The sequence below is a fragment of the Pongo abelii genome, chromosome 14, assembly GCF_028885655.2.
Source record: "Pongo abelii isolate AG06213 chromosome 14, NHGRI_mPonAbe1-v2.0_pri, whole genome shotgun sequence".
NCBI classification, from domain to species: Eukaryota; Metazoa; Chordata; class Mammalia; order Primates; family Hominidae; genus Pongo; species Pongo abelii.
In genome coordinates this window covers 25695761-25951811 of record NC_071999.2, presented here as the reverse complement: position 1 = coordinate 25951811, position 256051 = coordinate 25695761, and the positions used below count along the sequence as shown (strand labels likewise).

General features: G+C 40.6%; 2 protein-coding genes and 1 pseudogene across 4 annotated transcripts; 2 read left to right on the top strand and 1 right to left on the bottom strand.

Moving 5' to 3' along the window:
- The first annotated feature begins 38192 nt into the window (after positions 1–38192).
- Positions 38193–43987, top strand: LOC100461411 (complement C1q and tumor necrosis factor-related protein 9A-like; annotated as a pseudogene).
- Positions 43988–45725: 1738 nt separating this feature from the next.
- Positions 45726–205231, top strand: MIPEP (mitochondrial intermediate peptidase). 3 transcript variants are annotated; one of them, NM_001131265.1, is given in 19 exon segments: positions 45728–46032; positions 48630–48803; positions 53275–53363; positions 55753–55839; positions 60098–60161; positions 64780–64962; positions 65525–65681; positions 71084–71132; positions 72903–72963; positions 76343–76395; positions 93887–94040; positions 95634–95711; positions 97611–97815; positions 99022–99131; positions 125582–125656; positions 129388–129507; positions 175257–175378; positions 178855–178928; positions 204975–205229. In NM_001131265.1, coding segments are annotated over 19 exon segments (2142 nt in total). In that variant the 5' UTR covers positions 45728–45843; the 3' UTR covers positions 205073–205229.
- Positions 199451–232236, bottom strand: LOC129049706 (uncharacterized). Its single transcript, XM_054529582.2, has 6 exons — positions 232057–232236; positions 229958–230086; positions 223611–223763; positions 219479–221131; positions 218250–218410; positions 199451–200879 (listed from the first exon to the last, which is right to left on the bottom strand). Exons 1-4 carry the CDS (start codon positions 232234–232236, stop codon positions 219998–220000), a joined length of 1596 nt encoding a protein of 531 aa, XP_054385557.2. The 3' UTR covers positions 199451–200879; positions 218250–218410; positions 219479–219997.
- Between the last annotated feature and the right edge of the window lie 23815 nt (positions 232237–256051).

Sequence of the window (256051 nt, the reverse complement as noted above, 5' to 3'; positions counted from 1 at the left end):
CATTTATTGATTTGCGTATATTGAACCAGCCTTGCATCCCAGGGATGAAGCCCACTTGATCATGGTGGATAAGCTTTTTGATGTGCTGCTGGATTCTGTTTGCCAGTATTTTATTGAGGATTTTTGCATCAATGTTCATCAAGGATATTGGTCTAAAATTCTCTTTTTTTGTTGTGTCTCTGCCAGGCTTTGGTATCAGGATGATGCTGGCCTCATAAAATGAGTTAGGGAGGATTCCCTCTTTTTCTATTCATTGGAATAGTTTCAGAAGGAATGGTACCAGCTCATCCTTGTACCTCTGGTAGAATTCGGCTGTGAACCCATCTGGTCCTGGACTTTTTTTGGTTGGTAAGCTATTGATTATTGCCACAATTTCAGCTCCTGTTATTGGTCTATTCAGAGAATCAACTTCTTCCTGGTTTAGTCTTGGGAGGGTGTATGTGTTGAGGAATTTATCCATTTCTTCTAGATTTTCTAGTTTATTTGCATAGAGGTGTTTGTAATATTCTCTGATGGTAGTTTGTATTTCTGTGGGATCGGTGGTGATATCCCCTTTATCATTTTTTATTGCATCTATTTGATTCTTCTCTCTTTTTTTCTTTATTAATCTTGCTAGCGGTCTATCAATTTTGTTGATCCTTTCAAAAAAGCAGCTCCTGGATTCATTGATTTTTTGAAGGGTTTTTTGTGTCTCTATTTCCTTCAGTTCTGCTCTGATTTTAGTTATTTCTTGCCTTCTGCTAGCTTTTGAATGTGTTTGCTCTTGCTTTTCTAGTTCTTTTAATTGTGATGTTAGGGTGTCAATTTTGGATCTTTCCTGCTTTCTCTTGTGGGCATTTAGTGCTATAAATTTCCCTCTACACACTGCTTTGAATGCATCCCAGAGATTCTGGTATGTTGTGTCTTGGTTCTCGTTGGTTTCAAAGAACATCTTTATTTCTGCCTTCATTTCGTTATGTACCCAGTAGTCATTCAGGAGCAGGTTGTTCAGTTTCCACGTAGTTGAGCGGTTTTGAGTGAGATTCTTAATCCTGAGTTCTAGCTTGATTGCACTGTGATCTGAGAGACAGTTTGTTACAATTTCTGTTCTTTTACATTTATTGAGGAGAGCTTTACTTCCAAGTATGTGGTCAATTTTGGAATAGGTGTGGTGTGGTGCTGAAAAAAATGTATATTCTGTTGATTTGGGGTGGAGAGTTCTGTAGATGTCTATTAGGTCCGCTTGGTGCAGAGCTGAGGTCAATTCCTGGGTATCCTTGTTGACTTTCTGTCTCGTTGATCTGTCTAATGTTGACAGTGGGGTGTTAAAGTCTCCCATTATTAATGTGTGGGAGTCTAAGTCTCTTTGTAGGTCACTCAGGACTTGCTTTATGAATCTGGGTGCTCCTGTATTGGGTGCATATATATTTAGGATAGTTAGCTCTTCTTGTTGAATTAATCCCTTTACCATTATGTAATGGCCTTCTTTGTCTCTTTTGATCTTTGTTGGTTTAAAGTCTGTTTTATCAGAGACTAGGATTGCAACCCCTGCCTTTTTTTGTTTTCCATTTGCTTGGTAGATCTTCCTCCATCCTTTTATTTTGAGCCTATGTGTGTCTCTGCACGTGAGATGGGTTTCCTGAATACAGCACACTGATGGGTCTTGAGTCTTTATCCAATTTGCCAGTCTGTGTCTTTTAATTGGAGCATTTAGTCCATTTACATTTAAAGTTAATATTGTTATGTGTGAATTTGATCCTGTCATTATGATGTTAGCTGGATATTTTGCTCGTTAGTTGATGCAGTCTCTTCCTAGTCTCAATGGTCTTTACATTTCGGTATGATTTTGCAGTGGCTGGTACCGGTTGTGCCTTTCCATGTTTAGCGCTTCCTTCAGGAGCTCTTTTAGGGCAGGCCTGGTGGTGACAAAATCTCTCAGCATTTGCTTGTCTGTAAAGGATTTTATTTCTCCTTCACTTATGAAGCTTAGTTTGGCAGGATATGAAATTCTGGGTTGAAAATTCTTTTCTTTAAGAATGTTGAATATTGGCCCCCACTCTCTTCTGGCTTGTAGGGTTTCTGCCGAGACATCCGCTGTTAGTCTGATGGGCTTCCCTTTGATGGTAACCCGACCTTTCTCTCTGGCTGCCCTTAACATTTTTTCCTTCATTTCAACTTTGGTGAATCTGACAATTATGTGTCTTGGAGTTGCTCTTCTCGAGGAGTATCTTTGTGGTGTTCTCTGTATTTCCTGAATCTGAATGTTGGCCTGCCTTGCTAGATTGGGGAAGTTCTCCTGGATAATATCCTGCAGAGTGTTTTCCAACTTGTTTCCATTCTCCCCGTCACTTTCAGGTACACCAATCAGACGTAGATTTGGTCTTTTCACATAGTCCCACATTTCTTGGAGGCTTTGCTCGTTTCTTTTTATTCTTTTTTCTCTAAACTTCCCTTCTCGCTTCATTTCATTCATTTCATCTTCCATGGCTGATACCCTTTCTTCCGTTTGATCGCATCGGCTCCTGAGGCTTCTGCATTCTTCACGTAGTTCTCGAGCCTTGGTTTTCAGCTCCATCAGCTCCTTTAAGCACTTCTCTGTATTGGTTATTCTAGTTATACATTCTTCTAAATTTTTTTCAAAGTTTTCAACTTCTTTGCCTTTGGTTTGAATATCCTCCCGTAGCTCAGAGTAATTTGATCGTCTGAAGCCTTCTTCTCTCAGCTCGTCAAAGTCATTCTCCGTCCAGCTTTGTTCCGTTGCTGGTGAGGAACTGCGTTCCTTTGGAGGAGGAGAGGTACTCTGGTTTTTAGAGTTTCCAGTTTTTCTGCTCTGTTTTTTCCCCACCTTTGTGGTTTTATCTACTTTTGGTCTTTGATGATGGTGATGTACAGGTGGGTTTTTGGTGTGGATGTCCTTTCTGTTAGTTTTCCTTCTAACAGACAGAACCCTCAGCTGCAGGTCTGTTGGAGTACCTGGCCGGCCGTGTGAGGTGTCAGTCTGCCCCTGCTGGGGGGTGCCTCCCAGTTAGGCTGCTCGGGGGTCAGGGGTCAGGGACCCACTTGAGGAGGCAGTCTGCCCGTTCTCAGATCTCCAGCTGCGTGCTGGGAGAACCACTGCTTTCCTCACAGCTGTCAGACAGGGACATTTAAGTCTGCAGAGGTTACTGCTGTCTTTTTGTTTGTCTGTGCCCTGCCCCCAGAGGTGGAGCCTACAGAGGCAGGCAGGCCTCCTTGAGCTGTGGTGGGCTCCACCCAGTTCAAGCTTCCAGGCTGCTTTGTTTACCTAAGCGAGCCTGGGCAATGGCGGGCGCCCCTCCCCCAGCCTCGCTGCCGACTTGCTGTTTGATCTCAGACTGCTGTGCTAGCAATCAGCGAGACTCCGTGGGCGTAGGACCCTCTGAGCCAGGTGCGGGTTATACTCTCCTGGGGCACCGTTTCCTAAGCCCGTCGGAAAAGCACAGTATTCGGGTGGGAGTGGCCCGATTTTCCAGGTGCCGTCTGTCACCCCTGGAAAGGGAACTCCCTGACACCTTGCGCTTCCCGAGTGAGGCAATGCCTCGCCCCTGCTTCGGCTGGCGCACGGTGCACTCACCCACTGACCTGCGCCCACTGTCTGGCACTCCCTAGTGAGATGAACACGGTACCTCAGATGGAAATGCAGAAATCACCCGTCTTCTGCGTCGCTCGCGCTGGGAGCTGTAGACTGGAGCTGTTCCTATTCGGCCATCTTGGCTCCTCCCCCAGTTTTTTTTTCTATTTCTGTGAAGAATGGCTTTTGTAATTTAACATGGGTTGCATTGATCCTGTAGATCACACTGGGTGATATAGATATTTTAACAATATTCTTCTAGTGCATGAACATGGGATATCTTTCCATTTACTTGTGTCTGCTTTACTACCTTTCATCTACGTTTTATGGTTTTCATTGTGAGATCTTTCACCTTTCTGGTTGTTTGTCCTTAGGTATCATTTTTTTGTAATGAAATAGCTTTCTTGATTTCTTTCATAGGTGTTTCACTATTGGTGCATGGGTGTGCTACTCTTTTTTGTATGTTGATATTGTATCTTACAACTTTACTAAATTTATCTAGGAGGCTTTTTCGTGGAATTTTTAGAGTTCTTTATATATGATCATATCAGCTGCAAACAGACAATTTGACTTCCTTTTTTTCCAATTTGGATGTCTTTTATTGCATTTTCCTGTCTAATTGCTGTAGCTAGGACTTCCAGCACTATGATGAATGAAAGTGGTAAAAGTAACCACACTTGTTCCAGATCTTAGAGGAAGAGCTTTTAACTTTTCCACATTGATCATGATGTTAGCTGTGGGTTTATCATATATGGCCTTTATTATGCTGAGATATGTTCCTTGCACATTTTGTTGAGTTTTTATCATAAAGGTACGTTGAATTTTATTGTTTTCATCATCTACTGAAATGATTCTATGGTTTTTTTTTAAATGGAGTCTCACTTTGTTGCCCAGGCTGGAGTGCAGTGGTGCTATCTCAGCTCATTGCAACCTCCACCTCCAACCCCAACCCCCTCAGGTTCAAGCAGTTCTCCTGCCTCAGCCTCCCGAATAGCTGGGATTACACCGCCATCATGGTGGCCCTGCTTCTTTTTGTGCTTTTAGTGGAGGCAGGGTTTCACCATGTTGACTGGGCGGGTTTCAAACTCCTGATGTCTGGTGATCCACCTGTCTTCACCTCCCAAAGTGCTGGGATTACAGGCATGAGCCGCCGTGCCTGGCTTTTTTTTTTTTTTTTTTTGACAGCATCTGGCTCTGTAACACTGGAAGGAAATGGTGAAATCATAGCTCACTGAAGCCTCGAGTTCCTTGGCTCAAGTGATCCTCGTATCTCAGCCTTCTGAGTAGATAGAAAAGGTATCAGATATTTAGGAATCTAAAAAATATATGTACAACCTCTATGAGAAATTTCTTAAACTTTGAGAGTTAATAAGATAGACTGTTAAAATGTTAATAGTTTGGGGAAACAATATTACGCCTTCTCTTTCTAAATTATACATTCAGTGCAATTCCAGTCAAAACCCTTGCTTTGTAAACTCAGCGTTTTGACTATAAAATGTATGTGAAGTTCTTTCCTCCTTTATCTTCCTGAACATTTCAGCTCACAAGTATGGGGACAAAACAGGGAATTGTGTTGACCCAGAGTTAGGGATTGTGGCATGAATGAAATGCGAAGGGCCTAAGTGTCAGAGTGTCACCCTGCACAGTGCTGGAAGACAGTTGAGAGCATTCTTGCAAGGTGGACAAAAGAAATTGAGGTATCAAAGACTGAACAATATCAGGAGCCACCCACAGATGGATGGAAAATGGGTCTTCAGCATCTTAGGGGGGTAAGGATAAGTCATCTGCCTAAGAGGGCAGCCTGGCACAGGGTGTTTGATGAAGGATGGGGTGAAGATGGCATCCATTTGGAAGGAAAATTGGTGGAGGCGCAACCAATGAAAGGTGCAAGAGTCCCAAGGGGGAGTGAAGAGTATACCTACGTAGGGGCAAGGACACAGGAGATTGGTTACACACAGGAGATGAAATGAATAAATACAGCAAGTCCTGGAATAATGTCATTTCGCTATAACATTGATGACAAAAATATATATACTGGCCAAAGCCACTGTGTGTATGGAGTTTACACGTTTTCCCCATGTCTGCCTGGGTTTTCTCCAGGTACTCTGGTTTCCTCCCACGTCCCAAAGCTGGGCACATTAGGTTAACTGACATGTCTAAATGGTCCCAGTCTGAGTGAGTGTGGGTGTGTGTGAGAGCACCGTACAATAGCATGTCGAGTTGGTTCCCACCTGGGGCCCTGAATCACTAGATAGGTTCCAGTCATCTGCCACCCTGAACTGGAATAAGCATGTTGGACAAGGAACAAATAAATGAATGCAAATTACTGTAAATTAAAAATTTGTAAAGTCCATGATAATCATACAGATGTTGCAGTACACAACGATTTGGTACAAAATTGTACATGGTACAAAAGTGCTTCATGAACCTGCCGTATTTGTGGTTGGTTCTAACTGCATGGAGGTAGGAGGTGATTCTTACAAATTGCACCTTGCCAGCATTCATTTCTTGATTTAACCCACCACCACTACAATTGCCATCACTCACTGATTCACCAAAAATTGGATAAATGATATCTATTACTCTTCCTTAAATGTATGCAGAGCTAGCATTCATTTTAATGTTTAATATTACAAGTGTTTTTGGTCTGTATTGACATGTTTGGTGATGTTTTTTGGCTAGAAATACGTCATAGGAACAGATCTCTTGTTTATATCAGTTAGCCTACAGTAAAATTGGTTTCATTTCACATCTTTCACTTAGTTTCCAAGAAGACCTATTAATCATGTTAAGTGAGGACTATATACTAAGGATGAAGGGAGCCAGGTTGTGTCAGAAAAGGGAATTACAAATATAGTTGACCCTTGAACAACATGGTTTGAATTGCATGAGTCTACTTATAAGCAGCTTTTTATTTCAATAAATAGACTGAAATGTTTTTTTGGAGATTTGTGACCATTTGAAACAGCTTATAGACGAACTGCATAGCCTAGAAATAAACAAGTTAAGAAAAAGTTATGTCATGAATGCATAATATGTATGTAGATACTCATCTATTTCATCATTACTACCATAAAATGTATATAATCTATTATAAAAAATACGATTTATTAAAATTTACACATGGTATGTGGCACCATTCACAGCCAAGAGAAAGGTAAACAAACATAAAGTGCAGCATTAAATCATAACTGCGTAAAATTAACTATAGGGTACACTGTACTACTGGAATGATTTCATAGCCACCTGTTGCTACTGCAGTGAGCAGAACTGTTCCAAGTATTTCCTTAAAATGCTTTGTGATGCTAATCATCTCCACTTGAGCAGTTCATCCATCCAAGAAATTGTGTCTCACGGGAAAAAGTGATGATTTACGGTTCTTACATATTTTTCATTGTTTTTAATGCAATACTATGAAAGTCAAATAACACCACTGGACCCATACAGAGTGCCACCATTGATGCTGGAAGTGCTCCCAAGAAGCAGAGAAGTCATGACATTGTATTAAAAAGTCTGAAATTGTCAAAATAAACCATTTCTTAAAAAGAAAAATAAGTTTTTTAAAAATTAACAAATTATAAACCATTGGAGAAAATAACCCATGAATCCATATTGATACAAGTCAATGAATAAATTGAAGGTTTTATGAGGAGGAGAGATATTTACATAGTCTCAAATTACCTCCCCACAAGATATTAATCAACAGGACAAATCAAAATTGTAGGGCACATGGTAAGATGCAATGAGATGATTACAGGATCACTGCTGTAACACACTTTACCAAAAATGTAAAATCTCTTTGTACCCCAGACCTCAGCATGATGCAATATACTCATGTAACAAAGCTGCACATGTACTCCTTGGAACTAAAAGTTGAATTTTTTTAAAAGTATATTCTAAATCTAATCACAATGAACATCAGATAAACCCAATTGTCGGCCATCCTACATTACTGGACTTTACTCTTTGAAAGATTCAAGGTCATAAGGTCAAGGGAAAACTGAGGAACTGCTCCAGAGGAAGTCTAAGAGACACAAGAACTAAATGCAATCCATGGGTCTGAATGCATTATGTAATTTTTCTTATAATTGTTGCATATTTTCGGCCGGGCGCGGTGGCTCACGCCTGTAATCCCAGCAGTTTGGGAGACCGAGGCGGGAGGATCACCTGAGGTCAGGAGTTTGAGACTAGCCTGACCAACATGGTGAAACTCTGTCTCTACTAAAAATACAAAATTAGCTGGGCATGGTGGCGTGCGCCTATAATCCCAGCTACTTGGGAGGTTGAGGCAGGAGAATCACTTGAGCCCAGGAGGCAGAGGTTTCAGTGAGCTGAGATCGGGCCATTGCACTCCAGCCTGGTCAAAAGGAGTGAAACTCCATCTCAAAAAAAAAAAAAAAAAATTGTTGCGTATTCTCATGATGCTTTTCAAACTTGATTTAGATGTAACTCATCAGTAGATCCTGCAGAAGAGGATAGATTCCATATAGAGGACTCAGATTCAAATTCAGCAGCACCTGGAAGGAAAATGAAAGAATGATGTTCTTTACCTAAAGTATTTCACAGTTGGCTAAGTGTAAGTCAGTAAAAAAAAAAGTTGAGAAATTTATCTGTGTTAATAGGAAGGAAAAATATGTATGTATGACCACAATACAAAATTACTATTTAATATTAAATATAATCTGCCCATAGGGGTGCTTTGAATTGACTATCACTGTGGTTAAGTACCAGAGCTTCTAGTTTTCTCACCCTTCATTCCTGTATTTAGCAACCATGTGACAATAAGCAGTGGAATTACAGGATGATCAGTTCACTCCTCAAAAATCATATGCTACAACTTGAAAAAACAAACAGGCAATTTCCTTACAGACTCATAGATAACATGACAGGTATACAACACGACACTATTGGAACACACAGAAGGGACACCTATCCCAGTTTTGTGTCAATATTGCAATATTGCAGGCTTTTTGGTGGAGGCACTATGTAGGTTGATATTTGAAAAACAAGGAAAAAGTATGACAGAGGGCAGAAGCAAATGCAAAGAGATGAGCAAGAGCACTGAAAATCTATAGTCTAGTTTGGCTGGATGCTAGAGCACAAGGGTAGAGTAGGGTATGTGGCAAGAGACAAGGCTGAATAACTTGATAAGAACCAAATTGATGTAGGCATTTTCACTGCGTGCCAAGCAACTTAGAGCATTTCCTGAGTACAAAAGTAAACCAATGACAAAGTAAATAATTGGAGATTTAGAATGTCATCTGTCAGATAACTGTTTTTGAACTGTAATTGCTTGGCTAAGTATTACCAGATGACTCTGGTCTTTTGGCCTTAAATTACTACTATGACTTTAAGAAGTTGATGACGACTTTGTTTCCTGAATTCAGTTTCAGCGTGCTGGCTGACAGTTCCATAGGGATGGCAGAAATGAAGACTGTAGAGCCAGAACAAAAGAGATACCTAGACTTTTTGAGACCTTTTTAAAGCTATGGAACATGATAAATTAATGAGGCAAAAGTATGCTATTCCTTATGAGTGTGTGTTTCTATCTTTCATTAAATGTGCATAAGAAAAAATACTTACGGTAGCATTTATGAACCAGACAATGGAGAGGAAAGCCATTTGCTATTTGTAGTTTATTTCAGGAATCAAGCTACATTTAGTTAATAAATTTTGGCAACATACCTTCTTCTACTTCTCTAGTTTTATTTTCTGTCAACCCTTGCTGCATCTGAAATAAGCCAAATATTTATAATGTTTAAGTTAAACAAGAGAAATTACCATGGAAATGATATATCACTTACAAAATGTGATCTCTCCTACTTGTAGAGACGAGACCTAACTTAAGGATTGCCTAAATAGAAAAATTAACTACATAAATAAAATAAAATTCCTACTTAAGTTTAGATAAAAGAATATATATGTGTAATGCTGTTGACATTAGTCTGATAAAAGGTACAATTAATCTTGGTCTACTGAATATACATCTTTCAGAAGGGTGAGGTTTTCTTTTACTAGTTACAAAGGTTAAGCAATTCGAGTCATAGTTTGCAACAAATGCATTATTTTCTAATTCTTAGCAAAACTCTGCCCTTTATAAGAATTCAATCTGGTTTTTTTTTTCATTTTAGTAGATTTCTCCTTAAAATAAATTTTCCATTCTCCATTTAATTTTAGAAAATTAAAATTTTAGATACATTCCATTTTATTAACTTTTCCATGTTATTAACTTTTCAGGACAGAATCTTAAATATGTACCTGAAGAAAGTGGTACGGTCATAATATGTGAAAATTCTACTGGTAAAATATTAAGTAATCATATTATTCTATCTGTATTACAGCTAACATTTTTATTCATATGGAAAAAAAGATTTTGGAAATTTCACTTGAAAAAAGAATATATATTAGAACCAGTTTACAAACTTGGTTTGTTTCATGACCTGTTAGAATTAGAAACAAAGAAACACTATATAGCTCTATATTTGTGTATAGCTCTTTTATGCTTTTCAGAAATTAGAACCAATTTTTGAAACATCTAGCTAACTATAGTTATCTACTTAATTATGAAATTGTGGGAATACTTCAAATTATATTGCAAGTGTCTCCCATCTAGTGTTTTATTTAAATCTTTGGTGCAAAAGGTATTCCCTCACTTAATGCCCAGAAAAGAATCTGAAATTGTTTACTAAACATAATACTTTTTGGTGATAATGACAATGTGATATACAATGTCTTTACAAATTTTTGACTAATAGCTTTCCCAATATTTTGACAGACAGTTTTCCATAATCTTTCTGTGATTATAACATTATAGACAGCCCTTATAAAATTAATGACATGACAATGCCATTACAAGAAAGGTTTTATGAAAGTAATAACTCGACCAGGCGTGGTGGCTCATGCCTGTAATCCCAGCACTTTGGGAGGCCAAGGCAGGTGGATCACGAGGTCAGGAGATCGAGACCATCCTGGCTAACACGGTGAAACCCCATCTCTACTAAAAATACAAAAAATTAGGGCGTGGGGGCGGGCGCCTGTAGTCCCAGCTACTCGGGAGGCTGAGGCAGGAGAATGGCGTGAACCCGGGAGGCGGAGCTTGCAGTGAGTGGAGATCGCGCCACTGCACTCCAGCCTGGGCGACAGAGCGAGACTCCATCTCAAAAAAAAAAGTAATAACTTAATACCAGATAAAGGGAGAAGCCTTTATTGAAAGAATGTTATATTATCATTAATGAACACTATGTAAAATGTACATTTTTACATGACTTGTATGTAATATACATATATATGTATTTCATATGTATACATGAAATACGTCATATGTATACATATGAAATATGATTCCTTCATGTAGCTTTTTACAAATAAAAGTTGTATTCTTCTAAAAACATTTTCAGTTATGAAAGTCATTGAGTCAAACTTTCTAATTTTACGTACAAGTTAACACAGTCTCAGAGAGATTACAGCTTGCCTATGGTCATTAAGCCCATTAGCTCCAACCCAAGAAAGGGCTTTAAGTCTTCTTATTGAACCTGAAGTTTATGCCAGCTACTTCCTGCATATTCAGGAAAAGTGTATAGATTTTTAAATATAACTCAGGGAAAATGCATATGTAAAACTGTCATGTAAATCACGTTTGGGTAAGAGACATAAAAGGTAGTTTTCTAGCTAAGTTACGATTTCTAAAGTTATGAATAAAAATAAACAACTGTTAATACATCTTTTGTTAGTAGCAGTCACTATACTCAATTTATTTTGTAAAGAACAAAAATATTTTACAGAAAAGGGAACTTGAAGGAGGAAAACTTCAGTTGAACCAGGCAAGCTGAATTTGAGAAAGTGTTTCTTTAACAGAACTATATATTTATCCAAATAAGAGTTGGTTTACTAAAATCAATCAACAAAAGAATTATCCACATTGTGGGTTATTCACAGCAAAATTGAAAACATGAGACACATTTCTCTTTACCATCTAGTATACTTCTATCCAACCTGTTATCGATAGTTGGTACATACAAAGACATTGGCTTAATTTCTATCATAATTTAAATCCACACAGAAATGATATGAGAACCTTCATTTCCCTGGCCTCAAGTTTCCAAGTGAGAACTTACACTCTACCTTTCTGTGGAGGGGAGGGAAGATTTACCTAATGGGTGAATTTGTGTGAAGTACATTGTGTGTGCTTGCTTGGCTCTGTGTCACTTTGAAAATATGTGTCTGCCGGCCAGGCGCAGTGGCTCACGCCTGTAATCCCAACACTTTGGGAGGCCAAGGCGGGCGGATCACGAGGTCAGGAGATCGAGACCATCCTGGCTAACATGGTGAAACCCTGCCTCTACTAAAAATACAAAAAAAAAAAATTAGCCGAGCGTGGTGGCGGGAGCTTGTAGTCCCAGCTACTCGGGAGGCTGAGGCAGGAGAATGGCGTGAACCCACCCAGGAGGCTGTTTGCAGTGAGCCGAGATCGCGCCACTGCACTCCATCCAGCCTGGGTGACAGAGCGAGACTCTGTCTCAAAAAAAAAAGAAAATATATGTCTGCCCACAGTGTGATATGAATTCAGGTCTGCTGCTCTGCAGTAAGCTGCCTGCTTCTGAGATAGGTGTTAAGCATCTGTTTTCTCCACTTACCACTGTGTGGGTAAGTGCCTAATCTGGGAATTAAACTAATCTGAAGTATTCAGAAGCCCACTCTGGCTGCTCCTCTGAGCCATATCCTCCTATTAGTCATTACATGTGAGTAATAAAGCAGCTATGTTGATGTCTGTATGTCTGACTCCTATGTTCTGAACTCAAAAGGGAAAGAGGAGCATTATTTATTGCCTCCCCCCGCCATAGCCCCAACAAGAAAGGTGACTACACAACACTTATTAAAATGTTTTCTTCTTCCTTGACTTTGTAATCTTACTGTACATTCTTCAACACAACCCTCACTTTAAACAGGTGAAGAGTTGGAAGTTTTTAGACAAAAGTTATATAGTGAAATCAATAAAAATAGCAAAGCCAAACAAATACAAAGTTCACTCATTCAATAAGAACTTAATGATAGGCTGATGTTAAATTAGCCTTGTGATTAGAGGTTGGAAAATATTGCTGCATTCACTTTTTCAGACCATTTCAATAAATACACAGCACACACACACAGTTCCATAATTAATATGCCTTCAGTAGGTATTGATGTTTCAAAATTAAAATTTGATATCATTCTCTATTTTAAGGAGCACTCAAATGTTACAAAAAATAAGTATGTTCTCAAATGCAGTAAAATCAAATATGTGCCCATTTAAACCACTGCAATTCAATGACAAATTGTAAATAGGTTCATGTATGAAGGAAAGTACACTTGTTAGTTTCTAAGGGTGAAACACATGTATTTTGTCACTAAGAAAATAACTGGGGAATCATCCGTTGATGGAGGAGCGGAAGGACTAAGTATAGAGTCCTTATATATTTGAAGACCTAGTTAAAAAAAAAAAAAAAACTAAGAGAAAAATAATTAGAAGAATTCGAGAGGGCACCTGAAACCTTCCAAGTATAAAATGACTACTGGGCATTTGGCTAAATGGATAAAGGGAAAACAGGAAGAATTATATAGAGCCTAAAAATGAAATAATAAAGAAGTTTATCAAACTGTCTTTGCTCTCTCAGTAATTAGCATAAGTATTATGATTGTTTGATTAGAGTTAAAATTCAGAGTAGACAAGCATTGCCTTAGTGATGCAAAAAGGACTATTTTATTTGGGAAAATAATGCAACTCAACATTCTGAGGAGACACAAGGTTCTATCATGTAAAAACAAAATCTTAGAAATATTGTTTTAACTTTGATGTGTCTGTAAAATTACATTTAGAAAAAGAGTTGCTAAACTAAATGAACATTTGAGAAATAGAAAAATTACTTAAATTAATAGTTAGAAATCTTTTGAAACTGTCAGTAATCACCAAAAGTTTAAAACCAATCAATGTAAAAATGAGTCTCCCTGTATCAAGCATTTTTAAAAAGCATTTACCAAGTGACTACTGTGTACCATGCACTGTGTTAAGCACATAAATACTGAACAGCTTTTGAACATTAAAAAAGTTGAACCGTCCACAGGCAGCAAGTGGTCAGAAAAATTAAAGTTAAAATAAACTTTAGATAAATTTTTTATTTTATAAAATTGGAATAATTTTTTAATATTTAAGTTATTAGAAAATATTTTGATATGCAGAAGAATCCAAGTGATGGATCTGTTCAGGCTAATGTTGATTTTTGTATTTTATAATAATACTGAGTAAAGAACCAATAAAACTCTAACATTACTTCTGATATGTACAACAAAGCATCTCAGAATTAAACTAGAATAAAAATTGAAAGCAAAAATTAGCAAAACACATGTAATAAGCTATTATTAATACAATAATGTTAAGTGCAAGGCTAAACTTCATGTAATGGGGAGAGATGCAAGAAATGCTAAGTTACAAACATATAAAAACTTGCTTCAACAACCAGTACAACTGAAATCACATACTAGAAAAATATTATAATCATTTTCCTTAAAGTTAAAAAATGCTGCATAAGGTAGAGTTTCACGGTAGGAATGGTCCAAAATTTTAAAACCTTGCAAATAAATGAGATGGATAAACAAATTCAGTATTAATGCTATTTTTAACATTTTTTGTAGAATTTGATTTTTAAATTTTAACAGTTTGCTTTCTAGAATCATCGCAAAAAGGTCTAAACATCGTCTTGTTTTGTAATGACTCTCTAAAAACCCACCCTTTTCTATTATGTTAGATAGTATGTTATCACCTCTCACAGTCTTATTTGATGTTTTCCTAGTGAAAATAATTAAATTCCTAGCAACCCCAAAAGTCACCTACCTTCTGTAACTCTAAGAATTTTGTTAGCAACAACTATATAAGAAATCTTCGAAGACATTCTGCAGGGATTATAGAGAGATATCCTTGTATCTTGATAGAATTGTGCATTTTAATGTCTTTTATTAAGTCTAACATGATTTGGAAAACTAATGCCCCACAAGGAAACCATTGTGGTTTACATTACCACACTGGTAATTTGAACTAATACATTAAGTTTTAAATAAACTATTTTTGAACTTACCTATAAATGCTAAAAATAAACACCCCTTTCTCTCAAAAAACTTAAAAGAAAATATTTCCTCAAAAATCTTCGTTTGCATGGCACCTGCATTTGCATATTTTTTTCTTTTTTTTGCGATGAAGTCTCGCTTTGTCACCAAGGCTGGAGTGCAGTGGCATGATCTCAGCTCACTGCAACCTCCGCCTCCCGGGTTCAAGTAATTTTCCTGCCTCAGCCTCCTGAATAGCTGGGATTACAGGCACGTGCCACCACATCCAGCTAATTTTTGTATTTTAGTAGAGACGGGGTTTCAGCATGTTGGCCCGGCTGGTCTCGAACTCCTGACCTCAGGTGACCCACCTGCCTCGGCCTCCCCAAGTGCTGGGAAGGCATGCACTACCGCACCCCGCCTTGCATTTACACATTTTTCATCATTATCTTGTAAAACGATACATTTTCTGATTTTTCTGGTAAGAACTAATGAGAACATTTTATATTTGCAACATGCTTAACAATTTACAGAAGTATTTTACGTTTATTTTCTTTTTGTATCCAGTAGTACAATTTTATGACTCTGAAGCACTTAGACCCAAATGAGATCATCTCACTTTTTTCAGAAAAATAAAACTAAGCTAACAAAATAAAATATCAGCTAGCTAGGATCTTATAATTTTGGTATTAAAGCAATCATTTAATGTGTATTCTTTTAAGCTATTTAGTTAGGGACGTTCTTTAGGAAACCTTAGATTTTCTCTTCTTTGATTTGTTAGCACATGAAGCCAGACAAGGAAACCAGGTTGAGGTCTCACTTAACACAGGCATGCACTACTTTTCCCTGTATTAAGGAGATTATGAAATCACCATCAAAACTATAAGCCAATGTGCATTGATTGAAATGGACATTTTAATAACAGTGATACATGAAGAAAACTACTTGCTATTTATTTTTGTTCAAAGAAATGTTTTATGGATTTTGTAAATTTTTTTAGACAGGGTCTCTCTGTGTTGCTCAGGCTGGAGTGCAGTAGCTATTCGCAGGTGAGGTTATGTCACACTACAGCCTTGAACTCTTGGGCTCAAGTGATCTTGCCTCCCCAGCCTCCCAAGTAGCTGGGCTACAGATGCACACCACTGCACCCAGTTTTTAGAATTGTCCTGCTGGGTGTAGTGGCCCACACCTGTAATCTGAGCACTTTGGGAGACTGAGGCACTGGATAACTTGAGCCCAGGAGTTCAGGACCAGCCTGGGCAAGATAGTGAAACCCAAAATACAAAAATACAAAAAATGAGCTAGGCATGGTGGCACATACCTGTAGTCCCAGCTACTTCGCAGGCTGAGGTGGGAGAATCACCTGAGCCCAGGAAGTCCAGGTTGTAGTGAGCTGTGATTACGCCACTGCACTCCAGGCTGGGTGACAGAGTAAGACCCTGTATCCAGAAATAAATAAATAAATTTCCCCCTAGTCAAAAAATGACCAAACATTAGACAAATATCTTAAACTGGGTCAAGCATAGTTGAACTATATTTCTTTTACTTACCAACTACAATTAATATAGTCTGTTGTTGTTAGATTCATCTTGAGATCCCCAGAAACTGATTCTTAATGATTGAAATCACATGACTGGATTGGAAGGTTCCTGTTACATCTCTGGGGGAGATGGGGACCCTGTGTGGCTTTATGGAATTCTGGGTAGAAATAATGTAATTGATTCTGTTTGGTTGTAATTGCTATTTAAAGACTCTTGATAACTTTGCTGTCTTAGTCATCAATCATTCAAGTGATGGCAATATATAAAGACATAACGGAACTTATTTTTAAAATTCAAATCATTATTTGATTTAACTATTTAAAAACTGTTGTGTAATTGGCTAGCAATAGATATATTTTACAAAAATTGAAACTAAAATGCTGTAGGTGACAATCACAATTAAGGATGTACTTTTAGGTAAGGAAATGACAAAATTTTAACTTAAAAAATCTATTTAGTGCTATATGTTTAGTTAATTCATAAAGGTATTTATTTTGGATTCCTTTAAATAATAGACATCCGTATGTGGTTAAATGTTTGGATGTCAATCATTCACTTATGATTAAGGGTGGAAAACTGAAGCTGTCACTGGAAAACAAAAATATTATGAACCAAAGTAAAATCAATTAGAAAGTAAGCCAAAGCATCTCAAAGTCTATCTTTAGTTATTAAGGAATAATATTCCATTTCTAAAAGTTAACTTTAATGCAACTTTTAAGGAAATTAAAAGTGTGTCAGTTACAATAAATGTTACATTTACTGAATAAAGTTAACAAATATGTATCTCTTGAAAATGAGAGCTCCAGGGACTGAAAAAAACTATAAAACTTCTATTTCCTTTCTTTATCAATACAAATTATTATAACCTTTACTTACCATGCCTAAGTCAATGAAACAACTCAGTATTTCACCAAATTAAAAACAAGAATTATATCATAAATATGAAATGCAAAGGAAAAAGGTAATATAACTAACCTTGAATCAGTAGTTCTTCACGCCGTTTTTTGAAGTCGGTAGTCTTGAGGTAGGGATGACTAAGTTTTCCCTTGGAGTAATTTTTCTCTTAAGACCTAACCTATTATTAAGATTTCTAGGTCTGGCATGGTAGCTCACACCTGTAATCCCAGCACTTTTGGGAAGCTGAGGTGGGTGGATTGCTTGAGCTCAGGAGTTCAAGACCAGTCTGGGCATCATGGTGAAACCCTGTCCCTACCAAACATACAAAAACTAGCCGAGCATGGTGGCACACACCTGTGGTTCCCACTACTCAGGAGGCTGAAGTAGGAGAATCGCTGGAGCCTGGAAAGTCAAGGCTGCAGTGAGCTGAGTTTGAGCCACTGCACTCCAGCCTGGGTGACACAGCGAGACCCTTTCTAAAACAAAAACAAAAACAAAAATCCTTGAGCTTCCAACACAAGATGATTGTAGGACTAACCCAGTAGGATGAGTCTGAATAAAGCTCTGTTCCACTCTTTCTCTACCTTCTCTACCAGATGTCTGGTACTGGCCTCTGCTCTCCTCTCATGAGTTCTGTGAAGATTGCAAAAGATAAGTGTAAATAAAATTTTTTATTAAATAGTGTTTTAACACCAAAAATATGTCAGAGCTTGTCTACTGTATGCAATTGTAGTTTTAAAATTGTTCTAAAGAAGTGCACAACGTGCAGGTTTGTTACATATGTATACATGTGCCATGTTGGTGTGCTGCCCCCATTAACTCATCATTTACAATAGGTATTTCTCTTAATGCCATCCTTCCCCCCTCCCTGCACCCCACGACAGGCCCCGGTGTGTGAGGTTCCCCGCCCTGTGTCCAAGTGTTCTCATTGTTCAGTTCCCATCTATGAGTGAGAACATGCGGTGTTTGGTTTTCTGTACTTGCGATAGTTTGCTCAGAATGATGGTTTCCAGCTTCATCCATGTCCGTACAGAGGACATGAATTCATCCTTTTTTATGGCTGCATAGTATTCCATGGTGTTAAAGTATTATAATAATAATAAAAAAAAGAAGTACATCTATTTCTAGGAGGATTTCTAAGAAACAAGTACTTCCAACAAATTAGGGAAAAAGAAAAATGGCTGTTTTTGATTACTTGCTGAAATCACAATATTTTGGCTATACTGTGTTACAAAATTGGTGTTATCTATTTATTTTTAATTTTTATAATGTGGCTCCTAGAACATTAAAAGTCATATATGTGGCTTCTGCTGTTCAAATTATTTTTTTACTGGTCTAGACCTTTTTTTGTTTTAACCACATATCCACCTAGGTGTTCCACTTGCATCTCCATCTCAGAAAATCTCAAGCCAGTTTCTCTTTTTCTCCAAATACACTTTTTCCATATCTTATTTTCTCAAGACAGAAGCCAAAACCATTGCTCCCACCCCCAAATGCCTACTGAGTACTATTGATTTTGTCTCCACAATCTCTTGATTCCAGTAGTTTCCCTCCAGACCTACTGTCCTGTCCTAGCTGAGGCGTTCACTCTTTCTTCCTGGATTATTGCACCATCCTCCTATATGAAATCCTTGAATTCAGTCTCACTCTCTCAAACCAGAGTAGCTGTTTTCTAAAGGAAATCTTATTTCCTCATCTTCCTGCTTGAAATGTCTCAGTTCCTTCCCGTCTAGCTTAGTGTGACACAATTGTGCCCCAATCTGGCTCTGGTCTACTTGCCCAGTTTTACTTACTATCTCTCCATATCAGGTGCCCTAAATTCTAGCCATACCAATGGCTTTCAGTGCTCTGAAAGCGTCCCTCCATGCCTGGGTACTTTAGCCATGCTTTACCCCAGTCAGACATTGTAGGCTGGGCACCTTCCAAGGCAAATCTTAGGCCCCACTTCAAACACTTCAATGGCCATGACTCGGGCTCCTCCAGAAGCCATGCCGATTACTCTCAGATTCCCCATACTCCATGCATGTCATACATCTCTATTCAATGCAACACCATGCTGAATTAGAATTGCCGATTTTAAGACGGTCACTGTTTCAGATGCATTTTGACACTCTTAAAAGTGACTGATACTCAGCAGGTCTTGACTGGATAAATCCCTCAATCTCTTCTCCCGGCCCTATCACCTTGCCTACATTTTTCTCTTTCCTGAGCCTTAACAGGTAACACTTGCTGCTTTCTGGAATGGCTCTCTGCTGATAAGATTCTTAGGGATGCCATTTAGAAATATTTGTATTTAAAGAGTATGTGGGATGATGAATATGTTAATTTACTTGACTACAATAACCATTTCACTATGTATAAATACGTCAATATATCATGTTTTACTTCTTAAATATATATAATTAATAAACCAAGACTTTTTTAAAAGCCAGAAATGATTGTGTTTAGGAAACCAATTTAGATATTTTAAAAATTAGCCCTTAAAGACGTTTTCAAGTATTTTCTTTCAGCACCCTTGTACAAGTCACTCATTACCTGGGAAAAATTAAGCATTTGACGTTGAGGAATAATTCAGAGCAACAATTCTAGGGAAGAATGAGAGAGCTGAGCTGGTGGTAAAAAAGAACTAAAGCCAACTTCAAAGGCAGTTAGCTCCTAGCATTGTAACCACAGCACCAGAGGCGGGGCCTGCCCTCTGTCTTGCGCACATCCCCCTCAAGCTGAGCAAGGTGTTATTTTTAACTACTTTGTGAATTACAATTCCCCTCATGCCTATGTTAATCATTCCCCATTTCACAAGGATGCCCTTCTGTAATGACAAAACTGTACAGGATCGTTTGTCTCGAGGCGCCCTCTAGTGATAATACCAGAGATCACAATCAAAGAAAGTTAATTTACCCAGTGCCAGAATATGCCAAGAGTAATAGTACTTGACTTTTTAAAAAATAAAACTGTCTTTATTCACAAATTACATTACTGAATAACTAGGAAATCCAATCGACAACAAGAACAATACAAACTTCTGGAACTAATAAGTGAGTTTAGCAAGGTCTCAAAATACAAGATTAATATACAAAAGTCCATTTCTTTCCTATATGTCAATAAAGAGCAATTAGAATTTGAAATTTTAAAAAATACAATTTACAATAGCATCAAAAAATAATGAGGTATTTACAATTATACATGTAACAAAATACATACAGGATATATATGTGAAAAACTACAAAACACTGATGAAAGGAATCAAAGAATATTTAAATACATGGAGAGAGATTTCATGTTCGTATATTGGAAGACAATCTTTTTTTAATAATTTCAACTTGTGTTTTAGATTCAGGAAGTCCACGTGCAGGTTTGTTACATGGCTGTATTGCATGATGCTGAGGTTTGCATTGTGATTGATTCCATCACCCAGGTACTAAGCATAGCACCCAAGAGTTAGTTTTTCACACATTGCCCCCTTCTTGCCCTCTGCCATTTAGTAGTCCCCAGTGTTTATTGTTGCCACCTTTATGTCTATGAGTACCCAATGTTTAGCTGCCACTTACAAGTAAGAACACGCAGTATTTAGTTTTCTGTTAATTTTATGTTAATTTGCTTAGGATAATGGCATCCAGCTGCATCCATGTTGCTGCAAAAAAAACATGATTTCATTCTTTTTTATGGCCATAGTGTATATGTACCACATTTTATTTATCCAGTTCACCATTGATGGGCACCTAGGTTTATTCCATGTTTTTGCTATTGTGAAATGTGCTGCCATGAACATAGGAGGGCATATGTCTTTTTGGAAGAATGGTTTATTTTCTTTTGTATATATACCCAGTAATGGAATTGCTGGGTTGAATGCTAATTCTAAGTTTTTTGAGAAATCTTCAAACAGCTTTCTATAGTGGCTGAACTAAATTACACTCCCACCAGCAGTATATAAGCATTCCCTTTTCTCTACAGCCTTGCCAGCATCTGTCATTTTTTGACTTTTTAATAATAGCCATCCTGATGATATCTCACCATGGTTTCGATTTGCATTTCTCTGATGATTAATGAGGTTATTTTTTTTCATATGTTTGTTGGCCACCCTATGTCTTTTTTGAGAACTGTCTGTTTACATCTTTTGCCCACTTTTTAATGGGGTCATTTGTTTTTTGCTTGTTGAATTGTTTAGACTTCTTATAGATTCTGAATATTAGACCTTTTTCAGATGCATAGTTTGCAAATATTTTATCCCATTTTGTAGGTTGTCTGTTTACAGTATTGATAGTTTATTTTGCTGCGCAGAAGCTCTTTAGTTTAATTAGGTTCCACTTGTCAATTTTTGTTTCTGTTTCAAATGCTTTTGAGGACTCCAAATTCTTTCTTAAGGCAAATGTATAGAATGGTATTTTCTAGGTTTTCTCCTAGGACTCTTATAGTTTGAAATCTTACATTTAAATCTTTAATCCATCTTCGGTTAATGTTTGTATATGGTATAAGGTAAGGGGGTCCAGTTTCATTCTTCTGCACACGGCTAGCCAGTTATGCCCGCACCTTTTATTGAATAGGAAGTCTTTTCCCCGTTATTTTTGTCTAATTTGTTGTAGATCACATGGGTAGAGGTGTGCAGCTTTATTTCTTGGGTCTCTATTCTGTTCCAGTGGTCTGTGTGTCTATTTTTGTGCCAATATCATGTTCTGGTTACTGTAGCCTGATAGGATATAGTACAAAGTCAGGTCATGTGATGCCTTAAGCTTTGTTCTTTTTGCTTAGGACTTCTTTGGCTATATGGGCTCTTTCTCGGTTCCATATGAGGATTAGAACAGTTTTTTTCTAATTCTGTGAAAAATGGCATTGGTAGTTTGATAGAAATAGCATTGAACTTATAGATTGTTTTGGGCAATAGTGATTCTTCCAATCCATGAGCATGAATGTTTTCCCATTTATTTGTGTCATCTCTGATTTCTTTCAGCAGTGTTTTGTAGTTCTCTTAGTAGAGATATTAACTTCCTTAGTTAGATGTATTCCTAAGTATTTTTTAATGGACATCGTAAATGGGATTGCATTCTTGATTTGGCTCTGAGTTTGAATGTTACTGGTATATATAAATGCTACTAATTTTTGTACATTGATTTTGTATCCTGAAACTTTGCTGAAATTGAAATCATTGAACAGTTCCAAGAGCCTTTTAGTAGAGTCTTCAGGGTTCTCTAGGTATAGAATTATATCATCAGTGAAGAGAGTTTGACTCCCTCTTTTCCTATCTGGATGCCTTTAATTTCTTTCTCTTGCCTGATTGCTCTGGCTAGGACTTACAGTACTATGTTTAATAGGAGTGGTGAGAGATGATATCCTTGTCTTACTCTCAAGGGGAATGCTTCCAGCTTTTGCCCATTCAGCATGATGATGGCTATAAATCTGTCATAGATAGCTCTTATTATTTTGAGGTTTGTTCCTTTGATGTCTAGATTGTTGAGGGGTTTTATCATGAAAGGATGTTGGATTGTATCAAAAGCTTTGTCCACATCTATGGAGATAAACATGTGGTTTATTGTTTTAATCCTGTTTATGTGGTGAATCACATTTATTGATTAACATTTGTTGAACCAACCTTGCATCTCAGGAATAAAGCCTACTTGATCATGGAGAATTAACTTCTTGATTTGCTACTGCATTCATTAGTATTTGTTTGAGGATTTTTGCATCTATGTTCATCAGGGATATTGACCTGTAGTTTTCTTTTATAGCTATGTCTTTGCAAGATTTTGGTAACAGGATGACACTGTCTTTGTAGATTGACTTAGGGAGGAGTCCCACCTCCTTGATTTTTTTGGGATTAGGTTCAGCAGAATTGGCAGCAGCTCTTCTTTGTACGTCTGGTAGAATTCAGCTGTGAATCCGTCAAGTTTGTGGCTTTTTTTGGTTGGAGTTTTTAAGTTTTTTAAATTACTGATTCAATTATGGAACTCAATATTGGTTTGTTCAGGGTTTCAATTTCCTCCTGATTCAATCTTAGGAGGTTGTGGGTTCCCAGGAATTTACCCATTTCCTCTAGATTTTTTAGTTTGTTTGCATAGAGGTATTCATAATAGTTGCTGAGAATCTTTTGCATTTCTGTGGGATTGGTTGTAATGTCATCTTTGTCATTCCTGATTGTGCTGGTTTGGATCTTCTTTTTCTGTTCGTTCAGCTAGCTGGTTGTCTATTGATTTTCTATCCTTTCAAAGACCCAACTTGTGGTTTCATTAATTATTTGTATGGATTTTTGGGTCTCCATTTGCATTCAGTTCTGCTCTTCTTTCTTTTCTTCTGCTAGCTTTGGGGCTAGTTTGTTCTTATTTTCCTAGTTCCTCTAGGTGTGATGTTCAATTGTTAATTTGAAATCTTTCTAACTTTTTGATGTAGGTATTCAGTGCTACAAACTTTCCTTTTAATACTGCTTTTGCTGTATCCCAGTGATTTTGATATATTGTGTCTTTGTTATAATTTATTGCATGGATTTTTTAAATTTCTGCCTTAGTTTTGTTGTTTACCCAAAAGTCATTCAGGAGCAGGTTTTTTCATTTTCATATAATCATGTAGTTTTGAGAGATTATCTTGGTTCTAATTTCTATTTTTATTCCATTGTGGTCAGAAAGTGTCATTGGGATGATTTGGATTTTTCTAATTTATTGAGACTTGCTTTATGACCAAACATGTGGTTGATCTTGGAGAATGTTCTGTGCACAGAAAAGAAAAATGTATTCTGGGGTTGATGAACTGAGTACTCTGTAGATGTCTATTAGGTTCAGTTGATCAGGTGTACAATTTTGGTCTAGAATTTGTTAGTTTCCTGCCTTGATGATCTAATGCTGTCAGTGGGGTGTTGAAGTCCTCCATTATTGATTATGTGGCTGTACAAGTCTTTTTGTAGGTCTAGAACTTCTCATTTTATGAATGTGGGTGCTCCAGTGTTGGGTGCATATACATTTAGAACAGTTAAGTCTCCTTGTTGAATTAAACCTTTTATCATTATGTAATGCCTTTTTTTGTCCTTTCTTACTGCTGTTGTTTTAAAGTCTGTTTTATCTAAGAATCATCACCCCTGCTGTTTTTGGTGTTCTGTTTGCATAATAGCTCTTTCACCAACCCTTTACTTCAAGCCTATGGGTGTCATTATGTATGAGACAGATCTCTTGAAGACAACAAACAGATGGGTGTTGATTTTTTTTTATCCAATTTGCTACACTGTGCCTTTTAAATGGAGGCATTTGGACTGTCGATATTAAAGGTTAATATTGATATGTGAAGTTTTGATCCTGTAGTAGAGTTGATAGCTGGTTGCTATGTAGTTTTTATTGCATGGTTACTTTATAAGGTCTGTGAGCTATGTAACTTAAATGTGTTTTTGTGGTAGCTGGTATCATTCTTTTTTCCATGTTTAGAGTCCTTTAGGGATCTCTTGTAAGTCTTGTCTAATGGTAACAAATTCCCTTAACACTTGCTTGTCTGGAAAAGATTTTATTTCTCTTTCAGTTATGAAGCTTAGTTTGGTAGGATATTTAATTCTTGGTTGGAATTTCTTTTATTTAAGAATGCTGAAAACAGGCCCCCATCCCTCGTGGCTTGCAAGGTTTCAGCTGAGAAGTCCACTATTAGCCTGACAGGTTTACCTTTGCATGTGATCTAACCATTTTATCTAACAGCCTTTAAAATGTTTTTCTTTAGCATTGACCATGGACAGTCCAATGACTATATGCCTTGATGATATTTGTTTTGCATAGTATCTCACAGGTGTTCTCTGGATTTCTTATATTTGGATGACCACCTCTATCAAAATTAGGAATGTTTTCTTGGATTATTTCCTCAAATATGTGTTCCAAGTTTTTTACTTTTCTCCTTTTCCCTCAGGAACACTAATAATTCATAGGTGTGGTTATGTTACATAATCCCAAATTTCTCAAGGACCCCATTCACTTTTAATATTATTTTTTCTCTATTTTTTATCTGACTAGTTTAGTTCAAAAGACTGGTCTTCAAGCTCTGAAATTCTTTCTTCTGCTTGGTCCAGTCTATTGATAAAGCTTTCCGTTGTATTTTGAAATTCTTTCATGAGTTTTTCAATTCCAGAAGCTCTGACTGATTTATTTTTAAGTTGATTGTCTCCTTTGATTTCCTGGATTGCTTTAGAAGTTTCTTTGTCTTGATTTTAATCCTTGTCTTGGATCTCCTTGTAATCCATGCTTTGAATTCTTTATCTGTCATTTCTGAGTTTCCATTTTGGTTTGAGACCACTGGAAAACTGGTGTGATCCTTTGGTAGTATTACACTACATTCAGATTTTTCATGCCAGAATTCTTTTTTTTTTTTTTTTTTTTTGAGGCAGAGTTTTGCTCTTGTTGCCCAGGCTGGAGTGCAATGGTACGATCTCAGCTCACCACAACCTCTGCCTCCCAGATTCAAGCAATTGTACTGCCTCAGCCTCCCAAGGAGCTGGGATTACAGGCATGCACCACCACACCCAGCTAATTTTTGTATTTTTAGTAGAGACAGAGTTTCTCCGTTTTGGTCAGGCTGGTCTCGAATTCCCAACCTCAAGTGATCTGCTTGAGGCCACAGCCTCCCAAAGTGCTGGGATTACAGGCATGAGCCACTGCACCCGGCCTCATGCCAGAATTCTTATGCTAGTCCCATCTCATCTGGAAATGCTGATACTTCTAACTTTTTAAATTATTTTTGTAAGGGTAGGATTTTTTTTTCTTTCCCTATAAAATTATTGCTTTTTTTTCTTTCCCATCTCCCACCCTAGAGAGTGTGACTGTAGAGAATGTTAGGTAGAGTCTTTCGGCTTTGCTTCTTAGCACTGTGTACTCTGTCAGCAGGTTTTATATTGAACTGTACAGTTCCACTATAAGCCAATAGATGACACTTACGAGTAAGAGCCAGCTGCAGCCAATGCAGTCAGTTGTATACTTGATCCTTGTTTACTGGCAGAAGCCACTGTTGCCTCAGGCAATGCGTTGATCTGTGGAGTGCACAGTGATCTGAGCTACCTGCTTAGCACTGGAGGGTTGTCTCTTCTTCCCAATCTGGATTCTTCACCTCTAAACTGTATCTATAAAATTTCTTAATCAAGGTAGTCTCTGGCTTAGCAATTCATGAAATGAGAACTTTCTGCAGAAAATAGAGGCTATTGATTGAGTTTGTTGAAAGCTGTCTCTTATTAGATTTTTAATTCATAGGGTAGATTTTAAAGTCACTAATAATTCTATGCAATATTCCTAATTTATTTCTATGAAAATGTACAGAAAAACCTTCATTATTTTTGCATAGGCTTAATAGGTTGTGAGTGTTCTTACAAAAGTTCTAGTTTCCCTGATAGGTTTAATCTGAATAATAAAATTGCATAAATCTTCCTATTGTGACTTAAGGAAACTCGTTAGTAGGAGCATCCACCTCATTGCTCCAATTTAGTATTCATGACACAATTTTCTGATCTTCATTCCTACGAAGGAAAGCATGAATGTCAGGAGAATTCTGTTTCGCTTTGTTGTCATTTATATAGTTTTCACTCTACATCAATAAATTGATATCCTAGAGTATGTATCCATCTTTTCTGCGATTGGACTGTTAAGGCTTTGAAAGGCTGATGAACACAGGTGAATGGAAAAAAATTACTTTCTGAACATTATACTAGGAGGACTATGTTACTCCCTAAGGCCCTCCTGGAGCACCCATTTCTACTTTTTCACTGGCATCTCTTTTCTTTTTTTAACTTCCAATAAGAAAAACACATTCCGTAGGGAAAAAAATACTTGTATAATGAAGTAGTATCCATTAGCAGCATTATTTCTAATGGCCAAAAGATGGAAATAACCCAACTTTCCCTCAATGCATGAATAAATTTTTTTTAAATATATATATAGGCGGGGCACAGTGGCTCACGCCTGTAATCCCAACACTTTGGGAGGCTGAGGCGGGCGGATCACGAGGTCAGGAGATCGAGACTGTCCTGGCTAACATGGTGAAACCCCGTCTCTACTAAAAATACAAAAAATTAGCTGGGTGCAGTGGCGGGCACCTGTAGTCCCAGGTACTCGGGAGGCTGAGGCAGGAGAATGGCGTGAACCTGGGAGGCAGAGCTCGCAGTGAGCCGAGATGGCGCCACTGCATTCCAGCCTGGGCGACAGAGCGAGACCCTGTCTCAAAAAAAAAAAAAAAGTAGATATAAAATATTGGTTTTAGACTATCATAATCTCTTTTATTAAAATGTGACTTTTATCAAAATCATTAATTTTATGAATTCAGTCAACTTATTCTATGAAGTCAAGAAGATTGCACTACTAGTGGCAAGTAGTATCAATATGAATAAAATATTTTTTTATCAATGAGACTTTTCACATTGTCTAAAATATTCTTATATACTGATAGACCTCCAACTTACGATGGTTCAACTTGTAATTTTTTGACTTCACCATGGTGTGAAACCATTGCAATTTCAACACACTCTGAATTTTGAATTTTGAATCTTGATCTTTTCCCAGGTTGGCAATATGCAGTACATGAGATATATAATACTTTATTATAAGACTTTGTGTTAGACGATTTTTCCCACCAGTAGGCTAATGTAAGTGATCTGATAATGTTTAAGGTAGGCTAGGCTATGATGTTTGGTAGGTTGGGTGTATTAAATACATTTTCATCTTACAATGCTTTCAACTTACAATGGGTTTATTGGGATGTAACCTCATCATAAGTTGAGGAGCTTCTGTACTATGGGTTCAAAATCTCTACTCTAAAAACCTGAAGCTCCAAAATCTGACACTGTTTGAATGCAGAGATAATGCCCCAAGTGGAAAATTCCACACCTGACCTCATGTGACAGAACAATAGCAAAACACAGTCAAAACTTTGTTTCATGCACAAAATTATTTTATAAAATCCTGTATAAAATTCAGGCTATGTGTATAAGGTATATATGCCATGTAAGTAAATTTTGTGTTTAGACTTGGGTCTTATTCCTAAGATCTTTCGTTAAGTATACACAAATATTCTAAAATCAAAAGAATACAAGATTTGAAACATTTCTGGTCTCAAGCATTTTGGATAAGGGATATTCAATCTGTCTTACTAGAAAAATAAAATTTCTATTCAGTATGACAGAAATTTAAAAATTGACTTACCAAACTTGGACTTAACAGGTTTTTCTCAAACTGTTCATTTTTTTCCACTTGATTTTTGACTGGAATTTTTACTTGGAAATTTTTTATATCAAGCCTAAAAGGTAGATTTTAAAATAATTATTCTCACAGATACATTTCTAAAATATCACATAATTTCTAAACATCTATGATTATGTAAATTCTTAAAGATTTGAAAAGTAGATGATTGGGAGACTATATCATTTTTCTACCTATATTTTGTGGATAATGTGCAAAATTTAGGAAAAACGTACAAAAATTATGCATTTCAAAATAGCTTAAAGGTGAACTTTATCCTTGGCTTCACACAGATGTGCTTATTATCCTAATGCATACAATTCTCATACTACGTTATTTGCTTTATAAATACTCAAGTTACTTTAACTTATGCTTTTACATGTAGTCTTGAGTCTTCTCAGCACCTCCTGTAATATCTGTGATTTGATCTTTTGCTTCTTCCAGCTAAAACAAATAATCATAATTATAAACTTTACTCATAATCTAGTACAAATCTACCCATCACCTGCTTTTGTAACTAAATTTTATCGAAACACAGCCACACCTCTTCAATCTGCATATTGTTTATGGTTACTTTTGTACTGTAACTACAGAGTTGAGTTGTTGCAACAGAGATCCTGTTGCTCACAAAGCCTCACATAATACTGTCTGATCCTTTACAGAAAAGTTTACCAATCCTGCTCTAGGACCAGAACACAACATTATTCTGTTTTTCTGTGTTTAAATTATATTTGATTAGATAAATACTCAACTTACAAAATTTGTAAAATGGGAAAAGATAGGAAATTAACATAAGATAAACCTTTATATTTTTGAATTACAAGCACCATTACATCAACTTATTTAATTTTATTTCTTTGTGTGAACACATCTAGTTTTATTGTAATAAAGTAATTTGTATACTTTTAACATTTAAAACTAGCATCTTTCCAGTAAAACAAAAAGAAAATTTAAAAATAAACAAAAACAAAACTACAATAGACAATGTCAATTCCAAATGAGATCCTGATTCTCCTATTTAGCAACAGAGTTCAAGCCATCATTAGGAGACAATGTATTTTAAAAGTGTCATCTTAAACTGCAAGGATATTCATTAAACATCACAAACAAGGCATAGGAGAAGCCATGTTATAAAACTGCCCGTTTAGCCCACCAAAACATCTGAAACCCACCCTGTGCTGACCTTCTATAACTCCATTTTTTAGAGGGTTTTTTTTCTGTTTTTAAACAAGAGAAATTAGATAGACACATGTTGGTGAATGCTCACTGTTCTTATTCACATACAGACAGGATATACTCTCACCCCAATACACAGAGAGAGGTGGGGAGAAAAATGTATTGTTATGCACTACTTCTTGGGATCCTAGGCACCCTCTAGCTTTTAGCAGAGTGAAGAGTGAAAAAAAAAGGTTATTTCATTTTGTTTTGTTTTCCTCCCCACAGCTTCATGCTGTTGATTCCATACAGTGTTTGTTGAGGTACAGGGAGGAACAAAAGTAAATATGAAACAGAAAGGAGTGGAGATTATTTTTCCATAGTATTCTGCTCAAGCTATTTCCTCCCAAAATAAGTTGAGGACCATGGTGCAGGTATGAAAGACCTCAACAAAAAATAGGCCAACTGAGCACAAGAGGGGGGAAAAAAAAAGACTACAACTTTCTCCTAGAGACTGGGCATAATTTTTTAAGTTGGAATCCATCAGTGTTCTGTGAGTCATCTTGTCCTTCTTCTTCCTCTCCTTGCTCACCATCATCATCATCTTCACCTTCATCTTCACTTTCTTTTGATCAGTATCTTTCAAACGTTCTTTCTTTCTCTTTCTTTCTTTCTCGCTTTCCTCCTCCTCCTCCTGCTCCTCCTCTTCTTCCTCCTCTTCTTCTTCTTCTTCTTCTTCCTCTTCTTCTTCTCCTTCTTCCTCTTCTTCTTCTTCTTCTTTTCTTCTTCTTTCTCCTCCTCCTTTTTCTCCTTCTTCCTGTTGGCCTTCTTCTTTCACATTATTATTATTTATATCAGGAGCCAAGTAGCATTGCACCCTCACACCATGCTCCAGCTCACTGATTGATCCCCCCACAAACTGTTTTCTCCTCCACCTTCACCTCACATCAAGAGGCCTCAACTACAGTTTTAAATATTTACAGATGTAAATGACCCCGGCTATGCCAGTAATTATAGAAATTAACATGATGCTTCAGGTGGCAACCAGATGTTTCATGGAATAGTTTGAGAGGAAGTATCTTCACAAAAGCCAGAATGCCTCGGTCTGAATCTCAGCTCCAGCAGTTAATAGCTGTATGGCCGTGAGCAAATAAACTTTCTGTGTCTTTTAGAAAATACATATGTAAATATAAAATTATATATAAAAATTCATATAAAAATCTATAAAATGAAGAAAATAGTATCTACTACACAGGGATGCTGGAAAGATTAAATTGTGGGATATATGTAAAGTACTCAGAAGAATATGTGTCATATACTGAGCTATCTATACATATGTGTGTGTATATGCTATTGGCATCATTATTTTTATTATATTTTATGTTCTGGTGACATGGCCAATGAAAGTGGTCTATACCTGCACTGAATCATTCTTCACGCCACTAAAAATTACAGCAAATGGGATGAGGCCCAGTACATCTTCAGTACTTCATAGAACCTTCACCAGTTCTATTAGCCAACAGTGCTTTTTTCTACTTATAATAATTTACAGATTACTTTTCTCTCTGTACTACTTAGTGGGCAATGACCATGTATTACAATGCAAATAGCACCTCCTGGATTGAGTAGTACATAACTTACATGACAATCAGAGGCAGGCTAAAGCCACTGACCTGAAAATATCAGACTCTATTGCTAAATCAAAGTTTTGCAGATCAGTTCATTCACAGCAACTGTCTATGTTGGGCTGCTTTAACAAGCACACTGATGAGCACATGAAGGTTATGTTATATGGCATCTCAGAAAAGCTGAAGCCAGAGCTTTTCAGATTGTAAAGTGGTATCAATCTATAAATCTCAGTTCTGGCTGCACAATGAAAGAAGGCAAATTTAGATTTGTTTTCACAGTGAAAAAACATGAGCATTTGATTGAACAATTTTCCTCTGTAAGACTTAAGTGGTCTTAATTTTGTGTTTAATTGCTTAAAATACACAAAATAAAAGGTTTACTATATCAATGTCTCAAAAAAAGAAAATATTGGTGTGGTATAAATATTTAATTGTATTGTGACAACTGTTAAGCAAACTATTTTTGATTTATACAAAAATAAGTGACATGCATTTCACATATTATTCTCTTAAGCAAATTTACAGTAAGATAAAATTATCTCTCACAAAAAAACTAAAAGCAATGCAGAATTAAGGGTGCAATTGTTTTGCACAGACTAAAAAATAAGTGTGAAACATAAGGTCAGACTCAGAACAGTCAGAGCGAGAAATATTGTGCGGCAGGTCTGAATGAATGAGGCTAAATGAACAGAAACTGAAAAAGCAGGAAAGACAGCATGAGTAGGGAAGAGAGACGGTGAAATCAGCCCAATTAACCCTGAGGACAAAGTCCAATGGTAGGGAGATAAAAACATATGTCCATACAATAACTTGTAAATGAATGTTCATAGCAGCATTGAAAATAATAGCCAAAAAGTGAAAACAACCTAAACATCCATCAAGTGATGAACGAATAACTGGTATAGCCATACAGTAGAATATTATTCAAGAATAAAAAAAAATGAAGTACTGATATGTGCCACAATACAAATGAACTCTGAAAACATTATGCTAAGAGAAAGAAGCCAGTCGTCAAGGAATGACTCTATATGAAATGTCCAGAACAGGCAAATCTATGGAGACAAAAAGTAAGGATGCAGGGTTTCTTTTCAGGGTGATGAAAACGCACTAGAATTGATTGTGATGAAGTTTACACAACTCTGTGTGTATACTAAGATACACTTAGTTGTATACTTTAAATGGGTGAACAGTATATGTGATTTATATCTCACTAAAGTTGTTTTTAAAAATCTAATGGCAAGATTAACAGAATTTTCTTTATTTCTTTATTCTTTTCATTTTTTTTTTTTTTTTTTTTGAGACACGATCTCACTCTGTCACTCAGGCTGGAATAAAGTGGCACAATTGTGGCTCACTGCAGCCTCAACCCCCTGGGCTCAGGTCATCCTCCCACCTCAGCCTCTTGAGTTGCTGGGACTATAGGCTCCCACCTCCACCTCCACTGCTAGCCTCAGGTAAGCTTCTTAATTCTCTATTTTGAATGTATACACAATACATAATCTAAATATCAATATGCTCTTACAATATGTTTTAAATCTTTTTAAATAAAGGAAATGCCGAACTTTTCAAACAGTTTGTAAATTAACCTAAAACATTTGCATTTTGAAGAACAATATCATGGCCTTTCTGTAATGGTTAACCTGAAATCCATGAAATAAATAGGCACAGATTCTATATCTATTCACAAAAGTGAAGATAAAAATAAGATAATTTTTGGGTCACGAGGTCAGGAGATCGAGACCATCCTGGCTAACACGGTGAAACCCCGTCTCTACTAAAAAACAAAAAATTAGCCGGGCGTGGTGGTGGGCGCCTGTAGTCCCAGCTACTGGGGAGGCTGAGGCAAGAGAATGGCGTGAACCCAGGAGGCGGAGCTTGCAGTGAGCGGAGATCACACCACTGCACTCCAGCCTGGGCGACAGAGCGAGACTCCGTCTCAAAAAAAAAAAAAAAGGTATGTTGAAGAAGAAATGTATAAAGTGTATAATATAGAGAGTGCATGGAAGACAGTATATTCGATGAAGGCACCCTAGAGCTATTGGACTCTTAGATGGTCAGATCCGGGAGGGCATTCGTCCTTTCCAGTGCATGCAGGAGGAAGCTGAGGCTCTGAGGTTTGGAAGCCCAGGAGATATCACTGAGCTGATTTCTAGCAGGTTTATATTAAATCTTAGTTTTGGAGAGTTAAGAATCTTGAGGAGTGATATCCTTGGCTGTTGAATTAAGGACATGATGTTCTTGGAGAAAATTAATCAGGAAGGGCACTGGGTGAACATTTATCAAGAGATTCCTTAGCAAAGGACAGATATAGGTAAAGCATAGGAGAATAAGCCAGAAATAAATGAACTAAATAAGAACCTATTTGAGGGAGACTAAAAAACATTAACTTCAAAGTTATTTGCAGTCTGTGTCCCTTTGCCCCGACCAAGCCAGTATGTCTGGCTCATGAGGTCACAGCATTCTGCAGAATGATGACCTCTAGTCTCTATACATTCGTATAATATGAATGTATAGAGATCTTGTCTTGATCTGTCTAAGGCAGTGACTGTTTTTGCTTTTTACATATATTACTGGGAGGGTTGTATGCCCAGTGAGTCCCCAGCAGCTGTCACTCTGGCTGACTGCAGATGTCTGCAAGCCTCCTCACTTCTGATGAGTGGCTACACCTTGAGCAGTGCACACGTTTTATTAGTCAGAAAGTGGGCTCAGCTATGTGTCGCAGAGACCCCAAATAACAGTGGCTTATGCAAGGTAGAAGTCTATTTTCTGTTTCATGTGCTCATGTCAAAGATGTGCTGGCAGGACAGGTCTGGCCTGTGGAGTCATCTGAAGCCAGGGGTTTTCTGTCCCCAAACTCTGTTGCCCTCCTTCAAGGAGTCCCATATGGTTAACCACGCCATGCACACCCCCCCACAGGAAGCGGGAAAGGGCACCCCCTTACCCTTTAAGGCCGGTCATTGTACACAATTACACACCTCACTTTTGCTCATCCCCATGGCCCGTAATCCAGTTTCATGGTCGTACCCAGGCTGCAAGGGAGGCTAGGGAGTGCAGTCTATCGTGGGCGGCTAGGAGCCCAGCTAAAATTTCTGTTACTCTGGATGAAGGTAAGAAGGGGTGTTGGAGATTACTAGCAACTCCATGAAAGCACTGACAAGGATCAGAGCTGATACCCAGTCACCTTCCCAAGGGATGGTCCACACACAGTTGGAACCAGGATAGTATTTCTTGCATGCCTGCCTTGATTCATTCAACAAATACTTGACTGAAAATAAGGCACTGAAAATAAGGAAGTGGAAAAATGCCACTATCTTTATAAAGCTCTAACCCAGGTTGGTGCCTACTAAGTGATCACTAGACTAGGTGTGGTGTACAGAGTAAGTGGGGACTGGGGAAGATTGTAATTCAGGTAAGAAGAGAGAGAGAGAGGAGGTAATTGCAGGGAAAGATGGGAGACAGAAGAGGCTCCTAGCTCTTTCCAGAAGGCACTCCTGGAAAAAGACCAGACCAGAAATTAAAAGTTGAGAATGTAACTGTAGTTGAACAATGAAACTGAGAGTCCAACCCATAGCTTTGTGAGAGGCACAAATGTAATTTTTTTATTTTTCAAAATAACATTAATATAATTTCTTCTATATTCCTTGTGCAAATCCTCAATATTCTACATTGAAGAAGAGGCTAAATAGGAGGTATAAACTTTCTAAATTTTCTTATCAAAAAATAGTGCCGAGCTGGGTGGTGGCCATGTCTCTAATCCCAGCTATTCAGAAGGCTGAGGCAGGAGGACCACTTAAGCCTAGGAGTTCAAGTCTGGCCTGGGCAACATCATGAGACTGTATCTCTATAAACAAACAAATAAATAAAAAAGAAATAGTGCCACAACTTACTTTGTTGCATATTTGGGAGAACGCATATTAGTTAATCAAAATCATTTGCTGAAGGTTGTCTACATGCTGTATAAACAAGCTACATAGAATCTACCTACATCAAGTATGCAAAACTAGTGAAAGAATTACAGAAGAATAACCATTTGCTTTCAGGCTGGCTTCTTCTTCCCTGGAGAGCAAATTGGAGTTTATCCTAACCTGACACCTTTACGATCTTCTGATCATTTTATTCCTGGAATAGTTGTACTCCACGTTTTGAAAAGCTAAAATGAAAATTATAGAACTCTCAACAAAGTTTGGTTGAAGGAATTTCGATTTGACTGTTTCTGGCCACTTCTGAGTTTAACAAAGGAGGCTCGTGTATATTCTTCATGGAATTTGGCTCCAAGAAAACTCAACTCAATTTCCTGGAATGGAGTGGATTTGTGACTTCAAAGAGAAACATCTGCATTTCCTTTTCCAAAAATACTCCATTTACATTAGACTGCACCCTGTGACATTTCCACCAGATGGCAATACAGTCTTTGGATGACAGAGAATCTTGCTGGTTTTCAAAATCTCTAGAAATATTTGTGTAGGCACTATAAAAAAGCATTTTTTATAAATGAAAAGCTCCTATAACCGCCCCCCATTCTAAAGCAACCATCTTTATTTGCATATATTCACTTCGAGTTTTTGTCAATATTCATACAGTTGTAAGTACATTTATAATGTGCATGGCATTTTAGTCTAGTATTAAAATTCAGCACAACATATATCATTTACATATTTCTACATGACCTTCATAATTATTGTAGCAGTTACATACTATTACACATAGTAAACCTTTCCCCTATTGTTACATAGTATGTAGTATGCACTTTTTCACCTGTTATAGATAATGCTGCAGGTAATGGCACACAATTGGCACACAGTTTTGGAACATTAGGAAGAATTTTAGGGATAGGAATACAGGGTGAAAGACATATATGTCTTTTGCTCTTTAACTTTTCCAGAAAGATGTGCAGATTTCCATGGCTATCAGCACTGTGAGAGGATCTGGGTTCTGACCAGTTGCACTAGGCCCACGTTTTTGTTTTGTTTTGTTCTGTTTTTTTAAATCCTAAAAGTCAGGTGCAGGGGCTTTAGCGTGTAATACTAGCACTTTGGGAGACTGAGGTGGGAGCTCAGGATTTCAAGACCAGCCTGGGCAACACAGTGAGACCCAGTCTCAAAAAAAAAAAAAAAAAAAAGAAAGAAAGAAAATGGAAAGAAGGAAGGAAGAAAAGAAGAAAAGAAAAGAAGAGAAGAGAAATTAGGGCCGGTGGCAGTGGCTTATGCCTGTAATCCCAGCACTTTCGGAGGCCGAGATGGGCGGATCACCTGAGGTCGGGAGTTTGAGACCAGCCTGGCCAACATGGTGAAACCCTGTCTTTACTAAAAATATAAAAATTAACCGTGCGTGGTGGCGGTGCCTGTAATCCCAGCTACTCAGGAAGCTGAATTATTTGAACCTGGGAGGCGGAGGTTGCAGTGAGCAGAGATCGGCCATTGCACTCCAGCCTGGGCCACAAGAGTGAAACTACGTCTCAAAAAAAAAAAAAAAAAAATTAGCCGGATGTGGTGGTGCATGCCTGTAGTCCCAGCTGCTTGGGAGGTTGAGGCAGGAGGATCACTTGAGCTGGGAGGTCGAGACTACAGTGAGCTGTGATTGCATGACTGTACTTCAGCCTTGGTGATGGAGCAAAACCTTGTCTCCAAAAATTATATATATATCCCAAGACATCTCCCATGATGATACATTAATTTCATTCAACAAGTATTGGTTCAATCTGCTGTTCCAAGTTTAATATTGAGTACTGGGAAGGCAATAATGAGGAAATACAGTCAGGCGGGGAGTCAGATTCTTTATCCTACAATTATATAAACAAGTGTCAAGCCCCTGCCATGACAGGCGCCATGTGGGAGAGTAACATGGTGCTCCGCAGCCCTGAGTGGGAGCGTTGCTGAGTCAGGAGGCCCGGCCATTCACGTTTCATCTTCCTTCCAGGCCTTGCGTTTGCTGCTCCCTCTGTTTGGAGCACTGCCCAAGCATTGTCTTACCTCCTGCTGCGGGGGAAACTGCATGGATAACCTGGGGTGGGGGCAGTGTCTACAGAGGAAAGGACTTGAAAATGCACTTCTCCTGAACTAGGTGATGTTTTCTGTGTGTGTGGCCCTTCTTCACAGTGGCCTCCTAGAAAAACAAGACCCTGACTCAAAGAACACCTCTCATTACAGTAAGACTGCTTGGAATGCTTTACTTTTTAAAAAATTTAATTTAATTGTTTAATGTGGTAAAAAATATATAACATATAACATAAAACTTACCAGCTTAATCATTTTAAGGGCACAGTTCAGTGGCATTAAGTACATTCTCTTTGTTGTGCAACCATCACCACCACCCATCTTCAGAACTCTTAAACTCTTCCCAAACTCTGTACCCATCAAACAACTGCCATTTCCTTCTCTCTTCACCCCTGGCAACCACCATCCTACTTTTTCTTTATACAAGTTTGACGGCTCTAGGAACCTTTTATAACTAAAGTTATCCAGGTCTGTCTTTTTGTGACTAGCTAGTTTCACTTAGCGTAATGTTCTCGAGGTCTATTCATGTAACACGTGTCAGAATTTCTTTTCTTTCTAAGGCTGAAGAATTTTCCATTGTATGGACCTACCACATTGCATGTATCTGTTTATTCACTGATGGACCCTGGGGTTGCTATGGAAAATAATGCAACTATGAACATGGACATCTGTTCCAGTCCTTGCTTTCAATTATTTTGTGTAGATGCACAGCAGTGGAATTGCTGGATCAGATGGTAATGCTATGTTTGCTTCACTATTTGGAATGTGCCTTTATGCATATTGTGATAAAATTTGATCTTTACAGCAGTCCTGTGAGATAAGTAAGCATTGGTCTCTGGTTCAGAAAAGTGATTTCTTCAAAGTGAAATGATGAATGGAAGAGTATCCTGACCTTAAACTTGACTTTTTAAATTGCCCGTGCACCTTGAAGAGTGGTTCCAATCACAAGTGTTACTTTCCAAGGACAATGTCATCCTGGTTATAACCAGCTTGCTCCCCTGCCCTGAGTCTTCTGCCAAGTCTGTCCAGGTGTGGGTCTGGGGCAGGGGACAGCTCATCCATTTCCCACTGCATGGAACACAGGCTGTGTCCAGGGCCCCAGCAACAAAGGTTTCTCCTTTGGGTTTCTGTTTCCCTCTTTCAGTTCAGAGTCTGTCATCTGAACCATGAGGATCTGGTGGCTTCTGCTTGCCATTGAAATCTGCACAGGGAACATAAGCTCACAGGACATGTGCAGGCAAGGGCACCCTGGCATCCCTGGGAACCCCGGTCACAATGGTCCGCCTGGAAGAGATGGACAAGATGGAGCGAAGGGTGACAGGGGATGCAGGTATTCATCTGGCGGCTTCGGCTGCCTTTCAATTTCTCTCTTCATTCCTTTCATCTCATTCACTCATCATCTGTGCGATTTTCCACCTACCCACTCACACCCCATCCATCCATCCACCCAGCAACACTCACTGGGGCCTGACCCCAGTCATCCATCCACCCATCTGCCCAGAAACACTCACGGGGTCTGATCCATGCCAGACTCTGTGCCAGGTGCTGGTGGAGAGCACAGGGCGAGATCGCCATGACCCCTGCCCTCCTGGGTTCTCTCATCTCTGACACCGCAGAACATTTTCAGTAGTATACGATGTCATGGATCCTCCCACCTCAGGTGACAGGTATGTTGGATTTTTGGCAACACGAGGCCAATAGAGAGATCTGATCATGAATTATTTGGCAGCAAGCACCCAGCTGCAGTGCAGGTGAGAGCTAATACCGCATCATGCCATGAAGCAGGAGATGCGGAGTGACAGACGACACACACTGCTGCTGCTTATAAATCTATGACCTAGGTTGGGACCCTGTCCCAGGGTCTGGGTATCTGGGGACAGGATCCATCCTCTGGGAGGGAGATTTGCCAAAGCTGGGAAGTCTGAGTGGTTTCCATAACAACAACCAATAGACTTGGTTTCTGAATGGGGTACCATTCTTGAGCCCTGGTCTTGACCATAGGGTCACATATCTAAGACTTATGCAGAATGATCCATCTGGGTTAAGAGCACAGTTCAGTGGCATTAGAAAGAAAATATCAAAACTTCTATGGACCTTTTTACAGATAAGTTTGTGTTTCTAACATGTCTCAGTTTATGGCATTTGGTGGCCTGATAGTTTTTTGAATGGGCTGGATGAAGCCAAGGGTCACCAGGAAGCAACTGGCCCATCTGCTCTGTGAGGTGTCTTCTTCTGGCTCACATCTCCAGCTCATTGAGACTGTTCCGGTCCCCCAGTAGCAAACAGCCCAGTCCAAATGAATAGCAAAACCTTACCCTTAATGCAATCAGGTCTTCTGCCTTCACACTGTGACCACAGTGGTGTGTGTGTGTGTGTGTGTGTGTGTGTGTGTGTGTCTGTGTGCATTTTATTTCTGAATATTTAGGATTTTCATTTTTTAAATTTTTGTTATAAAATATTACACACAAAAGGAGATAAATAGGTGATAAAAAATACAGAGAACTAAGACAAACACTTCTATATTCAATACCAAATTTCTCTACCTCTTCCTGTTGAATTTCTCTCCTCTTTGCTCACCAATGTCCATTCTTTCAAGTTTTACATACTTCTTAGAAGCAAATGTTATATCTGTTTTTTCTATGTAATTCATAGGTATTATGTGTAATATATATTCTTTCTTAGAAGGATATTCAATCACATTGCTCGCACTAAAAATTTACTTCATTTTTATCTTATCATCTTAAAGTGTATTTTTGTATATGTTTTATACCAAACATATTTTTCATATACTACCTGTGCATAATGTAGAAACATATAAATGTCTACTGATTGGGGTCTGTGTTCATGCTTTGTGAGTTGTGGTTGCATGATCATGAAAGCTCGGAGGCCACTGTCCTAGAGAATGGGAGAAACGAGAGCCAAGCAGGGGAACAAAAAGAGGGAAGGAGAGGAAGACACAGGGGAGCAGCCAGTGGAGGGGAGGGGAGGGGAGTGCAGGGAGGGGCAAATGTAGGGATGAGTCCCTTCCATTCAGAGGCCCCACGCTGACCAAGGCCCCACTCAGGAGCGCTGGTGTCCCAGGAGAACAGACATCATGACAGAAACAAGTCTGCCTGTGTCAGTCCTGTCTCAGGACCTGCAAGCCGGCCCCGCCTGCTCCTGTCGCCCCACAGCCACTTCAGTGGGTCTGAAGTACGGGGATGTCTGCTGCTTTGTGAGAAGCCAGAGTCTGGGGTGAGCTGTGGCCCAGTGAGCACTCTACTGCCATGGCTGGAGCCATCTTCAACCTGCTGACGGATAGCACGCCGACCTCGGGCTCAGGGGGGCCTGTTCTGAGCACAAGGACTTGAGTGTAGTCGGCAGAGCCCCACTCACCTGATGTTCTCTGCCAGCTTGATTGGTGGCATTTCCCCCAGTCTAAGGCACTAGAGGGATCCTTCCAGAACTCTCTCTTCTATCTTGGGATAGTGTCACATAACCATAGTCATCTGTGTTTTCATAGGAGGCTAGTAAATCCTCCGTTCCACTCTCCTCAAGAGTAATGGAAGAGAAACAGAGTGAGGAAAGCTCCTCGCACCTCCAACATTCAGACCACGTCCCAAGTCCTTGTCACGGGAGAGGAACACAATCAATTGTGACAGTCAGTCCCCATTGCACACACTCCCTCCTCATCCTGTCTTGCTGTGCGCTCTAGGCACATCCTAGAGATTGGCGCTTGGGAAGTCACTCAGTTCATTTCTTAGATCACTTATCCCACCCCAGATAAGTGCTCATGCCTGCCTCTCTCCACCTGCACTCGTGTGGAGGACAGAGCACCCCTCAGGTCAGGGGTCACCCCCAGACTCTCCAACACACATGGCTGATGGAGACCAATGGCCAGAAAATCAGAAACGGAATTTCAACTCATGCCTGTTTTCTTCTTTTCCACCTAGGAGAACCAGGACGTCCTGGCAGCCCGGGGAAGGATGGGATGAGTGGAGAGAAGGGAGAATGAGTTTAGAAGTTCCTATTTATGGTGCTCTAATTCTGAGCTGTCGACTATTTAACAATATTACCATGGACAAGTCCTCCATGCTGATTATAATCTTCCAATAAAGGCAACACAGTTCTTACTCTCTAGATGGGAGGATTCTGCAGGGATTGGCAGGCTTTGCAGAGGGCTGGGTAGTAAATATTCTTGACTCTGCAGGCCATACAGATCTGTCACCACTACTTAACTTCCCCTTGTAGTGAAAAGAAGCTATAGATGCTCCATAAATAAGCATGGCTGTGTTCCAGTAACACCATATGTGTGAAGACTGAAATGGGAATTTCCCATGGTTTCCATGTATTGTGGAATATTATTTGTGACCATTTAAACATGCAAACCATGGCTGAGCACCATGGCCCCCACCTGTAATCCCAACACTTTGGGAGGCCCAGGTAGGAGAATTGCTTGAACCTAGGAGTTCCAGACCACCCTGGGCAACATATTGAGACTTTGTCTATACAAATAAAAAAATTAGCCAGGCATGGTGGCACATGCCTGTAGTCCCAGCTATTCAGAAGGCTGAGATGGGAGGATCGCTTGAGCCTGGGAGGTTGAGGCTGCCATGAGCCATGATCTCATCACTGCACTCCAGCCTGGCTAACAGAGTGGGTAACCCTGTCACAAACAAAAACCAGAAAAACAAAAAAAAAGTCAACCGTGTTTGTTTTGCTTGTGGGAGGGAGGCTGAATTTGGCCTGCGGCTGTAGTTTGCTGAACCTTGAACCTTGCAGTGGACGAGCACTGAGGAGTGAGACTGAGTTTTTGACTTGGTGCATCTGGCAGCACTGCATGGAGGAGGTGGCACTAGAACTGGTCCCTGATGGGTCGGGATGTAGTCGTAGCGGCAAACTTGTGTAATCTTCACTTTGTGCTTTTCATGTACTGACTCACCAAATGCAACATCCCCAGACACTAGGAAGTTTTATCACCCTAGTTCCATAGGTGAGGGAACAGAGGCACGAGGCTCACTAGCTCATCTGACGTCCTGTGTGCATATGTGGTGGGGACAGAATGGAAACCCGGCATTTAGCCTCAGAGTCCACACTTGCAACCACGGCTCTTTGGTATGGGTGGGGGTGCAAGGAAGCAGCAAGGTTTCTGTAGATGATGAATTGCTGGTGGGATAGATGGGTTGGGGCTGGGGTTGGGCGGGAGAGGGCAATGCCTCGATGCAGGCTTTATTTTATGTTCACTCCAGGGAGGAGGTTTTTAGAGGATGTCACGACGAGGGTTGAGTGCCAGTTAATCTGCCTGTCTCTACTCTGCAGAGTGCTTTCTGTCATGGATTGACATATTTAATAGCCAGCATGGTAGACTTAGATGGTAGGGTTGTAATTTCTAACATGAGCCCTGACACTAATTTAGTAGACAGTAGTCAAAAGGTGTGTTGGGATGTGTGTGTGTGTGTGTCCATGTGCACACACGTGTGTAACTGGAGTAATTGACTTTTATTTATTTTTTTGAGACAGGGTCTCACTCTGTTGCCCAGGCTGGAGTGCAGTGGTTTGATCATGGCTCACTGCAGCCTCAGCCTCCTGGGCTCAAGCGATCCTCCCACCTCAGCTTCCTGAGTATCTGGAACTACAGTTGTGTGCCACTGCACCTGGCTAATTTTTGTACTTTTTGCAGAGATGACGTTTTGCCATGTTGCCTAGCCTGATCTTGAATCCCTGGACTCAAGTAGTCTGCCTTTCTTGGCCTCCCAAAGTGCTAAGATTACAGGCATGAGCCACTGAGCTGGGCTGGAGTAATTGAATTTTATTTTCTTATTTATTTATTTATTTTTAGAGTCAGGGTATTGCTATGTTGGCCGGGTTGGTCTTGAACTCTTGGCCTTAGGCAGTTCTCCTGCCGCGGTCTCCCAAGGTGCTAGGATTACAGGTGTGAGCCACTGCACCCAGATGGAGTAATTGAATTTTAAACTCTGGGCATATACTGAACCTGTGCACTACTTTGTTTCATTTGTGAGCTCAATTATAGAAAAACCAAAGTTGTTCACAAGGGAATCTTTCACAAACTATCTCTTTATTTGCTCTTTCTCTATTTAGGAGCAGATGGAAAAGTTGAAGCAAAAGGCATCAAAGGTGATCCAGGCTCAAGAGGATCTCCAGGAAAACATGGCCCCAAGGGGCTTGCAGGGCCCATGGGAGAGAAAGGCCTCCGAGGAGAGACTGGGCCTCAGGGGCAGAAGGGGAATAAGGGTGACGTGGGTCCCACTGGTCCTGAGGGGCCAAGGGGCAACATTGGGCCTTTGGGCCCAACTGGTTTACCGGGCCCCATGGGCCCTATTGGAAAGCCTGGTCCCAAGGGAGAAGCTAGACCCATGGGGCTCCAGGGTGAGCCAGGAGTCCGGGGAATAAGAGGCTGGAAAGGAGATCGAGGAGAGAAAGGGAAAATCGGTGAGACTCTAGTCTTGCCAAAAAGTGCTTTCACTGTGGGGCTCACGGTGCTGAGCAAGTTTCCTTCTTCAGATGTGCCCATTAAATTTGATAAGATCCTGTATAATGAATTCAACCATTATGATATAGCAACGGGGAAATTCACGTGCCACATTGCTGGGGTCTATTACTCTACCTACCACATCACTGTTTTCTCCAGGAATGTTCAGGTGTCTTTGGTCAAAAATGGAGTAAAAATACTGCACACCAAAGACGCTTACATGAGCTCTGAGGACCAGGCCTCTGGCGGCATTGTCCTGCAGCTGAAGCTCGGGGATGAGGTGTGGCTGCACGTGACAGGAGGAGAGAGGTTCAATGGCTTGTTTGCTGATGAGGACGATGACACAAGTGTCACAGGGTTCCTTCTGTTCAGCAGCCCGTGACAGAGGAGAGTTTATAAATCTGCCACACCATCCATCAGAATCAGCTTGGGATGAACTTATTCAGATGGTTTTACTTTATTAATTCCTCCAATTATTACAATAATCATAAAAAGGTGAAAACGGAAAAGTTATTCCCAAAACTGATTCTGTGTAACTTACTATCTTTCCAGGAGTAAATATTTAAAATAGTTGCATGGTTTATTCTAATTTATTTCACATTTCTTATCATTCCTATTATCTGAAGAATCCTTTGTCTGTGCGTGTCTTGTGGGAAGAGTGTTTTGATATCCATTTTAGTGCTCTAAGGAGTCACATGAAGATGTATCCCTCATCTGTGTTACTGAGGACATTAAGGGGAAAGTAAAGGGAAACGTTTATTCTATTTAGTACTAGTAACAGCTTTAAGCTGGTGATGCTGTCACACTCCAGAAAGCTGTAGACACTGCTCATTTTGTCTTTTTTTTAAAAAATGTATTTTTAAGTTCTGGGATACATATGCAGAACGTGCAGGTTTGTTACATAAACATGTGCTGCGGTGGTTTGCTGCATCTATAAACCCATCACCTAGGTATTAAACCCTGCATGCATTAGCTATTTGTCCTGGTGCTCTCCCTCCCACTTTGCTCATTTTCTAACCTAGGTTTTAATCACCATTCTATCCAACAAATCATTGTTTGATCATTATTTGCCAGACATGAATCTCTATTTGTTTTCTAGGACTGCCCTAATAAAGTACACAAACTGGGAGTCTTTAAACAACAGAAATGGACTTTGTCACAGTTCTGTAGGCTGGAAGTTTGAGATCACTGTAGCAGCAGGGCCATTCTCCCTCCAAAGGGGATACAGGAGGATGCGGCCTTGCTGCTTCCAGCTTCTGGCAGCTGGTGGCAGCATCACTCCAGTCCCCGCCTCCATCTTCAGGTGGCTGTCCTCCTCCTGTATCAGCCAAATTTTCTTCTTCTTACACGAACAGCTTCCCTAATCTAGTATGACCCATCTTAATCATAATTGCAAACTCCATATTTTCAAATAAGGTCACATGTACAGGTACCGAGGGTTAGGACTTCAGCATCTATTTTGGGAGACACAGTTCAACCTAATCTGCCCTCTGGTTCCCAAAATTGATTTCCTTCTCATGTGCAAAATACATTTTCGTACCATCTCAACATTTCCAAAAGTCTTAACACTTTCCACATCAACTCTTCTCACCACGTACATCATTTAAATAAGCTACAGAGGAGACTTACTGTGTGATTCATCGTGTGGCAAAATGTCTCTCCATCTGGAGATCCTTTGAAACCAGACAAGTTAATCCACTTCTAAAAGACTGGGGGGTTGGCGGGGGCAGACAGGCATAGGGTAGACAATCCATTCCAAAAGAGAGAAAGGGGAAGGAAAAAAGGGTTCACGGGTCCCAGGCAATTCTGAAACCCTGGAGGGAAAATCCCATTAGACTTCTTTCACTATTTCCCATCTAAAATTTTTAACTGAGCTATGCAAGAGTAAAAAGTTACCAGACAGAGACACCAAACAGACAGTGCAGGATAAATTTACCAAGAGAGTAGGTTAAAAGGGAAACTTCTCCTTCAGGCCTATGGTGGGCATTTCTTGTTTACTTAAGTACCTGCCGTCTCTCAAAGAATGTCCACTGGAATTCGAATATATGTCATGATTTTGCCCGCGCCCACCACTAGTCAACTTGGGAGGGAAGCGCAACTCTAGCCTTTCCTTACTCTGGACACAGGGGGCGGTAAGGCCGGAGGGCGGCCGAGAAGGCGAGGGGGAGCGACGCTCTTGCTCTCTGGACGACAACGTGCCCACGTCCTGAGGCCGCGCCCAGACCCGGAAGCGGGGCCGTCACGTGGGGCGGCGTGGGTTGCTGTCTTGGAAACGCGGAGCCCGCGCTCCTAGCGAAAGCACCAGGGCGGGGGTCTGCGTTGGAGGAAGGGACTGCTCCGGTGATAGAATGCTGTGCGTCGGAAGGCTGGGCGGCTTGGGAGCCAGAGCAGCAGCTCTGCCGCCCCGGCGGGCGGGCCGGGGAATCCTCGAAGCCGGGATCCGGGCCCGAAGGGTCAGCACCAGCTGGTCTCCCGTGGGCGCCGCCTTCAATGTCAAGCCCCAGGGCAGCCGCTTGGACCTGTTCGGCGAGCGCCGGGTGAGCGGCGCAGGAGGAGCTCCCCTCAGTCCCCGAGCTAAGCCGACCCCTGTTCCGCGCGGCCAGCGACACTCAGGGCGAGATTGTTTGGGCCTGGGAGGAGGCGGGCAGCGAACCCACCTTTTACAGTGGCGTCTTGTGTGCGCTCTCGATGAGGGCAAGGTCACTTCTGCTTTGAGGGGCCGGGTTTAGTGGTCTCCTCCCCAAAGTGTCGGGTTCAGGAACTGCTTCTGCAGGAGCCCCTTGCTCCACGTGAATCTGAATAGTTCGTCCTGGCAGTGGCGGTGAATTCGGCCTGCCAGGACCCGCTCTCTGCATACACTCAGGCGCACCCCTGCTAAAGCCCTTTAGCTTCAGCGCTACAGTCCTGCCTTAAGAGGCCTATCCCTGTGCGTTCACAGGCGGTATCACATGGTCTTTTTGCAAGGACACGGCTGCCTGCAGTCGAGTAATGGTAATTTCATTAATACCTGAAATTCCATCACCTATTAATTTATTTCAAAGCTTTGGGCTTCCTTGTTTTAAAACACAAAACTCTGTTGAGACGAGTCTCACTTCCCATAGTGCCATGGAATTGGCCACTTTGATTTCTTACCCCAGGAAGTCACTAGACTGCGTTGTCTAGTGAAAGGTGAGAGAAAGGCAAGGTTGGAAAGGACTTACCTGATGCCTGTTCTACTTGGAGTTTGTACATTTTGTCCGTTTTAGGTTAGGAATTACTTTTATTTTTGCCTTTTAAAATTTCGTTATACTGTATTGCCTTTTAAAGAGAACTCTAGGGTATTGTTGCACTGAGCTAAAGTGTGTGATTCTTGTTTTATCTCCATTATCAGCTTTGTCGATTTTAAAATTATTTTGTGTGAAATTTGCTACACCACCTTCCTTAAGGGTATGTAGTGTTGATATGAACATAGTTGGTGTGAGAACTACTTGTAGGCGCTGAGCAGAAAGACGTGAGGGGAAGCCTGATTTTGGGTGGATGAGATATAACTAATTTTAGCTTTATTTTTCTCTTTTGTATATGATATTGGGCACTGATTTTCAAATTTTAGAGTTGGTTTTTGCCTTGGAAAGAAAGGTTTATTCAGTTTTTTAGCATTATGGTCACTGGTAATCCGAGAGTTAGAATTCCCGAGAGCAATATGGGCAGCTTGTACTGGGAAGTGGAAGTAGTCTGTGCTTGAATCAGATTAAATCAGTATAAAGATGACGTTTGTGTTTGGTCCTGATTCTGCTTTGTCCCCCACTGACTTCCTTTTATTTTTTTAACTTGTAATATATTTTGAAGAGCGATTACTAGCTTAACTTCATCCATCCCTTCTTGTAGCAACAGTAGGGCTTGTCAGGCCTGAAGGTTTACCTGTTGGTATTTCTGAAAATCTATGTGTTAAGCACCTACAAAGTGAATTAACAAAGCCTAGCATCTGCTCCGGTCATTTGTTTCTTCCGTTGAGTTCCCCCGTGTGTTAGACGGTCTATTGGATAGCTAGTTAAAGAAATGAAGGGCAGGGCTCTTGGGTCTGGAAGCTCACCTTTTCAGGAGAGACTTTCAAACAGATAAGTTGTAATAGAAAAGTATGGAAAAGTGTGGGCTTTACAGATGTACAGAGCCGGTTCGAGTTCTGTCTTTCCCAATATTAATTTGTGACCTCAAACAAGTTTTTTCTAACCTCTTAAAGCATGTGTCCTGATCTGTAAAAGAATGATACTCTGTTGTGTAGGATTGTGTGATTTAAATGAGAACATATATAAAGTAGCAGGCACACTTCATGGTATGCGGTAGGTGCATATTAAATGCTTTCTTTCCCTGCCTTCCTGAGTGTGCTAACAAGCGTGATTGAATAGGTAACAAGAGAATGGTCATTCCCATTAGATCAGTGATTTTTGTTTTTATCAAGATATTGAAATGTCTTTCGAATGTATAAAATTTGCTCCCAGTTTCAGCCTATGATTTTAATATGTTCATTAAATTTTTCTAAAGTATCTATTGCTTCATAGTGAAGTCATCCTCCCTATTTGATAGTTGTAGAATGATTGGTACTATGTACTGAGATCTCACTCTGTCAGATGCTGCTGTTAGTACTTTACGTATACTTAGTACCTGTGTCCATGCTATAAGGTATGTATTGTCATTCTCATTGTACATGATGAAAAAAATATGAGGCCTAGGAGGAGAAATAACATGACCAGGGTTATAAGCTAATAATAATTATGGCTAACATTTGTAAATGCTATGTGCCAAACACTGCTTTTTGTATATATATATATATTTACATATATGATCTCATTTAATCTTTGCGGCCACTCTTAGGTTCTGTAGAAGTGACAGCTGGATTTTGAACCCATACCATTGTTGTTGTTTTTTTTTTCCAGAAAATAATTAAAAATTGAAGAAAAGTAATGTTCTGAAAACATTTTTAGTGTAATTTATGTGGAGTGATATGGGGAGTATGATAGTGGTATCCGTGATCACAGGTATAACATGATACACCAATGAAAGCCAAGATCTCCTTTATGATAAAAGTAATTTTAGTAAATATAAAAAAAGCACAATTTTGAATTTTGGTTATAAATGAGACGTCTTCTTTGGTTCGAAGGGTCTTTTTGGAGTTCCTGAGCTGAGTGCCCCGGAAGGATTTCATGCTGCACAAGAAAAAGCCTTGAGAAAGGCAGAATTGCTTGTGGGCCGTGCGTGTTCCACCCCACCTGGGCCCCAGACCGTGCTGATCTTCGATGAGCTCTCGGATTCCTTGTGCAGAGTGGCCGACTTGGTAAGATGCTTTGCCTCAGACTTGAAGCTGCCTCTCTTTCAACCTGTTAAAATTTAAGTGAAATTTATCCTTTGTTGTGTACTATTAATATTAGATTATAAAGTTAAAAATGTCTGAAACTATTTGAGATCCATTGGGTATAATTTTTTATGATGAAATATGTCATTAGGAATGGGAAAATATTATAGGAAAAGGTGATATTTAGAACTTGTACTTTAATATGTATGTTTAATAAAATATACATGTAATATATAATGAATGAATACTAATATAGCAAATATTTGCTATATTTGGGTAATATATATTTACATATATATTCATTTGACAGAGATTCTTCATTTATGAGAGCTTCTCCCAAAATTCTAAGAACACTTTATGTGTACATTTACGACAAAATTCCCCTTTTTCTTTTTTTAATAGAGACAGGGTCTCCCTGTGTTGCCCGGGCTGGTCTTGAACTCCTAGCCCCAAGTGAACCTCCTGCCTCGGCCTCCCAAAGTGCTGGGATTATAAGTGTGAGCCACTTCTTTTTCATAAGAGGTGTGAAAACCAGTTTTAATAAACCTTTTTAGGAATGCCTTTTTTTTTTAATTAAAAACCAAGTTTTGACATTAAAATGATTGTAAAGACTTTTTTTTTTTTAACATTTTAAATTTGAAATAGAAGTATATACCTAGACTCTTCACCAGCTAGGAAATCCATTGCTGAGATAGCAAAATTTTCTTTTTTTTTTAATTTTTAATTTTTGTGTGTACATGTATATATTCATGAGGTACATGAGATGTTTTGATAGAGGCATGCAATGCATAGTAATTACATCAGGGAAAATGGGGTATCCATCCCCTCAAGCATTTATCCTTTGTGTTACAAACAATCCAATTATACTCTTCTAGTTATTTTAAAATCTACAATTAAATTATTATTGACTGTAGTCACCCTGTTGTGCTATGAAATAGTAGGTCTTATTCTTCCTGTTTTTTTGTACCCATTAACCATCCCCACCTCCCCCATACCACCCTGCTACCCTACCCAGCCTCTGGTAACCATCCTTCTCTTTATTTCCATGATTCAATTGTATCTATTTTTAGGTCCCACAAGTGAGTGAGAACATGTGATGGTTGTCTTTCTGTGCCTGACTTATTTCACTTAACATAATGACCATCCATGTTGTTGCAAATGACATAATCTCATTCTTTTTTATGGCTGAATAGCATTCCATTGTGTGTAAGTACCACATTTTCTTTGTCCATTCATCTGTTCATGGACACGTGGGTTGCTTCCTCATCTTGGATGTTGTGAACAGAGCTGCAACAAACATGGAAGTGCAGATATCTCTTCGATATACTCATTTGCAAGAAGCAGGATTTTCTATCAGCCTGAAGGAGCTGACTCTTGGTTACCGTTGTTAAGGAAAGCAGCACACAATTTAAATAGTGATCATTTATGATCCTGTTTGTATGGTATAGAACTACATAGGTTTTTCCCTCACATTCAGTCAATGTTGAGCACCTACTGTGTGCCAGACACTGTCTAGGCGTGAGGGATACATGCAGGAATGAAACAGACACAATCTCTTACTTCATGGAGTTTATATTCTGGCATTAACTTGTTTTTGGAAATTTAACTAGGCTGTAGGTCCTTTCTACAGCCTAATTAGCTGAAGAAGGTTTCCCTGGATGAGCTGAGGTAACCTTCTCAGCATATCTCCATTTTCACAAGAGGGAAGAAAGGCACTGGGTGATGAAGGGATGCGCCCGCTGTCAGCTGGCCAGCATGTGGTGCAGCTGGGCTGCCAGCCCAGGCAGGGTACCTGTCGAGCTCTTCTTCTTTCTCCTGTTCCAACCATTTCAGGGCTGGCTGGCTGCTCAGGTCTCATGAATCCTTACCTGGAAAGGTTGTAAAGTTTGTTAGCCTCTCCATCTTTAAAAAAAACATGTACTTGTTTTTAAAATTATTATACAGTAAAGTTGACTTCTGTTGGAGGATGGTACAGTTCTATGAATTTTAACTCGTGTAAGTTTGTGCAGCCCTCACCACAATCAGGATACAAAGCTATTCCATCAACCCCCAAAAATCTCCCTGTATAGTCACACCCACCCCTCCCCACTAACCTCTGGCAACCACTAATCTGTTCTCTGTCCCTGTAGTTTTGCCTTTTCTAGAATGTCACATAAGTGGAATCCTGTATACCTTTGACTGACTTCTTTCACCCAGCATAACTCATCCCCATCTTTATTTTTTTTCCTTTTTTGGAAAATTTCCTTCCACCCATACACCTGACTTGAGCATTAACACCTTTCAGATGATTATATTTTCACCACAAGCTTCCCGCTCTTAAGAAAACTGATGAAGTATCTTACTGTAAAGGGTTTTTCCCTGGAGTGAAGTTGCAGGTTCTGGGTAGTTCTGTTGTACTGGGTTTTTGTTCTGTGCCTCCAGTATGTGCATAGGAAATGCGTCTTTGAATGATGGGGGAGCTGTGGAAACGCACTGCCTAAAGGAGGTTTCATACCCTGTTCACCTAATTGTGTCACAGAAATCAGAAAAGGAAAATCTGTGTTAGTGAATTTCACTGTATCGTCAGCCCTCCAGATTGGGGGATCTGTGGAGTCAACCAACCTTGGATCAAAAATATTTGGAAAAAAAATTTGCATTCATACTGAACATGTACAGACTTTTTTTTCTTGTCACTGTTCCATAAAACAATACGGTGTAACAGCTATTTACATATTGTTTACATTCATTAGGTATTACAAGTAATCTAGAGATCATTTGATGTCTGGGGTGTGCTGTGTGTCGGTTATATGCAAGTACTACACCATTTTATATCAGAGACTTGAGCATCTGTGGATTCGGGTATCTGTGGGAGTATCAAATCATTGTCCATTGATACTGACGGGTGACTTGGCATGGCTGTCACAAATCCCAGAATTCACTGTGTATTTGTTGTCTCAGTCTTCATCTTAATCAGTATTCTAGGACTTTTTTCTACATTTTTGCTTTTGGTCTGCACTAAAAGATTTTAACTTCTCCGCCCTATATCTTATTTTGACATTTTTAGTATTTATCATGTATAATAATATCTCATTTTGAAAACTTAAAAAAAAAAAGATGTGATTTATATATGTAGTTCTCTGGGTATAAAAGAACCTTTCTCTGTTTTGAATTTTTAAGATATTACCTGTCAGTAAGATTAGTACTGTTATAAGGCAATTGTTTTATAAACTGTTTTTCACCAAATAGTCATTTTATTTTGGTTTTTTTTTAATACAGTTTTTATGTAACAGAACTGTTTTCCTCATCACTATTACAAATCAGTTTTTAATATGTATGCTAGTGTTTTGAATTTTAATATTGATTATAAATTCACAACCTGTAGATAGTAATTTGTAAAAAAAAATGTTGTAAATTTATGTAACTCATTTTTCAGGTACTTTGGTACTAATGTTATTTTATCGTTACCAATTGTTACAGCAAATATACCAAACTATGGATTTAAATGTTTTGGCATTAAAAACTATTTGATAGTAAAATTAAGAAATTTTATCTTGTGGTGATTTTATTTCATGTTATACTCACACATTTTCTTGGCAAATAAAGAAAATATGTAGTGTTTTGTAGTTTCTCTGCTTTTTGTTACAATTGACATGAAAACAAAAATTTAGTTTTACATCATTTTATCTTTTTAAAAAAGAATTGTCACTCATTTTAATTTCTAATGACTTAAGTAGCAGCAGCAGTAGTAGTTGTATACAGTATTACATGGAGACTATGAACTCATATTTTATTAAAAGGACTATGAAGAGACTGTGCCTTTGTTTTCTGCACAAAGACTACAATGTAGTTAAATCAAAGACTAGAATGTAGTTAAATGGGTTTTGAAACTATACTGTGTGTCAGTTAAGCCTCTAAGAGTTGTTTTCTGGAGATAAGTTAACATGTGAAAACCATGGCAAAGAATTTTAGCCAGAAAGTTGTAGAATATTTGAAACCAGTGTCTGCTCTTTTGAAATAAAGAATTAGAGGGCGTGGTGGCGGGCAGCTGTAGTCACAGGTACATGGGAGGCTGAGGCAGGAGAATGGCGTGAACCCGAGAGGCGGAGCTTGCAGTGACCTGAGATTGCGCCAATGCACTCCAGCCTGGGCGACGGAGCAAGACTCCATCTCAAAAAAAAAAAAAAAAAAAAAAGAATTTGCTTGGTGTTTATATTTGAAAGAGAAAAACTTCTCTGAAATAAAGTTAACGAAAGTCTTTTTTTGGACTGAAACAAACTTGGTTTCAAGGAATAACAGAATTAAATGTTCAGAAAGAAGCTGCTTTGCTTTACTCGCTTAGGAAAAAGTCAGTAATGGAAATGCATAGGCCAAGCCAATGGCACCTCTTAAAACCCAGTTTTCATTTTCGCCCCCAGATCCTGGAAGAAAGCTTCTCATCAAATTCCCTTTTGGTTTCGTCTTTCCCTTTTATTAGGCTGATTTTGTGAAAATCGCTCACCCTGAGCCAGCATTCAGAGAAGCTGCGGAAGAAGCTTGTAGAAGTATTGGCACCATGGTGGAGAAGTACGTGCTGTTCCCCTCCCCACCTCCATGCCAAGTCCTGGGTGATCCGGTTGTATGGACTTGAGCCGTAGGCAGTTTTGTCCATAGCGCTTGTCCCCCGCCCAGCAGGGTGGGAGGTGTGTGTGACCAGGGGTGGCCGGAGGGAGGGCTCAGGACAGGCCATTGGCTCACCTCGCAGGCGGGCACTGGGCCTCAGGGCTGGTCGTCTGTTCTCTCAGTCATTTCCTTGTCTGTAAATGGGGTCATAAAGTTAACCCTGCCTCAGGGTCCTTGTGACGGTTAAATGAGATCAATGTAAAGGTGTCACTTGATAATCTGAGATGACAGACACCCAGGATTCTTGTCATCACCATTATCACTTACCTTAAATAAGGGCTTTTTAGTGTTCTAGTGGCAAATTGGACTTACTAGATTATCGCTTGATGAAATTGCTGTTGCATCGATGGCTGTGGGCCACAGGGCGAGAAGCCAAAATGCTCTATAAACAGTGTCCTTGTGGTCCCTGTTGAGTTGGAATTAGGGGAGTCTAGGGAGGCTGTAAAAGTCTATGGGAGGGCTGGAGCAGGCTCTGGCTGAGGCTGTGATGGAGTGAATTATTTTAAAGTGATTTTGGGGTAAAAGTAAATGTTTTTAAGCCACTTATGAGAGCTCCATAGTGCTTGTTAAAATAACTGAATGGTGGACAGCGCTGTATTCCAACACACTTAGCTGCGTGGCACCATGCCAGGCACTGTATAGAACTAGGGAGAGTCCTGGGCTCGCCAGCATGGATTTACAACAGGGAAAAGGGGGTAACACGATAAGACGATTTCATATGCCAGAAATTGTTGGAGGAGGAGAGTGATGGCTTATCTGGTTAGACGAGGCTTCCTTGGAAGACCCAACACTTCAGGATGTGCAGCTGCTGCTTTTCCCCAGGTCGCCAACATTTGTTCACCTTGGCACAATCGTGTGTGACTTTCCCATAGCCGCTGAAAACCAACTTACGTAGTGGGATAGAACTGGGCCCTGCAGAGTGCAGGCACTGGGCATGCTGACAGGGCTGAAAGTGGGGACTCCCTGGGAGAAAGCTTTGCCTCTCAGGCAAAGGCCCCTAGAAAGGAGTCAGCAGTGGGCTGCCTGCTCGAGGCGCTCTGCACGCTGTGTCCTGCCAAATTAGACATGGGCTGGTCTCATGGACAAGCACTCTTCATTTTGTGGGAGGACAAATACAGACTGAAATATGGGCTTTATCTCAGGGTCTTCCAACATAAAACATACCGGGAGATTTCCTTAAACCTCTGCAGTGGGGGCAGTGCGGGCAGCGTCTGAGCTACTGTTCCTTTGCCATGGAATGGCTCCGTAGGTGAGCAGGTTAGGAGGAGGTAGGCCTCCACACTCACTCTCTCCCTGACTTCTGGGATCCATGTGTGGGAGTCTGGCCCTTCTTGGTGAGTGTTTTTGATGGGTAATGACTATCTACGTTTCACTAGTATTTGGGAAGGCCCATGAGAATGGTAACAGAAACCCTTTGATTCATATAAATCTTCAGTGTTTTTTTGTGAACCAACTGAGGAACAGGAGTATCCTTGAATCTCTGAGTAGGGACTGGTGAGTGGTTCTTATAACCTTATCCCTCCTTGAAGACCTACCTAGCAGGGTACAGATTGTATCTAGACCCAGCTCAGTGTTTAGCTCTGAGGGGGTCATGGCATTTGCATTTAGGGAAGAGGACTGGTTTCCTGCTAGTGGTACTATGGGGTGGGTTGGGACCACTGCCCAGCGTTGGGCCCTTTGCTCTCTGGATGGCACAACTGCTCAACAGTGGCCATGGTTCATTCACATAGGAAATGTGTGCTGCACACATAATCTCATTTAATCCTCACGACAGCCTAAGGTCTAAATAATGTGTCCAAGGTCCCAGAGCAGTAACAGGGCCAGTCTTGCATCCCAGTTGCATGGCTCTGGAGCCTGTGTCCTGAGCGCTCCCTTACAGTGTTTTTAAATTTAAAAATTAGCTGGGCGTGGTGGTGTATGCCTGTAGTCCCAAGTGCTTGGGAGGCTGAGGTGGAAGGATCACTTGAGCCCAGAAGATTGAGGCTGAGGTGGAAGGATCACTTGAGCCCAGAAGATTGAGGCTGCAGTGAGCTGTGATTGTGCCACTGCATTCCAGCCTCGGTGCTGGGTGACAGAGTGAGACCCTGTCTCCAAAATAAGGGAAAGAAAGGAAGAAGGGAAGGAGATAAGGGAAGGAAAGGAGGAAGGATGGATGGTTACACTGTTCCTGGTAGGTTATGCTGTTCAGCTTCTGGGCATGTGTGTGGTACAATCTGACACCATTCTTTTCATGTAAAGTTAAAAATAAGGTATTAGAAAATCATCTAATTTTTTAAATTTCTAATTTTTCTAGGTTGAACACAAATGTGGATTTATATCAAAGTTTGCGAAAATTACTAGCTGATAAAAAACTTGTGGATTCCCTTGATCCAGAAACAAGGTACTCACTCATTTCTTTGCCGTGGTTGTGACTGTGACTCTAGAGGTGAGGTTGGGAGACTGTCCCTCAGGGCCTTTGTACTTGCATCCTCTGCTGTCTGGAATGTTCCTTCCCAGGTATCTGTATGACTCCTGCACTTTCTCTAGGACTCCACTCAAATGGTGTCTCCTCCAAAATCTTTACACAGGGTCAGACTCTACCCTCTGATCCTGATTTATTTTTCTTCATAGCCCTCATTCCTTCTAACATATCCTGTTTGTTTATTTGTCAATCATCTATCTCACCAGACTGCAAGCTCCTTGAGGGTAGGGCTTGGTCTGTTTTGTTCCCAGCTGCATCCTCAGAACCTACACATTCATGGCATGTGGTCAGTGCTCAACTAATGAGTGGACTCCTGTAGACAGTTAGTAATTACACTTAGCTTTATGCTCAAAGTTCCATAATTGATACTATCAGAAAATATAAGCAAATCAATTTTATCTACTGGGAGGATGTCAAGATCCTTGTAATGATTTGCTTTGGTTCATTAGGCTACATTTATAAATCTGCATCAAAAAGGCCTTACTTTTAAATCAACACATTAGAATATTTGATATAGGAACCTGGATATCTTATTTCTTTGCTCAAGTGCAATTGTGAATGGAGTAGGGTTTGTCCTTAGGCTGCTTATAATATGTATGTTATAACACAGATTAATTTTTTTTTCTCACTTGTTTGTTCCTGTTTATCTACATTTTATTGGTGGGACACTTCCTCTGACAACTTGATTCTTTCTGATCCTGTTTCCTTCTCCTATTTTGTCTCCGTATGTGGCTTATTGACCCCAAATGAAGCAATTTTCTATAGGGACCAATTGATCATCCAGTTTGCTGTTAATCTAATACATGAGCAGCATGGTATGTGAGTAACTCAGTCTTTGAGGGGTTATTTTCACCTGCCTGGCAGGTATGCAGGTACCTAGTGGTGTTTCACTTTATCAGTCCTGATGCTCAGGACACTAGTAAAGCTAGCTGTGTCATCACAGTAGTTAAAGCTTTATCATTATATTGCTTTCATTAGCAAAGCGAGGAAAAGTTGAATGCCTATTAATTGTGCCAGATTTATACCAAACTGGTACTGACTTTAAATAACAACAATGTTAAAAATAGAAGATTATTCATAATCTCTATTTACTGAAGATTGACATGCCCCTGTTTGTGTATAAAGAATTGTAGTGGACTAGCAGACCATTTTAGATAGAAAGGACTTGTAGTGATAGGATACACACCACATTTCTAGAGATTATTAAAAATGCCAATAGGAATTTTTAAATAATAAAATGATAAATATATTGGGGAAAATAAACTGGATAGAATATCAGCAGTCTAGAAAAGAAAAGCAACTTGGAGAGAAGAAGAATTTGAAGTAATAATTATTGCAGTATCATGGCACTTAGATATCATTGAGTGTTGGCTAGCACCCAGAAAGAACTATATTTTAGAACCATGCATATGGCAAAATATAAGACAGTGGCGAAAACAAAGAGTTATAGGTTTAATAAAGTCTTGTAAGTTAATGTACAGAGGAAATGATTTAAATTGAGTACTCGTCATGTTATTCTTAGATTCAATCCTTGAAATACTAGTTCTCTGAGATGTTCAGAACTTTTCTCAGAATGGTTCCTTCAGTCAGTAAGTTTGGAAATCTGATGTATCAATGTATTTCCCTGCTTGAAGAATTTTAGTAGTTTAGAGTCTCTGAGAAGCCAGGCCATAAAGAAACCTGTTTAACTTGGGGGTTTTTCCAAAGCCATTAAGAGCTTTCATGTATGCAAAGACTATAATAAGCACATTCTCCAGAAAATATAATGGAGGGAAAATTCTAGTTGCAAGAACAGCCAAAGCTGTAACACACTTTGGAATGAACTTGGGAAGGTAGAGTGCAGAACCGCAACACACACAATACCTAGGAAGCATGCAAGTGACCGAAGTGGAGAAGCATGCTGTATTCTTAAGGAAGAAGAAAGTTCAGTAATGTTTGTTACTGTAAGTTGAATGCTGTCCAATTTATAAAGAATTTTTTTATTGTTACTTAAAATGATTTTGAAGTCATAGAGAATAAATATGCCAGAACAGGCAGGAAAACTCTCGTAAGGAAAAAATACTGAAAAGGGACTTATACCAGATAGTAGAACATATAAAAATGCTGTATTTAAAGAGCATTATACTTAAAAATGCCAGAATAGTCAATTAGATCAATGGAAGAATAGAGAATTTTAGACACAGACGCAGATATATATACAGTAAGACTATTTGGTATGTGATAAAAGTGTCATTTCACATCAGTAGGGAAAGACTTGGTTTTCAGGAAATGATGTTAGACCAATGGATAACCATTTGGGGTAAAAAAGTAGATTGATTAAAGATTTAAATATTTTTAAAAGAAATTATAAAACTAGTGGTAATCTTGGGATGTGGAAGGTCTTTCTTGGCATGATACAAACTCATACCACAGAAAGATTCATTGATTTTTATTATATAAACATTGCAAACTTTGGTATGGCAAAACGCTTCCACATTCAAAGTCAGAACACACAAATGTTGACAAATGGTTCTTACGTGACAAAGTGTTAATATATTAACTATGTTAAGAGACCTTTCAAATTACCTTAAAAAAGAAGAAAGAGAACCCCCCTTATAGAAAAATGGGCAAAAGATTCTCTTTGTGAAACTCTCATTTCACAAAATAAGGAATAGCAACAGATGGCCCTTAAACTGATAGCAGTGTACCACAGCTGTAAGAGTGGCGCCAAGTGTGAAGGGGGTGGAAGTGTGTCTCTAGAATGGAACTGCGGGGTTGGACTTTGGCTTCAGAGCTCGCTAAGCCCTAGTTTTCTCCTTTGTAAAAGGGAAATAAAAAGTACTTCATAAGAATCATATGAGATGTAAGGGAAATAATTTGTGTAAAGTGCTTTGCTCTGTACCTGGCACGAGACACACCACCATTAAGGAAAGATAGAATGAAGCAAAACTTTGTCCGCCAGTAGCTGACAAAGTTGAAACAGAATAAGAATAGTACTTCTGGATCCTCTCTAGTTGCGGGTAAATTGATAAGTCTTTACGGAGGAGCATTTGGTAATATATATCAATGTGCATACTTTTTGATTAATTTCTTGGAATTTATCGTAAGGAAACAAACGAGGATTAAAAAATGTAACAAGGATTTTTATTATACTGTGGTTCATGGGTGTGGGAGAATAAAAACATTTGCAGTCTATATGACAACACAAAACAAGCATCAAAAGCCAACTTTTTGAAGAACGTTTAAAGACATGGAGAACTGTTCAATGTTTGTGATATAATTTTACAAGAAAAAGCAAGATACAAAAGTATATACGGTTGGGCCTTAATTATTCTAAATATATAATATAACATTAAAAGTAGATTGAAAGGAAATACAAGAATTTTAATAGTCATTATCTTTGATAGGATTAGTGATTTTAAATGTTTCATATGTTTCTGCTATACAGTTTTGTTACATAATAGACCTATATTGTGTAATACGATAAACGTACACTATAAATTTCCATTCAAGGTATATTTGACGTAATAATCAGGAAGGTAAATATATCTGTTTTGAAAACTCAAGGAAAGCCAAAAGAGTAGATCAAATATTTGATTATTTCCATTCAATGTTGTTGGTTTTTTAAAAAAAAAATACCATTGACGAAAAAAAAAAAAGTGCTACACTTGAAATTGGTTCCAAGCATGAAGCAGGAGTAAAAAGAAAGAAAACAATTCTCATTAGCCAAGAAACTCAGCTTCCAGCACAGCATCAAAGAATTTAATATTCTAAATAGCTGCTACTGGCTGGAAGAAAAACTGAAAATCTCATGCAGAGGGCCTTTGAAAAATTGTCCAAATATAAAACTTTTATGTTTTTAATTATTGTGATTTGGATTGAGTTGAAATAAATAATTATTATGGTGGCTTTCACAGGTTTGTACTCTCTGAATAAAGGAATAAGCTCTTACATGAAGACCCAATCATAATTGCCAGTCAGATAGATGTTTTGCCTGATGTTTGCCTTAATATCTGAGGATATTAAGCTCCTTGTTTAAAATAAAGTGTGTGTGTGTGTGTGTGTGTTTGTGTGTGTGTGTTTTGAAGAAACTTTTGGCAGTGAGGCTCAAAAAGACTGATTTATTTAACAAAAAACCACAGTGTTTTTGTTAGCAATTTTTATTACCTATTATAACCTGGGCTCATTTCATTTATAGGCGAGTGGCTGAACTGTTTATGTTTGATTTTGAAATTAGTGGAATCCATCTAGACAAAGAAAAGGTACATCGTTCTTCTGTTTTTTTGACTCTTCCAGTTTTACTAACATTTAGTTGATACCATTATTGTTACAGTCCTTGTATATATTGCTTGAATTTGCATATTGCAAAAACGTGCAGGTCTTTTATCTGTTATGAAATTCTTCTATAGATTGTATTTGAATGTAGCCCCCTCTCTGGAAGCTGACCTATCACACCATGATAATTCAGAATTAAGACAGACTTGAGCCAAGTGGAGTGTTTAAGATAATCATGGAATTAGGATGAGAGAGGCAATATCAGGAAAGACTGGCAAGTGAATGGGAAAGCTGATGTCATTGAACATTGGTAGTACAGGGAATATCACTAGGACCTTACCTAAGTGTATTTATTTATATTATGCGTGTGTTTGACAGGTGCAGCAAGCATAGATTACACAGTGTTTACACTGGGCTGGGATGGAGGGCCTTCTACCTAGTTCATCCCCTTCATTTTACAGATGTGGAAACAAGACAAAGTGATTTGTTTAAGTTGCCATCCTAACTAACAAATGGCCAGTGTTAGTTCTTAAAATTTCTAACACTGGCCATTGTTCTTTCTAGCGCATAACATCCTGAGAAACCAAGTGCCTCATTTCAGTTGTAAATTCAGAGTTGGAAGAACAGGAGGGACTTGACACCATTGGAAGTTCATCCTGCCCCATAGTCTCCCCCACTCACCTGCAGTCTGGACTGTTATGGCTTTTTGTTTGTTTATTTGTTTTAAACAGTAATACATTTTTCCTAGTAAATATAGTAGAATTAAACCACTTACTATGAAGAGATTAAGTTATCAAGATATCTGGAAAAGTAGAAGGCAGGGCCTTGGAAATATGTATCACATACAATAGATGTTACCATTTTGATAGGTGCTGAGTTTGAGTAATGCTGTAACACCTCACACATCTGATGTGTTTGTGTGGCGTTAAAGGCTCAGCATGTGATTCCTGGTCTGACCCTGAGCCAGGACGTGCCTTCCCAGCAGCCCATGAGGCTTATGTGCTGTACTGTAAACTCACATTGCCTAAAGTGACCACATTTGCCCCTTTCCAAATCAATTCTTCATTAATACTTCTCTGTAAAATGAAATTTGGGAGTTAGTTGTATTCTTTCCCTTCCTAATATTCTCATATCTTCTAACCAGGTCCTTGCATTGTTCCTACAGTCCTGCATCTGTCTGCATCCCAAAAGCAAATCACCTTGATTCTTGTCACCAAACACCTGGGCTGTTCTAAAGGCCTCTGTCTTCCTAACAGTGATTTAACATCAACTCAGTATTTGCTATTTTAAATCATATGTTTCTCATCAAATCCTCACAACAACTTTGAGCTTGGTGCTACTATTATTCCTTGCTTTTTTTAGACCAATGCTGTAGAGGTTGTGGGACGTTATTTTGTAAGCACAGACAGACTCCAGAGCCTGCATGACCAGCATGTCGCCATCCTGCTAGTCAGTCTTCCCCGTCTGTGAACATTGGATTAGTTTTCATAAAGTATTGATTTGTTACTCTCCTGCCCAGAATCCTCCTGTGGACTTCCCATTATCTAGTGAAGTTAACATGTAACAAAGAGCTCACACTCGTGGCTGTGCTCCGGCTGTCAGCCCCTCATACACAGTGCCCTCTCCCATGTGTTGTGTGCTGTCCTTCTCCTAGGCCTGCTCACCAGGTTTCCCTGGCTGAAGTCCCCATGAAGGCTTCATCCTCACGCCACGTTGCGAAGCTTTTATCAGTCCCCCAGGTGGAATTTTGTATTCGTCTGAATGTATTTTACTTATTTCACTCATGTGGCATTCTTCTTTACCTTTTGTTGATGATGATGCTGTTATTGTTGTGTTGCTTATCTAAATTCTAGACTTACAAAGGATCAAGAACATGGATCATGTTTTTTAATGCATATTAGTTTTGGACTCAATAAAAGTATTGAGTGAATGTATGACAAATCATAACAATGCTAGCTATCATCAAGTTTGATATCTTCAGAAGGAAGGTTGCTAGTAGAGAATCCATGTGAATAGTTTTAGTTTTTATGTATCCTCATGAAGGATGCTTTTGAAATTTTGCTGACAAATAATATATGTTCAGTTTCACCAGTATAGACATGGCCGCTTTTATCTAACATTTTATTACAGTGTAGCTCCTCTTTCCCAGGGAGCAGCTCGCAGGGAACCCCTCAATATTGAATATGCAACTAAAGTAAACCTGCTCAGTTTTTCCCTTGTAACTTCCGTGTTTGTTCTCAAAGGTGCTCCACTAGGACAGGATGTAAAGTAGACATGCTCCATTTTTCAAAAGAGAGACCATGATGTAAACCCACCAACAAAATCTATAAATCATCAAAGCCTGTGTTCTTTCCAGTTGGTTTCTTATTTAATTTTTTTTTTTGAGACAGAATTTCACTCTTGTTTCCCATGCTGGAGTGCAATTGGGCAATCTTGGCTCACCGCAGCCTCCGCCTCCCGGGTTCAAGAAATTCTTCTGCCTCAGCCTCCTGAGTAGCTGGGACTACAGGCATGCACCACCACGCCCAGCTAATTTTGTATTTTTAGTAGAGACGGGGTTTCTCCTTGTTGGTCAGGCTGGTCTCGAACTCCCGACCTCAGATGATCCACCCGCCTCAGCCTCCCAAAGTGCTGGGATTATAGGCGTGAGCCACTGCACCCGGCCTTAATTTTTAAGGTCTCATACAAATATAACTTATAAGTTTAAATGTAATAGAAATGTTTATTTTTAACATTATTTAATAACACAGAAATTTCATAGAATTTTTGAAGAGTTCAGATTATTGTACATTTCATTGTTACCACAGAATGGTGAAGTGATGTGCCTGGCAGATCATTGAAGTCGGCATGAACTCAGTTTTGATTTTTCCAGAGATTTTATCAGTTGATAAAATCTTCAAGGTAGTTAATTTTATCACATTTTTTTTCCAAAGTAAAAGTTTTGAAGAAAATTTTGGAACTGTAATGTCATTTCAAAATCTTGTTTATCTTTTTTGTTATTCCACTTGTTACCATTAGGTGGTGATAAATGGCCATATCAGAAACAAAATAAGCAAAGAGAAATCTGGTCTGTAAAGAAATGGGAGTCTCCTAAAACTTTTTTCCATGAAATTTGAATTTTCTATATTGAAATTCTGGGAATATGGGATATAAACTCAATTTTTTCAGCGTCTTATCAAGCATGCCTCTACATCATCTATGTTTATCTTTAAAAAGTATATTAGTATTGTGGCTTAATCATTTTTTAGGAGCATAGAACAGTTTAGAACCTGTTAATTGCTATCTCCTCTCCCAGAAAGATTTGTGTACACATTCACCTGAAGCCCAACATGAGCCCAGTGCGGAGCCTGTCTAGTTTTTTAGTAACCAGTAACTGAAAATTCATATGCAGAGCCTGTCTAGTTTTTTAGTAGCCAGTAACTGAAAATTCAGCCCTTCTCCTCCAGTCAGCCTGACTAATTATGTGGTTTCTACTTTATATTTCATCTTAAAGCATTTATGGCAACACCTTTGCTAATACACATTTTCTCAGGTGATTGTGTGTTACAAAGGTATGACTGCAAGATTAAACCTAAGCAGATGTGTCCGCACCATCCACATCCTCATCACTGACCATTTGAAGGCCTGGCGGGAGCAAGGACCATGTGCCACATGGCAGGGACACAGAGTAGAAGAAAGGACCATGCCCTGGGGCTCCAGTCTACTTCTTAGACTTCCCTGTATCATTCTGTAGCAGCTCAAGCACATGCAAAATCAGAACTTTTTTCCCCGCTGAGACAGGGTCTTGCTTTGTTGCCCAGGTTGCAGTGGTGTGATCATAGCTCACTGAAGCCTTACCTCCTGGGCTCAAGTGATCCTGCTGCCTCAGCCCCACAAAGGGCTGGGACTGCAAGTGTGTGCTACCACACCCGGCCAAAATCAGAACTTTTAAAATGTGCTTCCCCCTTCTGGAGGCTCACTACACTTTTGCAAAGAACTGTATTTTTTTTTTTTTGAGACAGAGTCTCCCTCTGTCTCACAGGCTGGAGTACAGTGGTGCAATCTCGGCTCATTGCAACCTCCGCCTCCTGGGTTCAAGCGATTCTCGTGCCTCAGCCTCTCGAGTAGCTGAGATTACAGGCACGCGCCACCACGCCCAGCTAATTTTTGTATTTTTAGTAGAGATGGGATTGCACCATGTTGGCCAGACTGGTCTCCAACCCCTGACCTCAAGTGATCTGCCCTCCTTGGCCTCCCAAAGTGCTAGGATTACAGACGTGAGTCACTGCACCTGGCATGTGTTTTTCAATGTTGTTAATTTCAACAATTAGTTATATAACCTAGACGCAAAATAGAACTAGAAGTTATGTAAACCTTAAAGCATAGAAACATCAGAAAACCATAAGTATGATCTTTTTGTTAGAATATTAAATATCTGTTAAAAGTAAAATTAATATATTATTTATAATATAGTAACAATATATTCATTTTACTAAACTTTAATATTTTGTTAAATGATAATTCAACAATGTATATGTTGATTTGACATCTTTATATTTTGTTTATTAAATTGTGAAATATTAATTCAAAATGCCTTTAAATAACTTTTACTCCTCCTGCATACAGCGTAAAAGAGCAGTGGACCTCAATGTTAAAATCTTGGATTTGAGTAGTACATTTCTTATGGGAACCAATTTTCCCAACAAGATTGAGAAGCATCTCTTACCAGAACACATTCGTCGTAACTTTACATCTGCTGGGGATCATATCATAATTGATGGTCTCCACGCAGAATCGCCAGATGACTTGGTATGTGTTTCATTCTCTTTGTTGTTTAGGTCCCATCTGTGCGTTGCTACTGTTTTAACCCAAAATTCAGTGATAATATAATAGTATCCTTAAAAACTTTTTAGCATTACTAAGCCCTAAAAATTTAACTTGTGGAATTATTAATGCCATAAACACTTCAAAGAATGAAAATGATTTAATTACTTATATTTCCTACAAGACTCCTTATTTTTAAATTATGATTAATAACAGCATTGACTGACATTCTAGACTACAGAGACTTTTAAATTCATGCAGCCTTACTTCTCCTGGTTAAGACGCTTTATAGCATAGAGATGCACTCACTGGGTAGAGGTTTGCCCCGCCGCACCTCAGCACAGTACCCTAGAGCTGCAGGCAAGTATGCTGTTGCATCCCATGCTATTTTATGACTCTGCAAGCTTTATCGCCTCGTGTAGACCATTGCTTTATTTTGAAAGCGGTCATCATCTGCAGATCAAGTGGCGAGCATGAGCCTGTGTTATTGTTGCATAGGACTGTGTCATGGTATTTATAGCCTTCACCATTTACTTTTTAAACACAGGTGCGAGAAGCTGCTTATAAAATTTTTCTTTACCCCAATGCTGGTCAATTGAAATGTTTAGAAGAATTGCTCAGCAGCAGAGATCTTCTGGCAAAGTTGGTGGGGTATTCCACGTTTTCTCACAGGGCTCTCCAAGGAACGATAGCTAAAAATCCAGGTAAGCCTGTTTATCCATCATTTAAGGGCAAAATAGGATTTTTATGAAACTGAGCTTTTGATTTTAAATAGCTGTAAATTAGTGTTCTATTTTTAATACATGCAGAGAACCATTTATTGAGATTTTCTATGTATTTTTATAGGAACCATTTTTAAATAGAGCTAATAATTTGGCATAATTCTGTCTAACCAAAGAATTTTATTTTGTGTGAATGTTGAGAATAAAATCATAACCTAAATTTTCATTTTGATGTTAGTCTAAATTGTTTTCATTTTAACCCAGTTTCTGTGCTGAATTTGACTAATTGGTTAGAATTAGGGTAAGAGAATGAAAGATCAGTATGTTTACTGAGGTCGAGGTTAAATGTAAGTTAGATCATATAAAAAACACACAGTCAGATAAACCTCCTTTTCAGAGAGAAGAGTACTTCTTAGGAAGGTTTGTGCTAGGTGAGGTGTTATGGAAGTGTGTCGTTGGGTTTGTCATAAACTTGCCTTGTGCTATGTTGAGTTCCTTATGATTCATAATGTCTAAGAGAAAATGTTACACAATAATAATATAAATATACATAAGACGTTTTTTCGAAAGCATTTATTAAAACTTACAGTTGTAATTTAGGTGGTGAGTCAGGAGTAGGGTGGCCATGATGGTAGAGCTGTGTGAGACTCAAGGTCTTGGCAGTGAAGTTGCAAGACTTAGTGAGGGTGAGAGGGAGGAGGAGGCATTGTGGTGGGCCCCCTGGGTTTCTGGTTGTACATCTGGTTAGACATTCTACTCACGGACAGAGGGGACACTGGGGGCAGATCACAACCTGAATCCTCGCTTGTCTTTATTCCTTCTGTGCTTATCCCTTCTCACCCTAGCATGTTCCTGTCTTCTCCAAAGTTCTCTAAATGCACTCAATCTTTCTTCTTACTCTTTCATAAACAACTGTTTCCCTTGACCTGTCAAGGCTCTCAGTTAAGTTACAGGCGTGTCACGCTCATTGCGGCCTGGGTTCCCTTGCTCATGTCACTCTCCTATGGAGAGCAGCTTTTCTTCCTGGTCTGCCTGTTAAAATCTTACCCCGTTTTTTTAGTGCTCAGCTCAAAACCCACCTCTTTCATGAAGCTGGTTAAACTTTTTCACTTTCCTTGGACTCCCTTGTCCCCGAACCCTTAAAACACTTATAATTTGTTTCATATAATCGAAGCTCCTAAACAGATATAATATGTATGTTATGTATTAAATGTGTGTTTTTAGTGTATGTTTTTTCTTTTTTTTGTAAGTATCAGTTTGGTGAAAAGTATGTTTTTCTGTAGTCGCTGTTGTCAACAGTTTGATTATAATAGTACCATATTTTTATTTTATATTTATATAAAATAATAATATTTATATTTATAAAAAATAATAAATAAAATAATAATATATAATAATATATAAAATAATACCATATTTTATTTTATATTTGTATAAAATAATAATATTTATATTTATAAAAAAATATATAATATATAATATATATTTAATATATAAAATAATATATAATAATATATAAAAGATATAAAATAATACCATATTTTTATTTTATATTTATATAAAATAATATTATATAAAATAATAATAGTACCATATTTTTATTTTATATTTATATAAAATAATAAAAAATAATAATATTAGAATATCATTCAGTGCTTATCCTGTTGTTATCTCATTTCCTTCCTCTGCAGCTCTGTGAAGTAGGTATTTGTATTCATGTCACAGATGAGGAATCTAAAGTTAGGTTATATTGCTAAAATGTGGCAGAACTGAAACCTAAACACATATTCTACATTTATGGTTTTCCATAGGCTGCTTGAGACCTAATGCCCTGTGTTTTATATCATCTACATCCCATTTTTGTTTATTAATTCAGCAAATATTTACTGATTGCCCACTATATGTCAGATATTATTCTCGGTCATGGAAATAAGTCAGTGTATAAAGCAGAAGAAAATTCCTATCCTTATGCAGTTTACATTCTTGTAAGCAAGGGAAGACAGTTAAGAACGAAATAAGTAGATAAAGTATGTGGTATGTTATTAGTTAATACAAGCCGTGGAGAAAACTGAACAGGGAAGGGGATAAGGAATGTGGGCATGTAGGCTGGTGTTGGAGTTTTAGAGAGCATTGTCGGAGGGCACACTTAGAATGTGGAATGTGAGCATGCTCTTGACAGACACAAGCGTGAGGCTGTGGCTCTTAGGGGGAGAAAGGTTTCAAGCAGATTCACTATCAAGTGCTAAGGTCTTGAGGCAGAAAAATGCCTGCCACGTTTGAGGAGGGCAGAGTGGTTGAAGCGCAGTGTGTGTAAGGAGAGTGGCGAGAGGTGGGAACAGACTAACAAGGGGCGGCATTAAGTAGAGACTTGATGCAAGTGCAGCAGGTCACTGTGGGGGTTGGGGCAGAGGAGTGAGATGATCTGACTCCAGTGCTAATGGTGAGTGAGTGCTGCTGTTCCTGAGAGAAGACTGCAGCAGGGCCAGGGTAGAAGAGGGCCTCTTTAGATGCTGTTTTGCAGTAACCATGATGAGAAATGTTGGCATCTTGACCAGGTGGTAGCAGGGAAGGTGGTAAGATGTGATCAGATTCTGGGTACAGGGTATTTGGAAGAGGGAGCCAACATTTTCGACCTAAGCAACTAGAAAGAGAATGAGTTACTACTGTTAACTAAGATTGGGAGGACCGGGAACTTGGTTTGGTTCAAGTTAAGTTTGAGATACCAGATAAGGTTCAAGTGGTGAAGTTGGGTAGGCAGTTAGATAGAGTGTGGAGTTCTGAGCTTCATATGTAAGTCTGAACCTCTAAAATGAGATTCTGATACCGCTAAGAGAGTGAACTTAAAGAACAAGTCCAAGGACTGTGCTCTGGGGCCTTCAAGTTTAAGAGGCCAGGCATGTGAGGAACTGCTAGTTAACGCTGCCAGATGTAAGGGCCACTGAGGGAGGTGGAAAGTGATTACAGGGTGTGGTCCTGGAGGCCGTGCAGAAGGTCTGTCTGCAGGAGAAGGGAGAGATCAGCTGACTCATGCTGTGGCCAGGTCACATGTGAGGAGGGCTGGGCATGACCACTGGCTGTAGCAGCGTGGAGCTCACTGGACCTGCAGCACCCAGCTCTAGATTCTGTGACTGGCAGGTCACCCTTGTGCACTAAGTGCTTGGTGTGCTGATGTATTGGCAGGGGGCTGTTGTGCACATCATCACATAAGATGTGCTCTGGGTCCTTGAGGATTTAAAGCTTAGTTGAGGAGCCGGATATATGCATATAAAAAGATAAATAATAATACAGGTTGGCACATTTTCAGTGCCGACGGAGTAGTACAGACAAAACAATGCCATGGGATTTAGGAGCTCGGGGTGTTTGTCAGATGCGTCTGTGGCTGTTGAAGGCGCCCTGAGAGAAATGAAACCGTCATGCACAGTGATGGAGTGAGCCCTCAGCAGAGCAGAAGGAAGACAGGAGAGGCTGACTGAGGCTAAGGTGGGCATTCATGTGGCCAGTGAGGCCACAGGAGGAGGTAACTGCGGTGAGGCACTTAGTGGGAGGTTTCAAACTGAATCTTAATATGACAATTCTCTGGGGACATTGATTGAGGCAGGCCAGGTGCGGTGTCTCATGCCTGTAATCTCAGCACTTTGGGAGACTGAGGCAGGCAGATCACCTGAGGTCAGGAGTTTGAGACCAGCCTGGCCAACATGGTGAAACCCCATCTCTACTAAGAATACAAAAATTAACTGGGTGCGGTGGTGGGTGCCTGTAATCCCAGCTACTCAGGAAGCTGAGACAGGAGAATCCATTGAACCCTGGGAGGCAGAGGTTGCAGTGAGCCGAGATGGCACTTCTGCACTCCAGCCTGGGTGACAGAGCAAGGCTCCGTCTCAAAAAAACAAAAAAAAAAGATTAATTGAGGCAGATTCTTCACATGTAAAGTGACTGGAAGAATAAGATGGGTGAATGTTAAAACATGGTTATTAAGAAATAAAACGTATACAAGCATACGTGGGGATTCATTTGAAAACAGTTTGGTATGGTACCTGGAATGTAATCCTAAAATGAGATTTCATTGTTGGCTAAATAATGTCTTTGTTCCCCAAAAATTCCTATTGTTGTTTCATATGGCACATGAACCAGTGTTTTCAGAATTTGTATACACAGGACTTGTTAAGTATTGACAGTGGCAAGAAACCTCATGGTTTGGGTTTAGGTTAACCACCATTATTTATTTCCTTAGTCTTTTATTTCACTCAAAAGGAGATAACTTAAATTGAAGAGAGGGCAAGAAACTTAAAACTGTATAAAAGATTATCTGGAAAATATAAACATAGTGTTTGTGGTGAACTAAAATGCATATGAAAGCTCTGTACACATAAGTCAGTGATAAAAAGTGCTACATTCAGAAATACTTACAAAACATTTCCTCTTGTGAGAAACGGTGGTAATTCTATTACACTGCCTTTATGGGTTTGTAAATTATGACAACTATGGCAGAAGTATTTTAATAAAAATACTTTAAAAATTCTATCAGAAGTTAACATTTATTTTTCTCATTTTGCTATTTTTTCATATTTATCCTGAATAGATTATTCTACAGTTGTATGTAACAATAAAATTGTTATCAAGAAAAACATTGATTTTAAAAAATTTATTTCAGGGAATTATACTTCTACACTGCACCTATTTTTATGAAGAAAGCAGAGTCTAGATATCTCTTTAAAACTTTGAAAACATCAGACATGTCTAAGAACTTTTTTTTCTTACACATATGAATAGATAGAAACACCTTGAAATTTTGGACTTTTTTCTTTAGCCTCCTATTAACTCTTTTTTTTTTTTTTTTTGAGATGGAGTCTCACCTTCTTGCCCAGGCTGGAGTACAGTAGCACAGTCTGGGCTCACTACAGTCTCTACGTCCTGGGTTCAAGCTATTCTCCTGCCTTAGCCTCCCAAGTAGCTGGGACTACCAGCATGCACCACCACGCCCGGCTAATTTTTGTATTTTTGGTAGAGACGGGGTTTCACCATGTTGGCCACACTGGTCTTGAACTCCTGACCTCAGGTGATCCACCACCCGCCCCCCAGCCTCCCAAAGTACTAGGATTACAGGCATGAGCCACCTGATCCCATTAACTCTTTTAATTTTGGGATATAATCTGAGCTGTGGATTATTAGTATGCCAATTTAATTTTTTTCTGATTAAAAGATCATCATCACCTAGAAGTATTTACTATATGTTTGGTATATGTTGGTAGCTCTACTTCCTTTTGAAAATCATCACTTTAAGGGAATTGTGGTATATAGATTATGATCATCACATAATAATTTTAACAGATATGTTCATTTTATTTCACATAATTGAAGATATTTTCTTTTGGATTTCATTTTAGAGACTGTCATGCAGTTCCTTGAAAAACTATCTGACAAACTTTCTGAAAGGTTAGTTTTTATTCTACTATTTAGTTTTTTGGTTATATGTTATTTAGTCTTTTTAAAGAAGACTAGATTTATTAAAAATTAGGAAGTGACCTAGAATATAAGTTTTGGCATATTGGACCAGACCTGTCTCACTATGAGACATACTTTGAAAGGCCATAGTTGTCTTCCTTATATGCCATTCTTGAAAACATAAGCTGTCCCCTTTCATTAAACAATTGTTTTTAGAAATTCACCTTTCATTTGCACTTTAAAAATCTTTACCAAAATGTTTTTGAAACTTTATTTTAACTTGTACCATGAATTTTATGACAAGTTCATAAAGTAGTGTTTCTCTTCTTTTGGCCTAAATACAGGAGGCTCATGGATGTGGTGTCTTTTTGATTTTGTGTAGTATTTTAAGAATGTTCTATCTCAACATTTGTAATTTCAAGCTGAAGTGTTTTACTGCCTTTGGTGTGTCCATTTGTTATATACAAGTTGAGTGTCCCTTATCTGAAATGCTTGGGACCACACATGTTTTGGATTTCATTTTTTGGGGTGAATTTGGAATATTTGCATATACATAATGAGATATTTTGGGGATGGGACCCAAGTCTAAACACGAAATTCATTTATGTTTCCTATACACCTTATACACATAGCCTGAAGATAATTTTATACGGTGTTTTTAATAATTTTGTGCCTGAAACAAAGTTTTGGCTGCAACCTATCACATGACATCACATGTGGAATTTTCCACTTGTACCATCATGTCAGTGCTGAGAAAGTTTCAGATTTTCAGATTAGGGAGGCTCAACCTGTATTCCTGCCTCTCTGCCCCTCCCCTGCTCAGTGCCTTCGATCATACACTTGCCCTTCACTGGCCCTCTTCTGGGACTTAGTTGAGAGGCAGCACACCTTTAGGTACTAAGGATTTTAGGAAGAAGCAGTCATGGTTTGTAAAAAAGGATGATGTTTTCTCTTTTTCTCTTGTGATGCTAAAATTTTGTTTGCCTGTTTTGGCTACACCAACACATCGGATCTTGGCTCACATTTCTGTTTTGGACTATAAACTCATGCCTTAGAACTCATTCTTCTCTAGTTTGGATTATGTTTATAAATTCTAAAATTTTCTTTTAATCCTGGTGAACCACTGTGTCTTTGATACAATAAAGAAAGAGGGTTAATTATGCACTTATTGAGGATTTATCCTGCTTTACTTAGTTAAGTGTTAGTAGTCTTTCTCTACATAGCTATAGATTTTTGAGCAAGCATAGCTTCATCATTTTACAGGTATATATAGGAATTAATTCCAATATTCATGTCATATTCTACAAATATTAAATACCCATTTAATTATTGACCAGCTAGAGTTTTTCTATAGGGGAAAAATGACTAGAAATCTTAAATGTAGCCAATGATAAAATTCCTTTCTAGGAGTTAATTTGTTAAGTCTCTTTTAAAGGTATAGCAAAAAGTAGTGATTTAAAGTTTGCTGATGAATGCTTTGCATATTTGTAATGACATTGCTAATTTTTCCAAGCTTTAGTACTCTTGAGACGTTTATCCACCATGATGCTTTTTAAGGTAGAAATTGCATTAATATGCTGCTTTATATATTGTTATTTCTCATGACACTTAGGTAAAATTTGGATTAATAGTGATTTATGTGTGCACTACTAATTATATCTAATCTTATGAATATTGGAATGTAACATAAGCAAACTAGTCCTTTCATAATGTAATTGTTAAAATTTTGTCCTAACAAGTAATGATAAACCTGTTTTATAGAACTCTAAAAGATTTTGAGATGATACGAGGGATGAAAATGAAACTGAATCCTCAAAATTCCGTAAGTATGTTGGAATATTTTTATTATAATATAGACAGTCTGTCAACTGAAATCAATACCTTTTGATTCAGGAACTTTCTTGTGATAGGCTACAGGTCCATTTAGTCTTGTTTCTGATCCTCAGTTTTGGTGAATAAAGATGTTGAAATATTTGATTCTTATGTCCCAAACTGATGTTGCCAGTACATACAGCATTTTTGTTGAGGAGTCGACATATTTTATGTATATACACTAACACAATGTGTATATATTCATGCAAAGACTGCTTTCATTCTGTGGATTGTTGGCTTCTCAGTTTGAAGCAGACTTTAAGGAGACTCAGTGGAGGCTTCATCTGGCAGGTGGCAATTTTAACCATCAGTGTTAACGTTGCAGTTCATTTGCTTATTTGTTAGCTAATTTATGGTGCCCGATTGAGTAGGTCAGTATTTGACTAACAAAGTACACCACATTCTAAAAACACTTAAGTGTTGTTTTCAATCATATGATTATATGATCTTCCTTATGTGATCCAAGAGTATAGACAAGTATTGTTATGGCCAGAATGCTGCCCAGGTGATTGGGGGAGTGCCCTGAAAAGTGTCGAGATTCCGGATATTAGGACGCATTCCCATTTGGTTCTAGGGCACTACAGGATTGCCGGGGTTGTCTACACCATTCTTTTCCAAATGCTGTTATTCATTCTTGACTTAGTTGCTGCTGCCAGAGCCATAGTCATAAGGAAGATTTAGGGAAATGGGACTTGCAGATTTACAAACTGTTTACTAGCTTCCCAGATACAGCCACTAGGAAACAGATTAATCCCATTAAACTCAGCGATGTGTAGAGTAGCATGTCAGTCTGTTCATTTATGGAAGGAGCTGTGTCTAGCAAAGTAACTACTGTTAGTCATCTGCACACCTTGGCCTGGTAGGTAGGCTCATTTGGGAAACCAGATAATAGGTAAGAATTTAGTTTGGTGACTATAGAAACAGAAAAATAAAAAACAAAATGTGTTGCCAAAAGCTAATTCAGTAAAAGTGAATATGACTTTAAACTGTTATCTGTAGATATTTGTATATAGCTTATGGATACAATTATTCTGCAGATATTTGTGAAATGTCCAATCTCCTCATGAAGTCCCTGCTTTGGTGAATGGTGCCACCATTCACCGTGCTGCTCTAGTCAGGACCTATACTTAATCCAGACCAGTGGTTCTCAAAGTGTGGTTCCTGGACCAGAAGCAGTAGCATCACATGGGAACCTGTTAGAAATGCAAATTCTTGAGCCCCACCTCAGACCCACTGAATCAAAAACTGGGGTGAGCTCCACAATCTGTGTTTCAACAAGCACCCCAGGCACTGCACACTCCCCTCCCCTGTAATCATTTGTTAGGTCCTGCAGATTCTCCCTCCCTGTGAACTCTTGTGTCTTCTCCTGTGCCCATTGCCATAGCCTGGGTTGGGATCATTATTCTCACCCAGATGGTAACTGGGATTGCCTAACTGGTTTCTAGCCTTTTGTTTTTGCTCCACTCGAAGCTGTCTTGGATTCAGACAGTTTAGCCATGTATTTAGCCCAGTGTTAGGCATACAGTTGGTTGTCAACACTTATTTGAACTATGAATGAATAATGAATGAATGAATTGCCACCAGAGGGATTTGTCTAAAAAGCAGATCTGATCTTGTCACTCTATTGTTTAAAATTCTTCAGTAGCTCCTGGTTATTCTCCAGTTTCCCTTCCTACTGCCCTGTTGCTCCCGCCAAGCCCTCATGATTTGGCCCTTGCCTCCTTCTCTAGCTTCATCTTCTGCTGCCCCTCCAAGCCGAGGCTGTGTTCTTTGCTCTCTCCTGATACCTGTGCGATGCTCGTGTGATCTCTATTCACTTAGTTTTGCTTTCTTTTCTTGCTTTGCTTTCTTTGATTCTTTAATTTGAATTAATATTTGCGTGCCGGCCACATAAATACGGCATGGTAGGCAGCTTCCAGTCATTTACAAACACCACCTACAGGAATGCCTTTCCCCCTTTCTCATCTGGATTAACTGCTTCTATCATAAAACTCAATTCAGGCTTTGCCTTCTTGAGAACATTTCCGAACCTTCCGCTGTGATTTAAATACTTTTCTTGTGGGCTGTGTTTTACATGGCACAATGTAGACATGACATACTATCCTCTGATTGTTGAGTCACTTGCCCTTCTACTGCCTAGGCTATCATCCTCTTGTTTTTGTCTCATTACAGCCTGCACTCTGTCTGCATCTAGCAGGTAGCAAATAATCATCTGTTAGAGAAAATGTGTGCCAGGACCTGAATACTGTGGGGCTAGGGTTCCGTGGACACAGTCCCTGCCCTTCAGGCACTCATGGGGAGAAAGAAAATAAGCCTACAAGTCTCTTAGGTTGTCATACATCCCATGATATAAGTATTACCATGGAATATGGGAAATAACACCTTGTTATTGGAGGAGATTATGCCTAAACTGAAATGTTAAAGGATAATGGTAATAAGGAGAGCAGCCAACATTTGTTGAGCCCTTACTCAATGCCAGATAGTCTACTTAATAGTTAAGTACATTCAGCAATCTTATTTGGGAGGTACTGTTGATTCTTTCAGCAAATATTTATTGAGTGACTACCCCGGGCCAGGTACTGTTCAGGGGACAGGACTGTAATAGGGAAGGATGCAAACAAAGTCCCTGTCATCATGTAGTTTATAGTCTGGTATGGATTGGAAACTTGAGCCCAGGCAGTCTGTCTTCACAGCCTGGTCTCTTAACCACTCTTTTGTCCACCTGGACACCTAGAAGGAAGGACAATTCATTCAAGTATTCAAACTTTCCCTTCTTTCAGTATTATGTGCCAGTCATCAAAAGCAACTAGTACTGTAGTACTTCCTTATGACATATTTTCTTTGCCAAGATTAGAGTTAATTCTGCCTTGGTTACATTTTAAATTGCTGCTTTCATTTTTGATATCTACCCAAAGCTTCTTGCTTAGATTTAGAAAGAACCTTAATCTTACCTTTAGTACACTCATCTTACCTGAAGTGTGTTTTATGGATTAATACATGGGTTACATTTTGGGAAAAATTTCATTATGGCTAATATAATTCATTAATGTTTACTTCTGTTAGATTCCACTTTAGAATGACATTTGTTTGTCTTTTCCCCAGATTCTGGGGTAGGTCTTAGTTATACTTCACTGTCCCTTGGTTACAGGGAAGTCAAAATAAGGAGCCAGGTATTTTCTGCCAAGCTATCAATTTTTTAAGGGATTCTATAAAATTGTTCTGATTTACATGAACAGTAGCTGGTTTGCATTCTATAAGCTGGCCACGTTGCTGATAAAAACTACGAAAGAGTCAGTAGCTTTCCTTAACAGTGAATTATTCCATTGTAGGAAGTAATGCCTTGGGACCCCCCCTACTACAGTGGTGTGATTCGTGCAGAAAGGTAAGTTTTTCAAGAAATACCCATACAGGAAAAGGAAAAAGGAAACTAATGTTTATTCAACAGCTATTGTCATCCACTGAGTCGCCCACAGTACAAACCCTTCCCCTGACACCATTCTTTCTGCTGGCGTGGTCTGCTCCACTCATGTATTCTTCAGCTGCTTGCATCATTTCCTTGTTTAAAACTCTACAATCTGGTCCCTCTCCAGCCCTGCCCTTGCGTAACTTTCTGGTTCTCTTCCTAGGCTGCGAGCATTGCTGGAATCCTTGTTGTATCCCATTGCTGACCCAGAGTAGGGGCTCAGCATGTGTTTACTGAACCAGTAAAGGAATAAAGCGGTACATGGCATGGTGCTACGTTATTTTCCTTTTTTTTTGAGGCAGAGTCTCGCTCTCTTCCAGGCTGGAGTGCAGTGGCGTTCTTATGTTTTCTCATTTTTATTTTGACACATATATTGTCAACACATTATTGGTCCATCTGGAAGGATATAAATGAAATAAAGATTTAAGAAACTTAAGTTGACAGAAGTACTCCTCTGGCTTCTGTATCCTCCTGTGTTTATTATATTGGAGAAAAGTAGATATGTCCTTCTCTCCCTACGGACACACTATTTCTGTAATTTTTATATTATAAACCCAAGAAATAGAGCTCTTTTCACAGTGAACACACTTTAAAATGTTTATAGCTGAAGCAACTTTATATACCCAATAGGAATTTTTTTTAAAAAAATCTCAGAATCCTACTCTTTAACAACTTATTAACATTTTTCTCTTGTTAATTTTTGAGATATGCTGTTTAGGAGAGTTAAAGTTGATTTAGGTAATAGAAGAAAATGTAAGTTTTTTGGTTTTTTTTCCTCATTAAAGCATACCAGCATGTACTGTGATAATATGTATATTTATTTGGTATTAAGCTTTAAAATATTTTTATTACTATGCATTATTGAAGCATCAAGTAAAGCATAGTAGGTACTTCTCCAAAATAAGACGTATTTGCTTAATTATTTATTTCGGCATTTGTCATAAAAACAGAAAACAATAACTTTCTATGTTCTTTTCTATACCGGCAGGATGAAGTAGCCTAAGATCAATTAGTGTGTTGAAGCACTTACTCGCTTAATTTTCATTTATTTTCCTCTCTTTGGGCTCCATCTATCACTGTTGCCAAAACCATTTTTACTTACAAGGCATAATTGTGTCCTAACCTTTAGTTAAGAATATTTGGTCAGATTCTATTTTTTATTTTTATTTTTCATTAAACAACTCTTTTTAGAGACAGGGTCTCACTTTGTCACCCAGGCCAAAGTACAGTGGCGCAATCATGGCTCAGTGTAGCCTTAACCTCCTAGGTTCCAGCAGCCCTCCTGCCTCAGCCTCCCAAGTAGCTGGCACTACAGATGCGTACCACAACACCCAGCTGATTTTTAAATTTTTTTGTAGAGATATAGGTTCTTGCTGTGTTGCCCAGGTTGGTTAGGTACCATTTTTTTCAAAATGTGTCTCAAATTCAGCATCAGTCTTCTTTTTAGTGAAAACACATAAACGGTTATTCAAAATCTTTAATAATTTGGTTATGGTAAACAACGAGGGTTTAGAATATATTTGTTTTACAAAATTGTTTTCTGGTTGCAGAACTTGAAACCCTGCTCCCTATAGTTGCATTAAAAAATAAAATGTCTCTTTTAAAATTCTGTCAAAGAAAGATTTGGCTTGGTTGTTTCACCTGTTAAAGATGTAGCATAAATCAGTAATAAAATTTATTTGTACTTTCCATGTTTATGTAAAGCATTTGATTTTTGACATTGGAGAGTAATGTAAATTAAATATACTTAATATTAAATATTCTAATTTTTAGAATTCTAATTTTAATTCTAAATATTTAGAATATTAAATATTCTAATTTAATAAATATTCTAATTTTTGCTACTCTCATTTTTATCAGGTATTCCTTTCATATCATGTCCCCGATACCTGATTATTTTCATTAATGCCTTGGCGTTAAATATAAGTGATAGTTTTTTCACTTAACTATACTCTGTAAATATAGCATGCCCAAATGGTGGTTCCGAGGTAGGAGATCAGCAGGACTTGTTTTCTGGTCACAACCTCCTGACCAAAACAGGATCTGGTCCAGACAGGATGAAGTAAAGAAACCAGCCCAGACCAGCAGATGGCAAGGAAAGGGATTTCTGGCTGCCCTCACTACTCGTTAGCATAAGACACTCCCACCAGCTCCTTGACAGTTTACAAGTGCCAAGGCCAATGACCCGGAAGTTAGCACCCCCTTCCTAGAAAGTTCTGAATAATCTACCCCCAATTTGCATTAACCCACCCCTTAATTTGCATTTAAATAACAGTGGGTATAAATATAGCTGCCAACAGCCCACAAGCCTGGCTCTGGGCGCACTGTAGGATCTGATCACAACCTACTTTTGTTTTACAGAAAGAAACATCTCTACTCACATTTATTTGTTCTGATTTTTCTTCCACCCCTGCTCTTCCTCCACAGTTTATCCCAGCCAAACCCCTTTCTGTCTCAAAGGCAGAACCTCTGTCAGGGGAGCAGTGGGTTCCCATTGCATCCCTGCTTTGTCTTACACATCTGTGACATCTTGCCAGGTGTCCATGAAGCCGCTGAGTCTGCACTAGCCTTGTGTAGCTCCTGGCCCCGCTGTGCTAACAGCCTGTGTGCTACACAGTAGACCTGCTAATATGTTCTGGACGTTAAATGTGTCTTGTCAACCATATTTTAAAGCTCTACAAGGACAAACATTCTGGACCCTCAGTAAATACATATTAATTCATAGCCCCTATTCAAGCTTGTATCTAGACCAGTAACCATGAAAAGCAATCAAGTGATGAGGTTTTTTTTTAGAAAGAGAATGCCATGTTTTTGCATGACATGTTTGCAGTGCTCACTGGTTGATGGAGTCTTCCACCTGCTTGCTAAGTCCTTGAAATCACCAGGTATGCTGGGAATGCAATGTAGTCTGCCAGATATCCATGTGGGGCTTTAGCTTATTTTAAAGTTTTAATACTAATTTATTTATTTGGCTATTAACTCAGTAAAAGAACCAGGAAAAGATGCAGAAATGCATCAGAAGGGGCTATAAGAATCGGGTTTTAAAAATCTATTTTAAGTAGCTTAACAGGCTACTGAGTTTTGGTTTGAGGCCTCAGTAATCTTGATTGACAAGAGGAGGCTGCTGCACAGGTAATGGATGAGAAAAGAAAGGAAAAATATCATAGGTTGGGTTTGGGGTTAGAAGAGTGGAACAAAGTGAAGATTTCTAAATGCTTGTTAAATTCATCACCTTTCAAGTAAAGACTTAAATGTGTGGCTTGACACAAAATGAAATATAGAAGGGGCTTTCCTTGATTTGAGCTTTTTTTTTCAAGTTAACCTCAGGGAGTCTTTTGCTTTTATGTTAAATACCTCAGATTTATTTCGAGTTTTTAATGTTCGTCTAAAGAAAAGTAAGAACCTGTTTAGAAGCAGGAGGAGAAATTAATGTGTTTTAAAAGTGCCAAAGGTTGATCCTGAAAAATACTGTAGTAGTGTAAGTGACTGTCAGCAAGTCTTAAAGAGCCGCTCATTTTTCTTTTTAAAAGCTTTAGTGTAAGATTCTTCATGGAAGAGTAACATTGCTTCTTTCAGATACGAAAATAAATTATTTTATTTGAAATTAAATTTTATTTTTGATTAGGCAATTCATTCACATGGCTCAAAAAATCAACAATGTTAAGAAGTATTAATTGAGAATACTCATCTCTACCTCTGTCCCAGAAGTCATCACTTTTAAGTTGTTTGATGTATCCTTCCAGTGTTTGGGTTTTGTTTTTGATGCTTTGGAAACACTATTTCTTTTCTGTAAGTAATGAGTTTCAGTATTTCATTTATTTTGGTGCTATTTTTGTTTGTTTGTTTATTTATTTTCTTTTTTTCTTTTTTTTGAGACAGAATCTTCCTCTGTTGCCCAGGCTGGAGTGCAGTGACGTGATCTCAGCTCACTGCAACCTCTGCCTCCTGGGTTCAAGTGATTCTCCTGCCTCAGCCTCCCGAGTAGCAGGGATTACAGGCATGCACCACCACACCCAGCTAATTTTTGTATTTTTAGTAGAGACAGAGTTTCACCATTTTGGCCAGGCTGATCTCAAATTCCTAGCCTCAAGTGATCCGCCTGCCTCAGCCTCCCAAAGTGCTGGGATTACAGGCATGAGCCACCACATCCTGCCAATTTTGGTGCTATTTTTAAATTAAGATATCATTGGGAAAGGGCATTCAGTATTGTCTATTCCTTGCTAAGATATATTTTTAAAATCTCAAGAGCATTCACATAATGAAATACAGATGTTTTGTGTTTTAAACTATTCAAAAAATGGGCTCTCACAAAAGGACTTTTTTTTTTTTGATGTGAGAAATCGCATGCTTTGTTAGTATAGGATTAGTGATCTTGGTGGTTTTAAATTTTTAAAAATTAACCTTTATTATGAAAACTTTCAAAATAAACAGAAATAGATAGGAAATGGATGGCTCAGTCAAAAGAAAAGAACAAAGAAAAAATTGTTTAAGAAAAAAATGAATTAAAAAAACAGAAGTAGAGCAATATGAGTAACCTCTGTATATTGATCTCCCAGATTCTACCAAAAAAAAAAAAAATTAGCCCGGCTAATTTTTTGTATTTTTAGTAGAGACAGGGTTTCACCGTGTTAGCCAGGATGATCTTGATCTGCTGAACTCATGATCCGCCCACCTCGGCCTCCCAAAGTGCTGGGATTACAGGCATGAGCCACCATGCCCGGCCAATTACCAAGATTTTTCTATGTTTGCTTCATTTGGCTCTTTTTTAAGTTTTCTTCTTTCTTTGCTCTTCTTTTCCTTCTTCCTTCCCTCCCTGCTTTTCTTCTTTCTCTTTTCTCACTACTAATGTACAGTCATGTGTCACTTAATGACAGGGATACATTCTGAGCAATGCATCATGGGCTGGGCACAGTGGCTCATGCCTGTAATCCCAGCAGTTTGGGAGGCTGAGGCAGGTGGATCACAAGGTCAGGAGTTCAAGACCAGCCTGGCCAACATAGTGAAACCCTGTCTCTACTAAAAATACAACAACAAAAAATTAGCTGGGCATGGCGGCATGTGCCTGTAGTCCCAACTACTTGGGAGGCTGAGGCAGGAGAATTGCTTGAACCTGGGAGGTGGAGGTTGCAGTAAGTCGAGATCATGGCACTGCACTCCAGTTTGGGCAAGAGAGTGAGACTTTGTCTCAGAAAAAAAAAAAAAGCATTGTTAGGCAATTTTGTCATTGTATGATCTTAGAGTGCACTTACACAGACCTAAGGGTATAGCCTACACACATGCCTATGCTCTCTGGTATAGCCTGTCGCTCCTAGGCTACAAGCCTGCACAGAATGTTACTATACTGAATACTGTAGGCAGCTGCAACACAATGATAAGTATATATGCATCTAAACATGGAAAAGGTATGGCGAAAATAGGTATAAAAGATAAAAAATGGTACACCTGTATAGGGCTCTTACCACAAATGGAGCTTGCAGGACTGGAAGTTGCTCTGGGTGAGTCTGTGAGTGAGTGGTGGTGAATGTGAAGGCCTAGGACGTTACCATACACCATTATTGACTTTATAGACACTGTACACGTAGGCTACACTAAATTTATAGAAAGATATGGTTCTTTCTTCAATAATAAATTAACTTTTGCTTCCTTAACTTTTTTTACCTTATAAACTTTTTAGTTTTTAAAAACTTTGATACTTTTGTAATAATATGTAGCTTGAAACACAAGCACATTGTATAGGTGAACAACAATATTTTCTCTTTTTTTAATCCTTATTCTATAAACTTTTTTCTATTAAAAACTTTTTTTGTACTTTTTAAATTTTTTTGTTATAAACCAAGACACAAACATACACATTAGCCAAGGCTTACACAGGGTCAGAATCGTCAGCATCACTGTCTTCCACCTCCACATCTTGTCCTACTAGAAGGTCTGCAAGGGAAATAACAGGCATGGAGCTGCCATCCCCTGTGATAACAATGCCTTCTTCTGGAATCCCTCCTGAAGGACCGGCCTGAGGCTGTTTCACAGTTAACTTAGAATGAGCACACCAAAATAGTGATAGAAAGTACAGTATAGTAAATACATGAATCAGTAATACAGTCATTTATTAGGTGTTGTGTACTGTACCTAATTGTATGTGTTAGGCTTTCATATGACTGAGGGCACAGTAGTTTTATTAGGTGTTGTGTACTGTACCTAATTGTATGTGTCAGGCTTTCATATGACTGAGGGCACAGTAGTTTTATTAGGTGTTGTGTACTGTACCTAATTGTATGTGTCAGGCTTTCATATGACTGAGGGCACAGTAGTTTTGTTTACACCAGCATAACCACAGACGTGTGAGTAATGCCTTGTACTCTGACATTATGACAGCTACAATGTTACTAGGTGATAGAAATTTTTCAGCTCCATTATCATCTCAAGGGACCACCCACCGTAGCATATGTGGTTCATTGCTGACAGAAGTGTTGTTACCTGGCTTGTGACTACTTTAAAATCCTAGCCCTCATGTCATCTCAGTCTTACACGTTTATTATGTACTTCTGAAAAACATGAACATCTTCTTACATAACTCTTGTATCATTATTACCTAATAAAAATTTAATAGCAATTTGTTGGCATCATTTAATATCTAGTCTATATTCGTATTTCCTTGGTAGTATCAAATCAGCTTTCTTCCCCGTTAGCTTGTTAGAATTAGGACTCCAACAAAGCCTCCACATTCTCTTGGCTTTTCTGTCTCCTGTCTCTTACTTTAGAGCAATTCCCCATGCCTCATGCTCTTCTTACTCTCTTTTTTGTCATATTATCAGCAACAGTTGTTGAAGAGACCAGGCCATTTGTCCTACAGGATTTCTAACTTTGTGGATTTACCTGTGTGCTTCCTTGTGGCATCATTTCACTAGTTCCTCTCTTCCTATCATTCCTGGAAGCTGGATGTTACATATAACAACTCACTGTTAAACATTTCCCATTTTTGGCATGGACACCCATAGGTGATGTTGTATACTTTGTGTCACATCACATCAAAAGACGTGAAATAGCTGAGCATGGTGACACATGTCTGTAATCCCAGTGACTTGGACGCTAAGGTGGGAGGATCACTCGAATCCCGGAGTTCAAGGCTGCAGCAAGTTATGATCACGCCACTGTACTCCAGCCTGGGCGACAGAGTGAGACTCCATCTCTTAAAAAAAAAAAAGAAAAAAAAAAAGACATGAAATATCAGTTGCCCACTGAGGGTGATGTGAAGATGGACCCCTAGGTAGATTGATGCTGACAGGATCTCTGCAGTCTGTGGTGAGGGTTTCCCTCTCAGCTAGAAAGGGATCTGTGTGGTGTTCCTGGCAACATGGAAACATCCAATTTTCCCTCAGTCATTTACCCAGTGGCTTTAACACCCATTGATAGTCTTCATCTGAGTCAGTCATTCTTTTTAATTACCAATTCTCAAAATAAGGATTTATTGTAATAGTTTTCTGAACTAGTGACAGATGAGTATTATCTGGCTTTCTCTTTGTAAAGCGTCATTATAAACTAATGGAATTCCATTGATTCATTGTGTTTCAGTCCATTACAGTCATTTTGGGAGGGATGCCAAATCTGTCATAACTTGGCCAATTGCACTGAAAAGTCAGTCTTTTAGGAGCTTGTTGAGTGAGACTCAAAATACCTGTGTTTATTATTCCCAGTTGAGTTTGAACCACTTGCTGCATCCCTGCAGGACAGAAAAGGGGTGGTGATTTCTCCAGTTGTGAGCCAGGAGCATCTGCAACCTGGAGAGAGGTCTGAGAATAGGGTCTGTTGCTGGACTCAATCATTCAAAGAGGGTTGGAAAAGCTCCTTAGGCAAAGCAAATGGCTGTCCGGCCACTTTCCTTTCATCGTTTTCCACAAGGCTCTGGGGGAGAAAATCTCTGCCTATTCCCCTTTCGCTGCTGCCACTTGTTCCTTCTCACTAGGTTTTCATTCCTCCCTGTCCCAGGGCTAACCTGGATCCTCTCTCACGACATTTCCACATCTCCCATTCTGTTCTTCCTAAAGCAAGATGCAGCACATAGGTGTTATTTTTGGTTATTCTTTCCTACCGTTCAATTTTAGACATGGCTGTTTGATTTCACATTTTGATACAGCTTAGGCTGAATGAGAGCCCATTGCAATAGAGGTCTCCTTGCTGTAGTGAGATTTGGCCCCAGCCTCTACGGCGAGAATTCTGTCATCTAGCAGCACATCGGTGTGGTGTCATCTTCTCTCCCTAAAGTCAGGCCTACTGGTTTACTTTCCTACTCCCTAGGATAATGATGGAATTGTACTGTCTTTCTTTAGCTTTGATTTCTTAGTTTTCAGTGAACTGTGTTGCTGATCTGCACCATTAATGAAAATTATTTCCTGGTTGCCAGGAAGTTTGACTGGAGCAATTTTCTTGCCACTAGCTTCAGAAGTCAAGATAGAGCCAAATTAGCAATGGTGGATTCTTTATAGAAGAGGGGGAAAGGTCTTTTCAGTTCTATATAGTTACCTGAAGGGCAAACAGGTTTCCAGTATCATTCAGTTCCTTTACTGCTACCTTCTCTATGTAACCAAATAAAACAGTAGCTCTCCCTGTGGTTTTCAAGGCAGCATTTCAAAATGTCACCCAGCTATAACATGAGAATTATACTTAGTCATTCCTGATGCCAAAAATACAGTTTCATTTGCTTTCGATAAAGTTAAAAATCGTTTCTCTGACAGTACTGTCACATGCCGTGTTCTTTACAAGTGACCATTTTTTCCTTGCCCACACGTGCCCTCTGGCACGCCATCTTGTTCATTCTGTAACGAGCCTCTGTGGACATTTGCCATTTGGTGCACATGTTCTCTGTCACATTTGCTGTCACTCACTGAATAGAATAAGGTAAGACTGAAGCTATGTTTACCTGCAGTTTCAACCTGGATTCTCTGACTGTATTTGATTGTGTTTTATATTTTCACTAAGTTTGAGGCCATGGTGTTTGGACGTAATATCCAAGTTCTTTCTTTACCTTAATTCCAGGTGTGTCAGAGGTTGAAATATAGGTCTGACTCATAGAGTGTGCTTCATAAATACAGTGATCCACTGACTTTTTTAAAATTCAATTTACAATGATGAATTCTTCAGTTGAAAGTCTCTTCTTGACTGGTATTTCTATGCTCATTTCAATCATAATTAGTGTTGGATGAAGATTAGATGAAGATTTTGATACATTACTAAATTATATTGTTCTTAATTTAAAAGACCTAATTATATTTATACCATTGTATCATGTTGATAGTGGTATGTTCTGGTTCTTTGCTGAAAATTTGTAAACTCACATGTAACGTATTATAAACCAGAATAGCAGAGCGTTTATTGGACTTATTCGGTCACCTGTAGTGGATAACATAATTTTCTTCCTCTTTCTTTCTTCAGAGGAATCAAAGGGTTCTAGAGATCCCTTACTTCTGGGTCCAGATCCATGGAATTCTTTACAAAAAATAGTCATAAAATTCTTGTAAAACTGTAGAAGAGTCTGAGGTGGTGACAGGGATGGCACTGAAGCCAAGTCCTCAAAATGCACCTAAGCTCTGTCTCTGCTGGTTGTGGCTCTGCTGTGCTGTGAGGTCTATGTGCTGCCCGTGGTGCTTTCCCACTGTCTTGGGTCTCTAGATGAGAGAGGAAAATGTTCTTATTTGTAGCATCTATGCAGATAAGGAAGCTGTGGATGGAGATGGTGCAGTCAGTTGTTCACAGGCCGGCCTCAGCCTCGGAGTGCTCTGCGGAGGCAGGCGGAGCCACATGATGAGCCTGGCATGGAGGGCTGTACTGGGGCCTGTGACCACCCAAACACCCTCTGTGCATGTTTTTTCACTCCGTGTTGAAGACGTGAGCTGAGAGCACAGCAGTCACACCCTCCTGACTGGCTGGTCATGTGGGACTGCTCCTTGGGGCCCCTCAGATGTGGGTTGGAGCTGCGGAAAACACCCTGTAGTTTTTTGAATCTCTTCCACCCTCTCTGGACCTCTCTCCTTCTGGCTCTTCTTCAGGAGGGAAGTAGCCTGCATTTGTTGAGAGTCACTGAGCGTGTGGAGGGGCATGTAGTCTCGCTCTGGATGGCTGAGGCAGCTGAGTAAGGACTAAGGCACTAGTGCTTGCTTGAGCTTGTCTGCCCCATTTGCTTGAATCCCCTTGGGCCTTTGCTGCCCTCTTTCTTCCCCTTTGAGTGCCCTCCCTCTCTTCCAGGAGCCTCATCTTTCCAGGTGTGCTCCAGATGCTGCCTCTTCTTTGTAGTTCTCTCTGTTCCTCCCATTCCCAGCTTCTCCCCTCTGTCAGGTGAAACTGACCACAGCCTCATCTTTGAGCCAATGCCTTGTTTACACTGCTCCTCTGCCCCTGATCATTTGGATTTGTTGTCATTATTGTTACAGTGTGTTCATCTTTCCACACTGAGGAGTTGTCATGCAGGCACATGGCAGGTGATTAATGAAAGTTTACTGCATCTACACAGCTTCTTGACACAGTGTTGCATTTCTTTTTAGAGGTAAGGTCAGCTTTGGGGAATAGAAGGGAACTGGAATAGGAGTAGAAGAAGGGAACTGGAATAGGAGTAGAAACCACTGGGTTTAGTCTTGTCCCTGTCCCTGTCTCTGTCTAACAGCAATAATAGTGGCTATAATTTACTGTGGGCCTGCTTTTCTCCAGGAACCATCCCAGGTTCATTGCATGCGTTTCTGTAATTGTTAATGGAGCGTGGAAAGTATTTCCACTTTCCTGGTGAGGAAACTGAGGCTTCAGAAACCTAAGTAACTTGCTCAAAGCATGGAACCAATGAGAAATAGTGTTTTCAAACCCAGGGCTCTCGTGTATTCCAGATTGCCTTAGACTGTCACAAGCCTCTGAGTCTGAGTTTCCTCAGGTAAAACGAACAATAATTCTGATAATAATTCTTGCTCCACCTGTCTCACAGAATCATGTAAGGAATAAGGAGATTCTTGATTCTTGATGTGAAAGTACTTTGCAAATTGTGAAGCACCAAGACAATATAAGATAATATTATCTCAAACCACTATAGATCTTGCTTCACCAATTATTCTAACTTTATCATAATCACCATCTCTTCCTTTGTATTAGTTTCAAACCCTTTGCCTGCAGACCTGCTAAGATATCTCTTATCTTACAACACACATAATTATCCTTCTGTGACTGTTGGAGAGACTGTGGTACTATCTCATTTTTTTCCTGCCGAACTTCCCCCAGTCCTACTCTCTGCTGCTGCGTCCTCTTTCTAATAGCTACAGTCTGGTTTATAGGCCTGTCAGTCGACCCAGCTAGTGTTTCCAGGTTATCAGCCACCTGCCAGCATGAAATTCAGTAATTTGTTTTACTGCTCAACATCCCTGATGTCTGCAGTTTTCTGTTTGGGTGTTTTTTTTTTTTGGCTTGGATTTGAGATCCTAATGTCTGCAATTTTTGACAGTGCTGACCATGTCCAGTTTCTTAAAATTCTTTCTTCAACACACACCCTCAGACTTCCTGTTATCTCCTTTTTTATCACCACACTCATTTCTCTTTTTACTTCTCTAAATTGGTCGTTCTCAATCTTTGTTCACTGTTAGGCTGCCGTAGGAGTCAATGCAGGGATGTAGTGTTCTCACTGTGACCAGTAGCTCCTCACTCTTGAAAGCATTTTGGGAAATGTATGTAAGAATGAATGATACAATTACTGTGCTTCCTTTAGTACTTGCTTTAACTTGTAACAGATATTTGTGAAAAACTTCAGTACCTCAGCCTAAACAAAGATGTGCCCTCCTGATGATTTTTTTTCAACTTCCATGCTGTTATCATGCAGTTATAAAGGATGGTCTCAGGCCTTCTACTTGGTTGTTGTCGTAGCCTTGGGAAGGTTACTTACTGTCTTGTAAACCTGTTTTCTCCATTGTAACATAGGGGTGATGGTATTACCTTAAAGGATCGTTTTTGCTGCTTAATGAGATATGTATAAAGGGCTTAGCCCACTGTCATAGTGAGTACTCACCAAATGTCAGTTACCATCATCATCATCATCATCATTTGGTAGTGATAGTTTTCTGTTTGTAGATTAAATTTAGGGAAAAATGGACAACATATTTGCAATATAGGTCAAGCATTTCTAATCTGAAATGCTTCAAAATCCAAAACTTTTTGAGTGCCAACATGACACCACAAGTGGATCTCATGTGACAGATTGTGGTGAAAATACAGTTAAAATTTTGTTTCATGCACAAAATTATTTAATATATTTTGTAAAATTACCTTCAAGCTATGTATATAAGGTGTATATGAAACAAATAAATTTTGTGTTTAGACATAGGTCACATCCCCAAAATATCTCATTATGTATATGCAAATTTTCCAAAATACAAAAAAAATCCAAAATCCAAAACATATCCCAAGCATTTTGGATAAGGGATACACAAACTGTATTGAACTTTCTCTTGCTATAATAATCATGAATCTTTGCATTTTAAACTGACCTACATGTCACTGCCAGAATAATCTTTCTAAAGCACAGGATTTTGTCATTTCTCTCCTCTTCTTCCTTACTACTAATAGCAGCTATTCCCCCATTGTATGCATTCTGGGGAGACGCAGAATAAAGACGCAAAATAAAGGGCATATCTCTATTCTTCTCCTCTCTGGTGCCTAGCAAAATTAAGAAAAAGAGCATCAATATATCTATATCTATATATAACAACAAGACAGATCAGGAGGGCAAGGCAGGAGGAGGGGAATCAGTAAATACTATCTAAAATTGCTAAACCAGTAAATAAATGTTTATTTTAAAACCAATAGAGGCCCGTATCTACCAAAAGTATCAAAATTAAGAGGCAGGAGAACCGCTTGAACCCAGTAGGTGGAGCTTACAGTGAGCTGAGATCATGCCACTGCACTCTTGCCTGGGTGATAGAGCGAGACTCTGTCTCAAAAAAAAAAAAAAATTAAAACCAATAGAGAAACCACCAGAGAAGCTAAAATATAGACTGTAAATATCACTAATATATCAAATTATTAGAAAGAAAAAGGAAATGTAGTACACATAGCCAAAGAAGGAAAATAAATGAAGCATTAAAAGAAACATAACAGAATTACATTGGCGAGAGTGAGGGCACTAGGTATTTTCATACACTGCAGGTAGGAATGTAAGTTAGAACAGCTTTTTTTTGGAGGATAATTTGGAAATACCTATCAAAAAATTTAAGGTCTTGTACTCTTTGCAGCAGTGTCATTTCTTCAGTTTATCTTATGGATAGGCTTGTGTGGGTGTGACAAGGACATTTCACTATGGCATCATTTTAACAGATAAACTAACAGCAGCTTACTGTCAGTTAAAAGGAACAGAGGCAGACCAAGGCAGGGAAGTGAGCTCTGGGTGTGACCTAACCGGTTGCATTTTCTGTAAAGAAGTTAAAATCAATAATAAAACTGATGAAAAGTCTGGGATCCTTTAATATCCCCATGTGTGGGAAATTCCAAACTATGTCAGTGGTCGGATACTTCCCCCATTGATGCTTCAGGCTCTCATTGGCCTTGCCTCCTCTGCTCATGTACAACACAACAGGAGATGCATGAAATAAGCTTTGTCATGTGTTTGCTGTGGGTGACTACACCCATGAAAGAAAACAGCCTAGGGCTTTATATACTAAACTGGAAAGTATTCCAAGTTATATTTTTATGAAAACATATGTGTAAAAATACATATCATTGATATATTTTTATGTTAAATGAAATTGCAAGATAGTGTGAATGGTATGATTCTATTTGTGCCAAAGTAGGTTTATATATACATGAAGTTTACATGCATAAACTTCTAAGAGTGTGCATAGAAAATGCCTGGAAGGATACAGAAGATATTTACTTCTGGGGGTGGGCATAGTGAGCCAGGAGACAAGACAGTATACTTTTTGCCCATTGTTACTATTTTTGAGGTGTTTTTATTTTAAAACAGGCAGTTTAGAAATTCATTTGTTCCCAGTCATTTTAGGGTAATATCGTGATATTATATAAACTTACATTCTATACTTAAATTTTTTTTCCAAGATAAATTGTTTCCTTGAATTTTGCCTAACACATATGATTGTCATGGTCATTGGATAAGTCAGTAAATATTTTTAGGTTATAGTTTAGTAAAATAAGCTGTGTTATTAGCTTTACTGTGTTTCTTTTCCATAAAAGTAAATGTCATATGTTCATTATAATCTTAAGAAGGGTACAATTTTAATATGTAAAGTTTCTTTTCTCCTTTATTTTTGTGTTTTTATTATCTGGCAACAAAAAAATGAATTGCTTTTTATAACCAATTATAGTTTAAACTTTCTTGCCTTGGTAGTAGGTTCTGTGGGAGGTTTCTGCTCTGGTAAGTTGTGATTATGGCTGCCTGCCTGTCTTTCCAGTTTTGGGGGCAGCACTTTGCTCTGTGGCCTTGATTCTCTGCTAAATCTAAGAAGATTCTTGATTTTCAGCTTGTTCAGCTTCCTGCTTGTTAGGATGGAGTGGTGACTTTCAACCTCCTCATGTGCAGGAGTGGAAACCTCAAGCCTGGACCACTTCCTTTTATAATTTATTTTCTCCCCTCTTTCCATGTACTCCTTTCTCTCAGTTCTTCAGTACCTCTGAACTGTTCTGTGTCTTCCTTCCCAACCCTCCCTCTGGTAGTTCAGGGGTCTGCCCTTTACCCTCTTCTCTGGCTGCATCGCCCTTCCCTAATGGCCGTGTCTCCCTCTCTGGCTCTAATATCCAGACAGTGAAGTCTCCTTGTTCTCCTTAGCTTTGCGTCCTGAGTGTCTGGCATCTCATGGGCATTTCACAGTTGGTGTCTCCAAAATGGAGTTTATTTTCTGTGAGCCCTCCATCCTCCTCCCATCATTGCACCTCACCCTCCTCTCTTCTCCCACAAACACACCCAGATTCCCCTTCCTTTTTTTGTGTTCATTGTGCTGGCTGATTCAGTGACTCTACCATCCACTTATTTGTCCAAGCCAGAAACCTGAGTGTTATTCTAGATTGTTCTGTCTTTCTCATCACTCTCCAAATCCAATCACTCACACAGTCCTGAGACGTTTGCATCTCAAAGGAAAAACACATTCATCCCTGACCCCACTGCCCTCTGTCAGAGTTCACCCTCTGAAGCCTGGAAGTCTGTCCTCCTCTCAGCCCTCCCTGCCTCCTGCATTCCACCCTCCATGCTGTCCACTGTGCAGCATTCCAGAAAACATCAGATGCTCCCCTATGGCCTGCAGAAGCTGTCTCCCAAATGGCATCTGTAAGCAATTCATTGAGAGTATAGTCATAAAATATTAGAAATTGTATGTATATTTATTTTTCTTTATCTCAACTTATAAAAATGTCTGCTTTTCTTTTTGCAATGTGATAAAACAATACCACATGCATATACTTTATGAATGTACTTACAGAAGGTTGAATACTCAAAAGTTATTTTAGTGTGCATTGGTGAGGAAGCTTAGAGGCCATGGCCTATGATGCATGGTCCCAGTTCCTCAGCTTAGTGGACCAGGCGCTCTGTTTTCTGGCCCCTGCCTGCCTTTTCCAGACTCCACTCCCATTCTTTCTGCATTTATCCCTGCATTGGTAACTGCTTCATCTTTAACCACATCCTTTCTAGAAGTTACCAGGCTATTTTATGCCATCATACTTTAGTTACACCGTCGCTTCTGCCCAGAATTCCTATTGTGATTCCCATTTTCCATTCCTCATCCCAGCCCTGCCTTGCAAAGTCTGATTCCGTGTTTTTTGTTTTTTTTGTTTTTTTTGAAATGGAGAGTCTTGCTCTGTCGCCCAGGCTGGAGTGCAGTGGCACAATCGCGGCTCACTCAACCTCTGCCTCCTGGGTTCAAGCAATTCTCTGCCTCAGCCTCCCGAGTAGCTGGGATTACAGGCACCCGCCACCACACCCGGCTAATTTTTGTACTTTTAGTAGAGACGGGGTTTCACCACGTTGGCCAGACTGGTCTTGAACTCCTGACCTCGTGATCCACCCACCTCAGCCTCCCAAAGTGCTGGGATTATAGGTGTGAGCCACAGCACCCGGCCGATTCTTTCTTGATTCCTATCCGAGAAGCTTTCCCTAGTGCTACTCTGCACTCCACAAGTAAAGTCATCATGCTGTCCTTTGCCCTCCCATTGTGCAGTGCTCATTCATTCATACTTCAGCACTGTCTATTGAGCGCCAGCTGTGTGCCCACTGCTCCAGGCCCAGGACACAGTGTAGTTGGTTCACTTCTCTGCCTCTTTCAGTGCCAGCTGCTTAGACACAAAGGCTCTTCATTCTTCTCCTCCAGCACCCTGCAGGTTTGCTGACAGCATGCTTGAGTGAACGAACCAGGGAGCGAGGGCACTGGATCACAAACGTCTCTTTCAACACTAGGATTCTGTTTAATGAAAAATCAGTCAGAAATTAAGGTGTAAATTTGTGGATGTCCATAGCCAAAGTCTCATTTGTTGTGCAATTTATGTTCACTTACTAAACTCATTCATTTATTAGTAACTATGTTTGTATTTTTTATATATAATTTTGTTGTGGGGACTCTTATTTTATGGAACGAAGTGTTGTGCAGTTCTAGAATCACAAAGCCAATTGAAAAAAAAATGTGTATTTTGGTAATCCCAAAAAGTAGACATATAATGAGAACCTACGATATTCTAGAGCCATTATTTTTGGCTATGGCTATATATTTTGGCTTGACTTAATGATTCAAATGTAAACATTCAGATCACGTATTTTGGATTTGCTTTGGTTTATGTTGGAATATATAGAACAGAAAAAGTTATTTTTGGGTGAAGAATAATTCGCCTTACTAGTTATGTTGTCCTTAACTTAAGATATCTAACTATAAAACAGATAAATTAAGATCTGATTATTTATATTGCAGGCACGTTTTTTCATAAATGAATATTTTACTGGATGAAAACTTTAAATTCACTTAATGTGCCTCAGGATTTTTATTCATTTAATATTTATGTATATAAGTCACAAGTTTCTAGAATATAACTCATAAGGTAAGAGTTACCATTATAACTGAAACTGATCATATTTTGCAAGTATGTATAAGGAATGTATACAGTGAGCAATTGAGACAGTGCTTAATTGGGTTAGTGAAAGAGTAAATAACATGGAAGGGACAAAGGTTAGGGAATGATATATCTACCTTAATTACTGACTTATGACTAACACTAGTAATAATCAGACTGTCATTCTGAAGCAAACTGTCTGAAAACCCCTCAAATGATATAAATACACTTTTATGTTTTGAATCCTTCTTTAGCTCCAGTGATCTTAAGTATTAAATGAAAAGTTAATTGAATTTACCTTCAGAAATTGAAACAAACAAAGGTGCTGTTGAACCTCTCTTCCTTCTCTTAGGTATAATATTGAGCCCAGCCTATATTGCCCGTTTTTCTCTCTTGGAGCGTGCATGGAAGGCCTGAATATTTTGCTTAACAGACTGTTGGGGATTTCATTATATGCAGAGCAGCCTGCAAAAGGAGAGGTGTGGAGCGAAGATGTCCGAAAACTGGTGAGCTCCTGCTCAGCCTGCAGTTGCATGCATTTGCCTTTCGGTTGGGCAGTTGAGTCAACAGCAGTTTCAGGTTTACATTAACTTTGCCCTGATTGAGTGTGTCCCCTGCCTTATTTCTGCTTCACAAAAAAACTCCAAATTGCACTTCTGATTTAAGACACTGTATAAAGGATCCAAACATAAAACAGCAGAGTTTTCTAAAAAAGTTTTTTGGAACTTGATAGAAGGTTGAATATATATGCACCTTCATATATCCACAAATTGTATTTATAGGAAAATTGTCCTTTACTTTGTATATACCTTCAGTGCTGTGTGTCCGTTTTGGTTAATTCCCAGATTCATTGGATACGTGACCTTTTTTCTTTCCAACCCCCATCCCATGTTGTAGGGGCTTATATTTGCATCAGATATTAATTTACGTCCTGTGTTCTGATTTATTTAACTTCTTTGATAATAACTTCAAGCCTGGAAATCATCTTTCTCCTGTGAAGACCCACTTTATATGAGGCATGAATATTTTATATTTTTTCTCATAGGATTTGAGGCTTTGTTGACCTGTGTGTGTCGCTAAGGCTTTGTATTGTTTTGTTGTTTGATTTTTGCTAGCATGCTTACCACACTGCTTTCTTCACTATATTTTAGGAAATGTAAACAGTCTCATTGCCTCGGCCACGTCTTGTAAGTGGAGAGTAGGTGTGGTGGTGGGATTGAAAGGAGAGTCAGGATGGGAGGACGTTCATCACTGCATTGATTTACTTCACTATCTGTATTACAAACTTCCAAAAAAGATAGAGATTGATAAAATGCTGAGATATAATAAAAAGGAAAATTTATAAGAGGAGACTGAGAGGACAAAATGCGGGTGATGAAGAGTTTCCCCAGAACTGCACTCCACTGGGGTCCAGCCCTGTCAGTTGCGTTCACTTCTGTATCCCCAATGTCTGGAAGAGTTCCTGGCACCAAGTAGGTGCTTAATAGATGTTTGATGAACAATAAATATATACTTGCAGGTAATTTTAAAGCACAAAATCGGGGTTCTCTTTGATGGAATCATTAAATTCTGAAAGAACAAAGAAGGCAAGATGGAGAGTAGTGGTTGAGTCTCTCCTATAAGCTATGTCTCTTGGAGGGGGGATAGATAGTAATATTGCTGATTTTTAACTCAAGCTGGGAGCTGCATTGTGGTGTTTTCAAATTCAAGGGTTATAATTTGCTTGGGCATATATCACGACATTCCAGGATTTGAAGGAAAAATAATTTTGCTCCTAAAATTGTCCAGCCAGCACTTCTTCCCAGCTCTTGTGGGTGGTTAGTAAAGGTATTGTAGAGGATAGGCAGTCAGGACAAAAGGTCCTCATGAGGAGGATTTCCTCTCCTGGACACAGAATTCCAAAACTGAAATCATTCAAGAGGTGGAGCAGAAGAGGATGCGGGGAAAAGAGAATCTATCTCGAGATAATGTGGGGTGTAGAATGTAATTAAAATGTCTATATGTGTGGCTGTGGATGTTTAATATACAGATTTTTGTGTTAGGGATTTTAGAGAATCAGATGGCCTCGTTTACCACCAAATTAAAATTTTTTTTTCTAGGCTGTCGTTCATGAATCTGAAGGATTGTTGGGGTACATTTACTGTGATTTTTTTCAGCGAGCAGACAAACCACATCAGGTGATCCTTTCTTTATGAACTGGTCTCTCTAGAACTGATCAGCATTTCATTTGTATCGATGTGAACTTTGTATCATTTTTTAAATTCCATGATATTTAAAAGTTATTAATGATGGTTACCAAATATATACATTTGAAATTAAGATAGAATTTTAAAATTAAAAAGTTTATGGAAATAATTACATCAGTCTATATTTGTCACTTTTATCTGGGCCATGGTATTAATTATAGTAATAATGACAACTGACACTTTATGAATCCTTATTTGTGCCAACCAGTGCACTGAGTCCATTATACACATCAACCTTTTAATGTTCACGTCACCCTTTTGACTAGTTACTCACATTATGAGGAAACTGAAGCCATAGAGGTTAAGCTACTTGGCCAGAAGTGCTAGGACTTAAAGGCATACATACTGAGCAGATCCCCAACTTTTAACTCTTTTCCCTACTTGACAATGAACCTGTTCTAAAACTGCAGAAGGTATTCCATGTGGAAACCTTACCAACCACCAAGTAGCTCCTTATGTGGAAGACTTGAGGCAGCTCATCTCCTTTTCTTTAGCGTTGGCCGACTTTGACAGCCAGTCGGCTTTAGCAGTTTCATGTAGCTTGATGGGAAATGTCAAGAGTTTAGGTTATAAGTTATAACAGAAATAATCTACCTTATGTTTGAATAGTGATTCACAATTTCCAAAGCACGGATTTTAACAGATGTGAGCTTATGAATTCTGGACAGCTACTGTGGGATTTGACAAGGAAGCATTTAGAGATGAGGCTTTCAGAAGCAAATTATTTTCCAAGATGATTTGGCTAGTAGGTGTGAAAGGTAGGAACAGGGTGCAGGTCACCAAGACTCTGAGGCCAGTGTTCTTCCTCTTTGCTTAAATGGGTGGGTGGTGGAGACTCAACTTTAGTGATTAGGAGCCCTGGCTCCTAATAGTCAGCCTGGGTTCAGATCCAAGGTGTGGCAATTCTAGCTAGGTGTCCTTGGACATGTTATTTAATAATCCTAAGACTAGTTTTAGTTTTATCATCTGGAAAGTGAGATACCTGCTACATAGGGTTGTTGTGGAGAATAAGTGATACAGTGTATGTGAGTCTCAGTGTAGTGCCTGTTTCAGAGTAAGTTATTCTGGATCTGGATCCCTTGCTTTACACTAGTTTAGATCCTATCTCGTTCAAGTGATAAAAGTCAAGAGAGGCTGGGCGCGGTGGCTCATGCCTGTAATCCCAGAACTTTAGGAGGCCGAGGCTGGCAGATCGCTTCAGCCCAGGAGTTCAAGACCAGCCCTGGCAACATAGTAAGTAAGACTCCATCTGTACAAAAAAAAAAATCTAAAAATTTAGCTGGGTGTGGTGGAGCACACCTGTAGTCCCAGCCAATCAGTAGGCCGAAGCAGGAGGATGGCTTCAGCCCAGGAGGTCCAGGCTGCGGTGAACCGTGATCACAACACTGCAGTCCAGCCTAGGCAACAGAGCAAGACCCTATCTTAAAAAAAGAAAAAAAAAAAGCAGCCAAGAGACATGGAAAGTACCTACTAGTTCATTATCTGACACATAGTAGGGACTCAGAATAAATGTTAGTGTCCCTTCCTAAGCTCTTTGCTGACTTTGTTTCCAGCATCTGGCACAGCATCATTTCAATGCATGTTTTGGGACCAAAGTAATGAATTAATCCATAGAAACTGAATGTGTTATTGATGTTTTAAAAAATTAAAATTTTAGCAGAATAAAAAATGGCAAGAAAAGGTGTATATATGTAAATAGATAGAATAAGAATATAATTAAGTTAAAGTTTGCACTCACACATTTTTGGTGAAATTTTATATTCATTAAGACTGTTTTACTCTTCACATTACCGAATACTCTTTTCCTTTTATGTTTTCTGATTCTTAAAGGATTGCCATTTCACTATCCGTGGAGGCAGACTAAAGGAAGATGGAGACTATCAACTCCCAGTTGTAGTTCTTATGCTGAATCTTCCCCGTTCCTCAAGGAGTTCTCCAACTTTGCTAACTCCTGGCATGATGGAAAATCTTTTCCATGAAATGGGACATGCCATGCATTCAATGCTAGGACGTACTCGTTACCAACACGTCACTGGTGAGCCATGAGGAGGGCTTTTATTTACTACAATCCTTTACAAACATACATTTTCTTTTAAATTGGGAAAGGGGCTTTTTATTTGGAAAATGTGATCATTTTACCGTGTCCTGTGGTCTTTATCTCAGATTGCCTCATCCTGCCTTCCCCATGGTTGTGCAGCCTGATCTTCCATGCTTTTTTCCATGCTTGCTAACAGCTTTCACCAGGGAATAATCTCAGTTGTCTTTCAAGTTTGTCCCTTTTTACATTTTACAGTGTTTTATATTGAATTTAAGTTTGTGGCTATGTGTGTGTGAATAAAAAGGTATCTCCTTAATACCTACCACAGAGTTAATAAGTAAGTGAATGAATGGTCTCTGTTTGTATTCAAAATCAGAAAACAAAATAAAGCATGCTTAAGAAGTATGATGAAGTCCTTTTAATTTTTCATATACTTTGCCCTGTATAAAATCATAGTTCTGCTTTGTAGTTTTTATGCTGCTATGTGGCTATATTTTGTGATATTACAGATTTCCCTCTTCATTGTCTTATCCTTAAGTCTTAAGCTCACTATCACATATGGTCAGCATTAGACCACTAATGAATTGTTGGCATCCAGCATTTGTTAACTAACTTTACACACAGTATTTTGGACAAGGAGAAGGTATTGAAAAGACTGTAGGTGGGCTGAACAGAATCATTAAATGTCATCTAAATTTCTTACAGGATTTGTTACTTTAAGTAATTTTCGGTTTAAAATATTTCTTTTTCTCACTGAGAATTGACTTTGTTACAAAAAGCAATAAATGGATAAAATAAAGTACTTGTAAAAGAAAGGAAGGATAAAAGTATTAGGTAATGGAATTTAGTGAATTAAATACAAATGCTATATTAATATTAGAAATGTTTTAATTTGTTTGATGTATAGCCAGCATAGCTGAAGACAGGTTTGTTTGTAAAAGGTGTGAGCCATTGCTTTATAAGGTGTTTTAGCAGCTGTGCAAATATTTTGTTTTAATTTTGATATAAAGGAAAATATGTAGGATTATAATAAACTTTTTTGCAAATATGTACAATAAATTTATAGAAGAAAAATATTGATTTAATGAATTAAAACTTACAGTTCATCAGAAGTACAAATAAAAGTTTTAAAGGGTACATAAAAAGTAAGATAAATATATTGATTTGATTCATGCCAACTTTTTTTTTTTTTTCTTGTTTTAGGGACCAGGTGCCCTACTGATTTTGCTGAGGTTCCTTCTATTCTGATGGAGTACTTTGCAAATGATTATCGAGTAGTTAACCAATTTGCCAGACATTATCAGACTGGACAGGTAGGAACAGTAATATTGTCATCTTGTCCTTTGGGTTGTGATAGTTGGCGTTTATGACATCCTGGATAAGTTGAACTCTTCCTGCTTTTCAGAACTCACCCTCTGTTAGTAACAAACCTTTTATTGCTTCTTTTTTTCCTGATTCCCTCTTTTCTTTTGCCAGCCTATTAAACCATAGTCCTAGCATATAGTCATGTGTTGAAAAATAGCTACCCTTTATTATATGCCTGGTAATCTGCCATTTAGTCCTCATAACCACCCCATAAGGAAAGCACTTTATCCCCATTTTCCAGATGAAGAAACAAGCTCTGTAGTAGAATAGGCATTCAAGCCTGTCTCACTTCTAAAAAGCCTTTGCTTCTGAATATTTATTCTCTTGGTCTGAATTTTTATGTTGTCTCATTAAACTGAACCCAATGCCATATTTTGCCAGTATGCTTAGCATCTCTGTGATGTTTAGTCTGCAAAGTCCTTAATTTTAAGGCTTAAATTTCAATGATGCATTCTAATATTAAAGATTTTTAAATTAAAATGTGAGGTACCTTACACTAAGTTAGCTGTAAGTTGTCAACATTGTGCTGTTTACTGTCCATGTGTACATTGGAAGATACGTTCTTTCCCTTCCCTCTAATTCTGATTATACTAGAACTGTATTACGTGAGGTGATGTTTTTCCCCCTCAGACCGTATATACCCCCGGTACAAATGTAAATTGTATTCATCTGTGAATCCTTAGCACCTAGAATAAAAAAAAAGCACTGAAAGAAATTAAATGACGGGACGAATAGAGTTAGAAACAGAAGGACCTTAACCACCTTTATTTGTGACTCTTCTTCTGATTATGTCTCCAGATGTGTAATATTATTTGGTCATTTCTTTTTTTTTTTGGACTTGATTTTATCTGTAGAATAATCAGTGATCTTCTGGCTGGCACAGTGGCTCATGCCTGTAATCCCAGCACATTGGGAGGCTGAGGCAGGTGGATCACTTGAGCTTGGGAGTTCGAGACCAGCCTGGACTACATTGTGAAACCCTGTCTCTACTAAAAATACAAAAGTTAGCCAGGCGCGGTGGCACATGCCTGTAGTCACAGCTGCTCAGGAGGCTGAGGCAGGAGAATCACTTGAACCTGGGAGGCAGAGGTTGCAGTGAGCCGAGATGGTGCCACTGCACTCCAGTCTGGGCAACAGAGTGAGACTGTTAAAAAAAAAAAAAAAAAGAATAATGAATGATATTCTGGATAAGTAATCTGAGTGACTCTTCAGCATAATATATTTCAGTTATTAAGGTGGCAAATTTGTGATCCAATTAACTACCCATCCATTAATCTACAAAGAATTGTTCTGGGAATTATGTAGACTTGGCCAATAACATAGAGGGGCATACCCTACCACGTGATAGCATAATCCATCTATGGCCATGTATTTTGGGGACTGGGAATGATTAGGAGTTCAGTGATTGCTCCCTGCCTGAGGTGCCTTAGAGCAGAGCCCTGCGCACAGGCAGGGCCAGGAGGGCTCTGCCTGGGGGAACTGGGGAGGCTGGGGAGGAGAAGTGCAGGAGGAAGGAGGTCTGGGAAAAAGAGAAGCAGCATTCGCCAGTCAGCTCTCAGCAGTACTCATCTGTTCCACTGAAAAACATTTATTGAGGACATAGGACAGAGAGGCCCTTCAGTCAGAAAAGACTTACTGAGTTTTAATATTTACCAGTCTGCATTCTCAGCATCCGAGAAACAGCCAAGAATAAGTCAGGCAACATCCCATTGCCCGCGGTCTTTAATTCCTAGAGGAACTGAGACAGAGCCCGACTAGGGTGTTGCCGCCCGAAGGCAAAGCCCACGAAAGGCGAGGAGCAACCTCTAGACTGCTGGGGAGGCCTGGCCAGGAGCTGGGAGCTAAAGGCTGAGGAGGAGTTAGACAGGGAAAAACACGGCATATGGGTTGGGTCTTCTGCTGCTGGAGCAGCAGCCAGTAAAGGCTTTCAGGCGGGAATCAAATTTTCACTTCAAGAAAATCACCCTGGTGTCAGGGAGGAAGCGGATTGCAGGGGGTGCGGGTAGAGCCTGAGAGGCTTCCTGGAGAGGCAGGCTCCGGCTCCGGGGGCTCGGCCCCTCTCCCCTCATCCCAGGCGCGCGGCCTCTCTCCACCCACCCTTGCTGGGTGGCCTCAGCCCTGGCGCCCCAGCAACCCGCAGACAAGTACACGGCTGGTGAAGGGGTCAGGGCGGGAGGCAGGGGACGGCGAAGGGGCATCCTGCTTCCGAGGGTTCCGCAGGGTCAGGCCAAGGGAGGCGCCACTTAGTGTGGGATACGTGGGGAGCATCAGTGCCGCCAGGAGGGGTTTCTGCAAGTTTGAGGAGTCTGAGGTTTCGGAGGTCGCCGCTGCCAAAGTGAGAGCGCGTGGTGCAGGGGTGGGGAAGGAGGGTCTGGCGGGGGGACGTGAACACAGGGCGTGGGAGGACACACACGCGGGGGTGACTGCACGAGAGGACCGGGAGCCTTGCACAGTAGTCATTTGTTTAAAAGTAAAATCTGGAGTGGAAATTTACCACAAATACAAATGTCAATTTTTTTTTTAATTGCCATCTACTTATAGAACAACCGGGAGCAAAGAAAGGCTGGGGTCACTGCTCCAAGTGTGATGTAAGGTGCAAAAGGAGAGAGCTTCTCAATGCCTGTATTCTTACTAAATTATTCTGTAAGAAGATGCATTGTTGAACTAGATGCAAGAAAACAAGAGTAAACCCAAAATCTAATCCAAGATAGATGAGATAGGAAGAAAGCACTAAGCTGCTTTGAATTAATTCAAGTTTCAGACACAGAAGACGGATCCAGTGCCCTTAAGGGACTTACAGACATAGTCTCTAAAGAATCTAAAATTTTGTGATTCTCATGGAGAATGGAAAGCGTGCCCAAAGGCAAGAGACGTGTAAATGCTTTGAGCTTCACAAGGGCTTGCCTCTTCTTGTCACTAATGAAGGCACCAAGGAGGTTTATTTTATTTTATTTTATTTTATTTTTTAATTTTAAGGGCAGTCCTAGCCTTAAGGATAAGAAGTTAATTCTCTAAAATCCAAGTCTTTGTAAATAAATGGCATTTAATCTCACAAGGAAAAAATAACAGGGTTGCATGTTTATGCCTAATTTTCTATCCTGCTGCATTTCAGGAAAGGATTTTTTTAACATTATGAAATATATTCCAGAGAGGTCTCAGGTAGAGGATAATCAGTGACTTATTAACACCTACAAGTATTTTATCAGAACTATATCATAGCATAGCCAATGAATTCCTTGTGGTGGAAGAATTAGATGTATGCTTATCAGATTTGCAGGTGCCATGCAGCTGTCGGAGATAGCAAATACCAGAGGTGCTCATTCAAGATTCAGAACGTCTTGACAAGCTACAACATCAAAGCCAAAGTAGAATTTATTGTAAATTAATCTTAAAATCAATACCACAGGTATAGAAGGCGTACAAACTTGGTTGCAGTTCAGGTGTTTAGACATAATAAACTTAACATGGATCAACAGTCTGATGGGTTTTCCTATAAATCTCCTTCAATTTTAGGCTACCTTAGTGGAGCTGTGGTGCCTAAGGACCCAGAGGTCATTGTTTCTCTTCTCAGTGCTTGTAGATTTTGACCTTCGGCGTAACTTCTTCTCCATTGCTCCAAATTAGCACAGAATTATATCTAGGTGGCCTCATTCTCCTGGAAGCATGATTCTTGTCCTTCCTAAACCTTTCTAAGATGCAACTTTCTTTTTTTTAATGTTTTGATCATTCTCTGAAAGTGGGATCCCCTTGTTATTTACCTATTTATATTTAATAGCTATATTAGTCTGTTCTCTGTTCCTTAGAAGAGAATACCTGAAAATGGATAATTTCTAAAGAAAAGGAATCTATTTTTTACAGTTACGGAGGCTGAGAAGTCCAAGGTCAAGGGGCCATATCTGATGAGCGCCTTCCTACTGGTGGGGACTCTGCAGAGTCCCACAGTGGCGCAGGGCCTCACATGGCGAGAGGGCTGAGTGTGCTCACATGCTAGCTCCGGTCTCTCTTCCTCTTCTTATAAAGCCACCAGTCCCACTCCCATGATAATCTCTTAATCCATTATAATCAATGGATGAATTAATCCATTTATGAGGGCAGAGCCCTCATGACCCAGTGATCTCTCAATACTGCCCCATTGGGGCTTAAATTTCAACATGAGTTTTGGAGGGGACAGATACTCAAGCTATAGCAGTGGCATAGTGTGCTCTCTCCCCAAATCTGTCATAAAATCACAGTGGCTCTTTACAAATATTGGGTTCTTAGATTCAAGGAAAGAAGACAGTCTAAGCCCCTATACCTAGCATTGAAAATGCTAAGCACCTTCACCGTGCAGTCTAATAGCCTGCCCCTTGACCTCTGCTGTGGTTAGAATATGGTTTGCTCCACCAAAACTTATGTTAAGATTTGGTCCCCAACGTGGTGGTATTGGTAGGTGGTGCATTTGAGATGTGATTAGGTCCTTTAGATGGAGTAATATCTCTCTCTGGAGGCTGGGTTCTCTCTGGAATGGATTAGTTCTCATGGGAACAGATCAGTTCCCACGAGAGCAGGTTGTTATGAAGCGAGGTTGCCTCTTGTATTTTGCCTTTTACATATGCACCAGGTTCCCCTTCCGTTTCTCTGCCATGCTTTCCTTTTACATATGCACCAGGTTCCCCTTCCGTTTCTCTGCCATGCTTTGATGCAGCACAAGGCTCTTACCAGAAGCTGCCAGATGTGTTGCCCAGTCTTGAAGTTCCTAGCCTACAGAATTGTAAGCTACGTAAGCTTCTGTTTTTTATAATTTACCCAGTCTCAGATATTCTGTTATAGCAACACAAAATACAGTAAGGCAATTCCCATCCCCATCCACCACCCCACCCCCGTGGGGAAGCTAGGCTGTCCCCGATGCCCAGATCATTTGGGTACTCGGAGTTTTCCTCTTGTCTCACTGTCCCCAGATCCTGATTCCTAATGGAGGCAAGATCTATTTGTCTGTGCCCTAGATTTGCAATTTCTTCACGTCAGGTTTTAGGTAAATTTCTGAAAACGAGCAAAAGTCCAATACTTTTACCTTTCCTTTGCATTTCTAAGGTTCTGTTCCCATCCCACTTTCTCAGACTGAATTTTCCCCAGGTGTGTGACTATATGTGTCCTAATTGACTTAGCCCAGCCCCTGAGTAGTCCAGATGCTTGGTTGCCAACCCTTTCCCCTGCTCCACAGTAGCTGCCTCTGTTCCCTTTTGTCCTCAATTCCTCAGTTTCCAACTAACTCCGCCACCCCTACAGAAACTGCCACTATCCTCATCTTTACCTACAATATCCCTTTGTCCTCAGCATATTGCCTGGAGCTGGGCTGCCAGTCCCAGTGTGTTTGATCAATTTCGGAGGGCCTGTTTTACAGTGATGCTGATGAACTAGAAACCATCCTGAGGGGTGGCTGCTGCTTATTTGTAAAATTAGTAGCCACTTCACATTAGGAGGGGTTTAAGAAAAGACATTTTTAGACTAGAAAAATGAAACTCAAGTCTTTCATGTACTATTTGAAGGATACCATGTAAAGGAAGAAAGTCATTCCAGGAAAAAGCAATATTACTAGGAATAGTGGAAGGGAATTATAAGGAGGCTCATTTCAGTTCAGGAGATTCTTCTCATAAATGATTAGAGCAGAAAGAGATGCCTCTCCAAGTAATGAACTTCTCTTTTATTTAATATTTAATGTTATAACACAGTATTTGTGGAAAGAACAGCTATGAAGCCATTCTCCAACCTGAGAAGTAAAACATTACCACATGCTCTTCTCTGAACCCATCTCTGCCCCGCTTGCCTCCCAGAGGGGGAAGCACAGTGCTCAGTTCTTATCTTTTTTTTTTGCCACATTATTTATTCCTAAGAAGTGTGGTGTTTAGTTTTGTTTTTGAACTTTACAAAAATGGTATTTTACTGTTTATAATCTTCTGTTGTTTAAAAAATATATATTTTATGCCTAAGATTAATCTATGTTGCATGTAGCTGCAGTATATTTATTTCAATTCCAGATAATATTCCATCATTTATATACTCATTCTTCTGTCATGGAGCACACGTGGAGCACACGGGTTCTTCCAGGTTTTTGCTAATTCATGTGCTACTGCTGTGAACATTTTTATACTTTCTTCTGTATATCCATGTACAAGATTGGAACTGCTGGATTTGTAAGGTGTGCATGTCTTTAAGTTTATGAGATAATGCCAAATTGTTTTTCAAAATGTTTCTACTAATTTATACTCCTCTCAGCAATGGTTTCTATTGTGCAACATCTTCATTGACTTTTAATTTTGTCAAAAGTTTTAATTTTGCCCATTTTGTCATTATAAAATGAAATGCTATTGTGGTCTTAATTAGCAGCAGTGTTCTCTGATTACCTTTAAGGTTTTTTATTGTTTTTGTTTTTGTTTTTTTCTGTTTTGTTTTGTCTTGTTTAGAAATAAGGTCTTGCTAGGTTGCCCAGGCTGGCCCCTCAAACTCCTGGGTTCAAGCAGTCCTCCTGCCTCAGCCACCCAAGTAGCTGGGACTACAGTCATGTGCCACTACACCTGGCTTATTTTTCATTTTTGTTTTCTGTCAGATGTCTTTTTGTCTCATGCTCATTTTCCTACTTGGAAATTTGTCTTTTTCTTACTGATTTTCGAAATTCTTGGTAGTTGAAATAATAATCCTTTTTTAGGCATATGTCTTGTCTCAGTTTATGGCTTGTGTTTTCACTTTCCTTTTAATATTGTTGGATTTATCAATCTTGTCTTTATAGTTAATAGTTGTTATATTTTTTCTTTTTTTGAGACAGAGTCTTGCTCTTTCGCCCAGGCTTACAGGCATGCCACCATGCCCAGCCAATTTTTATATTTTTTATAGAGACAGGATCTCACTGTGTTGCCCAGGCTGGTCTCAAACTCCTGGCCTCAAGCAATCTTCCCACCTCAGCCTCCCAAAGTTTTGGGATTACAGGCGTGAGCCACCATGCCCAGCCTCTTCAGTTTTCTTCTAAACATTTTAATGCTTTCTTTTCTCTTTCAATTTTTAATCAAGTTGGAGATTCTTTCTGGGTTTGGCATAAGACAGGAATCCATTTTACTTTCCTCCCTGTGAATAACACACTGTCCCGCACCAGTTAGTGAGTAATTTACCCTTTCTTCAGTGCCGTTACTCACGTACATGCAATCGTCAGTGTGTGCAATTCTCTTTCATCCCATTGTTTAAGCTGTCTGTCCTAATATCAAGCCCATGCTGTCTGTATTACTAGAGCTTTGGAATAAGTTATAGTAATAAGCTTACTATTATTAATAAGTAATAATAAGCCTTGATATCTGGAAGGATAGGCCTTCCTTGATTTGTTCTTCAAAATTTCTTGTCTACTCTTGGACCTTTGTATTCTTTCATATACATTTTAGAATCAGGTTATCTAATTTTTGAAAAATTCTGGTAAGAGTTTGATTGGGTTTACATTAAATTTCTAGGCCAATTTGGAGAGAACTGATATCTCTGAATATTGAATCTTTGAATCCATGAATATGGCATATCTCTCATTTCTTGGGTCTTTTCAAAAGTCTTTGAATACAGTTTTAAAGTTTTCTTCCAGGGCCTTGGTCAGCTTTTGTTGGGCTTCCTCCTGGATGCCCTACCTTTTTGATACTATAAGCAGTACATATATTCAGATTGTTTGTTACTGGTGTTTAAAAATGCTGTTTGTCTGTTTTTGTATAGTGCTCTTGTTTACAGCAGCTTTGCTAAACTTTCTTATTAATTCGGAGAATTTGTCTATAGACTTTTAAAAGCTTTTTTAACCAGATAATTCCTTCTGCTAAAAATAATGACAGCTTTATTTTTCCTTTCCAAGCATGTATCTTTTCTGTTTACCTTGTTCTACTCCACTTATGAGCGCCTCCTTAATGTTGAGTAAAAGCCATGGTATGAGCATTACTGCCTTGATCCTGGTGTTTAAAGGAAACGTTTTTAATATGTCACCGTAAAGAAAGATGTTTGTTATAGGTTTGTTGGAGATGTCAGGAAAAGGAAATTCCTTTCTATCTCCAGTTTGCTACTATTTTTTTAATCATTAATGGGTGTTGCATTTTATCATATTTTTTTCCTGCATCTTTTGAGCTGTCAGATTGTTCTTCACCTTTAATCTGTTAATGTAGTGAATGTTAATGTTAAACATTAGGCCACCTTTGCATTTCAGGATTAAGCCACCTTGGTCCTAAATAATAGTTATTTTTTAATGCAGAGCTGGCTTTAGTTTGCCAATTATTTTATTTATTTATTTTTTTGAGACAGAGTCTCCCTCCATCGCCCAGGCTGGAGTGCAGTGGCGCAATCTCTACTCACTGCAACTTCCACCTCCTGGGTTCAAGTGATTCTTCCGCCTCAGCCTCCTGAGTAGCTGGGATTACAGCGTGTGCCACTACACACGGCTAATTTTTGTAATTTTAGTAGAGGTGAGGTTTTACCGTGTTGGCCAGGGTGGCCTTGAGCTCCTGACCCCAGTTGATCCACCCACCTCATAGTTTGCTAGTTTACTAATATTTTTATATTCTTGATTTTTGCATTTATGTTGATGAGAGAGGGATTGCTTATGATTTTTCTTTGTCATTCTTTGCTGGTGTTCACTTAAATATATACTATTTCATAAAATGAGTTGGTGAGTGTTTCTTTTTCCTTTCTTTACAAGCATTTATTTATAACATTGTGATCATTTGTTCTTTAAAACTGTAAGAATTCATCTATGAAACCATTCGGGGTCTGTTGTTTTCTCTGTGGGAAGATTTTTTAAATGACTGAATCCTTAATAGTCATAGCCCTCTTTGGGCTTTCTTTTCTTCTCAGATAAATTTTGCTAAGTTGTAATTTTCTAGAAATTTATCAATTTGAGCCAAGTTCTTCAGCTTATTCACATAAAGTTACTCATAGCATTCTTTTATCCTTCAAATTTTGCTATAATTGTATCCTTTTTAATTTCTAATTCTGTTTTCACATTTTTTTCTCTCTGTTAATCTTGGGAGAATTTTGTCTACTTTATCAGTGTAGTCTTCTCTCAGTGTCTAAGCAGGATTGGTTCCTGGGCCACTACTCCCCGCCACCGTGGCTACCAAAATCCTTGGATGCTCAAGTCCCTTTTATAAAAGTGTGTAGTATTTGCATATAACCTATGTACATCCTGCTGTATACTTTCAATCATCTCTAGATTACTTATAATACCTAATACAATGTAAATGCTATATAAATAGATGCTGTATTGTTTAGGGAATAATGACAAGAAAAAAGTCTGTACATGTTCAATACAGATGCAGTTTTTTTTCCAAATATTTTTGACTCATGGTTGATTGAATCCATGAATGTGCAACCGTCAGATATGGAAGGCTGACTGTATTTTCAAAGAACCAATGCAAACTTTGTTTATCCTGTTTTGTTTGTTTCAGTTCATTACTTCCTAGTTTTATTATTACTCTCTCCTTCCTCCATCTTTGTTTTTTTCTTCTGATTTCATAGGCATTTATCTAATTAGGTTTCTGTTTTATTTAACATAAGCATTTAAATTTTAATGCTTTAAATATTAAATGATGTGATGAAATGTTTTAGCTGAATTCTGTGATTTTAATACAAAATATTTTTAAAGTTGCTAATTTCCATTGTAATTTCCTCCTTAACCAAAGACTTGTTTAGAGCTATAGTTTAAAAGTTTTAAACCTTTGCAGGGGAGTTATTTATCTTTTTGTTTCTGATATCTAATTAATTGATCTATCTGGTATTGATTCTTTGCAGTTTGTTAATATTTATTTTGTGGCTTCATGTGTCATCAGTTTTTTAGAAATGTTCCATCTGTGCTTGAGTAGATTGTATATTTATAATTGTTGGGTCTGCGGTTTCATACTAGTCTGGTAAGTCAACCTTTTAATTGTATTGTTTAGATCTTTGATATAACTAATTTTTTTGATATAGCAAAAATTTAGAGGTATAAGTCTTCTACTATGAGAATGATAGCTATATCATTTCCCCTTAGTTCTATCCATTTTTGCTCTCTATATTTTGAGACTATTTTATTAGATGCATAAAAGCATAGTTTCCCCGATGAACAATTCCTTTCTTCCTTATGTGTTATCCTCTTAATCTTTATATGTTTCTTGTTTTAAAATCTTTTTTTTTTCCTGGTAATTTTGCAACCCCAGCTACATTACTAATCACCAAATATAGCCAATTGATTTTTGAGAGAACCTGATATTTTTTGTATAGTTTTGTCCATTAGCCACTACACTAAAATGTTTGCTGCTCTAGTTGTCTTTCTCACTGAATATTTTTAAAACAATGTTATAGAAGTTAATACTCACTCTCATAATTTTTTCTTACTTAGTCCTTTCTGGCAGTCTGTGAAGTTGATGGTTGGTACCTAGTTGTCCACACTGTATGGACTAACTGTAGTTACTGTGATTCCTTACCCTGGCTACCTTAGACTCAGCCAGGGTAGGCAATTTTCCAAAGATCACACAATAATAATGAGGGGGGCAATAGATCTATTAGTTTCACCTTAGAATTTCCTTAAAGTTCATTTAGAGTTGATCAAGTCAGTATTATAACATTGTGAGTATTTTCTTTTTCCAGGTATTTTCTAGTTAAAACTTCCTCAATATGTATCACCTAAACTTCTGACAATGTGTCTCACAAAATGGAAGCCCCATATCTACTGTGTTATTTTTAGAACAGTAACATTCTAGTGCTTTCATTTTAGAATTTTTCTGTCCTGCATCATTATAAGATTTAGTTTCTCGCCTTAGTTTGTGAAAGTCAGCCCAAGGCTAAAACTGCTTAAGTTCTATCTTCAAGGAAACATACATACTTGTAATAAATCTTCTCCTGTCATCCTCTTTCAAGAGATGTGAAAAAGAATCGAAGGTAAACATTACAGTGCAACTAGCATTAGATTAACTTTGGCAGGTTTAGGTTGTTTTGGAACTTTTCTTGCTTTCAGTGTTAATGCTTCTCAATTAGGTCTAGACAAGAGCATTGAACAGGGAGGTAGAGATGGATCTGAGCCCGGCCCCACCACCATACACAGCTGACTTTAGACCAGTCATTGAACTTGTCTGAGACTTTTCTGCTCCTTAATATAAAATAAATGGAATAAATATGTCAAAATTAAAATTTAACAAGCCTCCATACCTGCCTCAAAATTTTTGGACAAATTTAATAATGGATGCAAACTGTAAAACACAGTGTTATTGGAATATTTTCAGAAAAAATGGAAGTTGGAGCCCTATCACACATTAAAATGTTTAGTGTTGAACCCTGCAAAACTCAAAGCCATCTGACCTATGTTTCTTTAAACCATCGGTGGGTCTGTGATAAAATGTAAGCATTTTTAAAGGGTTTTTTAATCTTAGGTCATCTTATTTAGTTTGTTAGAAAACACTACTTAAAAGTAAATGAAAAGTAGTATTTCCGGTGGATTTAGGCTTGAGATTTTGTCTCCTTGGACCTAGCCAACATTTTTATTTTATTGATTATGTGCCATCTGGATTACTGGTTATATTAAAACAAGCTAGTTGAGACATGTAATCCAGTTGTTTTCCCATTATAGACACGTGAGGAAATGCAGTGCCGTGACACACAGCTTGGGGTGGGATGGGATCAGCTGGGAAATCAGAGCTGCTGCTTGGCAGCCTGATGCCTGGCTTTATGCCGCTGAAGTATTTTCTTGTTTTGGATGACTATGTTTCAACAAGTTTTCTGTCATTAGATCTATCACGTGCCCAGGGACATCAGCGGTAGGAGTTCTCTGCTTCAGGATGAGTTGAATTACTACCATAACAAGGACTTGTACCAGAGATTGTCTTACCTGTTAATATATATGCAGCTTCTCACCACAGTACATTTTCTCAATGGTCATAAGTAAAAAAAGTATTTTATCACAGTGACTTAGCTCTGTAATAATTTGATACCAAACTTTTAATGTAATGTTATTTAAATTAGACTAGTGAGATTGTGAAATGTTAGAGAATACTTAGCAAGTTTATGAGATTACATGCTTACAACTTAAGCTTATGACAAAATATTTAGAGAACTCAGGTGATAATTGTGTTTACCAAACATTTGTATTTTTTGGTGTTATTTCTAGAATCATTCCAAAATGCTGTGCTAGCTTCATAGAATGGGAAAGCTATTTGTTTTAATGTTTTTGTTCCTATGCGTGGTCAACAAACACTACCACTTTTGTTTACCCCAAGAATACAGTTGACACCTTCCTCTCTTTGGTAAGGCAGTATAGCGTAGGCTGTGGACAACTGATGCAGTGTTTGGCTCATATGAAGCACTCAGTAAGTTAGTTATTAATAGGGTGACAATATGATCTATTGTCCAAGCCAAACCCGTTTTTTTGGTGAGAGAGGGACAGGGTCTCACACTGTCGCCCAGGCTAGAGTGCAGTGGTGCAATCACAGCTCCCTGAAACCTCAAATTCTTGGGCTGAAGCAGTCCTCCTGCCTCAGCCTCCCAAGTAAGTAGAAGTACAGCTACTTGCCCAGCTAATTTTAAACTTTTTTGTAGAGATGGTGCCTCGCTCTGTTACCCAGCCTGTTCTTGAACATTCAGCCTCAAGCAGTCCTCCAGTTTTGGCCTTCCAAAATGCAGGGATAATAGGCGTGAACCACCGTGCCCAGCTCCAAAATGCTGTTAAGAAAGAAGGGAGTGCTATTATTGATCACACCAAGATGGCAGTCATAACCTAGGACTGTCATGCCCACCTCCATGTGTGGTCACCCAAGCTGTGACAGCATTGAGAAAGTCAGATGTTTCAGATGCAGGGACCTGAATTTCTTCCATTTAGTTAATACATTTCAGAAGTTCATTGACTAATTGTCACCTTATTGAATCTTCATCCTAATTTTGTGGCAGAGGTATTTTTATCCTCATTTTACAAATGAGAAAATAGGATACTCTGAGATTTCTTTAGGCTAAGAGGCAAAAGAGTAGCAATAGAAAACACAGGATGCCTAACTCAGACCCAAGCCTTTGTCTTTCACACAGTTCTCCTCCTTATGGACCATTTTTCTGCTTGTAAAATTAGAGATTTAAGTTTGCTCATCTTTGTTTTTCAAGTCATTGTGATGACTGTTTTTTTTCTAAGTCAGGTATCTAAAACTTTGAAACACACAATCACCTGGGGATCTGGATAAATGCAGATTCTGATTTAATGGATGTGAAGTGGGTTCAGGATTCTGTATTTCCGGGAAACACCCAGCGGAGGTTGCAGTGAGCCGAGATCGTGCCACTGCACTCCAGCCTGTGTGACAGAGCAAGACTCCGTCTCAAAAAAAAAAAAGAAGTGCCCAGATGCTGCTGGTCTCTACTTGCTTTGGGCTTCACATAGTTGGGTAATTACTGTTATTACAATCCATATTTAGAAAAAAAGAAAAAAGAAATGTTGCAATTCTGAGCAAGACACAGATTTTTGCCTTCTTAATATAAGAAGGAGGTCGGTTTTATAGTCTTTCATTTTCCCTTTCTGGCCGTAAATGTGTTCTGGCATTAAACAATAGAATAAATGAGCACTGGGAGTCCCCTCTTGCACAGCTGTGTGTTTGGGTACACAAAGAGGGTGGGGCCCCCACTCCCTAGTGTCCTTTAAGGGGACCTTTCACACAGCAATGGCTGATTGTGTCTCACAGAGTCTAGTTGGGGCTCTAGAAATCTAAGTTTAAACCATTGAATGCATCATGGGGATAGGATGAATCAATTAGCTAAATGCTGGAAATAGGAGCATTTAGTTACCCAACTGTAGTACAGCCTTGCAGGGTGGGGCAATGTGAGGCAACCACTCCAGGGCTTAAGTCAGTTCTTTTTAGTTTATAGGCAACTTTGGCATATTAGACAGGCTGCATTCTCTTGTTGTAGTCATATAGTCAAATCTTGAGTTTTTAGAAATAAACACAGGAATTAACTGTTTTAAATACAGTGGTAATTGTGGAAAAATTCAGGTTGGATTATTACAGTAAGCATATTAGGTCACCATAGTTAATTATTGGCATATTACATTCCAATTGTAGAAACAACATTTCTACCATTTTCCTGTTTTAAAAAACCACCCACGATGTTTGATCTCTGCATTTGAAATACCACTGTTATGGCAGTACAAACGGCACCATTTATTGTTAGGGTAATTGCCTTTCCGACACTGTAAATGATTACTGTCTTCTAAATTCCTTTATTGCTTTATCTGCACCTCTTTTGTGGCTCTTGGTGCGTTTTCCCATGCTTTATTAATTCTGAAATACATTTGGCCCTTCTGTGTCCACACAGTCAACTAACCATGGGTCAAAAATACTTGGAAAAAAGTAGTAATAATAACAACACAATTATTAAAATGCAAATAAAAAAGCAGTACAGTGTAACAACTATTTACATAGCTACTTTGTATTAGGTATTACAAGTATATAAGAGGATGTGCATCATAGGTTATATGCAAATACTATACTATTTTATACCGGGGACTTGAACATGTATGGATTTTGTTCTTGGAGGAAGGTCCTGGAACCAACCCGCCTCAGATACTGCAGGTTGTACATTCCTTTTCTGGTTCCAGGTAGCAGGATCAGGTGAGATTCATTGTATATTACACAGCTGCTTAGTAGGATGCCTTGCACAGGGTGGGATGCTCGGTGAAGATGAGCCCAGAGAGTCTTGTGACAGGTCTCACCTGCTTTTCTTGCTCTGTCTTCTCTTACAGCCCATTTCGTAAGCACAGGAGGCAGCCAGCTTCAAACCAGGGCTCATTTGGACTCGGTGGGATTCTATAGTGACAAAAAAAAAATCTGCAGATATTTTTATGTGAGAAACTAGGAAGGGGCATAAATTATCTGAAGTATAAAGTTCACTCAGTAAAAATTGCTTTGAAATAAATTCACATTAACATAAATTCTCAAGCCATGTTTAAAATAGTCTGCCCTTGTTAAGGGATACAGATTTTATAGAAAACTGTTTCTGAACAACTCTATAGTAAGATAGTTTGTAAAGGTTGCAGATTGCAAAGCTTTACTGAGGGTGTAACTAGATTTACTATTGTATTTCAATAAAATGCCTCCATAAAAGTAATAGTTGATAGGTGATATCTGAAAAAATAACAGAGTGGGAATCTCCCTCTTTACTGTGGAAAAAGAAACTGTTGCAGGAGGGAAATGTGGAGCTTGCAGTTGGTATTATTTGGCGTTTTTCAGTATGGAGGCAGTGTTGGATGCTGGCTATTTTTCTTCTGTTTTGGAGCAGAGAAATCAGAAGGAGTTTTGTGGATCTGCTAATGCATTGAGGAGACCAATGCATTGAGGAGACCAGTACATACGGCACCTTCTGTGCTGTGTCCATTTGTTCCCTGGCCATAAGGAAAGGCAAATTAGTGTGCTTTCATGAGCTCCATCAACTTGCATTCCTTAGAAATGCACACTCTGATGGGGCATTGGAACTGGCTCAGGCGCCAGAGTGGCAGGACACCCTGCAGGCAAGTTCCCGGAAGGCCTGGGGGCTGTGCTCGCCTGGGAGAGGCAGAGACAGGTGCGATGGAGAAGAGCTGAAGAGAAGCTTTCTAATAAAGTGGGTGTAAATATAAGACTGGAAAGAAGCTGTAAGATAGCCAGAATAACAGCTGTATTTATTCGTTTATTTCTTTACGATGTTTTATTTATAAGAATTTTTTCTTTTATTAGTGAAAGTTTACGTTTAATTGCTTTACCAAGTCATTTTCCAACCAGTGTTCTACATATTAAATCACCTGATTATAAAAGATGTATGGGGTGGAGAGGACAGGTGTTCTATGCTCAAATAATTTTGGAAAATGGGTGTAGCATTAAATGGGTTTCTGTAAAGGGAGGACTACATATAATTTAATATGCTAATAACTGGAATCCCCAAGAAAGGTGTTTACTTGAGTGAATTTCCTAGACAATCTGACCTGCTTTTGTTGTTGGGTCTTCTACCACAGGCAGGGCCTCTGTTGAGTCAACACAAGCACGAGAGTTGGGCAACATCAAGTGAAGGCCAAGTAACTTCACTCAACTGGATTCTATAGATACAAAATTAAGAGCCTCGAAGAGTTTCTCACACTTAACCCATTTTTTAAATGACACGTCTGTAAACCTCATTGGGAAGACATGTACAATATACTGTGTGTAGAACACTTGGAATGAAAAGAGGTTTTTTTCTTTTTTTTTTTTTTTTTTTGAGATGGAGTCTCCCTCTTGTCACCCAGGCTGGAGTGCAAGGATGCAATCTCAGCGCACTGCAACCTCTGCCTCCCAGGTTCAAGCAATTCTCCTCCCTCAGCCTCCCAAGTAGCTGGGATTACAGGTACATGCCACCACACCCGGCTAATTTTTGTATTTCTAGTAGAGATGGGGTTTCATCTCTACTGTTGGCCAGGCTGGTCTCGAACTCCTGACTTCAGGTGACCCACTGACCTTGGCCTCCCAAAGTGCTGGGATCACAGGCGTGAGCCACCGTGTCTGGCTTTTTTTCTATTTTTTTTTTTTTAGTAAAAAGTGGAGAATTTATGCTGTATTTCAGACCAAATATATAACACATAGAGATTTATAGTTCTCTATCTAAAACTTTGGGATTAGATGGTTTGGAATTCAGAATTTTCTGGATTTTTAGAAAATTAATATGGTTTATCAGAAGAAAAAATTGCAACAAATTTGGTTATAGATCTGTTTGACTTTTATATGTGATTCATGAATTGGGCAGCCTCTATTCTACAAAACAGAATGAAAGCTACCCCTGGGCAATAGCAGAAGAGTGGGTTTTACAAGGTGGGAACAAGGAAACAGAACACTAGAAAAAAAAGCCGGTTGATTAGCATCAGGTTCCTCTTTTGTAAGGGTTAAAGCAAAGGGAGCTTCCATATTACACTGACTCAGGTAGACTGCAATCTCCTATTTTCAGGCAACACTGGACTGTATGGGATCTACCTGCTTCTCTAAAACTTCGGTTTGATTGTGTGGCATTTAGCATGAGTGACTCCATTTGGTTTGGTTTTGTCTATTGGGGCCTAATGTAGGAGCTCAGTATAAAACAATGGCCTCCCATAATTTTTGTTTAACCTTATACTGTGGATGTTGAATTAAAAGAAATGAATAAACCTAGCTAGTTCTGGTAGAGTACCCAGTAGTGAAACACATCATAGTTCTGCATATTCACGAAGTGTAAGGGTAAATATTTTTAAAAGATAAATACTTTACAAACTTCACATTTGTCCAGGTCAGGTCTTAACATCTAATGGTTTTTTGGTCAAATTTATGAAAACTTTCCAGTCTTCAGACCTTAATGGATTATGGAATTTCAGGTAAGGGATCTAGACCACTACTCACAGAAATTAGAATGAGGCACATCATTGAATTTCCCTCTCTGCTGTTACATTTAGCCTAAAGCTGCCTTACATATTTTAAATTAGACTTAAAGATTTCTCCATACATAATGAACTCTAACCTAACTAGAGGTATAAACAGCCTGTAACCTACCCTTGTACCAATCACAGAGTTTCAGCCAATCACAGGCTGTTCAAACCTTGTTCAAATAAGGCAAATGTGAACTGTAACCAACCCAACTGTTTCTGTACCTCACATCTGTTTTCTGTAGGTCATTTTCCTTTTTCTGTCCATAAATATTATCAGACTATTTGGCAGCTCCTGAGTCCTCTGAACCTATTCTGGTTCCAAGGACTGCCCAATTTTTAAGGTGTCCTTTGCTCTGTTTAACTCTGTTAAGTTTATTTATTTATTCATTTATTCATTTATTTATTTTTATTTATTTTTGAGACAGAGTCTCGCTCTGTCACCCAGGCTGGAGTGCAGTGGTGCTATCTTGGCACACTGCATCCTCTACCTCCCGCGTTCGCGTTCCAGCGATTCTCATGCCTCAGCCTCCTGAGTAGCTGGGATTACAGGCACCCGCCACCACGCCCAGCTAATTTTTTTTTTAAGTGGATACAGGGTTTCACCATGTTGGCCACACTGGCCTCGAGCTCCTGACCTCAAGTGATCAGCCTGCCTCAGCCTTCCAAAGTGCTGAGATTACAGGAGTAAGCCACTGCGCCTAGCCAAACTCTGTTAAATTTAATTTGTCCAAAGTTTTTCTTTTAACGCTGCTTAGCCCACTGCAAAACCCAGAATTAAATGTATGGCCCAACTGTGAAAATGATATGGAATTATAGGAAACATGTTTTAATGTGCCTAACCTCAATTCTGACCTCATTTTATTTTTCTGCTTTCATTTTTCCTTATCTAATTTCCTCATCTATCAATTGTATACTAATTGTGTATTAAATATATAAATTATATTCACTGAATGTTTTATTGAGTGTTTTATTAAGTGTTCATTCGGTAAACACTGAATGTTTACTGATCCTTTTGTGGGGGAACTTGTTGAAGTATCAGTAAAACAAATTTTGGATGGAAGTGCCTTTGCCATCAAGGGGCAGCATACCTATACAGGATCGAATTTTGAGGGGTACACAAACAAATCGAAAGTGAATCAACAAGCCCGAAGTTACACACCTACAGCATGCATCACAGACTCCACCTTCTTGTGGTGCAGGTATCAGAATTTTAATGCTTTTGAGGGCAAAGGATGATGTTTTATTGTTGTTCTTGTTACAGGAAAAATTATTCATGACAGTTATTAAAGAACAGTAAGGCAGACTTTATCAGGGGGGCTACTGCAGTGAGGTTTGGTAGTTGGGGAGAGATTCTGCTCAACTCCAAATTCTACAAGGAAAAGTGGAGATTTATAGCCAAGGAATGAGGGAGTGGAGGGAGTTGGAGGATAAAAAATTGCTAAGGTGGGGAAAGGGGGATTCTCACTCGACTGACCGAACTGCTTGAGACAGTGTTCAGCTATGCTGTCTGTCATACGTGGCAAAGCTTTACAAGTTTCTTCATGATAGTCTCTGATGATGTCTAATTCCTGACTTAAAAGCATAGTTCACCCTTTGTAAAGCTTTTCTGCCTTTGTGTTTGGTTTGGTTTGGTTTGGTTTTTCTCCTTTGGAGGCTAAGCCCAAATGATATTACTTAATGAAGTCTGAACTGTTTGGGATTTGCCCATCCACCTAGGATGCAGAAAGCTCGAAAGAGCAGTGCTGGCAACCAACCTTCCTACAGGAAAAGGCAGGTAGAATGCTAACTTTTCTCGAGCTCATAGAGAAGCTGAGGTCTCAGGGCCCTCGAGGTGTCTGAATCCAAAGAGATACAGATGGCTCACCTGTGGCAGATCATGGGTGGAAAGGCTGACTGCCATACAAGGGGGTAAGAAGAGATCAGTAACACTTTAGCAAATTGTTAGAGACCCAGTGTGGACTGGAATATCAATCTGGAATACCTGAGGGCCCTGATACTGGAGGAGTTTACATTCACTTGTAGGCCATTTTCTGCCGGCCTCCTGTGGGTGCTCATGAGAGCAGGGTGTGAAAGCAGACAGGCCTCCTCCGTGTTGTAGGAAGTGATTGGCTGCTGCTGCAGGAATAGCAGAAAACCCTGACTCCCTGCTCCAAGATAAAGCAATCAATAAAAGCAAACTGAGTGACTTGAAAATAACTAACAACTAGAATAACTTCAGAGTCACTGTCTGTCAGGGACTTAACCGTTAAAGGATAAGACGGAAAACATGGATAACATGTATGAACAGATAGAGAGAAGTGGAAACTCCAAAAAAAAACTACAGTCAAATGCAAGTGCAGATAATAAAGCCACGATATCACATATGAAGAATTCCTTTGAGAAGCTCATCCATACACTCGATGAAGCTGGGGAAGGAATCAGTGAATTTAAAGATAGATTAGGTCAGTAGAAATTATTTAAACTGAAATACAGAGAGGGGAAAGGAGTACGGGATGGGAAACAAAAACAAAACCAAGCATCCAAGAACTCTGGGACAATACCAGCCAGCGTAACATACATGCAATTCAAGTTCTAGAAAGGAAAAGAGAGCAATAACAAGGCCGGAGAAATATTTGATGGCATAATAACTGAGAATTTGCCAAAAATAATGAAAAGCACACCAGAGATCCAAGAAGCTTCAAGAATCTTAAGCAGGACAAATAATTTAAAATAATATACCTGGATACATTGTTGTCAAATAATATACCTGGATACATTGTTGTCAAACTGCTGGAAACCAAAGATAAAGAGAAAACCTTAAAGGCAACCAGGGCAGAAAAGACACATTACAAACAGAAGTAATAATTACAGTAGACTTTTCATTCAAAACTATGCAATTCTGAACTATCTAGACTTATAGCATGAGATACATTTGATCATCAGAAGAGAGAGATTTTCTGATTAGTACCAGTATTTTATAAATATGAGCTGGAACCTGCAGATGAAAAACTGACTCATTGTTTGATAACTAGTTCTACTTAAGGTGGAGAAAATATTTTCAAAAAGTGAGTTAATGACCAAGTTTTGTGGCAGATATTGAAATATTGAAGATATTAATAGATTAATAGCACATTACTTTATTTCATTGTGGGTTTTTTTTGTAAACCTTAAATTAATTACCAGGTTAGAGAAGGCATCCTCTTCTAAAACCAGGTAATTTGAGGAGGCATACATTTTGGGTTAAAGATAATTGGCTATTTTATAAATGAAAAAAAATAAAACATAGGCCTGGCACAGTGGCTCACGCCTGTAATCCCAGCAGTTTGGGAAGCCCAGGCAGGTGGATCTCCTGAGGTCAGGAGTTCGAGACCAGCCCAGCCAACATGGCAAAACCCCATCTCCACTATACAAAAATTAGTCAGGCATGGTGGTGCCTGTTTGTAATCCCAGCTACTTGGGAAGCCGAGGTGGGAGGAGTCCCTTGAACCTGGGAGGCAGAAGTTGCAGTGAGCCAAGATTGCACCACTACACTCCAGCCTGGGCTACAGAGCAAGACTCTGTCTCAAAAAAAAAAAAAAAAAAAAAAAAAAAATCAGGAAACTATGAAAGTACATTCCTTATTTAGAACTTGATTGTTAGGTGCTACAGAGAGAAAATTGTTTGGCTATAATTCGTATCTTCTAAGAACTTATAAATCTGAAACAGACCACATTTGCAGAGTATGTAGATAACACAGTAAAATGTAAATAAAGTTTGTCAAAGTCAGTGATTATTGTATTATATAGTGCAGCAGTAGTAGTAAAGAATACCAGCTACCATTTATTCAGTATCTGTGTTAAACCTGACGTGTTAACATTTTAAAACACATTATCTTGCTTGATTCTCATCCTATGAAAAGATAATATCAACATTTTGCAGATGAGGAAAACGTGGCTTCACAAATTTCAGTAAGTTGCCCAACATCCATGCCACTCAGCTGGTAAGTAGCACAGTTGGGATTCAAACTCAGTTTTATCTGATGCTCTTTCCTGTGCTACAGTAATGCGCAATCATGGGAGTTTGAAATGCAGGCAGATTTTGGTGTTAAGGCAGGCCATGCTCTCAGTTCTACTGTAATGGGTTAAGTTCATGGAACGAATGGTATTTCTTGATTAATTGGATATTGTGAAGCAGCCATTTCGGTGTTCAGGAGTTAGGATGCTAGAAACAGCCTGAAAGGCCCAAAAGAGCTCTCCAGTCCCAACGTTTCTTGCACAGTTTTTCTTTACCATAATTAGCTAATATAAACATTCTTGATTTATAGCATTCTTAATATGCTGGTAGGATTCTTTTTCATTTTTGATAAGTATGGGGCCGGGCGCGGTGCCTCACGCCTGTAATCCCAGCACTTTGGGAGGCCGAGGTGGACGGATCACAAGGTCAGGAGATCGAGACCATCCTGGCTAACACAGTGAAACCCTGTCTCTACTAAAAATACAAAAAATTAGCCGGGCGTGGTGGCGGTTGCCTGTAGTCCCAGCTACTCAGGAAGCTGAGGCAGGAGAATGGTGTGAACCCAGGAGGTGGAGCTTGCAGTGAGCCGAGATCGCGCCACTGCACTCCAGCCTGAGCGACAGAGCGAGACGCTGTCTCAAAAAAAAAAAAAAAAAGTTTTTTTTTTTTACTAAGTATGGTAGTGTCCATATCCTCAGAAGAATTGAGAAATTATATGTCAGTGTGAGATAGGAGATTTACAGATCAGTGGAAGGGAGTATTTTCTGCCTTGGAAATTATGGAAATTGAAATAGTATCTGCTAAAACATGCAGCTGATAATATAGTGAAAGTTATTTCTAATGCCTCAGACTTTGGTAAATTTTCAAATTCAATATAATGAACATAATTATAATATTATTCAAGGCTTAGGTGTTTTAAATGCGTTTTCATTTATACATAGCTGCTCATTACCTATCAGCTTAGATATGTTAATTCTGTTTCTTTAATGTAGCAAATGTGAGAGTCTTGTGTTTAGGAGACAATAATATTAAACACCTATGCTGCTGTGTAGACTTAATTGCTTTTGGAATTACAGCAAAATTGAATTACAATCAACCTTCTGTATCTGTGGGTTCCACATCTGTCGATTCAACCAACAGCAGATTGAAATTATTTGGGGGCTGGACACGGTGGCTCATGCCTGTAGTCTTAGCTCCTCAAGATCTTGGCTGAGGTGGGAGGATCTTTGAGCCCAGGAGTTCGAGGATGCAGTGAATTATGATTGTGCCACTGCACTCCAGCCTGGGCAATACAGTGAGACCCTATTTATGAGAGAGATAGGTATATTTTATATATATATTTTTTATAGATATACATAAATATATATTTATATGTGTATCTATTTGGGGAAGAAAAATGGATGGTTGTGTCGGTACTGAACATGTACAGACTTTTTTTCTTGTCATTATTTTCTAAAACGTACACTATAACAACTATTCACACGCTAGAGGTAATTTCAAATATATAGGAGGATGTGCATAGGTTATATGCAAATACCGTATCATTTCACAGCAGGGACTTGCGCATCTACAGATCTTGGTATCCTTAGGAGGTCCTGGAACCAGTTCCCCCATGTATACCAGGGAACACTGTAATTCAGTATTGGTTATCATGGCCGTGATTGGCAAAGCAATATTTACAGAAGAAAATCTTGACCAGGAAACATTTTTAAATTTCAGTTTTAATTTTGAAACGTTGTTTATTTTTTAAAAATAACTTTACATATAACTTTAAAAGCAAATCAGTTTGTATGGTATTTATTTTTTCAAATTTGTTGTTATTTTTTAAAAAGCAAGTATTTTCTAAGAGAATAAGCATATAACTTCATCTCAATTAATACATTTGTTAATTCCAGTTGACTAACAATCAAACTAGTTTTTTTAAAAAGAACATTTACTTTTCTATGTACAGCACATACAATATGTGTATCTTTTATTTGTGATTTGATGAGTTAATGATTCTGTCCTCTGAACTATTCTACTAGGATTAGGATTATACTTATTCTCTACTTACGTGTTTCTTTACAAGTGAATGTTTTTTGTATTACAATATATAGTACACATTGAATATATAATTGGAGTACTTAACTTTTTATTTTGAAATAGTTATAAATTCACAGAAAGTTGCAAAAACAAAAATGCAGACAGGTCCTATGTCCCCATCACTCAGTTTTCTCCAGTGGTAGCATTTTTTGTTTTTTTCTAAATACGTATTTTCTTTTTTTAGAGGCAGTGTCTGGTTTGCTGGTAGGGAAGAAAGCCTAATGGCAGTGAGCGAGGGAGGGGGAGAGTGAGGCACGACCAACTGCCCATCCTGTCATGGTCTGGAACTCAGTTTCCAAGGTTTCTCTGGGGTCCCTTTGGCCAACAGGGGGTCTGTTCAGTCGGTTAGGAGCTCAGAATTTTTTTTTTATTTCTCAGGGTGGAGATGGGACCCGGCGTGGCTCAGCTTCCTGGCTTCTCCGATGGGGACCTCCTTTCCTGTCTTCTGCTGGCTTCCACCTTCTGCCAACAGCCCTGTTCTTTCCTGCCCTTTGCATGTGCTGTGTCTTCTGCCTGAAATGCTTCTTTCCCCTTCCCATCCATCCTTCTCTTGTCTAGTTAACACCTGTTCATTTTGCAAATCTCACTCCTACATCCATCAAGCCTTTCAAGGTCACAGCTCACATCCCGTCCCCTACAGGCCTTTTCTTCCCTGCACGCATTACAGTTAGTAACCGTGGAATTGGTGCTTACGTGGAGAATGCTAGCTGAGAAGTTTTGGGGGCAGACACCGGCTGTTGCCCACTGTTTGTGCCCCTTGTGCCTAATGCAGTGCTTGCTTACATGGTCTTCATATGTGTTAGTTAAATGAGAAAATATTGTCACAGCTCAATGGGTTCTTCTTGCCCACTGCCCAGAAAAGCTAATGTGCCGAGAACAGCAAATGTTGCAACAAACAGTTTAATCATAGCAGGGCCAGCTAAGTGGAAAACAGAAGGCGTTTCTCAAATCCACCTCCCTGAGAACTTGGAGGCTAGAGTTTTTAAAGATACGTTGTCAGGCAGGGGCCTAGGGAACTGAAACAGTTGGTAAGCTGTGGATGAAATCATAGGAGTGTCTAAACTGCACAGCTGAGTCTGTTCCTGGTTGGGGGGTGGGTCTCAGGACCAGGTAGCATCTCTTCGTTTGTCGAAATGCTAAATCTGAAAAATATCTCAAAGACCAGTTCTTTAGGTTCCACAATAGTGATGTTATTTACAGGAGTAGCTGGGGAAGTTACAAGTCTTATAGCCTCTGGCTATGTGACTCTGGTAGTGAGCAACTTATAGAAAAGCAAACTTAGCAGTGGCAGGTGATTGTTTAAGTGTATCTATTGTTTAGCAAAGTCCAGGCCCCTACCATAATTCCAATCCAGCCTTAGGAATGTGGCTTCAGTCCCCAAACAAGCAGGAAGGTCAGGTTTTCTAGCCTCAAAGTTTAACTATAAACCAAATTTTTCTTATAGTTATCTTGGCCTCTGCACTAGAATAAGCTAAAGACAAATGTAGCCTGAGAGGTTAGAAGCAGGATGGAGTCAGTCATGTTAGACTTCTCTTCTTATTACTTACAATTCTGCAAAGATGGTTTCAGTGTCATTCTTCCACATACACTTTCTTTGTAAAAATTATTAAAACTTGGTGAAGCATGAAAAATCTTTTAAATGTAGCATGAATCCTGTCAACAACATAAAATAGGATATAAAGTAAGGTTTAAAGAAACGTGAACATTTTGACGCAATCTATTGGCAGATATGACTTAAATAAATCTTGACTGTTAAAAATCCTGTTTGAGGAAATATTTCTTTCATACAAGACGAGTGCCCCCGGTATCAGAAAGCCCCAGGCCTGCGACCTGTACCAGAATTCACACTATGTAGCTTCCTCCCATCTGTGTCTTAGCTCTTTAAAAATATTGTCTTTTCTGCCTAGTTTACTTCTCTTGCTGCCAAATGGAAAGAGAAAAGGCTGTAGGTTTGCCATCTGAGCAGTCAGCAGATTCTATGTCTTTCACTTAAGAAGCCATTTCCTAGCAGTTCTTCTATTAGTTCATTCCTTCACAAATCTTTCCTGAGTGTCTGCCGGCTCCAGGCACTGTTCTAGGCCCTGGGAGTAGACTCCTACAAAGCAGTGGCTAGTTTCCGCTTGCAGCAGACAGCCCACATTCTCATTCACAGGTGGTTAATTTATACGACCATACCACTGAGTAACTTGCTATTGGTCTTTATATAATGTGTTTCTCTTTAGAGGGGCTTTTAGCTTCATTAGGTTGTAAATCGGTATCTTTCTTTAATAAACATCGGTATTAATGATTTTAAACTAGAGTAAGATTGAGGAAAGTTCTTGTTCAACTACATTATTAATTTATTTCTAAGAGGATCTGTATGTTATAGGGTTAGGCCTAATTCATCTCAAAAAGAAAGCCTTAAATCACATAGGGACATTAAACTAAGTGTCCAAGCTCTACAGTTCTTTCAGATTGGAAAAGAAAATAATCTGCAATTCATTATTATGACTATTTGTTAGGATGTCAGTTTAGCTTTAACACTGGCTGACACCATGAGTTACCATTTATTTCTTGACATTTTCATCTTTTAGTCCTATTGTCAGTGATTATATGCACTTAAAAGTCAAGAGAGTATTTGAAAAGGTGCTCACTGATAGCAAAGGAACAGAAAAAGTATTCCCTTTGAGGTTTTAAATAGATTTTTAAAGATCGGCGCCAGTGTCTTAGTTCCACATAATCCTGTATTTTCATGTACAAACCCTTATTTGACAATTACCACTTTTTGAAATTAAACAGAATGTATTTATTCATGTTGTCTTGCCAACTAAAATATTTAAAGTTATTATGTTTAAACTATAATGAAATTCTATTACTCATTTTACATTTGATGTTATTTTTAAATTTCCTGACTTATAATATACATAGTGCAGTGACTTATTACGCAGTTTACTCACATATATATTCTTTTGTTTTATCAAGCCACTGCCAAAAAATATGGTGTCTCGTCTTTGTGAATCTAAAAAGGTTTGTGCTGCAGCTGATATGCAACTTCAGGTATGTATGTCCCTTTGTTCTGAAGCTTTCTGGAGTCATTATCCCAAATAAATATATAACTTTAAATTCTTGCCAATGATACCTATTTATTATAATAATTATGCTTCTAAAACATCTTTCATCTGAGTTCAAAGAACTTGACCAAAATTGACTCATTTAGTCCTCACACTGCCCTTATGAAGTAGGCGTTGAATAAAATTATTTCCTGGCCAGGCACAGTGGCTCACACCTGTAATCCCAGCACTTTGGGAGGCTGAGGTGGGCGGATCACGAGGTCAGGAGTTCGAGACCAGCCTAACCAACACGGTGAAACCCCGTCTCTACTAAAAATACAAAAATTAGCCGGGCGTGGTGGTGCGTGCTTATAATCCCAGGTACTCAGGAGGCTGAGGCAGGAGAATCGCTTGAACCCGGGAGGTGGAGGTTGAAGTGAGCCGAGATCTTGCCACTGACTCCAGCCTGGGCAACAGAGCGAGACTCTGTCTCAAAAAAAAAAAATACTATTTCCCATTTTCAGTTGGGAAAAAATGAAAGCTTAGAAAATTTACATGACTTCTTCTAAATCACACATTTTACCAGCTAAATTAAGGCTCAAACTTAATTATATATATATATGTTTATTCATTTTGTATCTTTTTAAAATTTTTGTGTTTTTAGGTTTGAAGTTTAGATAGTAATTGCTGTTAGTTTTAGATAATATTCAAAACCAACTTCCCAGGTTTTGAGATGAAGACCAGAAAACTTTCATGAACCATCTGGATGCCAGTTCTGCATGACACCAGATGCGTAGATGTTTGTAATGACTGAGATTGTTTATGGAATTCTCACTCCTCTTCAGATCTTGAGAGTTATGTAAACACCTTAAACACCCATCTTTCATCTTAAGCAGTATTCACTTTATGATGATTCAGTTACCTGTTTAACAAAGTAATCACTATTTAATTGCTTTATAGTTTTGTAAAATTCAGTCCTTAGAAGGTAATAAATGTGCTCTGTTTTTCTGTACCTTGAAATATGAAATACATGTTTCAGTGAAGGAAATCTATTATATAGACAAAACCATGAATCTATATTTGCTTTACCTTACTCAGTATCTATTCATATCAATATAATTTTTAAAGGATTTCTGAGTTATTTTTAAAAATTAACATTACTTGGCGAAAGTCTTGATTTGCTGGTGTCTTTAGTAGAAGGCCTGGCTTTTAAAAGTCTGTTTTGTGGCTTTCTTCTTGAAAAATTGTTCTGATAATTTTCTTCTAAAATGGAAAACCAACCTTTCCCTCCTCCACCCTCCAAAAACAATAGCCCCCTAGAGACAGAGAGAGACAAAGTCCTGGTAGAGGAGCTGCCTGGGTTCAGCTTTTATATTACACTTGGACAGTGGAGACAAACACGGGTGGAAAGGAAGTGAATTGTTTCAACTTTCTATGGGGACATAAACAGTGTTTTTAAGGCCGGGCGCGGTGGCTCACACCTATAATCCCAGCACGTTGGGAGGCCGAGGCGGGCGGATCACGAGGTCAGGAGTCCAGACCATCCTGGCTAACACGGTGAAACCCCATCTCTACTAAAAATACAAAAAAATTAGCCAGGCGTGGTGGCGGGCGCCTGTGGTCCCAGCTACTCGGGAGGCTGAGGCAGGAGAATGGCGTGAACCCGGGAGGCGGAGCTTGCAGTGAGCCGAGATCGCGCCACTGCACTCCAGCCTGGGCTACAGGGCGAGACTCCGTCTCAAAAACAAAAACAAAAAAACAGTGTTTTTAAAACTGTACATTTTTTAAAATTATTGTTTTAAAAATAGGCTCTTTATTTTTCTGTGACTTAGTAAGTTTCTTGGCCCCAGGAATGCATGACTCCTTGGATAGGCAGATAGGCTCATGTCTTTGAAATTGTTTAGTTTATCAGCAAATAAGCATAAAAAGAATGCACATTTAATTTATTTTGCTCTGTTTTCATATTTAATTTATTTTGCTCTGTTATAATTCAAAAAAGTTACCCCATGTTTATATCATTTTGTAAAAGGCATAATTGAAGAAACGAAACTCTTGAATTCTGATTTATTTATATATTGGGGCAAAATAACACCTCAGTTGAGGTTAGAATGTAAGAGTTTCAGTTCCTGATAATTTACTCTGTTAGAATATAGGTAAGACATTGAGTAATTTTGGCCTCTCTGATTATCTTTATGCATTGTTACTCATTATAAAATGTAGAATTGAAAGAGCTATATTTAGCTATATGTTTAGATTACCAGTTAGAAGAAAGCAATATTTATATTTAGGAAATGTCTGTATTTTTCTAGGGAAGGTTTAAACTTAACTTTATAATTTAGAACCATGATTCTATATCTAGATGCAGCCAGAAGCTAGAGGTCATTTAAATTTTTTCTTTTAACCAAACTAATCCTCACTTCTTTCAAGTCAACAGCTGCACATTCTCTACAAATCCCATTTCTGAATCACAAAGATACGTATCAGAAGCATAGTTGCATGTCAAAATTTGTCCTTTAAAATAAAGCATTTTCTACTTGCCTGCATGAAGTCAAATGTTCAAGTCAGTGTTCAAAAACAATATTTGAGTCAGATGTTGCAGTGAAAAAATGCTTTATGTTTATTTTAGATTTCTTTGCAAAATTTAGTTTTCAGTACTTCGTAAACAGCAGATTTCATGTCCAAACTTTCTTTAATGCTTTCTTCTCCCACTGTGTTTCAGTGGCCTATATCCTCTACTCAGAGGAGAGTGCTCTTTTTCCCTTGGTCATCTAGTTGAGCCCTCCCTATATAGCAGCTGCTTCCTTTGTACTTCCTGACACCAGGTGTGGGAGTCTAGTTCCAACCTCTCCAACAGCTGCACCAGAATTCTTCGATACATCTGTACTCACGAGACGCTGCATTGCTATTTCTTTCTCTACCCCCACTACACCTATTTAATTTTCTTTCTACCTTTCATCACAAAACTAGAATTCTTACCGTTTCATTTCTCTCATTTAAGATATATCAGGATTCCAGGAGGAAACCAAACAAAATTTGTTAGATCCAGCAGGTCTAAAGTTGTAACTGGTTTTGTATATTTCTGTCTATATATATATATATATATATATATATATATTTTTTTTTTTTTTTCGAGATGGAGTCTCTCTCTGTCTCCCAGGCTGGAGTGCAGTGGAGCGATCTCGGCTCACTGCGAGCTCCGCCTCCCGGGTTCACGCCATTCTCCTGCCTCAGCCTCACGAGTAGCTGGGACTAGAGGTGCCCACCACCACGCCTGGCTAATTTTTTTGTATTTTTAATAGAAACGGGATTTCACTGTGTTAGCCAGGATGGTCTTGATCTCCTGACCTCGTGATCCTCCCGCCTCAGCCTCCCAAAGTGCTGGGATTACAGGTGTGAGCCACTGCGCCCGGCCTTCTGTCTACATATATTTTGGCAAAATTCCAGTTTTGTGTCACATATTTAGTTTGCCACCATTGTACATAAAGAGTATCTTGTGGGTATGATTCAAAGTTCTTTAATATTCTTATTTATGAAAAGGTTGAGAGCATTCCTTTTCATCTTTAGCATGGTCTTAAATGTGGTATGAAATACATTTCAAACCATATAAGTTTATTTTTGTGACTGTTTTCAACTGTGATTGGTAACTGTTCTTCTGGTGCACTTATAGCATCTTTGGTCTACCACATCTTGATGTGAGGATGGATGACCAAAACTAAGTAGATGTTTTTATCTATCCAGGTCTTTTATGCCACTCTGGATCAAATCTACCATGGGAAGCATCCCCTGAGGAATTCAACCACAGACATTCTCAAGGAAACACAAGAGAAATTCTATGGCCTACCATACGTTCCAGATACTGTGAGTCCAGCATTTGGCTTCTGTTTTGTGTATTGAGTGGTTCTGCTATTACTTCTGTAGCTTGTGATTATCTTCCCCTTTGGAGAACTTGAAATCCCTACATTTATGTTGAGGCTTCACATGGCTCAAATGCTGGAAATTGCCTGGTTTGTTTAATATTTCCAACTACCCATTTATATGTTCTTATTTTCCTCCCTCTAGCAGTGTTTTTGTACCTTTCTGGAAATGTGGGGGTTAGAAAGGCCATTGGAGTTGGTCTATATTCTTCTTTTTAGTTATTTTTCTACAATGTGAAAAATAGTGATGTAAGATGAATGTGATTACCAATCCTGAATCATTTTTATTGCAAAGAGAATTAACATGTATTGAGTATCTTACATTGTACCAGGAATTATAATAGATGCTTTACATATCTTATCTTATTGAGTACCATGTCAGGAGAGAGAGCAGGAGCAATGTTACCATTTATTGGATTCTAGGCGCCAGACTCTATCTAATTCCTTTGGGAAAAGATCTCTAATTTAGCTCTCAAAATAACCTTATAAGTTAAATTATATCCTTGTATTTGGGGCTCATTTGGAGGCACATGCACATTATATGTCCTGTCTGAGATCATCTAGGTAGTTAAGTGATTGTATTGGGGTTCAAAACAAACAGGCTTTTTTCATCACTCAAAGGCTCCTGTAAGGAGCAGTTGAGCACCGTGACTCCTAGTGCAATTAACAGTGTGATTCTTGGTGCAGTTAGCAATGTGACTGACTTAACGTTACCCAGGCCTTTCTCAGGTGCAGGTGATAGAAACGCGGTTCACATGGTCTTAAACAGAAAAGGGAATTTATTGAGTCTTATAACTGAAAAGTGCAGGGGTATAGGGGTGTTTCAAGTAAGTTGGATTTAGGTCTCCCACAATATCGTTAGAAATGTTTCTCTCTCCGCTTCTCAGCTCTGTGTTTTTCTGGGTTCCTTTCATTCTCTGGCAATCTCCCCAGACCGAATGGTTTGGTAACTACCGGTAGGTTGAGGTTTGTGTCCTTCTAGCCTAGTTGGTCTAACAGAAGGAGAGGTAACTTGAAAGTGTTTTGTAAACTATAAAAAGCAGAATAAATGTCAAGTGGTTTTATTTGCTCTAAGATTGAATAGCAGAATATGTTGTGCTAAGAGATTAAGTTAATCAATAAACTACAATTGTCCACTAAATCTTCAGGTCCTAATGCTCAGATATGCATGGGAAAAGATCATATTTACCAGACAAATGAAGCAACAGGATATTTTATCTTCATAATACCTCTTGTCATTAGTTTTCAATTGGCTTAGAACCTTAATTATCTGCTACAGGTATATGTCAGTCATACTAACTAACTCTTTTTAATCTTACACGTAATTTACTGTTCTAATACTTTCTACTGCCAGGCTCTTGATTATCTGTGTTAGTGAAAATTTACAGTGATAAGAATAATCTAACTATTTATTCATGGAATAAATAATAACAATTGTCTAGATTTTACTAGCATTTTCCAGTTCACAGAGCATTGCCTGATTCACCTGCTTTTGGGCTTGTATGTTTTTGTTCTCATCTTATATTCTTCTTTCTGGATATGAGTTAAACTTCATGACCAGTAAGTAGTAAAGTCCTAGGAAGACTAACATTAGGAGAACTGGGATGCTTGCCAAAGCTGCAAAACTTCAGTTTGACTGAGTTGCTTGCCTTCTGCCCTTTTTTGTCGTAGGTCTTGTAACAAAGTAATTATGTCTCTTTTTGAAAGAAAACTCAACTTTCTTACCATCCAGATTTCTTCTCTGTAATCATTTAACATACAAAGATGAAGTATTAGTGGCAACCAAATTCTGAATCAACAATCCATAAATCACTTTTAATTTGAAAGGAAGAGTGATGCTAAGTCCATATGCCTTGTCCTAATTCCTTTTGAGAAAATAGAAAGATGTCTCTCTTTACTGGGATTAGCTCCACAATTCACGTTCAGTAGCCATCGCTCACTCTTTGTATAAATTGTTTTAAGAGGTCTTTAAAAGAAGCATAGCTATGTTTAGAGAAAAAAAGACATTATTTTAAGTCTTGCCTTTAAAAAAAAGTGTCTGAGAGTTTGTTTAGATTTGTACAAATAGCCTACTCTTCCTACTTAGAAACTTCTGCATTTCTTCATTTGTTTGTCAATTCATTCATCAAGCCTATAACATTCCCGAAATCAAGTTGGTGGACTTGACCACTCAGGATTCAAATAAACCTGTAGGAATTAAGACAGTCTAACACTGGTGTAGGGATGCGCAGATAGCAGTGGAACAGGAGCAAGAGCCCAACGGCAGACTCAGCAAATTAATAGACTCTCGAATATAGGTTGAGTGACACTGTGTAGATTATTGGGTGAAGAAGGAACAATTTTTTAAAATGGTGTTGTAGTGATTGATCATCTATATGGAAAAAAAATGCACCTCTGTATCACACTGCACACAAAAAATAGAGTTAAAGACTGGATGTGAAAAGTAACGCTTTAAATTTTAGAAGATGATACAAAAGAATTTTTTTTTTGATAGTGTTTTTGTTGTTGTTGTTGTTGTTGTTGTTGTTTTGAGATGGAGTCTTGCTTTGACTCCTAGTCTGGAGTGCAGTGGCACAATATTGGCTCATTGCAACCTCTGCCTCCTGGGTTCAAGCAATTCTCCTTCCTCAGCCTCCTGAGTAGCTGGGATTACAGGTGTGCGCCACCATACCTGGTTAATTTTTGTATTTTTAGTAGAGACTGGGTTTCACCATGTTGGCCAGGCTGGTCTCGAACTCCCGACCTCAGATAATCCACCTGCCTCGGCCTCCCAAGGCTTAGGATTACAGGCATGAACCACCACGCCTGGCCATGATAGTGTTTTTTATACCCACTCTGAGTATCTTATATTTTATACAGATGCTTCTCAACTTACGATGCGGTCAAGTCCCAATAACCCATTGCAAGTTGAAACTATCGTAAGTCAAAAATACATTTAATACCCCTACACTGCTGAATGTCATAGCTTAGCCTAGCCTACCTTAAATGTGCTCAGAATGCTTATGTTAGCCTACAGTTGGGCAAACTCATCTAACACAAAGTCTATTTCATAATAAAGTGTTGAATATCTCATGTAATTTATTGAATACTGCACTGAAAGTGAAAAACAAAATGGCTGTCAGGCACCTGAAGTACAGTTTCTACTGAATGCATATTGTTTTCACACCACTGTGGAGTTGAAAAATCTTAAAGTTAAAAATGTTAAGTAAGTTGGGGATCTTCTAGATACAATGGAAAAGCCATTAAATATAAAGCAAACGACTGACAAATTCAATGATATTTAAAGTTAAATACCACATAGCATAAAACTTACTTCCCCCCACCCCCGCTTTAGATGGAGTCTCGCTCTATTGCCCAGGCTGGAGTGCAGTGGTGCAGTCTCGGCTCACTGCAACCTTTGCCTCATGGGTTCAAGCAATTCTCTCACCTCAGCCTCCTGAGTAGCTGGTATTACAGGCACCTGCCACCATGCCTGGCTAATTTTTTAGCAGAGACAGGGTTTCACCATGTTGGCCAGGCTGGTCTTGAACTCCTGACCTCAAGTGATCTGCCCGCTTCCGCCTCCCAAAGTGCTAGGATTACAGGTGTGAGCCACCATGCCTAGCCATTGGAAAAGGATATATTTTTAAATTACTTTGAATGAGCAAAAGACATGGATATGCAAAAAATGACATAAAATAACAAATATTAATCAGGGAATGCACATTATAAAACCACATTACAATACTCCTAAAATATTTTACTATCACTGGTTTGGCAAAAAATAAAACAATTGACAGTATCAGATGTTGGCAAGGATGTGGAGTCACAGGAACTCTTATACACTGCAGGTAGGAGAGCAAATTGGTATAACCACTTTGCAGAACAGATCTGTGAAATCTGAATATGGACTACCCTATGACCCAGCAATTCAATTCCTAATATAACCTAGAAAAAAAAATGTTGTACTTTCTCTACCAGGTATACTTTTCTGTACCAGGCATGAAAAAATAGGAGGGTTTATAACAGCACTTGTTGTAAGTAGTTAAAAAAAAGGTGAGGGGGAGGATTCTGGGAAGAACTCAAGTGATTGTCATCAGAGAAATGGGTAAACAATTTGTTCATACAGCTGGAATACTGTTCAGCTATGGAAATTGAGGGCCCCAGTTGATGAGCCTAACAAGCATAAGGTAAAGTGAAATAAATGAATACCAGATGAATCAAACTAGTACATTTATATAAAGTTCAGAGTGATGCAAAACTAAGCAGTACATTGTCAGATAAATACATATGTGATTAGACTATAAAGAAAAGTGAGGGAATTATAAGCACAGAATTCATAGGAGTGGATTCACAGGAGTCTTAGAAATATTTTCTTAAACTGATTAGTGGGTACATGGTTGATGACTTTCTCATTCTTTCTACTAATAGTAGACATATAGTCTTGGTAGATAGAAGACACTTCCAAGGATTAAAAGGTGATCTGGGCTACAAGGTATGGAGTATGCCAAGAATGGACCTTGGCAAAGCTGCTGGTGGCTCAAACTAGGACAGTGACTGTGGGGAGTGGAAGATTGAAACAGACCTGAGAACAGTGCAGAAGGCACAATCAGTGCAGCGGGGGTGACTGGATATATGGATTGGGATGATGAGCAAGATCCACGGGAATGGGACGACTGCAAGGCTTTCAACTTCCATATCGGATAGAAGATGACTTTGTAGCGCCTTCCCATGCGGGCCAAAGAGTGACAGTGTTCCCCCTGTAAACTTGTCTCCAAAAATTGTTTTTCTGAAATGAATCCTTTTATTCCCCCAAATTAAACAATGAGAAAAGGAAAATATAAGCAATGAAGAGTATTTATAATGCTATGGAGTTGATACAAATGTAGGTACATAATCTGGTACAAACTTTTAGACAGTGATTTTGCATGTGTCTATATTAGCAATTCTTTAAGTGCATTAATAACTCATCTTGGGAATAAAGTGTCGCATTAGTTATCTTTGAGCAATACTGGTTTAAACAACATTAAGCTGGCTTCTCTACTGAGGAACCACTTGGAGTCTGTGATATGCTAACAAACATTTTGAGTCTCTATCCTCAAATGTATTAACCCTGGAAGTCTTCATGGATAATTTCTAGGCACTAGCTTTATGTAAGTCATACTTTGGAAAATTGCATTTACATGACTGTAACTATTTAATAGGGGCAGCTCCACAGATATTCCATATTAAATAATGATGCTTTCTTTACAAGTCAGTAAATAGCCTTCTAGTGTCGGCAATTTATTGATATTTGTGTGCATGCTGAGTCACTCTGTATAAAATATAGGCTAATTTGTACTTACTTTCTATTCCATCTAACAGTAGCTTGATGCTGGAAATCCAAAAGTTTCTACTCATTTGTGAATAAAGGGCAATAGTACAACATATACCAACAGGCTCACCTTCTGCTGTTACCACTTCTCTTCCATTTAGAGAACAGTGTTGTGTTGTTGTGTTTTTTATATTCATGACTGTCTCTTCTCAGAATATTTTTCCTAAGTGATTGTGTATCTCTCCTATTTTTAATTCAGGAAATAGAAAATGTGATATTTGTATTTTTGTAGCATCCTAGGTTTATAATTTTACATTTTCACCCTCGTCTCTGACACAGTTGAGATACAGTCGTGTCCAGAAAGCTCTGGGATGAAACTTCTAGCCTTTGATCCTCTGACTCTGTTCTAATGTGTATTTTTCAAGTACAAAACATGAACAGCTGACTCTAGGTTTTGAAGATCTGTTAAGCAGTTGTATTTTAGTGTTTTGACCTAATTTGGTAGGCTTGTGGGTTTGGGTGGTGAAGCTGTGTCTCCAGCACAGCTGTTCTCAGAGTGACAGTGTTCTCTGAATAAATCTTGCCACCAGTGAGACTCCTTTTTGCCCTTTAGCGACCTCAAATTGAAAACAGAATAAGAAAGTTCTGAGCACTCTAAGTATTTACATGAAAATATAATAATACGTCTAAGAAAATTGTCTTTCTTTACAACTCACAATTTAAAATTCACTATCTTGATGGCATAAAAGTTGTTCAAAGCTAGAATGAAAAAGTTATTTTAGGAAAGCAGTTACTGGGACTGAAGATATGTTGATATTTGGTCCTTCTTGTTAGAACAAACACCAACAAAGAATATGAAAAGAAGACATGTTTCTTGTGAATAGGATTCACTCCAAGTTTAGGGTTTTATTTTTGCATCCAGCAACAAACTGGCATATTATAGTGACACTGTGTTAGCATTAGTTAAAAATTATCCTAGGCCGGGCGCAGTGGCTTATGCCTGTAATCCCAGCACTTTGGGAGGCCAAGGCGGGCAGATCACGAGGTCAGGAGATTGAGACCATCCTGGCTAACACGGTGAAATCCTGTCTCTACTAAAAATACAAAAAATTAGCTGGGCGTGGTGGCGGGCGCGTGTAGTCCCAGCTACTTGGGAGGCTAAGGCAGAAGAATGGCGTGAACCTGGGAGGCGGAGCTTGCAGTGAGCCCACATTGCACCACTGCACTCCAGCCTGGGCGACAGAGCGAGACTCTGTCCCAAAAAAAAAAAAAAATTACTCTAATTTGCCTGGGTGTGGTGGCTCATGCCTGTAATCCTAGCACTTTGGGAGGCCGAGGTGGGCAGATTGCCTGAGCTTAGGAGTTCGAAACCAGCCCAGGTAACATGGTGAAACCCTGTCTCTACTAAAATACAAAAAAAAAAAATTAGCTGGGCGTGGTGGCACATGCCTGTAGTCTCAGCTACTGGGGAGGCTGAGGCAGGAGAATCATTTGAACCTGGGAGGTGGCAGTTGCAGTGAGCCGAAATCACACCACTGCACTCCAGCTTGGGCGACAGAGCAAGACTCTGTCTCAAAAAAAAAAAAAAAAAAAACACCGAAAAATATTATTCTAATTTACCCGAGAGAGGGGATGAGGGATGTATTATATGTATTAATCCATTCTCACATTGCTACAAATAAATACCTGAGACTGGGTAATTTATAAGGAAAAGAGGTTTAATTGGCTCATGGTTTTTGCAGGCTGTACAGGAAGCATAGCACTGGCATCTGCTCAGCTTCTGGGAAGGCCTCAGGAAGTTTACAATCATGGCAGAAGGCAAAGGGGGAGAGTGGTGTCTCACATGATGGCAGCAGGAGCAAGAGAGAGAGAGGGTAGGTGCCACATACTTTTAAACAACCAGATCTTACAACAGCACCAACGGGGTCACTGCACCAACTATTGTGTCAACAGCACCAACGGGGATAGTGTTAAACCATGAGAATCCACCCCAGTGATCCAATCCCCTCCTACCAGGCCCTACCTCCAATGTTGCGGATTACAATTTGACATGAGATTTGGGGCAAGACACATATCTAGAGTATGTCAGGGGATTTATATAATCTATACACATTGGTTACCTATCCATCTTTTTGAGTAGGTGTGTGCTGCAGACTTATTGGGGACATAATCAGATATACCTGATTTGCTGCAGTATACTCAAGGTGTATTAGTTGAGAAAGGTTGCTGCTACTGGAGACTGGTTTCTATTCAGACTAATTTCTATTAAGTCTAATTATGTAGAAGTGATATATATTTCATATTAAGTATAATTTTCTATCTGTAGCAAACTGTTTTTAGAAAAAAACTGCCAAAAATTGTGCTGAATTTATTCAGACACTCCAAAGAGCAAACACACTTTTGTTTTTTAGCATAAAGAAAACTATTTCAATCCCAATTAAAATAGTTGTACAATAATTTGCTTTTTGTATTTATATTGTGATAACTACAAATTTTTAATAATTGATATAATGTATATTTATGTGTTATCTTTTTATTAAGTGCCTACTACGTGCTACCACATGGTCTAAGCAATGGATATAACAGTAAATAAAGTAGACCAGAATCCTTGCTCTCATGGAGCCTGTATTCGAAATAGCCTTTTAGATGTGTATTTGCTAACCAATTCATCATTATATCTGGCTGTCCTGTCAAACATCTCATTATTAAGCAAAATAGTTCTCAAGCCTATCAAATTGCTTTGAGTTGTGAGCAGAGAGACTGAGCATAAAAGATGAAAAGATTGAGACATTCTGATGCATATACAACTAATACTGAGGCTATACTGGGATCCTCATTTCTAATTTCCAGAGGGAGGCTCCTTCCCTGAAACATTCATGAGAAAAAGGTGCCTTTTGTGTTTTTGTAGGGCTCTTGCATTCTTCCTCACCTTTGATGATGTGGCAACCTACACCTATTTGTTGTGCATCAGCAAGCTTTCCTGGAGGCTAAAGAAACAAGATGACCAGGCAGAATAGAGGAGTGCTTTAGGGGTTCATGGCAGCCAGCAGACAGACCTGGGTGTTTGGTGCTTGCTAGTTTGGGAGGTGGTGATAAAAGAGAAGGAGTGGGAATGACACCCACTGCTTTAATAAAATGAGCCATCTGTCGGGGTGGGGATGACATTCAGAAACAGAGTACAGGAGGGGTGGTAGCTGCTTCATGCAGTGAGGAGTGCATGGGTGATGAGTTTCATTTGATGTGACTGTAGAATATCCAAGTGGAGATGAACAGTGTTGGGCCAGTGGGTCCACAGCCCAGGAGACAGAGCAAGGTGGAAGCTCTGTAGATTTGGGAGTCATTAGTCTAGTGAAGGTACTAACTGTGGGAATGGGCAGCAGGGAACAGGGAGAGTTTGCTGTGTAGGATGAGGGGAAATAGAGGAGATTACCCAGAGGTGTGTCCGTCAAAGGGCACAGACTGGGCCAGCCAGTGTGGTTGGCATGATGTTCTCATTGGAACAAACTTTTCTCAAGTACCAGCAAAACCCAAAATTTTAAACATCATTTTCTTTTCAGTTTCTACGGCTACAATCACAACAGTATAATGCTCTGCTCTTTTCTATTATTTTAGGGTTACATTGGCTGTATAGTGGCTTGAAACATCACTTATAGAACATTTGTTTTGGATGTGTGTTCTGAGTTCCAAGTAACGGAATAATGAATGAACTTTTAGCATATAACTTATGTGTAATTTGAGGGCTTCCCATGTTAAAATTGCTTGATTTCTAGAGTAGATTCTTAAGCTGACACTGCTGTTACCATGATTATGTATGCAAAGGAAAGTAACCACTGTACCAGCTTGGAGATGGAGTGCAGCTAGTGGCGAACCCTGTTGTTTACATAGTGTGCTCATCCGGATTAACTTTCAAACACGCCTCTTAACCATGTGGAAAGATGAGAATAGGGAGATGAAATCAATATAATGGAAGAGTGCAGAGAGATTTTGAGAGTGCTGTTACATTTACTATATGGAGTTTTTTTTTTTAATAGTCTCAAAAAGAAGAAAAATTTAAAACCTACCATGAGAAAATGGCATTGTTATGCACAATTTTGGTGTTAATGCTTTAATATATTATTACTACTAGAGTTTCTTTTCTTTTCTGTTCTCTGATTCCCTTGATAGTCAATTTTTGTTTGGTTGGTTTTTTTTGAGACAGAGTCTCGCTCTGTTGCCCAAGCTGGAGTGCAGTGGAGTGATCCCAGCTTACTGCAACCTCCACCTCCCGGGTTCAAGCAATTCTCATGCCTCAGCCTCCCCAGTAGCTGGGATTACAGGCATGCACCACCATCCTGATAATTTTTGTGTTTTTGGTAGAGATGTGGTTTCGCCATATTGTCCAGGCTGGTCTTGAACTCCTGGCCTCAAGTTATCCGCCCACCTTGGCCTCCCGAAGTGCTGGAATTACAGGCGTGACCCACTGCATCCTGCCGATAGTCAATTTTTAAGAGCTTCTTTGTTCGATATATAGAGCATACACATATATACATATACACACACACACATATAATATATGAAGATAGGTGACATTTAAATACTCAAGCATATTAACAATTGTGTGTGTATATATATGACAGGGTCTTGCTCCATCACTTAGGCTGGAGTGCATTGGCACGATTATGGCTCATTGCAGCCTTAACCTCAAGGCTCAAGTGACCCTCCTGTCTCGGCTTCCCGGGTAGCTAAGACTACAGGCACTCATCACCACACCCCACTCCCAGCTTTTTTTTTTTTTTTTGGTAGAGATGAGGTTTCACTATGTTTCGCAGGCTAGATTTAAACTCCTGGCCTCAAGTTGTCCTCCTACCTCAGTTTCTCAAATGTTTTTATGTTTTTAATTTTAACTGTATATCTTAAAGCTGTTCATGGGTGACTTTACAATTTTATTTCAGTTGTTAATATAAAAGTGTAGCACCACGTATTGACCTCATGTAGCATCAAGTATATAATGATTTTACTTTAAAAGCTTTAATTTTAGAATAGTTGATAAGACATGAAGATAAGAAAATAATTATCCATTAAGTAATTTCTGTCATCTAGATTAAAATGTCAATCAGATTGTTCCCATTAGTTATTTTTAAACTAAGGTAAGTAACCGTGATCATATGGGGAGTCCTTATAAAGAAATCTTAGGGTTGCTTTGGACCTTGGCTATTTTTATCCCACACTTGTTCAGATGTTGGTTGAAAGAATGGCATAAGTGTCTGTTTTTAAATGTATAAACAAATATATTGTCTATTAAACAATAGGACTGGAGCCCCAGGCGGGTTAAATATTTACTGCTGTCTCTCCAGAGTATTCAATTTAAACTATTTGGTAAACATGCTTATTCCTCCTATTCTTTGTTTTTTTCTTCACCCTGGGGAAGAAGTTTCCTCCTATTCTTGTGCCCCAGCTCTCCCGCAAATGGAAAGTCTCTTCCATGAGGTGAAGTTAGTGCCTGGGCTGAGCTAGCTTGGAATATTTGATGTTGCTAAGCAAACATTAGGTTAAAGAAAACAATATTTATTTTTGTTTTTATCTTAAATACGAAGAAAGACCATATGGTGCATATCTAGAAACACCTAAGTGGTTAATTGCATGTTAAATTTCTTTCCTCTTTGCCTGCATAAACAACTGAAAAAATATTTACTTTCTGTGTCATGCTAGATTTATTTATGACTTCGTAACTAAAACACAGAAGTGTTATAAATTGAAACTTTAATCTCATGATTGACTCATTTTCTAAAAATTTATATGGTTTCAGTTTGTGGGACAGCTGCAACTCTAGATTTCAGTGATTTAAAACATGAGGAAATTATGACTACCCAGTTGTTTTTTTAATATAGTCCTTTGAGCCAAATCACCAACTTTCATTTTTGTCTTGGTTTTCATGAATAATGCTGCCCTTTTTTTCTTCTCGGCCTGCAATTTGACAAGCTGGATATAAGGAACTAAAAATCCAGGCTATTAGTAGAAGTTATTCCTTTACCAGGTAAACTTTTGTATCTTAAATGATGCACATGTGTCTTTTAGATTTAGGCTGTTTCTATTTCAGGAAGCCTTTTCTCTGGTGATTTTCTGAGGTAAATCCCGTTCTTATTCACAAGGAATGAGAGCTGGACACAGGGACCATTGTGATGCCTCTTTACCTTTATGCCTTATCACCAACAGGGAGTCAAGGCAGCGTTAGCAATATGAGGAAGGCTCCAGTTGAGTGTTGTTAATTTTTAATTTTAATTGTATGTTGAGTAAGTAATACATATGCATGATTAAAAATTCACAGAGTATCAAAAGCTTTACAATACAGTCTCCCTCCTCCTCAGGTCCCTTTCTCTGGAGGCAGCCTGGGGTACTGTATCTCACACTGATTTGAAGACGAATTACCTCAGTTCAACGTAAATTTAAAGACATAAAATCTGCAGTTCTCAGTCACTTCCTTCTCTTAATATTCTTCTTGCCTTTTCTCATGGATAGAGCAGCTCTAGACTGGACTCACAGTCTTCCCCTAATGAGTGTCCTAGGAAGTATCTGCTATACAACTCTCAAATCCACACAGCATTAGTGAGGTCTTTTCTAAATACAGATTTGAGTATGACGTCTCTTCCCTTAAAACCCTCAATGGCTTCCATTGCTCTTAAGCTAAAGGTCAGAGTCCTTTGCCCACTTGCAAGTTCCTGCGTGGTCTGGTCACCCAAGCTTCCTCCAGCAGGACACACCCTGCTTCCTTTGGCACTGGAGTCTTGGCACTTGTTTCTGCTGCCTGGAGTACTCTCTTTCTGCTCCCTTTGCCTTCTGCTTGAACCATCATTTCTCCAGACCTGGCCAGCCTCTGTTACACAGTCTCCCAGGGCTGGGGTCCTTCCCTTAAGATGGGTCATCCCAGTTTATAATGTATTGATGCCATTTGATTCATTTCTATCTTCCCAACTGGAGTGAACCTCAAAGAAGAGCATGGCTCATTTCTGATTTGTTTATTGTTTTCCCAGGGCCCTGAACAGTTAGTTACTTATCATAGTATGTACCCAATAAATATTTATTGAGAAATGTTTTTACATTTTTATTGAGATATAATGTACATAAAGTGCACAAATCTTAATTTATAGCTCCATGAACTTCTGGAAATATGTTTGCCTGTGGAACCACCACGCAGATCAAAATATATACATCTGCAGTTATCCAGAAGGCTCTTGCGACCCCCTTTCAAGTTAACCACTAGTTTTGCCTGTTTTGAACTTCATGTAGGTGGCATCATGCAGAAATCCTCTTTTGTGTCTAATGACTTTTATACAACATGTTTGTGAGATCCACTGTCTTGTTGCATGTTTTAGTAATCTGTTCCTTTTCATTGCTTTGTGGTATTTTCTTTTCCAGTATGCCACAACTTATTTATCTATTCCACTATTGATGGACATTTGAGTTATTTCCAGTTTGGGGCTTTTATGAATAAAGTTCCTATGAATACTCCTGTATGTGGTTTTTGGTGGACATAAACATTCATTTTTGCTGAGTGAAATGGGGAACACTTTTGTTTTATTTTGCTATTGCCAGTTTTTCAAAGTGATCATCATGAGTTACATTCCAACCAGCAATATTTAGATATTTGCTTCATCCTCTCCAGTTATAATTAAAAGGATGTTATCAATCCTTTTTACTTCAGCCATTCTGGAGCATGGAGAATGATCTCACTGTGGTTTTAATTTGCACTTGTCTCATGACACCCACTCATACTGGGTGCTTCTTCATATGTTTAGAGGCCACTTGAATGTCCTCTTTGTGTAAGTTTTCTCTAATCTGGATGAAATAGGAGGGTTTCAAACAGAGGACTGACAGATGGAATGTGGGATGTAAGAGAAAGAAGTGAGTTGAAAATTACTGCAAGGGTTTTGATCTGAGCGCCCAAAGGATGGCATTGCCATTAAGATGGAGAAGATGGCCAGACATCCTGGCTCACACCTGTAATCCTAGCACTTTGGGAGGCCAAGATGAGAGGATTGCTTGAGCCCAGGCATTCAAGACCAGCCTGGGCAACGTAGACTAAAAAATTATCTGGGCATGGTGGCATGCACCTGTAGTCCCAGCTACTTGGGAAGCTGAGGTGGGAGGATCACTTGAGTCCAGGAAGTCAAGGCTTCAAGGCAATGAGCTGTGATTGCACCAGTGCATTCTAGCCTGGGCAAGACCCTGCCTCAAAAAATAAAGATGGGGAAGACTATGAAGACTATGGGAAATGTAGGTCTTAAGGGAGAGCAGAAGATCAGGAAATACTAAGTTTAAGACGTCTACTAAACAAACCAGAAAAGATGTCACATAGGCAGTTGGTACAAGTTCAGAGGGCTGGTCTGTGCTGGTGATACCCATTTGGAGTCATCCCCACACAGATTGTATCAAAAAGCCAAGGAACTGGGTGAGATCAACCCCAAGAGTAAGTATAAATGGGAACAATCTGTCTAAAAGATGAGCCTTGGGGCATTCCAACATTTAGAGGGCTGGACAGTGAGGAGGAACCAAAAAAAAAAAAAGGTGAATTGAGAGGGAGACACCAATGAGGCAGGAGGAAAAAGAGGGTAATGTCTTGGAACCAACTGAAGAAAATGTTTCAAGGCAGAGTGAGTGAGTGATTGTATCAAATGGTACCTTTAGGGTAGAAGAGCTGAGAACTGAGCAACAATTATTGGATTTAGCAAGGTGAAGGTCGTTATTGACCTGGATAAGAACATTATCAGTTGAGTGGTTGGTGGGACAAAGGCTAAATGGAGTGGGTATCAAGAAAAGTGAGAGAGAGGAATTGGAGGCAGTGAGTAGAGGCACTTCTGGTGTTTTCCTGCAAGAGGAGAAAAATTGGACTTGGAGGAGATGTACGGATAAAGGGAGGTTGTTTTTGTTTTTTTGCTGGACTGATTGATCTCATTTGGATTTTTAATGAGGTGAATAATAGGTGTAAGTGAATGGGAAAGATCTATTAAGACTGAAAATCCAGTGATGAGGGGAGAATAGACAAGGGGAAGGGATTTTTGCACGGGTGGAAGGGTTAGCCCGAAGAGCCCGAGAGCACAGCCTAACCGTCTTTAGGGTGTGTGAACAAAGATGCAAGCAGTGGGTAGATGGAGTTGTGGAAGTCCTCTTCCGGGGCTTTGCTCAGTCAATCGGAAGCAGGGCACCAGCTGAGCATGCAAATGGGGCAGTGCTGCTGGCATTTGAGGAGAGAGGAGCAGGTATAGAGGAGAGTGGGAGAGATGGCAGAGTGGAGATGTGAGTTATGATTGCAGGCCAAGTTAAGGGCCCAAGTGGGGTTAGCGCCACTGGTTTGAAAAGAGAGCTGTGGGGATGGTTGTGTGCTTTTCCTGGCCATACTCGGTGCCTAGCTTTCACCAGGGCTGTGGTTTTGCCAAGTGAATGTAGAGTATAGCCCAAGAGCAGGCCATGGACCTGAGGGTTATTCAGAGCAACTATGACAACTGACTGTGGGATTTAACAAGGCAGAGGACAGTGAGCATATGAGGGAGCTCTGGCCTGGTGAACATTTGGAAGTGGATTGTGAGGTCCCAGTGGGATTGGAGATAGGGTACTAGAGAGTTAGCTGAAAAGACAGGGTGTGATGGTTGAGCAAAGAAATGCTTGGAATGGATATTATGAAGGGGTTCCAGTTACAGTAATGGCAAGGCCTAGATTGTAACCATGGAGTGAGAGGCTGAGTTAGGGCCAAGAACATCATCACAAAAGAAGAGAAGGTCAAAGAGTCAAGAGGCCAGAGCATTAGTTACCTATTGTTGCTGTAACAAATTACCACAAACTTGGTGGCTTAATATAGCAAAAATGTATTTTCTGAGAATTCTGGAGAAGACCACAGTGAGTGTTAAGGGGCTGAATGAAGATGTGAACAGGGCTGACTTCTTCCAGAGGCCCCTAAGAGCATCCAGTCCCTGCCTCTTCCCACTCCATGAGGCAGATGGTGTGCCCTGGCTCTGGGCCACAGGCTGCATTCTCTGCTTCCCTCATCACATTGCCTTCCCCCTCCTTCTACTTCTTGCTTTTCTTTTATAAGGACCCTTGTGGTTCTTACTAGGGCCTACTCAGATAATTCAGGATAACCTTCTCACCTCAGGATCTTTAACTTAATCACATCTGCAAAGTCCATTTTTTTTTCCAAATAAGGTGACATTCACAGGTTCTAGGGATAGGATGTGGACATCTTTGGAGGAGAGGGCATTATTCTTTCTGCCACACAGAACATTTGAAAGATTCGCTGTGGGGGCATTGCTGTCATCAGAATTCTAACAGGAGTAGGATTGGTGAGAGTGAAGTAAAACAGAAGTAAGAAATCTTCAAGGAGTGAGTGAGAAGGACGGACTCTCCTGCTAGTGACTGCAGTAGTGAAGGGTAAAGAGGATTGTGGTCCACTGTCAGCAAAATCAGAGTTGGAGTGTTCTGAAGGAGAAGGAACTGGCAGTGAAAACCAGAGCCAACACCTACTTGCCTTCAGACCCAGTCTTATGCAGGATTTGGGGAGAAACCAGCCGTGTCATGAAAAAGTTGCAAGGGAAGTATGATTCTTAGCAGAGACCTGGGTCTCTTTTAGAATAAAAAGGTGAAAGGAACCTTCAAAGAAGGCAGAGGAAAATACAGGTGGTTTTGCTGATGACTGGATTTTAGAAAGCTCAGCAGAAGAAAAGGGAGGAAAAAGAAGAGGACAGAAAGTGGATACAGAAAGACAGCCAGGAGAGCAGTGCTGCCATAGTCATGGGTATCCACAGGGTTAAAGGTCTCAAGACTGATCGCAGTGGAACTGCTAGTGCGGGTAGAGGGGAGGGTGGGAATTCCCAGCAGAGCACGAGGGAGTAGGATAAGGAAAGCCCCAAACCCGGCAGGCGGGAGAAACTGAGGGTCAATGAGAAGGGCATGGAAAGTGAGATCTGTTTTTATGTTAGCTTGCAAAATAGAAGTACAGTATTTCTTTCTCTTTATTTGTTCCTGATACTCTGAGTAATGCAGAGGCCAGGATGGCCGTTCAGTTTTGTGCTGAAGCTAAGAAGCTTTGTGTAGCTTTCCAAACTTTGGAGTAATGCTATGGGGCCAGAATAGAGTGAGGATTAAGGCATTTACCTAAGGTGTTCCAGGCGGAATTAGTACACACATGGCCTGACATTTGGACTGGAGCTCTTTCTGTTACTCTGTTTTACTGTCATGAAGTAAATTCCAGATAGAGTAAACATTTAAATGGAAAAACATAAGCCATTAAAAAAGGCTTCTATAGACAGATAGCTCTTTTTCATTTAGAGAAGGATGGTAAATTTAAAAGAAATGGAAGAAATCACAAATGCAAAGAGTAGTAGATTTGAACTTCTTTCATAAAACATGATGAATAAAATCTACTGGCAAACAAACTGGTTTTTTTAAATTATAACATCTATGACATATGGTTCACATTTTGCTGCATAAAGAGCTCATACAAATAAAACAATGACAACAGAAGAACAATTTTTTAAAAATCCCAACATTGGCCAGGTGCAGTGGCTCACGCCTGTAATCCCAGCACTTTGGGAAGGCAAGGTGGGCAGATTGCTTGAGCCCAGGAGTTCAAGACCAGCCTGGGCAACATGGCGAGACCGTGTCTCTACAAAAAATAAACTTAGCTGGGCATGTTGTTGCATGCCTATAGTCCCAGATACTTGGGAGGCTGAGGTAGGAGGATTGCTTCACTGAGACAGATAATTTTATATTTGTTCATAAAAGGATAAATTTGTTTGAAAGGAGGGACCAAGAACCTGAAGAGTTTACATATCCCTTAAGCCAATAATGTAACATTTAAGAATTTGTTCTAAAGGAATAAATAGAAATCCAATAAAGCCTGGTGACCTGATGATCATAACAAGTACAAAAACATTGGAAAGAATCCAACATTCAAGGAATGGCTAGATAAACTAGTGCACGTCATGTGGTTGTCACTGGGCCTGCTCACTAGTAATCCAGCTCTCCTATCTCTGTCCCATGGTAGAACTGCACTTCCATGCCGTTTGCAGTTATTTGTGGCCTTGTGACTTAATATGACCAGAGAAATGTGAGCAGAAGTGATGTGTATCATTCCTAGGCTGTGGCCTTCGAGAGCTACTATACAGTTGTCCACATCTCCTGCCCTTGGTTCAGCAGTCAGTGACATTCCAGTTGGTGGAGGTCCTGAGAACATGGATTCCTAAATACTGATAGTGCGAGATGGGCCCACTGACCTGTGATGACATGTTGTATGCTCAAGGAGCAAACACAGAGATTTTAGGGTTCATGTGATCACGTCGTAACATAGCATAGCCTAATATGGCCCATATGAAATAATATGCAGTCATTAATGTTTAGAAAGAATTCATAAATAAGTTTAGTGAAAAACTGACAGGAAAGTGTACATAGTGTGATTTTGTCTTTTGAAAATAGACTGAAGAAAACTTTGAAACATTAGCAAATATTGATCACACACGTGGATTAAGGGTGGGAGTTTCCTTCTTTTTTATATTTTTCACAGTATTCCATTTTTTCTCTAATGAGCATGTATTCCTTCTAAAATCAGAAGAGGAAACACACAAACATATGCACACCCACCCTCCTCCAGCTGACTCCCAGTGGTATGGCCATTCAGTTCTCTGTGAACCATTAAAGAGGCCACGCTCATGGAAATGATAGTAATCATAGGGACCCTTTTTTACCTGGAGAGTGCAGCTGAGGTGGAGGATCAGGACTAAACTTAACTTGGGCTCAGAGTAGAAATTTCCCGTCATCATGGCTTTAGTTCTAGATACAAAATCCATTTCCCTAGAGCCTAAATTCTTTCCCTCTCCTTTAAATGATCTTGGAGGTAGAGAATGCAAACTCACTTGCCTCAAAAAAGCTACATCCTAAAAGAGATATTCTTGGAGGTAGTAACTAGACTTTTCACAGTGCTGAGCAATCGTTCACTGCAGGGCACTCCCTGGAAGTGCTATGGTAGAGGACACGAGAGAAAGACAAAGTGTGTTCTTTGCCTGGATAAAACATACATAAATCAATAAATGAAAATGAATGAAATTCTAACCCCCAATAGGATGGTGTGAGGAGGTGGGACCTTTGGGAGATCATTAGGGTGTGAAGATAGAGCCCTCATGAAGGGATTAGTGCCTTAGAAGAAGAGAGAGGAGAAGCATGTGCACTCCTGCTGTGCTCTCTCTCTCTCTCTGTCTTCTCTCTCTCTCTCCCTCTCTCTGTCTCTCGCTCTTGCTCTCTCTCCCCCCACCCTACCATGTGAGGATGCAGCAAGCAGACTGCCATCTCCACACCAGAAGCAGGCCCTCATCAGACACTGGATCTGCTGGGGCCTGGATCCTTGCACTTCCCAGCCTCCAGAACTATGAGAAATAACTTCTATTGTCTAAGCCACCCAGTCTATGGTATTTTGTTATAGCAGCCCGAACTAAGATGTGTAGTTTAAACTTTGTACATTTTTGTTCATCAGACATTTTCCTAAGACCTTTACCACTGTGTGTCAGACACAACGTGTGGATACTTTGCACTGAGCAATCTGCTTGCCACTTACCTGGACGTCAAGCTGTGGCCTTCCCATCACCCCTGGTTTGTCTCCCATGTGTGACTTCTGCTCCTAGTTGAAGTTAGTATTCACATTCACTCTGCTTGCTCTGAAATCTTGCCCCAGACCGTCCTCGTGTTCAAGATTGTGTACTCCTTTTTCGTTACTATAGAAGGTCTGCATAACTCTATGCACTTGACTACTTTCGCCTTAAAATAAGTCCATGACAGTGTACTGCTGGGCCAAAAGGTAAGCAAAGTTTATGTTCCCAGACACATTGCAAAGTTGTGCAATAGATTAGGTAGTTTTCTCTTGACAACCCTCACTGCTGATTTTAATTTTTGCCAATCTGATGCTCCACAAATGCTAACTTATTTGTGCTTGCTATTCTTGTATTACTAGTAAAATCACTCTTTCCTTATTTTTTTTTTTTTACCAACTATATGGGAAGTGAAATGCCTATTTTTGTTATTTTCCCATGTTTATGTTGATCTTTCTTTTGCTATTGATTTTTATGAAAATGTTAATCATTCATCCTTCTTGATATACATATTTCCCCTATTTTGTTATTTGTCTTTCATCTTTTATGATTTTTTAACATTGAAAAGATTTTATTTTTGTTGTTTTGCTTGTATGTTGTTGATAGCTTTAATTAAATCTATTAGACTTTTTCCATTTCCTCTTATGCTTAAGGAGAACTTCTTATCTAAGATTATTTAAATTTTTGCCCATATTTTCTTCTAGTATTTATGATTTTATTTTTCACATTAAATCTTTAATTATGTAAATTTGTTTTGATGTAAAATATGAAATTTGGAACCAGCTTTAGTTTTTCTTGTCTTTTTTAAGACACGGTCCTCACTCTGTTGCCCAGGCTGGAATGCAGGGGCTCAATCATGGCTCAATGCAGCCTCGACATCCCGGGCTCAAGCAGTCCTCCTGCCTCAGCCTCCTGTGTAGCTGGGTCTACAGGCATGTGCCACCATGCCTGGTTAATTTTTTTTTATTACTGTTTTTTGTAGAGACAGGGTCTCATGATGTTGCTCGGTCTGGTTTTCAAACTCCTGGGCTTAAATGATCCTTTCGCCTTAGCCTCCCAAAGTGCTAGGATTACAGACGTGAGTCACTGGCAGATTTAGTGTCTCTACATGGTTATAATTCGTCTTTTCCCCACTGATTTGAAAAGGTATTTTTTTGTCAGATACTAGGTTTTCATAAGCATCAAGATTTGTTTCTCAGCCTTCCGTCTCAGGTGTTCTTGCCGAGGCTGGATAATCATTTGTGGAGTTTTTCATTGATTGTTGATGGATTTTTAATATGAAATCTTTACTGTTCAATTTACCTGCCTATTGCTAGCATACTATCATATATGTTCTTCTTAGAAGTCCCTCATACACCTTTTTATTTTTTTAGAGGACTTCTTTCTTTTTTTCTTTTTTTTTTTTAATTATACTTTTAAGTTCTAGGGTACATGTGCACAACGTGCAGGTTCTTTACATATGTATACATGTGCCATGTTGGTGTGCTGCACCCATCAACTCGTCATTTACATTGGGTATATCTCCTAATGCTTTCCCTCCTCCGTCCCCCCACCGAACGACAGGCCCTGGTGTATGATGTTCCCCTTCCTGTGTCCAAGTGTTCAGTTCCCACCTGTGAGTGAGAACATGCAGTGTTTGGTTTTTTGTTCTTGTGATAGTTTGCTGAGAATGATGGTTTCCAGCTTCATCCATGTCCCTACAAAGGACAAGAACTCATCATTTTTTATGGCTGCATAGTATTCCATGATGTATATGTGCCACATTTTCTTAATCCAGTCTATCATTGTTGGACATTTGGCCTGGTTCCAAGTCTTTGCCATTGTGAATAGTGCCGCAATAAACATATGTGTTCATGTGCCTTTATAGCAGCATGATTTATAATCCTTTGGGTATATACCCAGTAATGGGATGGATGGGTCAAATGGTATTTCTAGTTCTAGATCCTTGAGGAATCGCCACACTGTCTTCCACAATGCTTGAACTAGTTTGCAGTCCCACCAACAGTGTAAAAGTGTTCCTATTTCTCCACATCCTCTCCAGCATCTGTTATTTCCTGACTTTTTAATGATCGCCATTCTAACTGGTGAGAGATGGTATCTCACTGTGGTTTTGATTTGCATTTCTCTGATGGCCAGTGATGATGAGCATTTTTTCATGTGTCTGTTGGCTGCATAAATGTCTTCTTTTGAGAAGTGTCTGTTCATGTCCTTCGCCCACTTTTTGATGGGGTTGTTTGTTTTATTCTTGTAAATTTGTTTGAGTTCTTTGTAGATTCTGGATATTAGCCCTTTGTCAGATGAGTAGATTGCAAAAATATTCTCCCATTCTGTAGGTTGCCTGTTCACTCTGATGGTAGTTTCTTTTGCTGTGCAGAAGCTCTTTAGTTTAATTAGATCCCATTTGTCAATTTTGGCTTTTGATGCCATTGCTTTTGGTGTTTTAGACATGAAGTCCTTGCCCATGCCTATGTCCTGAATGGTATTGCCTAGGTTTTCTTCTAGGGTTTTTATGGTTTTAGGTCTAACATTTAAGTGTTTAATCCATCTTGAATTAATTTTTGTATAAGGTGTAAGGAAGGGATCCAGTTTCAGCTTTCTACATATGGCTAGCCAGTTTTCCCAGCACCATTTATTAAAGAGGGAATCCTTTCCCATTTCTTGTTTTTGTCAGGTTTGTCAAAGATCAGATGGTTGTAGATGTGTTATTTCTGAGGGCTCTGTTCTGTTCCATTGGTCTATATCTCTGTTTTGGTACCAGTACCATGCTGTTTTGGTTATTGTAGCCTTGTAGTATAGTTTGAAGTCATGTAGCATGATGCTTCCAGCTTTGTTCTTTTGGCTTAGGATTGTCTTGGCAATGCGGGCTCTTTTTTGGTTCCATATGAACTTTAAAGTAGTTTTTTCCAATTCTGTGAAGAAAGTCATTGGTAGCTGGATGGGATGGCATTGAATGTATAAATTACCTTGGACAGTATGGCCATTTTCACGATATTGATTCTTCCTATCCATGAGCATGGAATATTCTTCCATTTGTTTGTATCCTCTTTTATTTCATTGAGCAGTGGTTTGTAGTTCTTCTTGAAGAGGTCCTTCACATCCTTTGTAAGTTGGATTCCTAGTTATTTTATTCTCTTGAAGGCAATTGTGAATGGGAGTTCACTCATGATTTGGCTCTCTGTGTGTTATTGGTGTATAAGAATGCTTGTGATTTTTGTACATTGATTTTGTATCCCAAGACTTTGCTGAAGTTGCTTATCAGCTTAAGGAGATTTTGCACTGAGACAATGGGGTTTTCTAAATATACAATCATGTCATCTGCAAACAGGGACGATTTGACTTCCTCTTTTCCTAATTGAATACCCTTTATTTCCTTCTCTTGCCTGATTGCCCTGGCCAGAACTTCCAACACTATGTCGAATAGGAGTGGTGAGAGAGGGCATCCCTATCTTGTGCCAGTTTTCAAAGGGAATGCTTCCAGTTTTTGCCCATTCAGTGTGATATTGCTTGTGGGTTTGTCATGAATAACTCATTATTTTGAGATACGTCCCATCAATACCTAATTTACTGAGAGTTTTTAACATGAAGGGCTGTTGAATTTTGTCAAAGGCCTTTTCTGCATCTATTGAGATAATCATGTGGTTTTTGTCTTTGGTTCTGTTTATATGCTGGATTACGTTTATTGATTTGCGTATATTGAACCAGCCTTGCATCCCAGGGATGAAGCCCACTTGATCATGGTGGATAAGCTTTTTGATGTGCTGCTGGATTTGGTTTGCCAGTATTTTATTGAGGATTTTTGCATTGATGTTCATCAGGGATATTGGTCTAAAATTCTCTTTTTTTGTTGTGTCTTTGCCAGGCTTTGGTATCAGGATGATGCTGGCCTGATAAAATGAGCTAGGGAGGATTCCCTCTTTTTCTATTGAATGGAATAGTTTCAGAAGGAATGGTACCAGCTGCTCCTTGTACTCTGGTAGAATTTGGCTGTGAATCTGTCTGGTCCTGGACTTTTTTTGATTGGTAGGCTACTAATTATTGCCTCAATTTCAGAGCCTGTTATTGGTCTGTTCAGGGATTCAACTTCTTCCTGGTTTAGTCTTGGGAGAGTGTATGTGTCCAGGAATTTATCCATTTCTTCTAGATTTTCTAGTTTATTTGCATAGAGGTGTTTATAGCATTCTCTGATGGTAGTTTGTATTTCTGTGGGATTGGTGGAAATATCCCCTTCATCATTTTTTATTGCATCTATTTGATTCTTTTCTCTTTTCTTCTTTATTAGTCTTGCTAGCGGTCTATCAATTTTGCTGATCTTTTCAAAAAAGCAGCTCCTGGATTCATTGATTTTTTTGAAGACTTTTTTGTGTCTCTATCTCCTTCAGTTCTTTTCTGATCTTGGTTATTTCTTGCCTTCTGCTAGCTTTTGAATGTGTTTGCTCTTGCTTCTCTAGTTCTTTTAATTGTGATGTTAGGGTATCAATTTTAGATCTTTCCTGCTTTCTCTTGTGGGCATTTAGTGCTATAAATTTCCCTCTACACGCTGCTTTAAATGTGTCCCAGAGATTCTGGTATGTTGTGTCTTGGTTCTCATTGGTTTCAAAGAACATCTTTATTTCTGCCTTCATTTCCTTATGTACCCAGTGGTCATTCAGGAGCAGGTTGTTCAGTTTCCATGTAGTTGAGCGGTTTTGAGTGAGTTTCTTAATCCTGAGTTCTAGTTTGATTGCACTGTGGTCTGAGAGACAGTTTGTTATAATTTCTGTTCTTTTACATTTGCTGAGGAGTGCTTTACTTCCAACTGTGTGGTCAATTTTGGAATAAGTGTGATGTGGTGCTGAGAAGAATGTATATTCTGTTGATTTGGGGTGGAGAGTTCTGTAGCTGTCTGTTAGGTCTGCTTGGTGCAGAGCTGTGTTCAATTCCTGGATATCCTTGTTAACTTTCTGTCTCGTTGATCTGTCTAATGTTGACAGTGGGGTGTTAAAGTCTCCCATTATTATTGTGTAGGAGTCTAAGTCTCTTTGTAGATCTCTAAGGACTTGCTTTATGAATCTGGGTGCTCCTGTATTGGGTGCATATATATTTAAAATAGTTAGCTCTTCTTGTTGAATGGATCCTTTTACCATTATGTAGTGGCCTTCTTTGTCTTTTTTGATCTTTGTTGGTTTAAAATCTATTTTATCAGAGACTAGGATTGCAACCCCTGCCTTTTTTTGTTTTCCATTTGCTTGATAGATCTTCCACCGTACCTTTATTTTGAGTCTATGTGTGTCTCTGCACATGAGATGGGTCTCATGAATACAGCACACTGATCGGTCTTGACTCTTTATCCAATTTGCCAGTCTGTGTCTTTTAATTGGAGCATTTAGCCTGTTTACACTTAAGGTTAATATTATTATTTGTGAATTTGATCCTGTCATTATGATGTTAGCTGGTTATTTTGCTTGCTAGTTGATGCAGTTTCTTCCTAGCATCGATGGTCTTTACAATTTGGCATGTTTTTGCAGTGGCTGGTACCAGTTGTTCCTTTCCATGTTTAGTGCTTCCTTCAGGAGCTCTTGTAGGGCAAGCCTGGTGGTGACAAAATCTCTTCAGCATTTGCTTGTCTGTAAAGTATTTTATTTCTCCTTCACTTATGAAGCCTAGTTTGGCTGGATATGAAATTCTGGGTTGAAAATTCTTTTCTTTAAGAATGTTGAATATTGGCCCCCACTCTCTTCTGGCTTGTAGAGTTTCTGCCAAGAGATCTGCTGTTAGTCAGATGGGTTTCCCTTTGTGGGTAACCCAACCTTTCTCTCTGGCTGCCCTTAACATTTTTTCCTTCATTTCAACTTTGGTGAATCTGACAATTATGTGTCTTGGAGTTGCTCTTCTCGAGGAGTATCTTTATGGTGTTCTCTGTATTTCCTGAATTTGAATGTTGGCCTGCCTTGCTAGGTTCGGGAAGTTCTCCTGGATAATATCCTGCAGAGTGTTTTCCAACTTGGTTCCATTCTCCCCGTCACTTTCAGGTACACCAATCAGACGTAGATTTGGTCTTTTTGCATAGTCCCTTATTTCTTGGAGGCTTTGTTCCTTACTTTTTACCCTTTTTTCTCTAAACTTCTCTTCTCGCTTCATTTCATTCATTTGATCTTTAATCACTGATATACCCTTTCTTCCAGTTGATCAAATGGGCTACTGAAGCTTGTGCATTCATCAAGTAGTTCTTGTGCCATGGTTTTCAGCTCCATCAGGTCATTTAAGGACTTCTCTCCACTGGTTATTCTAGTTAGCCACTCGTCTAATCTTTTTTCAAGGTTTTTAGCTTCTTTGCGTTGGGTTCGAACTTCCTCCTTTAGCTTGGAGAAGTTTGATTGTCTGGAGCCTTCTTCTCTCAACTCGTCAAAGTCATTCTCTGTCCAGCTTTGTTCCATTGCTGGCGAGGAGCTGCGTTCCTTTGGACGGGGAGAGGCGCTCTGATTTTTAGAATTTTCAGCTTTTCTGCTCCGTTTTTTCTCCATCTTTGTGGTTTTATCTACCTTTGGTCTTTGATGATGGTGACGTACAGATGGGGTTTTGGTGTGGATATCCTTTCTGTTTGTTAGTTTTCCTTCTAACAGTCAGGACCCTCAGATGCAGGTCTGTTGGAGTTTGCTGGAGGTCCACTCCAGACCCTGTTTGCCTGGATATCAGCCGCGGAGGCTGCAGAACAGCGAATATTGCTGAACAGCAAATGTTCCTGCCTGATCATTCCTCTGGAAGCTTCGTCTCAGAGGGGTACCCGGCCATGTAAGGTGTCAGTCTGCCCCTACTGGGGGTGGGGGGTGCCTCCCAGTTAGGCTACTTGGGGGTCAGGGACCCACTTGAGGAGACAGTCTGTCCGTTCTCAGATCTCAAACTCCGTGCTGGGAGAACCACTACTGTCTTCAAAGCTGTCAGACAGGGACATTTAAGTCTGCAGAGGTTTCTGCTGCCTTTTGTTCAGCTATGCCCTACCCCCAGAGGTGGAGTCTACTGAGGCAGGCCTCCTTGAGCTGAGGTGGGCTCCACCCAGTTCCAGCTTCCTGGATGCTTTGTTTACCTACTCAAGCCTCAGCAATGGCGGGCGCCCCTCCCCCAGCCTCGCTGCTGCCTTGCAGATGGATCTCAGACTGCTGTGCTAGCAATGAGCGAGGCTCTGTGAGCGTGGGACCCTCTGAGCCAGGCGCGGGATATAATCTTCTCGTGTGCAGTTTGCTAAGACTGTTGGAAAAGTGCAGTATTAGGGTGGGAGTGATCCGATTTTCCAGGTGCCATCTGCCACCCCTTACCTTTGCTAGGAAAGAGAATTCCCTGACCCCTTGCGCTTCCCAGGTGAGGCGATGCCTTACTCTGCTTTGGCTCATACTCGGTGGGCTGCACCCACTGTCCTGCCCCTACTGTCCGACAAGCCCCAGTGAGACGAACCCAGTACCTCAGTTGGAAATGCAGAAATCACCCATCTTCTGTGTCACTCACGCTGGGAGCTGTAGACTGGAGCTGTTCCTATTCGGCCATCTTGGAACCGCCCCGCCTCATACACCTTTTTAAATGAATTTGTTTTATGGTTTTTTGTTGTTGTGAATGGGATGTTTATCCTCCCACCTTTTTCTAGCTGATTATCATTGATACATAAGGAAGTTACTTGTTTTCGTTTGTTGATTTTTGTGGCTGGAAATTCTAATGAACACATACTATCTTTGATACCTGCCACAATTTTGGGGTTTTCTACATACACATCGCTCACATTTGTAAATAATATTTTTGCTGCCCCTTTCCAATAGCTGTACGTTTCTGTTTGTCCTCAGCTGAGTCAATGGCTTGAACTTTCAAACTGTTGCTAAATAATAATAGAAAAGGCAAACATCCTTATTTGGCATGTTTCTGATTTGACCTATGGTTTGAAAGAGTGCTAGTGTGTGTGCTTGAGAGAAGAGAACATTCCACGATAAACAGTGGGCATATTCAAATTAACAAGAAAGGAGTGAGAAAGTTATGTGTGGAAACAGGTTGTACAAAGCTGAAGCTCTGTGTGGAGGAGTTACAACATGAATAGAGGTGGCTCCTCTGAGGAGGGTGAGATTAATCAGACATGATGGATAATTCAGGCATACTGTAGAGTGTGGTGCTGTAGAATCAGGTGAGCTAGGCGTGAGATCTTCATCAGTATGATGGTGATATCTAAATCACAGGACTATGACTGAAATAATGTATGATCAAAGCACTTAGCCCAATGCCTGGCACCCAGTAAACACTAAACAGATGTCATGTATTATTATTATCATTATTATTATTATTATTATTATTATTGTCAGTATAATAAAATAATGTAGAGCTTGAAAGGGGAATTGAAGAAAAGGGGTAATTGACATGATAAAAATGGTATGTGTAAATAAAATCAGTTGCACGTAGGATGTGTCAAAGCAAGAAAAACAAATAGACTAAAATTGATGGGAATCTGTGTGTTCAGCATTCTTTCATTAGTGAGTTTTGAGGGAGTCTCTGCTCCCCAAGGCTAGCCATTGGCCAGGCCACCAGGGGTCCCCATGATAATGCACAGCTGGTTGCTTGAGCACAGTTATGGTGATTCATGCCCCCAACAGCCTTCCATGACCATATGTGATTATTAATGTGCTAGAATAGTTTATCTTGGTGTCTTGCACACATCATGATTTGTAACGTATATATTTAATAATTATAAAAGAAAGCAGTTATTTGCTTTCTTTAACATACATTACCTTCAAATTCCTAACTTAGTGATGATGCAATCATTCTTTTCACATGTGTATGTTTTTTTGTGTCTTGGGGAAGCTTTGAAATACTTGCTGATTTATGGAGAGTGAAAAGTGAACCAGACTTTCTCAGAACATTTAGAAAAACTCAGACACTTAAAAGCTAAAATCAAACAGTATTTGAAATGATTTATACAATTGCAGCCATAACTTTTTTCCACTTAAGCCAAAGTACGTCTAAACAATCCTTTCATACTGCTAAGTCCTTTAAATGGAAGCAATAGATGTCTATAAATCAAATGATAGTTTACATTTAGTTCATAACCACTTTTTCTAACCCATTTTCCCTCTAAAACTTAGTATGTCCTCTAAAAAGTTGAACACTCTGTCCTGATTGAATTTAAAGAACATGAATAAAGAAATACATTAAAATATTTTAGAGAATAATATGCTGCCACAGTTAGTTTAGAGAAGCACAGTACTGAAGGCAAGTAGAGTAACACTAGGTGCAGTGGAGTTTGCTTATTTGAAATAAGGTAATTCAGCTCTAAGCTCATCAGTAGTGAGTAATAAACATGATCACTGCAGTGGAGTCAATCTCAAACTAGTCTATTGGACTAATCCTTGGAATTCACAAAACACTCTAATCTTATTTTTTAATAACTTCTTATCTCAAAATAGTTTATGTTCATAAGTTGCAAAGTACCTTTCACCCAGCTTCCCCAGTGATAACATTCTATGTAACCATGTGCACCGTCAAACCCAGGAAATTAACTGTGGTACAATACTGTAACACAGTATTCTGAATTACTTTCACATCCTCTATTTGTTCATTATGATTACTTCAGAAATGCACTGTCTTTTATTTTCTAGGATGGTGCATCTCAGAATGGTTAGCAAAACATAGTTTATAAGTTTAACCCACAACCTGTGACTCCTTTTGTTCTGTTTAGATGATCAGATTTTAAGTGCAGCATGAAGACGGGAACAACAGAAGCAAGATCAGTAGAGACTTGCACATCACTGGGACTTGCCCTGCATTCTGACGCTACCATGTTAGAGAAACACAAATACTTTGAAGTGCTCAGAGTTGAGAGCCACAGCAGCCATTGCTGTGTTTATGGTCCACTTGCCCCATGGGTAAAGTCAGACTAAGCCACGAGATCCCGCATCTTAAGCATTTTCACCTGCTGTTATATCCTTGACTTCTCTTTTTACTTTAGTAGCACTGATTTTTTAATCTGTCCTTGAACTGTTTACTCACTGGCGTTTAAGCATTTTGAGCAAACCTGCAGTAAGAAATGCATTTTACATTATGATCTGTTGTACAGATACATGTATGTACATTTACGTGTGTATGTGTATATATATGTGGGAGTGAAACTGAAACAAAAGTACCACAAATCTAAAGTTACCCTCTGCGCGGTGCACTACATATTTTCTGTCCCATTTTCTTTTTTTTCTTTTTAATGCAGGTCACAAGCTACTGTACAGATTTTACAAACCACCAGTAGATAATGGTGCACAGTTTGAAAAATCTCCATGTTAACTTATCCTGCCCAGTGATTTTGCTTGTTCTACTTTCTTTCCCAAGTCAACCATAAAACCTTTTTCCGATAGAGCTGTTTTAGAACTAAATTATTTTGAACACTAAAACCACAACTTTTATTTAATCCCACCACCACTTCTCCTCATGTGTGTTAATTCATTTGAATGACATCTTTCAGGATGGATGATATATACATGTACCAGACGGTGTGAAAAATGATACAATGCAGTGCTGTGAGAACACTATTATAAATAGAGAAGTGTTGAATTTTGCCTTGTGGAGTCAGAAATGACCATTAATCTGGGCTTAGTTGCTTCTGATTCAGATTTTACCCTAGCTTAAGCCACAGTAGGGAGGAGGGAGTGAGGAACAAGTAAGGTATGATAGAAAGTGGTTAGAGAATATTAGTCCTGGTTGCTTGATGATAGGGAACTTGGAACAGAAGGGAGGGGCTGTTGTTTGGGGGTTGAAAATCAGACTGGGATCAAGTGGTGAAGAGTTCTTTATGTCTGCTCAGAGGCTTATATATGACTGGGGAGGGAATAGGGAGGCCTTAGAGGTTTGAAGTTTGTAGGCAGAGAAGTGACATAAGCAGATATAAGCTGCAGGCAAAAAGTTAAGGTTTCAGTATGGGTGATAGATGGGGGGTACAGAGATTGAAGTTAGGGAGAAAACAATCTATCCAAGAAATAGATGAAAACAAATAGAAAAATACAGTGAATATGACCAGATACTTAAAAACATCTATTTTTTAATCTACTGGAATGATCTACATCATTTTGATAACATTTTATTCTTCTCTCAGCAACACATTTACCAAAAAAAATTCTTTTAAATATTTTATCCAGCATTTAGTTGTTTCATTCAGGAGGATTGTTGGAAATAGCAGACCCATTATGCTGCTGAAACAGAAGTTCCTCCATTTGATTTATCTCTTCTTCCTATGTTTTTGCTTTATTCTTGGAGATTGCCTTGATTTTATCCTCCTGCTCTTCCCACTGTTTTTGGTTTGGTTTTTGTTTTTGTTTTGGCAAGGATATTTTTATTTCTGGTAGCTGCTGCCTGTTCTTGTCTTCATTTTCCACAGCATCTTGGTTTTGTTTAATGAATGTAACTTTTTTTGGTAAGTAAAACATATATGCACATAGACCCTACGTACCCCAAAGACCTTACAGTTTAGGCAAGAGGTGATGAGGATCTAAACCTGGGCATTGAGGATGAGTATGGAAGGGAAAAGCTACAAGGAATATATTGAGATAAAATTATCAAGACTTGAGGATTGATTGGCAGTAACTGAGGATAAGGAATCAAGAGTCAATGCTGATCCTCAGCCTAAAAAGAGCACCTAGAAAAAGCCCACAGCTGACATTATACTCAGGGTGAAAGACTGAAAGCTTTCCTCTAAGATGGGAATAAGACAGCAATGTCTGCCATTGCCCCTTCTATTCAATATTGTACTGGTGGTTTTCACCATAGGAATTTGTCAAGAAAAAAAAGCATTCATATTACAAGGAAGAAATAAAATTATCTCTCTGCAGATGACATGCATGATCTTGTATATAGAAAATCCTAAGGAATATACACACACACACACACACACACACACACACACACATATACAGAACTGATAGGCTGGGTGCAGTGACTCATGCTTGTAATCCCAGCATTTTGGGAGACCGAGGCAGGTGGATCATTTGGGGCCAGGAATTCAAGACCAGCCTGGTCAACATGGCAAAACCCCCGTCTCTACTAAAAATACAAAAAATTAGCCGGGCGTGGTGGTGTGCACCTGTAATCCCAGCTACCAGGGAGGCTGAGGCAGGAGAATTGCTTGAACCTGGGAGGCAGAGGCCGCAGTGAGCCGAGCTCATCCCATTGCACTTCAGCCTGGGCAACAAGAGCAAAATTCCATCTCAAAAAAAAAAAAAAAAAAAAAAAAAAAAGATCGGATAAACCAGTTCAGCAGGGTTGCATGGTATGAGATCAATATGCAAAAATTGTTTTTCTCTATTCTATCAATAAACAATCTAAAAATTAAATTAAGAAGACCATTCTATTTACGATAGCATCTGGAAGAGTAAAATACTTAGGAATAAATTTAGCAAAAGAAATTCAAGACTTGTACAAACTGTAAAATATTATTGAAAGAAAGAAGACCTAAATAAATGGAAAGATGTCTCATGTTCATGGATTATAAGACTTACTATTGTTAAAGATGGCAATACACCCCAAATTGACCTACAAATTTAGCACAATCTCTATCAAAACCTCAGCTGCTTTTTTTGCAGAAAATGACAAATCTAATCATAAAATTTCTCACAGAAATGTGGGAGACCCAGAATAGCCAAAACAATCTTGAACAAAGCTAGAGGGCTCACACTTCCTAATTGAAGCAGTTACTACAGAGCTACAGTAATCAAGACTGTGTGGTGCTGACATAAGGATAAACATACAGGTCAATGGAATACAACTGAGATTCCAGAAAAAAAAAAGCCATACATTTATGTTCGGTTGACAACTAATTGGGGAAAGATTGTCCTTTCAAAGAATGGTACTGGGAAAACTGGATTTCCACATGCAAAAGAATGAAATTGGACTCCTACCTTGTACTATATACAAAAATTAACTCAAAATAGATCAAAGACCTAAATTTAAGAGTTAAAACTGGAATATTCCTAGAAGAAAACATAGGTTTACATACACATTTATGACCTTGGATTAGGCAATAGCTTCTTAGATACATCACCTAAAGCATAAACAACCAAAGAAACAAGATTTTTTTTATTTTAATGGGGACAAATTTTTTAATTTTAATGAGTTCAAATTTATATCCAAAGAACACTACCATGAAAGTGAAATAACCCACAGAATGGGAGAATATGTATCTGATCAGAGTTTAATCTTTAGAAAAACAACCCATTTTAAAGTGAGCAAAGGGTTTGAAGAGATATTTCTCCAAGAAAGATATAAAAATGACAAATTAGCACATGAAAAGATGTTCAGCATCATTAGTCAGGGATATGCAAATGAAAACCACAGTGCGAGACTACTTCATTTCCACTGGGATGGATATAATAAAAAGATGGGCAGTAGCAAGTGTTGGTGTGAATGTGGAGAAATTGGAACCCTCATACGTTGCTGGTGAGAATGTAAAAGGGTACAGCAGCTCTGGGAAACAGTCTCATAGCTCCTCAAAAACTTAAACAAAGTTACCAGATGGCCCAGCAGTTCCACTCCCAGGTGATAGGGAACTCTCACCCAATAGAACTGAAAACATATGCCCACCCAAAAATGTATGCACAAATGTACATAACAGCATTATTCATGATAGTCAAAAAGTGGAAACCACCCAATAGATGGCTGGATGCACAAAAGTGTTATATGCACACAATGGAAAATTAGTCATAAAGAGAAATGAAGTATTGCTGCAACATGGATAGACTTTGAAAACATTATGCTCGGTGCGACAAACTAGACACGAAAAACCTCTATTGTGTGATTCCATTTATATGAAATATCCAGAACAGGTAAATCCATAGAGACAGAAAATAGATTAGTGGTTGCCAGGAGCTGAAGGAAAGAGAAATGGAGAGGGACAGCGAATGGACCCGGGGTTTCTCTTGGGAGTGAGGAGAATGTGCTGGAGTTAGGAGGATAGTTGCACAATTTTGTGAATATACTGAAAACCATTGAAGCGTACACTTGAAAAGAGTGAATTATATGGTGTGTGATGTTTATCTCAATTTTTTTAAAGTTGCACAATTTTGTGAATATACTGAAAACCATTTAAGTGTACACTTGAAAAGAGTGAATTATATGGTATGTGACGTTTATCTCAATTTTTTAAAGAAGAGTCACTGTCTTAGAGCAGGGAAGGGCTGTGATGGGCCACACTCAATGCCTCCATTCCTTCCCAGGAAGAGGGAGACTGAATTGCCATAGAAGTTAGAGACCAGCTTTCCTGGGAAGGGTGTTCTGGCTGGTGTTCTGAGGGATTAGGTTTAATGTTGTAACCTATAGATCTAGAAGGAAATATGAGGCCATCACCTCACCTCAGCCTTCAACAAGTTGTCACTCACCACAGATCCTTTTAACGTTACACCTCAAACCTTCAAACTTAGGAGATGTGAGAAGAAAGCTCTTATAGAGCTTCTATATATAAAATACCTATAATATTATTATAGCATTTTAAGGTAATGCTAGTTGATTCTCTTTTTATACTAATAATTGTAAGAATACTTCAGCGTAGCAGCATTATTTATAGTGAATACTGCTTTTAACTAATGGTGTTGAATATTTTTATCTAATACGTTTTTTAAATTTCCATAATATGTGCTGTTTGGCATTACCCAAGTTTTCCATATATTTCAGCCACAACTGTAGCAGTTTCTTTTTTGTTAAAAAAAAAATTGCTAAAAAACTCTTGCATCAGGAATTTGGGAAATTCTTCAGATGAAACAATCAGGGAGGATTGATCACATGTTCATAGAATGTAGGCAGCCTTAGTCATTTCGGTGGCTCAGTCACATTCTTTATTTCTGTCAGTTATTCTGAACAAAATACAGGTAGTAACATGACCTGCAAATGACATACTGTCACAAGCCCTGGGCTATCCTTTAGAATGTGCAGTTCATAAGCTCTGGAATGCCTTTACATGGGAAGGGGGGGCAGTTGTTATGGATTCCTGGAGGTGAAATTGTTTTTATTGTCTTTATTAATTTAGTTTCATCTTACCAGGAGCATAATCCTTCGTAAGACACACCTCCTAATTGTACATGTCTGGCTTTTTACCTCTCAGGCAATGTAAAGGAAAGTTAATAGGATGTACTTTTTAATAGGATCTTAGGGGGATCTTTCACCATTAAAATGAGAAAATAAATTTGGGGAGCAGCAGTTATTCAAACCAAGGAAGCTGAGTGAATCATTTAGAGTTATTAGGTAAGGGTTAATAGGTAAGAGACACTGAAATGAGGATGTGGCTGTGCAAACACATTTCACGGGTTTCAGGTGAAACATGACTGTTAGGGAAGAGTCTGTGTAGGAGTCATGCATTCTTCAGTATTTCACATACACCTTGGCCTAAGCTTATGAGAAGCTAATAGCAGTATTATTTTAATTTTGTTTTGTCACTTCAGAAATGCAGATGTGTGTGTGTGTGTGTGTGTGTGTGTGTGTGTGTGTGTAGTCAGCAAATTAGTTACATGTGACCTATTTATTGATGACTTTGTAATTTTACTGATTTTTGAAACTAGTTAATTATAGAAAAAGAATTTGAACTTACAGATGTAAATTGTTTCCAAATTACAGTCATTTATGTCTAATATTCTTACTCCTTTTATCACTGTTTGTGTAAATATTTATTGAAGACACCCTGATAGTCACTGATACAAAGAGGTGTCTGGTGTCCACCCTGCTTATAAAGGATTCTGTTAGCAGCTGACAAACTGGACCATCCCAAGGACCAGCACAGTGCACACTTTTCCCTTCCCTTCTCTCCTTTAGCCCATGCCATAGCCCTAGGAGGTGGGTGTGGCCACGGTCAGGGTGGTTTTGGGATCTGGTGTTGGCTGTGCAGCCGGTAAGTGCAGAGCCTGCATTCCCATAGCACTTGCTGCAGTGTGACTGTCCGGTGATCCCGGATTTACTGTCTGCACCCCCAAGTGACTGTGCAGCCATGAGGGCAGGGTCCTCTCTAGTGCTGGCCAGTTGTGAATTCGGTGAGGTTTGGAAAGATGGATGATTTTCAAGTCTCTGTGCCTAGTGTTTATGTGCCACGCAGAGGTACAGAGGAAAGGGTGGTGAGCACGCACAAGACACAGAGCAGGCCCTCACTGCCAGGGCCAATGCTGAGGTGAAGTTAGGACAGCCTCTCTAGTTTTCTCTATGAAGACTTTAAAAGCACAATACAAACTCATTAGAAAATAATAAACTCGTGTGTTCTACCCCCTCTTCAATAAATCTTCCCACTAAAATAATCCCAGGTGCTGGCTGATTAGATTAATGGGGAGGGGGCAGTGGTGGTCTCTGGTTGGGGGTGAGTGGCTCTGAAGGTGAGGACTCCAGCCCGATTGCAGGAGATCAGCCACACCAGAGAGCACCTGGGGGAGGCCAAGTCCCCAGGCAGGGGAGTTAGGCCCTGATTGAGCAAGAGGGTATGGAGTGGGAGTTCATCTGCACAGACTTCGATGCTGGGATCCCAGCTGCCTGGGGGCAGGGGGACGGCAGTGAAACCAGTTGTTCCAATTGTGCCTGGAATTGGCACTGAGACAGCATCCTGACCCCCTTCCCTTTTTTTAATCATCAGAGAAGGTCTTGTTGAAGAAGCATAATTTGAAAAGACATTGAGGAAAGTGAGAGTGAGCCATATGGATCAACCTGGGAGAAGAGTATCTGAGGCAGAGAGGACAGCTAGGATCAGGAGCTTACCTGGAGGCTACTGGACCAGCAAGTCAGCGGCATGTCTGGAGCACAGTGAACAACGGGAGTGACAGGAAGTGAAGTCTGAGCAGGACAGGGTCTGAGGAAGCCATTCCAGGGTTCTGCTTGCCTGTTTAATGAAAGAAGTCAGTAGGCCCTTGTCCTAGCCCATTTTCTGTTGCTTATAACAGAATACCTGAAACCGGGTAATTTACAAAGAGGAGTTTATTTTTTATAGTAATGGAGGCATGGAAATCCAAGGTTGAGGAGCTGCATCTGGTGAGAGCCCTCCTGCTGTTGGGGACTCCGCAGAGTCCCAAGATGGGACAGGGTCTCACATGGCAAGGGTGCTGAGTGTGCTCACGGGCTAGCTCAGGTCTCTCTTCCTCTTCTTATAAGGCCACCAGTCCCACTCCCATGATAATCTGTTTATGAAGGCAGGGCCCTCATGATCTAGTCACCTCTTAAAGGCCCCACCTCTCAATACTGCCACTTTGGGGATTGTTTCAACATGAGTTTTGGAACGGACCATAGCAGCCCTATGTGACATCAAATTGTCCCATTTGTCCCTCTCCTTTTTGTATTGCAACTTTATCTAACAGGGTAGAGGTGCTGGCTGCCCGATTCCCCATGGCAGGCAGAGACCTGGGTTCTAAAGTACGAGCCCCTACAGGAATGGAGCCTCTGCCCACAAAGCCCAGTTATAGCCCTCCCCCCACACACCTGCTTCCTTGCACACCTGTGTGCAGTCTGTGGGTGATACACCTGCCCTTGGACTCCTTCCCATTGAGAAGTTACTGTCCCTTCTGCATCACTTTTTGTTGTACTCTATGCCTGGAGAGAAAATCTCATGGTCTACAAAGGGCACTCATGTCCTTTTCCATTTTTCCTTTCATGGATTTTCTCTGATCCTATGCAGACACACTTCCTTTACTGAAGGACTTATGATTATCATGAAAACAAAAACAGAACCCTTCTCGTCGTGTGCCTCAGGGGTTTCATTGACTCCCAGAGCTGCCTGATCAGGGTTCAGACACAGTACCTGTTCCTGCAGAGGCCCCGTTGCTGTCCTGGGCTGACTCTCCTGACCATGGACGTCCTTATTTTCTGTGTTACTTCTCTGACACTTTCCCAGTGTTAGCATGGGTTCCTTTAGAATGACGGGGAATTTACCATTTTCTCAGCAGATGTTGGAGGAGAGAGAAAAAGCAATGTTAAAAGAGTTTTGACTGGGAAGAAAAAGAGCAAGTGTTTGTTGGTTCTGGTTCTGTGGTTGTTGTTTTTCATTTGTCTTAATTAGATCCATGTTACCTTTCTATGTCTCATCTAATCAACTGACTCCATTTGAGTCAGTTACATCCCTGCTCTGCTAATAGATTTGCTTTTGATAGACACAATCCTGTATTTCCAGGGGTTTTTTAATATTACATATAAATTACATTAACAGTCGAGGTTAGCATACTGAAAAGACGTGCTCCTAGTTAATATTTTGTGTGTCATTAACATTACGTCTGCCATACTACTTTGTGTGGGTTTTTGTTTTGTTTTGTTTTGTTTTTGAGACAAAGTCTCACTCTGTCACCCAGGCTGGAGTACAGTGGTGTGATCTCAGCTCACTGCAACCTCTGCACCCAGGCTCAGGTGATCCTTCTTACCTCAGCCTCCTGAGTAGCTGGGACTATAGGTGGGCTACCACGCCTAGCTAATTTTTGGGTTGTTTTTGTTTTGTTTTGTTTTGTTTTTTTGGTAGAGATGGGTTATCACCATGTTACCCATGCTGGTTTCAAATTCCTGGGCTCAAGCAATCTGTCCTCCTTGGCCTCCCAAAGTTCTGGGATTACAGACATGAGCCACTGCACCTGGTCAACATTTTAAACTATAGTATTTACTTATCATAGCTTGTGTAAGAACTTTCTTTTCAGCTGTAAAAATAGCTCTGTGGTGTGTTTTGATATGTATTTTAGCAGACATGGTAGAAACAAAGTTAAAAGTTACAGGTGTCATACATACACAACATGAATATGGCATAGACATCAGTTTTGGTGTTAGTGATGTGAAATCAAGCCGGGTATAAACTTGGCCTCTCCTTGCCTATCAGACTAGCAGATAGAACCAGTGAGCTGGTAGCTTCATCAACATATGGTGTTCACCTTTGAGTCCAAGGTGGTGATTCCAGGCTTCACCTTTTCAAAGCTAGCAGGAAAGGAGAAAGGACAAGGAGGGCGAGTAGCTTCCTTTTGCAGAACCCAGCTGCACACGTCGCCTTTACTCACAGCCATTTTCAAGAATATAGTCGCACAGCCACACGCCTCGGGGCATCCGGGAAATGCAGTCACTGCCACAGCAATCAAGAGCCCTGTTCACACTTAGCAGGAAAAGGGTATGATTCTGTTTCTAAAAGGAAAAAGGGGAAAATGAAGGAAGGGACACTTACTAATCTCTGCCAGTAGCCTTGGGCAAATCACTCTTTTCAAGTCTATTTATAAAATATAAGCTGATAAAATATTTACAAAAAAAATTTAAAAATATTTACAAAGGGCCGGGCGTGGTGGCTCGCGCCTATAATCCCAGCACTTTGGGAAGCTGAGGCAGGTAGATCACGAGGTCAGGATTCAAAACCAGCCTGGCCAACATAGTGAAACCCCGTCTCTACTAAAAATACAAAAAAATTAGCTGGGCATGGTGGCACGTGCCTGTAGTCCCAGCTACTTGGGAAGCTGAGGCAGGAGAATCGCTTGAACCTGGGAGGTGGAGGTTGCAGTGAGCCGAGATCATGCCACTGCACTCCAGCTTGGGCAACAGAGTGAGACTTCGTCTCAAAAAAAAAAAAAAATTTACAAAGATACTGCCCTTCAAACATTTTCACAAAGACACAAGGTGTATCTTTATACACCTTCCATATTTGCAGGCGTTTATTCTCAAAATAGTATTTTTAACATAACTCTCATTTTAAAAAATAGATATTGGTGTTAGTTTTCGATTGCTATATAACAAATTTCTACAAATGTAGTGGCTTAAAACAGTGCCTATCTCACAGTTGCTTTGGATCAGGAGCCAACACAGTGTAGCTGCTTCCTATGCCTGGGGGTCACACAAGGCTGCAGGCAAGTTGCTGGCAGGGCTGCAGTCTCATCTAGGAGCTTGGCTGCATCACCCAGGTTATTGGCATAATTCATGTCCTACAGTTATAGCACTGAGGACAGGCTTCTTACCGGTTGGCTATAGGCTACCCACAGGTCCTAGAGGGCCCCCCAGGTTCCAGGGTCCTCCCCCAGACCTCTGACAGTGGGCTTTCCCAACATGGTCACCTTCTTCCTCTAGCTACCAAGGAGCGTTCTAGAGTGAGCTTGCTAGTAGATGGAGACGTCATGGATAACATGATGTATTCACGGGAGTGACATCCGGAACCACTGCCATATTCGGTTGGTTAGGAGAAAGGAGCAGCTTCTGTCTATATTTAAGGGAGGGGATTCCACAAAGGTGTGACCATCAGGAGGATAGGTCATGGGGCCTCCTGAGAGTGTGTCCACCGCAATAACTGTTTCACTTAACAACACTTTATATTCCAAATGGAGAATTCCTGTCTGTTGGGCATTGTTATTTCATGGGTTTTGGTAAACTGTCAGTAGGGACTTTTTATCAGTTAGAAGCACTAGTCTCCAGTGATGCATGGAACATGCACACACATTGAGAGAAAGTGAGTGAGAAAGAGACAGCATGGACGTGCGAGGCAAATAGAAGGATATGTCCTCTGCTCTACATTGTGGTTAAATCGTTAAACACTTCTGGAGTGTTTAATGTATCTTTTTTAGCAGACCAGTGATATTGTACACAGAGAATGTGAGAACTCAAAATGGTCTTTCTATGAAGACAAGCTCAGGAACTTGCTTCTTCCTGCCTTGTTATCCTGATTACAACAGGTGCAAGTGTGAACAAGAAGATTATATGAGCTCATACAGTATTACTAGCCCATTGTTTGTTTAGAGTCTCTAATGCTTGAAGGAGATAACATACTCAAGGAAGCCCTACTCAGATTCTCTGCATGATCCAGACCTGGAGATGTGGTACCAAAATTAGCCTGAGAAGTCTTACATCATCTATCAAATAATGTAGTCAAAGAACTATTTTTAAAAACCATTTATAGCCTAAGATCCAAATTTGTTTTTAACACTGTAGTATCTTCTTATCTGCAAAACAGATATGGTAGAAAGCTCAAAAGAATCCAGCGAAGAAAAATACTTCTGAAATAATGAATAGGATTATTCCATATCAGAAGCGTTTTTGGACAGTTGTTGTGTGGTGGCCTTGAAATGTACTCTCTCGGACAGTGTCACATCATCATTGGTATATAGTCAGCGTATTTAATATATTTCACTACCATTCTTACCCTAATACCACTCACTTCCCTAGTCAAAAATAAATTACTTAAATGAAACAGCCCTTATAGTACAACCCAATACACCGGTCTTGTAAACCAGAAATATTATTCCTGGGCTCTGCATCTCAGCCAGATGTCCAGTTGTCAGTAACATTGAGTGTCATTGTGAAAGAATCCCATGGTGTCCATCTGTCCATCCATTCATTCAGCAGATTGCTATTGAGTTCCCGTTGTGCTTCCAGTACTGCAGTAAGTCCTGACTTGGGCACAGTATGTAGGCCATGCCCTTAGGAAGTTTATAACACACATCAGAGGAATAGGTTGCATTTCTATACTCATGGTTTATAGGGGTCCCCTGCTTATTCTCAAGGGATATGTTTCAAGGCTCCAGGTGGATGCCTGAAGCTACAGATAGTACTGAACTCTATATATACTATACATACATACCTATGATAAAGTGACATTTATAAATTAGGCACAGTAAGAGATTAACAGCAATAAGGTAGGACAACTTATATACTGTAATAAAAGTTTTATGAATGTGGTGTCTTCCTCTCTCAAAATATGTAATTATAGTACACCTGCCTATTTTTGGACCAAAGTTGACCATAGGTAACTGAAACTGTGGATAGGAAAACTGCTATTACCTTTTCACTTGAGTTGGGAGGACTACTGTTTAGTCTCCCTCAGTATCTGTGGGGAATTGGTTCTAGGACCCACCCCCCCACCATGGATACCAAAATCTGAGCATGTTCAAGTCCTGTGATTGGCCATGTGGAACCTGCAGATAGGAAAATTCGGCCCTCCATAGATGCAGGTTTCACATCCCTGAAATACTGTATTTCCCACCTGTGTTTGGTTGTGGATGCAGAACCTGCCAATATGTATTTGACTGTATTCATTGAAAGAAATCCACGTATAAGTGGATCCACTTGTGTTGTTCAAGAGTCAACTGTATAATGTTCCAGTGATAAAATCATTTTAAAATAAATTTTAGCTAAAGTATTTCTACATTTATAGCTGGACATGAAGAAATTGTATACTATTTAAGAGTATAGTTGGCTGAGCACAGTGGCTAACACCTGTAATCCCAGCACTTGACAAGGTAAGCAGATCACTTGAGGCCAGGAATTCAAAACTAGCCTGGGAAACATAGAGAGATCCTCATTTCTACAAAAATTTTTTTAAAAAATTAGCCAATTATGGTGGTGCACACCTGTGGTCCCAGCTACTCAGGAGGCTGAGGTCTGAGACTACTTGAGCCCAGGAGCTCCAGGTTACAGTGAGACATGCTCATGCCTCTGCACTCCAGCCTGAGTCACAGAGTGAGACCATGTCTCTAAAAAAATTTAAAAAGAGTGTAATTGGGAGAAATGGTTAGTTCCATTATTTCCATATCTAGCACACAGTTAATGAGTGCTTGCTCTGCACTAGCCCCTGTTCTATGTTTGAAACTGAAAATAGATAGTAAGTAAATGGCTCATTGCTACCTTTCCATTTCTGGCCCTGGAAAATCGTGGCATTAGAGTAGGGCTATAGGCAAGTAAAAATGATCAAAGAGCCTTCCATTCTCTGGAGTTCTAAAGCAAATGACCATATCCATGGGTTTCCAGACAGGCTGCTTTGCTGGCTCCAAGTTTTGTCTTTCGTGTGGGATCACTGAGATTATCTAACTCAAGGAAGGTTTAAATAGGCATGCCTTGGGACAGCAATAGGATTTGAAAATCTATGTCTCTCACCGTAATAAAAGGAAAACTACAAAGATGTTTGCATGGTTTGCCTTTGAAATCAGATCCACACGTTAAATATCCTGAAGGAAGTGTGAAAGCTTTTATCCATCTGACAAATATCCCTTAGGAAGAAGAAAACTTCAATTTAAAAGGAAGAGGATATCATAATTCCAGAGCTTAAGATGAAGTGCTATATTTTATTTTTCCAGATGAATGAGTGAAATGGTAATAAGGACTTAATATTAGGTTGAATTAGCAGGAATTCAGCAATTGTGTTCAAACAACGGTGGAATTGTAGGTCTTAGTCAGCCACAGACTTGCAAACCCATGATGAAAGGTGTAAGGTGGAGATAATTTATTTAGCATGTCTTGAGGTGTAGTCCTGAACCCAAACCTGTCATTAAAGAGCAAGACACAATGGGGCATGTGTGTGCCAGAAGACCTGGTTTCAGGCAGGGGGGTCAGGATAAGGCAGACCCCTGGCTGTCCAGGAAATGATGCATGCACAAATCCTGATGTCTCTTTCTACCATTCTGAAAGGTCTTATTTTTATAACTCTGTTTATGGGGGATGTGGGAACTCAGTTACGAGCTGATGAAACCAGGGAACTTAAGACATTTCTTAGCTCAGATCAAATGCCACTATTGAAGTGGGCCTGCTTTCAAGATAAAACAAAGCTGTATTCAGCCTGAATCTAAACAGAATTAAACTCTGCTCTATACTGCAAAGGCTGCCAAACTAGTTCTGGCAAATCACCATGAAGAAAATGTTTCAAAGACAAAGCCCCTTAACTGTATGCTACAAATTCCGGGGCTCGGGGCTTCCACCCTGAGAGACGCTTATCATCAGTAGTACAAGTGCTCGTATCTTGGTGGAGTATCAGATTAAAACAGCAGGCTGTATTCCATTACAGAAGATACCCTCACATCCAAACTGCTTTCCAGACTGCTTCATACGAGAAAGGCTACCAGTGGTCCATGAGTTCTTATCATTGAGTAGATTAGGATTCCAGCATAACAGAAAAACTGACAAATACCCCTTTTAAATAAGACAGAGTACATTGGACTGTGTATATGTTGTAAATGAATTCTAAAAGCCTTTTGACTAAAAATGTAGTTATTCAAAGTTTGTTATACTAGAATTTAATTCATAGATGGTCCTAGGCTCTTTGCTTTTGTTTTAAATACCACTTGCATCTTAATAGGATGAAAAGTACATGTCTACCTTTCTCTGCCCTTCACTATGCTGGAGGGACCTTGCTAGCAAAAGACTATGCAGGCCACGTTTTGAGTGTCCAGCTCCTCCCACCTAGGGCACAGCTCTACCAAGGGCATGGCATCTGTTGCACCTCCAGCAGTCTCTGCCCCACTGTTGGTTGTGTTTTCATGGTACTGTTTGGGGATGGCACTTGGGCCTGAAGTTGGGGTATCTTGTGAGGTAGGATACAGGTCTAGTTGCTGTGAGAGAGACCCAAAACAATAGCTGTGCAAGTGCCCCTGCCCAGCACAGGAGGCAGCTGCCCCCATTACAGGCCCACACTTCTGACTGGCTGCATCCCCAAGGAGGAAGGGGCATGGATCATTCCTTCAGGACACCACTCACAAGGCGCCTGCCTGACTTCCAATCATATCTTCTTACAGAAAGAGGAGAGCGGATGTGGAGGTGCACTGTGTCTCTGCGGTGCTGGCCCCATGTCCTAAATTGATTGCAGTGCTCCTGCACACCTTGCTTATGACAGAGCCCTTGCCGAGCCCAAGCAAATTAGTTGTCTTGGAGAATCAGACATAACCAGAGTCACTAGCATTACCATGCGTCTTTTAAGCCACTGTGTAGTGAATATAGGGAATATGCTGCCATGTTCCTGTGATGAAGTAACCATATATTAAAAAATGTTTCTTCCTTGATATGTTAACTAGAATTCATTTATCTAGTTTATAGAGTTGTAGCAAGGATTATACTTTGTTCATTCTTTATTTTCTGGGGAGTTAACAGATTCATGAGAATGTTGTTATCATGGTTAAAAAAAAGTTAAGCTTTTTTAAAAAGTTGTTTATTTATTTTTTAATTATTATTATTTTTTTGAGACAGATTCTTGCTCTGTCGCCTAGGCTGGAGCGCAGTGGCGCGATCTTGGCTCACTACAACCTCCACCTCCCAGGTTCAAGCAGTTCTCCTGCTTCAGCCTCCCAAGTAGCTGAGATTGCAGACATGTGCTGCCACACCTGGCTAATTTTTGTATGTTTAGTAGAGACAGGGTTTCACCATGTTGGCCAGGCTGGTCTCGAATTCCTGGCCTCAAGTGACCCAGCTGCCTCAGCCTCCTGATGTGCTGGGATTACAGGCGTGAGCCACTGTGCCCGGCCCAAGCTTCTATTTTTTAAAAGAAATGTTTATGTCAGATAAAGACAGAAGAAAGTGGATGATTGTCGTGTCAGATTTGTTTCAGAAAAGTAAAAATGTTAAAGTCCTAAGTGTAGCCTTTGAGGACAGTTTTCATAGTCCCAGCTTTGGCTGGGGTGACGTTACAGCAGATATACCATCGCAAGCTCGTGTGCTGTGCTTGCATAGCCCTGCACCTGCTGATGAGTCAGAATGGAGATGTTTTCCACTTTAGCAACAGAAAAAGAGCAGTATTCATAGGAAAAGAAGTTTCCAGTGGAACAGTGTCCTTCCATGAAAATCCATGTGGCTTTTCCTATCATAACTACATCATTGTCCTGAGATACAATGGATGCTCTCTCTCTGTGCCGGACTCCAAATTCTCTCCTCCAATGTTGTTGACCAGGCGTTCCAAGTGGGTCAGAACAGATGTGCACGTCCACCCGGCTCCACCATTGGCACTCCTGCCACCGCCTCTAGGCTGTCTTCTCTACGTTTCTGTGACAGAAGTGAATCCCAGAGTGATGAACTTGTACAAAACAATTAGGTGTCTGCTTCTTCCTTCTTATCATTAGAAAATAAGTGGAAGGAGCTTAGAGAAGGAGGGACAACAGTTTGTTCACCCTTCTTCCACTGAGAGGCAAGTTGCTGGTGATTATCTTTGGTTCTTAGTGTTTGTCTCTTCTAAAAAAAAAAAAAAAAAAAATGCATTCCCAGATTACCCCTCTTTATATAGTTATGATTTTTAAATTCTGTCTCATTTTTCTTCTGCTCTGTGACTTTTTGTTTTGTCATAAAATGTGATTATGGTAAAAACATGGAAGGTTTTTGTGTTACAAAAACTAGCTCATGAAAAGCAGTTCATGCAACAGAGAATCATTGCAGAGTACAACTCTCTGAACTAACTAAATTATTAAAAATAAATAAACTCCTGACTTCACTGTTTTTGTAGATAGTCATGTGAAATAAAATGTGTTATAATCAGTGTAATTAAACTCACTTAATGAAGAAGAATAACCATATATTTGGAGCAAAACATATACATCTATATGTGATTATATTTATGTGATACAAAATTTTCTTTGTGTATGTCTTGGTGTGCTAGGGCTGCCTTCACAAAATACCAGAGACTATGTGGCTTAAACAACAGAAATTTACTTCCCACTGTTTTGGGGGCTGGAAGTCCAGACCAAGGTGTCAGCAGATCTGGCCTTTCCCGAGGCCTCTTTGGCTTGCAGACAGCCTTTCCTGTGTGCCCACACCCTGGCATCCACCTTTCCTCCTCTTCCAAGACACCAGTGAGATTGGGCGAGGGCCCAGTCTAAGAGCTTCACTTTTACTTAATCACTTCTTTGGAGGCCGTGTCTCCTAATAAGTCACATTCTGAGGTATGGCTTTGGGTTTCAACATGTGAATTTTGAGGAGACACAGTTCAGCCCCTAACAGTGTATAAAATGTGAAAATATTGATATCATAGGTGACATAGCCTTCTAGGGTAAAATGCAAATGAAAACATTTACGGGTCTCTCTGTGTCTCCATTGTGTTCTCACATGTGATATTCTCCAAGCAGAAACTGACTTGTGTCCCGTGCTGTGTCTCTCTGTTCTTGGCAGGCCTGGCAGCTGCGATTCAGCCACCTCGTGGGGTATGGTGCTAAATATTACTCTTACCTCATGTCCAGAGCGGTCGCCTCCATGGTTTGGAAGGAGTGTTTTCTACAGGATCCTTTCAACAGGTAAGGGGGTAAGTTCTAAAATGTCCCCGCCTTGGACCACAGTAATTCCCCACTCTGTTACATCTGGAAGTCGGGCTCAGAGAACCGCAGCCCACGTAACACAGCCAAACCTGGCAGAAAATGGCAGTCTCCCCACACAGCCTCACCCCTCTTGGCTATTCCCACCCAAGCTTGCTCCTGCTTCCTGCAGCTGACCGGTGGCCCTGGACATCCCCCTACCCTGCAGCCACTGTGTAGAGGTGGCTGTGTGGTACCTGAGGGAACCCTTGTATGAGGGCTCTTGTGCTACATGAAGCAGCCCCTGCTGCTCCTGTGGGTTTTCTTGGCTTTTTTGACCTCACCACATGCTACGGGATGCCCACCCCTTTCCACAGAATGGAGGCAGAACAAGGCACTGGAGAGGCTGGGGGCATTGTCAGGAGGAAGTAGGGGTGCCTAGGATCAGTAGTCCTGCTTTCCCAATCTCTTTCTAAAGGCCAGGTAGTGGTTAAACTTCCATTGGGTGGAGAGGTACAGGAGATCCCTTGCTTCCTGGAGGGTGTGAGGGATTCTGTGCTGTGGCTGGGGGATGCAGGGGATCCCCTGCTGTCTGGGGGGGTGTGGGGGATCCCGTGCTATCTTGGGGGGTGTGGGGGATCCCGTGCTGTCTGGGGAGGTATGGGGATCTTGTGCTGGCTGAGGGGTTTCGGGGGATCCTGTGCTGTCTGGTGGGGGTGGGGTATCCCGTGCTGTCTGGGGAGGTGCATGGGGTCCTGTGCTGGGTGAAGGGTGCGAGGGATCCCGTGCTGTCTGGGGAGGTGCAGAGGATCCCATGCTGGCTGGAGAGATGTAGGAGATCTTCTCTTTGCTCCCTGATTTGGCCTCCTGATCCTCCTAACAGGACTCCCTATAACAATAGGAACCAAGAGGTTGTCAAGTTTGGGTCCTATGATTCCTTAGAAGGCTCTTTCTTTGAAAGAAAACCAGTAATTATAATCTGGTGTCAGAGTTGTTTATAGCATTTATCTTCTCACCACACAAATAACTACATCTCCAAATTCTTTTCAGGGAACTTTGGCTGATGAGTGCTATTTTTACTGCTTTATCTTGGTTTTTAGAGTGTCCTAGAGTTTTCACATAGTATTCACAGCAGTCTTGGCAGAAACCAGCACTTTTTATAAGAGAAAACTGAGGCTCAGAGAAAACAATTTGTTCAGACGTCACCATCAAAAACTGGACTAAGACTATAATCTAGGTCTTCTCATTCCTGGTTTCTTCTCCCTCCCACCTCCACCTCACCCTCTCAGTCTGTCATACAATTTGACATAGACTTGGATTTTTCTCAGCAGTAATCACATTTGTTTCAAATTATTTGAGTCTGAATGTGATGTCATAGAATTTTTAAATATTTTGCAGCTTGGTACTCACATGTATTTTGTCTTCTGCCCTTTGCAGACTGTATGGACATTTGGTCTGCTCTTCAGATTTTATTTTTAAAGGATCTTTAGCCAAACTTGACATCAGTAAATCAGTTTCAGGGATTATAACTTTTTACTGTAGATTTCTATACAATAGGCAAAATATCATCTTGTTTGAAGTATACTTTACTAGAAAAGCACATACTGTAAAATATATACGTTTCTAAATATTTATATCTTGTTTATGTGTACATTCTTGCCTAGACATGTAGTTGCCATACTTTTACGGGCATGTTAAAGTAAGCTAGTAAAAATGCTCACTGGACTAGAAAATTTCTAACCTCTGTCAAAGTCTCCTTTTTGATCTCACTCCTGAAAAATAACCAGGCTGGAGCCTACATCAGAAAGCCAGGCATTGCAGAGCTGAGGCAAGCCAGGAGCTAGAGGCCTGTGGGGAGGGATTTGATTTAGGGTCAGGGCACTACATCCGATGGCTGAGAAGGGCCTTGGAGCACCCCAGGCCAGGATTCAGGCAGGGCCCCTCAGCACCCCCTGCCCCTGAGGGGAGGCTCCACCTCAGTCCAGGCTTCCTGCTTTGCTTAGCACTCACTTCAGGATGTGACCAGGGCTAGTGTTTGATGTCAGCATGTTTTTGTTACTGTAATGCTCTCAAAAAGTTTGATTAAAGACCATGTTCACAAAATGACCCACATGTAAAGAGGCTCCAGAGCTTCTCAAATGGAAACAATATCAAAATTTATTTAACCTGTCTCATCATAGTGTGTAGTCATGTATGTTAAAGGATTTTGCATTTTTCATAAAATACAAAAGAGTAGTACTAAATAACTTGTTTCCAGGTCCCATTAGTTTGGAGGATTTATGTCTACAAAAATTATTCCAAACCTACCTTCACGTATTGTCATAAACAGTGTTCCTTGTGGAACTCTGTCAGGTAGGCATATCCAGGTGACACAGAGTACCAGAAGACGGGAACAAGGCAGCCTCCACTGTGCCTTTACCACCAGCACACTCCAGTGGAGTTTGCTGATCTGTTAACTGTTATCCTGAACCAAGGTTTTCTGGTGTAATTAACCTTTTCCTGCCAGCTTCTCTTCCTTCACTCTTGTTTTAGAGTGTTCTTTTTCTCTTCTTTATTAGGTGCCATCACAAATTATTTCTTAATGGTATAATTTCAAGCCTCATTTAAAATAATCCTAAAACTATTTTTATAGAGAATAAAATATAATATTTTACTTATTCTATAACAGGAGTCCCCAACCCCCAGGCCACAGACTGGTACTGGGAACTGGGCCACACAGCAGGAGGTGTGGTGGGTGGGTGAGCGAGTGAAGCTTCATCTGTATTTGCAGCCGCTCCCCATCCATCTCCTGTTGGATCAGTGGCAGCGGTAGATTCTCATAGGAGCAGGAACCCTATTGTGAACTGCGCATGCGATCCTTATGATCCTCTCACAAGCATCTAGGATGGGCGCTCCTTATAAGAATCTGAGGCCTGATGATCTGTCACTGTCTCCCATCACCCCTGGATGGTACCATCTAGTTGTAGAAAAACAAGCTCAGGGCTCCCACTGATTGATTCTACATTATGGTGAGTTGTATAATTATTTCACTATATATTATAATGTATAATGTAATAATAAAGTGCACCATAAATGTAATGTTCTTGAATCATCCTGAAACCATCCCTCCCCCATCAACCCTCGTCTGTGGAAAAATTGTCTTTCACAAAACCAGTCCCTGGTGCCAAAAAGATTGGGGACAGCTATTGTATAATACATAAATTAATTATTTTTATAAAGTGAGGTCTCTTGTTAACAAAACAGATAGCCAAAAGTATAGTTATCCTCTTACAGGGAATATGTCACACCTGATTTAATTTATTTTAGAACAATTTAAAAGCCAGAATTTGATTTTTAGAAGCAAGAAAATAGGGGCCAAATTGTCACATGGTGGCAGCTTTTATGAATATGGCGTCAGTGTGGCTTTCTTTGAGAATTCAAGACAAGTGTGAATGGAGGCTGTGCAAGCAGGAGTCTGTAACAGATTCTCTCTTCCCCAGGGCTGCCGGGGAGCGCTATCGCAGGGAGATGCTGGCCCACGGTGGAGGCAGGGAGCCCATGCTCATGGTTGAAGGTAAAACAAAACCAAAATGGCACCATCTATAATGAAAGCTGATTTATGTTTTCTCCATATTTTTTTCATTTAAAGAAAATGTTTTAGGCCAGGTGTGGTGGTTCATGCCTGTAATCCCAGCACTTTGGGAGGCCCCAAGGAGGGTGGATCACCTGAGGTCAGGAGTTCGAGACCAGCCTGGCCAACATGGTGAAACCCTGTCTCTACTAAAAATACAAAAAATAGCTGGGCGTGGTGGCAGACGCCTGTAATCCCAGCTACTTGGGAGGCTGAGACAGGAGAATCACTTGAACCCAGGAGGCAGAGGTTGCAGTGAGCTGAAATCGTGCCATTGCACTCCAGCCTGGGCAACACGAGCAAAACTCCTTCTCAAAACAATAAATAAATAAACAAATAAAAAAGAAATGTCTTAGCTGTACATTGTGTTCTAAGCATCTGTCTCACTGTGTCCTAAGTAAATTAATTTTTAGTTGCCATGATTTATTCAAGTACCAGGATAAAGATTCAGGTTTTAGCTTTCAAAATGTTACTTATACTCTAATAGAAAAATTTTTTATTTGTCATAAACTCTTAGAAAATTTTCCTTTAGATTTTAACAGGTCACAGTGGTTTTTTTTAGCCTAAAGAACTCATTTATTTTTTATTCCTTTATTTCTTTTTCTGAAAGTTTAAAACTACATATTTTCAAGAAATTCCAAGGCATTGGGTTAGTTTTTTTTTTTTACCTGTTGAAAAATTAGAACTTAATATCTTTAAGGTATCACAATTCTTTTTTTCTATGTAATTTTCTCAGTAATTTTTTGAGTATTTTTACTGAAAATTTAATTGTAAATGGAAGTGGTCATCATGATTTTTCATGTATGAATATAAGAACATTGAAACATTCTTACAAATATTTATAGGAAGATATGAATGTTACTGGATAATCGCAATATATTGATGGTTATATTTGCAGCTGAGCTTGACTATCTGAAAAGTTTTCTGGCTATCTGAAAAAGTGCATATAGGAAATAACTTTCAATATTGGAGAAGTGTTTTCATTGTAGTAATTGAGCGGGTCTGGGTAGTCATGAGTGTGACTTAAATGTCTCCTTGCCTAAGACTGTTGAATCTAATGCCTGTACTCCTTTTTAGCAGAATTCCAGATTCTTGCCTTCAGCCATTCATTTATTCAGCAAATATTTGTGAAGTGCCTTCAGCCATTCATTTATTCAGCAAATATTTGTGAAGTGCTAATTATGTGCCAGACATGATTCCATGTGCCAGAGGTGAAGTAGTGAAAGACGCTTAGACAAACATTCTGCTCTTTTGGAGATTGAATTCATTCCATCAGCTTTGTGAAGAGTGAGGAAGTGTGCATGCTGACACAGCCATCATTTACAGCTAGTCCTTACTGGCCCTTATTGAACTTTCCACCTCTGGGGACGGTTTTAGGGATTACCATGTATCTGTTGATTGACTCTTCTTAGTAACCCTATGAGGTAGGAGTTATGATCCCCATTTTATAGACAATAAACAGGTCAGGTCTTCTGCTTATGTAACAAGGCAGTATGTGGAAGAGCCAGGGATTGAACCAGGACCTCAGGCAGCAGACCAAGCTCTTCAGCTGCCTGTACTGTCAGACAGGACATCTAGTTCAGGATCTATTCCAGGCCCAGGCAAAAGTGAAACAATAGGCACATCATAATAAGCTACTGATTGTGGGTACATTGTGTACTTTTGGCTGGTGGTTGGTAGCACCAGCCCACCCCGAGCTAAGGCGGAAGTAAGCGGTGAGTTTCTGTGAGGTGTGTGTTCCTGGCAGCCATGCTTGGCTCATCCTTTCCCAGACCTTGCTGCTGCACCTCAACATTTGCTGATAGGAGATGCCATCAAAAGAAAAAAATGTAAATCTTTTTCAGTGTTTATCTTTTGGCTGGTGTGCTTTTCTAGTCGGCTTCCCAGAATGTTGCAACTCTCAAAAATTCTGTTCTTTATCCAAAAAATTTTGTGTTAAGAAACTTAATATTTTCTGCACTAAAATTCACACATGAGAGAAAAAGAAGTCCCTCATTCAAACCAGAGATGATTAAGTATTCAGATTTTAGTTAACACAAACAATAGAACAATTCTGCTTTTACATTTTAATATTTTTCTTAATGCTGTTCTGTCAGATCTCATTAATTCACATGATTTGTTTCATGTCAGAGATGAATGGGGGACATGCAAAGAGGATTATGCCAGTTGTCACTTCATAGGGCTGGATTTGTAAGCTAAGACCCATAGTAGTGGCTTCTCATTTTCTTGGAGGCAGTCAGCCTGTGCCCCAAAACAGCAGGTCTTAGGTGTTGGCTCACAGCCTTAACACTGGGGTATCACCAGGAGTGATGGGTGAAATTACTGAGATTTGTAACGTAAAAGCTTACAGGATCTCGTTGTCCTGTAACTTTTTATAGGTACCTTATATATTTTTGTTTAACTGCTTCCTGGATAAATGTAAAGAGTTATATTACATAGCAAAATGGAAAGAAATAGAATACCTGCCTTCAAACTATGTACCTCCCTAACCAAATCACAACTTTTTTTTACCTTCTTAGTTATAAGACTGTGTTTCTTAGGGTCAGAATACCTTTGTATTCATACTTGTGCTCTTTGAATGATACAAATTCAGAGAAGTCAAATAGGGAATGCTTTTGATCTTTGAATAATAAGTTCTACATAGGCAAACTTTTAGATTATTTGTTTTTCTCAGAATGAGTCATCCCTTGGGAACAGGGCTCTGCTCAGAGCTCTGAGTCCCTTGGCCATTTCTAGTCCTCACCAGCTAGAGGCCAACACCCTATTCAAGGAAGTCCCTGAGCACACAAGATTCCTCTACTTTCTTTTTTCCCTGGTGTTTGCTTTACATTCATCAGTTAAAGGCCACTGCTAGGAACCATGTATCTGTGCTGTCTAACTCTGGGCTGCAAGGTATTTATTCAGCAGTTTTCCATTACTTAACTTTACATAGAGTGATCCTCACAGGAAAAAAGACAAGTTGCAGCAGCAGGGGCTTTTCTTAAAAAGCCTAACACACCAAATACCATTTGAAGGCAACATAATAGTGGTTAAAACAGTATTTTCTTCCCCAGAGAAAGAAAGCAATCACATGGTGAAATAGAATTGGATTTGCAGTCAGTGACTCTGCTACTTACTATCTATAAATTACTTAGGAAAGTCACTTAATTTCCTTGCGGGGGGTAAAATATGATTTAACTTCAAAACACTTCTTTTTTTGTCTTATTATTATTTATTTTTTATTTTTTTTGAGATGGAGTCTCTACTGCCCAGGCTGGAGTGCAGTGGCACCATCTCCCCTCACTGCAACCTCCACCTCCTGGGTTTATGCACTTCTCCTGCCTCAGCCTCCTGAGTAGCTGGGACCACAGGCATGTGCCACCATGCCCAGCTAATTTTTGTATTTTTAGTAGAGACGGGATTTTGCCATGTTGGCCAGGCTGGTCTCGAACTCCTGACCTCAGGTGATCCGCCCTCCTCGGTCTCCCAAAGTGCTGGGGTTACAGGCCTGAGCCACCTTGCCTGGCCCAAAACACTTCTTTTTAATCTGCTTCTCCTTTTTTTAATCTCTGAAGGGGGTGGGGTGTGTGTACAGACGTGTGTGTAGCATTGCAGATTGACAGTATGGCCTTGTCTATTCTTAAACACATTCATAGCTTACATAAAGATATATATTACAGGCACGACATTCAGTCACTTAATCCTCCACTAAACACATGTGGCAATACCTGACTGAAACCAGCTTTCTTAATTGCTGAGACATCTGGGGTGAGGTTTAACTCTCATTGTCAATGTTAAGGTTTTCTGCTGTTCATCTCATACCCCCACAATGGTTTTTGGCTTATGTTAAATCACATTTCTGAGTAGTAAGATAACTTAAGGTTTTTGCTTAAAATAAACCATGATGATATGGCATTCCCATTCATTTCACCATTTTATAAAATATATACTAGAATATTTGTTAAGTGTGCTATGGTGAGCATGATCTAAGGTTCAGTTTCCATTACAGTCACTTCAGAAAATGTGCAGTTTTATAAAAAGACAGATATGCTGAGGTTTGTGAGTAGCAAGGAAGTAATACTTTGCCCCCGCTAGGAAGCAGAATTGTTTCTTACTACAGCAAATAGACAGGTAGAATTATATATATATTAGGAATGGAAACTATATTAGTTCAGCAGTTTGTGAATGGCAATTGTATTACTCATGCAAGTTTTCATATTGCCCTCTGTAAACTATTTGGTCTTTTTGTGTTTTATGTTATGTAAAATTTTTAGGTAAGTGCCTCTTATTGAGTTTTTAGGTTCAGATTTTACTTATCCTCTGATAAGTTTAATCCCCTATAACACAGGTCATATTGTCCCTATTTTTATAAATAATGAAACTTAGTCAGTGTTCATACCCTCTGTGCTGCCTTGCCCACATTTTTCTCCGTTGATCCTTAAATTCTGACATGAAAGTGACCTGGCCTTTGGAAGGCAAGAGATGTAAGCAATGTAGGTCTTGGGCCCTGATGGTTCTCTTAACGATCTCCAAGTCTTTTTTTTTTTAATGTCACAACCTATCTATTCTCATTGACATAGGAGAGACCTGCCTGACATCCACTGATCAACAATAAAATCTTCCTCTTCCTGCGAGCTCCTTTAGACTTTTGTGGCAAAGCTGTCAATTTAGTTTATAACCATTTTTAGCCATGGTGGTCCTGATGGAAAGATTCTCCCCACAGCCACGTAAGCAGGACGTGGCCCAGTTAGTTTTGGGTTCTGCCTCTGGTTACAGAATTCCTTATGCTGTCTTTCTTCAACTCTTCCACAAAGAATCTGAGGGGAGGGGGAAGGGAAAGGATAAAGTCCAAGATTTTAGCATTCCAGGAGGTTATTTGTAAATATTAAACAACTTTATTTCTATGCTCCTTTCTAATCAGAATCTCTCTGGCCAAAAGCAGTATGCAAGTAGAGATACTAAATAATAACTTTATGGAGTTTTTCAAATGGACCAAACATCAGATCAGATGGAAAGAAATAGTAGTAGCTAAATGAGTCAATTCTCAACAAACTGAAACTCGATTTTGTTTGTTTTTTCGCATCAGACTGACTCACCAAACCAAGTCTAGAAGCCCACAGGGCCTTACCTTAAGCTGATTAAAATATAATACCTTACGTTTCTGTAGAGCTTTATTTATAGTCTGCCAAACACACTCGCTTTTGCCATATTATCCTATATCATCTCTTCTAGCTTATTAAATTTTTTTTGTTCAAGAAACAAACCAGAGAATTATGGTTTATACTCCAAAGAACCACCTCCACACTCCAAGAAGATTAATACAAACAATAAAGATATCTGTCTACTAGTTTCTTTAAAAACCGTTCTCAGTTCCAGCAGCACGGAGCACATCAGCACCCAGAAATTGGGTTTACGCCATTCTCCAGTAAGAGGAACCAAGGCTCCTTGGAGAAATGGCTGATTCCAGGGCTGAAACAAGGAAGACAGAAGATGAGCATGAAGCGTCTTACAGTGCCAGAAAGGAAGGAAGTGCCCAGAAACACACACAGTGATGGGCGCATGTGTCATCGCAGCAAGAGCCCACTGAAAGAGCTCCCAGTACCCCAACCTGGGCCAACTCCAACAACCAAATAAATCACAGTCTTGGGATGTGATACAAAGTATTAAATACATATCCATGAGTCCATACTGATGTAAATGATTAAATGAATAAATGAATAGAATAGAATAATCTCCCATAGAGAAGAGTTCCAAGTAATTTATGTACATACTCCCCTCCTTAGGAAAGTGGAACATAACTCCCCACTCATTATGTGGGCAGTGCAGAGTGACTTCCGTCCAGAGCACTCTAGAGACAGCGGGGGAAATGACAAATACGACCTCAGTCAGATGATCAAGTTCAGCATCAGTGATGCGTCATGTGGACAGTATGCATCCTTGATATAATATGATGGGAAGTTTTCCTCCCAGAAACCCATAACCCGAGTTTCATAATGAGAAAAACGTCAGACACACCAAATTCAGGACATTCTGCAAACTGCCTAAGCAGTACTCCTCAAAACTGTCAGGGTCATTGAAAACGAAGTCTGAGAAGCTGACACAGTCTAGAGGAGCCTAAGGAGACATGGCAGCTACATGTAGTGTGGTCCCCTGGTGGGTCCTGGAACAGAAAAAAGACAGCTAGTTTTGATCGTACCAGGGCAATCTGACTAAAGTGTACCTGGAGCTAACAATATTCTGTCAATACTGGTGCGTGAGTTGTGACAAATGTCACACCATGAAAGATATTAATGATAGGGGAAACTGGCTGAGCGTGGAGTGTGGAGGAACTCTCTTGACTCCATCACAGTTTTTCAGTAAATATAAAACTATCCTAAAATTTAAAATGTAATTAAAAACAACCTCCTTGGGAAGGTTTTTAGCAATGACGCTGCTGCTCATGGTTTGGTCCACACCTTGACTCCACCATGTTTCCCTTCTTCCCAGCAGCCTTTTCAGTGCCACTTGGGGGAGGGAGGAGCACAGAGGTGAGACTGAAAGACGAGTATTGGGCACAAAATGAGGCTGGAAGGTAAGTGGGCGTCAGGTCGGGCAGGGCATTGTGGATGCTGTGAAAGAGAGTTGGTGTTTATTCTGAGGACTACGAGAAACCATTTACAGTATTTTTAAGGCAGGTAGTGACAAGATCAGATTTATGTTGGCATGGAGGAGAGTGAGTGTGATATCAAGGATGACTCCCAAGCTCCATGCTTCAGTTGTTACAGAGATGGTTGCATGGTTATGACTGCCACGGGGGACAGAAATCAAGAAGCCCTTATGCAATTCGGCCACTGTGAGAATTCAGCTCGGGAAGCTCCCAAGGCCTTCAGATTCAGTTTCTGAGTGACTGCGAAGGACTCTGTACAGAATGGGCTGGAGGAAGCTCTTTGCCCATACAGTTCTGATGATGGGAAACGCACTTTTTCACGAGGAAACTCACTTCAGTTTGACAGCTCTGATTGACAGGATGACACGTTTATTCAAATTGACCCAAAATATTTAGTCCACTTGAAAGTTTGATGTCTTGTTGACACAGCAGCTTAAGTAATAAGCGTTGATGCCTTTTTTTTTTTAAATAACCTGATTACTAACCTAGTAGGCAAAACGTGCTTAGTGCAAGGCTTTACCGTTGGTGTTATTTGCACAATACAAACATCACGACAGTCGAGGAGCAATAAGTCCTGTCTGTCAGCAGAAGTACAGCTGACATTTAAAATAAGAAAGCTAAATAAACAGTCATTGTTCAACAATAGCTTAATTTCCCTGTTGTCAAAAGGTATACACAGATACTGAAACAGAAAAGGCATTTTACATTGTCTTATAGCACTGAAAATTAGTAGTAGTTAATACTTCCAGTTTTAAAGCATGCAGTTAGCATTTATGCAATCTGATTAATCTCTAAATATTGGCATTGTGTGGCAAGGCTGGTGTGCCCAGCACTGTAGGAGAACAGTAAATGCACACTACCTCTGGATGGTTATTTCTAAATTTATGTTTTAGAAGGTGTCTTTGCTTTTTATTTTTTTAATCAAGGGATTTCAAGGGAAAGATAAGCCTTAATGCCTGACAGGTTCTGCCTGACTGAGCCAGCAGCATCTGTGCCCCCCAGGTATGTGGAGGCTGAGCATACATAAATGCCAGAACGTGCTCAAAAGCACCAGCCTTGGCTTGGGATAAGTGCCCACCCCAGGGTGTGTTTTACATTTGTGAGGGACTTAGGAGGAAACCCCTTCACACAGATACATTAAATATTAAAAGATAAGATGATTTAAAACTACTAGCATGCCAAGTAAAACTTTGCTGTTGGAAGTAAATCATTCTGATGAATTTTGATGGGTTGTTTAAACATTTATGAATAGAGTCTCTTTGTTTCCCCTGTAGTCAGACATTCTCTACCCCCTTACCCTGCTTTGTTTTTGCTTCATGGCACATATTAACATTTACTTCCTAATTTCAACATGTATTATTTCATTTATTGGTTTATGGTCTCTGCCCCTCAATAAAGTCTAAGCTCTGTGATAGGAGGGCAACTGACTGTCATGTTCACAGCTGTATCTGCAGCCCCTGTTACAGGGCTCAGCCCATCAGCATTGAATAAATATTTGTGAAATGAGTGAATACACGAATACCAAAATAGACTTAAAAGAGCAATTGTTTCCTGTGCTGTAGAAAAGTTGTGATTTAGCTGGGTGTGGTGGCATGCTCCTGTAGTCACAGCTACTTGGGAGGCTGAGGCCATTGCTTGAACCTGGGAGTCGGAGGTTGCAGTGAGCCAAGATCACACCACTGCACTCACTCCAGCCTGGGGAACAGAAGGAGACTCCAGCTCAAAACAAAACAAAACAGGCCAGGCACGGTGGCTCATGCCTGTAATATCAGCACTTTGGGAAGCTGAGGCGGGCTGATCACAAGGTCAGGAGTTCGAGACCAGCCTGGCCAACATAGTGAAACTCCTCTACTAAAAATACAAAAATTAGCTGGGCATGGTGGCACACGCCTGTAGTCCCAGCTAGTCAGGAGGCTGAGGCAGGAGAATCACTTGAACCCGGGAGGCAGAGGTTGTGGAGAGCTGAGATCACACCACTGCACTCCAGTGTGGGCAACAGAGTGAGACCCCATCTCAACAACAACAACAACAACAAAAAGTTGTGATGATTACAGTGGGAACAGGCTTTTAATTTGCCTGGTTCAGGAATTTTTTTTATCACATGAATATTTTTGGATATTTCACAGGCTAAATATTTTCATGAAGTTCTTCAATCATGTAAAAGAAAAAATATATATAGTTGTTGTGCTGTCTCCACACTTGTTCAGTCTCTCACCTGTTCTCTTACTCCCATCCTGCGCTTCCTCCTTCCTGTCGCGGTGTTTTAGACACTTTTTGTTCTAGTACAGTGCTTGGTTCTGCCCACTGGACGAGTACCGACTGTTAAGCAGCTGGATAGCAGGCATAATAAGTAGGGGACACCACTAGAAGAAAGGGGGGGTCCGCTATCCATTCCCAAATAGGTCCTTACTGGCCAGAGTCAAGTACCTCTTCATAAGCCCTGGGCATCAAGAGTTCCTGCCTAAATGATTTCAGATAGTACTCTGTTTAAGCAGCATGCAGGAAGGAGATTCTCCATGCAGGAAAGGCGAAGGGACAATGACAGAGTGCAAATGTGCCAGGTAGGTCATGGGCAGCATCTTTAATCCACCAAACACTGCTCTGGTGGGTCGTGTCATCTCCACTTCCCACGTATGGAAGCAAAGGTCTTGTTTCAGAGCCATTCTCTGGCATAGTCAGGAGTCAGTCACACTCTTTTGCCTCCAGAGCCCCTGCTGCCCCACAGCACTCCCCGACACCTCTTAGCCATAGACTCTTGATTACTGTCTTCTTCTTCAGCTTCTGTTTTGTCACTGTTACTTTCAATGGGTAGTGCTTGTTTTGACAGTTTTCTCTAATAGTAAGCTATCATCTACTTTCTGTATAAATTTGATGGGTCCCTCTTCCATTTTGAGATACGTCCAGAGGTTGACTTTGAGGTCTGAGAGGTTTTTCTTCCTTAAGTAAATATCTTGTAGTAGATTCATTCCAAAAAATATACTCATGATTCCATTTTTAGATGATGTCAATGTATACTACCTTCTAAAAGGGATGTAGGTAACATTCTCTCAGTGCTTTGAGTGCTTAATGGAAACATCATAAGATGTTTTTGAAGATGGTCATTTGTTATAGATGGTGTTCCTTTTTTTAATTTTTTTTTTTTTTTTTTTTTTTTTTTGAGAGGGAATGTCTGTCTGTCACCCAGGGTGGAGTGCAGTGAGGTGCTCTCAGCTCACTACAACCTCTGCCTCCTTGGTTCAAGTGATTCTCATGCCTCAGCCTCCTGAGTAGCTGGGATTACAGGCATGTGCCACCATGCCTGGCTAATTTTTGTATTTTTAGCAGAGACGGGGTTTTGCCATGTTGGCCAGGCTGGTCTCCAACTCCTGACCTCAAGTGATTCACCTGCCCCAGCCTCCCAAAGTGCTGAGATTACAGGTGTGAGCCACTGCACCCTGCCTATAGATGGTGTTCTTAACTTATGGTTAAAACTGTGTTCTGGCCTGGTGCGATGGCTCATGCCTATAATCCCAGCACTTTGGGAGGCTGAGGTGGGTGGATCACCTGAGGTCCGGAGTTCAAGACCAGCCTGGCCAACATGGTGAAACTCCATCTGTACTAAAAATACAGAAATTTGCTGGCTGTGGTCCATGTACCTATAGCCCCAGCTACTTGGGAGGCTGAGGCAGGAGAATCACTTGAACCTGGGAGGCAGATGTTGCAGTGAGCCAAGATTGTGCTGTTACACTCCAGCCTGGGTGACAAGAGTGAAACGCTGTCTCAAAAAAAAAAAAAAAAGTGTGCTGAGTGGGCTAAACACAGGTTACAAAAGCAGATGTTGTATCCCCAAAGGTCTGGTTCTAGGTTTTGTTTTGTTTTGTTTTGTTTTGAGACATAGTCTCGCTCTGTCATCCAGGCTGGAGTGGAGCTCAGTGGCGCAATCTCGGCTCACTGCAAACTGCCGCCCATGTTCAAGCGATTCTCCTGCCTCAGCCTCTCGACTATAGCTGGGATTACAGGCACCCACCACCACACTTCGCTAATTTTTTTATTTTTCGCAGAGATGGGGTTTCACCATGTTGGCCAGGCTGGTCTCAAACTCCTGACCTCAAGTGATCCGCCCGCCTTGGCCTCCCAAAGTGCCAGTATTAACAGACATGAGCCACTGCACCTGGCCTGGATCTAGATTCTTAACTTTGCTGCTTGACACCCTCAGGCATCAAGCTTCAAGGGCTAAGGAAATCACAAGTTGGCAATACACTGATGAATTTACATTTGGAAGGTGTACCAGTAAAAAGTTAAATTATAGTAATAATTATAGAGATTTAGAGCAATTTTAGTTGAAGAATTGAAATTGACATTTGCTAGCCAACTCTTTTATGAAATGTTGCTAGAGGATGTAGAAACAAGATTTCTCTTGGTTTAACTGGATTGCTTCCTGAAAGAGCATTTACAAGACATCTTCTGGTGTTTCTTTATGTCTTTTTCAACTAAATGTAAAAGAAACTTTTTCTTTATGACTGTGATGTAACATTATTAATAATGAAATTAGATTAAGAAATTATACCTATACCTGATTTTCTTTTATATTTAATAGTTTATCTTTACATTAAAGTTTCTCTTATTGAATAGTCCCTGGTTAGTTGTAGAGTTTGCACATCTCAAATATCTGAATAGCATTATCAAGTTCTTTTTGTGACCCATCACATAAGTTAGAGTATGTCAGGTAACACATAGTTTCTTTACTCTCTTTCCATTCGGTACTAAATGTATGTTTTGTTTAAGCTTTAGGGTCAGGAGGAAGGCCAACCTGTACTTATATTTCCCTTTCTAGCAGTTTAAATAAAACTGAGCTTTAACAAAATTCTTAAAATCTTAAGTCACACACTCAAAATAGTGGAATTTCAACACTAGATTTATTTTTGTCTTCCTTTTGATGCATGTGCATTCCACATTAGGATAGACATTTTATTTAAATGCTGCAATAGCCTGTGTATTGATTTTCTAAAGATAAGTAATCCTTTATGTCAAATACTTTCAATAAAACTAATTCCTGCTACTTGTATATTGCCAGCATTGAATGGATAGGAGGGAGTCATAAATGTTTAGTCAAACCAAGCATACATTTGTTATTTTATTGTTCATTGTTGTTACAATAGTGAGAGCAATAACACTAAGTACAGCTAAAAGCATTTGTTGAGTGTATTTGATGTGCCAAGTACTATGCATGTTGCTGTATGATCTCATTTAATTCTCTAAACAGTCCAAGGGATGCATAAGTAACTTATTTGCCTGAGATCACCTAGTAGCAGACGTTAGAACTAGGATTCAGAGTCAGGTACTCTGACTCACCTGTGTGGGCTGGTAATTTCTTCAACTTCTTTCTCATTATACCAGGAAGTTTTTGCTTTGAAATATGTGCATGCATATTCCACTGTATTTTTTTTCCCTTGCTCTTTCATAATTTTTGGCAACTGAGTTGCCTTGTTGGGAATACAGTGATGCTCAAAGAAGATATTATTGGGTTATCAGAGTAGGATATCATGGGGACAAATCTGAAAAGTGGCATGTGCCAACCAGTATGCCAACTAGTAGCTAATATATATACTAATATGTAATTGCCTTATCTACAGTAAAATGATTTTGTAGGAAAATAAGATTTGTTGAATGTAAAGGCATGAATGCACGGCATACAAAGCAAGTTTGGAACTTTACAGGATGCTTATTGGCAGAAAGCTGCTTTTCTTGCATAGCGTAGCAGGAATAAATGAGGAGAGCATGTTATGGAATCAGAGCTACAATTTAGTAGCTCTAGGATTATGACACAATTTCAATAATAGAGGCAGAGCCCAGAATAATAGCCGAGTAAATAGAATCCCTAATCCTTGGCTTGTTCATGTATTTACCCAACGTAGCCTCTGAAATCGCTGAAAGCTTTTTGGAAGAAAGAAATGGAAAGGAGCACCTGCGTTCTCAAGGCTAAGACCTCCGTTTTGTAAATGCACTAATATTTTAAGAGGGTGTGTGCATGTTTAGTGTGTGGGTGTGTTTGTTTAAGGAAGACACTGAGCTTCAAAAGGCAAGATGTTTTGTAACCCAGAAATGTAATTGTAAATGGAATTATTAAATCTGACAATGAAATTAAAATAAACTAATGTGTAAACAGAGCACATATGTGGGGCTGTACTTGCTGGCTCAACTTCTGTCTAACACAGGTTCAGAGGCTTCACTTCAGTTAATACTTCTAGAGAGATAGAGAGAGCCTCATCTGTGAATGCCGACAGATACCAATCCAGCACAGGGAGCAGCAGAGTCTTTTTAGTTCAAAGGAAGAGAAGAATTTCACTTCCTGGCTGATAGTCTGATTTTCTCAAGAACTGATTGTAGATAGAGGGAATCCACCTTTAGCAAAGGGTGTGGGTAACCACAGTCTTGTAGCAGAGAAAAACTTCAAAGTCAAGATGGTGAGCCATACAGTTGCCCTAGGCTTGGGAGAGACAGATCTGGAATGAGGATTCTGATCTCATAAAATTCACTTAAGATTTTTCAAATTGCCAGGGTAGCCTTTGTAGCTACAATTCTTAATCAGTCTAGGCTGAGTTTGGCACATATAATTATTTCAGCAGAAAAAATAGCCATTAAACTATTATGATGAATTATTAGAATTGGTAATGGTGCTGAGAATACTCAAACCTCCTTTTCACTCACTCCCAAATCTGTTTAGATAATCTGCTTTTTGGTACATCCAAGTTATTGTTATGTCTAGTAATGGAGGATGGCATAGCACAGGCAGCTGTATATCTGAGTGAATCGCAGGTTCTAAAAAGAGATTTCTGATCTCTTTTTTTAGTTGTGGTAAAATATACATGCCATACCATTTGCCATTTTAACCATTTTTAAATGTATAGTTCCAGGCCATTCACAATGTCCTACACTTACAATGCTGTGGAGCTATCACCAGTACCCATTTTCAGAACTTCCCCATCACCCCAGTGAAGACCCTTTTATCACAGAAGTCAGCAGGTAGAAAAATTGATTTATTTTAATTCCATCTTTTATTTCTTTTAGTAGATAAACAGTTACCTAATAAGCAGATGCCAAAAAGTAGAAAAAAGCTGTGATTTATGAGCTGGATAAGTAGCTTGTGAGTTTTATGATAGTTTTATGATATTTAATCACAGATCAATGTTTTGGAATTGAACTTGTGCAAAAATAGTAAGCAACCTCCTCCTTCAACTCTTGAACTAGGAAGCATGTTTTCATAAATCTTCAGGTCTGATTATTATAGTGAGTTACTGAGCATTTCTGTGTGTTAAATGCTGTATCTTATTTAATCCTTATTAACAATCTAGCAAAGTAGATGACATTGTGCCAGTTTTATGAACTTCAAACATTATACTAAACTCCAACATTTTACTTTTACTTAGATTGCCTCCAGCTGGGGTTAAGTGATTAGTCTGAGGTCCTTAACCAGTTGTTTAACCCAGGGCAATCTCTTACTAAACCCTTGCTCTAACCATCACGATATATTGCCTACTTTCGAGCCACCCAAAATTTTATTTAGAAAATGAAAAAGGTATTTTTTTCTCTCTATTCTTTCTTGGCACCTCTTCAAAGGAAAACTTTTGTATAGTCAGAAGAGAAATAGCCTGAAATTTCAAACAATAAGATACCATGCAGAACCAGATAATGTTCCATTCAGCCCCAAATTCACACCAGCACAGTGCCCCCGAGGCTGTTGGTGGAACTGCATTTGAATGGCTGCTCTGCTGACCAGCAAGGCCCCACTGGGCTATTGTCCTGTAGGGGGTCCTCAGGACATTTTCTTTTTTGGAGCCTGAGGCTCTTTTTGGTCCACTAGACTGTTTCTTAACTGATACTTTTAGGCCTTAAATAGAAGGCCTAATGGAACTTAATTAATTAATTTCTACTAAGTCCAGTGCTGTGGCTGAAATGTAAGAATATGCCTAGCTTTTAACTTTTATTTATTTTTTTAAAAACTTTTTTTCTAGGTTCGGTGTACATGTGCAGGTTTGTTATATAGGTAAACTTGTGTCATGGGGGCTTTTTGTACAAATTATGTTATCACCCAGGTACTAAGCCTAGTACCCAATAGTTATTTTGTTTTTGCTCTCCCTCCCCCCATGCTCCACACTCACATAGGTGTCAGTGTGTGTTGTTCCCCTCTGTGTCCATGTGTTCTCATTATTTAGCTCCCACTTACAAATAAGAATATGCGGTATTTGGTTTTCTGTTCTTGCGTTAGTTTGCTAAGGATAAGGGCCTCCAACTCCATCCATGTTTCTGCAAAAGATGTGATCTCGTTCTTTTTTATAGCTACATAGTATTCCTTGGTGTATGTGTACCACATTTTCTTTAACCAGTCTGTCATTGATGGGCATTTAGGTTGATTCCATGTCTTTGCTGTTGGGAATAGTGCATCAGTGAACATTGACATGCATATGTCTTCATGGTAGGATGATTTATATTCCTTTTGTGTATATTAACCAGTAATGGGATTGCTGGGTCAGATGGTAGTTCTATTTTTAGCTCTTTGAGGAATTGCCGCACTGCTTTCCACAATGGCTGAACTAATTTATACCCCTGCCAACAGTGTATAAGCATTCCTTTTTCTCTACAACCTCACCAGCATCTGTTATTTTTTTGACTTTTTACTAATAACCATTGTGACTGGTGTAAAATGGTATCTCATTGTGATTTTGATTTTTTAGCTTTGATTTTAAAGAACGGATGAGGTATTTGTCCTGGGTGTCTTGGCCCAGGGCCCTGGCCACTCCTGATTGGTGTTACGAGTCCATCCACCTGGCCACATACACAGAGCACCCAGACCTCCCCTCTCCTGGGCAGCCTTGGACACCCAGTCCATGAACTTCCCTTGCATCTTTGAAACCTACAAGCAACGATACTTCCTTCCCCGACTCCACAAGGGAAGATCCAGTTTCAGGGAGACCCAAGCTATGGAGGGCAGTCCCTCTGTGCTATCCTCTTCACACCTCCTGCCACACCTGACAGGGCTTGGTGGCAGTGAGACACTGTTTTCTCTTTGTCCAGGAGCAACCCCTGCTTTTCCAGTGAAGGTGGGGAGTAGAAATCAGGCATTAAAGCTTGCTTGTGTATCATCCAGACTTTATGAATCGGAGGAAAGACAGAATCATTTAAATGAAAAAACAACTGCTTCAGGTACAAATCCTGGGTCTACAGAGTTGGTCTTTGATCAAACAAAAAGATCAGTGTTCCCTAGACATCATTAAATTCTTTTTAATAACGGGTGAACTGATTTTTTTTTTTAATCAACTGGGATTCTTCTTGAAAGAAATAGAACCAACTCTGGCTTATCGAAGCAGAAAACCAATTTTTTTTTTTTTTGAGGCCACAGAATCAAAGGAAGAAGTTAGGACAGGGCTCCAGAAGAGCAGCTCAGTGGGGCTTGGCAGAGGAGCGGGTGTGTTCTTCATGGGGCTGGTACTGGGATGGCTCAGTTCCAGCCAGCCGTAGACCTTTCTCCATTCGGCTCAAGACTCAATCCTGGGAGAACACATCTGGCCACCCTCACTGGGTGAGGCAAGGGCAGGGAGAGCTTCCTCATTCGTTGGCCCCCCGCAGGGTGTCTGCCTGCACACTGTTGACGTTTTGGGACCAGATAAGTTCTTTTTATGGGGCCTGTCCTGTGTGTAGTAGGGTGGTTCACTCCTCCAGTGTGACAACCAAAAATGTCATCAGACCTTGCCAGATGCCCTGACAAAATCACCCTCTAAACCACTGTTCTAAAGCAAAATTATTCTCCTAACCAGAAGGGAAATGGATGCTAGGTGGAAAAACGCAATATCCTACCCCATTGACACCTTGGTGCTGTATGAACAGTTATGTATTTCCATGGCTTTCTCCCCCACTCATGAAGTTCCTCAGAACAGAAATCATGTCTCACTCATATCTGTGTGCCTGCTGTCTCCAATACACAGTGTTTAGCACACAAGTGCTTAGTAAACATTTCCTTTGATAAATGCATGAGCAGACGATCAGTCCGAAGTGGAGTCAGGAGTGGTCATGTTTCTGCTTGCTGCCGTGCACAGGGAGCTTGGCCTGCAGGCAGAGGCATTTATCTCAGAACCCTAACGGCGGGAGAGGTCCACGCCTACGGGGAGTCAGACCTAAGCAACTCCATCCACCTTTCTGCTAAAATCGCCCACTTTGGCAGAAATCATGACCTATCAACAGATGGCCAGTCCTCTACCAACTTCCTCGTGTTTTCCTTGAGAAGTGGCTCCCTCTGGGCTCCTGCCTGACTGAGTTTGGGTTCTATTTCTCAGGCTCAGAACAATCAGAATGAAAGAAGCTTCTTAGGTGTGTGTTTCTGAGCTTTTCTCATAAAAGAGTTAATAATTGGTAAACACAAATTATTGTCCTCTAGAATGTTCCTAGTAATCAAAACATACCCTGCTTTTTAACTTCTTAAATAAAAGGACTGCCTTAATCTCCAAAGGGCACCTCCCGTCTGGGAGACTTCTTGAGCAAGTGCAGAACCACAGCTTCCACACAGCTCACACTGACACCACGTCCCTTTCTCCCTCCACTACAGATCTGTAGGCCATATCCATGCCAAATCCACTAGATCATTGTAGGTGCTTTTCCAGCTAGCTGGTACTCAATAACTTTGAACAGTGTCCCAAATAAATTATAGTTTTACGTGAAACAGTTGTCTTCTATTTCACCTGAAAAATTTTAGTTAAGTAGAAAATTATAAGCGTCTGTATCTTTCTTGCTCAGTATTTTTCAAGTTATAGTTGTCAGTTGGGAGAAACAACATCTCATTTTCAGGCTTAATAGGTTTCCGCAGGTCCGTCTGAGCCATGGGGCTTAAAGGCGAGCATGCAGCAGAGTCACTGGGAAGGCTTATTAAAACACAGGTCACTGGGCCCATCCCCAGGTTCTGATTCAGCAGGGCTCGGATGGGGGATTAAGAATTCACATTTCTAACAGGCTCCCAGTTGACAAACCAGTGATGTCAGTCCACTTTTAGGTCCACTGGATCATAGTTTTCAGAAGAAAATCTCAGCCAGTCACAGAGGCGCATGCCTGTAATCCCATGGGGCACTTTCAGAGGCTGAGGCAGCTGGGTCACTTGAGCTCAGGAGTTCGAGACCAGCCTGAGCAACATGGCAAAACCCCATTCCTACAAAAAAACAAAAACAAAAAACAAAAAACAAAAAAACTAGCTGGGTGTGGTGGTGCATTCCTGTAGTCCCAGCTGAGGAAGGCGGAGGTGGGAAGATCACTTGAGCCCAGAAATACAAGGCTTCAGTGAGCCGAGATTGCACCACTGCACTCCAGCCTGAGTGACAGAGTGACACCGTCTCCAAAAAAAAAAAAAAAAAAACCTCAGTAATTTTTATATATAATATATACAGGGTTCTCTAATCTTTTGGCTTCCCTGGGCCACATTGGAAGAAGAATTGTCTTGGGCCACACATAAACTACATTAACAATAGCTGATGAGCTAAAAAAAAAAAAAACCACCAAGAAAAAACTTCATAGTATTTTAAAGTTTATGAATTTGTGTTGGGCCACATTCAGAGTCATCCTGGGCCACATGCAGCCCACATGTCATGAGTTGGACAAGCTTGATATATAACATCTTCCTAATAAATAACATGTTTTTTCTTTTTTGGGGTTGGTTGTTTGTTTGTTTTGCCTTCCTGAAATTCACATTAGGCATTTAGGCACAGATTGAATGAATGGATGAATGAATGGAAAAACTCTTACAAATATTCAATTAATAGTTTCTTCATTCATTCATTCTTTGAGTTTCATTAAATTTGGATCATACTCAGCCACTGATCAAACAGCCATAGTTTCATTTTATTGGGCACCTTTGCTTGGTGTCAAGCAATATATGAAATAGACTCAAAGAAAAGATGTACCTATTCTTCTTCTTCCAAGCTTTAAAATAATTCTACTTTTTAATTGCCTGGTAATCCCCTGTATTTATGAAATTAAATGATACACCAACCATTTCACCCTAGGGCCTTAGGAAAGGGAGCCAGAATGAGATTTGGTCTTTGCAAGGTTGGCTTACAAGTATAGTCAAACTGCCAACCAATTGCTCTCAATCATGTTTTCAAATAATTATATTAATTGTACATCCAAAAGGGCATTCAAGGGTTAAACAGGTGAGGCCATGAGTTTGCTGATTTTTAAATGAAGGTCTGGTTGGATTATATGTTCATTATGTATTACAAAATAACAGAATATGAACTTGCAGCTTTGTACACATACGTATTTGAACTCATCCTGGAGCTGACAGGATTTTTTCTTGGTGAAAGTGTAGAAATATGCAGTTAGGAGCTCCTTAAATATGTAAAGGCTTCTGTTTGAAGGGGTTACCACAGACACTTGGAGACCACCCAGAAAGCATCCCTAAGCACAGAACTCTTGGGCACTTTTTCCTCCCAGTATCACACCAAGACAGGAACTCCAGCAGCAACCAAGCATTGTGAGCAGCGTGTGCCCTGATGGGAAGAGGCTCTTGGTCGTTACATGAGTGCCTGTCCTGGTCATGAGTGTCCCGGTCACAGCTGGGCCAGGCAACCATTGGCAGTGCCAGACTACGGCCCTGTGAGACGAAGCCACTGATCTCTGCCCTCTACTTCCAGCTAGATGGGCACAGTCGTGACTGCTTGTAAAGTGTGCTCCACAGAATGGAAGCCGTGTAAGCTGGGTACAAGTGCTCATGGGTGGCATCAGGAAATAATGAGACCTTTCTCTCAAGATTTTCTACATATTTAGGTTCTGTCACATCAAGGATGCTGACATTTAAATATAAACCTTTTTAGAATGTTATTTGACAGAATTTCGGGGCATGAGGCAATATATCATAGTGCTTTAAGAGCATGGGCTCAGGAACCAGACTGCCAGGGTTAAAGCAAACCTATGAGTTGTGTGACTCTCTTGGCTTCTGTTTTCTTACTTGTGAAGATAGGTGTCTCAAGGTGTGTTTTAAGGAGACCACGGATCAGTGCTCTTAGGACAGTGTCTGGTGCACAGTGAATGCTCTGTAAACAGCCATCATGGTTCTGGGAGTGGAGTGGCTGGCATTCTCTCTGATGAGCCCCGTCTAGGCCAGCTGTCTGCAGGTCAGGTCCTCCTGCATGGTATTTTTCTCCTCACTTTCTTTCCAGCTGTATGTCTGCAGTCACTCGGAAGAAGAGGACTGGAAAGCCGCAGTTTGGAAACCCTGCCGTTTTAAGACTCAGTCTTGGAATCTTGTTGATATTATAATTTAAATTAGTCAGGCTAGAATAATTACCCTAGTACTTCAAGGTTATGAAACACGCTAATTTGAGCAGAGCCGTCAGAACAAAAATGTTCTGGCTTGTACCATCTTTTCTTAGCCCATTTGTCTCTCAGGTAAAATAAGGAGAAAAATACATTAAATTCTCTCTTTAACTACTCTTTATATATTCTCTGTCCCTCTCAGTATGACAAATAGGTGAAGATCTACTACCTGCTTCCTTTTGTGAGCTCATATTTGCAATGTGTGTCCTGATGCAATTTTGTCTTTCTTATATTGCTATTGACACTTTTCTCTTTTTAGTTGTAAAGTTATTGCCTGTTTGAGTCCTTTTGGCAAGATCCATTCATTCTCCCTCTAATTTAGGTGATTTCCAGAGTGAAATGTGTTTGTTAACTCCATCCACCTTGGTTGGAGTTAACAGCTCCAAGTTGGTTCCCAGGGGTGCTTAGAAAATACAATTTTAATCGTCACCCTTCTAAAATTAAGACTTGAAGGCAAAGGGGACATCTTTGTCAGCTTTAAAAAAGAAGCCAAAGCTTTCTTGGAATTTTTTTACTATGGCCATATACAAAAGCCAAATCCAGTTTTTCTTACTTGTGGAACTACCTGAAACTTTTTTTTTTTTTTTTAAATTTTCTGTGTAGGGTTTAGTTCATGTTAACACTCGCAGAACATTTAAATCTAATTAGAGCAGGGCTAGCATAACAGTGTGCCCAAGATTCTTCCCCAGTAACTGTTCTTCATTATCCCTCCAGGCTCAGGTCCTGATTTCCTCCTTTTTGAACCTTCATCTTCAGCAATCACATTACATACAAAATCACCAAACCAGTTAGCTCTAACTATATTTCTTTAGAAAAGCCCACAAGTGTATATATTTTTCTCTTGTGGCCACAGTTGCCATTCTGTGAGGTACAGGAATTGTTTAAGGTGGGAAATTGGAGAAGGACGTGTGTTAGTTGGGCCTGTCTGCTGGGAAGGAGAGCGTAAGGTCATATTTATATTGGCAGTTTGTTGAGTTGAAGTGAACCACTTCAAAGAACAGGATGGCCATACTTACCTGAATAGGTTGGCTCTGAATGAATGGCTTTCCCTTCTGAGAATTCCAGTCATTTAGTTATAAACGACGAGTCATGTAATTATAGAAATGTTTCAAATATAGTTTTTTTAGTTTTAAGGAGCAGAGAGAGTTTAATAGACAAGAAGAGGCAAGAAGGAAGGGAGAAAGAAGCAGCTCCCCTGTACGGAGACAGAGGAAGGGGGGCTCCAAAGCCAAGAGAGGGAACCCCACCTGCCACAGATACCAGCTAGGTATATATACAGAGGCTGGAGGAGGCAGTGTCTGATTTGCACAAGGCTCAGGGGATTGGTTTGACTAGGCATGTCATTCACATAGCCCACAGGAAAAGCTGGCCCTCCCACCCTAGCCTTTTAATATGCAAATGCAGGGCACCATGATGTTCTACACAGGTGGGGATACTTCGGGGTGGCCGTGTATCCAGGAATGTGGGGAAAGGGCAAGGCCACAGGAATCGCCATGTTTGGGTGGACCCACTTTCTCATGGCTGGCGTTTGGATATCAGGTAACTGGCCTGGCTTTAAGAGCTGGAGCTTTACAAGAAACTTTTCCAGACATGCTTTAAAAAACAAAAACTTCCCAAGGACCCCTTTTCCTCTCTATCTGCTTAAAATAATTTATCAATAACTCCTACAACATTCCCCCCGTGGAGATGCCGCACTAACTGCTGTTAGGGGTTTGGGCGACGATGTCTTCTGGCTACTTCCTGCTGGAAAGGGGCGTCGAATGGGGAGCAGCAGCTAGGGCTCCTCCTGGGGTTGATCTAAGGGTCCTCGGATGACGTGTCCATGTGTGGTTCAGTTTACAGCACCATTTGGAGTTTGATTGCTGTGAGTTGGGTGATCCTCTCCTCTTGAGGTCCCAAGATAAACTCAGAGCTCCCAGACAGATAATTTCCAAATTCTAGAGGAATCAGGCAGAGAAATAAACATGCTTCAAATTTTGTTCATAGGAGTACACCTTACTCAATTATTAAAGGCCATAGATAGTTTAAAATAAGTTTCCTTGACTCAGTCTGATGAATGAATTTCCTTTCTCGGCCAACACACCAAAATGATATGGCTCCGATGAGTGGTGGAGCACCAGGATTTTTGATCCTCATGCCGGCTTAGATACAAGGACACGGACACACATGGAGTGGTTTTAAGGAGCAGAGTTCAATAGGCAAGAAGGAAAAGAGAAGGAAGAAGCTACCCTGTACAGAGGAGGAGGGCTCCAAAGCTGAGAGAGGGAACCCCTCAAATATTAAAAAGGAAGAAATGGTGTGATAAGCTAGCACATTTTATGGAAAGCCATGTCTTAATTAAATGTTTTCCCTACAATTGTTCTCTGTATCAAGAAACCTGGCACATAGGGGATGCATGAAACCTGATTTATAATCAGATTCAGTCTACTTAAGTAATAACCTATATCTAGAAGCTACATTGTCAACTGTGCTACTTTAGCCATCATCACGTACCCAGTGTTTCTATCCTTAGTGACACAGCTGGGCCAGAGGCAAGGCCTGCATTCATGCATGCAGATTATTTTACTATAAAAAAGAACACTGTGTTTTGAACTTTAATTGCACAAATAGACACAGCAATGACATTCTCTTCTAGTAACTGCCCATTATTCCTCACATATTTCCTAAGATAGAGCTGTTAGAATTTAGATAGACATTAGATAGACAATGAGAATATTTTAGTCTACAGTTGAAACTGTAACAATATTGGTATTGTTCTCAACTACCCCAGGTCTAGTTAAGGGCTTTCAAGTATGTGTTTGGACCAAGTATTTTCATGTCCACCATCTAGATAGTCCTTGGTCTATTTCCCACCCCATGTGCTTTCTGGTGGGATGATCACATCTGCACCTCTAGTCCCCAAGCTGTCCCTGAGCTCTGTCCCCTCACTGTCTCCACATGGAGTGTCCCCTTCCACCTCACATTTGACAAGGGTTGTGTCTCCACACCACCCTGCTCCTCCTGGATTCCAGCTCAGTCTGTCCTTCCTGTTCTGTTGGTTGGCCTGGTTCCGAGCCCTGGGTCCTCTCCTGTTCCTCTCCCAGAGTCTCTTCCAGCCTTACTCTATCCGCCAGACCACTTCTTGGTCAGCACACATTGTGCATTTCCCCATGTTTGTGCCTTTCCTATATTGTCTCCTCCACCTAAAAGGCCCAATCTGTTAAGTTTCTGCTCAATCCCATCTCCTCCACAAACCTTCTGAATCTCTTAACTGGAATTCATCTTTCTCTTCTGTTCTCCACACTGACTGCACTTTGTATGCTATTAGCATCTACAGTTTACTTTTTCTCAAGATTTTATGTTAAAATTTTTCAAATATTCAGAAAAGTTGAATGAATAGTACAACACTCATATACTTGCCATTTAGTAAACATTTTTCTATATTTACATCTCTTCATCTCCGTATCTGGCCTTATATTTTTATGCATTTCAAGGTAGCAGACATCAGTACATTTTACACCTAGATTCTTTTGCATGCATAGCATTAGAGTTCAATAGTTGCTTACTGTATTTAGGTAAACTTTTCATACAGTGAAATGCACAATCTCAAATGTACCTTTCAATGAATTTTGATGCATGTACACACCTTTATAACTCAAATCACTATCCAGATGTAGAACATGACCATCACACCAGAGGCCCTCCTGCCCCTTCTCAGTTGATTCTAATATCCACTCCCAAAAGCAACCACAGTTCTGGTTTTTTTTTCACCATAGATTGGTTTGACTAACTTTTTGAACTTCATATAAATGGAATCAAACAGTATGTACTGCTTCACGTAAGGCTTCTCTCACTCAGTATAATGTTTTTGAGATCCATTTGTGTTGTTGCATGTATGAATAGTTTGTTCCTTTTTGTTGCTGAGTAATATTCCATCATATGAATATATTGTAGTGTGTGTATTCATATCCTATTGATAGAAACTTGGGTTGTTTCCAGCTTGGGGTTGTACAAGTTGTTTCTTTGTTGACATATGCTTTCATTTCTCTTGGATAAATACCTGGGAGTGAAATTGCTGGGTCCTAGTGTAGGTATATGTTTAGTTTCATAAGACACTGTTAGACCTTTTTTCAAAGTGATTGTGTCATTTTATCCTTTCACCACAAATGTATGACAATTCAGGTTGCGCACAGCCTTGTCAACATTTGGTTTAGCACAGTGGCTCACGCCTGTAATCCCAGCACTTTGAGAGGCCAAGGCAGGAGGATCGCTTGAGCCCCAGAGTTCAAGACCAGCCTGGGTAACATGACAAGACCCCATCTCTACAAGAAGTTTAAAAACTAGCTGGGCGTGGTGGCACACACCTGTGGTTCCAGCTACTCTCAAGCTGAGGCGGGAGGATCACTTGAGCCTGGGAAGTCGAGGCTGCAGTGAGCCATGTTCACACCACTGCACATGCTCTGTTGTCCAGGCCTGGACAACAGAGCAAGACCTTGTCTTTAAAAAAAAAAGAAAAAAAAAATTAGCTGTTCTGGTGGATGTGTAATAGTATCTCATTGTGGGTTTGGTTTTCATTTCCCTAGTGACTAATGATGTTGAAGTCTTCTCAGTGCCTATTAGTTGTGTTACTTATTCAGGTATCTTCTTCTGTGAAAAACCTGACCTTGTGAAGGTAAAATCTTTTGTCAATTTGTAATTTTAAAAAATATATTTTTACAATGGGTCAAAGGAGTTCTTTGTATTTTCTGGGTACCAGTCTTATGTGAGATATGTTTTGTGAGTATTTTTTCCTACTCTATCATTTGTCTACTCATTGGCTTAATGGTTTCTTTTCAAGAGACATTTTTAATTTTGATGAAATCTAACATTTTTTCCTTTTATGGTCATTGCTTTCTGTGTCCTAAGAAACTATACCTACTTCAGGGTCACAAAGATACTTCATGAGGTTTTTTTAAGATAATAATTTTAGTGTTTACACTTAGGTCTGTGACCATCTCAAATTAGTTTTTATGTATGGTATGCAGTAGGAGTCAAGGCTAGCTTTCTGCCATATGGATATGCAGTTCTGCCCAGCCGACTGCTCCTCTCACTCTTCATGTTGTGACTGAGCCTGCCCACCTGTATACCCATGACCTGGCCTGATCCTTCACACACAACAGATGCTTCCTTCATGTTCACTGAATTGCAATACAGGTTCGGAGAACAATAGAGGATTCCTGCAATCTTTTAATGCCTTGATTTTGAAAATGGTTTTACAGAATTCATCTCCCAAAGTAAATGTCAGTATCTAGAGCCTGTTCAACCCTTGAGTTAGCATTTTCTGCCAAGAATGTAGGTTGAAGCAATAAGGTTAATTGCATCAATCTTTGTTTTTGGCTTCTTTAGAGTGAAGAAAGGACATGAATTCAGCTTTTTATTGAATTCTTAATATATGCTAGGCATGGTGCTTCATTGCTTCCACTACATCTTCTTGTTTGATCCTTATAGCAACCTTGTAGGAAATTTGGATGCCAGAGATTTTAAGTGACTTCTGCGTTACACAGTTAGTAAGTTGCAAAGCTAGGAGTTCTCTGGGACAGGGAAATCTGGAGGAAAGCCAAAAACTTGATTCTGATATAAGACCTCTATAAAAGAATTAACATCTAATTGATTGTAAAGTGTGTAGAACTTGATAGCAAAACTTGATATGTAATTAAACTTGTTAAATTGTGAATCATCCCAGTCAAAGATAACTAAAAAAATTCAGTCTTCTAATATCAGTCTCTAAGGGTATAGTCATATATGCAAAAATAATAGCCCTTAGGAAATATATTTAGGCCTAAATCTCTAAGCTAAGGATGGATTTGATAGTAAAAATGCATTAAAATTATAAATAGCTCCAAGGCCCACACACTGCCCATGACTTTATAAAATGTTCTTGCATTCAGGTTATACAGCCAGAGTCTTAATTCAGAAAGCCAGAGCGTTCCTCTAGTGTGTGGATTTGATTTTGTGTCTTTGTGCTTCCTGTTGCCTCCTGGTGAACGCAGTGCTGACCTTTCCTTTGTTTGCAGGTATGCTTCAGAAGTGTCCTTCTGTTGATGACTTCGTAAGTGCCCTCGTTTCTGACTTGGATCTGGACTTCGAAACTTTCCTCATGGATTCTGAATAACAGAAACACTCTACACCTCTTAAATCAAGGTCATGTAGATAATGAGTTTGTTGTAAATGCTACAGCTGTGAGAGCTTGTTTCTGATTTCATTGTTGACTTCTGTAATTCTGAAAAACTTTAAACCGGTAGAACTTGGAATAAATAATTTGTTTTAATTATTCTGGCTTTTCACCTGTTTGGCAAATATTTGAGCACGTGGAAATCTCTGACCTAGTAACAACACTTCTACATGGCATTGTTAAATGGAGGGTATGGGCATTTCCTTAGTATAACCACTCTCCTCTTGAGCTTTTCCCTCTTTCCATGGATCTTTAATTGGTTTAATTAAATAATTAACTAAAAGCAAAATTGTTTAAGACAGAGTTTGAAGCAATCTTCGGACAGGTTACACTTATAGTTCTTTTAAGAATGATGACCATTTCTTAAGACCACTATCTAAAGTAGGCTTAGAAAATGCACTTTAAATAGTCAATTACAGGCAACCAACAAACCAAGTGTGGTTTCCAAAATACATGTAATTATCTGTACTGTTTTTTCCTGACTGTTCAGGCAAATAGACTCAGAACACAGAGGACTGGCTTGGCAATGAAGGTAGAATGAGTAAGTAAGTGCAGGTACAATTAATAAGTGACATACCAGTGTCAAGCAACTGGTGAATCAGGAAACAAACCATGTCTGTTTTTATCTGGAACTCATTTGGTTTACACTATTGCCTACCATACTGTATTTTGGTTAATATCAGGAAATAAATTATTTAATGGGTTTTTCCCACCATTAAAGTCAAAACCTAATTATGAATTTCCAGTTTAAAAAGGCATCTGCTAACAGCCTCTTCTTGCTTCTCACCAAATGACCAATGATGAAAGGAAAGATTCAAAATGCCCAAAACTAGGACACACATTCAACCTGTTTGCAGAATCTGGAGGAATTTCTTCATGCTCAGAGATGGGACTGGATGGAGAAACATCATCAGTGGCCGGCCTGTGCCAGGTGCACCTGGATGCAAGGGGGATCGACCCTTCATGCTTTCCCACCTCCTGCTCACCCTTAGAAATCCAAATCGGTACTGACCAGAAAGCAGAGCAGCCAGCACCCCAAGTAGGGCTTTGCGTTTGACTGAGTGGTGCAGTGGGTCCTTCCCCCTGTTGCTCCCCATCAGAGCTTCTCTCTATATACAGCAGCACTTGGAAACTGCAGCTCACACAGCCTTGGGCAGGGAGTCGGGCAAGCCTGGCAGTGGTGTCTCCTCTGTACCCAAAGCAAAGCTGAGGAACGGAGACAAAAGTTTGAGGAAGGGCTCTGGTGCAGTGCCCAGGGAGGAATCTTGCTGTTTCTATGTCTCACCCTATTCACAATATCCAAGCTAACTTAAAAAGAGATCTTATCCTGACAAACTGGCAATACACAGATGCCAGCTCATTCTGGGAAACAGACTTGGAGAAATTTACAGGTAAATCAGTTACAGGTAATCTGAAAAGTGCTTTCATCAGCACCCAGGTGCACCGACAGTGACAAAACCCATGCATCTTTATCAGGTCTTTTTTGTAGGGGTGAGTAACCAAAAAAAGAAGTCTATGTGGAGCCTTTTTAAAAGCATTCTTCAGAAAAGGGAAAGGAAGACTTCACCTGCAAGATGCTGGAAAATCATAACTTAGAAAATTATTATTTCTTTTGAGACAGAGTCTCGCTCTGTCACTCAGGCTGGAGTGCAGTGGCATGATCTCAGCTCACTGTAACCTCCACCTCCCAGGTTCAAATGATTCTCATACCTCAGCCTCCCTAGTAGCTGGGATTACAGACGTGCACCACCACACCCAGCACATTTTTGTATCTTTAATAAAGACAGTGTTTCACCATGTTGGCCAGGCTGGGATTACAGATGTGAGCCACCGTGCCTGGCCCTCTCTGGAATTCACAAAGAGATTTGAGAAAACATGGTATTTATGAAGTTGAAAGCCATAAAGAACAGGCAGAAATTAAAAGACAATAGGACAAGTTACAAAGGAAGATGGGTAAGATAAAGAAATGCAGAGAAATGATAACCACAGTACAATGATTTAAAACATTGTCAGAATCAGAAAAGAAGAAAATTGTCAAGGAAAAACCTGAGAAACATCTTTCAGAATGCAGGTTAAAGGGATGCATTGAGAGCAGATAGCAAGACAGCAGAGTGGAGGGCTACACCCTCTGAATTCTAGAATTCCTCAGATGAAGCCAGGGCATTTGCAACAAAAGCAATAACCAGAAATAAATTCTGGTGTACTCCTGTATTCCCAGGAGTACAAACCAGTGCCTACCACTTAGTAGGGGCACTGGTGAGTGAATGCTAATCCCTGATTTCAAGAAACTATTTTTAAGCTGAAAGAACGGCTGTGCAATTCGAAAGAATCCCTGATGGTGGCACACAGTGCGAATGTCCTTAGTGCCACTGAACTATACACATTCAAATGGTTCTGCTCCATGGTAAATGGTATATTATGTATATTTTACCAGTTTTTTAAAAAGCAAACAAAAGAGAGAATTCTGAATTCCAGATTAAAACATAGTGAAAAGAGACCCTCATCTAGATATATTCTACTTTTTTGGGAGTTTAAATAAAATATTTGAGTTTAATTTAAAGTTTGAGTTTAATTAAAATATATAGCATATCCCAAGTTGGGCTTTGCAGAAAGAACACTTCTCAGGAACTGTTAGTTGGTGTACCAGGAACTCAGAAGGGTCCTGTTATTAAATATATTTGGAAAATGCATGGATTCTCTGAAGATTGACTGTGCATGTGAGCAACACTGCAATCGCAAACCAGATTTGGCATTGCATCCATGAGCCAGTATTTCCCAGACATATTTGGTTATGGCCCACCCCCTTTGTGGAGTACTTATTGCTGCTTTTCGGAACCCTGGGAAATAACTAAAAATATTCAGCTGGAAATAACAGGCCTAGCTATAAAGGAGCAAGAATTACAGTGACTCCAGAGTGCAAGTGTTCATCACTATTCAGAGCCAAAGAATTGAAAGAAGTTTTGAGAGGTGAAGACGGAGATGTAAAACGACATTCTTAGATATACGAGGGCTCAGGAAGCATCTCAACTTTCCACACTTCTTTAAAAATTGCTAAAAGTATATGTAATTTTGACCAAGAGTCAGAGCACATGAAACCTCCAAGAGGCTTCACAGAATGTGGAGGGGTCATTACTTCTTCCCAATAACAGCTGAATAAATCATAGTAGCAAATTATTTTATTATGAATGCTTTCCCCTATGATGGGAATAAATCCATAAGCCACAGTCCTCTTGGGAAAATTCTCTCCTGTAGTTACAATTTACCATCAGCTTCTAAAAATCTAATTTAAAGTTCTTATGAATGTGTAAACGCTGAAAATAACCTAATAAAAACTGGTGGATTATGAATAAAATGTTAGTGTGTAGGTGTTGAGACTTAGGCCTTTTTTCTTCTTTTTCCAATTTTTAAAAAGTAGGCAGTGTGTTAATTTCAATAATAAAAAATGTACAGTGTTTTAATAATCATGACAAAGCCAAATTTAAAGCATTTTTCCAGTTCTGAAGAAATGCTTGGCTGATGGAAGCCAATTCAGAAAACGTCTCTGAGTCATTTCAAGGAACAATTTGTACAGCCCAAGACGTTATGAATACCCAGCGTTTAGCCTGATTTGGTAAAAGCGATTGAGATAAAATGTGAACAACAATTGTGCTTGACATTTACTTAGCATTTTCCAGTTTCCAGGAGCCAGTCTCGTAGCTGTCTCACGTGAAGCACATGAACTCGCAAGGTAGCAGACAGTGATAACTGTGGTACTAGGGAGGCAGACAGCTCGGGACTTGCCCAGCATCCTCAAGCTGGGACCATACCGGCGTGACTAGAGCCACCTCCCTTGGCTCCTTGTCCACTGCCCTTTGCATCTCATGCAGGTCTCCAGAAGACCCCGTTCCTGCTGTGCAGGCTCTTACGCATACCTTAGACACGACTGTAGTATTGGGTGGCCACGTGACCCACACAGGCCTTTTCTAGTTCACCAGTTTTCTGCAAGGATGCTGGTTAGGGAGTGTCTCCAGGAGGAGCAAGTCTGAAACCAAATCTAGGAAATGTAGGAAACGAGCCAGGCACAGGGCTGGTGGGCCATCAGGGACCACCCTTTGGGTTGATATTTTGCTTAATCTGCATCTTTTGAGTAAGATCATCTGGCAGTATGAGCTGTTCTCCAGGTACATTTCTCTATCTCATGTACAAAAACATCCTGAAGGACTTTGTCAGGTGCCTTGCTGAAATGCAGATGCGTTCGGCATTTCCTTGGTCTGAGGTTAATTGCACACCCACAGGCACTGGGCTCATGCTTTCAAGTATTTTATCCTCACTTTGGGGTGAGTGAAAGATCCCCACTGGAGGAGCACTTGGGAGAGATCATATAAAAGCTGACTCTTGAGTACATGCAGTAATGGGGTAGATGTGTGTGGTGTGTCTTCATTCCTGCAAGGGTGCTTGTTAGGGAGTGTTTCCAGGAGGAACAAGTCTGAAACCAATCATGAAATAAATGGTAGGTGTGAACTGGAAAACTAATTCAAAAGAGAGGTCATGTTATCAGTGTGGTTAATACACCTAGGCAATGTGGGAGGCTCTAATTTGCCCATATTTGAAATAAGAATTCAGTTTTTTGTAATACAGAATAACAAAGGATTGAGAATCATGGTGTCTAATATATAAAAGACTCAGGAAACATAAATATATCAACTGCCTAAATGTAAAACGCATGTGACCCAAGAAGGCCCCAAAGTGGCAGACAACATTGTACCCATTTTCCCTTCCAAAATGTAAGCGGCGAGCATGCTGCTTTCAAGGCTGTCACACAGGATGTCAGCTGCTGTGCTGTCCTTAGAGCCCTTGTCCTGAGTTCCAGGTGTTTGTCCAGCTGTCTCATTACCTGTAGGTCTTAAAGACACTTCAAATTTGACCTCCAACATCAGATTCCTCTTTCATCCCAAATACTCCCCCTGAGTCACTGTTTTGATGAGTGGCATTGTAGTCTTCTAGCTGCTCAAGTAGAAACTTCTAAAGGGGTGAGTCCCTCATCCCTGCAGCTGGCGTTTTTCTTTCCTCTGCACTTAGCCTGTGCATCATGTATCTGTCATACTTGCCTAGTTTTCTTTTTGCCAGCTCAGTTGCAGATATGTGTTAGAAAATCAGCACAGGCCTCCAGTGTAATCTGGGCATAAAGTCATCAGGGTCCAAGGGAGTGAAGGAGGGGCGGTCCCAGGAAATAATGTGTGGCCAGGCTAGGTTTAAACAATTCCATCAGATATAGTTTTCATTAAAAATAATTGATAATTATGAAAATGTTTCTGTTCGCTCCTATCACTGCTTTAGGAAGATCCAATTAACCATCCAATGTCATGGTTAATTCTGTGTGTCAGCATGACTGGCCACAGGGTGCCCAGATGAAACATTTCTGGGTGTGTCTGGAGAGTGTTTTGGGATGAGGCTGGCACTTGACTCAGCAGACTCAGTAAAGCAGATGAGCTGGGACATCCATCTTCTCCTGCCTTCAACCTGGAATCTACACTGTTGGCTCCCCTGGTTCTTGGGCCTTCAGACTCAGACTGGAGCCACACCCTCAGCTTTCCGGGTCTTCAGCTTGCAGATGGCAGAGCACAGGACTTCTCAGCCTCCTTCATCACATGAGCCGGTTCCTCATAATCTCCTCCAAAACATACATCCAGCTCATTCTGCTTTTCTGGAGAACACGGACTAATATAATCCATGAAGAAATGTGGAGGGTTTTTGTAATTTACATAGAAAAATGAATCAAACACCAAGAAAACCAAGACCAAACCAGACTCCACAAAGGAATTCTAAGCACAGCTGTACATCTACATGAGAATGTGTATGCCACACCTTTGACCAGTTTCTGTTGATTTCTATTCCAGTGCATTTTGTATCAATAGTTTGGAGAAAAAGGATCACACACTAGGAGGAAGCTCTCTGTGGCAGGGCCCAGATCTGTGACTCAATACAAGCCCAGTGCTAATTTATCCAGACCCAGTAGAAGGAGAGAAGCCTCAAAGGAGGCAAACGTTTTGACATTTAGAGGAAATTTTTTATGGCTTTTTACACTGACTCAGCATCAAGTACAAAGTTATTTTTGCTCTTTGTTGCCAATTGTGGGAGAAGGGGCTGTTAGCTAGGAGCTTGGAACAGGGAGCCTGCAGGAAACAGCTTCATTTAGGAAGGCTCAAACCCTGTAGAATCCTGCCGCCTGTCCTTTGAGGCCAAGCTGCTCTGATGATCTCAGTTTTGTGCTTTTTCTTAACTCTTGAAACTATTTCAAAGTTGATTTATTAAAATTTATTCTATTTACTCAAAGGACCAAATCATGTTTCTATTTCTTCAGATACTGCTCTTGAAATTCAGTTTTTGAAACTGCTATGCATGGATAGTAGAAGGATTGATTTTTACCAACAAAACAAAAGAAAACAGAGGGATGGTGGAGTAAAAGGCCTAGTTGTTCTGGCTGTGGGCCAGCAGAAGAAATCCCAAGGGGATGAGAAGGGGACCCAACATCATAGCATGTCGGGGACAAGCTGTGACAGCCAGAGGCCACAATGGTCGGCTGAATCTGAGCCCTTTTCCAGCAAAGTTATCCTAAGGTAAAGAAATTGAGCTTAACAGGAATGAAGCACAAGAATAAGCACTTAGCCCCAGTCCAAAGAGCTGCTACCACGTGGAGGGCAGGGCTGGAGTTGTGATGAGTGCCCTAGAGTTCTCTTAAACTCACTTCTTCCCAAGGACAATTACTGTTTTCAGACTGCACGGACATACATACATTAGATGAGTTAAATAATTTGTTACGGTTGGTAAAAAGTATGTGGACTTCTGAGAGCAAGGATCATAAATGCGCACAAAGCAAGGATTGCTGGGGAAGATTAAAGATAAGCAGTGTAAATGCTCTGTGCAGCATAGTATGTTTCTAATAGTGCCCTCATTGTTTGCAGATTGTGTATGAAATAAGCCAGTTCCATACCACAGAGGACTCTATTGGCAAGCTTATGGCTCACTGTGTGTTCTCAAAGTACTTTATAGTTTAGGTTGGAAATTGGGAAAAAAAAAAAAAAAGCCAGAGCAACATGTGATAGATAATATGATTGGCTGCACACTTCCAGACTGATGAATGATCAATGTGATGGACTATTGCATGGAGCACATCTTCAGCAAGAGGGGGAAATACTCATCATTTTTGGCCAGCAGTTGTTTGATCACCAAACATCATGCCAGAATACTCAGCAAACCTTCTTAGCTCTTGAGAAGTCAAAGTCCAGGGGAATTTATTCCTGGCAATTTTAGTTGGACCCCTTATGTGAGAGCAGTGGCTACCCAGCTGGGGTGGTGGAGCGAACCCATCACTAGTGGACATGCAGTGGCAGAGCTCCTGGTAACCACCTGAAGGAATACACAGGCACATGTGTGATGCCAAGCGTGACACCTGTAGCACTCACATTTGTCTTGTTTTTGTCTTTCGGTGTGTAGATTCTTAGTACAGTGTGTATTTGTTCAGAGGTCGAATCAATTACTGCGCATTTACTGAGCACTTTGCTGGGTGCTACAGACCCAAAGATGAATAAAACATGAATCCTACCCTTGCACTCCTAACCATGTAGTCAGTAGGTACTGAGGAATCAATGGAGTGTCAGAGTGATGCTGCAAAGTAGACAAGGATTTTAAAAGGAAGCGAGACCTCAGGAAGATTTTGAGGTAAATGGTAAGAGAGAATTAGAAAAGCAACTGAAAACAGGGCTCCATGGACCCGTCTGAAGGATCTGCCTGCCTCCACTTTGAAGGAAGTCCATTCCTACAAGACGAGCTACCCAAGGATGCCAAAATGTAAAAAAGATTATCGGACATCTGTCCAAACCTATAGACCGTACCACAGCAAGAGTAAATGTGAACCAACATAACCTGTGGACTCTGGGTGGTGGTGCCACATCAGTGTAGGCTCATGGCCTGTAACCAGTCTACCACTCTGGATGCGGGATGCTGATATGGCAGACACAGTAGGGAGGGGTGCACAGGAAATTTCTGTTCCTTCCACTCCATTTTGCTGCGAACCTAAAACTGCTGAGTGGATAATGTATGTCTTAAGGCGTTCCTGTGCAATTTGCACATTACAGCACTTTCCTTCTATACCATGGAAAGGGAGGGAGGTCCTGGAGACAGACAGAACCCAGAAGAGTGACAGAGACACCAGGTCTGAGTGGTCTCAGTGTCCCCAGCCCCTGCAGCATCTGATATGGTTTGGCTCTGTGTCCCCAACCCAAATCTCATGTCCAATTGTAATCCCTATGTGTCGGGGGAGACCTGGTGGGAGGTGATTGGATTATGGGGGGGATTTTCCCCATGCTATTCTTGTGATAGCGCATGAGTTCTCATGAGACCTGATAGTTTAAAAATATGTGGCAGGCTGGATGTGGTGGCTCATGCCTGTAACCCCAGCACTTTGGGAGGCCAAGGCAAGTGGATTGCTGGAGCCCAGGAGTTTTAGACCAGCCTGGGCAACATAGTGAGACCCCATCTCTACTAAAACTACAAAAATTAGCTAGGTGTGGTGGTGCATACCTGTGGTTCCAGCTATGCAGGAGACTGAGGCATGAGAATTGCTTGAACCTGTGAGGCAGAGGTTGCAGTGAGCTGAGATCATGCCACTGCACTCCAGCCTGGGCAACAGGGCCAGACTCTTGTCTCAAAAAAAAAAAAAAAGTTTGTGACAGTCTCCCCCCTCACTCGTTCTCTCCTGCCACCATGTAAGACGTGCCTTGCTTCCCCTTCACCTTCCACCACGATTGTAAGTTTCCCGAGGCCTCTCCAGCCATGTGGAACTGTGAGTCATTAAACCTCTTTTCTTTATAAATTACCCAGTCCCAGCTGGGTGCGGTGGTTCATGCCTGTAATCCCAGCACTTTGGGAGGCAGGCGGATCACGAGGTCAGGAGATCGAGACCACAGTGAAACTCCGTCTCTACTAAAAATACAAAAAAAGATTAGCCGGGTGTGGTGGTGGGCTCCTGTAGTCCCAGCTACTCGGGAGGCTGAGGCAGGAGAATGGCGTGAACCTGGGAGTTGGAGCTTGCAGTGAGCTGAGATCGTGCCACTGCACTCCAGCAAGGGCAACAGAGTGAGACTCCATCTCAAAAATAAATAAATAAATAAATAAAATAAATTACCCAGTCTTGGGCATTTTTTTGTAGCATTTTTTTGTAACAGACTAATACAGCACCTGATGCAGCTGTTACAAACTGTTGAGCTGAAGACACCACAAGAGAGCATGGATCATGCAGAGAGAGGAAAGGGTTCTGAGTGGTAGAACGGTGACAGCGCCCAGCACTGCAAGGCATCAGGGAGGACACTGGGCTCCCAGGGAATTTTGGAACTGAGGGAATGGTGAATGGAGCGAGAAGCCAAGAGAAAAAGTAAGGAACAAATGAGGAGGAAATAGAAGCCAGGAACACAGATTATTCACAAAGCCTGGCCAGGGTGATGGGAAGAGCAATGGGATGGCACATCATGCTCATCTGACCTCATGGTCAGCTGCCGCCCAAGGAGCACAGGAGGCCAGACCAGGCCATGTGTGATGCTGTAGGGCACCAACCCCAGAGGTCTGTAGAAAGAGTATGTATTACACACTCTTGTGTAGTATGTACATACATCCACCAGAGCGGTACACGTTACAACCCATGAACCTACACTGACCCAGGGTCCACAGGTTACATTGGTTCACATTCACTCTTTCTGCGGTATAGTCTATAGGTCTGTAATGCAGTGATGTATTACACACCCCGCACCATCATGGAGCATCACAGTCCCATGTTCAGGGCTGTGCACCACATTCTTAGGATAGACATTGTGATGCTTAATTGTATGTAGCAACTTCACTGGGCCACAGTACCCAGATACGTGGACAAACATTATTTATTCTTGGTGTTTCTGTGAGGGTGTTTATAGATGAAAATAACATTAGAATTGGTGGACTTTCAATGCCCTCCAAATATAGGTGGGCCCTGTCCAATCATGTGAAGGCTTGAATAGAACAAGACCGACCTTCCCAAGCAAGAGGGAATTCTTGAGAATACTGCCTTTTGCCTTTATCTGCACCATCAGCTTCTTCTGGGTGTCCACATGCCCACCTTCAGACCTGTACCACAGCATTGTCTTTCCCTGGGTTTTCAGCCTGCCAACCAACCCTGCAGATTTTGGACTTGCCAGCCTCCATAATTGCATGATCCAATTTCTTTTAAATTTTTTTAAGAGTTAGAGTCTTGCTATGTTTCCCAGGCTGGAGTGCAGTGGCTATTCATGTGTGACCATAGCTCACTGCAGCCTCAAACTCCCGGGCTCAAAAATCTACCTCAGCTTCCTGAGTAGCTGTAACTACTACAGGCACACACCATTGTACCCAGCATAAGAAATGAAACCTATAATTATACTTTATCCATGTTTATCTCCCCACTGAACTGTGGGCAAACTGAAGTCAGGACTTGTATCCTTTCATCTTTATTTAACTAGTGACTAATATAGTGTCTGTTGTATGATATCCAGCTGGCTGCATCTTCACCAAAGCTTCGTTGATAATTAAGAAGTTCTTGCTAAGTGATCTTTTGAAATAAGTTTTTTTCCTGCCTCTGATAGATATGTTTACTTCCTTCCCTCACTCATTGGGGTGACAGGCTTCAAAAGGTAATGTCTGAATGGAAGTACAATTGTTTCTGCATGCTTTTCCAACTGATAGAACATTTCCATTTTGTTAGGAAATTGTAAATTTCTGAATGTACCTAGCACATATGAATCCTCATAATTCTTATTTACCTTTCTTTTCTTATTAATGTCCACATTACCACTTTTAATTTAGTCTTTATATCTTCAGAGATAGATGAAATACTGTCATATCGGGAAAATTGGAAGGTAAATTGCTTTTCTCTGGCCATGCAAGGTAGCTCTGTCAACCTGTCTTCTTCAGGGTTTTTAGAAACATGAACATTTTATTTGTTTACTCTCTTAACTGCAGTGATAGAATGCAAGTTTCAACTAGCTTGAGTAAAACAGTGAATTTCTTAGAAGGATACTGTAAGGATGTCTCATTGCACACAAGGAGTGCCAATGCAGTTAGGATGCTTTGGGTGCAAATAAAATAAAGTTTGAAATCAAACAGGTTAAAGCAAGATGAAAATAGCCACAATACATTGCTATGCCCCCGTTTTTTTCAGCTGTTTATTACATGCTGTTTTGTAACCTGCTATTTTGCTTTAAAATCCCATGATTTTCCTCCAATCATAAGTATTTTTCTACATCAGTTTTTATGGCTAGATAGTATTCTGCTCAGTGTTCTTGAAGGTCTTTGGGAGAGTTCAGTAAGTAGCACCCATCTTCCCCACCCAAACTGAGAAATAGCAGGTGAAGAACCAAAATATCACCCTTATTTCTAATGAAGGCAGAATCGGAAGGCATAGCTTGCAGCAAGAGAGGAAGTGGGCTTGTGGAATCTGTTCTTTGTTAGACTGCTGAGAAGTGGGATAAACCCACCTAAAGAAAAGCTTAGCCCTGTGGGGCCAGACAGCTCACCAGTCCCCACCTAGCACTGGCCTTGGCCAGAGGAATGAAAACAGGGAGCAACTTGTCCAAGCAGAGGGCCTTTGACCATCTCCACCCAATGTGTGTAACCCACCAACTGAGGTAATGCTGGCCCCTGCTCTGGGAAGAAGAAAGGGAAGGGAAAAGAAGCCAGGAGGATTTTGGAAAATCCCACATAGCAGAGGCAAGAGAGGAGGTTCTTGCTCCCCTGTGCAGTGTGAAGATCCCAGTACTCAGTTCACCAGGCCTCTATTGCACGTTATGTTAGTTTCCAAACAACGTTGAAGCTAAACATCTTTGTAATTAATCTTTGTGTACCTTTGGGAAAATTTCCTTAAGATAAATCCCTACAAGTAGAATTTCTGAGCCAAATGGTATTAACAGGTTTAAAACTTTTGACTCACTTTGCCATATTTCCCTCTACAAAGTTTTATCAGTTTACATTGCCACAAGTAGTACAGTGTATGAGAACGTGTTTTCTTAACACACACCCACTCTGCCTATTCAGTCCTTCCTTTTTGATCTTTGTGAATTTGATGGGCAAAACATCTGTGCCACAGTGTTATTTCAATTTTGAGCAGTCTTAACGGAGGAGTTGTTTTGGGGGACCAAGGTATAGAACATGTGAAAGAAACTATCTGAAGAGACTGAGCAATGTCTTCAAAGGCCTATAGCCCTGCAGCTGCCCCTAGTCCTTTCACTTTTGTAAATAATTTTATTTTCCAACCATGGAAGCATCATCGTGAGATTGAAAGAGGGTGATTCTGGGAAAATACAATTACTTAACAGTTATGTGACCTGGGACAAGTTGAGCCTAAATGTCCTCATCATAAAATGGAACTAAGTAACCCTCATAAGAATGAGATAGTGTATGGACACTGTTTGGCCCAGAGTGGGCGGTGAAAAAATTGTGACCATTCTGGAATAATCTTGTAATCTCTATGGTGGGGAGATCTGAAAGCCATTTTCTTTCCTCTTCCCATTTTATCTATGTATCTGCCTCCACTGGTCTGCACAGGCAAGGGAAGTGGTTGGTAACTCTCTGGGCACTCAGGATCTCTACACTTGGTAGTCGCCCAGCAGCCCATCACTGTGTCTTTCATCTCTGGGGCTCACAGTGACATTTTCTGGCCCCGTCAGGGTGTGCTGCACACCTGTGTGGAGTCTTTGCCATGTGAGCTCTTCCCATCCCATCCCTGCCTTCACCAATAAAAGGCTGAGTCAGGGAAAGGGAGTACCCAGCTCTCCTCCCCACCTGTTTGACTTTGGTTCCTGCCTACAACTCGCCCTTGTCCTTAGACACCATAGAAAAGGTCTTGAATTCCCCCTCCAGTGGCCCACGGGTGTCCTGTACTGGCAGCACACACAACACTTCCAGACAGGAGAAGATCTAGCAGTTGTAAATTTTTCTTTTTCATCTTTTCTTTTCCCAGACTTGCTGTTGCTGCCACCACTGACACTGACACCAATACAACCATCTCTGCTGTCACCCTCAATGCACTGGCCCACACAATAAAGCCCCTACCATCTGGCTGCCACGGGCACCCTCTTACCACTGCAGTCGAGCTGCAGTCTGTGTCACCGCCACCAACTGCAGCAAGGTGAGCCGCAGAGCCATGCCATCTGCAGGCTCCAGCCTCCAGTGTACCACATGTGGCTCCTCCTTCTCCTCTAGCCAGGCATGGAGCAGCTGGGCAGGCAAGGCCAGAAAAACCTAGAACAGGATGGAGGAGGTGGTAGAGTTACAGCCTCACCTTGTCATACCCGCCACTGGCCAGTTTCAGCGAAGGCACTCGCACCCTCCCCTCCACAGTCCAGCCTCTCTCTCCTTTTGGTCTAAGCTGGCCAGGAACTGGGGCCTGGGGTGGGGACTGGAGACATGGAAGTGCCCAGCTCCCCACTCCACGGGAACCCCAGGACACCGGGGATACCTTCCTCAGAGGGTGGGAGCAGCAGAAACTGAGACCCAGCCAGCCCTCTCCGCCCAAGTGCCCGTTCCCAATGCCTCAGCCTACAGGGCCCTGTCTCTCCGTGGTGTCTGCTACTCCGTGCCCAGGGGTCCCAGGTGGTCTCCACAACACAGAGTGAGAGGGCTCAGGCCAGGGAACCACGGTGGGTGTGGGGGCCCTGCTGTGTTCAGGATTCCTGAGGAAATGCTGTGCGCCTGCGGAGCTCCACCAGGAGCAAGACGTTGTCGCCCTCTAGAGTCTGGAGTCCAGGAAGAGAAGAACAGCCCCTTCTTTGGAGGCCACCGCTATTCGCTGCCACCTCTGCTGCCCACAGCCACCAGCAGTGCAGTCCCCGATAGGGCCCCCGACCCATCCCTGCCACAGGCGTTCCAGCACCTGGTAGTGCTTCAAACCGCCCCCTCCCTAGCACCGGCAGTGCAGTCCCAGATAGCACCCCCAACTTGCTCCCCTCCACGGCCCCATATAGTGCCCCCAACCAGCCCTGAGCTACCTGATAACGAACACCCCACACCCCCGCCAGTGCCCCCACACTGCCCCCTCCCCTGCCAGTATTCTAGCCCCGGATAGCTCACCCAACCCATCACCCTGCCGCCAGCAGTTCACAATAGCGGACATAACCCGCCTCCCAGCTCAGGCACTGTAGCCTCCGGCAGTGTAACCACCCTCCCCATACCGGCCCCACCGCCTGCAATGCAAACCCGGATAGCACCCCAAACCAGCCCCCCTTACCGTGCACAGTGCAGCCATGGGCAGTGCAGCCCTAACAGCACACCCAACCGGCAGTCTGCGGTTGCCCCGGAGAGTGTACCTACCCTGCAGCAACTTTTCTACCACTCTGGCCGATCTACAGTTTCTGTCACCACCATCTACCACAGTGAGGCGAGCAGCACTGGCGCAGGCTTCAGCTTCCAGAGTGTGGCAGATGGCTCCCTCTTTGCGTTCTCTAAGCCTGGCACAGAGAAGTTAGTCCCGCAGACACACAAGAGCCTAGAATGGCTTGAGGCCTCCTCAGCATACCTTATATACTGAGGTTATGGGACTGTGATTCCTGGACTCCAAATTTGGATTGGATGAGAGAAAACCTCTAGACCTACTCTGATTGGACTTTATTTTCATACGCTAATTGGCTGTCCTAAGGCTTGCTCTCATCCAATCAGAACATGTAGTCCAGAAACCTCATTTGCATAACATCTGTATATAAATTATGCTGAAATCAGCCCATTTCAGGCTCTTCTGTGTCTTCCTGACTAGCTGCTCTGTTCCCGGCTTAGAGGACTGGAGGGAGAAGCCGCCTGCCACACGCTGGATGCTGCAGCCTGCGCCACTGTGGCTCACATCGCTGTGGTTGGTGGCAGCAACAGAGACTGCAGCCAGCTGGAGTGGTAGGAGGGAGGAAATAGATTTGGGGTAGATGGAGGAGTAAAGAGGGTGGTGAGTGCCAAAGGGAAAAGCAGATGGCGGGGCGAGCAGAAGAAGGCATTGCAGAAAGATGGTGGGGAAAAGATAGTGGAAAAAAGTGGGTAGATGGAGGCGGAAAAACAGGGAGACAAATAGGAGGGAGAGAAGGTTTGCAAAAAGATGGTGGGGAAAAACACCGTAGGAAGAAAAGAAAGGCAGTGGGGAAAAGATTGTGGGTATATAGAGGGCGAAAAAGAGGGTGGCAAGTGGGAGGAGAAGATAGGGTGCTGAGAGGGAGGGGGAAGAGAGGTTGGTGAGCAGGAGGGAGAGAAGGTTTTGCAAAAAGATGGTATGGAGAAAAGACAGTGGGGAGAAAAGTTTTTGGGTAGATGAGGGGAAAAGAGGATGGCAAGCAGGAGAAGGAAAAAGAGGTTGGTGAGCTGGAGGGAGACAAGGTTTTGCAAAAAGATGGTGGGCAGAAAAGAAAGACCGTGGAGAAAGAAAAGACAGTGAGGAAAAAGTTTTTGGGTAGATGAACAGGGAAAAGAGGGTGACAAGCAGGTTAGGGGAAAGAAGATGGCGAGTGGGAAGTCAGGGTGGGGGGAAGGCTTTGTAAAAAGATGGGAAAAACTGGGCGGGTAGATGGAGAGGAAAAGAGGATGGTGAGCAGGAGTTTGGAGAAGGCTTTGCAAAAAGACAGTGGGGAAATGTTTTTGAATAGATGGATAAGGGAAGGAGGGTGGCAAGGAGTGGGGGAAGACATGGGGAAAACAGTTTTTGGGAAGATGGAGGGGGAAAAGAGGGTGGTGAGCAGCAGGAGTCAGGAGAAGGCTTTGGGAAAAGATGAGGGAAATGTTTTTGGGTAGATGGAGGAGCAAAAGAGGGTGATGAGAGCAGGAGAGGGAAAAAGAAGGTGGCCAGGAAGAGGGGGAAATGATGGTGGGGAAAAACTGTGGGGAAAAGTTTTTGGGTAGATGGATGGGGAAAAAGTGTGGTGAATGGGGGAGTAGAGAAGGCTTTGCAAAAAGACGGTGGGGAAAAAGTTTTGGGATACATGAAGAAAAAGGCTGATGACAAGGAGAGAACTGAAGGCTGTCAGGAAAAGAAAGTGGGGAAATAATGGTGGGGGACAAAGGTTTTGGGTAGATCTTTTTCTGATTTTTAAATCAGGTTATATGTATTTTTGCTTATGAGTAGTTTGCGTTCTTTATCTATTGTGTGTATTAACCCCTTGCCTGATGCATAGCTTGTAAATACTTTCTTCCATTCTCTAGATTGTTTCTTCATTCTACTGATTGCTTCCTTGCTTTGCAGAAGCTTCTAAGTTTAATGCAATTCCATTTGTCTATTTTTGCTTTTGTTGCTTGTGCTTTTGATGTCTATTTAAAAATTCCTTGTCCTAATAAATTTCATGAGGCATTTATCTTATTTTTTATTTTCTAGTAGTCTTATAGTTTCAGGGCCTACATGGAAATTATCTTTATTTTGAGTTGATTTTTGTATATGGTAAGATAATGGTCTAGATTGATTCTTCTACTTGTGGGTGTTGGGTTTTCCTAGCTTAGTTTATTGAAGAGATTGTCCTTCCCGAATGTGTGTTCCTGGTGTCTTTGTTAAAAATGAGTTGACTGTAAATGTGTGAATTTATTTTTGAGTTCTCTATTCTGTTTTATTTGTCTGTCATTTGTCTATGTCTGTCTGTTGCTCCCTCACTCTTTTTTTTTTTTTTTTTTTTTTTTTTTGCAGTACCATGCTGTTTTGGTTACTATACATTTGTAGTATATTTTGAAATCAGGTAGTGTGATGCCTCCAGCTTTTTTCTTTTTATTCAAGATTCTTTTGTCTATGCAACATCTGAGGTATGTTGCATATGCATGTGAATTTTAGGTTTTTTTTCTATTTCTGTGAAGAATGTCTTTGTAATTTAACGTGGGTTGCATTGATCCTGTAGATCACACTGGGTGATATAGGTATTTTAACAATATTCTTCTAGTGCATGAACATGGGGTATCTTTCCATTTACTTGTGTCTGCTTTAATATCTTTCATCTATGTTTTATGGTTTTCATTGTGGGATCCTTCACCTTTTTGGTTGTTTGCCCCTAGCTATCATTTTTTTGTAATGAAATAGCTTTCTTTATTTCTTTCATAGGTATTTCACTGTTGGTGCATGGGTGTGCTACTCATTTTTGTATATTGATATTGTATCTTGCAACTTTACTAAATTTATCTAGTAGGTTTTTTGGTGGAATTTTTAGGGTTCTTTCTCTATATATGATCATATCACCTGCAAACAGAGACAATTTGACTTCCTTTTTTTCCAATTTGGATGCCTTTTATTGCATTTTCCTGTCTAATTGCTGTAGCTAGGACTTCCAGTACTATGATGAATAAAAGTGGCAAAAGTAACCACACTTGTTCCAGATCTTAGAGGAAGAGCTTTTAACTTTTCTGCATTGATCATAATGTTAGCTGTGGGTTTATCATATATGGCCTTTATTATGCTGAGATATGTTCCTTCTTGCACATTATGTTGAGTTTTTATCATAAAGGTATGTTGAATTTTATTGTTTTCATCATCTACTGAAATGATTATATGTGTTTTTTTTTTAAATGGAGTCTCACTTTGTTGCCCAGGCTGGAGTGCAGTGGTGCTATCTTAGCTCATTGCAACCTCCACCCCCAACCCCACCCCCTCAGGTTCAAGCAATTCTCCTGCCTCAGCCTCCCAAGTAGCTGGGATTACACCGCCATCACGGTGGCCCAGCTTCTTTTTGTGTTTTGGGGATGTGGGATTTCACCATGTTGGCCAGGCTGGTTTCAAACTCCTGATGTCCAGTGATCCATCCACCTCAGCCTCCCAAAGTGCTGGGATTACAGGTGTGAGCCACCATGCCTGGCCTTCTTTTTTTTTTTTAAGACAAGGTCTTCCTCTGTAACCTAAACTGGAATAAAGTGGTGAACTCATAGCTCACTGAAGCCTCAAATTCCTTGGCTCAACTTTTCCTCCCATCTCAACCTTCTGAGTAGATAGAACTACATTTGCGAGTCATCAAACCTGGCTAATATTTTATTTTTTTGTTAGAGACAGGTCTTGCTGTATTGTCCAGGCTGGTCTTGAACTCCTGGGCCCAAGCAGTCCTTCTCGCTCAGCCTCCCAGGTGCCTGGGATTTCCGGCCTAAGCCACCACACCTGACTACATTTGTTTCACTTTGACGTCTTTGCTAAGTCTATGGCTATAAATAAAATGACTATTCAATTATCACTAATGAGAGGCATGGGGAAAGCCAAGCCAGAGGGGGACTATCGAATTTTGTTTTTTCTATATATATTCAAATTATGATGGTATACATACATTGGAGTATATTTATGCTTTCCTGTAACAGTCTTGCAGGACCCTAAGTGACCTGAATTTATCTTCATAGATTGATTGGGAAAGGAGGAATTATTGAGAGACAGGAAATTGCAAAACAAGAGATTATTCTAATTCTAGCATTAAGATATCCAGAATGGCTTCTCATTACTAAGAATGGTAGAAAAACTCACCCATATTCGCTTCAGGTGAAATGATGCAGTTTTATTGGCATAATCACTACTAAACATCAACAGGTTTTGTAACTTTGGATTTGGCACTATTTTTCCATTCAGTGAGCATTTACTGACTGCTGTGTACCAGGAAAAGTCATAGCTCTGCCTTTGCTGTGGATGAATGAAAATGACCTCTTTCATGTCTGCACTGTCTGTATGTTAATGTGTATGAGTATATGTGTCTGTGTGTGTGTTTCTGTCTTTTTACATGAAAGGGACTGGCAGCTTTAGACCTATTGCTATTGTAAATCCTCATGAACCTATATTTTGCCTCTCTGCAGTGGACCCATCATTACTAATTTCATCCTTTTGCAACAACTGTTTGCATTTAGATAATTGTCAGCACTTAGCTACCAAGGTTACAGAAAATGTCAAGATTCAGAAGAACATTATTACAAAATTTTTTGTAAGGCCATGAATTAAAGCAGTAACACTTGTCTAGACCATTAAACAAGGACATACATTTTTATGTAGAAAGTGACTGCCCTTGTGTCATTAGAGTCTTTCTCATGAAGCTGTGACTATTACATTCATAAAAAAGTGCACTGTCTTAATTCAGTTGGTAGTTCTCATCATGTTTCAGGGATTTTAGTTGTGATGATTGAAATAGTTGCCTTCGGGTAGTTTGTATTCCAGTTTCATCAGAGATTGGCTGAGACTTGTCTTTTCTGTTTACATTTCTCTTGGACTTGTTTCATCTGTTCCTGTTTGCCATGGAAACCTGTCTGTAAATCATATATATACATATATATACACACACACATGCATATACATATACACACACGTATATATATATACACACATGTATATACATATATACACACATATATACACATATATGTATATACATATACATATATACACATATATGTATATACATATACACATATGTACATATATACATATACACATATGTACATATATACACGTGTATGTGTATATACACATATATACATATATACACGTGTATGTGTGTATACACACATTATACACATATATACACATGTATGTGTATATACACACATTATATACATATATACACATGTATGTACATACATACACACGTATGTATATGCATATATATACTTATATATGTCTCTGTGTGTGTGTGTATATATATATATGTATATATATATATATGGCCATATAAAGTGTGAAAAAGCATGTTTGAGAGAGAATACCAAGGGTGTGGTCAAGTGATTGTTTGCTAAAGAGATTACCCTGGATAGAAGGGAACCAAATGCTATTCAAGACAATGGGAGAAAGATCCTGAATACATTCCAGAGATCTTTGAGTCTTCCCCACCCATCACAGGCCCAGAGATCTAGGAGGGCAGAATGATTTCAGAGGATGGGCCTGGGGTGCCCTCCACAGGCTTGCTGCCTGGAGCTGCCTTGGTCCATTCTGCCAAAGTGCCTGTGGATTGCCCCAGCTATGGCTCAGCTATTAATAGACTCAGATGTGGTTCAGTCTGCCACTCAGGAAGGTGCAGGTAGTAAGCTTTGGTAACATTCGTGTGGTGTTAATTCTGCAGCCACACAGAATGCAAGAGCTATGGGGGCATGCCTACCTCCACCTAGATTTCAAATAATTTTTCAAGTATTCTCTGGGGCCCAAGCAGAAACCTGCCACAGGGGTGGAGCTGTCGCAGAAAGTCCTCACTAGAGTAATGCCTAGGGAAGCTGTGGGAGTGGGACCGCCACCAAGACCCCAGAAATGTAGAGCCACCAGTGTATAATTTCAGTCTAGGAAGGCTACAGGCATTAGAATCCAACTCATGGTAACTGCTCAGTGGACTGAACCCAGCAATGCCACAGGGCCAGCTACCCAAGGCCTTGGGTGTCGAACTCCTGCCCCAGTGTGCCCAGGATTCAAGACATGGAGTCAACAAAGATTCAAGAAAATATATTTACTCAGTGCCTGGTACATTGGTACCCAGTAATTCATATCCAGGTTCAGTGGGAGGGATATGAAGCATGAAGAAGACTCTGTAAAATAAATGTTCAAAGAAGTATTATAACTACACACAGGCAAGGTGCAGTGGCTTATGCCTGTAATCCCAGCACTTTGGGGGGCTGTGGCAGGTGGATCACCTGAGGTTGGGAGTTTGAGAACAGCCTGACCAACATGGAGAAACCCCATCTTTACTAAAAATACAAAATTAGCCAGGCGTGGTGGTGCATGCCTATAATCCTAGCTACTCAGGAGGCTGAGGCAGGAGAATCACTTGAACCTGGCAGGTGGAGGTTGCAGTGAGCTGAGATTGTGCCATTGCACTCCAGCCTGGGCAACAAGAGCAAAACTCTGTCTCAAAAATAATAATAATAACTACACACAGATGAAGGTCATCTGGGTTGAAGTACAATGGCAATCTTACTGATGAGTCTTATTGTCCCACCTGGATATTTGCATTAAAAGACTGCTAACATTTGTAGCTGAAGCTTTAGTGCAGTTTGGTATGATTATTATGAAGTTAATGTTTCTGAAAATTTCCTTGAACCCAGAGCAACATATTCCTATATTCATTTCATGAACTTATTAAGCACTTACTGTGCATTTGCTACGTTTTAGGAGCTAGGGATACAGCACTGAACAAAACTGTCAAAACTCTCTAGCCTCATGGCATTTACATTCTAGCATACTGGGAATGACAAAAAACAAAGATGCTACATAAACTAGATGAAAAGGTAACTGCTTCTTTTTTCTTTTCTTTTTTTTTTTCTTTTTTGAAATAGGATCTTGCTGTGTTGCCCAGGCTGGAGTGAAGCTCATTGTAACCTCCAACTCCTGGGCTCAAATGATCCTCCCGCCTTATCCCCGTGAGTAGCTGGGACCACAGATGCAGATGTATGTCACTACACCTGGCTGATTTTTTACTTTTTTTTTTTTTTGTAGAAACAGGATCTCACTATGTTTCCCAGGCTGATCTTGAACTCCTGGCCTCTGGCGATCCTCCCGCCTCGACCTCCCAAAGTGCTAGGATGATAGATGTGAGCCCCTGTGCCTGGCCTGATAACAACTTCTATGGGAAGAATTGGCAGGAGACTATAGAAGCTGGAGAAGTTTGCAACTTATAATAGGGTGGTCAGCAGTGAGCTCACTGGGAAGGTGACTTGAAAGAGGCCAAGGAAAGAGCCATTTTGGTGTCTGGGGAAAGAGCAGAGGAAGCATCCTGTCCAAAGGCCCTGAGATGGGAAAAGGAGCCTGAACTGTAGAGGGCAGTAGATAATGATCTTCAAGCACCAGACTCTGCTGAATACTGACGATATATTTTAAAGAGCACAAAACAAAGGATTTTTTTTTTTACTATTTATTTAGTTTATTCATTCATTTATTATTTATGGACTTTTTTTTTCACTATTTTTTACTATTGCCTGACACTCTGCTTCCTTTATAACACAAACACCTGTTCAGTACCATAAAGTTAATTTGATCACTGTGCTCCCCTTTCTTCTGTATTTTATTAGAAAATATTGAAATAGAATTTACTAGATTCTGTGTGTTTTCCAAACACACTTTATAAATATAAACTCTCTTAATTCTCATAACCACCCTATTAGGGTAGGTACTATTGTTATTTCCATTTTGCAAGGGGGTAAACTGAAGCACAGAGAAGTTAGGTTACTTGTCTAAGATCATACAGCTAATAAACACCAGAGCCTGTAATCCCAGCACTTTGGGAGGCCAAGGCAGGAGGATCCTCTGAGGTCAGGAGTTCAAGGCCAGCCTGGCCAATATGGCAAAATCCCATCTCTACTAAAAAATACAAAAATCAGCCGGGCATGGTGGCAGGTGCCTGTAATCCCAGCTACTCGGAAGGCTGAGGCAGGCAAATTGCTTGAACCTGGGAGGTGGAGGTTGCAGTGAGCCAAGATCGCGCCACTGCACTCCATCCTGGTGACAGAGTGAGACCCTGCCTCAAACACACACACACACACACACACACACACACACACACACACACACCCCAGAGCTGTGCTGTGTGCCCAGTCCACCTGGCTTTGGAGTCCATGCTCAGCCTCTGATAAAGGCACAACCTCTCCCAGAGGTGTGCTGGAGCCGGCTTGGACCAGCCCGCAAGAGCCAATTGTGTGCATCTCTTGCCTTTTCTGCATCAGTAACATCACTTTGGTACTTAAAATTAGCCACAGTGGGAGTGTTTACACCACGGAAATCAGCAAATGCTGTAAGTCCGGGCCTTGCATCCCAAAAAACTGGTTGTTGCACATTTACCAGCACACCATGATTCCCTCCCATCTTTTGCACCCCGACTCAGGTTGAAGCCCCTTGAAGCATCCCCTGACTTCATCCTACCCGACACCCCCACTCCAGCTTCACCTGCCCTTCTGGCATTGTTACATTACAACAGGGCTAACATCTGCCAGGGCTGTTTGACCGCTGAAGTGAATGTTCTATTAGGAATTTCCAGTGCAGCATAGTGGCAAGAACCGGCAGTGATTAGGTGGACCTAGGTTTGAATTGTGACTCAGTGAGATACGTGGCTAATAGCAATTTACTTCCTGTCTCTGTCCACTGGTCTCCCTCATCCATAAAATGAGACATAACAATTTGCACCTACTTGAAGCCTAGTTGTGGGGACCTGGAGCAAGGCCAGAGTCAAATCCAAACTCATGACCGGGCCTCCGTGGCCCCACAGAACACCTGCTTTTCAGCACCACCTCTCACCATCTTGTGCTTGGCCCCTGAGGCTCCACCACATCCCATCCTGGGACTTGGACCGGCTTTTCCTCCACCCACCTCTCACCATGGATGTGTGTGACTGCTTCCTCCATGTGGGGTCCACTCCAGCCCAGCAGCTCCACTCCAGGCCTCATTGCCACTGCCCACCCACCCGACATGGCCTCCTGTGCCCCTCTGCTGTTTTCTCCATAGCACTCACAGGGGACTGGAAATTATCTAACCTATTTTTTCTGTTTTAGAAGCCCCTTGATGGCAAAGTCCAGTTTTACCCCTCCCTGTGTCCCTGGCACATGGAGTATCACACACTAGCTGAGAGGGGTGTTGGGAAGAATCTTCCAATCCTCTGGGATCTCAGGGAGTGGAGGTTGGTGGGGGCCCTGGCCATGTCACCACTGGCCTGTATCTGGGCCAGTGTGGAATTGAGCTGCCCCATCCATCCAGGGAGCCCCAGGGCCCTGCACTTTATCCAGGAAGATGGGGGAGAGGGTTCAGCAGAAGCTGCATTGTAAAATATTTATCAAAGCCTTTTGATTTGCAAACTTGCAGTTCCAGTGAGCACAGAGCAAACCACTCTCTTTCAAGTGGCCTTTGGCAAGACCTCCAGCCTGTCACTGGATGCTGAGTGGGAATGTGTGGGCAGAGGGAGCACTGCTGTTGAAATCAGTGTAGAATTTCCTGACTCCTGAGCCTTTTTTTTTTTTTTTTTTTAACTCTACATTTTGGTTGCTGCAGCCAGAAGAGGAATCCTCGTCCATTGTCATCCTACCTTTAAGGCATCCAGCATTTTGCCTGGAAATCACCAACCTGATTATCGACCATCCAGAGACCTCCTGCCCTTGTGGGGTCACTCCCCAAACCTCAGCATTTTAAGAGGCTTTGAGAACTCACAAGCATCCTCTGATAAAGTGGCTTATAATTTGTACAAAGCCTGCATGGAAAGTGGTGGAGGAGAGGTCTGAGGGCAGTCACATTAACCCCGTGAGAGACCGTGTGGGTATCCATGAGACAGAATCACTTCTTGTGTGTTAACCACGAAGAGCACTTAGCAGGCTTTGCGCAGAAGCTGTCCTGGGCTGTGGTGAGAGCTCTCTCTCGTGGCCCCATCATCAGCACTTAGATGACGGGGGTGGAGGGGGGGCACTGTCCAGGGCTGCAGGGGCCAGCTGTGATGGGGACCTAGGTGTGCTCATCTTTAGTGGTTCTGATGGTGTGAGAGGCTATTCCAGCCATGGACACAGGGCTATGGGATCTGGCTTTGATGCTGCTGTCTCTAGGCAGGAACTCCAGGCAGGAGGCCGCTACCCAAAATACTATGGCCAGGGAAACCAAACAGTGTGTTATTTTTTGCGGGTGTGCAAAGCATTCTGGAAACCAGCCTGAAACGCGTGGCTGAGGCCTGTGGCTTGTTGGGTCCTCCTAGCTCCTGTGATCTTCCCTGGCTGGATGCACAGGGGAGATGAGGGTCCTCATGTTTTTGACAGTGGAGTGGAGAGAGCTGGCCAGGCCCACCCAGGGGTCACCACATGGAGCAGGACGGAAGGTAAAAAACAGGAAGAAGGAAGGTGAAAAACAGAGACCTTCGAACACCCAGGGGCCCTGCTCACCGATACCTGTGGACTGACGGTGACTGGACTCAGCTGGTACCTCGCTCCTTCATAGAAAAGCCCCAGGAGGGAGGAGCGGGTCCCCTCCACCAGGGCCCAGGGCAGCCACAGGCCTGCACCTTCAACCCCCTAGCCATGAAAAGTAGCATTTGCTAGGAAGTGGAGGAGGGAGAAGGAGAGGGAGGGACTGATTAAAGTATACAAAATTACAGCTAGATAGGAGGAATAATTTCTAGTGTTCTATAGCACTGTAGGGTGGGATTTTGAATGTTTCCAACCCAAACACATGATCACGTGATATTTGAGGTGATGGGTAAGCTAATTACCCTGACTTGATCACTATGCACAGTATGCATCAAAACTCACTCAATATACCCCATAGATGTGTATGATTATTATGTATCAGTTTTTAAACATGTTTTTCAAATGTTTTTTAAAATCCTTGGGGTGGGAGGGGTGGGGGCAAGGGGAGGGAGAGCATTAGGACACATACCTAATGCACGCAGGGCTTAAAACCTAGGTAACAGGTTGATAAATGCAGCAAAGCATGATGGCGCATGTATAGCTATGTAACAAATTTGCATGTCTGCACATGTATCCCAGAACTTAAAAAAAACCAATTCCTTGGGGGAAAGGATGCATATATTTTCAAGAAGCATGGGTGAATGTATTATAAATTAATTTAAAAGTCAGTGGCTTCTGAGTCATGACTTAGTAAGTATAGAGTTTCAGTTTTCCAAGAGGTCAAGAGTTGTGGAGCTGGAAGGTGGTGCTGGCCGCTTAGCATCACGAGAGTGGGTAATAACGCTGAGCTGTGCATCTCAGAATGGTTAGGATCGTAAGTTTCATGTGTATGTTGCCACAATTTAAAAAATTGAAAAAAAAATTAGTGGCTCTTTCCCTACCTAAGAGATTTGTGAAGACTTGTCCTGAGGTAGGAATCTGGGCTTTCTAACCCCAGGCGTCCTCTGGGCATCAGCTTCTCCCTAAGCCCTAAAGTTCCCTTCCCCAGGACCTCTAGGGCGAGAGCCTGAAAGAGTGGTTGGACAGCTGGTCCAGTTCATTCAGGTAAAGGACTTCATTCGCTTTAAATGTCAACTCCCTTTGCTTTGATGACTAAGTTCACCTTTTTGGGTAGCCTGTTTTTGTAGAGCTCATTTTTTGTTCTCAAGCTCCCTGAGCACTATGCATTTTGTGAGCCAAATCATTAAAATATAACATTTGTTTTTTGTTTTTTCTTTTGACCACAAGTAAATACACGTTTAAGCAATAGCTTCCTACAGCTCTTGAATTATGCAATATAAAAATGCCAGTGTGTTTTAATTTTAGTTTTCTAGGTCATGTAATTGGAAAATGATTTCAATGAAAACAATGAAAAAAATGTAATATATCTTTTAATCTGTGAAACAAGAATGAGAAAGTTATTTCTCATCTCACTCTCCAAAAGTCCCAGGGCCTTGTGCCTCTCTGTGCCCTGGGCTGGCCTCACTGTGGGTCAGTCCTGCTCCCGCACCTGCTGCTGAGCTTCCCGATGCCTGGCCCCGCCCATTCAGACTGGATTTGCACAGATTCTCCCAGCACTGTAGAAAAAAACAATCGCTCATATTTAACGACTTCTTTTGTGTGTGCCAGACAGGGTTCTAAGGGTTCTACGTACACTAACACACATAAGCCTCGTGAGTGACTGGGGCTACAGTGGGGCACCACCATGCCCAGCTACTTTTTAATTTTTACTTTTGTAGAGATGGTGTCTGGCTCTATTGCCCAGGCTAGTCTAGAACTCCTGGCCTCAAGCAATCCTCCACTGTAATTACAGCTGAGAGCCACTGGGTCCAGCCTATTTGTAATCCATATTTCATAGATGTGATGCTCAGGCACAGAGAAGCAGCTTGCTGGGGGCCACACAGCCAGTGTGACTCCAGCCTCCCCACTTTTCATTCGGATGTTATACTTCACACCTTCGGAGAGCTGCCCTCTCTGCCTTGGAGGACCTCACCTCTCCCTCTGCTGGGTAGACTCCACTCCTTCTGCAAGAACCTTCACATTGCTTGCTCTATTCGAGTCTCCCTTGTAGGCTTGGGCTGACGGCTTCCCTGTACCTGCAAGTTCTCGCACTCATCTCCTGGCGCTGGAACCTCGACGTTCACCTCCATCCCCCTCTTCCTGTGGCCCTGCTGAGGCTCCTGCTTTCCACTGTTTGCATTCTGAGCATCTAGCACAGGCTCGGCATGCAGGAGCTCAAGAAGTACTTGCTGAAAGCATGAAAGAGTGGCTTGCATAGTACAAGGCCTGGCAGCAGGTACGGGGCAGGGAGGGGGACCTGTTTTTCCTGGGTGCTCAGGGCAGTGGCTCTTGTGCCTGAGCTGCCTGGGCCCCCATAAGCTGGGCCTCCCTGAGCTCCCCACCCTCTGCGCTGTCTGTGGTCCCTTCTGCCCACCGCTGCTTTAGGCACTTCTCTTGGCTATTTCGAAAACACGGGCAGAAAGCGGATCACAGGAAATTATAGAAAGCCCAGGCCTGAGCAGGATGCGGGGCTGAGGGTGGACTCCAAGTGAGGAACAGTCTTTATCATGAAGCCCTCACAAAAGTCAGGGTCCGGGTGTGCAAGTGGGCACAGGCTGTGCAGTCCGTGAGCGGCTCAGCCTCTCCTCTCAGAGGTGGTGTCCTGACAGTGACAGTCCGGAAAGCCCTGCACAGAACCCCACTCCCTCTCTCACTGAACACACCTGGAGCTCTTAGGGGCTCATGAGCTCCCTGCTGTGCAGACCCTGTTCCAGATTGCAATGCTGCATGCCTGCCAGGGAACCTGCTGTGCTGTGAGGGCCATCCTGGTGGCCCTGAGGCTCCCAGGTGTCCCCACAGCCATGGCCCAGCACCCTCAGTTATGGCCTCTATGTCCAGCTGCTGGCCGCTGTGTCTGGCTGCTGGCCTGGGCAGTGGCCACGGCTCTTAGTCACCGCTTGCACAAGTTCTGCTGGTTCTGCTCAGTCCAGCCCTCCCGCGCCTGGCCCTTTGCGGTTGCTTTCTTTCCAGGCCCCTCCAGTGCATCTAAACCTCTCTGCTGTCCGAAGGCCCTGGCTGTGGTCTCTGGGGGCTTGTGGGGAGATCACTTGCTTCCTTAGTCCATGACTTGATACCTCAACTATGCAATTCAGAATTATTTGTGTTTCGTGTGGTTGTTTCGGCTGTATCATGTTGCAAGCTCACATATAATTTGTTGGCCGTTTTCATTCCCCTGAGGTCTCTTTCAGTGTTTGTATTTTCCAAATACTTTATCTCCTTGCCATTAATAACTACGTTTGGGATTCTTGTCCTCCTTGGTGTAATAGCTTGCATTTTTTCCACAATCGACCTCCCTTTATTTACTGCCATTAATTATTGCCTTTTGCTATTTACATCATCTTCCCCTCCTGAGTGGGAGTCTGATTTAGTTTCAGCTAATGGACAGCCACCCACCCCAGGCTCCTCCAAGGGGAGGCAATGTCAGAGGGAATTAACCCTACCATGGGGCTGACAGCAATCGGTCTTCTCCTGGCTGAGACAGGGCTGTTCCTCCAGGTCCTGCCCACCACGACCCATCACTGAAGCTGATGGAAGGACTTGGAGATAGGATCTGTGATGAAAACGTGAAATAACTGGGGCTGCTTCACTTGGAATGCCCTGTGTTCTTCTTGTGGGTGAGAAGTTATTACATCACAGAGGAAGACTAATTCTATTTCCCATCTCTTTTACAGGATGTAAATCAGTTAATACTAGAGTAAGGGGTGGCATTTAGATTTGAGAAAAAGCTTCCCAATAATTATCTTGAGGCATGAGACAGGGACAAAGGAAAGGTTTCCTGCGTTGGGAAAGGGGAGTTCTCTTCCTGCAAGATCTTCAGCAATAAAACAGGGATTCTTCTATCCAGAAGGGCCTAAATATTCACCCCTTATAAAATGGGATCCTTAATGCCTTTAGACTCTGTCAATATTTTCTGGCTTTGATTCCAGCCCTTTGGACATTGTTCTCAATATTATGCTTTGCTTCTACTCTAAGCTAACCATTTATCTCATATCTTTAGAGTCATTTTGATATAAGAACAAATGAGTCTCAATAGGTTTACAACAGGCATTTTAAAATAAGGAACCTTATATGATCTTCGCACATCTCATGTCAGACATTGAAGATGGTTTGCTTGTGTCTGCCATCTTGGGATCTCATGTCCCACATGAAACTGAGAGCTTCAGTTGCTTCAGCCTGGGAGTCAGTAACTCCAGGGAAGGATCTCAGCCATGGGACAGGGGGAACTAAATCCCTACACTGCTGGTTCTTCCTAAGTACTGCACCCCGATGTCCAATAACCATGACAGTTAGTGCAGAAAAAGTGGAGAACACAGATTATGTATGCCTGAAACAGATTACGTGCTCAATACATACATTGGTGGCTTATGGTGATAACACAATGACGGAAATGATCCTAAGGCAGCTATTTTTCCTCTCTGTGTCTCCATATAGACATATTTATATTTATATTCAGGACTTAATTATATATACATGCATACCTCAGAGATATTGCAGATTCCATTCCAGACCACTGTAATAAAGTTAATATTGAAATAAAGTGATTCACACAAGTTTTTTGGTTTCCCAGCGCCAAGAAAAGTTATGTTTACATTATACTGTAGTCTAACAAGTGTGCAATGGCATTATGTCCTTAAAAAAGTACGTACCTTAATTAATAGTTTATCGCTTAAAATGCTAATAATCATCTAAGCCTTTAGCAAGTCATAATCTTTTTGCTGGTGGAGGGTCTTGCCTTGATGTGGATGAGGGTGGTGGTGGTGGTTGCTGAAGGTGGGGGTGGCTGTGGCAATTTGTTAAAATATGAAAACAATGGCCAGGCACAGTGGCTCATGCCTGTAATCCCAGCACCTTTGGGAGGCCGAGGCAGGCAGATCACTTTGAGGTCAGGAGTTCGAGACCAGCCTGGACAATATTGTGAAACCCCGTCTGTACTAAAAATACAAAAATTAGCCAGGCGTGGTGGCACGTGCCTGTAATCCTAGCTATTCTGGAGACTGAGGCAGGAGAATCGCTTGAACCCAGGAGGCAGAGGTTGCAGTGAGCTGAGATCGTGTCATTGCACTCCAGCCTAGGCAATAGAGTGAGACTCCATCTCAAAAAACAAACAAAGACAACCAGAACTTCTTCCAAAATTGGAGTCAATGCTCTCAAACTCTGCTGCTGCTTCATGAACTAAGTTTATGAAGTATCCTAAATCCTTTGCTGTTCTTTCAACAATGTTCACAACATCTTCATTGGACTAGACTCCATCTTAAGAAACCACTTTCTTTGTTCATTCATAAGAAGTGACTCCTCATTCATTCAAGTTTGATCATGAGACTGCAGCAATTGCATCACGTCTACAGGCTCCACTTCTCATTCTAATTCTCTAGCTATTTTCACCACATCTGCAGTTATTTCCTCCACTGAAGTCTTGAACTCCTTAAAGTCATCCATGAGGGCTGGAACCAGCTTCTTCCAAACTCCTGTTAATGCTGATATTTTGACCTCCTCCCATGAATCACAAATGCTCTTAAGGGCATGTGGAATGGTGAATTCTTTCCAGAAGGTTTTCAATTTACTTTGCTCAGATCCATCAGAGGAATCACCCTCTATGGAAGCTATGGCCTTACAAAATGTATTTCTTAAGTAATAAGACTTGAAAGTCAAAATTATTCTTTGATTCATGAGCTGCAGAATGGATGCTGTGTTAGCAGGCAGGAAACAGTATTCATCTCCTTGTACACCTCCATCAGAGCTCTTGGGTGATCAGGTGCATTGTCAGTGAGCAGTAGTAATTTGAAAGGAATCTTTCATTCTGAGCAATAGGTCTTAGCAGTGGGCTTAACATAGTAAACCATGATGCAAAAATATGTGCTGTCATCCAGGCTTTGTTTTTCCATCTCTAGAACACAGGCAGAGCAGATTTGGTATAATTCCTAAGGGCCCTAGTATTTTCAGAATGGCAATTGAGTATTGGTTTCAACTTAAAGTCACCAGCTTCATAAGCCTCTAACAACAGAGTCAGCCTGTCCTATGAATCTTTGAAGCCAGGCATAGACTTCTCTCTAGCTAAGAAAGTCCTAGCTGGGGCCAGGCACGGTGGCTCACGCCTATAATCCCAGCACTTTGGGAGGCTGAGGCAGGCAGATCATGAGGTCAAGAGATCAAGACCATCCTGGCCAACATGGTGAAACCCCGTCTCTACTATAAATACAAAAAAATTAGTGAGGCATGGCGGTGCGCACTTGTAGTCCCAGCTATTTGGGAGGCTGAGGCAGGAGAATTGCTTGAACCTGGGAGGCAGAGGCTGCAGTGAGCCAAGATTGTGCCACTGCACTCCAGCCTAGTGACAGAGTGAGACTGCATCTCAAAAAAAAAAAAAAAAAAAAAAAAGTCCTAGCTGGCATCTTCTTCCAATAGAAGGCTGTTTTTATCTACATTGAAAATCTGTTGTTTCATGAAGCCACCTGCATCAATGCTCTTAGCTAGATCTTCTGGAAAACTTGCTGCAGCTTTGACATCAGCACTTTTTCGCTGCTTTACCTTGTACTTTTGTGTTAACAGAGCCAGGCTCTTTCCTTAAATCCCATGAACCAACATCTGTGAGCTTCACATTTTCTTCTTCAGCTTTCTCATGTCTCTGAGCCTTGACAGAATTGAAAAGAATTAGAGCTTTGCTCTGGGTTAGGCTTTGGCTTAAGGGACTGCTGTGGCTGGTTTGATCTTCCATCCGGACCACTCAAACTTTCTCCATATCAGCAATCAGCTTGTTTCACTTTCTTATCATTTGTGTGTTCACTGGAGTAGCACTTTTAATTTCCTTCAGGAACTTTTCCTTGCATTCACAACTTGGCTAATTGTTTCTCAAGAGGTCAAGCTTTTGGCCTATTTCAGCTTTTGACATGCCTTCCTCACTAAGTTTAATCATTTCTAGTTTTTTTGTTTAAAGTGAGAGACATGTAGCTCTTCCTTTCACTCAAACACTTAGAAGGCCAATATAGGGTTATTAAATGGCATAATTTCAATATTCTGTCTCAGGGAATAGGGAGGCCTGAGGAGAGGGACAGGTAATAGCTGGTCCATGGAGCAATCAGGATACACACACCATTTATTGCTTAAGTTCACCATCTTATATGGGGTTAGTTCATGGTGCTCCAAAATAGTTACAATAGTAACATCAAAGATTACTGAGCACCTTAACAGGTACAATATCAAGGCCAGGAGTTTGAGGCTACTGTGAGCCATGATTACACCATTGCACTCCAGCCTGGACAAACGTGAAAGATCCCATCTCTACAAAAAGATAGGAAAATTGGCTGGGTATGGTGGCACACACCTGTAGTCTCAGCTCCCTGGGACGCTGATGTAGGAGGATTGCTTGAGCCCAGGAGTTCAAGGCTGCAGTAAGCTATAATCACACCACTGAACTCCAGCCTGGGCCACAGATTGAGACTCTGTCTCTAAAAAACAAACAAACAAACAAACAGATATAATGAAAAATAATGAAAAAATAATGAAAAAGTTTAAAACATTGTAAAAATTACTAAAATGTGACACAGAGACATGAAGTGAGCCCATACTGTTGGAAAAACAGCGTTGATGGACTTGCTTGATGCAGGGTGGCCACAAACATTCAATTTATAAAACATGCAATATCTGCAAAGCGCAATAAAAGCGAGGTGTGGCGGTCAGGTCTTTCCCAACCCAGGTTTGCTCTATGCAGCCAGAACACCTCACCCTACCCCCACCCCCACGGACGCTCATACAGTTGGGTGGATTTTCCACCCCAATGCTATGAAAACAGAAAATCCACCCCATTCTCTTCTGGCCTTTTTATTTTTGAGGAAGAATGCTCTGCAGCACTGTAGCTCTGAGAAAGAGGGAGGATTCCAGTGTTCCCATGACTCAACGTCGAGGGTTCCCGTTTCCATGCCTTTCTCCTTCCACTGCTGCTCCCAGCTCCCACCTCCTGAGCTGGGCATCAGGGATCTTTTGTGTGTAAAGCACAGGAAGGACCCAGCCCAACCACAAGTGACCGGCTGGCTTTCGTGAGATTCCCTGGGCCTCAGGGCCAGTGCATTACCAATGCCGTGGGGTCTTCAGTCCAGGGGGGCTCTCCAGCCTTCCCGATGCCTCTGCCGGGTGCTTCTGCTGTATTTAGAAAAGCATTTGGTTCCTCTGATTAGGTAATGTCTGGTAACGTTCCCAAGGAAGGTTTCATTCACATTTTCAAGTTAAGGTGAACTGAGATGCTTTAAACTCAGTGAAGCCAGAGGACTTGGGGCCCAATTCTGTCCTTGGGCAGAGGTGTGAGGGAGCTCCCGTGGGCAGGCTGTCCAGCATCAGTTTAGACCCCGTCCCAGTAAGCACGATGAGCGCTGTGAAATGAGAAGGGCAGGCTGGGCTGAGGGAGGGAAGAGAAAAAGGTAGGAAGGAAAGAATGTCTCAGCCCGCACCGCCCCTGGGCAGAGGCGCACGGTGCACCCCAGCCACTCTGTCGGCCAGCCCCTCCTTCTCTGGTAGTCCCCCGATCTCCTACTCAAGTGAAGATCTGCTCTCCTTCTGAGCAGGCAGGCCTGATGCTTCCAGCCCGCTGGGGGGAGGCCTGGCGTCTCGCGCTAGAGGGGCCCATGACGCGATGGGTGGGGCCCCATTTGAAATGAAAATATGGGGTTCCTGTTTAAAAGAGTATTGAGTTCCGAGGGTGACGGCAGGCCGAGAAAGAGCCCAGAGGTGCTCTGAGCACAGGCCCTATGCCACTCCCTCCCTGCCGCACAGCCTGAGTCGCCCCAACCCCCGGGGGAGGCAGGTTTGTCAGCACTCGGCCTGGACTGAATCCGGATTAAATTGCGCTCTGCAGCACAGAGGCCCCAGTCAGGCGCCCGTGGGGTCACAGGCCTGCACCTGCTGCTGATCTGCACTTCGAGAGCGGGCGGGCGCGGCCTTGCCAGAGGGCTCTGGGTTTGAATGAGGAAGCAGCGCGGCGGGGCGGCTTCTGCAGAAGGTGCTGGCGGCAGAGAGCGGCGCGGACGCGGCCCAGCAGCTGGCAGGGACTTCACGGGAATGTCGGCGGAAAGCCCTCGAAGAGGCCACAATAGGGAGGAAATTTTCCCTCTGCCACCTCACGCCAAGATGGCTGGTGTCGGATGAATGCCCCGGGGTCACCTGCTGAAAAGAAAAAACCCAACGCCCAGTCTAATCGCGCGCGCAGGGGCTCCGGGCCCTCCCGAACCCTGGCAGTCCCGCAGCGCCCTTTGTGCCCGCGGCGTGTGGAGCGCGGAGTCTCCGGGAAAAGCCCCCCTTAGGCAATCCGGGCCATTGCCGAGGCGAAGGCTGTGGCCGGCGAGGTGCTGGCTGTCTCTGAGCCGGCGCTCCAAGGCCGACACCCCTACCTGGAGAGGGCCCTGGGCGCCCGCTGGCTGGGGACTCGGCGGGCAAGGCTCACAGGAATTCCCGCCCAGGCCATGCTGGAGGGGGCTCAGGAGCCAAGCCCGCGAGTGTCCCCAGCTGACTTTCCCTGGATGCCTCCCCAGGTGGTCCTGCCGCCACAACAATCAAATGAAAACTCCAACAAAAACACCAAACCCCTTTTATTTCCTGCAAGCACTAGCGCATGTCTTTCCAAAAGGCTTGGCCTGCGATCCTGTAGGCATGGAGGCCCAGGGGTGCGTTCTCAGCCCAAGGGGCCCCTCCTAGGGGCCTGCCCTTTCCTTACCCTCCAGCCAGTGTCTCCTGACCCCCGCTCAGCAACTTCCCAAGTGGGCTGCCAAATTGCACAATGTCATATGTCCATTCCTTCATCATCTTCCCTATTAGGCACATCCTATGTCCTCTCTTAATATACATTAAGGCCGGGCGCGGCGGCTCACGCCTGTAATCCCAGCACTTTGGGAGGCCGAGGCGGGCGGATCACGAGGTCAGGAGATCGAGACCATCGTGGCTAGCACGGTGAAACCCCGTCTCTACTAAAAATACAAAAAATTAGCCGGGCATGGTGGCGGGCGCCTGTAGTCCCAGCTACTTGGGAGGCTGAGGAAGGAGAATGGTGTGAACCCGGGAGGCGGAGCTTGCAGTGAGCCGAGATCGCGCCACTGCACTCCAACCTGGGGGACAGAGCAAGACTCCGTCTCAAAAAAAAAACCAACAACAAAAACAAAACAAACAAACAAAAAATATATATATACACACATTAAACATATGGGAAACAGATACCTATAAAATCACACCTGAGATGAAATAGATAGTAACAGTTTTCCATAGTTGTTTTAGAGGTGTTTTTTTTTTACTAAAAACATTGCAATTTCAGCCACTCCCCACCTCAACCCTCAACTCTTTACCCTACCTTTTTCTTGGCAACTAAATCTATCCACCATCTCAGTATCTTTTTTCTTTTTCTCATCAGTAGTGATACCAATCCTTTTTTGGTTATGTCCTTTGTAAATATCTTCTCCCTGTTTGTGGCTTAACTTATTAATTGATACATGGTGACTTTTTTGATAGACAAGTATTAAATTTGAATGTAGTCAAATATGTTCCTTTCTCATAAACTGTTCATAAGCAGTCTATGTTTTTAAAGTCACATTAAAGAAAGCTTTCTCTACCCAAGGCCAAAAAAGATATTCTCCTCTATTTTATTCTAAAAGTTTCAAGCTTTGCTTTGAACATTTAGATCTTTAATTCACAGGGAATTTATTTTTGTGCATGGTGTGAGCTAGACCTCCAATTTTATTTAAAATGTTCATATAGAAAGCAACTGTCCCAAGGCCCACTGACCTGCGGAGCTGCCTGTCGCATGTCACACTTTCATGTATGGATGGCTGGTGTCTGCACTCTACGTTATATTCTTTGTCTGTTGTGCAAATATCAGAGGCGTTTGAACCAGAGCAACTTCATCTTGAATAGGGGCTGGGTAAAATGAGGCTGAGATCTACTGGGCTGCATTCCCAGACAGTTAAGGCATTCTAAGTCACAGAATGACCTAGGAGGTCAGTACAAGATATAGGTCATAAGGACCTTGCTGATAAAAACAGGTTGCAGTAAAGAAGCCAGGTAAAACCCACGAAAACCAAGATGGCGACAAGAGTGACCTCTGGTCATCCTCACTGCTACACTCACGCCAGCGCCATGACAGTTTACAAATGCCATTGCAACATCAGGAAGTTACCCTATATGGCCTAAAAAGGGGAGGCATAAATAATCCACCTCTTGTTTAGCATATAGTCAAGAAATAACCATAAAAATGGGCAACCAGCAGCCCTGAGGGCTGCTTTCTATGGAGTAGACATTCTTTCATTCCTTTACTTTCCTAATAAACTTGCGTTCACTTTACAGACTCGCCCTGAATTCTTTCTTGTGCAAGACCCACCCTCTTAGGGTCTGGATCAGGACCCCTTTCTGGTAACGCTAACACTGTACTGTCATAATTATTTCCTTTCTCTAGTGTCTTGATATCTAATAAGTGCTTTACCTTGTTCATCTTCAGGAATGTGTTGGCTCTTCCTGACACTTCGCACTTCCAGAAAAACTTTAGAACATCAAGTTCAGTTTTAAAATGATGAGGGTTTTAAGCTGTATTGCATTTATCGTGAGAGGTATATTAAAATCTCTCACTGTAAGGATACATTAATAAATTTCACTGGGTAATTCTGTCGATACTGTATGTTGAAATAACCAAAAGGATGAGAATCTAGTTTTAAAGAGTTTATTTAAGCAAAAAGCTTGAAATAGTCGTCCAGGAAACACAGACTCCAAACACATAGGGTCAGGCGCTGAAGTTAAAGGTTAAGTTCTTGCTTATACAGGAAGAAGACAAAGAAATTTAACAGGATTACTTTTTCCATCAAGGCTGGTTTAAGAGTTACAACAAATTAATTAGTTACAGTTTGTTTTCTTTTCCACAGGGCTTATTTTATTTTTCATAGCTAGTTTTCATTCCTTTGGCAATGTAAAAGAGTGTATTTTATGTCAATCTGAAAACACCATGATGGTCATGAAATCTACATGTGAGAAAGTTAAGGGGGAGGTTAATCTATGATGGAGATCAACAGTGGAGACCGAGGAAGTCTTCCCCAGCACTCTTCGGTCATTTACAACATGTTGCCTGCCGGTAAGAAAGAAAGCTTAATCAGAGAAACAGAGGTTACAGCTGCCTTGGTTATACCTGGCTATCATGTGACTCGGGTTCATAATCATTCCTTTAAAGGGGCTCAAAATAATCTAGAGTTCCAAGAGTGTAGATTTTGAATTATTTATTTTCACGATATTTGGTCCGTATTTCATTTGTTCACTTATATATTTGAGCTTATACCATCAGGATCACATACTGCTATATTTTTCTGTTGTATTCTTGTCATTAGACATTGACCTTTCTTTACCAACTCTAATAAAGATGTGTTGCTTTAAGTTCATTTGGTCTGATGTTAATGTAGCTATTCCGGCTTTCTGTTCTAGATCAGCATTTGCCTGGATATTTTTTCCCAACTGTTTAATCTTTCCTTTTTTTGTTCTAGGTATGTCTCTTATAAACCTCCAAAACCAGAGCCAGATTTTGTTTTTTATTTAATCTGACAGTCTTTGCATTTGAATGTTGAGATTAGATAATTTACTGTAACTATGATTATTGAGATATTAATGATGTGATTTTATACTTTCTATTTACCATCTTCTTTCTTTTTCTTCTCTCCTTTCCTGCCTTCTTTTGGATTTTTATGTTTTCTTTATTCCAACTATTTCCCTCTAGTGGTTTGGAAGTTTATACAGTCTGTTTTTTTTTTTTTTTAGTAGTTTACAGTTAATTTTTTTTTTTTTCTTTTTTTGTGACGGAGTCTCGCTCTGTCCCCCAGGCTGGAGTGCAGTGTCCTGATCTCGGCTCACTGCAAGCTCCGCCTCCCGGGTTCACACCATTCTCCTGCCTCAGCCTCCCGAGAGTAGCTGGGACTACAGGCGCCCACCACCACGTCCGGCTAATTTTTTGTATTTTTAGTAGAGACAGGGTTTCATCGTGTTTGCCAGGGTGGTCTTGATCTCCTGACCTCGTGATCCGCCTGCCTCAGCCTCCCAAAGTGCTGGGATTACAGGCTTGAGCCACCACACCCGGCCCAGTTAATTTTTTAAAACACATACGTGACTTACCAAAGTCTAACGTTAATATCTTTAACCTTCCTCTGAGTAACAGAAAGATCTTAGAAATTTTAACTTTGATCTTATCCCCCCATCTTTCATGTTACTCCTGTTGAGAATTTTAGTTCTACTTACTTTTTCTTAAACAGCTTTGTTGACATATAATTGACACTAATAATATTGGTCTATTTAAAGTGTAAAATTTGATGTAGTTTAGCGTGTGTACACACCTCACCACAGTCAAGCTAGCAAACACCCAACTTTGTTTTCAAACCCCCATCAGCCAGAATTATCATGATTTTATATAGCAAATTCATATTGATATGCTCAGATATTTATTTTTATTATTTATTTGCTCACCATTGCTTCTTTCACCTACTCTTTCATCCATGTTAATTTCCTTTTTCTTCAATAAAACTCTAAGTTTTATTATAAGTTTATGATTCCTAAGTCAGGCTCTGTAAGTGGTAGATTCTCTTTACCTGTCTTAGCCTCCAAAGTGCCTCCCAAAGGTGGGATTATAAGCATGAGGCACTGCACCCAGCCGACTCTGACCCATTCTAAAGGTAGCCTAGAATGGGTCAGATTGGGTCTGCAGGACTTCTGGGGGGCCAAATGCATGTCAGGTCCAGGACAGCCTCGGTGCTCCACACAGGGCTCAGTCAGTGCCGGTTTTGCATGGACCTGACACTGGATGGAACAGATCTCCCCTGGGGAAGGACCTGCTCATGGCTAATGGAACCCAGGTGGCCACTCTGTTCATTTCCTGACACCCTCAGTGACTAATATAGGCCCCGCCCTGGACACCAGCTGAGCCACAGCCTCAGCCCTTCCTAGGACCGAAGGGGAGGCTGCAGCTGCAGATGCTCACTGGGACAGGGCCTGTCAGCTCCCACTGCAGCTCCCGCAGCTTTGCCAGCTTCCTGGCATATACATAGAGCACATGCAGGAGGGTCCCAGTGCCCCCCCAACCAGGGAGTAAAGTTTAGGTTTTTTTTGTGGGTGCATGATGGAGTTTCCCTCTGTCACCCAGGCCGGAGTGCAGTGGTGCGATCTCAGCTTACTACAACCTTCACCTCCTGGGTTCAAGTAATTCTCCTGCCTCAACCTCCCTAGTAGCTGGGACTACAGGTGCGCACCACCACGCCAAGTTAATTTTTGTATTTTTAGTAGAGACAGGGTTTCATCATGTTGGCCAGGTTGGTCTCGAACTCCTGACCTCAAGTGATCCACCCGCTTTGGCCTCCCAAAGTGCTGGGATTACAGGCATGAGCCACCGTGCCAAGCCTAAGGCTGAGTTGAAGAAAGCCTTCTCCTCAGCTCCTGCTTGCTGAGGCAAACTGAGCTAAACTGAGATTTCTGCAGCAGCCGTGTGCACAAACGTTCACCACAGTGTGCCGCAGCCTGGCCTCCCTCCGCCCGGGTGCACTGCAGACACTGGTGAGTGACACTAAGAGGCGGGTGCCACTCTCTGTCTGGCAGGCCATCCCCAGCTTTCCTCCTACTCTCCAGGGGAGCGTGTCCCCACAGGCATGCATCTCGGCAGAGTGTTGGGAAAAGCATCCTCCTCTGGAGACCACCATGGTAAGACAGCCCAGGCCAGGAGCCGGGTGCCGTTCCCTCTCCCACTTGCTATGCAAACGCAGGGAAAGATCTCAGGAGCTTTGGCCTCAGTCTTCTCATCTGTAAAATGACAAGACTGGATGAACAGTCCCCAGATGTCAGTTGTATGAGAATCTCCTGGTGCCCTTGTTCCACCGCCGAGGGGAGCCTCAGTCTGTTTTGGCTCATCCTGACTTAGATAATAGACTACATTTAAAAAATACATATTGTGGTAAAATATACATAAGATAAAATTTCCCATTTTAACCATTCGTAAATGTACAATTCAGTGCCATTAAATACATTGACAATGTCATGTAACCATCACCATCTATAACCAAAGCTTTTTCATCATCCCCAACAGAAACTCGGTATCCATTGAACCCAGAGCTCTCCCTTCTTTCTTTCCTCCATTCTCCTTTTTGTCTCTATGAATTTGCCTACTCTAGTGGCCTGGAGTAAGTGTAATCATACAATATGTACCCTTTTGTGACTGGCTTACTTTCCATAGCATAATGTCTTCAAGGTTCATCCAGGCTGTAGCGTATGTCAGAATTTCCTTCGTTTTGAAGGCTGAGTGATATTCCATTGTATGCATAGGCCACATTTTGTCTATCCATCCATTCATCGATGGGTAGAGACCATTTCTGAGAGAGAAAAAAGGACTAGCAATTGTCCACAGTCCCTGGCAGGTCTAACAGTCTGCAATCTGCACAGCTTTTCTAGGAGATGGAGTGTTTGTATTCCAACAGCGACCAGAAATGTTGGTGGCGGTGTTGGGGAATCAGCCAGGTCTTACTGCTTTCCTGGGATGAGAATAGAATGAGGATGGAACCGTGGGACATGAACAGGAAATTTCAATGCTGTCACTCAGTCTGGAAAGTCACTTTCTAACTGCACTGCACAGCAGGAAGATCTTGGTTTAGGGAGTCCAAAATTCAGGCTTCAAATTACAGCTCTGCCACTTACTGGATGAAAATGTCTCAAAACATTGTCTACCATTTTCTACTATTAACTGACTGTGGAGCTGGTTAGTTCATCTCTTGGAGTCTGCATTTTCTATTTTGTAAAATAAAATTAGTAACATTACACACAGGACGGATGTGAACATCAAACTGAAATAATGCATGTAAAAGTGCTCAATAAGAGATGAATCATTTTCAAATATCACACGTTATTTCAGCAGAGCCCCAGGTGAAGACATCACATAAGGATGGGGACATCTTTCTGAGAAATGCATCGTTAGGCAACTTCGTCATTCTTCAAACATCATAGACTGACTTACACAAACCTGCATGGGACAGCCTACTGCACACCCAGGCAATGACAGCCTGTTGCTCCCAAGCTATACACATGCACAGCATGTTACTGTGCTGAATACTGTAGCCAGTTGCAACACAGTGGTATTTGTACATCCAAAAGTCTGCAAACATAGAAAAGGTACAGTAAAAATATGATATAAAAGATAAAAAATGGCACACCTATACAGGGCACTTATCATGAATGGAGCGTGCAGAACTGGAAGTTGCTCTGGGTGAGTCGGTGAGTGAATGATGAGTGAATGTGAAGGCTTAGGACATAGCCGTACACTACTATAGACTTTAGAAATACTGTACACAGGCACCACACCAAATTTATAGAGATATATTTTTCTTTCTTCATAATAAACTTAGCTTACTACAATGTTTTTACTTTATAAACTTTTAATTTTTTTTTGAGACAGAGTCTTGCTCTGTCGCCCAGGCTGGAGTGCAGTGGCATGATCTTGGCTCACGGCAAGCTCTGCCTCCTGGATTCATGCCATTCTCCTGCCTCATCCTCCCGAGTAGCTGGGACTACAGGTGCCCGCCACCACGCCCGGCTAATTTTTTGTATTTTTAGTAGAAACGGGGTTTCACCGTGTTAGCCAGGATGGTCTCGATCTCCTGACCTCGTGATCTGCCCACCTCGGCCTCCCAAAGCGTTGGGATTACAAGCGTGAGCCACTGCACCCAGCCAACTTCTATTTTTTACTCTTTTGTAATATAGCTTAAAACACAAACACATTGTACAGTTGTTCAAAAATATTGTCTTTATCTCTTTATTCTATGAACTTTTTTCAAAATAGAAAAAAATTATTTGTATTTTTTTTACTTTTAAACTTTTTAATTAAAAACAAAGTCACAAACACACACTTTAGCCTTGACCTACACAGGGTTGGGACCATCAACATCACTGCCTTCTGCCTCCACGACTCATCTCACTGGAAGGTCTGCAAAGGAAATAACAGGCATGGAGCTGCCATCTCTATGATAACGCCTTTTCCTGGAATACCTCCTGAAGGACCTGCCTGAGGCTGTTTCACAGTACAAAGTCTAGCTGTTGATTATTGAGATTGTTTTCATTTATTTTAACAGCTTTTTTCTTTTTTTTTTTTTTTTGATACAGAGTCTCACTCTATCGCCCAGGCTAGAGTGCAGTGGTGCGATCTTGGCTCACTGCAACCTCCGCCTCCTGGGTTCAAGTGATTCTCCTGCTTCAGCCTCCTGAGTAGCTGGGATTACAGGCATGTGCCACTACTTCCAGCTAATTTTTGTATTTTTAGTAGAGATGGGGTTTCCCCATGTAGGCCAGGCTGGTCTCAAACTCCTGACCTCAGGTGATTCACCCACCTTGGCCTCCCAAAGTGCTGGGATTACAGGCTTGAGCCACCGCACCCGGCATTAACATCTTTTTTTAAAAAATAAGTAAAAGGGGTACACTCTAAAGTAATGATAAATGGTAGAGTAAACACATAAACCAGTACATAGTTGTGTATCATTATCAAAGTATTACGTACTGTACAAATTGTGAGTGCTATACTTTTATATGCCTGGCTGCACAGAAGATTTGTTTACACCAGTATCACCACATACACATAAATAATGTATTATGCCACAACATTGTGACAGCTGTGACATCAGTAGGCAATAGGAATTTTTCAGCTCCATTATAAGCTATGGGACCACTGTGGTATACTCAGTCTGTCTTTGACCTAAACATCATTATGAAGTGCATAATTGTATATTCATCATTTCTGACAGAAATGTCCAGTGTGCAAAGTCTAGCTGTTAAGTATTGAGATTGTTTCTGTTTGTTTTAACAAAAAAGGCTTGAATATTCCCTTCAAAGATGTGGTGAGGGACGTGAAGGAAAGGAGAAAACAATGAAAGCAGTAACTGAAGAAGAAAAGTCTTCTTTCCACGAGTATTAATTCTAATCCCCTCCCCCAAATTAACCTTATGCTTCTTGAGTCTTGAAGAAACACCAGGATCCCACTTTTTCTCTCAGGATCTCAGGATTAATTTTAGTGACATCAGTACAACACATTCATTTGCAGAAAGATGCAAACTGAACCAAAAAGTGATAGGCAGGTGTCTCAAATTTTTCGAGGTTTATTTAGCCAAGGGTGATGATGTGCCCAGGGGGAAATTCACACATCACAGTGTTACAGGAAAGGGGTCCCGATCCAGACCCCAGAGAGGGTTCTTGGATCTTGTGTAAGAAAGAATTCAGGGTGAGTCTGTAGAGTACAGTGAAAGCAAGTTTATTAGGAAAATACAGGAATAAAGGAATGGCTACTCCATTGACAGAGCATCCCAAGGGCTGCTAGTTCCCCGTTTTTTTAATTATTTCTTGATGATATGCTAAACAAGGGGTGGATTATTTATGTCCCCCTCTTTTAGACCACATAGGGTAACTTCCTGATATTGTCATGGCATTTTTAAACTGTTACGACGCTAATAGGAGTGTAGTAGTGAGAATGACCAAAGATCACTCTTGTCACCATTTTGGTTTTGGGGGGTTTTAGCAGACATCTTTACTGCAAGCTGTTTTATCAACAAGGTCTTTATGACCTGTATTTTGTACTGACCTCCTATCTTATCCTGTGACTTAGAATGTCTTAACCATCTGGGAATGCAGCCCAGTAGGTCTCAGCCTCATTTTACCCACTTCCTATTTAAGATGGAGTTGCTCTCGTTCACAGGCCTCTGACATTTCCCCCCTCCCTTTTATAAGAGAACCCTTAATCCTAAGGGTTGCAGAGGGATAAAGATCCATCTTCTGTAACTTCTTGAGGCTGAGAAGGGGCGATACTATTCCTGCCCAACCATTAGGGTCTCTTGTATTCAGGGTAGAGCTCAGTCAGAAAGCATCAGTATGGCGAGGGCCACTCAACTTTCTTGAGTTCCAACAAAAAGTTTTATCTGGAAGATTAACAAGTGTTCAATTTAAGACAACATTTAATAAGCTTATTCTGCATTCCTACACAAAGACTACAACAGCAATATATTTCACAATAATAAAGCAAAACAAGTAATTTCAAGTAAACTAAATGAGTAGGCTTTCCATGAACTGAGTAACTGCTGGAATCAAGCTGATATGGGGTTGCTAGTTGATCCTAATACATGTACAGATTTAGAATACTGATCCAGATTTCTACATTACCCATCTCTCTTGCTTCTTCTGAGCAGCAGTCAGAGCTCACTGGTTGGTTCATAGGAATAAACAGGGTTAGCCTAAATTGCAGAAACAAACTTTAAAAACAAATGATCAGACTAGAATCTAATAACAGATGTTCCGTAGTTCTTGAAACATAATATTTCTCTCTCCAGTTTCCTATTTTTACTAAAAACAAATCATGATAAGACTGATTTGTTTTATTATACTTCGCATGAGTATTTGTATAAAGTGCAGCAAGAATAATTATTTTTCACATAAGCTCTTTTTAAATTGGCTTTGATGGAACGCTGTTCCATAGAAGGAGTTTCAGATAAGACTTTTTAGAGCTGAGCCCTGCCATCGGTTTGTACCCTCAAATACCTATGAGCTGGGTAAATTCCTCTCCTTTTGAGCTTCCAAGAGAACTTGGGGCTCCTGGACCTGTTAGAAAGTGACATTCTTGGCAAAAGAGAGGGGGAGGAGCCAAGATGGCCGAATAGGAACAGCTCCGGTCTACAGCTCCCAGCGCGAGCGACGCAGAAGACGGGTGATTTCTGCATTTCCATCTGAGGTACCGTGTTCATCTCACTAGGGAGTAGCAGACAGTGGGCGCAGGTCAGTGGGTGAGCGCACTGTGCGCCAGCCGAAGCAGGGGCGAGGCATTGCCTCACTCGGGAAGCGCAAGGGGTCAGGGAGTTCCCCTTCCAGGGGTGACAGACGGCACCTGGAAAATCGGGCCACTCCCACCCGAATACTGTGCTTTTCCGACGGGCTTAGGAACCGGTGCCCCAGGAGAGTATAGCCCGCACCTGGCTCAGAGGGTCCTACGCCCACGGAGTCTCGCTGATTGCTAGCACAGCAGTCTGAGATCAAACAGCAAGTCGGCAGCGAGGCTGGGGGAGGGGCGCCCGCCATTGCCCAGGCTCGCTTACATAACAAAGCAGCCTGGAAGCTTGAACTGGGTGGAGCCCACCACAGCTCAAGGAGGCCTGCCTGCCTCTGTAGGCTCCACCTCTGGGGGCAGGGCACAGACAAACAAAAAGACAGCAGTAACCTCTGCAGACTTAAATGTCCCTGTCTGACAGCTGTGAGGAGAGCAGTGGTTCTCCCAGCACGCAGCTGGAGATCTGAGAACCGGCTGACTGCCTCCTCAAGTGGGTCCCTGACCCCTGACCCCCGAGCAGCCTAACTGGGAGGCACCCCCCAGCAGGGGCAGACTGACACCTCACAGGGCCGGCCAGGTACTCCAACAGACCTGCAGCTGAGGGTTCTGTCTGTTAGAAGGAAAACTAACAGAAAGGACATCCACACCAAAAACCCATCTGTACATCACCATCATCAAAGACCAAAAGTACATAAAACCACAAAGATGGGGAAAAAACAGAGCAGAAAAACTGGAAACTCTAAAAAGCAGAGTACCTCTCCTCCTCCAAAGGAACGCAGTTCCTCACCAGCAACGGAACAAAGCTGGACGGAGAATGACTTTGACGAGCTGAGAGAAGAAGGCTTCAGACGATCAAATTACTCCGAGCTACGGGAGGATATTCAAACCAAAGGCAAAGAAGTTGAAAACTTTGAAAAAAATTTAGAAGAATGTATAACTAGAATAACCAATACAGAGAAGTGCTTAAAGGAGCTGATGGAGCTGAAAACCAAGGCTCGAGAACTACGTGAAGAATGCAGAAGCCTCAGGAGCCGATGCGATCAAATGGAAGAAAGGCTATCAGCCCTGGAAGATGAAATGAATGAAATGAAGCGAGAAGGGAAGTCTAGAGAAAAAAGAATAAAAAGAAATGAGCAAAGCCTCCAAGAAATGTGGGACTATGTGAAAAGACCAAATCTACGTCTGATTGGTGTACCTGAAAGTGACGGGGAGAATGGAAACAAGTTGGAAAACACTCTGCAGGATATTATCCAGGAGAACTTCCCCAATCTAGCAAGGCAGGCCAACATTCAGATTCAGGAAATACAGAGAACGCCACAAAGATACTCCTCGAGAAGAGCAACTCCAAGACACATAATTGTCAGATTCACCAAAGTTGAAATGAAGGAAAAAATGTTAAGGGCAGCCAGAGAGAAAGGTCGGGTTACCATCAAAGGGAAGCCCATCAGACTAACAGCAGATCTCTCGGCAGAAACCCTACAAGCCAGAAGAGAGTGGGGGCCAATATTCAACATTCTTAAAGAAAAGAATTTTCAACCCAGAATTTCATATCCTGCCAAACTAAGCTTCATAAGTGAAGGAGAAATAAAATACTTTACAGACAAGCAAATGCTGAGAGATTTTGTCACCACCAGGCCTGCCCTAAAAGAGCTCCTGAAGGAAGCGCTAAACATGGAAAGGCACAACCGGTACCAGCCACTGCAAAATCATACCGAAATGTAAAGACCATCGAGACTAGGAAGAGACTGCATCAACTAACGAGAAAAATATCCAGCTAACATCATAATGGCAGGATCAGATTCACACATAACAATATTAACTTTAAATGTAAATGGACTAAATGCTCCAATTAAAAGACACAGACTGGCAAATTGGATAAAGACTCAAGACCCATCAGTGTGCTGTATTCAGGAAACCCATCTCACGTGCAGAGACACACATAGGCTCAAAATAAAAGGATGGAGGAAGATCTACCAAGCAAATGGAAAACAAAAAAAGGCAGGGGTTGCAATCCTAGTCTCTGATAAAACAGACTTTAAACCAACAAAGATCAAAAGAGACAAAGAAGGCCATTACATAATGGTAAAGGGATTAATTCAACAAGAAGAGCTAACTATCCTAAATATATATGCACCCAATACAGGAGCACCCAGATTCATAAAGCAAGTCCTGAGTGACCTACAAAGAGACTTAGACTCCCACACATTAATAATGGGAGACTTTAACACCCCACTGTCAACATTAGACAGATCAACGAGACAGAAAGTCAACAAGGATACCCAGGAATTGAACTCAGCTCTGCACCAAGCGGACCTAATAGACATCTACAGAACTCTCCACCCCAAATCAACAGAATATACATTTTTTTCAGCACCACACCACACCTATTCCAAAATTGACCATATACTTGGAAGTAAAGCTCTCCTCAATAAATGTAAAAGAACAGAAATTGTAACAAACTGTCTCTCAGATCACAGTGCAATCAAGCTAGAACTGAGGATTAAGAATCTCACTCAAAACCGCTCAACTACGTGGAAACTGAACAACCTGCTCCTGAATGACTACTGGGTACATCACGAAATGAAGGCAGAAATAAAGATGTTCTTTGAAACCAACGAGAACCAAGACACAACATACCAGAATCTCTGGGACGCATTCAAAGCAGTGTGTAGAGGGAAATTTATAGCACTAAATGCCCACAAGAGAAAGCAGGAAAGATCCAAAATTGACACCCTAACATCACAATTAAAAGAACTAGAAAAGGAAGAGCAAACACATTCAAAAGCTAGCAGAAGGCAAGAAATAACTAAAATCAGAGCAGAACTGAAGGAAATAGAGACACAAAAAACCCTTCAAAAAATCAATGAATCCAGGAGCTGGTTTTTTGAAAGGATCAACAAAATTGATAGACCGCTAGCAAGATTAATAAAGAAAAAAAGAGAGAAGAATCAAATAGATGCAATAAAAAATGATAAAGGGGATATCACCACCGATCCCACAGAAATACAAACTACCATCAGAGAATATTACAAACACCTCTATGCAAATAAACTAGAAAATCTAGAAGAAATGGATAAATTCCTCAACACATACACCCTCCCAAGACTAAACCAGGAAGAAGTTGAATCTCTGAATAGACCAATAACAGGAGCTGAAATTGTGGCAATAATCAATAGCTTACCAACCAAAAAAAGTCCAGGACCAGATGGGTTCACAGCCGAATTCTACCAGAGGTACAAGGAGGAGCTGGTACCATTCCTTCTGAAACTATTCCAATCAATAGAAAAAGAGGGAATCCTCCCTAACTCATTTTATGAGGCCAGCATCATCCTGATACCAAAGCCTGGCAGAGACACAACAAAAAAAGAGAATTTTAGACCAATATCCTTGATGAACATTGATGCAAAAATCCTCAATAAGATACTGGCAAACAGAATCCAGCAGCACATCAAAAAGCTTATCCACCATGATCAAGTGGGCTTCATCCCTGGGATGCAAGGCTGGTTCAATATACGCAAATCAATAAATGTAATCCAGCATATAAACAGAACCAAAGACAAAAACCACATGATTATCTCAATAGATGCAGAAAAGGCCTTTGACAAAATTCAACAACCCTTCATGCTAAAAACTCTCAATAAATTAGGAATTGATGGGACGTATCTCAAAATAATAAGAGCTATTTATGACAAACCCACAGCCAATATCGTACTGAATGGGCAAAAACTGGAAGCATTCCCTTTGAAAACTGGCACAAGACAGGGATGCCCTCTCTCGCCACTTCTATTCAACATAGTGTTGGAAGTTCTGGCCAGGGCAATTAGGCAGGAGAAGGAAATCAAGGGTATTCAATTAGGAAAAGAGGAAGTCAAATTGTCCTTGTTTGCAGATGACATGATAGTATATCTAGAAAACCCCATTGTCTCAGCCGCAAATCTCCTTAAGCTGATAAGCAACTTCAGCAAAGTCTCAGGATACAAAATCAATGTGCAAAAATCACAAGCATTCTTATACATCAATAACAGACAAACAGAGAGCCAAATCATGAGTGAACTCCCATTCACAATTGCTTCAAAGAGAATAAAATACCTAGGAATCCAACTTACAAGGGATGTGAAAGACCTCTTCAAGGAGAACTACAAACCACTGCTCAAGGAAATAAAAGAGGATACAAACGAATGGAAGAACATTCCATGCTCATGGGTAGGAAGAATCAATATCATGAAAATGGCCATCCTTCCCAAGGTAATTTACAGATTCAATGCCATCCCCATCAAGCTACCAATGACTTTCTTCACAGAATTGGAAAAAACTACTTTAAAGTTCATATGGAACCAAAAAAGAGCCCGCATCGCCAAGTCAATCCTAAGCCAAAAGAACAAAGCTGGAGGCATTACACTACCTGACTTCAAACTATACTACAAGGCTACAGTAACCAAAACAGCATGGTACTGGTACCAAAACAGAGATATAGATCAATGGAACAGAACAGAGCCGTCAGAAATAATGCCACATATCTACAACTATCTGATCTTTGACAAACCTGAGAAAAACAAGAAATGGGGAAAGGATTCCCTATTTAATAAATGGTGCTGGGAAAACTGGCTAGCCATATGTAGAAAGCTGAAACTGGATCCCTTCCTTACACCTTATACAAAAATCAATTCAAGATGGATTAAAGACTTAAATGTTAGACCTAAAACCATAAAAACCCTAGAAGAAAACCTAGGCATTACCATTCAGGACATAGGCATGGGCAAGGACTTCATGTCTAAAACACCAAAAGCAATGGCAACAAAAGCCAAAATTGACAAATGGGATCTAATTAAACTAAAGAGCTTCTGCACAGCAAAGGAAACTACCATCAGAGTGAACAGGCAACCTACAAAATGGGAGAACATTTTCGCAACCTACTCATCTGACAAAGGGCTAATATCCAGAATCTACAATGAACTCCAACAAATTTACAAGAAAAAAACAAACAACCCCATCAAAAAGTGGGCGAAGGACATGAACAGACACTTCTCAAAAGAAGACATTTATGCAGCCAAAAAACACATGAAAAAATGCTCACCATCACTGGCCATCAGAGAAATGCAAATCAAAACCACAATGAGATACCATCTCACACCAGTTAGAATGGCAATCATTCAAAAGTCAGGAAACAACAGGTGCTGGAGAGGATGTGGAGAAATAGGAACACTTTTACACTGTTGGTGGGACTGTAAACTAGTTCAACCCTTGTGGAAGTCAGTGTGGCGATTCCTCAGGGATCTAGAACTAGAAATTCCATTCGACCCAGCCATCCCATTACTGGGTATATACCCAAAGGACTATAAATCATGCTGCTATAAAGACACATGCACACGTATGTTTATTGCCGCATTATTCACAATAGCAAAGACTTGGAACCAACCCAAATGTCCAACAATGATAGACTGGATTAAGAAAATGTGGCACATATACACCATGGAATACTATGCAGCCATAAAAAATGATGAGTTCACGTCCTTTGTAGGGACATGGATGAAATTGGAAATCATCATTCTCAGTAAACTATCGCAAGAACAAAAAACCAAACACCGCATATTCTCACTCATAGGTGGGAATTGAACAATGAGAACACATGGACACAGGAAGGGGAACATCACACTTCGGGGACTGTTGTGGGGTGGGGGGAGGGGGGAGGGATAGCATTGGGAGATATACCTAATGCTAGATGACAAGTTGGTGGGTGCAGCGCACCAGCATGGCACATGTATACATATGTAACTTACCTGCACATTGCGCACATGTACCATAAAACCTAAAGTATAATAATGATGATAATAATAATAATAATAATAAAAGAAAAAAAAAAAAAAAAAAAAAAGAAAGTGACATTCTTTACTTATCACAGGTCAGAAACCCTGCACAGGGACTGCATAGGCAAGGTATAAGACATTTCCCCAAGGGGCTTTTATTGGCTTTACAAGTCAAGTTTGATTCCTTAAAGGAAAGCATGCCATTCCAGTCAAAGCCTTGGTAAAATAACCAGTTTTTCCAACTGTATCCTATTACAAAAGAAAACAGATTCTTATTGCACTTACACAAATAACTATTTGCCATAAATTAAGAATACTCACAAATAGTTTCCAAATTCTGGAGAAATCAGGTAGAGAGAAACAAATATGCTCCAAATTTTATTCACAGGAGTGTACTTT

Coding starts and splice junctions, on each gene's coding strand:
- MIPEP (XM_063714639.1), top strand. CDS start 48,766: ATGAGCTCTCGGATTCCTTGTGCAGAGTGGCCGACTTG. Junction 76,396..93,886: donor GGTGTGATTCGTGCAGAAAG/GTAAGTTTTTCA, acceptor TCCTTCTCTTAG/GTATAATATTGAGCCCAGCC. Junction 125,657..129,387: donor CAGCTGATATGCAACTTCAG/GTATGTATGTCC, acceptor TTATCTATCCAG/GTCTTTTATGCCACTCTGGA.
- LOC129049706 (XM_054529582.2), bottom strand. CDS start 232,236: ATGCAAGCCACTCTTTCATGCTTTCAGCAAGTACTTCTTGAGCTCCTG. Junction 230,087..232,056: donor ATGAGTGCGAGAACTTGCAG/GTACAGGGAAGC, acceptor TTTCATGGCTAG/GGGGTTGAAGGTGCAGGCCT. Junction 223,764..229,957: donor CCGTCAGTCCACAGGTATCG/GTGAGCAGGGCC, acceptor ATTCATCCACAG/CAAAGGCAGAGCTATGACTT.